Below are 280,199 nucleotides of genomic sequence, written 5' to 3' on the forward strand. Positions count from 1 at the left end.
ATTTCCTGATGCTCCCATTTGCCAAATGAAGCTACAGCACTTTCCTCAAAGGCAATCAAAATTAATCTTTGAAAAGATTATGACTTTCCAAAGCACACAGTATTTTTTTTTTAAGATTTTATTTACTTGTCTGACAGAGAGAGAGATCACAAGTAGGCAAGCAGAGAGAGAAGGGGGAAACAGGCTCCCTGCTGAGCAGAGAACTTGATGCAGGGCTCGATTCCAGGCCCCTGAGATCATGACCAAAGCCAAAGGCAGAGGCTTAACCCACTGAGCAACCCAGGCACTCCAAAGCACACATTATTTAAACCAAAGAATTCTTAGAGATCAGGCCCCGTCCTTAAAGTTATCCTTCAAGCAGAGAAGCAGGAATAAATTTCCTATGTCTTCCAAGCCAATTTTTTTCCCATTTTATTTTTAATCACATCTGGGACTTTACTGACGTAAGAACTGAGGACAAGGAATCAAACGGCTCAGGACCTCATTGTCAAGGACGGCACACTTTACCGGCTGTCTAGTGTGAGTGAGCATTTTTAGCCAGGAGGCCAAGGGAGGAGGCAGAGGGCTCTTTTCTCTCAGACGCAAGTCCTTGGTCTGGTATTGAATGATGCATGTGTTGAGTTTTGAGATGGTGGACTGGGCTGAGCCAGCTGACCCAGGGGGGATGCCCTGGCCCTCACCCTGGACAGGGGAAGGTGAGGTTGGGCCCCTCCAAAGGGAAGATGGGAGTTGGCAGAAGGGAGGATGAAAGCTGGGGCGGCCGTGCTCTCAGTAACCATGGGAGCAGCCCTCCCTGTACCTCACTCCTGGGCCACCCTTGAGCCTGAGACCCGAGTGAGTTGACATCATTGGGTATCCAGCTTCTCTGCATCTGGCTGACACAGCCGTCCCCACTGAGTAAGCCAAATTTCCTCATCATGGTTGAATTGAAGCCGTTTCCTTGGATGTAGCAGAACTGCAATCTGGCACTGGACTTTTTCCTTGTCCGGGTCACATGACCTCCAAGGACTTGCAGGATAACATTCACCCCAGAGCTCCTGGGCTATGAACTCCACAAACCCTGAGCAGATTATGGGAAGAAGGCTCCCTCGCCAAAACTCCGAAGTCTCTAGGAAATCTCGTGGTAGACACATTTGGATCCCCTGGAAAACCTCTGAGCTCACCCAGGACACATAGCTTTCACAGTACTCCAAAGGGACCCACAGTTGTTTTTTTTTTTGGGTGGAGACCACAGAGACACTTGCTTGCATGAGGTCACCTCACCCAAGGGGTGCAGCATGGGGTTCCTCTGACTGCAGAGCTGCCGCCGTTTCCTGAAAAGTGCCGGGGACCCTCCCTTTCGGGTTCTCCCAGGGACCGTGTTCTGGGGGTACCGCTCCTTGAAGCATCACCCGTGGCCCTGAATGTGACCCAAGGTCCTGCAGAGACACAGAGACTGCAGAGGTCCCGGGAGATGCAGGCGCATATGTCACCATGACCTCAGGGGTCTGGCCCTCAGGCAGGCTGGCTGGAGGTCACAAAAATTAATTAAACCGTTTAAATTGACTGTTGGGGTGTTAACCCACAGCAGGCACTGACAATTGATCAGACTTTGAGGGCAGTGAGAGCTCATCTGAGTCATTGTGAGATGGGTCCCTGCAGAATCCAAGGATAAGCAGGGAGGTGCAAGTCTGGCCCACTCCTTCCTGAGTCAGAGCAGGCCTCCCCCTGGTGGGGAGGGGTTCCCTCACGTGGGGACTCCTCCCTTGTAAGGAGGGTGCTCACATCCCACAGCAGCTCACCCTCCTGCAGGGGAGGGCAGAGTGAAGCCGCCTCAGGGATCACCCCACTGGAGGGACGGGACAGTGTCCTCTAGGTTGGTTTTATTCCCATGTCTGAGTAGGTGCACTTTTCTTCCTCCATCTCCTTCTCCTCCTTTCTTTTCCTTTTCTTTGCTTTCTCTTTTCCCACATCTTTCTCGGGAAGTAGAAGAAGTCAAAACCCAGTTCCCCAACAGGTAGATGAACATGGTGCTTTTATTCCAGAAAAGTCAGAACAACCCAAGAATCATTTGGAAAGACTCCACTATCATATCACATATATTATCCCAGATGTAGAGATACACATCAGGAAAATCATACCATTGTTTAACTTGTTGATATGTTCTTTGTGGCCTAGTCCAGTTTTTCCTTTGAGTTATAGGAGCGTTTGTGGGAACAAACACCATCCTCTTTTCTTTCTTTTTTTTTTTTTAATTTTATTTATTTATTTTTAGATTTTATTTGACAGAGATTGCAAGTAGGCAGAGAGGCAGGCAGATAGAGAGAGAGAACCATCCTCTTTTCTGAAGTGAGAGCCATGAAAGTCCTGTGGGTAAGGGTAGTGAGTTTTGAAGGTTGATGTCAGGGTTGGTACTGATGGGAGACTAGTTTTCAGACCTAAAGGCGTGTTCAAGATCTACAATCATATTAAGGGATTGCTGCTAGACGCGAGCAGTGGCAGCTTCTTTGGGAGGCCACAGTGTAGCATGGGGTCAAAAGCACAAACTTCGCAGTCACACAGAGTGAGTTCAAAACCCAGCTCTGACATTTACATCCAGAGTGACCTCAGTGAGTTATTCAACCTCACTGAGGATCAATTTTGTCATTCATAAAATAGGTGGTCCTGAGGACCGAATGAGCTCACATGAGTAAGCCACTTGATACTTAAGTATTAGTAAATGATTGTTAGTATTTTGCAATATAAATTTTGAAAATAATTCTGCTGTTTGTATTATTAAGACTGGCCACAGGATAAATTACGCCTCTTTAAAAAAAATTTTTTTTGTATCACTTTATTTTTTTAAATACTTTTGGTTTTTAGCAAAATAAAAAGACTTTCTATTTAGGGCTATTAAATAAGCCAAATAAGCTCTTAGATTAAGAACTTAAACCTCAATGCAGGTATAATTTATTAATTGTCTCAGTTGATGGAATTATGATCATCATCATGGAAGCCCATTAAGCTAATACATCAATTTCACCCATAATTTAAACAAGGAAAAATAAAGACCTAGAAAGGGTGGAAACACTTTCTTTACCTAGGCTCTGTTAATTATCAGTTTAAGTTAACTTAAACCTGAAGTTGGAAAGGATGGGAAGGGAAAGGTAGCTGACCCATGATGACAGAGAAGTAGGAAGCTGGGGGAAGGGTTTCCATCTTGGAAAAGACCAAAACAAGAGCTTCCACGGAAGTAAAGATTCACATAGGAAAGGCCTGGAAAACCAAGAGCTAAGTAGAGGGCTCCCACTGTGGTCCTGATCCCCTGATGGTGACTGATAGCCCCCATTGTGTCCAGGCATAGTGTTTCCGGGCAGGAAATCCCAGCCCCCACACTGGGATAAGGCCAGCCTGGGAGCAGGTCCTGTGGGGACATCTCACCACTACTTCTCACTCTCCTGAGCAGGGTCGGGTTCAGGCTCCCTTTCCCAGGACCTCAGGGGTCCAAGAGGTCAGGGCCGGAGCAGGATGGTGTAGAATCCAGCCTCATCTGTGTGGACTCGGTGGTTAAAGCCAGGCCTGGAGGTGAGAGTGTTGTGCTGGCTGAGGGGAGGGGGGTGAGGTGGGTGAGGGAGGAGGAGTAAGAGAGAAGATACAAATCTGAAGTTTCACGAGGACACAGTGAGGTCAAGGGTCAGAGCAGAAAGTGATTTGAGGGTTAAGATAGAAATAATTCTCTTTCCCCTATAGTTTAATTTTTCTTCCTGGTTTTAACTTCACACTTTAGCTAATTTGGTTAATAGCTAAGGACAAAATCAATCTTGAGACTTCTGTTTACTTCAGAGATAGTGATAGTGAGCTCTGAGAGGCCCAGATGAGGCTTTACTTGGGGAGCTGTTGGTATATCCTAGACACATGTTTGGACTGGAGTCCCAAATATGCAGGCATTAAAATGCTTGACCTAGGTTCACCTCTGTGTTTTTAAGGATTGGATAAGAGAATGTGAGAGAATTCTGCATGATAATTTTCATGATGATAATGATAGTAGGAAACACATACAACACTGTTTTAAGTGCTTTAAATAGAAAAACTCACTTAGGGGCGCCTGGGTGGCTCAGTGGGTTAGTCTCTGCCTTCAGTTCAGGTCATGATCCCAGGGTCCTGAGATGGAGCCCTATATCAGGCTCTCTGCTCCGGGGGAGCCTGCTTCCCACCCCCCCTCCCCGCCTACCTCTCTGCCTACTTGTGATCTCTGTCTGTCAAATAAATAAATAAAATATTTAAAAAAAAAAAAGAAGAAGAACTCACTTAATCCTCATAACAACTCCTTGAGGTAGGATATATATATATATATATATATATATATATATATATATATATATATATATATATATATATCATGTGACTCTTGTGATTCTATGTCTATAGAATCACAAGAGTCACATGAAACAGCCAGGAGCCCCTCATATCTTAATTTTAAAACAAAAATCAGGGCTCCTCGCTGGCCCGTCGATGGCCCACGTGACACTTGATCTCGGGTTTGTGAGTTTGAGCCCCATGTTGGGTGGAGAGATTACTTAAATATAAAATCTTCTACAAATAAATAAATAAAGCAAGAATTGAAATTTGATAACTGCTTTTTAAGAATCCCATTATTGTTTTTCCTAATTATAAAGTGTACAGTTGTAGAGAATTTGAAAAAAAATTTAAAACTTCACAAAGAATAAAATTAAAACCACCCATACACTTGGCACACAGAAATAACTACTATTAACACCTTAATGCATTCTCTTTCAGATTTTTCGAAGATTTGACTATCTGAAGCTCCAGTCCCATCTCTCAATAGATCTAAGCCTCTCTGTTTCCACACTGAAAACATTCTTCTACTCTCCTCCTAGCAGCAGCCTAATGGAGGCAACTGCCTGACCTATTATCGCTGGTGCACACTGTCAGGGAAAAAAGAAACACAAAGTTAACAGATAAGAATACAGAGTCGAGCAGTTTGCCTTCCAAACTGTAGTAGATACTTGATCAGTCTTGAAACTTAGAGTCAACAAAACACAATTGCTTCAGTTTACTCTGGACAAAGAGGTTTCCTCAGCGGCAGAAAACCCTGCCCTGGGCCTCCTGTTCCTTAGAGTTCAGTTTACATTTTGAAACTTGAAACCCGCAGTGACTCTTCTACAAATGGTATCTGCTGTGACCCACACAATGACCACATCGCTAAGGCCAAGTGAGAACAGCCGGAGGCGCGGTGTTGGGGGGGGGGGGGGGGGGGGGGGCTCATGGCCATCCGGGTATTTTCAGTTTCTTGTGTGGTCGGGAGCTACATGAGAACCTAGGACTGCAAAGCGGGGAGGCACTGGGGCCAACATGGCAGGGCAGCGTTCCCTCTCTCCCGCTCCAAGACATCAGTGGCTTCCTCTCTGCAGAATCTCATTCTCCTTCCTTGACAGGGCTTCGAGACTCGTCTTCTTTTTCACCGTAACTTGTATTATTTAAACGGCAGAATTCAGCCCACTATGGTGCTTGCTGCCCTGGAGATTTGCAAGGTGCTGCTGGGGGCATGCCAGGCTTCTAGCATGAAATCGCATGGGACCTCAAATTAGCTTAAAATCTTCTCAGCTATTTATCCTCAGTCTTTTATTTTTTTTTTTTAAAGATTTTTATTTATTTATTGAGAGAGAGGTAGTGAGAGAGAGTATGAGCGAGGAGAAATCAAAGGGAGAAGCAGACTCCCCATGGAGCTGGGAGCCCGATGCGGGACTCGATTCCAGGACTCCGGGATCTGACCTGAGCCGAAGGCAGTCGTCCAACCAACTGAGCCACCCAGGCGTCCCAATCCTCAGTCTTTTAAAAATGCTGCAAATTGTGGGAAAATAAAAGAGGCTTTCTGTAATCCCCGAATGTGACAACTGGGCAGGAAATGTGACTTTGGGGGAACCAAATCGGGGCGTAATTGAAGAGGAAGCACGATCCAACAGGCGGAGAATCAGACCGGATTTTCTGTTCCTCCATCCACCAGCGGCAGGGTTCTAGAACTGTCTGGGCACTTTACCTGCTGAGGCTTTAGTTGTTTTTTTGGTTTTGTTTTGTTTTGTTTTTGTCAAATGAGAATCACACTACTTGGTACTCTCTAAAGTCCTGTACAAGTTTCTATGAAAAAAAAATTTTAAATGTGTTTCTGCACATTTATCAGAATTGAGAAAGCTGAAGGGTGCCTGGGTGGCTCAGTCGGTTAAGCATCAGCCTTTGGCTCAGGTCATGACCCCAGGGTCCTGAGATGGAACCACTTATTGGGTTCCTGCTCCGCAGGGAGCCTGCTTTCTCCCTCTGCTTGCTGCTTCCCCTGCTTGTGCTCTCTCTCTCTCTGGCAAATAAATAAGTAAGTCTTTTTTAAAAATTGAGAAGGCTGATAAATGCATTAATAATAATATGAGATGGGCAAAGAGCATGAACAGACAATTCATAATAAAAAAGACACATAACTAATGAACATTTTCAAAGAAGGTCAACCTTACTAATACAGTTTTCGACTTAACCAAACAATAAGTCTTTTTTAGAAACAGTTTATGCTAAACAGGTTTCAAAAAGAGTCCCAGAAGAGTTGAGATAATTGTGCCTGCTTGGAGGGTCACAGAGGTACAGGTAAGTCTCTAAGTCAAGTGGGGTTTAGACAGTGGGGGTGGGGGATGGGGCCTGATGTCCCACAGCCTGGCCAGTCTCGCCAGAGACTCCATGGGTTCTGTTTGCCAGGAGCTCCGGTCCCTTCCACTGTCAGCACTGCTTGGTCAGCCACTCACACCTGACCCCCGGGCCATCTGTTTTGGGGATACTGGACAAGCCCTTGTCCATTCAGTGGAAATTGATCCTTGGATTTTGTCAGAATTATCAGGAAAGTGAGGTTTCTTTCTGCTGGCACTAACAGCTATAAGAGCAGAAAGTAGAAGGGTGGTTGCCAGGATCATGGGGTGGGGGTGGGGCAGGAAATAAAGAGTTGTTGTTTAGTGAATGTAGAGTTCCCATTTTGCAAGATGACAAAGTTCTGGGGATCTGTTGCACAACAAGGTGGATACACACTATTTGAATACACACGACTACATTGTACAGTCAAAATGATACAGGTGGCAAATTTCATGTGTTTTTAAACTACAGTTAAAAACTTTAAATTACAAAGGAGGAAAGAAAGGAGGGAGAGAGGGAGGGAAGAAATGAGGAAGGAAGGAAGGAATCAAAGGAAAAGAAAACAGAAGGGCCAAGAGGTCCTGTGCCCCATGAAGAGGGCCTAACTAAAAACAGCCAACACAGGCAAAGCAAAGCTGAGAAACTGAGTCCTGATAACTTTGTATAAGCTCCTGAATCGAGTCATGCTTGAAGCTGGTCCTATCCATGGACCTTCTGTGTCTTTATTTTGAAGTAACACATGTACAAGATTTTAAAAGTCAAACTGTATTACAGGGTTCATAAACAACAGCTGTAGAAGTCCCCTGCCTACTCCTTCCCATCTCCTTTATCTTCCTCTTAAGTGCTATCTGCTACTCCATATGGTATTTATTTCCATATTTCTAACCAGTAGGGTTATATTGCTACCTCCCAGGTTTATAATTTCACATGTGATTGACTTTTTTTTTTTTTTAAAGATTTTATTTGTTTATTTGACAGACAGAGATTACAAGTAGACAGAGAGGCAGGCAGAGAGAGAGAGAGAGGGAAGCAGGCTCCCTGCTGAGCAGAGAGCCCGAAGCGGGACTCGATCCCAGGACCCTGGGATCATGACCTGAGCCAAAGGCAGACACTTAACTGACTGAGCCTTTAGGTGCCCCAAAATAGATATATATTTTTTAAAGATTTTATTTATTTATTTGACAGAGATCGCAAGTAGGCAGAGAGAGAGGAGGAAGCAGGATCCCCGCTGAGCAGAGAGCCCAATGCGGGGCTCAATCCCAGGACCCTGGGATCATGACCTGAGCCGAAGGCAGAGGCTTTAACCCACTGAGCCACCCAGGTGCCCCCAAAATAGATATTTTTAAAGTTTCGGTTAAATCACTATTTTGTTCCCTCTCTGAAATGTCACGTGATTACATTTCCGTCTTTCACTGTTTGTTCTTTCTGTAGATAATACTCTCCTCCTTGTATTCATTGCTTATTTTTCACTGCCATAATTTCTTCTCATAGTCACAAAAGCATGGTACGACCCTCTGAATTCAGCCTCCTTTTTCAGTGAAACATCTGATAGTCTTTCAGTTCCTTTTGTTCCTTCAGACATTCCCTCTTGGAGACTTCTATCTGCCTGTTTCAGTCTGCGCTAGTTAACTTCCAGGCCTGCTGTGAGGCTTCCTTGACTTTCTTTTCAGCACTTCCCGTGGCGGACACTACAATATGTCCCTCCAAATGGATCCTTCTTCTTCCCAACCACAAAGCTGGATGATTTTTTATCAGTTTTAGCTGAGGGGATGTGAGCAGAAATGACGCCCACCCCTTACAGACCTGATGCATAAAACCCTCTGGAGAGTCCCTCTTCCTCTTCTCCAGGCTGACATTAGAAGCTACGTACCAAAGATGGCAGAGTCTTTGTCTGCTGCACCCAGAATAATGTCGTGGAGCAGAGACCCATCCCACTCTGCCTTCTTTTATCACTGATTGCATTTTATAAACAAGAGATCATTTTTTGTATTGTTTGATTATTCCTTTTTAAAGCATCTGTTTCTCATTTCAATAATGCAACATCATCTGTTACCTCTTCAAGGACACTGAAGCGTTTTTTTTTTTTTTAAGATTTTATTTATTTACTTATTTGTCAGAGAGAGAGAGGGATCACAAGTAGCATGTCCTGGGGAGTGGGGGTGGGGGAAGCAGGCTCCCTGCTGAGCAGAGAGCCCAATGTGGGGCTCTATCCTAGGACCCTGGGGTCATGACCTGAGCATCTGAGCTGAAGGCAGCAGCTTAACTAACTGACCCACCCAGGCACCCCTGTTGTTTTGATGTGAGTTTCCTTTTGCTTCCTGTACCGTCTCTGTTTCCTCCAGGTTCTTTTTGCCATCTATCTGCTTTCATAACTTTCAAACTTCAAATTTGAGTTTTTCCCCAAGTATATGAGTATCATCATTGACTCTCTGACCGTATTTGAGAGTGAGGCATTAAAAAACTGATTAAAAGCTGTGACCAGGGGCGCCTGGGTGGCTCAGTGGGTTAAGCTGCAGCCTTCGGCTTGGGTCATGATCTCAGGGTCCTGGGATCGAGCCTCACATTGGGCTCTCTGCTCAGCAGGGAGCCTGCTCCCCTCTTTCTCTGCCTGCCTCTCTGCCTACTTGTGATCTTTCTCTCTGTCAAATAAATAAATAAATAAATCTTAAAAAAAAAAAAGAAAAGAAAAGAAAAAAAAAAGCTGTGACCACAGGTGAGGTATATTGCCTGGTAATCTGCATGCAAGAGATAAGGCGACTGGCTGGACTTTTTAGTTGAGAACCCTCAAATCTCAGTATGGTAGGCTTTTTTCTCTGGGACTGGCCAATCTCCCTAGAGATGGATTTCCTGTCTAGACTCCTGCTGGGTCTCCATAAGCCCAAGTGTGGGAGTTCTGGGAGCTGAGCTGGGGGCTGGGGGGTGGGGATGGGGGCTGGAGGTCTCACCATTCCGAACATGGAATTTCCCCTATTTTCAGAAGATGTCCCTACCTTTTGCATTTTCAGGAGCCTCCTCTACTCCTTGCCATGTGTAGTGTCTCAAGGACTAGGAGATCTCTGGTTAATCCACCAGACTAAACCTTCATCCTGTCCCAGGGCTGGGAAGAGGTGGGAGCTCCTCATGCACTCTTTGAGACGATGTCTCTGTTTTCAGCCCCACGCCTTCCCTCAACCCTCAGAGGCTCCTGCTTTGCTAGTTGTGAGCCTCTCCAGGGTTCTGGGGGTGTGAATGGGCTTGATCCTCCTTTGAATCTCTTCGTAGTGAGTATTGAGACACACCGCCCAGATGTTCCATTTTTGATTGATGTTCTCATTTCCTTGCCACTGGGCTGATGGGCCGATGTAGGCTCACAGCTGAGTTCTTTCCCAGGGATCGGCTCTGGCTGAAGGGACGCACCTCACCCAGAGGTATAGCTCCCTTCCAGGGTCAGCCACATCCAAGGACTGGTCCGTGGAGGTGTACAAAGGCCCAAGGCCTTGGCCTCCATTTGGGATCCCTCTGAAGAGTTTCCTGTGAGGTCAGCTGAGACCACTGTGACTGCCTCTCTGCCCGGCCGTTCTTCTTCTGCTCTTCTGCAGGTGTGGCTCCCAGAAACTTCCTGAATCACTTCCACCCCCTGTCTCGGGGTCTGTTTCACAGACAACCCAGTCTAAGACGCCCTCAGCTCTCCTGGGCTTTCATCTGATTTTCATATTCTAAGAATTTCTTGGCATTTCTCATTTGCTCTTGTCTCCTCTTTTCTTTTTTTTTCTTTTTTTTTTTTTTTAAGATTTTATTTATTTATTTGACAGACAGAGATTGTAAGTAGGCAGAGAGGCAGGCAGAGAGAGGAGGAAGCAGGCTCCCTGCTGAGCAGAGAGCCCGATGCGGGGCTCGATCCCAGGAATCTGAGATCATGACCTGAGCCGAAGGCAGCGGCCCAACCACTGAGCCACCCAGGCGCCCCTTGTCTCCTCTTTTCTGTTTATATCTATTTTTTTCTCCTCTGCTCTCATTCCGGTGATATTTTTACAAGGCATCTGGGATGAACACGTGTATTCAATCTATCCTATTGAACCAGAAGTGTGAAAACATATTCATAACACCATAGAAATTATAAACCCAGCTTCCTATAGGTCATGTGAAAATTATTAAAATTAACTCCATTTTTTTTTGAGACCCATTTGAGAGGGAATGTTAAGACATGAGAAACCATAGGGTAAATAGGACAGATCCAGATCATCAGTGAAAAAGCCAGAGAGTAACCCCCATGCTTTCCTGACGTACCCTTACCCCACTCTGTTCTCTGCCCCTTCCTGGCAGAGGCCACTAAATCCACACCAAGCTCTGAGGAGCATTTTCTTTCCCTTCCAGGCCTTCACACAGGTTGTTTTCCTGGCCATGAGGGCCCTTCTCTCATGTCATCTGGCCAAATCCTCCTAATCTTGTGGAATTCAGCAGAGAATCAAGCCCCACACCCAACATCGGCTCAGGTACCCCCTCGGTACCCAAAGCACCCCACATCTACCTTCACAACCTGACTTCAACACCAGGATTCTCATTGCCTGTGACTTCGAGCTCCATGAGCATAGGAACTCAGTATATTGTTCATCTTTTTAGAACTAGCACTTGTCACAGTACCTGACACATAGGATATGCTCCATCAGGAGTGTGGAATAAATGAGTAAACAAATGGGTCAAGGGATGGATGATTCAAACGGTCTTCCCTAGGGGGTCAGTCATAGAGGAGCAAGCCCTGACACTTGGGGAGAAAAGATTTGGAGTCTATCCAAGCCCTCACCCACACCATGATCCTAGAGACGACAGGGCAAAGGGGAAGTATAACCCAGCGCTAACTGGTCTGTATTGGTAGAAATGGGGTGGGGTGATGTGAAACTAGCGATTTTGGGATACTGATCCAAAAAAGGCAGAAAAGGGGAGACCACACATAAAAATGATTATTACCAACCTGACATTGCAAAAAACTTACCGAAAGGAACCTCGCTGAGAGCCTGTGGTAACAACAGCCTTACTACTAACACTTTTATATCAGGAATTTCTTAAAAATCTGCACTTATTATCTTCACAATAGTCTTAGGAGTTGGGTGCTTATTTATATTCTATTATAAATGAGGAAACTGAGGTGCAGAAAACTTGTCCCAGGCCATTCAGCTGGGAAGTGCGAGTGCCAGGATCTGAATCCAGATAGTCTCTTAACCACAGAACAATAGCTCCCCCTCCTCCCATTTCCAGATCTCACCAACTAAATGCCTACCCCAGGCTGACAGAGAAGAAATCCACCTTTTCAGATAGAACAGTAATATTTCTGCCTTGGCAGTATTTCCAGCTGTGTTCAGTCCCCAAGCCCAGGTATCACGGAATTTAGGTGAAGAGAGCTGGGAAGGAGAAAGACCCAGGGGAGGGGGCTTTTACCCTCATCCCTCAACAAATGAACCAGGAGAAAGAATCAGTCCAGAGGAAAAAGGAGAGAAAAAGAATCTCTGGAGGGCAGGGCCAACCAGCTGTGCCTCACTGCAGAGCTGTCCCCTCCAGGCCTGCCCACGGGGACCTGGTGGTCTGCTCTCAGCTGATGGGCTTGGCTGGGTTTATGGACCCAGGAAGAAGGGGCCAACAGCGGCAGGGAGCGAGTCAGAGCCAGTGACTCACCCCACATGGGGCCAGAGGTTCAGGAACACATCACAAGATGCTGAGACACGTCTCAAACACTTGCCAGCTGAGTCCATCTGGAACATGAGTTCTGAGCATGAAGGAGTGGGGAGACGAGGGGAGGAGCCCTGACCCTGCCGGTCACTGACAGCTGACTCAGAGCTGACTTCCAAGGCCAACTGGGATGGCCTGGGCCTGTTGCAGACCATCCCCAAAGTGCTGTGAGAGGTCATGAGAGCCGCCGGGCTGCACTTCCAGAGAGTTTCCCAAGGACGGAGGAAAAGCAGCTCCTCTGAGGTCCAGCGGCTCCATACCCATCCCCCTTAGATCTCCCTTCCCCTGTCAGGGCTCCCTGTTTTCTCAGGACAGCCCATCCCACGTGGGCGGCATAAGAAAGGAATGGCCACCAAACATCCCCAGGGGCCAGCTTGTTGCTGTTCCTCTGAATCCCTTCAGCGGATTCAAAGCTGGGCCATTAAATAGTTCCACTTGCCTAGACAGAATTTTCACACTTTTTATTATTGAATCTGTGAGGTAGAATTATTTATTTCATGCCTGTCTTTCCCACTGGGCAGCACCTGGGAGAGTGTCCAGTACACAGTTGGTGCTCAATATGTGCTGGATAAGTGATGAATTGTGCATGGATTTATTCCAGTCTTTAGAGGTTAGTATGAACCAAACTCCCCGCCTCACCCCCCTACCCTCCACCACCCCCCTGTCTCTCATCTCTTGGCTGACGGGCCTTAGGAGTCATCAGACGCTCTGGTTGCCCCCTCCCTCTCTGACCCGGGCCTGGTTCTGCATCTGCTGAGGTGGTAATTAAAGCTCCCCTAAGAGCCTGAGAGCTGGAGCCCAGGTCACGTGGCTCGGGGCCCCCAGTCACAGCTCAGGTGTCAGGGGCCCAGGCTGTGCCCCCGGGGCTGGAACGGGAGGGCAGGATCTCTGGAAATCATCTGGGGACTGAACTACACGGATGAAGAATTTGAGAAGTTGGGGAATCAGCTTTTGAAAGGAAATGTCAGTAACTGGGGGGAAAAAACAAGGAGGAAGGAGGGCGAGCTCCTTGGCTATGAGAAAGTGTACTGGCCCCAAGTCAAACTGGCTCTCTTCCAGATTTTTATTTCTGGTGTTTGGTGGTTAAATAAAAAAAGCTTATAAACTTAACTCCAGTTAGGAAAAAATACAACTATTTCAAATATTGATCCTGAATAATCCCTTCAAACCAGGCAGGGTGGGGGTGGAGGAGACCACCCAGTGTGCAGGAAGGGAGGGGGCCCATTGGAGGAGGGCTGAGGCCAACCACAGTTCTGGCTGCTGAATTGGAATAGCACAACCCCTAGTTGGGCACATATTTTACTGGTCACCTATCCACCTCCCATTGGATTTTAAGGACCAATACAAGTCAGTTTGCAGGCAGGTAGCTTCCAGCAGTGATTCTCCACCTTTCCAGACCATTCCTGTGCTAACATTTGCATTAGAATATTAGGTGACTCTTCTTCTCCAGGCAGAAATTATTTTTAATGTGGAAATGAATTCCAAAGAATTTTATCAGGTTAATAAAAACGTTACAAATACCACATAGAAAAACTAGCAAGGGATGTGAACTGGCCGTTCACTAAAGGAAAACAAAGGTTCGACAAACACCTGAAAAGATGTTCATTCCCAATAGTTGTCAAATAAATGCATTTAAAATAATGAGAAACCCTGTTTAGCCTTTCCAGATTAAAAGAAATGTTATTTGCAAATTTTAACTTTTGAAAAACCAGAATCAGCTGGAAGACCACAGAACTGAGATCTCAGTCAAGCGAATAGCCACAATATTCTTATTAAAAAGCATGTAATAATATTATGTATGCATAAATATATGTGATATATCTATATATCTCCTATATAACACTCATAATAACCAGCTATAAAATGAACGGAAAAAATAGTTCATTCATAGTATCAATAAAACAAAATTTAGGGGTACCTGGGTGGCTCAAAGGGTTAAGCCTCTGCCTTTGGCTCAGGGTCCTGGGATAGAGCCCAGTTCAGCAGGGAGCCTGTTTCCCCCTCAATCTCTGCTTGCCTCTCTGCCTACTTGTGATCTCTCTGTCAAATTAAAAAAAAAAAAAAATTTAATGTCCAGTACTTAATATAATAAGAAATGAGGGCCCTGTATAAAGAAAAGCATTCTGCTTTATTGAGGAGCAATGAAAACAAAAGACCCATAGATCTGAAAATATCCAGAAGAATTAAAGACTTAAATGTAAAACATGAAGTCATAAAAGTCCTGGAAGAGAATATAGGAAATCATGTAATTCTGAGATAGGGAAGCCGTTCTATGGATGACCCCAAAGGAAACCATTAGTGAAAAGTTCAATAAATATGGTAATATCCAAGAAAAAAGATTAGTTCCAGAATGTTGATAAATACCATAAACCAAACCAAAATAATAAACTACTATAAATAGTAAATATTTTCTCATTGTTAAAAGAAAACATTGCCGGCATTACTTTTTGTTATGGAACATTCATTCTCCTCTCTAAAGGAGCATGTTGGGGTAAAGTGTCAGTAGAACCTGGTTAAGTTCTTATTTCTCATCAGTAAACAACGCTATGGGCTTTATTCTAGCTCCTCAAAAGCTATCAAGATCTTTTGGTCCTTAATGTCCTTCATACAATATGTGTCTTTGCTTAAAAAGTAAATATTCCTTAGGGGCGCCTGGGTGGCTCAGTGGGTTGGGCCACTGCCTTCGGCTCAGGTCATGATCCCAGGGTCCTGGGATCGAGTCCCGCATCGGGCTCTCTGCTCAGCGGGGAGCCTGCTTCCCTCTCTCTCTCTCTGCCTGCCTCTCTGTCTACTTGTAATCTCTGTCTGTCAAATAAACAAGTAAAATCTTTAAAAAAAAAAAAAAAAAAAACTTAAAAAAAAAAAAAATACAGAGTATGATCCCAAGGGCAGCACAGGAAGATGCCTTCCTGATAGACCAGCAGAAAGCAGTGTTTGGTAGTCTGGCAAAAGCCAGGCAGATAACACTTATTTGTGGGATGAATGAATCAGCACTCATCGTGGTGTTGGAGATGTAAGAGGAACTAAGGCAGTTCTTGAGTCTGGCAGCTGACATTTTAGGCACTGACAGATTGACTGAATGTATGGATAGATGAATGAATGAATGAATGAATGGGCTTGGATAAGCCTCTCATGGTGGTATTCTGTAAGGATTGCCTATCTGGTTTTTACCTCTTCCAGGGGATCAGAACCTTGACCTGAATCATGTGGTAGGGTCCAAACCCTAACGCTAGTCAATACCCACATGCCCAGTCATAAACCGCTACTGCATTCAAGGAATGCAGTTCAACAAAGAAATTATTGAGAAGGACTTTCATTTATTCCTCACGTCTTGATAGTCAAAGTAGTCCAGTTCATAATCCCTGCAGGACTTCTCTTTTTTCTCTATCCCAGTTCCCTCCAGTGGCATAAGAATAGAAGTCATCTAAATCAATTTAGACCTTTCCTTTACCAAATCCTCATTCCCCTTCTTTCCCAACAAACCCATTCCTCTCCCTACCCCCAACACATTCCCATGACCTCTTCCACTCCTAGCTGTTTAATAGGACTTAATCTCTTTTTAAATCCTTTCCATCCCCCTACCTCTTGGTCTGTGTCTCTCCTGTCTTCAGAATTTGTTTTTACCAAAGTCCAGGAATAAGTCTGACTAAGGCATTCTCTGGGAAGATAGGGGTAAGTGCCAGAGAGCAATGATCTGGAAATTACTGGAATCTCTTTGGTGGCCTGCAAAGGGGGATGGGGAGGGGCATGGTAGAGAAGGACTCTCACTATCCATCATCCATAAAACCCCTACATGCCCAACATTTTCTGGAATCCTTCCCTTCAGACCTTGTTATATCTGAAACTTGGCTGCACCCTGAGCATTCAGTTGCCCCTGCTCTTAGGCATACCATAAAGCCTCTACCAAAGAACATTCTCCCACCTTCTTTAAAACCCCTAGCTCTGAAGTTTATGATATCAGATGATGCTACCAAAGAGCTGTCCTTATGGCCTGGTCCCTCCTTGCTTGTTCCTTATAGATCAGTCTCTCTCTCTCTCTCTCTCGCTCACTCTCATTTCTGTGACAGAGCCTGCCTTTTTCATCTCTCTCATCTCCTATGTTGGAATGCACTGAGGGCTCTGACCCCTTCTCTCTACAGCTAACATCTAGTTGATGTCATCCAATCCCATGGATGGCCCATTTACCCATAAGCTAATAACACCTGTTTATATCTCTGTACTCCGACCTCTCCTGTACTTCAAACTCATATACTCACATCTCTATCCAAACGGACATCTCACTCTTACCAGAAGTCTTGATTTCCCCCACGTTAAAAATAAGACAGTAGGCCCCAAATGGAGCTGCTTACTTAGCACAAGCCCCACATCTCCAGACCAAGACTTAATTACAGTTTCAGCTCTCCCAGAAATGGAATCCTAAGCCAGTCAATCAGGAATCACCTGATCAGCACTAGTTAGATAATTTGTCTTATGGACTGCTGCCATCCCTGAAAGGAGGGTAACCTTGCAGCAACCAACCTGATTTTTGTTTTGTTTTGTTTTTGCCTAGCTAACATTGTTCCTGATCCCTTCTGCCTATAAGTCTCATTTTTGCAGCTCCTGGAGCTCCTTTCTATCTGCTAGATTGGATGCTACCAAACCCATGAATCATTGAACAAAGCTAATAAGACATTCGGTTGAATTTTGGTTTGGGGCACCTACAAAGATCCTGTCCTTACAGTTCTATCTATCCCAGTCAATGCACCTGCTGTCTTCTGCTGCTCAGCTCCCAAACCTTAGAGTCATCCTTAACTCCTCTCTCACACTCCACATTCAGCCTATCAAATCTTGGCATTCCAAAATCTGTGTGTTTCTCACCACCTCCGCCATGTCTTCCTGTGTCCAGGCCAGTTCCCTTATGCCTTGATTAGTGCCATAGTCTCTGAGACAGATACCCAGCAGCTTCTCTCTAGTGTGCCATTTATCACTTGGGTTGAACACAGTGTCCTCTGGGCCCTCCTGAAGAACAGAGTCATGGCATTTCCCAGGCTCAGATAGTGTAACCACTCCAACATGCCAGCTGTTCTGAGCCTTTTGGTCCCTCTTCCACCATCCACCACAGCAGTTTTTACATTTCTACTTTGCTTTATTTGGAACATGGCTTTCTCTGAATAGCATGTTAGCACTATTGCTCAGAGGCCTTACCAAGGTGTTAAATCCCACATCATAGGAGAACAGTCCCATACCAATGAACTCTCCGCAGCAAGAGGCTCAAAGCGACCCCCACGATCATCCCTCCTGGTATTCACACTCTTGTGTGATCTTTCCCCCTTGAGTGTGGTCCAGACACGTGCTGGAGCACATGTGATTATGCTACGTAAGATCGTAACATCCATCTTGCTAGAAGTCTGTCTCCCTTGCTGGTTTTGAAGAAGGAAGATGCCGTGTTTTAAATTGCCCGAAGGAGAGGGCTACATGGCAAAGAACTGAGGGTAGCCTCGGCAGAAGCCAGCAAGACACTGAGGCCTTCATTACAACAGTCTGCAAGGACCTAAATCCTACCAACAACTATGTGAACTTGGGAATGGATCCTTCCCCAGCTGAGCTTTCAGATAAGACCCCACCCCTGGCTGATTCCTTGATTGCAGCTTTGCAGATGACCCAGCGAAGCTGTGCTAGAACCCCTGACCTAGAGAAACAGTGAGAAAAATAAATGTGTATTGTTCTAAGGCACTCAGTCTGTGGTAGTACTACTGTGCACCAATAGATAGCTAATACATTTACTCTTATCCAATCTTAGGTTCTATCATTCTCCCCTTGATCTAGCACTCACAGGATCCAGTTCCATCCACACTCTCCCAGTCTCTATCCATATATACTGACCAGGTCTGGCAGATCCCTTCTCTCCTTAGTAGGCCCAGCACTTCCCCAGCTAGGGGTATGTTGTTGACTTGGCCCTAGTTATTGGTTTTAACAACTGTCTGTTACATTTTGCCAGAATCTAGGAATACTCACCCACTCTCACCACCCCCATTCCTACCAAGACAGTTTTCATTCCTAACAGGGAAGGGCATATCCATTCTTCAATCATTTAGGTCAGAAAACTGGTGTCATCCTTGATTTTGCATTTTCTCTCATATCCCACATCCAAGCACCGAGCATTTATTGTTAGATTTTCTTTTGAAATGCATGTAAAATCTGACCCTTTCCTACCAACTTTGCTGTTCCTGTCCTGGCCTGAATCACCACAGTTCTTATCAGTACTTTCTAAGAACCACTTCATTGGTCTTCTTACCTCAGTTTCTTCTCTACAGTGAGAGTGATCCTTGTAAAACACAAGATCATTTCCTGCAATTCACCTCTTTCCAGTGATTTCCTATCTCATCCCAAATAAAACCAGAATCCTTGTCAAGTCCATAAGGCTACCTGCTCTGGCACTTTCTAGCCTCTAACTTCCTCTCTTACCCACACATGGCAGCCACATGGCCACCTTGCCACGTCTTCAGCACCAATCCTGCCCCCACCTTAGCCTTTGAATTCCTTGTTTCCTCATACAGAGTAAATCCTCCCCCCACCCCATACATACCCCATAGAGCTCTTTGGAGCTCTATTCAACTGTGCTCTGTGTGCTACCCCCTCCTCATATCAAAGAGGCATTTCTTACCAACCTACCCTATTCCTACCACGCTAACTCTGCTCTAGTCTTCTGCATAACACATGTTTATTGGATTGCTTTCCCCTCTAAAACACAAGTTCTCTAAAGTCAGGTCTACTGTTCACTGATGTGTCCCCAGCATTTAGATTAGTACCTGATACATACTGAACATTCAATAAGTATCCCCTGGGGGTGCCTAGACGGCTCAGTCTGTTAGGCCATCTGCCTTCGGCTCAGGTTGTGATCCCAGGATCCTGGGATCAAGCTCCATTCAAAGGAGAGTCCGTTTGTTTCTCTCTCTTTCCTCATCCCCTCAAATAAATAAATAGAATCTTAAACAAACAAATCCAGGGGGCAACAGGTAGCAGCAGAAATGGGTACATCAGTTGCCTCTTTTTTGCAGTCTAGGGATTTCCCATCTTGTATTTGTTATTGTCTTATCATCTCATTCAAAATACAGTTCTAAAACCTCATGGCTTCTACTCAGACCAACAAGGTTTATGACACGGCACAACCAAACCCCTTTTTCCTTACCCATTTCCCAAACACACATCCACATCCACACCCACACTTAGACTTAGCAAACAAATCCCTCACAGAACACATTAAACCAAACAAATATATAAAAATCTATATTTACAAAAAGATTAGAAGGAGTTTATGCATTTCACAAAAGGAACCTTTGCTTTGGAAAAGGATTCACCACAGGAATCCTTTAAATAACTAGTTCACTAAATGATTTTAAAATAGGACTTGGCTTCTAGCATCTCTCCTAGAAAAAAAGAAGGCTATATTTATCAAATATCTACTTCTGTTCCAGTCACTGGGCATGTACCATCAGCCATTATTTTATTTAATACTGATATTCTGTGACTTATCAAGTTATACCAGGGATATATTGAGTTCTTACATTAGCTTATTTGTATCTTTTGAGTTTCTTTGAGTTTCTTTATTCTTTTCCAGGAAAAATATAAAAATATATAGCACCCTGGGGTCATTTAGTTTAGTGGGGGTGGGGTGGGGACAAATAAATACATTTTACACACCGCAAAACAAGAGAATTCCCGAAAGAAGAGAATGAGCTTTGAAATTAGCAGGCCTCATTTGGGTTGTCCCGTATAAACCACATATACTTGGACAACTTCCTTAGGGGCGCATTTCAGCCTCAGCTTCTTTACTGATCAAAGTGGACATAATGCCAACCAGCTCAGAGCAAAAGCAGAACTGAATGAGATGTAAAATGTTATTTTCTATCTTCTTTCTACAGGATATGACAGATAGCACTTGGTGTAAACCATGTGAAATGCCTAAGAAAAGGAGGAAAATATTCATTAATTACCTGATCTGCATGACAGGCTTACTATGTGCTAGGCACTGTTTCAAGCGACAGGGACCTGGTGATGAACAAGACAGTCCCTGTTTTTCCTGGAGCTTCCATTCTAGATAGGGAGATACTGACAATAAATACACTGAAACAATAAATACACTGAAAATGAAAAATATTAGTGGGGAATGAGTGCTACACAAAGAATTAAAGCTGAATGATGTGATGGAGAGAAACTGGGTGTCCTTTGTGGGCTGAGTGGTCTGGGGAAAGCCTTTTTCCATGTGACACCTGAGCTTAGAACTGAATAAGAAGGGGTAGCCAGCTGTGTGATGATCTGGGGACAGCATTCCAGGCAGAAGGACAGCAAAGTCCTTCAGGCAAGAAAAAGATCACGGAACATTGTGGCCAGAGCATAACAGTTGGGCAGGAGAGTGATATTGGCTGAGGACAGAGAAGAGGAAGGTTCGGCTCCTTGGGGCTTTGAATGCTGATATAATCACAGATAAAAGGCTAATCTTCCCACTATGTAAAGGATTTTTAGACATTGAGAAGTGAAGGACAACAACCCAATAGAAAATCAGGCAAAGGGATGAACAGATAATTCACAAAGGAATACAATTCACAAAGGAATATATCTGTATAAAGACTCACACTTGGCTGATAAAAAAATATATAAATTAAAATTACATTGAGATGCCATCTTTATCCATTAGACTGGCTAAAATACCAGACTTGGATGATGCCCTCAGCTGGTGCAGCTGTGGGAAAAGAGGCATTGTTGATAGGGGTGTCATATGGTGTACCTTTGTTCTGATGGGTGAGGTGATATATTGCTCATTGTGGTTTTGATTTGCATTTCTCGCCTCACACCTGTCAGAATGGCTAAAATAAAAAACACAAGAATCAAGTATTGGTGGGGATGTGGAGAAAAAGAACCCTCCTGCACTGTTGGTAAAATACAGATTGGTGCAGCCACTGTGGAAAACAGTATGGAGGTTCCTCAAAAAATTAAAAATAGAACTACCATATGATACAATAATTCCAACTACTGGATATTTACCCAAAGAATATGAGAACACTCATTCAAAAAGATGCATGTACCCCTATGTTTATTACAGCATCATTTACAATAGCCCAAATATGGAAGCTGCCAAACTAGGTATCAACTGATGTATGGATAAAAGAAGATGTGGAAGATGTGGTCCATATACACTATGGAGTGTTATGCCTCCATCAGAAAGGATGAATACCCAACTTTTGTAGCAACATGGATGGGACTGGAAGAGATTATGCTGAGTGAAATAAGTCAAGCAGAGAGAGTCAATTATCATATGGTTTCACTTATTTGTGGAGCATAACAAATATCATGGAAGACAAGGGATGTTAGAGAGGAGAAGGGAGTTGGGATAAATTGGAAGGGGAGGTGAATCACAAGAAACTATGGACTCTGAAAAACAATCTGAGGGGTTTGAAGTGGCGGGGGGGTGGGAGGTTGGGGTACCAGGTGGTGGGTATTATAGAGGGCACAGATTGCATGGAGCACTGGGTGTGGTGAAAAAATAATGAATACTGTTTTTCTGAAAATAAATAAATTGAAAAAATTTAAAAAAAAGAAGATGTGGTTTATGCACACACACAGGAATATTACTAAGCCATAAAAAATAATGAAACGTTGCCACTTACAGTGACATGGATGGAGCTAGAGACTATAATGTTAATGAAATGTCAGTCAGAGAAAGATAAATACCATGTGATTTTCACTCATCTGTGGAATTTAAGAGATGGAATAAATGAACAAAGGAAAAAAGGGACAAAATAGACTCTTAACTATAGAGAACAAACTAATGGTTAGCAGAGGAGAGAGGTTGGGGGTGGGTGGGTGAAAAGGTGAAGGGAATTAACAATAACGTGATGAGCGCTGAGTAAAATGCAGAATTGCTGAATCACTATATTGTACACCTGAAACCAGTAAAACACTGGAAGTTAATAATACTGAATTAAAAAGATTAAATTAAAAAATTAAAATTTAAAGAGAACTAAGTTGTAACATCCAAGAAAGAAAGAAAAGAAAAAAAAAAGATATAACTTCAAGGATACAATTTGGTAATATTTATTAGAAATAGAAATGGATTCACTCTGTGGCCCAGGAATCTCTTTTTCTGGGACTTTATCCTGGAGATATTCTTGCACACAAACCAAAGAACCTACACATGAGGCAACCCACTGCAGCTTGTTTATAAAGCAAGAGATAGAAACAAGCCAAGTACTCGCTAAAAGGGGCAGGTGAAATAGATGATGGTATTTCCCACAGAAGAATCCTATATGAAAAAAAAAAGAAAAGCAACGAGGAACTAATATTCTGATATGGAAACAAACTACATTAAGTGAGAAAAGCAAATGCAGAACAAGTACAGAAATTCTCATTCGCTTGCATTTTAAGAAACACCACAAACTTGTAAAAAATGATCACCTATGGGGAAAATGGGCTGGTAGATACAGGAGTAGGAGCCAGACTTACTAACACATACTTTTTTATATGACTTAAATTTCCAAGTCATCTGAACTGTCTTTTTACTCAAAACTTAAAAAAATAAAAAAGTTAAAGACAAAAGTGAATAAACAAGAAAACCTACCTATGTAGCTAAGAACTGACAAAGGCCTTAGAATAGATTCCAAATTTCTTTACCAAGTGTCTTGGGAAGTTGAAGAGCTTTCAGTGAGACTCTGACAAGATCTAGCATATTGTGAAGAGAATGGTGCGGCAGCCACATGGGAAGCAAACTGTAGTGGGACAAGAGGGACACAGAGGTCTGTGAGTAGAGTGGGGGGTGGGGTGGGGGGTGAGGAGTGGTCTATGTGAGAGGTCAGGATGAGTTAGACTTGACTGAGGTGCAGGCGAAGGCCAGCTGAGTATGTCTTGGAAGTGAAGTCAAGAGCACTTGGCAATACATCCCCAGTGAGGAGTGGGAAAATAATAAGTTTGTCCCATGAGCAACGAGGTGCATGATGGTGCTAGCAGAGTTCAGAAAGGGGTTGAAATAACTCAGATGGGGCTGTTCCAAAGGCTCTATGGAGCAGGGTGTGTCCTGGCAGAGCCATGAAGGACCTTACGATGTGAAATGTTAACACGGTGAGAAGCCACTGCGAATGGATAGGAAGGGGGCACCCAGCAGGGGGCAGAAGGAGGGCTCTGCCCTGCAGAGGAGGCAGAGCTCTCTCTTCAGAGTTGCTTCCATATTTCTCCACTGCAACTCAGCTCTAGACCCATGGGCATGAAATGACTTGAAACGAAATCCTGTTTCCATGACATACTTCTCCTAACCGTAACCTACACTTCCTGACTGTTTCCCTTGCAGTAACTATAGCGTTTCTCTCACACACATTGGCATTCTGAGAATATGCTGGAAGAGAAAATTCAAACAGGCACAATGGGGACTGTCTTGCTAGGTTAAGATTGTCGTTTTTGCCATGTGCTCACAGTAACTGATTTACCTTCTCTTGGAGCTGTAGTGGAACGGCAAAGAACGATGGGTTTCCCTGGGGTCCATGTTGAACGCACCGGCAGATGCTTCTACTTTGAAGGCTAATTGGTAGGCTACAAAGCTTTTTGTATTCACCTCTCCTCTCCACTTAAGATTTGATAACTACTCTGGCCCATGGAAAGACTCCTCTGCAGATGCTCGTACTTTTCTTGAATCAAGAGTAGTGACCCTAGAAGTTTGAGTTTCTGATGAAGAAACTACTTCAGGAGCACCTGGGTGGCTCAGTGGGTTAAGCCTCTGCCTTCAGCTCAGGTCATGATCCCAGGGTCTTGGGATCGAGCCCCACGTCCGGCTCTCTGCTCTGCGGGGAGCTTGCTTCCTCCTCTCTCTCTGCCTGCCTCTCTGCCTACTTGTTATTTCTATCTGTCAAATAAACAAATAAAATCTTAAAAAAAAAAAAGAAACTACTTCCAGGGTAGACTGTTATTATCTGGGTTGGGTCTTAATACTGATAATGCAGTGTTCTCTCTTTCTAAACAGAATCCCTTTCACCAAACAGAATCCATGTGTTTTTGTCCTTTTGAAATTCAGCATTATTTCAACACTCTTGTTGAGGGCACTGTGTTCTCTGCAGGAACTATGTCATAGGCAGTTTATGAACCGGGATGAGTAACAGACCAGTGTGAGGGCCTCCACCCAAATCACTTATGAAGACTTTCAGCTCCAGATCTTTGATCGGTCAAGTGGAAGCAACCAAGTTGGGTTTTAAAGCTGAGAAATTCTTGTTGTCTTTGCCCACCCTTCTTGTGCAGATGGTATGCTGAGTCTATAAAAGGATCATGTTCTGGGGTTAGAAAATACTGAGAGTATGTTTTTTTCTTTGCTTTTTTTCTTTCTTTCTTTCTTTCTTTTTTTTTTTTTTTTGAGAGAGATAGAGAGTATGGGCATACAAGGGGGGATTGGAGAGGAAGGCAGAGGTAAAGAGATCATCTTTTTTTTTTTAAGATTTTTAAAAAAATTTATTAATTTTACAGAGAGAGACACAGCAAGATAGGGAACACAAGCAAGGGGAGTGGAAGAGGGAGAAGCAGGCTTCCCGCTGAGCAGGGAGCCCAATACGGGGCTCAATCCTAGGACCCTGGGATCATGACCTGAGCCAAAGGCAGACACTTACGGACTGAGCCACCCAGGTGCCCCAAGAGCATGTTTAAAAAAAAAAAAAAAAAGGCAGAAAATGACTGAGATGTAAGGGTATGTGTAGTGTGTGTCTGTGTGTGTGCACACTCCTGACCCTCATTTCTTTTTAAGATTGAGCTCATTTCAATCATGTGGATCTACCATGAAAGTTTTTTTTTTTTTTTTAAATGAAATCTCAGAGGCAGTAATTGGAGGTCATTAAAGGTCAATTTAAGCTATGACATTTTATGGAAAGGGAGGCGATATCATATGACCTTGATTTTAAGTGTGAAATTAAATCTAAATAAAGGGCAGTGTTCAGTTCCTCTGAAAAAGCTGAGATAGAAATTTAGACACAAATGCAGCCAATATGCCAAAACTCAAACTGTAGATCATCAACAATGTTCATAAAACTTAAACCAGCCACTTGCTCATTTTTAAAAACATTGTGTTAGGGAAGAACAATGCTGTATAGGTTTGGCTTGCTTTGAAACAAACAAACAAAAAAGACGTCTGCATTTGTCTTGAAAATTCTATCTGGTAATATTTCTTCACTTCACAGAATTATTATAACATTCACAAAATCAAGTGTTGGAATAAATCAACACTTTATAAATGGTGTTTGAGTAGTTAATATTAATTTTTCCATAAGCCTTCTGGGGCGGGAAGGGAGAAGAGAAGTAACAGAAATTGATTTCTGTTTTAGTCAGCTTGGGCTGCAATATCACATACCACAGACTGGGGGGCTTACATTTCTGTCATAGTTCTGGTGGCTGGAGGCCCAAGATCAAGGTGCTGGCAGATCTGGTATCTGGTGAGAGCCCACTTCCTGGCTTGTAGATGTCTGTCTTCTCATTACATCCTCACATGAAGGGAAGAGGAAGCAAGCTCTCTCCTGTCTCTTCTTATAAGGGCACTAATGGCATTATAAGAGTTCCATTCTCATGACCTAGTTACCCCCCCCCAAAGGCCCATCTCCAAATAGCATCACGCTGGAGATTAGGTTTTCAACATATGAACATATGGAAGGAGACAAAGATCCAGTCCATAGTGTTCCACTCCTGGCCTCGCAAATCCATGTCCTTCTTATGTGCCAAATATGTCCATTCCCTCTCAACGGCCCCCAAAGTTCTCATTTCAGCATCAACTCTGAAGTCCAAAGTCTCATCTAATTATCATCTAAACCATTTATGAAGGAGAGTGGATGTAGGTATGATTCACCCTGAGGCAAAATTCCTCTGCAGCTGTGAACCTGTGATCCTGTGAAACCAGACAAGTTCTGTGCTTCCATAGTACAATGGTGGGACAGGCACAGGGTAGACATTCTAAAGGGTAGCAGAATATGCTACCCAGAATATGACTGTCAGAGTTCAGAACATGCCACCCTAAAATATACCAGTTTGGTACATTGATTATTTTGAGCTATAGGTACTTGAAAAATAGCACATGCAGGAAGGGACTTTTTCTTTCTTCTTTTTCTCCTCCTTTTCTGGCTAAAGGCAGACCTTCCAAAAGGAATTCAATTATCATAAATGCTCTCTCTGGGAATTTCAGTCAGCAGGGAAGATCGACTCATCATGGGAGAGAGAGCCCAGATATTGACACCACACCCAACTTTGTCACAAACTATCATACCTCCCATCTAGTCTTATAAGGGCCCATTCATCTTCTATAAAAACCAATTATTCTCCCCTAAGAGGCCTATTATCACCCCTCCCTTTTCCCTTTTAAGAAGATATTTAATCCTGAATTCTAAAGCCACCTCCTCTTTTCGCTAGGTATCTCCCATATATACATAAGGTACACATGTTTATAAATGTGTTAGTTTTCCTCTAGTATGTGTCTTTTATTACGGGGTCACAGCTAAGAACTCAGAAAGGTAGAGGGAAATTTATTTTTCCTTCCCAATAACTCCCATTCCAAAAGGGAGAAACATGAACAAAGGAGTGGGTAACAGGTCCCAAGCAAGTACAAACCCTAGCAAGATTCTGAGATCTTAAGAACAATCCTCTTTGGCTGGATGCTCTACCCTCCAAACCCACTAGAGGAGCAACATCACCCATGGCTCAGCTGTGTTGAACCATGAAAAATTTATTGTATTAATATTGGGTCTACCTCAAACTGGTCTGTTTCAACATGCCCAGTGCTGATGGGGAGACCTAGCAGTCTGATTTGCTACAACTGTTAGAGAATGTAATGTGGTAATAGGTATGGATATTTTAAAAAAAACCAAAAAACAAAAACAAAACTCACTCCCTTTGACCTGTTATCTCCCAAATAAAAGAATTACCATGATCTGTTATTACTGATTCTTTGACTATGTGGATGAACTTAACCTGGAAAACCATGTTAGTTTGGCAGTGGTTTTTAAATTTTTTAATTTTGTATGTTGTTGTTGTGGGTAGATTCTAAACCACAGATTTTCTTTTCCTTTTTTTTTTTTTTTTAAAGATTTATTTATTTACTGTAGAGAATGAGGAAGGAGCAAGGGAGAGGGAGGAGACTCCCTGCTGAGTGCAGATGGAGATGTAGGGCTTGATCCCAGGACACTGAGATCATGACTTGAGCCAAAATCAAGAGTCAACTGCTTAACCAACTGAGCCACCCAGGCGCCCCTAAACCACTGATTTTCTTTCTTTCTTTCTTTCTTTCTTTCTTTTTTTTTTTAAAGATTTTATTTATTTATTTGGCAGACAGAGATCACAAGTAGGCAGAGAGGCAGGCAGAGAGAGAGAAGGAAGCAGGCTCCCTGCTGAGCAGAGAGCCCGATTCGGGGCTCAATCCCAGGACCCTAGAATCATGACCTGAGCCGAAGGCAGAGGCTTTAACCCACTGAGCCACCCGGGCACCAAACACTGATTTTCTTAATGATTGTATGTATTTCCAATTTTCTGTTGCTTCTTGAATTGGTTTTGGCAATCATTTATGCTATCTACTAAGCTTTGGTCTCCCAGTGCCCAACCTATCCTTTCTTCCTGATGCTGGAACTCAACAAACCCCTGCCAACTGAGGTTCTGATAATCTTCAGCCCCAAGGAAGTAATTTTTCCTTGTGTGTTAATTCTGTTACCTCAGTTTCCCCTTTTTGCCTTTTCAGCCTCTGGGCACCTGCTTAACCAAGTCATTATATTAATTGCCCTATATTAAAATATCCAGTGTGGTTTCTGTTCTCCTAACAGGACCCCCAAAAGCACATCACCACACAGTAAGTTTTCAAATTTATTAGAATGAAGTTGTTTATGGTGATCCCTTATTTATTAAAATCTCTGGTATTTTGTTTTGTCCTCTTTTCATTCCTAATGCCTGCATTCTTAATTTTTGTCTATCTCTAGTAGTCTCGTAATTACTAGTTTTTGGCACTTTTCCTAACTTGCTACACTGGATATACTTTCATTTTCAATGTTTCTCCCCCCCCCCCCCCGCCAACATAAGCATTTCACAGGTACAAATTTCTCATAAATTACTGCTTTAGCTACATGTTTGAGTAGAACTTTCATTATTTTTCAAATCTACTTATTTCCTAATTTCTATTAAGAGTACATTTTTGAAAATGTTCATCATCACTAGCCATCAGGGAGATTCAAATTAAAACCACATTGAGATATCACCTTACACCAGTTAGAATGGCCAAAATTAGCAAGACAGGAAACAACATGTGTTGGAGGGGATGTGGAGAAAGGGGAACCCTCTTCCACTGTTGGTGGGAATCCAAGTTGGTGCAGCCACTTTGGAGAACAGTGTGGAGATTCCTCAAGAAATTAAAAATAGAGCTTCCCTATGACCCTGCAATTGCACTACTGGGTATTTACCCCAAAGATCCAGATGTCGTGAAAAGAAGGGCCATCTGTACTCCAATGTTTATAGCAGCAATGGCCACGGTCGCCAAACTGTGGAAAGAACTAAGATGCCGTTCAACGGACGAATGGATAAGGAAGATGTGGTCCATATACACTATGGAGTATTATGCCTCCATCAGAAAGGATAAATATCCAACTTTTGTAGCAACATGGATGGGACTGGAAGAGATTATGCTGAGTGAAATAAGTCAAGCAGAGAGAGTCAATTATCATATGGCTTCACTTATTTGTGGAGCATAACAAATATCATGGAGGACATGGGGAGATGGAGAGGAGAAGGGAGTTGAGGGAATTGGAAGGAGAGCTGAGCCATGAGAGACTATGGACTCTGAAAAACAATCTGAGGGGTTTGAAGGGGTGGAGGGTAGGAGGTTCGGGAAGCCAGGTGGTGGGTACTATGGAGGGCACATATTGCATGGAGCACTGGGTGTGGTGCAAAAACAGTGAATACCGTTACACTGAAAATAAATTAAAAATAAATAAATAAATAAATAAAGTTATAAAAACAAAGAGTACATCTTTGATTCATGAAATTAAAAAATTTTCAAAGGTATTGAGTATTTTTAAATTATCCTTTTTTAATTGATTTCTGAACTACTTGGATTATGGTTAAAGAACTTGACCAGTGTGTCACCTGGGTGGCTCAATTGGTTAAGTGCCTGCCTTTGGTTCAGATCCCAGGGTCCTAGGATTGAGTTCCCTGCTCAGCTGGGAGCCTGCTTCTCCCTCTTCCTCTGCCTGCCACTCCCCCTGCTTGTGGTCTCTGTCAAATAAACAAATAAAATCTTAAAACAAAACAAAAACAGAAAACTTGACAGTATAATTAAGTTCTGTGATACACACTGAGACTTTGACTATGGTCTAACAGTAGTCAAATTTTATGAACATTCTGGATGTACAAAATTCTCAAATTTTGTGTATAGGCATTAGATCAAGCTTAATTTAATTGCCTTGTTCAAATCTTCCATATCCAAATCTTTGTGATTTACCACCTTCTATGTTAAAATCTATGATGATAAATTTGTCAGTTTCTCTGTGACAATGTCACTTTGCTTTAGTGCACTAGAACACAAGGATATATATACAAGGATATTAACTGCAGCAGGGAATCATGGCAAAAACCCTAAAAAGAATACTTCTAAATGTCTATCACTATTGAATTGGCTAATTGTATGAAATATTATTTTGCCATTAAAAGCATGAATTTGTTCTATATCTATTAACCTAGAGGGAAGACCATGTCCAGTGAAAAAGGCTAGTTTCAGAATATGTATACTGGGATCCCACTATTAGTAAACAAAACAAAAATCTGTCTGTGAACACGTTTCATATGTTTGGGTGAGAAAAAGGCTGTAAACATCACTTCCTCCTGGGAGGTGCCAGGGAAAGAGCATTAACTTTATTTACTTGGCAATTTAAGGAAAATCTAGTTAAAACAAAAGGTGACCATCAATACACAAAATCTGATAGGAGGATATGCCATGTGAAAGAAGCAGGTCACAAATGCTATATGATCTTACGCATTATAGTGACATGTACATGGTAATATAAGGAAATGCTTGGGAATACATACAATAAATCAGTATTATTACCTTAAGTGTGAGGCTTATGGGGACTTTTCCGGTGCTAGATGTATTATTTGCATTCCTTTTATAAATGTATATTGTGTGTGCAAGAAAAATTTTTAGAAGATGTGACGATAAAAACACTATGGATCGGGGGGGTGCCTGGGTGGTTTGGTTAAGTGGTGTCACATGGGGGATCTGCCACAGGGAATAGGAGTTCCAGAGAGATGAAAGTAGGAGCTGGGAAGGTAGGCAGATTCTTCTCTTTAAGCTTTATCTAGGAGGTTGAACTTTATCCTGAAATCAAGTGGGGGGACTACTTAAAGGCTTCCAGTTAGAAAGTGACATATTTGAGTCTTTATTCAATTCTCTTGGTTGCGTAGTGAAGAAGAATTAGCAGGGGCCAAATCTGGAAGTCAGCATACTAGTTAGGTGGTTGTAGTCCTTTAGTTTAAGAGATAATGGGCCTTGGAGTCTGGATAATAGCAGCAGGAGTAGAAGAGGTTGAATAAACTTGGACTTACTAATTTGGTGGTGGGAGGCAAAAGAGGATTCCAGTTAGATTTCCAGATTTCTGGCTCGGGCAGTTAAAAGATGGTGGTCATTCAGGTCCATAGAGAATGCTGGAACCATCACTGGGGTATGTGGAGATCCAAAATACTCTTATTTCCCATTCCTTGATTCCAGGAGGTTGACAGAAAGGCCAGGAATGGATGCAGGGGCTGACACCCACTTCTGGGTCTCCCGCCACATTTTTCCAAGAATAGTGACAGCTCCTGCTGTACCTTTCTTCTGGTCAGTCCATTCTTTCTCTCTGCTCTACTGAGTTAGGCTTTTCTCTTAGCCTCTTCACTCCCGGCTCCTCATAAACCCATTTGCAACAGAGGATCAATTTAGGAGAAAGTCACAAGGAAAAAGTTACACCATCCTGATGGTAGAATTTAATGATAACCAAACAAGGCAGGCATTAATAAATTGGTATATATCTTTTTATTATGCACAGATAAAGAACTTAAAACTGTGGTTATCAAAACTATACATCTAAGCATATTCATAAAACTGCCAACACATTGAACAGAGAAAAGAATATAACGGGGGTGTTCAAACTGGCCACAGGGATTTTAAGGGTACTCTTTTTACCCCAATAGATGAAAAACAGCAACAAAATCAGGCTCACTCAGGAAAAACCAGAAGAGAGAAGTATTGTATTTGGAAACTGATAATAGTCCTTTTTAGAAAAACATCTGTCAGTTTCATGAACAACCCCCGATAAAACAAACAGGAAAAAGGTCACACACACATTCATCACCCAACAAAATGTGCTCTGTTAACACACCCGGCAGTAGAAGCGTCACTCACACCATGAGGTAGTTACAGTACGAAAAGGCTGGCACGCGTGTGCGCGCCCCCTGCCCCCACACCCACAATTATGCCCACTACAGAACACACACAGAAAATGGGTTTACAATCTTATTAAGAAAAGGAAAAGACCATCTTCGTTTGTGTAGAAAATGCTATAGAAACAGCTCAGAGTGAAGATGTCTCTAACTCTTAAACTACAGAGTAACTGCTGGTAAACACATGGTGAAAAGCGAGAGGGCATTACACAGACCCTCCGCCTTCCTTTAGAGCATTTCAATAACAGCTTTAGCTTGAACAACAAACAAAGCCAAATGGTCTCTGTGAATTAGGGTGTAGCCTGCAGAAGTAACAAAATACTTTGTAGACAGAAGCATTTAACTGGAATATAACAACAGTTTTAAAGAAACTTGCAGAACTTGTTATAAAGTATAGCTTGTATTTTGTATTGAGACTGTGAAGTATGAAGCGATTGAAAATGTTGTAATAAGAAGCTAGTTAGATAACACTTTCTTTAGAAACACTTTAGAGACATTTCTGAGATACTTAATGACATTCACTCTTCAATTAATATGGGATCAGGTTTATCAACACGGATTTCTTGATCTAAATAATACTTCTGACAGTAAGACCTAAACAAATAAAAGGTGATTTTTTTCTTCTCTTTCTTTTAAAATCTTTTGGTTTGCATCTATAAATTTGTAAATTAATTTTAAATTATTTATAAAATCATTGGCAATGTAGCATCTCTCTCAAAAATATACATTTAAATATAATCACAAAAGGTTTTAACCCTGTCCATCTGAAGATTTGGATCTTTCAATATCTCTTAATGGCTAATTTTCTTTTTTGTAGAGTGGAAAGGGTTTTTTAAACAGCAAAGGACTGATCAAAAGCATTCACAGTAACTGAAATTAAACATTTCATATGGAGTAATTTAAATTTATCAAAAACACTTAAATATATCTTTATACACAAATTTTTGTAGTAAAATATAGCTATAAGTGACTTAAAGACTCTAGTCTTCTTTGAAGACATCTTTAAACTTTTTTATACATAGAATATGCTAAAACAATACATTCTGCTGAAGGTTAGGCAAAGCGCATTATTTTCAAACACAGGTAGCATCATCTAAGTCCTCCATTCTGATACCCTTGTGTTAAAAAGTGAACTGAAGGAAATAAATTTTCTAATCTCATATCTTCATTTCTATGTGGAAATCTGCAAAATTTTCCAAGAAGTTAATGTAGACAGTCTTGAAATCGTTGCCCTCAAGTAATCTGTTTTGGTTCATATTATCCAGATTGAGTATCTACACTTCTCAGAGTTTTACTCTATGACTGAGTGACAAGTCTGTCCTATCAGTGACTAGTCAGATCTATCATATCAATGACTCTCAGTATCTCCACCTACTTATGTGCCTTACAGACACCGCCTTCAGATACTGGGTGATATTAACATTTCCTACTTCGTGTTCCATTCAGAGAAAGAGGCACAACTTCTTTATTTTAAGGGTGGTGAGATTTGTTTTTGAGTATTTTGGGGTAGCATCTAGCCTTTCCTGTTTGTAGTTTTCAGAGTGATTTTGGGGAGAATTCTGGAAAAATGTTAGTATTTACTTGCAATGAAGCTATCCTCAGTAGTAAATCAATTGGCATGAAGTTTCCCTCTGGCATTTTTTTTTAAACACAGAGGTATCAGTTGAGCTTATTTTAGCTGCAAAGTGGCATCATATTATTCCATTTTAATGAAATCCACCTCAAATCCTTTTTGAGTTTGGAAAATATTTAAGGCAAGAGAACTAAAGCAGTCCAAATGAGTGCCCTTTTCCAGATCTCAGCACTCTCTTGGCAGAACTGGTGACCGTGTTCAGATAATCAACCGGAATCCAACAGGATCTGCCGTGAACGAACAAGAGCTTCGCATTTTACAGAAGGGTCTATTAAAAAGGCCGACATGTTTTGAGAGGAAACACTAATTCTCCCAAATAATTTAAGAGTAAGTTCCAACTTGGAGGCATAGGACATTTTAAAAAAGGGAATGAATTTCTTCTTAACTGAGAAGATGAACGTGCCAAATGACACAGTCTATACCTGTACTTGCATATACATTACTGTGCAAATTCCTCTTCTACTTTAAAACTAAAGCTGCCCCCACCTATAGGTTAGTTTTTTAGAACACAAGGTCATCAATGGGCCCAAATCTGCAGTCCCAGAATTTTGGCCATTTCCAATTTCTAGATGCTTATAAAGAAATCCCAAATTTGCATTAAGACATTTTCGCAATGGTGTGTGAGTGCGGGAGAAGGGGGAAGCTGATGAGGTTATCAGCGCCTGTTTTGGCCCAGGGCACCAGAAAGGAATGTTGCTGTGCTGTGTGTCCGGATGCAGTCCCTGAGGGCAGTACCCGTCAAGCTGACGACATCAGCCCCCAGAGGGTGTGACAGCAAAGTGAGAAGTGTGCATCCAGAAGGTGCAAATTAGACGTGGAGGAACACACTTAGAAAATCCTGAAGAACTCCTTTTGTCCTACATCTTGGTTCAGTTACACAAGAATCTTTGGCCATATCTCCTCACGGGTCCTACCGTCTGCTTATTATCCTCTTACTGACTCCTTGCACCAGGGTCAATCTCAGGGCCCCGGTTTGTGGAGAGTCTTACCTGGACAAAGCAGCATTTTTGAAAACTGGCATGTGTTTCACATTGAAAACCCCCAGGCCTGCGCGGGGCTGGTGGAGAAGGCCACCACCTCGGCTTTCTCATGTGAGTTCTAGTGTCTTATGGAAGTCCCGGGGTCACATGTGTATTTGCCCTGGGGGAGGGGGGTGGGGATGAATACAACAGGTGGTCTTTGGATGGAAATTCACTCTCTCTTTACAAGTGCACAGCCGAGGTCTTCCAGGCCCGCATGCGCAGTGAGGGCCCCGGCTAGGCAGCGCTGCTGCTGGAGCAGGGGGTGCTCTGCGTGCTGCCGATGCTGTGGGCCGCGCTGCTGTTCTCCGAGGCCGGCGGGGAGGTGGGGACTTGCTGCCTTCCTGCGGTCTCTCCTGTGGTGAAGGAAGCAAAGGGACAAGGGACAAAGTCACTGATCACTGACTAGTACATTTCCCCGTCTGCCAGCACGGGCAGAAGCAAACCGACCAGGCCTTACACAGAAAGTTGCTGGGTGCGCTGGTGTTCGCTTGTTGTTCTTACGGCCTCTTGCGTGGCCAAGAGAGAACGGTTTTCAAGTGGACTGACAGGCAGTTTTAGTGACTCAGACCCTGACAGAGGACACCGAGTCCTCAGGATTTCAGTGCTTCGGACCTTTGAAGAAAGTACCACCATCTGCCCCCACAGCCCAGCCCCTGTACTCAGGAACCAGCCCGTCTCTTCTCACAGAGAAGTTTGCAGGGTGAGACCTTTACACTGTAGCAAGAAAGACCTGCCGCTTTGGGGGTCTTTTTCTGAATCTACTTGTTCAAACTTTGGGTGCGGAGGCTTGGTTTTGCCGGAGCTGTAGCAGAGAGAGCTGTGTGTCCCAAGCACACAGCCCACCCAAGAAATGGCGTTTAGGGCAAATTGCTCCCAGAAAAACCTTTTGGGGAAGGAGGTGAGCACATGGGGAGTGTGGATGTCAGGGAACCACATCCTCCATCCTCCAGTTCACTGGGGGGTGCAGCGAGAATATCTCCTAACACACGAAGCATCCCACTTTTCATGACATCCCACTGCATTTTAACGAAGCACGTTCCTTGTGCCAAATGTGCAGTGCTTTGGAGGAGGAACAGGAACCCCCGGGTCACACACATGGTTTGCATTTAGCCCTCCAAAAGGCCCTAGAGCGAAGTCTTTTCTTCAGCGAAAATGGTCTCAGGGCAGCCCTCAGAAAATGGCTCTGCGTGGGGAAAAGCGATCAACGCTCCAGTGAAAAACACTGCATGTTCTCCGAAGTCGCAGCATCAACTTGATAAACTTCTGGTCAGCGGTCTCCCTCCCCTCCTCCTCCAGTGTGGGAAGCCCCAGAGGGCCAGGTCTGTTTATGAATGAGCCTCCTCTTTCCTGTCATGCTGAAACACACAGCTATCAGCTGAAGAGATAAGCAACCCTTTGGCTGCTTCATTAAAAAACTCACAGAGCAAAGGCGCTACCCTTCAAGGACGGGATCTTAGCCCCTCACTTCCACTCCCTTGCTGGGCCCCTCAAAAGACTCTGCCAAAAAAGCAGCTCTGGGAAATGTAGACCAGGCTCATGCCCTTGCGTCTGGTTACAGGTTTCCCTGCCACCCATTTCAGAAACCACACAACGACAACAGACGTCTGCATCAACCTCCAGGCATTTTTATGCTCACTGCATTATGTGGCCCATGCTGTATTTCCTCTGATTATCTTTTCTTCTGGGATTGGTGGGATAGAGATGGGATAGGGGGTCAATATGCCTCAGAGGCAGAGAAACTATATTTTTACTCTTCTTGGTTTCTTTCTTTTTTTTTTTCTGTATTTTGGACCCTCCCCAGCATTGCCCTCTACCCTGCATGGATGTATGTAATTAAAGATGGGGAAGTTTGCCTTATTGACAGTGACTTTTCTGCCAGAAATTCACTTTCCCCAGAGTGGGGGCTTATTTCTAGAGGGAAATCAAATCTTTTAGCTATTCTGATGTCAAAAACCAAATGAAAACAAAAACCCCAAAACAAAAAACCAAAAGCCTCCAGAGACCTGAACAATTCATGATATATTTTAAAAATTCAGCTCCCTTAAGCCCACATGTTGATCCACACCCAGCTGGATCCTTATGTTATCAATTAGAAGGACAAATGTGGCTGTGCATGAAGCGTATTTTAAAAACATATTTTCCCCATTTAAACAGAGAATACACCAGAAAACCAGGAGCAATCAACACTTCACCTTCACTTTCTGGCTCACCTGAACTTCATTTGCACAGCCTGATAGCAGCTAAAGCAGGATGGCCTGGCCTCATCTATTCACCACAAACAAGTGTCTCATCCAGAACTGGATTATTCCGAGTCAGGAAAAGTGCCAGTCCTGCTCCCTGCCCAGGAAGTCTGAATATTTGCTTTCTGATGTCTATTTGCCAAATACAATTTGTTGCCATGCCAGTTTATTTTAATCAGTGCCCATTAAAAAGGTCTTTCAACTCCCAGTTTTGGAAACTCTTGTGCTTATGTAAAACACTGTCCAAAATGAAAGCTCAAAACAAAGAAGCCCCCTAGAGTCAAGATTGTAGGATGCATTTCACCAAGGCGGACAAGTCAACTTAACCTAATAATCTACTGACTTCAAAGTAGCATTATATGCTGACAGATGGTAGCTACACTTGGTGGTGATGCTGCAGAATGTATAGACTTGTAGAATCACCATGTTGGACACCTGGAACTAAAATAACAGTGTGTCAACTATACTTCAGGGGGGAAAAATTAGAACAACAACAACAAAAACCAGTCTACTGACTTTGAGCCAATTATGTGCCAAGGCAAGGAGAATCTTTATCTGAGAATCTGCCCAGAAATATAGAAAATACCTTCTTCTACCATGGTGACTGTTTTCACATGTAAGGCATGAGATTTCTCAATATAACCAAGTTATTAAAAAAACTTCTACCTTCTGAGAAATTAAGACAAAGTTTTTTGTTGTCAGATGGAGGTGGTGCTACAGAAAAAGTCACCATGAGAAACAAAGTTCAGTGTGTAGCCACTTCTGCTTAAAAAGCCAGTGGAGTTCCCCTGGGTTTTCTAAGCTGGGCCCTTTAGTTTTCTGCTATCATAAAGATCTCTCATTTCTTGGAGCACTGACTTTCTCTAACACATCCCTTGGGTGACAAACACAACTGCCCTTCTTCTGGAGAAGATGGGCCATGAGGACCACAAGACTAAGCAGGGAAGCCCCACATAGCAAACGTAAGGAGTCTAAGGAAGGATCCTTTCTGCTCATCAACATCAGAGTTGGCCATCCGAAGAAATGTGTTCAGTCTTCACATTTTGCTCCTAAAATTTCACACCCCACTGAGGAAGAGAGATGTGGGGAGGAAGGACAGTAGAGGAGGAGGCATTTGGAGGAGAGTGGTTAGAACAACTTTGACCTGGCTCATATATTTGCCTATGGCTGAGCTCAGCTACTGGCAGAGATGCTTTCAGAAATAGAAAAATATATTTCTTAAGGGATAATCTGTTTTATTTCTTTAGCTTGGCATGGAGTTGTCCAGATCTGATTTCTTGCCACCTCTTTGGCAGTCTACTTTACAACTGGATTCTTATCTCTGCATCTTTCAGCACTGCCAGGCAGGTCATGGGGAAGAAGCTTTATCACAGAAAGATGTGAATAACACCGAGAAGCTCTATGGGTAAAGAACAACAGAAGAATTTTAAAGGAAGGTGAGAGGAATCTCAAACATTTAGCCCAAAGGAGAATGTCTGCACAGATCACCCAAAGAGGATTATTATGAAGAAGAGCAGACAGCTGTTCTTTTCCTCTTGAGGGCAGATCGTGAGGAAATCAGTTTAAATGGTAGCAATGAGGATTTAGGTCACAGAGAAAAGAACTTGCTGATTATGGGGATTGGTTAGTTATAAGGGGAATTTATGGAATCTCCTTCTTGGAAGATACTTAAGCACTGGATTGAAAACCATATGCCGGGGGGTGATTTAGATTTAGTATTACTTGATGCTAGAAAGAAAAAGATACTGTCCACTAGGCCTATGTGTTGCCTGCAATTATGAACCAACCAATGTTTTAATCTCTTGATATCCTAACTGTAATTATTTTATAAGCTTACTCCTGTAAGGAAAGTGACCTAGACTACCAGTAGTTTATAGAAATTGTCAATCACTATCACTTTGAAAAATTGTCCCTCCCTACTCTCCAAGCTAAAAAAGACTTTCCCTCTGCAGGCAAATTCAGCAGGAGGGGTAAACTGGATGCTGTTATCATTTATGAAGAAAGGGGGAAATATTCCAAGCCAGGAATGAATGAACGAACGAATGAATTTTTAAGATTTTATTTATTCAGTTTTAACAGAGAGACAGAGAGCACAAGCAGAGGGAAAGGGTGAAGCAGGCTCCCTGCTGAGAAGGGAGCGCGATGCGGGACTTGATCCCAGGGTCCTGGGATCATGACCTGAGCTGAAGGCAGACACATAACCAAATGATCCACCCAGGTGCCCCCAAGGCGGGAGTTTAAAAGCTTTAAAAAAGCTTTAAAAGCTTTAAAAATATCCTATCTCTTTCTTTTTATATTCCTGCAGTATGGCCAATCTATGTGCACCTGCATTTTGGTTTTCCATGGCTATCTTTTTTATTTTTCTTAAAGATTTTCATTTTTAAGCAATCTTTATACCCAACGTAGGGTTCCAACGTAGGACCCCAAGATCAAGAGTCATCTGCTCCACCGACTAAGCCAGCCAGGGTCCCTGTAGCTATCTTGCTTTAACTTAGCGTGCGCATGTGGCTGCAAATGGATCCTGAAGTCTTTACAGTCACACCAGAGTTCCCACCCATATCCTTCTGATCGCTGGGACTTAGTCTCTTGCCCCCTACTTCAGTCACACCTATCTTGCTGCTTCTCTCTTCACCTGGACTAAACGTGGGAGCTTGAAGAAACTTCAGACTTCTAGAAACATAGGAAGCCCAGGCAGATGCTCCTAATTAAAAGCTCTTACCTGACTCGGATAAACCTAAGGATGTGTTGACTTCTGCTTTTTAAGAACACAGTATGTTCATCTGAGGATTGCTGAATAGAAGCCTGAGGGATTAGGAAAGGTGCACCTAATTTGAGACCTCAGCATTTCAATTTGCTCTGTGAAATGCAGCATTCTTTCCACTCTTAGTTTTTGTTTTTGTTTTTTTCCTCTGCCTACACATCTGAGAACCCTTCAGTATCTTACATTTTTGTAGCACTTGGGAGTTCAGAAGACTTTTCACATGTACTCTTGGTTACTTGCTCTTACTGCCAATAACCCTGCGGAATAGGAATCAGGTCTATGTTTACTAAAGGAAACATGGTTAAGGTACCTGGCTCAGGTAACAAGACTAGCAGTGAAACTAGAGCTTCAAGTCCAAGGGTTGTACAGACACACGTGGAAGGTGGCCTCCCCCAGAACCCCCTGCTTTTCCCTCTTCCTCTTGTTATCATCAAACTTTGAGTACGTTCTGTTCAGGGGCCACAAGGCAAGTTAAATAAAGTATAAAGATAAATAATGACAACATCTAACCCATCCTCCTGCATGGATTTGTTTGCAAAAGGAAAGTGTTTTAGTTTGGCGAACGGGGAGGCACAACTTTAGAAACTGATAAACAGTGACCAGAAACTTCTCTAAACTACAAGTGATCTAGTTCACTCTTCTTATGGATGAGCGATTGAAATCATTACAATTAGGATATCAAGAGACTGAGAAATTAACAGTACAGAACTGCGACCTACACATAGGCCTGGAGGAAAATCTCATCAAAATTAAAATGCATAAACCTGCCAGAAAGAAGAAGAAGGAAAACAAACTAAGAAATAAAACTGGAAATGGAGACCAAAGCAGTAAAATACTGGAAGCTGGTAAAGAAATGAGTGAGTGACCTAGCAGATTTATGAGAGCCAGAATCTAAGTCAACAGTGAGAGAAGCTGAGAAACAACCAAGTTATAACCCAGAGCCCTCAAAAACTCAAAGAAATGGTGGCATCAGATACCCCAAAAGAGAGAGTAAACAAGGTGCCGCAAGCACTGGGGTTGGCTGACTTCCGTCTAAGTAGCAGTGAGATTTCCGTAAATCCCCTTCTTTACTCTGTCTGGTGGGACCCTACCCTTCCTCAGCGGGGAGGAATACAGGAAGTTTACTCTCCAGAAGATAAAACTGAGAGTCTGATCAACACCAGGACAGCGGAGAGCAGAGAACCCAGCTGAAAGAGGATTAAATGAATGTCATGGACATTGAATGCTGTGACTCCCTGAACACGGACAGCCAGATCTATACCCTCCAAGAGGAAAACCTAAGGAGCTCAAGAAGAAAGATCTAAAGATGTGTTATCAGGAGTTCTTTGATAAAAGGCCTAGCCAGATCACCCTAAGGGAAGTTCACAATCAATATATCCCATCCACAAGCTCCGGAATTACTCATTCTTAAATAATCCTATGTTAGTATTCTCAAGATAAGATATTATACCTATGAGATAAAAATAGGGTATATGCTTTTATATGCTTTATATGCTTTTAATTCATAGGAAAAATGTTTTGGAATTTAAAAATTTGAATACAGTATTTAAAAATTCAGTAGGAAACTAAAAGATAAAGGTGAAGGGATCTTTTGGAAATTAAGGGAAAAAAGTAGAAAACAGAAAAAGAAAAATTAGGGGATCATTCAAAAGATTTTTTTTTTTTTTTTTTTTTGAGAAAAAGGGGGTGTGGTGGGCAGAGGGATAGGGAGATAATTTCAGGCAGACTCCTGCTGAGTGCAAAGCCTGATGAGGGGCTTGTCTGCATGACCTTGAGATCATGACTTGAGCCAAAATCAAGAGCAGGATGCTTAACTGACTGAGCTACCCAGGTGCCCTAAGAGGTTTAATTCCAAATAGATTTCTAGAATGTGGGAGAACACAGAAAATAGGAGAAAACAAATAATTCTAAAAATCTTAATGCTCAAGGACATGGGTTTCTGGACGAAAGGATTCAGTTAATGCCTGGCATAAGATATGAAAATACACCTAAATCAAGGACTGTTGCAAAACTTCTTCCAGAAAAAAAACAAACCAAACTAAACAATAACATAAAAAATCAGGCCAGGAATCTGAATGGCTTTGAGTTTCCCAAAAGCAATCTTCAGAGGTAAAGGTCAATGAGGAGTGCTTCTACAGTACTGAAGGAAAATTATTTATGACCTAAAATCCTATACTCTGTCAAACTACCTACCATGTGTTTGTATAAACTGAGGATATTTTCAGATAAGCAAGGTATGGCAAACATTTACTTCTTATGTGCCTCTTCCACAATGGAGGAGGAAGACATGGGAGAGATGACACAGGCCATTCAAAACTCCAAAGTGTAGGGAACACCCAGAACGGTGGTGAAAGAATTTAAGACGGCAGTGTCGAAACAGAGAGGATGACGGGTTCAGACAGGAACAGCTAAGAAGGCTCCAGGAAAGATTGAGTGAAGGAAAGGAAATCAGTAGAAGATCTATTACCTGAATGTGTTAAGAGATTGAGTCCACTGGCTGAGAGTCAACAGATGAATTAGTGAGAAGCATACAGAAAACTAAGCTAATGTGTGTGGGGGGGAAAATAATCATTAATTCTAGGGAAAATTAAAGGTCAGGCAGGAATGGGGTGCCTGGATGTCTCAGTTAAGCGTCCAAGTCTTCGTTTTGGCTCAGGTCGTGGTCTCAGGGTTGTAAGACTGAGCCCCACACTGGGATTCCCCCCTCCCTCTGCACACAGCCCTCCATGCCCCCACTCGCATGTTCCCTCAAAAAAAAAAAAAAAATCATGCAGAAGGAACAATAATATTACATAGCTAAACTGTGCTTAGCATTTAGGTAGTCATAGTAATGTAAGGAGTAAATACTGATCAACCCCAAATTTCAGCGTGATTCTGTCAGGAGAACGGTGGCGACAGGGGAGCAATCAGGGGCATGAATGTATAACTGGGGCAGAGTGATGAAAAAGAACTAAATTCTCCATTGTAGGAGGTAGACAGAAAAGGCCTATAATTGGTAAGTTAAGAACTAGTGATATTATACTATTATTTTGATATATGCATTAATGTCCAAAATAATCAGCTAAGAGTCAAAAATGGTGCTCTGAGGAGCAAGAAAAGGGAGTGAGGCAGGAGGGGGCTCATGTTCTTCACAGCATGAACAGCAGTTCTTATAGACTTTAGCCTTTAAAGTATATGCAGGTACTACTGTGATAAGATTAGAAAATTTTACGAAAAAATAAAAGTAAATTCTTTTGCCCCGGCCTCAAAAAAGTCTTCACGGACCACAGGTTTGGGACTCTTGAGCCAGGAGGGCTCTCAGGAGCATCAAGATTCTATGGCTCCTTTCTAGCAACCATTTCCATTCCAACGGCTCCTTGAGAACGTAGCTTCAGAAATGGAGTTTTCCAAACAGGGTTAATATAGCCTTAAGGGTGCATCCCTCACGATGCCCAAAGCTACGATATGAAGTAGGGACTCAGCTTTCTTATACTCACACACATTGCAGGTACATAAGTAGATATCCCCAATTCAAACACGTGACTTGGTTTTGTGCTCTGTGCTCAGATGGAACAGAAAGCGTAATCAAAGAGAATCTGTCTAAATTAAGGGTTGTGTTTGACACAGAGGCAGATGCTGCTTGAACCCCCAAATTATGCCATATAAGGTCTGCGTTCCACAGCTTAGATTACTGTAGAAATTGAATGTACTGAGTCTGTGTTTGTATACACGTTTCTCTCCACTGGCTACTGCATTATGATTTCTCTTCATCTAGACTTGCTGCTTCACTGATCCAGGTATGAAACCAGAGAAGTTCTGGACAGGATAGTGCCACTGGGTTCTGAAGTGAGCCTTTTTCACACTTACGTGATGTTGGTTTCCCGTAGGAGAAGTCTTTAAAATGAACCAGAGGCTATGGCTATTAGTAAAAATTCATTCTGAAGCTGTATCACGTGTGATGCTAGCAGGGTTAGAGCCCAAACGACAGTGTCTATAAACCTTTTAACTTCCAAATCAGTGTAATTTATATTGCTGGAAACCGTAACAGGAAGGGTTTTGGGTTTTGTTTTTCTTTCATCTATTTCCAAGCCTATTTCTCTATTAATGAAATGTAAAAACTCCTCCCCTTCAGTCTCTGGTTTGTGGGGGGAGGGAGCAGGAACAATAAACCTGGGAATGTAATGAGCAAAGCAATAAAGGGCGTAAAACCACACTTTGCTTTTTATCAGGTTTGTGAGCTTGGCTCAGCACAGGAGTTGGGGATTATCAGTGTGAGTTCAGTGGGGTGTGTGCCAAGAGTGAGGGCCATGCGGTAGCTGGACCTGGCCTCCTGGCCTGAGATGAACTCTCAGGGTTTGAGGGTGTAGTTCGATGGCCAAGGCGAGTCAGGGCTCAGTGGGCACATTAAGCCCATATAAAATCCTCAGGGCTATAGAGTCTTTTTGGTGTAATTCCAAGTTCATTCCCAACATACAGCAGAAGCGGCAAACAGTCCTAGAACCTCCCAGCAACGCAGGAGATTGGGAAAGATTGTGAGAAACAGCTAGTCTGAGATCTGAAAGTGTCCGTATTCCCGTGACAAATTATTTACTCTAAAATGCTACTCTGCAGAACGCTTTCTCTTCTGGTGCTTGTATGAGCCATTCCCAAGGAAGAATATTCCTAAACCGATTCACAGACATTTGTATATCCTCAGAATCATTACATTTACGATTAAGAGTCTTATTTTTCTCTCTCTCACATGAAACAGACCTCCTCAAATGTCACTGACTAGGAACAAGAGTCTGAGAATTCAAAGCCCCACTATTAGACTCTCCTCAACTTTCGCTGTGGATTGTGTGACTTCCCCAAGCTAGGCACAAAGGATTTTTCCTCCTGTCATAATCGAAAATGACTCATCTGGAGGATGCTGTATTTGAAGTGAAAATTCTGGTAAGGATTAAGATACATCTTCTCAAAATGCCACAAAATGCCCTTCTGTGCTTCTCCTTCCTTTAAAGCAGTCTTCTTTTCAGCTTGTCTTCTTGAATGGTCCAAGGTAAGGCCAAAGATGAGGGCGTTATTGGTTCAGTGGAAAATTAATGAAATTCTTTTTTTTTTTTTTTTAAGATTTTATTTATTTATTTGACAGAAAGAGACACAGCGAGAGAAAATAAGCGGGGTTGGGGGGGGGGGAGGGAGAAGCAAGCTTCCCACAGAGCAGAGAGCCTGATGCAGGGCTCGATCCCAGGATCCTGGGATCATTGCCTGAGCAGAAGGCAAGACACTTGACTACTGAGCCATCCAGGCGCCCCCAAATTAATGAAATTCTAAACAGAAAGGCCATGGCCTCTGATTGATCAATCAAGCACAATTTGCCTGGGTTCACAGTGTAAATAGCAAGGATCCAAGGACATAGAAGCCCAACTAGCTCACTAGACATACCCCCAAATGCATGTCTTTCTTTGCTCTATCCATCTGCAAGGAAACTAAGAAAGAAGCAACATAAGGGCAGTCTATTTGTTTTTTCCCCACTGCACTAGACTCCCCTTGCTACGCCTGCCTTCTGTACTGGGGTCAGAATAGGCTCTCTGTTCAGGCCAGGTTTCCAACCTTGGGATTGAGGAGAAGGGGCAAGGGAAGGGGTGAGGGGTGGGGGGACACATCAGAATTTTGGGGAAAGAGGAACACAGCTTGAAAACAAATGCTTTGTTTCACCATTTTTATTTTTTTTGCAATTCATGAAAATTTGTTTTTAAAATTTAAATAACTTCATAGAAGACAGACATGAGAATTTTATGCGTATCAAAGAGGACATGGCATGGGTTTTAAAAGGGTCAAGAAATTCTAGTTGAAGTCATGGAGACTGGGGACTCTGGTGGATAGGGCTCAACCTCTTGGCAAATATAGTAATAAAATCTTAGCTTCCTTTCTCATTTCCTGCCCATTCATATGTCTGTACTGAAGTCTTGAGCTTTGAGGGAAGGGTTTATATTTCCAGTATGTCTACATCAATTTTCTTTAATTAAACCCTAACCACAAAATAGCTTTATTAGTAGCTAACCTTCACCAACATCTCAAGGGCAATTAGCATAGTTTAAACATTCCTTTTCTAAAGGTGCTTAAGGCAAATTATATTTTTGCAAAACCCAACTGATGCCAAAATATGTCCAAGTGCAAACTGTGGGAATGACCTTTCTCTCCTTTGTTATTATTCCATCCACCCACCCATGCAATGAAACACTGAAACGTCTGCTGTGTGGCAGACACAGGGGATGCATGCGGACTAATACTCGACAGTCACACTCACCTGTGTGAGAATAAATGTACCACAAGGCCCCCGTCAGGAGCGCTCCGATCACAAACGCTGCAAACGCAATGCCCATCACGGTGAGGGTGTCCAAACCATGGAAAACTGCTACAAGGAAGGGAAGCCAATACATGCTTTCAGTGAGTCTGCACCAGATGTTGTAACTTTGTATTTGTTTTACAAGCACTGTCAGGGAGGCTGGGCACAGACTAAGAAAAGGAGGCCAAAATGAGAATCCCAACCAAATGCAATGTATCTGAAACTTGCACATTTTTTTTTTCTTTCAAAATGATCAGACTTCCAAGAGAGCTGCAGTTTGCAGGTTACATCCTCAATCTGAAGATGCTCTGGAAACTGAAGTGAGCTCCCATTATCAAACTGTGGCATAATGTTTCTTATTCATCAAACACTTGGAACAATGAGACAAGGAAAACACAGAATACATTTCAAATACATTTTCATGGACACTTACAGGTATGAGAGATAATAGGAAGATGGGGGTGGACAAAAAGGAAACGTAAGGTAAGGAAGGATCAACTATTCCTACAGATTCTAATATTTCACTGGTCCCTTCAGATCAAACCCTCCATCTTAACAATTCTGTATTGAATCATTTAAAACAACCCACTTTTTAACACTTTCCCAACCATGATCTTTCTATGAGGGGGACGGAAATACTTCTCGATGTGGAGTGATGTCAGTTTTATGGGCAGCAAAACATATAAATAGAACCAATTGTTCCTCCACTTGGCAAAGATGTTTATATTTGAAATTAATTCCAGGCCACAGAAATAGAACATTTCCTTTCCTTTAAGAGAACTACGTTCTGTGAATCACTTATAAGAAGTTAAAATCAGCTTCCAAGAGGTGGGGTTTTCAGCAGAATAAAATTTCTAAGGTGTCTATTTTTTAAATATAAATTTAAGGTATAGGATCTCCCCACTATCTCAAACCCATTTCTATGCTCCTCTTGAGTCCGAAGTGACTCTGGCTGATCTCTATGTAAATTAAATCTCTTTGCCGTTCATCTTACTTCAGTGTAAAAGACCTAGTTATATAGACAAATGTGACACACATACCCGCCCCTGCTCCGAACAGCCCCACAATATGTAAGTGCTCAGGAAAAGTATGCCATGCTATTGAAGATTCTGGAATTTTGGAATTTCCAAGTCCTGGTGGCTACTTTTCTAGCCATATGCCCTTTGGTGTGTTAACTTCTGGAATTGGACCTAGCACTACTTCACCTGCTGAAGGCAGGGAGTGAACAAAAGGAGTTTGTAAAAGGTTTGGGGACCTGAGGAAGGAATATGAACTGGAAAGAACTCTGGAGGTTAAGATGAACCAAACCATCCACTCGATTTAATTTAGTCTGTAGGTATGCCTTTTTATGCTTACAGATGCAAAACTGGGGCATGATTGAAAGTTTTTAGTAAAACTCCTCTGAAATTCTAAAAATGGAGATGTCATTTATGAAAATCAGGGTGGGTCGCTTCCCATCTGTCTCTTTGTAGGTTCACGATACTCTTCTGTGATACTGCTGAACTAAGGCACTTATTTAAAACACTGTAGTGCTTTGCATAAAGAAACTCACCAGACTGTTATGTGTATATGATGAGGTCAGCCATGGAGACTAATTCTAGAGAGCTGTAGGGAAGAATTCTCCTCACAAGGCAACAACATCATCTAGAAGAGCTCTGGGTGCAAAGCCAGAAAGCCCAGGTTCTAGTCCTGCCTGAATGCCAGTTATAACCACGGGCAAGTCACCTTAATATTTTTTGGTCAGAATTTCCTTCTGCATAGAGTGACAAAATTGGCCCAGATAAATCCCAACGCACCATTTTATAGTAGTTGTTCTCTTTTCTTTATTTCTTACAAGTCTCCCCTCCTCGCCTTTCCTTACACACGCCCCTTGGACTAGAGATTGTCTCAAAGACACAGCAACTATCTTCCTTTAGCAAGTAACGACTGTCGATGACATGGAAAACACTCCCAGAGATGTGAGTTAATGCTTTTAGATCATAACTGATAAGTATGCAAATAATGAACTCTCTCCAAAGCTAAGTAAGTTACTACCTTCCCATTAAGGCCACATATGCCAGTGGGTCAACAAATTCCTATTTAAAAGTGGCAGGCAGAAAAAAAAGAAAGAAGAAGAAAGGACAGAGGAAAGGAAAAAGTATGAGATTACGAAAAAGGAGGAGACAGGGATTGAGAGCAGAGGTCTTCTTATCAAAACTCAAAGTTTGCCAAATGCTCCATAACCAATTCATTTTTATAAAAAGCCCAGGAGGCTTCCTTTCGAAATAGATGGATAAAGACTTACGTGGAGAAACTGGACTCGGTTCCTTAATGCTTGGACCTGTTTCTGGAAAAAAAAAAAAAAACACACACACACACACACAATGAAAAACTTGATGTATTCCATAGAGAAACCAAGTTTTAAGCAAAAGTTCATCACAATCTCAGCAAGGACTGACATGTTCCTATTTGTTAATACTCAGTGAAAGTGTTGTCAGTTATCCTCTTTAGATGTCAAAACTTTAACATGGCTCCTCAGAAATGTTAAACATTGCATTTTGTTAACAATTAATTGTACAGCCTCTCCAATTTGAAGAAAACTCGAAGGCAAACTTAAGGAATTTGAGTCTGACAGTGTGTGTGTGTGTGTGTGTGTATACACCTTTTTATTTATTTACAAGAGGATTCAATACCTTTAAATACCATATTTCTCCAGTACATTCATGATATTTTTCCACTTCCAAAAATCTTTTAATGTGCACAAGTTTTGTGGGGGCGCCTGGGTGGCTCAGTCGGTTAAGCATCCCACTCTTGTTTGGCTCAGGTCATCTCGGGGTTGTGAGATTGAGCCCCAGATCAGGCTCCACGCTCAGCTCAGCAGAGTCTGCTTGGTTTCTCTCTCTGCCCCCCTACCCCTCGCTCACTCAAATAAATAAATAAATAAATTAAATCTTTGAAAAAGTGTACATAAGTTTTGTAAAAGTATCCTTATTCTTCTTTCCTTAATGCCATTACCCTATAGTTTAGCTCTTTTTTAAAAAAAAAAAAAAAAATAAGAACTTATTTATTTGAGTGAGGGAGAGAATGCACACATGCACTGGGGGAAGGGCTGAGAGGATGGGGAAGGAACAAGCAGCCTCCCTGCCTAGTGGAGCTTGACGGGCAATCTTGGGATCATGACCTGAGCCAAAACCAAGAGCTGGGTGCACCTGAGCTACCCAGGTGCCCCTCAGCCTCTTTCATCAAACATCTACATTATTATAGAGCTTCCCTAAATGGTCTCCTTGTTTCCACCCACTGCCCCTGCTCCTGCCCTAAATATTTCCTCCTCCATATTTTCCCTCAGAGTGAATTTTCCAGAGCTCAGAGTTGATTACGTTATTGTCCTGATTAAATTGCTCCATGACTTCCTGTACTCATAGGGGAAAAAAATCCAAACTCCAGTCTGGTACACAAAAGTTCTGCTTTCCTTCTCTACCAGCATATCGCTAGCCTCCTTTCCTAAGGGCCCTTCACCCACACTGGGCTCCTCATACTTATTTAAGCTTCCCAAATTCTCCATGCTGCTGTAGGTCGTCACACTTTGCAAGCCATCCCCTGAAATACCCTCCTCCCCCAGACCTGCTTATTGGTATTTTCACTGGGAGGCCTTCTCTGACTCTTTCAGTGCCACAACCTCCACCCCAGCAGGGCCGGTCTCTACCCCTGTGGCTTACTCCACCCCTCGGTTGTCCTACACAAAACTCCATCACATCCTAATTCTCTAGATTCTTCTCTGCCCTGAGGGCAGGGTATAGTTCTTACTCATCTGGACATCCCAGGGCTCAGCCTAGCAAGGAATAGGCCTGCCAGAAATGTTCCGTGAAGGATGACTAGAATGTTGACGTACTTCTTGACAATGGAGACAACCGAGGGAGCTGGGAATAAGGCTATACACAACAGTGCTTGTATACTCTGACATTTTCTATAATGCTTTCATGTTCAAATCTCATTAGAAGTTCACACTACCCTGTGAGAGAGGCAGAAAAAGAATTCTTATCACTATTTTACAAAGGAGCATCCTGAGACTCTGCTATCATGTGACTTGCCCAAGGTCACAGCTGGAAAGCATCAGCGCAGGGGCTGAGCCCAAATTCCCGATTCTGCTTCGTAGGCTACATGACTGGGGAGTGTCACTCTGTGCTTAGCAGGGGAGCACTGATTAAGAAGCTTCTTGTGACTCACGGTGAGAACAGCACAGACCAGGGGATGGTGTATCATGGCCCAATACTTATTTTTGCATGCCTTATGAATTAAGAGTACATTCTGTATTTCTAAGTGACTGGAAAAAAAAATTAAAGAATAATATTTTATGACATATGAAAGGTATGTGGAAGTCAGACCTATTCCATAAATCAAGTTTTCTTTGAACATAACTATGTGCATCATTTGTATACTGTCCATGCCCGCAATGCTACAGGAGCAGCAGGGGTCATCAGGGCACAGCCTGTGTGAGAGACAGACCCGAAACACTCCCCAGCTGGCCCTTCCCAGAAAAAGGGTGCTGTGTCCTGGGACAGACTCTGACCCTGCCCTTTAGAGCGGCAAGTGATGAGTGTTCTGCACGTACCTTTCCACCTTCATTTTCATTCAGTGAGAAGAACACATACCTTGCGTCAGAATCCACAGTGGAGCAAAAGACATTGTGAAAAATTGACCAAACCAGCAGCGTTTGAGGTCATGTTTACAAAAATAAAGAAGCTACGTAGGATTGTAAATTCTCGGGATTAACCCTAGGGGAAGCAAAGGCACCACAATGGAATGGTGCCCCCCAGAGTTGTGCAATGTGCTGGTGCCAGGGTGAGGATATGTTCAGGTTTTAAAGAGAATTACTAAAATTAAAATAAAAGTGAAAGCTTTTAAGGAAATCTTTTTTTTTTTTTTTTAAGAAAATATAATTCAGGATGCAGAGTAATTACCAACTACAAAGTAACACAAGAGACTGTCTCCTAGGAGTCTCATCCCATCAGCCTATTGGCAGAGATAAAATAATGAAGGTGATGCCTTCCATTTACACATGTGTGTAGTGTTTTACAACTGACACAAAGCCTTCTCTTAGATTTTCTCATTTCAACCTCCCAAGAATCCTATGAAGTAGGGGTATCTCACCACAAAACTCTACTTCCAAGAAGCAGTGGTTGGATTCACTGAACTAAGTCCACAGGCATTTAAAGGTCTCTATAGTCTTCATCATATGAGAAATATACACACTTCTGGGAAGAGTTCCATCCAGTCAATCGCCCATGGCTGAACTCTGTCGCTCAGAATCCCTAAGTGGTTTTAAATAATGACTCTCCCCTGAGGAGACCTCACATGTGAGAATGTGGGTTTTAGAGCAAGGGCTGTGTGATGGATGGCATTGTTTTAAAATTCTTAATGGATTTAGGCTATGATCTAATCCCTCTCCCCCACCCCAAATAGGGGCCTTCTCTCAGAGCTAAATAGAAACAGTTGTTGCTTATTTCCCCTGGGTGAAGTTTCTCCATAAACAATAACAAGTACAAGCTGCAGCACTGAGGTTATAGGATTTTATCTTTTTTTTTTGTTCCAAAAATCCCCAATAACCCGTGTATGACTACGGAGTCTGATCTCTACCAGAACCCTAAAACAGAGTTGACGCGCTGAAAGGAAAACAGGGGAACACAGCAATATTTACTTTTGGTTTAAGGGTACAATTTTAAGAAAGGAACCCTTGCTATTGCTGCAAAGATAATGCTAACAATAGAGATTTATTTGCAGAAAGAACAAACTATAATCAACATTCTGAATTAAGTATCTTCATTTACTCTGGAGCAAAATTCTGTCTGCCTCTAGAACCAAATTTCTCTCCTCAGATGGCTGGGCATGGTTTTCATAAATGGGATATTTTGGGGGTTATGCATGAGTAATGGACCACAGCCTTTAGCCTCCAGCTTTCAATTCAGTTCTCCTAAACATGGTAGATCGAGCAGGCCCACAGGGAAACAAGGTGTTTACTCAGTACCCACATTTATTGGTGTTTGGCAAAGAGAGAGGGAGATCAAGAGGCTAGAGACTCAGGAGGCCTCCGTGCAGATCTCTTTTAACATACAGTTTTTACTAACTTCATTGTAATCAAACCCCTTCTCTGGGTTCTTTCAATATTTATGGCATTCATTCTAATAATTGTCTGGTCACTCCTCTACACCCTTTCACTTGATTGGTAGTGCTTACCTAGGGTGATTTTTGACCCCTGGTACTCCACCAGGACATTTGGAAATGTCTGGAGACATTTTGCGTAGTGGAGGGGTTTGCTATAGGCACCTAGTGAGTAGAAGCCAAGGATGCTATTCCAAAATCCTACAAGGCACAGGACAGCCCTCTACAATAGTTACCCAGCTCAAAAGCATCAATAGAGTCAAGGTTGTGAACCTCTGCATGACACTGTGAAGGTCTTACAGACAGGGTAATGTGTTTACCATATGCCTAGCCTATGGTAGGTACCAATAAACATTTTTTGGAATAACCGTAATTGTCATGTGTATCCCAATACTGCGTACATCTCCCCAAAACCAATCTTCATGCTGCTTTTAGGGTAGTCTTCCTAAATGATCTGATCATTGGTTCCTTACCCAAGAGCTTTTTTTTCTTTTTTAAGATTTTTTTTCCTTCTTAGTAATCTCCATACCTAACACGGACTTTGAACCCACAACCCCAAGATCAAGAGTTACATGCTCCCCCAAATGACCAGGCGAGGAGCCCCAATCTCTTAGTGTTTCTTCACTTTCAGAGGTGCCATACTGGAATATTTATGGATGAGATGACATGTCTGGATTTCCTTCAAAACAATCCAGGGACAGAAAGAGAGAAAACAAGTCTAGCCATAAATGGGTAGTTGTTGAAACCAAGAGAAGGATTCATGGGATTCATTCTACAATTCTATTCTATTTTTGTATATATTATATATATATATATATATATATATATATATATATATATATATATATATATATTTTCCAAAGTAAAAAGTCCCTACGGTATCCCTCTCCCTTGGGTAAGGACTTAATGACTTAGTCTGTCCATTAAGCATTTCTACCATCTTTTTACTCAGCTTCTCCTCATCTCTACCTCAGCCTGAGGACAAAAAATCTGGCTGGGTGCATTAGAGTATTTTTGTTCTGGAAAAATCAAATGTGTTCCAAAAAGGAACGCCTCTCTTGGATTAACTTCCAATTGACGTTCACAACTTTCCCTTTCATTCCTCTTCCACCCCCACTCCCCCCAAAAAACCTAGCTTGGCTGAGAGGTTAAGAGGAAGGAAAGGAAATTAATATTTACTGAGTGCCCACGATATGCCAGGTGCTGTCCTGAGCACACTTCTTTTTAAAAAGTTATGTAGTGGAAATTCAGTATTTTGGACATTTAACTTGCTAAGAATTACATGTCATATGTAAATCACTCATTTTTTCACCATTCTCAAAAAACTACCACTGACGTGGTATAGCCGTTTTTATTGTGTAAGCCCTAGTGTTCTCAAAGGCCACAAAACTGCTCACGGCATCCAAAGCAAACAGCACTAACATGCCTATACTTCAAACTATTTCAGAAAATATGGTAGGATGGCACTACCTCAACTATTTTAATTGTTTTGCCATAAACCATAATACACATAAAGTATGCATGTTTTCTGGGCTTTTTTTGTGAGTTACAATTCAAAGTCACAGAACTTCTGAATTTTAATACTCCCTTAAACAGCTTACATTTTCACCAACATCTTACCCTTTGGAGAACAGACATGTTTCCTAAAAGTCTTCATCTTCTTTTCAGTTCATAATCAATTAGAGTATTTGGGTGTGAACTTGAATGCCAATGCGATATGTACGGCATGAACAGGAGGAGGCGGTGGGAAAAGGGTGTGGAGAGATGCCTATGTTGCTGGCAGTTTAATAAAAACTAGAATCAACCTCCACCTAGCACAAGGCAAAGGGTTTAGGAAGGCACAAACTAGATTCAGAGTGCCTGGATTTGAACCCCAGATCCACCATTTATTTATATGTGGTATGACCTTAGTCAAGTTACTTAATCTTGCTTTATACTTGGCTCACAGAAGGGCTATGAGGATTCAATACAAGTATCCCCACAAAGGATTTAGCACAGGGCTTTGTACTAAGTAAATGCTCAATAAATGTTAGATAATCACGGTTGTTATCTCTATGACTATCATCACCACCAGCACCACCATGTTGGAAGTTTTAGCAGCAAAAGAATTTAACCCAGTGCTGGTTCCCAAAGGACTGAGACGGCGGATATGTGCTGCAGAAGCACAGGCAAGTTCCATTAAAAATGGTGGCCCAGAGGAGGGACCCAGAATTAGTTAGTCTTGAGAGCCTATTCTCTCTGTCTACAGAAGGAAGAAATGTGTCCTGAAATGTGTCCATGCCATTGGCTTTGGGAGCTACAGAGCAGCTCTCTGCTTGGCTATGAAGCTGCTACCCAGAGACTTCAGCTGCTGTTGCCCCAGAAAACCCAAGTGTTAAAAAAATAAGCTGGACTAAATGACCATGAAGACCTGGCACAGCCTTTAAAGAGTATCAGTGTGGTTCAAAGGGACAGTGAAACATCCCACTGCTTGGGCAATTTTTACCCTCAAAATTCATTCTGGTAAGAGATACTTCTGGAGATACTATGGAGTCTGTGGCTTACAAAAGTAACACAAAGCTGTCAGGAAGAACGTTCATGACCCTGTTACTATTCGAATCAACTAACGTTATTAGGCAAATGGTCACATTCCCATTTCAACGGACTATTCTAGTTCACGGAGAGGCAGAGGAAAAGCACAGACTCCAACGGCCTGCATCCTGGAGAAATGATTTCAGAGTCAAAAGAAAATAAACAAGGTGGAAGAGTCACTCACAGAGCTGAAAACTGCCAGAAAACTGACCCCACTCACTGCAGTTAGAAAGCACATTTGCACACAGCCCATGGGAAGCTGGCCCATCCACTAACCTTCATTTGTTTAACAAACCTAAGCAATGAACTTTATTCACAACACGGGTCTCTGCTAAAATCTACTCTCCATTAGCAAATCTCATGAAACTTCTTTGATATTTGGTAAAATTTCCTCCTGAACTTCAATTAAAAAAAAAAAAAAAAAAAAAGCCACTGAACTTTCAGGATAATTACACTAAGCTTAAATAAAAGTAATTACCTAATTTACAAGAGGAATTACTTAGAAAAACACCACCAAACTTAAAAGAAGCATGCATGAATTACTAGAAGTTATACTACTGCAATATTAATGCCCAATTATTGTCGGGCATAGAAAAAACGCAAGCTGCTGCCATCAATTACCCACAGAACTACATCTCTGGAACCAGGTAAGAGTTGTTATTAGTGCAAAGTGCAGCCAGCTGTTGCTCAAATGTGATATACTTTGCAATCCAATTAACTCATTTATTTCCTTCCCCTGTACCCAATAAACAGGGAACTCTTTGGGCAATAAATTCAAAAAACAATTTCTTCCTTTCCTTCTTCCTTTCCTGTACTCCCTCCCTTCCTTCCTTCCTTCCTTTGAAGTAGGCTCCTTGGACCCCAAGGCAGGGCTTGAACCAGCTGAGCCACCCAGATGCCCCTAGGCAATCCATATCAAGAAAGACTGTGGCTGGTACACTGTTTCAAATGGCTGAAAACCAACCAGTCAAAGCAAAACAAACAGCAACAACAAAGGAACATCTACTATGTACATTTCACACCGCCTTCAGGATGGCTGGGAAATGTATCAAAAACTATTTTGCTTCTTCAAACAGTAGCTGTGTTACAGCTGAAAGGGTCTCAAGAAGCCATCTGGTCTAAACCCTTCTTTTTCCAGATAAAGAAAATCAAAGTCAAGGACATAAGGAGAGATCTCCCAAGTCCCATAGCCAGTTAGCAGGGAAAGTTAAGAGCTGTGCCCCAGTCTCCTAACTCTAAGCCACACCCGCCCCACGATCCTCTCTTGCCCTTCCAAAGTGAGCATGCCCCTAGGAAGAGGGCAGATGCCATTACCAGATATGTCAGGAAGAATGGCTCTACTATTTGCATAAAGGTCAGGCCACCAAAGAATAAAGTAGACAGCAGCCACGTGCCTCTGTTCTACTATTAGGTACTGTGTGCCTCTTCTCTTATCTCTTAGCCCCTGCTACCTTGCCAAATCCAACAGTGCTTAGATCAGAAAGGCCATCCCAGGGCTGCCTCCAAGCCCAGACCTGGTATCGGCTCCACCCAGCAGGTCTCTCAGCCAGTGCTCACCAACCACAGACAGGATGCTGGGTGGCTTTTATCAAGGCTCCAGGGCCATGCTCCTCCTCGCCCCTCAGGGTGGTGGAAGGAGGCCTGGAGACCAAGCCCTGAAATGTCTAACCCCAGAGGCTAGGAACCCACTTTTACTCTCCCAGACTTCTCTTCGTTTAGCACCCTTTGGCAATGTTTCTAAGATAGTTGTAGGTTGTTTTCGGACAGTGACAAATGTAGCTGCCCAGACAGCCCAAATGTGCATTTGCCCCCACCTCCATCAGATGTTGCCAACTGCCTGCTGTGTTCTTGCCCATCCGTGCCCTTCAGCCAGGATGTCCATCCCCATCAGGTGCTCTCCACAGTCCAGAGGGCCTCAGGTCCATTCCTAACACCCTCATGGAGCCCGACTCTGCTTCTCTATTGGTTTGGCTGATGTGGCCTACACTGGGTCTGGCTTTGCCTGGCCTAACCACCTGAAGCCAGACCTCTGAGGACACATCCTTCCTTTCCTTCTACAAGAAAGTGCAGACTGCCGAATGCTCCTGTGTGTGTTTGTGTGTAGGAGGAGACACCTTTTGCTTCAAGCAACAAATGTGACTGTGTACAATTCGGAAACCTGAATTACAAAAATGCATTTGGACAGTGACTCTCAACCTTCCTTCTGCTCTGACCTAAGATGGATGGTATTCACATACACAACACCCTCCCCAACCAAAGGCATCTGTGATTGGGATGCCCTGGGACTGCTTGTACTCAGCACAAACACTACCAGGAGATCATGAAAGATGGGCTGTGGGCTGTTCAATCCTGGTATGCGAGGAACTCAGAGCTTTTCTTGCATACTTGAGGAATATATCTGAATGGTAAGGGAGAATGACATTGGGATAGGGACAACTTTGACTCTGATCTAATATTTAAAGAAATCGCTGGCAAACCTATCATTAATAACTTAGCCATATGGCAGAACAGACCCAACTAAATAAAAGGCTCCTTTGGTAAAAACCCTTTTCTAAAGTTACTAATTGGCCCTTAAGGGTTTGTTATTTATTTATTTATTTATTTATTTATTTATTTATTTATTTATTTATTTTAGAGAGAGCACATGAGCAGGGGGAGGGGCAGAGGGCGAGGGAGAAGCAGGCTCCCCACTGAGCAGGCAGCCCAACTCAGGACTTGATCCCATGACACTGAGATCATGACCTGAGCTGAAGTCAGATGCTTAACCAACTGATCCACGTAGAAGCCCAGCCTTTAATGTCTCTTTTGAATACGACTGTATTTTGATTTACTGTGCTTTGATTTTTAATACTGGAACTTCTTAAAATGAGCAGCCCTCAGGCCCCTCATCTCCTACTGAGCCTCCCAAAACGCACCTTTAGCCTCTACTTGCTGGTGGATCACAGCGAGGGGCTTGGTGAATGTCTTCTTATTCTGCATCATGGCCCAGATCATTGAGGCGTCCAGTGAGGTGCAGGCTTCGTCCGGGGGCACACACTGCAGAGAAAGCAGAGCAAAGAGGGTCAGGGGTAACTCTGAGGAGCCCTGCACCAGCCCAGCCTGCACAGTTGTCCTGTGCCCCTTATCAGACAGTTCCCAGCTGTTTACCACAGAAAAACAGGAGATCTGGGGGTTTTCCAAAGAACCATAAATAATCCGGGAGACGAGTGGCAGACCCCGCAGATACAGTCTCAGCTGCACTTGGAAGATTCAAATATCACTGGATGGCTTATAAACACTGCCTTTCTTCCCCATCTTCCCACAAAACAACTAGGTTTTAGCGTTATTTAGTCTGAAAAGTAAAGAAACTATATGATGAGTGTTGACCCCTCACCAAGCCGGCTTCACAAAAATGGTTTCTGTATGTGATTTGTGCTTGTGGGAAACGTCACGTGCTGCATTACGAAAGTGACAGATTCTACATGTCTTGTCCAAAAAGATAATCATGGTGTCCAGTTTGTTTGATTTTTTAAATCCTAGTATCGGCTCATTGAAAATGAAGCTTTCCGGGGTCATCAGCTATAGGGTTCCAAACTGGAGCCCTGGGGACCCGTATCCAGGTGTGGGGACCATGAGATCAGCTACTTCCAGTTATTTTCAGGCCTCCAAATTAGAATTAGCATGCCCAGCCTTGTTTACCTGTTTTTAAAAAGTGATCACACTCCAGTCCCTTTTTCTTTCAAATAACTTTAGTTCCTTGTCTACGCTCATCAATAGGTGAAACTCAAGACATCTACCTGCTTTTGTTGTCAAGAAACAGATCTATCCTTTAAAGAGCCTAGAGCTAGCCATCCCCCAAAACCAGTAAATTTCTAATCACAAAAGAGCACAGTGTTTTGACTTTATTGTCACTTTTGCTCTGAGCAACATACTGTAGGAAGACAACCCCTCCCTCTCCCTCAAAACCCAGGGAAAGGTTTTAACACACAAGCCTCTTGCACCAGGAAACAACAGAAAGGCCTCATTATTGCAAAGATTTGCCTTTTAGGAAAAAGCCTTCTTACTGTGCCGTTAATTCTTCAGTTAAGTAAGGGCTCAACGAGTGTATGTCCAACTCACTGCTCAATTCTGGACAAGATACCCAACTCCGGTTTCCTCAGCTAAGAGCAGGACCAGACTCAACGATCATTGAGAACTCCTCTTGGAAAGACTCTTTTGCTCTATCATCTGAGAAGTCACTAGAACTGTGGAGATATTAACCACGAGCAGTAAACACGAAGACAGTGGTAATAGCTTATCGGAAGCCACTGCTTTATCAACGGCGGACTGTTGTCACACCTACTACCTCCCTGGCTACTCTGCTCTCTAGAGGAGTCAGGTACTCGTACTTCACTCTTACAGGTGAGGCCATGCAGACTCTCAGACAGAGGTCAGGGAACTTGCTTCAAGTTCTGTTAGTAAGCAGCAAGCCATTCTTCTCAGTCCCCATGTCCTTTCTAGTGTAAGTCGGGACTATAGCGTCCCATCCATGTCATCCACTGAGACTTGGGAGCTCTCTACAGAATGTTGTGGAAGGAAACACTAGGGTTAATTTTTACATGTTAACATGCTACGGGTGGTGCCAGGCCAGGCTCAGAGAGAGGTAACAACCAAGCCACCATGAAGACTCCTAGAGTAACTGCCAGGCCTCCCCTCCTAAATCCCTCACTCCTTAAAGTCATCCTTCAGCTGCAGGGAGCAGCTGGGTCTCCCAGCCAAGCATTCAGTGACCCTCTGCCACAGTCCACTGATGGCCACTGGAAGGCGAAGGCTACAGCATCCGTATTGCCAAAAGCAACCTAAAGAACATGGTCTGAATCATCTTACACATTCATGCTCCCAAATGATTATGACCAGCTTTGCAACATTTTCATACCCAGTATAAATTTTTCTTTGGTGTTGTCAGAGAAATGGATGGCCAGGGGGAATGTAACAGTGTAAAGCATTCAGATTAGTGGCTATCTAGCCCCAATAATGTAATTATTCCTCCTCCCTCTGTCCCCCTATCGTACAACCTACATATTAAGAGAGGATTCCATACATAAATTTATTGATACCGCTCAATCATCACTTTTAGACACTGATGGATATGTGACTACAAAAGTCTTATAAGTCAGCTGATACTGTGTAAGATAATTGCAAAAAAAATGCATGTATGGAATTATAAATAATCATGGCAGATCACAGACACAAAACTATGGCAGAAGACACCTTTCTCACACCAGGCCCAACTAATGAGGTATCATCATTAACCTTGCAGACTCTCCCCTACACAGTCACTCCAGGGAGGTCAAAGTGTTCTGATTAGTGTTGTGGCAACAGAATGTTTAATATGGGGAGGGATAGGAGGCAAACACGATGAGCCAATACGAAGCTGAGAAAAATTAAAATGTTTGTTAGTTTCCATTAGAAGTCCTCCTGAGACAAGTCAACCTTATAATTCACACAGAGAAGGTCAAAAAACAATTGCAATACAGGTCTCAGTGGGACCTGGGAAAATTAATCCTCACACTGAACTTGTCCTTTTGGATCTCTGCTTCTGGCGCTGCACACTATCCGAACTGCAAAGATAAAGCCAGACCTCTCCCTCATGGAAAACAGTCTTGATTTATCATTTGTAAGATACTACTAAGTAGCATGCACGGAAAAAAAAAGTCATACTGTCGGATTTATTCTCTAAGACTCCATAAAACTCCCGGTTCCCTGCTAACACACATTTTATTACTTCAGTTGGGCAGTTCCCAAACCAAAAACCTCAACCTGCAATAACTCGTGATTAAACTTCTCCGGCAGGTCACTGCCTCACCTAAAAATGTCAAAATAACATAGAGATGGATGAAGGCCCGCTCACCTTAGGTAACTTCTGGGGGTCCTTTTCCTTCTTGGTGCACAACGTGAGCTCACATTGTAGAAAGAGCAGGGAGGTGTTGAAAATGGACTTAAACACAAAGCTGAACCGCTTCTTGTCCACCTCAGCTTGCGGGACTGGAAAGTGCACCCTCTTGGGATTATAGAATTTCACAGATTCATCTTTTGGACAAATGTTTTCAATGATGGTGTAATCGGACATCCTATCAGGGTTTGAATATGGAGAGATAAAGCATGTCTGGATGGCAAATCCCAATTCTTGGTCAGCCTTAGTGACAGACACCTACAAAACAACAGAAAGACCAATCAGAACCAAGCGGGCCTGTTACTTCCACTTTAGGCTACATGGTGCTTCTGAGGAGGGACACAGCTTGATATTCATGACATTCTTATCTCATCTCCTTTCTAATTACAAAAGTAACATATACTCATTGAAAGAAGATGTCTCCCATCTAGACTTGGTATGGATAACAGTGAATTATTTAGTTCAAACGCCAGGTCTGGAAGAGTGTGATACAAGATGAATTAAGTCTCTTCAACCTTCCATAAGTCCTCTGGGAGATAAAAACAAAAGCATGGCGTGCACCTAAAGTGGATTTTCCAAAATAAACAAAACTCCAACAGGCGAAGCCCCAAATGTCATAATACCAGGTCATGTCTCAATGGTGTACCACCTGTAAAACAAAATATTTTTCAGAACTACTCACAAAATAAAGTACAGAGGCAGAATCTATTTAACCCAGGCAGAGAGGACTGAACTTCTAAACTGCCATGAGCCAGAACGAACCTACAACACTGCAGCAAACCTACAGATTCCTCTCAAGTCCGGCTTTATAGCAAGCAGGCAGAGTGGCCTCTGGGGTTTGGTGTCAGGGACCGTTGCAATCTGGTGGCGATCACAAGCCTGGCAGTGTCCTAGCAGCTCACAGGTCCAAACCAGGCCTTGCCAAGTACTCTCCCTTCACTCTTTAAGCCCAAGGGTATTTTAAGGGAAATCTAATCTGGAAATGTTTCCAACTCATTATACTTCCCTCTTACAAAACATTTGTATGGGCTATGTCCAAACCTTGTTAAGGTTCTTTTCTTTAGAAACAGGAAGTGGTGTTTGGCCAAGTATAAACAGAATTCAAACCTCAACTATCCTGAGCTCAGCTAAAATCCCCAGGCCAGAGTGGATTCTCCATTTGGCGACACACGGATCGCTGCATGAACTGCCTTTCCCCACATGCCTCATTCCTTGACTAAACTTAGGATCAAAATAAACTTAAACACTTTAGAAATAAAGTCAGTCCTTAACCATAAGCCAATAGCTCCAGAATCCTTTCAAAAGGCGTGGAGATATAAACACACTTTCCATTCTGAGAACACAGGGAAAACCCCTGACATCGCATGGGGCTCTGAGGACACAGCACTATTTTGAAAGATGCCTCCGTGGTTAACTACAAGACACTCAGCAACGAAGATGATTGTTACCATATCACTTTGTGGTGCCTTAAAGCTCAAACCATCTGAATAATCTGGTGAGATAAATGGTTTCATCTCCTTTAGATAAATGGAGGAAAAAATGAACATACAGGATTGACGACGTGTTCAAAATTCTACCTTGGAAGCACTGGATAAAACCAAGCCTTAAACCCAGGTCTTCTGACCTCTAGCCCATTTTCTCTTTACTATTTCACTGTAGCCACAGCGTCGAGTCAACTAAACCTATGATGTGGCCTTAGGAGAACACCTGGTGAGAAATCTTGCTAGGAAGTAGTGTTTGGGAGTCTGTAAATATTCACACATCATTATTTTGCCAATATTTCTGAAAAATAAGATATTTTATCTGGAAATGATGGCAAATTACATATATTGTATTACTAAAAAGTGCCCTTTAACAAGAACTCATAACCCACAAAGCAAACATGCAGACAGAGTAAGAAATGTAAATCTTTTCTTGAATTTCAAAGAAAGTATGTTCTGGTAGGAACTCTAGGGTATCCCAAAAAGTTGCTTTAGAGAAAAAAATAGTATCAGCAAGTCTTTCACTGTAAAATGGCCTGCTCGGGGTGGGGAGGAGTGGGCATAGTCAGTTAAGAGGCTACCTCTTGGTTTCAGCTCAGGTCGTGATCTCAGGGTCGTGAGATCGAACCGCGCACCGGACTCTGCGCTGAGTGTGGAGCTTGCTTGGATTCCCTTCTCTCATCCTCTACCCCTCCCCCACTCTGATAAACAGATAAATCTTGTAAAAAATAAAATGGTCTGAAAATGAGTACTAGAAGAACTACAGGTCTCAGAGGGAGAAAGGCCCCAGGAAATCGTGTGGCTCATGCCCTGTGAATTGTGAGCCTCAGTTTCCTCCCAAACAGAAGAAGGGCACCAATACCTATGAAAAAGGTAGATCTAGATCAGTTATTGTGAGGATGTGTAAAGTCACAATGACACAAACAACACAGTTCCCAGCTAGTCAATACATGACAGCCCTAACTAGCAGTACTATTCTAGGGCGCCTGGGTGGCTCAGTGGGTTAAGCAGTACTATTCTAGATTTGAATTTAAGGGGTTACCAACAGTTCTTTTTAATTCCCCAAGATAAATGTACTAACAGAAAAGCTGCCATTGTGTGACCAACCATCACCTAGAGATGACCAAAGACCAGGTGGCAAAATCGATGATGTCTTGGATTAAAGGAAAGGATATGGTTGAGAAGGAACATGATTCTGGGGGTGTGCTAGGATGGCTGGGACAAGAAACTTGGAAATAGTTCTTCAGATCAAGCCAATAATTCGGTGAGTTTTACCTACCTTAAATTAAAACATTTTCCTACCAGCATTAGACTCCGAACAGAAACAAAGATTAGGTGTGGGTTGCTACCTTAGAGTCTCTCTTTTAGTTGGATTTAAACAACTTTAAAATAAAGCTGTTTGAAACATATACCACCCTCCTCAAATTCTCAATACATTTGGTATTTAAAATGGTAGCAAAAAGATTCAGTCCATTTCTTTGTCATCAGTTGACAATGTCTTTGCCTAACTTTAACTATGAAAAATACAAATGATATGTGGAAAGTTATAAACGTGAAAATAAGTGAAAAAAGAATTTCAAGTAAGCAGCACTGGGTGGACTGGGGAGAAAAACCAAAATGTCCACCAGGGTGGGATACAGGAGGAAGACTGGTCAGTGATGAGCACATAGCAGCAAAGCCATGAATTAGCCGAGCCAGGTCCACGTTTGGAAAAGAACAAACCCCAGTTAAGCAGGGCCCCCTAAAATCCAGGGCACAACGCAGAGTCAGTCACTGCCCAAATACACACATGTGGATTGTGCAGCCAGAAATGCAAGAAGAAAATAATGATCTTGGATAAGAAGAGATCTCTAATTAGGAACAGCATGTAGAAAGCAGTATATTTTCCCCAGTAGTGAAAGAAGGTATGCCCAAAGAAAGAGAAGACCTCTCAAAACAGGGAATCAAAAAAGAAAAGAGATCCAGGAAAATGTCGAGAGCCAGTGGGCTCTATCCCAGAATCTGAACAAATGTGAGAGTTGTTTATCTTTCTAAAATAGAAATATGTTCTCTGAAGTCACTTGCAACGTATGGAAGTATCCCATTTCGACCCCGTGAGCTTCTCACTCCTCCTACAGTGAAGCAGAACAGCAGCTTGCAGTTTAACCCCAAAACTAGACAACCAACAGATGTGCTGGGGCCAAAAAGATATTTATCTTTTTCTAAAATCTAATCTGAACCTGGATATTTGCACTGCTAAGAAGTCACATTTTCTCCTCTTTAAATGGCACTTGGAGGTTAAATGATGGTAGCATCTAGCACGTAATACTATGGACTCTCGAGCTGGACAACCTGAGTATGGACCAGACTCTGGAATCTACTGGTTACTAATTGTGATCTTAAACGAGTTTGTGCCTCAGTTTCCTCACCCCTAAAATGGGGATACTAATAGTCTTATGTCGGGGAGCCTGGCTCAGTCAGTTAAGTATCTGCCTTTGGTGTGAAATATTCCTGGTTAGCCCTAACACTGCAACTATTGAATCCCTGTTCCAAAAATGCTAAGGACATGCAAGAACAGGACTTTATTAACAGAATTCACACCACCGATTTTTAAAAAGCATTCATCTGTAAAACACTCTCCTCATGTACCAAATCCTGCAATGTCTCTCTTTGGTCAGAAATCAACCTGGATGCATTTTCTGAGCCCAGCCCTCACCCAGAGCTGGTTGAGGGCTGCGGGGAAGAACACGGGGAGGGCTTCTCCAGCAGGTGTCTTGGCTCTGCTCCAGAAGCTGTAACAATTCTGCCCCAACCTTAAAAGCCCAAGGATAATGTCCAGGTCTCATACCTCAACATAAATGTGTCCATTCTCTGCCACAGAGAAGACCCCCTGAGAGGGCACGAGAAAGAGGTCAGTGTTGTACAGCTCCATGTTGAAAGTGATGTTTCTGTTGGGTGGGTCCTGGAAGCTACCGGGATTCCCCACCTGCCGCAGGCTGCAATTAAACTGGGGAAAGCAAGCAAACAAACAAAAGAGAGATAAATCACAGTGAAATGAAGGGTGAAGACCCCGGAACTTAGTAAGCTTTGGTCTTTAACACCCATTTCCCTCCCTGTCCCCCACTCAATAGTTCCTAACTAAAGCTAACCAAAAAGACAACATTCTCACAAACTACCTGCTGCAAACCAGCACATACCATGACAACTTCAGGTCGGCTGAAGGAGGTATCTCCTTCATCCATATCTCCCGGAAATCCATTATCCCCTGACTCCAAATCTTCGTAACCATCTGGCCAGCCGCTACTATCTCCAGGCGATGGAACCTGTATCACAATCTAAAAGGCAAAGAAAGCACAGACAATGTTGTTAAAACACCAAAACACATGATTTGGTTCTACTTCACACAAACACCCATGTATAATTCAGATGCCAACTGAAAATCGGAATTTAAAAAAACCTCAAAAACTCCATGTTTTCTGAGGATTTTTACCTTCAAAGAGATTAAAAATGGAAGATAAACCCAACATATGTTCAAATTAAGACTTGAACTAAAATATGTATTTTTTCTCATGAAAAAATAAGACTTGTTTCAAACAGTGGGAAAACGCCAGTTACCGAAATAGGGCCGAATGGGGCTGTCAGTAGGCCAGTCTACACTGGAGGGAAGGGGGCTTCTTCTTAGAGGGCTTTTCTTTACATCAAAAATACTAACAAATACTAAGGCAGACTAATTTAAAGAGCTTTTCTTATTTGTATCCATCAAGATTTGTATAAAGTTTGAGTTAGAAACAAAGTACCTAATGTTTACTGTTGAGCCAGTTTCCTCAATTTTTCTCTGTACTCATCTATCTTTCCCTCATTTCATTTCCTCCCCCGTATATTTGTGTGTGGTGTACGGATGCAGAAAAGAACCATGTTTTTATCTATGACAATCTATCTTAATGTTAGCTGAAATGACTATTCCTAGGTTAGTTCTAGACAACATGAAAAATTCACGTGAGGACCATGACTCCATAAATAAAACCCCAATTTCTTTGCATTTATAGAATAGTCACATTTTTTGTTTGGTTTTGTTTCATGGGCTGAGACTGCTGAATATGGTGCAAAACAAAAATATATACTAAGTCAGAAAATTGCTACAGTTATAATTGGAACAGCTACAATAATCACTGAAGGGAACAGAATGGGAAGAGAATGTAGGAAAACCACCTCTCCATTCTTTACCAGTTCCAAAGAAGGAAGTATTGATGGAACTGAAGCCAAGGACCTAGGACATTGTTTACTCTAGGTATCATCATCATACCCATGAGAAGAAAAGGATTTCAAGGGCTTAAGATATACCTTTCTCTTCTGAGCCAGATGTTACCTTTTTCTTTTTAAACTTAACAGATTACCATAGCCTCTTATTGGTGTTAATTTAGCCATAAATTTAAAATTCCAAAATGAAGAATATCAGTAATATATGCCATTCATTATATCTGGAAAAACTGGATAATGTAAGAAAATTAGTGTTGGAATTGGCAGGAGCGCATTCATCATAGAGCTCAACGGCTAATAAATTATTCCAGTAACAAAGGGAGATGAGCTGGGCCAGCCAGCCTGGTATAGGGGAAAGATCAGTGGAGGAGAGGTCAGGAAGCTGGATTCAGTCCTGGCTCTGCCCTTAACTAGTTCCTCAAATCTAAGCAAGTCTCTTAACTCCCAGCAGTTCAATTTCCTCACCTGTGAAATGAGGAAGTTGAATGAGATCATCTTAAGGTTCTTTCCAGCTCAAACACTCTGAGTCTGAAGAATAATAAACTTGGGTCCATAGGAGAGTGAGTGCCCATGTAAGCCACACTGACAAAACACCTGATCTCCAGTCTTTCTTCTGGATGGGTCAAGTGTATCTACTGCAGGGCAGTGGGATGAACACAAATGACAGTCGCACCCTCCCTGTCCTGTGCCACAACTGAACTCAGGGATTTATAAGCCTTATTTTTACTGTCAGAAGTATAACCTGAGCTGCAAAACGAACATTATAAAGTGCTTTTGAAATTTCATGTTTCAAATTCTTTTTTTTTTTTTTTAAGATTTTATTTATTTATTTGACAGAGAGAAATTACAAGTAAGCAGAGAGGCAGGCAGAGAGAGGAGGAAGCAGGCTCCCTGCTGAGCAGAGAGCCCGATGCGGGACTCGATCCCAGGACCCTGAGATCATGACCTGAGCCGAAGGCAGCGGCTTAACCCACTGAGCCACCCAGGCGCCCTCAAATTCTTTTAATAGTCACAGACTAGTGTGTATTTCTGCAAGAACAGACTTAATCGAAGAAAGACGATTCAGATGAATGAGCTGACAAGAATGATTTCTGGAAAGTATAGGTTAGCTATTGCAGTGGACTACCATTGGGGGCAATCTATGTAATCTCCCTCGGCATAATGTCAAAAGTAGGAGATCTGCCTCAGTTTAGGATCTTTTTCAGAGGTAGAGAGAGAGACTAAATAATCATTTCCTGAGGACCCTTTTCGGATTTCCCTTGGTTCTTCTGTTCATGAGGAAGGGAGAAGCCCTCCCACCTCTGGACAAGATTCAAACGAGGCCACAGAGACCACAGAGCTGGTTAGCTCAGTTGTGTAGACAACTGAGGGTCAGAGTACATCCCATTTTGTTGAGAACTGGCGCTTGGCTTTCTTTAGGCCTGGGGTCTACACCCCTGCTCATGGTCATAGAAGCTTGAAGGCTATTTTTAAGGTAACACTCAGCAAGGCTCTGGCAAAGGGCCAAGCTTTGTTTCGGCGAACACTCACGGAGTTATAGTAAACCACACCATCTGGGGCTGATCGCCGGTGCCGAGTCCCACAGCCGTTCAGCGGAGACTCCAGAATGAAGTGGGTGCCATTCATCGTGGCCTTGCAGGTAGGATCCAACAGGGTGAGCTCCATCCCTGAGTAGCTGTTGGCCTGAAACAACCACCACTAAAGATGTAAAAGGGGGGGCCCACAGGCAGATCTGCCGCACAAAGGGAGCACGTTTTGCCGGGTCTCCCCATACAGGGTTGGCGGCTGGAGGCCTGCATTTCCCTTCCCCCTTGTTTCCTCCCAACGTATCCAGGATTGTGTTTGTTGGCCTTGGAAATTCAATACCAAAATATTGACACACGAGAATCTGGAACCCCCCTCAACTGAGAACAACAGGACCCGAGTGAGAATCACAGCCAAGGGGAAGTGAGTCCATCCAACTGAGCAAACAGAATCAAGTCCCCAGAGCTCAAAAGTGAAAGAGGGAGAAGGAACTAACTCACACACACTGGGGCAAGATGGGAAAGGAGGGGCTTTCTCTTCTCTAAGAAATTGCACTGACCTGAAAAGAATCTTTTTCTACAGCTACGATCATCTTCTCTTTGTCACATTTGACTGACAGGGCAACCTCCACATTCCCCTGCACCTCCTCGGGCTCTTGGGGATCAGGAAACAGTTGTATGCTGGGGAGGAGAGGGTCCTTTGGCCGGGGGATTCCATCTTCTCCCCCTTCCCTCTGGCCTCTCCTGGAGAGATCAGGGAAAGGAAAGGGGAAACCTCCATTGCGGCCTGCTCCTCCTCGGATGGGTGGGTTCTCCAGGGCAGGCAGGGTGCCGGGGTCCAGCAGGATCCGTAGCTCAGGAGGGATGGTATGTACCTCTTCATCTCTCATTTCCTCTGAGGGTGACAGAAGAAGGCAAAACATCATCAGTATCTGATGCCAGGCCCCAGTCATCATCATTAGCAGGAAGAACAAGAGGAACTAGCACAGAATGGGAGTGTGTAAAATTACTCTTAACAAGCAATGTGTAAAGGAGATGGGGATCTGGAAGCCTGGATTCTAGTCCTCGTGTTCTTTCTGAGTGGCACTAGGCCATGGCTTATTTCTCTGTGTCTTGGTTTTCTAATTTTTAAAATTGAGGTTGTATTAGACCAGGAGTTCTCTACTTTGGCTACACATTAAAATCATTTGGGAACTGAGAAAAATTCCCTATACCCAGGCTGTACCCCAGGTCAAATAAAAATCAGACTCTCTGGAGCGGCACCTGATCATTAACATGTTTAAAGCTCTCTGTATAGGTCCAATGTACACCCAAGGTTGAGAACCACGGGACTAGATAGCTTCTAAGGCTCTATAAGCTATAAAAATCTGATTTGATAAAGTTATTGGGACAATAATATTCTTCAAGTGCCAATGAAATATCTCCCTTGAATCTAGGAATTCTTTAATTTCTTGAAATGGTATTGGCAATTTAAGATTATTTGCTACCTCCTTTCTGCCTGCTAAATTCTAACAGATATCTGGGCACCCTGGCCTGTTAGAACCTAGTCCTGACAAGAAAAAGCGGCTTAGGCACACATTCCTTCAAAGAGAGAGGCATATTTTGACATGATGAATGCTCAGTGTTCTGTCCTATTTTCAGCAATTTAGGGAAGAAAATTTTTCCCACTATTGTCTATATCCAGTCTCAGAGACAATGCCTGAGGTCAGCCCACCTCAGTGGGAGCAGGGAGTGAAGACAACCAGAGAGGACATTAACTCTCCTTCAATACTATCTTTTGGAAAGAGATGGCCCAGCCATATGGATCCAAAAGAAATCAGAGCTCTGGAGGGTTTTTAATTTGTATATTGACAGAAACCTTCACAACTCTTTGAGATGGGGCCTATTTTTTTCTCCCATATTACTGAGGAAGAACCTGAGGCTCAGAGGTAAGCAACTTCCTCCTCAAACAGTGAATAAACGGCCCGTACTGAGGCTTGCTTGGTAGTGATACCACTGGGGTAAGGAACAGGTCTGGGGAGCAGAAAACTTGGGATTTGAGTCTCACTAGCTGAAAAGCTCTGGAAAAACCTCACGAACCTGTTCATATTCCACTTTCTGCTCCACCCAGCGGGGGCAAGAACTCCTGTGTGCCCACTGGTGAAAGCGAGAAAAGTGCCTGGTGACTACTGTCCTCCAAGATACAGCCTGCCCTAGGACTTCACCCCTGTAGTAGGGACAGCTGTATGTCAGCTGTAGTGATTAGTAGGCACTTCTGAGAGAAGAAGCCAGGCTAATTTGTTCTTAATGTAATCACAGTGAATTATGTGATCTATAATGAAGGTCTCCAACTTGCAATCAACTCCGTTACCAAAAAATCTGTACCAAAGATCATTTCCTCAAAATAATCTATCACAATGCTAGATAACCTTAAGCTTTATAGTCAAATGAATCATCAAAATTTACAACAGAACAACAGCACCATATAAGCTGAAATGAGAGTTCCTCATTGGAAAGCCTCATTTGGTAAATATTTTTACTTCAGGGGAAAAAAAAAAAAATCACACTTACCATTGTTTTCAAGCCGAAGATGGAATCTATTAGCCACAGGAGCCACTGTATATGATGTTACTGGATTATAGTCGTTGTCCAAAGCCCACTTGACCAGATTCTCTTGGGTTGAAGGAATGTCATCTCTTATGGATTTGGTCATTATCATGGATCTTTCACTCTCTTTCCCAAAGCCAATACTGTTAGGAGCCTGAAGATAATAGCAAAATTTCACTCATGAGTCTATAACTAAACAGTGCTTTGAGTAAGAATTAAATATCTGAAACATACAAATTCTATATTGCAGATGAAGGAACTATGTATTCTTTTGATCCCTATTTTCCTCGGGCTAAGGACACTGATACGAAAATCTTTAATAGCAGATTAAGGGAAATCTATTCATGCTGTTTGATCATGCCATTTGGGTGGCTTATATTGATAAAAATAACCCAATGATCACCAAGTAGCTACATATGGTGTACACCTAGTATGTTCCTACAGTTAATGTTTAAATTATATGTACATACATACCAAACTTTCCCTTATTTTTATTTAAAATGATGTATAAAGTATACAGATGTACATGTTATACTGCCAAAAATATATCCATCCTTCTATCCTATCTCCTATACCCTAGATTTAAATGACAGAAGGCACAATCTAGTTACTTCACTATGGAGACCATCTCATCTTTGTAGACTATTAAATCCCTTATGGTGAACCAGTGTTGGTATTTCAGTTGTAATTTATACTCCATTTAGTGATCCTGTCATTGTATTCATTTGTCAATTTTATTAAGTGACTATGCTTAGATTTTATTTTAAATATAAATATATTAACATTAGTTAATATGAGAACCAATATTTTTATACCTCTGAGAACCAATATTTTTATCCAGCTATACAAGGTGACTTTCACTTCGTAGTTAGTTACAAAATTAAAAGTGAATGACAGAAATCCTTCCAAGAAAGGACTGAGTAACCAAGACATGGACGGTAAATTTCCACACCACCTGGCTCCCAGGGTAGTGATCTTGTCAGATAGTGAGCTGAATGCTGCAGGGGATGTCAGCTGAATGCTGCAGGGGAGACGCCAAGGAGAAGGCACCATATTTTCAACAAATGCTCCAACAAGGCTGGAAAGCTCTTCCAGCCTGCAGATTAGACCATTTTCATGCCATATAAAGATCACTTTAATTTCCATGCCCAATTATTTTCTCCTGCATACATGCAGCATTTTTTCCTAAATTCCCCATTTGTTTCCCATTCTGTTTGCCCCTAACATGACTAAATATTAATCCTTTCCCACTGTAAAACCATTGAAGACTCTCATAGGCTCTAAGTTCTCTTGGCCTCTTTGGTTGTGGGATATTGGCTGAGGACACATATTTTCAGTTCAAAGCTCAGATGATCTCCCCCGCTACATTTTCCTGCTACCCAAAGTGCCTATCCGAAACTGCCCGGCTGGCCAGTCACAATCATACATGCAAAGGAACCAGACAGAGCTTTAACCATGCTTCGCAGCCATCTGTGAAAAACTCAGTTTCACAGGTTTGGAATATTCTAGCTCTTGGTGTGATTCAGAGAAAATGCCTTAGGGGAAGGAAAGGTTGGAAAAAAAAAACAACTAAACTGAGGTAAAGAAGGATCCAATTAGTTCTTCAAACTTAGCTTCCTAGGCGCAGTCTCTAGACTTTGAAAGCAGCATGTCATTTTGATTGGCTGGAGTTGCAACACTGGCCTCCCCAGCACTGGTTGGCCTCATCTGCCCTAGTCTCTCATGTTGTTGGACAGCTGAGAAAATACTGTATTTCCAGAAGACTATCATCACAACTGCCACCTGTCTTTTTTTTGGTACCAATATGGAATGATTTGTTTACACCTTTCCACATTAAATCTAGGAGCTGTCAGTACAACTCATATTGATTACGCCTCGGGACTTACAAGGCTAGAAATCTATCTACACATTTGTAAAACAGCAAGGCTTGGCAAGCCGGTTCCTTCCCAGCAATGAGCGAAATCCTCACCCTGTATTTCTGGGAGTCTCCAGGCTTTTTTTCCAAGGCTTCAGTGTAGTTACTTCAAATGGGAGTGTTCGGGGGCGTGGGGGGGATCTCCAAATCCCACCACCATGTTTCAGCCACATCTTTGTGAGGGATGATGAGCTAGGTCAAGTCCAAGCACCTCCCTCCCCACTTCCCTTCCACTGCCAAACACACACTTGCATCAGAACTGATGGTGGACAGGGAGAGGTGCTCAGAGATGTAATGCATATTCCCACTGGGACTAAAACGTGTCTCTTCTAAGAATAAGCTGGCCAACGTCAACCTGGAAGTGCTAATGCCATTTGAAATAATACAACAGAAAATTTCTAGGAAGTTTCCTCAATCTATTCTTTTATGTTTTGGAGGTTCTTCCACAAAGTGACTGTGCAGAGTCCATAAGGGATGTGAAGAAAGAGCCAGAGCTGGGCATGGTAATGTGGGTGCTTCTTGTATTCCCGTTCTTGTCCACGGTCCTGCCTATGCCCATCTCTGGACTGTTCTGTCATTTGGAGGGTGCATTCTGCCCCATGCCCCACCCCCTATGAGCACACACATGGAACTCGTGCTTAAGGGGGGCTCTTTACATTTACCCTATCAAGTTCCTCACAACTCTTTTAATCTACGTTTTGTTTTTCAGTTTGTTTAGAGCTGTTAATTGCTCCTCTAGACAAACTTTTGAAAAGTTGCTTGTGGAAGGAAGATGGCCCCCTTGTCTGTGGCAGGCACTGTGTTAGAAGCTTCACATATGTTATTTAATTCTCCTCTAAATAAAGAGATAGGCATTACTATTCCCTGATTAAAGAAGGGGAACCTAAGAAGCACAGAAGTAGCTTGTATGGCTGAGAACCCACCACGTGCACACAGTGTGCCAAGTGCTTAAATGAAACACCCAGGAGGCACCTGACAAATGTTTGTTGAAGAACTAAATGAATGAACGAATGAACGAAAACACTGGGCCATATCTCACAAGAATTCCCATGTGAGTACTATCATCACACCAGTTTTCACAGGTAGGGCTACAGACCCTGAATTTAGTTGGGTTCCCCACTATTAACTAAGAGGAATGACAATCAGAAATGGGATTTGATTCCAGCCCCATCAGGAACCAAAACCATGGTTCTTTCCAATCTACCAGGTCGTCTCTGAAGAAAATACTACGGACAAGGCCATGATAAACCCTTCTCCCTTTCTAAGCATGAATGGATGCTTTTTTAGTAGCAGGTACCTTTTCCTCACAGCACAGGCAGAAGTCACATCTGACACTGAGAGTTAGGAAATCACAAAGCATGAAACTGACTGGGAGAATAAAAAAGAACATCATGCAACATTACCTAATTGTTTAGTAATGTTGTCATGCATTGTCCAAAATTGGCCTGGAACAGGAGTACAGCCAAAGAGGGGAATATAAACAGATCTTGCACTGGGATGAGCAATCTCAACTCCAGCCTTTCTTATTCATACGAAAAGTGAAGACACTCACAGTGAACTCCCGGAACACATATTCAGGTACAGAAAGAGCCACTGAAGGGTCAGGGCCAAAAGAACACTGACACAACTCCAGCAGGGAATTAAAATGTACCGTATGTTTTCGCCTTTCAAAGCATGATTCCCTTTCCTGTTTTTGTTATTCTGAAAATCAAAAACATTTGGTCTGTGTGCCAGGCAGCAAATGCTGTAGACACCCCAGGTCACCAACACCCCTCATGCCATGCCAGGGAAAGCAATCAGAACAACTCTGACTTCAGAAAATCACGGCTGGGCTTTGTTCTCGACACCAAATTAATGGATCACCCTTATACACGATGGTTTCTTTGGATCCTCTCAAAGTTGAGAAAAAAAAAAAAAAAAACAAACACGACAATAACAAAAAACCCACAGGAACCAGAAATGATTCCTTTAAAATTAAGATGTGGATGCTCGTGGCTTTGCCTGCTGCCTCTGGTGAGTGTTCACGCACGACGGTACCTAAGGGAGCACTGGCTTTGCTCACTGCTGGATCACACTCTAGGTGCCATGAATAAATAACACCAAGACCAAAGGCATCCCTCCCCACCAAATACTGAAAACAAAATCCTCTCCAACTGACCCAATGCAGGTACTGGAAAAGGAAGAGGACACAGTATTTTAAAAAGACAACGCACAAACATTTAAATCTACACAAAAGATAAGGTGATTATATTCTTAAAAATGAGGAGGGGGAGGTTTTTCTTTAACTTGCAATGTGATTTGTGCAGTATTCTGTCAAACAGTTATCTCCTTACACATATCTGAAAAAGATTTATTTTCAGGTGCCTGGGTGGTACAGTTGGTTAAGTATCCGACTCCTGGTTTCAGCTCAGGACATGATCTTGGGGTCACGAGATCAAGCCCCATGTAAGGCTCCAGACTCATCTCGGAGTCTGCTTGAGATTCTCTCTCCTTCTCCTTCTAACCTCTCCCCCCACTCCCCCCCCACCGCCTCTAAAGACAACTATCATATGACCTCCCTGATATGAGGAAGTGGTGATGCAACATGGGGGCTTAAGTGGGTAGGAGAAGAATCAATGAACCAAGATGGGATTGGGAGGGAGACGAACCATAAGTGACTCTTAATCTCACAAAACAAACTGAGGGTTGCTGGGGGGAGGGGGGGTGGGGGGAAGGGGGGTGGAGTTATGGACACTGGGGAGGGTATGTGCTTTGGTGAGTGCTGTGAAGTGTGTAAACCTGGCGATTCACAGACCTGTACCCCTGGGGATAAAAATATATGTTTATAAAAAATAAAAAATTAAAAAAAAAAGGAATTAACCTAAAAAAAAATTTTTTTTATTTTACTAAATTTCAACATTCAACTTTTCAGGAAACTAGCTAGTATTTGCCTATCACGTCAACCAAATAAACTTAAGTGTATTTCCTTCATTAAAATAATGCCTAGGAAATAGGCTGGGGTTACTTTTCCTGTGTCATTTTGCTAACCTCTCCATTAGCATGATTCTTTTATCAGTGTTTCTCGTAAGTTAGAAGCAAGCAAAAAGACACGCAAACAGCTCTGTTTATCTCAAAAAGACCAGTCAACAGTATGAACTGGGGTCAGCCCAATTTTCCACACCTTCCTTAAATACCTAACCCCAAAGTAAGAGCTGATATTCAGTACCATGACACTGAGGCCCTTACAGGATGACTGTCAATCATGAAAGGCCCCATTGTGCTCGTTATTTTACACTTGCTCTGACTAGAAGCTATGCTCATACACTTCAGGAATTTCACAAATGAGGCAACAGGGTCCAGAGAGGTTAAGGGACTTGCCCAAGGTCACCGTTTGTAAATGGCAGTCTGGACTCCAATCTTGATCTTGACCCCAGAGGCCACACTTTTAATCCCCAATGTCTGCCCTTGTTAGGAGAAACCAAGGAGCATCTTATTTTACAAAGTGAAAAATAACAGACAAAGCTCAGAGAAGCAGAAACTTCACAAAAATAACACACATAAGCACAGTTTAAATCGCTGCCATACATCAAAACAAAGAAATGCTCAACCAACTTACAATAACTTTCAGGTTTCCCTTAATATCGAAAGACTTGATCACCCAGTTGACAGACTTTTTGCACTTCAAGATCAGGATGAGATTTCTGACCACCTCCAGGTCCTTTCGAGAAGGTCTTATGTCAATTATTATATCCACCTGGAAAGCACTGTGAATGGAAAACAAAGGCAAAGTTAGGACCCAGATGCCAGAAAGTTGCAACTATCTCCTCTCTTCCAAGTCTTCATGTTTCCAGTGTCTGGCCAGTTGATTAAAAAGCTGGAGTTGAGCCCAGGCAAATGACATGTGCAAAACAGATTGTTAGTGCACACAAAACAAAATGGTTTTACATAACAATAGACAAATATGCCTGCTGATAATTAGACACTAAAATTTTTCTCCTTCTTGAGTGTGTGTGTGGGGGGTAGATGTTTACTTAATGCATCTATGGTTTGAAATGGACTTGGGCAACCAGAGGAGTTTACTTTTAAAGCAAGTTGCTGTTTTCCAACCTTCAACACCTTCAATGTGTAACTTTCCCAATTTCCTACAAGCACAAAATCCTTCAAAACCAGAAATTTAAGTGCCAGTTTGGTAAGGAAGGTGTCAGGGAGGAGGGAGGCCTGGTAGTAAAAAAACAAACTAGGACACTTCAGATAAAATAAGAAGCAAAGGGCTAGAGAATCTGAATCTGAATAGAAGGTTTGCTTAAGCCATTAACATTTGCTACAGAATCATATCTGCATTTACTTTCCCAAACTTCTGGATATACAGTTATTAATATAAAGAAAACAGATGGTCAACCAAGTGATTACTGGAAAATTGATGAACACAACCCAAACTTCTAAGAATCCCATATAAAAAAGAAATTTTTTTAACCAAACAATAACATTTCTGTCATTCTGAATTTAGAGGACAGTCTTTCTTTCCTGGTTTTACACACTTGTAAAGCATATGATGAATGATATACTCAAATGAAGCCTGAGGCTTAATATCTAAGCACATTTGCCAGATTGCTTCTATTTCCATTCTCTTTTAAATTTTCCACAGAATTCTTCATGTGGGATAGAATGGAATCTTCCCAAAACTGATGTGTAGTTTATTCACTTTGGGAAGCAAAAATTTGATTAGGATTTGAAATCCCACTACAATATAAATTTACATTTTAAGTCACTAGTCCACAGGAATGCAGGCTAAAGTGGGAGAAAGAGCCACTTTCCCTCTTTTATTCTCTTTTTTAATTTCCTAATCATTCCTGACAAGGAGAGTTAAATTTTTAGTTCTGGGGCAGGAAGCTGAGAATGGAAGAAGGAGAAAAAGAACACAATGTAGAGGCAGGTCATATCTAGCGGCTCTCTGGTGTGTCACCATGAAGGGCACAGACACACACACATACACACAGACACACACACATACACCCCCCTCTAAAGTAGGAGTGCAAATGCGCAAGGAACAGAATTTCATTAAAAACAGAATGTTATTAAAATTATAATGTATTAATAAGGCATATTTTCTAATTTTTCTTATCAGGGATAACCTCCATCAAGGAGATAATGATGGAGCATGAGTGAGTTCTGTCCTATAATTAATGTCCGGGAAGTTCACAGGAGGCATCAGAAATTCATCTAGAATACAGGGGATCTAGAGGCAGATGCAGAAAATAAAATATACCATTGGTGCCTTCACTCCCTTTTTTCAAAACTTCTGTTAATTCACCCAAAGCATCAAACCTCATACACAGGTAGGGCTCTATGTCTCTCTGCCTCAAGTCAGCAAAGATCTTTAGTTTCATCTCTTTCTTTTTTAAGATTTTATTTACTTAGTTATTTATCTGAGAGAGCGCGCGCGCGCGAGAGAGAGCAAGTGGGGGGGAGGGGCAAAGGGAGAGGGACAGACTCTCAAGCACACTCTGGGCTGAGCGTGCAGCCCTACATGGGGCTGTTTTATGACCGGGAGACCACAACCTGAGCCGAAACCAAGAACTGGATACTTAACTGACTGTACCACCCAGGTGCCCCTTTCATCTTTTCTCAGTTCAACACACACACACACACACACACACACACACACACTCTCTCTCTCTCTCTCTCTCTTTACTTACCTGTAGGGGTTAGAGTTGGGGGTAATTAACTCAATGATGTGTACTTCCTTATCCTGGGGCTGGCTGGCTATGACACAACCCTCTGCTGCTTTGGGCTGAAGGTACTCAGCAAGGTAATTGAGTGAGAGAAAGTTCTTTCCTATGTTGCATGTGGGAGGGAACACTTGATCTGAAAGTAAAAAAGCACAGGACAACCTGTCACGCCACAGAGCTATGTGGTAACCAGACTCAGAGGGAAGATGACAGTGACATTGAGCAGCTGCAGGACAAGGAACCAGAAGCCCTAGGAGCGCCTTAGAACTCCTAAGCCACGGCCCTGAAATGCCTCCCATACAGTCGCCAGTGACCTCCTCCTACTGACCAACTCCAGTGGTCTCTCTGGGTCCAAATCTTCTCCTTCCCTGTTCTCTGCAAGACTGCTTTGTCCTCATCCACTTCCTCTGACCTAGCTCCTGTCCCTTTCCCTGCCCCCTCCTCTTCTGCCCATTCTTTAAACACCAGCAATCCTCAATTTTGGTGCACACCTATTTGGTACCCCATCCCAGAGATCCTGATTCAGAAGATCTGGGGGGGGTGGGGGGTGGGAGCCACTTAGGAAGCTTTCTTTCTGGAAAAGCTCCATAGCTGATTCTGATACAAAACCAAGGCTGAGAACTCCGTTCCTTCCTCAATCCCCGTTTTGTCTCGTAATTCTTCCCAGATGATCTCCATCACTCCCAGGGTTTCAACTTGCACCTAGATCATGGCTCCTTTATTGGGCTGCAGACCTGTGCTGCCTCTCATCTACCAAGCACCTAAAAATCCAATAGATATTTCACAGCCTACAATACTCAAAACTGAAATCAATCCATCTATCCTCTTCCCGAGATATGCTCCGCCCCTTGGATATTCGCTATTAGAAGAACCAACCACCTAATTAATTCTCTGGCGGACTATGGAGATATTTACTCATCACAACACTACAGATCTGAAGACTGAAGGAAAAAGTTTGGGAGAAACAGACTTTCACTCTTTCTCACAATCTTAGCACAGGTGACGAATGTTTTGATAACACTTTACAGTTTATAAGGTGCTTTTACAAACATCATCCCATTGTGCTGGGGGCTGCTCATCACCTCCACAGGGGAAAGCGACACAAGTACCCAGAGTCTGAAGATAGTCTCGCAACGGCACATGCCGTTCACACAGCACTGTGCTTGATGGGATTTCCAGCCAGCGGTTTAAATGTTTAAACAGAACTTGAAACTGCTGGCAGGATGACAGCTGGGACCAGTGTCAGGGAAGTTCTAGGTGTAGCAGACTTTTTTTTCAGAAGGGGTAATTAATCAGAGCCCTGGCACTTTAATGAAACAAACTTCTGCCTCTTTCATTTAAGGGACAGGATGCTGGGGTTCAAATTCACAGGCAAGTTTCACTCCAGAGAAAGGGGTCAGCCCAGGAGGTCCCCAGATTGGGCTGATGCTGCCCTGCTCTCAACCCCCACCAAGCCTGCGTCACCTCCCTTGGGCCGAGGTCCACAGCACACATGGCGGCATCCCGGCTCCAGGAACCGTGGCGCCCTCAGCACCAGGCCTGGACCAGATGGGACCAGAGGAGCAGGCAGGCTCTTCACCCTGCATGCCTCCCTACAGACCCCCTGGCTCCACTGACTCCAGCGGCTGGAGCAGTCTCCCCTTGCCAGTCCCGGCGGCATCTGCTGAGGGTTTTGCCAGATGAACAGATGAGGAACGCACACTGTGCTGCTGCAGGCCTGCGAATGCCTCCCCCAGATCACAGGACGGAAAATGATACTGGGTGGCAAGACTGAAATGGAATCAAGACTCCGAGGGGATGTGTATGGGTCAGGGACAAGCTAGTCAACTCAGGAGACTAGGACCCTCCTGGGACTCTGGCCTATCACTCCGTCCAGTCCACAGGTGTGCCCAGATTGCACCTGGCGTACAGCAAGCACAAGGCATAGGTTTCCTGAATGGACAAACAATGATGTGAGATTGGAGACAAATGACAAAAAAAACTCACGTACAATGTGACCCTCCAAAGCTACTAAGAAAAGTTTGTTTAAAAGTTGTGTTATTAAGGGCTCAAGACCCAGAGGCCATTGTCGCTAAGCTGTATAAGCTAATCACTTTCTGTTGTGTGTACATGTCTATATATGAGCTCTTTTTCCCCTGAACAACCTTCTGCACGCCTGGCATCAAAACTTAGACCAACTGCCAAGCAGAAAGGAAACCACAAAGGGGAATCCCCCGGTAGAAACCTGGCAGGTTTTGGGAGGGGGGGAGTCACATGCGTATTTGTATTTTAGGAAAGGACTGACAAATAACTTTGCAACCTAGAATGATATCCTCTGAGAATGGGGGGGTAGGGTGGGGAGGTGGGTGGTGGTAATGTAAACTCCTCATTTTCCTCCTGTGGAAAGTAAGGCTTAAGTGGGAAATCAGAGGGTTGCTTGAAGTTTCACAGCTGGGATAAGAACTGAAACTCCTCAATTCTTCCACTCTAGGTATGCAGGTTATAGTCACAGTTCTCCAATATTAGCATGTATCTGAATCATCAGACATGCTTGTTAAAACTCAGATGGCTAGACCCCACCCCCAGAGTTTTCAATCTGGTTGGTCTTCGGTGGGCCCAAGAATTGGCATTTCTAACAAGTTCCCAGGTGATGAAAATGCCACTGGGGATACAGCAAGAGGAGGCTCATGGGCTGCGATCCCTGGATTCAAGCTTGGTAGAGGCAGGTCAGGTTCTGGGGAGCAGACTCATGAGTCCCGCTCAGTGGAGCCTGATCCATGGTAATAGACAACATCACCTTGTGGTCCACCAACCCAACCAAGGACCCCCATTTCCCCCAAATGCTCTTCTCCATGCTGTCTACCAGGGAATCCTACCCAGCTGGTGGCTGGAATCAAGTTTCAGGGGCTCCAAAGGGGTTATTAAGGAGTCACTGGTTTTTACTGGACTAGACACCATGTCCTTTAAGTTCTTCCCTGACTCAGCATGTGGCCCTGGGGACATCACTTAATCCCTCACTTTCAAGGCAGGCAACAGCTACGCATAAAAGTTCATGCACTATCAAGAGAACAGGTCAACATTCTAAATGTTACTGTAATACCTTTTCTTATTCTAACAAATTCTGGGTAATCAGCATTCTTTGATGCTACTCGAGTTCTGCTTCAGAAATGCAGACCACTGTGGGGGGGTGTGTGGCTTAGAACCTTTGCTAAAAGAGGTTCTTCATTTTGTTCCAATGGAACTTCACTTCTATAAGCTACCTGACCACCCCCCCCTCATAGTCCAGAACAAACTTCAACTTTTGAACCCAACATACATCTAAAATTCTTCTCTCTGTGAAACAAATCTTCCCATCTGGGTGCCTACTTGCGTTTTTAGGATGCGCTTACTTGGCTAAGGCTTAATATACGGCATCAGGAAACAAGCATTTGACTCAGGAGTCAGGAAACCTGGGTTTGAATTCTGGCTTCGCCCCTGGCTAATAATGTGGATTTGAGCAAGCTAGCTTCACCCACCACTAACCCCTCTGTAAAATGGTGGAAATAATGGTTTCCTCCTAAGATTACTGGCGAGGTTAAGTGGGGTCCATGGGAAAGGCACCTGTTGCAGCCGTGTTGTGGCTTCTGCACACAGCACACACTCTTAAAATCAGTGTCCTCCTTTCCTGCACCTGTCACACAGCCCAAGTATAAGAACGGGCCATGAACAAGCACTCCATAACCCGTGCTATGCTGTCATGTAGCCTGTGAAAGGGGTGACACGTGCTGTTGAACTCAACAGAAAGCAGATGGACGCGGAAGACAAGACATGCGGTTTTCACATCATCACCTGACTACAAGAACTCATTCACGAGAGTTGTTATTTCTAGTAACTCAGGGGGGCTCCAAATACGCTCAACTAAAAATAATGATGAAAGAAGTTATTTTTAAAAATGGGCCTTCAAGCTGACTGACCAGATATTTATATCCCTCGGCAAGGCAAGGAAATTAAAAATGGACCATCTCCTTATCAGGGCCACACAGGTCCTTTCTCCAGTAATTTTGTCCTTGTCCTTGGTGTTAAGTTTTAAAAATATATTCAAACACTTTTCCTCTGCTATTGTCCAAAATCTAACCAATGTTTTGAGACCATAAACTAACATTGGCTTCCAATGTTTGCAGGTTAACAGGTAAGGGGGTGCCCTAACTCCTTCCGGCAACTCCTCCTTTCCATTGGCAATCGCCTCCTTTCCCTCACCTCAGATTCTCACCCTTCAGTTACTCTGACTTCTGTGCATGGATGTCTTCTAAACCCTACACCGCAACCTCCTCTCTCACCCATGTTATTCCCCATTTCCTACTTGGCTGTTACCAGGCCTGTTTCCTCAGAAGGAAAAAAAGAGAAGGAGGGAGCATGAGGGGAGTAGGCCCAATGATCTCCCGGGTCCCTGCCAGCTCCAACATTCTGTAATTCTAGGATTCCTTGCCCTAACCACCTGGTCTCTGAAAAGAAGACAACTGAGTGTCATAAATCAGTCATTAATTGAAACCACATAAAATTTACCTTCTCCCACTTTAATATAAATGTTTCTTGCTATCTTGAGTTCAGTGAATGAAGTAACTGCTCCGTACTCCTTTCGAGCCCAATTTAACAGATGTTCGTTTCCATGGGGGAAGCTCCTTTCTTCTGTTTTTGCTGACAAGGAGAAGTTTCCTGATGAAAACTGGACTGTGGAACCCTGAGACACCTAGAGGAAACAGAACAGAACAGAATAGAATAGAATAGAATTGAGAAACATATTTATTGTGGAGCAGTCACGGGGAGCTGAATCATAATTAAAGAGAGCACTTATCAACCAATGGCTATTTGTCGATCCATCTTCTTCTCTTTGCTACACAGGCCGATCTATCTTTATTTTTTTCAGCAGCTGATTCAAGAAAACAATCCCAAGGCTACTTCTCCCAGGAAACAACAAAGCTACCAATGATGCATGATGTCCCTAAGAATTTTCAAAGAACTCTGTGATGAGAGACCACAGATTGCATTGTGAATGATCATTGCTGTTTTTTTCTGATATCTACATTGAAGTGATTTCAAGTAATGGGTTTCAAGTCAAGTGGAAAGCCTTGATGAGTGCTGTCATGGATTTGTAGTGGCCTTCAAGATCAGGACAAGAAATCCGAAGTCCTGCTAGCAGGTAAACTTGACTTTCAGGTCGTCCATGACCACAGCATCTACCAAAAGTCAACCACCACGGAGACACAGCAAGAATCCCCCTTTGGTTTACGTTCTCTTGAACACGGAGATAAAAAAAAGAATGACTGGAGACTGCCAGTCTTCTACCACATTACACTGCTTCCTAGAAGTGAGTGAGATCCATGTATGCTACCGTTTATTTTGAAGACCCCCAAATCCCCACAGATAATGAAGTCAAGAGGCTGCTGGACTGATCCCAGTACAACTTTCAGGATGATTTATGCAAATACCACATTCTTGCTTGATGTATTTAGACAATTGCTGACCTAGCACATCATGGTATATATAATTAACACATACAAAGGAGGAAAATTATCATCTCGTTGCTGCACTGTAATCAAATTTAGTTGGTGAAAATATGCATGTCATCTTTACTGGCTAGCATTTGCAAAAATAAATGATTTTATGAATGTCAGGGTGAAACCTCAAATTGTCAGCAAAAATGTTCATAAATTCCCAAGTCACACAACTATAAATGCGTTAAATTTCACATTAACAATTTACCACTAACAAAAAGTACAACAGTTTCTGATTATAAATAACCGACCAAAGGCAGGGTGAGAGCAGAAATTTTGCTTATGGTTCTATCGCTTACAGCAGTGTTTTCAAGCTGAATGTACATACAAAATGGTACTTATCCTAACTATTGTGCTGGCCTTAACAGTTTCTATTCAATTATATGTATGTACAGTAGTCTCCCCTTATCTGTGGCGCACACCTTCCAAGATCCCCAGTGGATTCCTGAAACCAGAGACAGTACTGAACCCTATGTACACCATGTTTTTTCCTATGCATACATACCTATAATGAAGTTTAATTTATAATTGACACACAGTAAGATATTAATAATAATTAGTAATAAAACAGAGGAATTAAAACAATATGTTGTAAATAAAAGTTAAGTGAATGTGGTCTTCTTCAAAACATCTTATTGTACTATATTCACCCTTCTTCTTGTGATGATGTCAGATTATAAAATGCTTACGTGAGGAGGGACTCCTCAGTGGCTCAGCTGGTAAAGTGTCTGACTCTTGATTTCAGCTCAGGTCATGACTTCAGGGTCATGAGATCAAACCCCATGCTGGGCTCCATGCTCATTGGGAGGTTGCTTGAGATAGTTCTCTCTCTCCCTCTGCCCCTGCCTCTGCATGTGAGCTCATTCTCTCTCTCCCACTAAAATAAATAAATAAATCTTTTTAAAAAATTCCTCATGAGGAGATGAAGTGAGGCCAAAGACACAGGCATTGTGATGCAGTGTTAGGCTACCAGTCACCTCCCGACAATATGTCAGGAGGACTGTCTGCTTCTAGACCGCAGCTGACCACCAATCAAAGAAACCACGGAAAGTAAAACAGCAGGTAAGCGGGCACTACTGTATTTTTTTAAATGCCAGCAAAGAAGTTCTTCACCAGATTGATTCCATGATCTACTGATGCTATGGTCTCACTCTTGGTTGAGAAGTAGAAGCATTTAAGAGCTTCGGAATATCCTGAGGTCCAGGCCACACCCCAGACCAATTAGAATCTTAGGGATGGGACTCAGACATCGGAATATCTTGAGGGTCCCTGCGGGATTCCCAAGCTCAGCCATGGTGGAGAAGCCCTGCCTTACTTGGTACCGAGTGATCCATAGTTTGAAAAGCATTATTATAGGTCAGGGGCAGTGTGGGTACCTTGCAGCTTCCTCTATACCAGTGGTTCTTAAATGGAGTGATTTCTGTCCCCCTGGGGACTTTTGGAAATGTCTGGAAACATTTTTTTATGGTCACAACTGGGAGGAGAGGCTGTCTAGTGAACAGAGGTCGGGGTGCTCCTCAGCATCCCTGCCCCCCATTCTACAACTGCAGCCCCCACAATCAAGAATTGGCCAAAATGGGGGCGCCTGGGTGGCTCAGATGATTAAGCATCTGCCTTCAGCTCAGGTCATGATCTCCAGGTCTTGGGATCAAGCCCTACCTTGGGCTCCCAGCCCAGTAAGGAGTCTGCTTCTCCCTCTGCCTGCCTCTCCCCCTGCTAGTGTGCTCGCTCTCTCTCTCTCTCTCGCTCGCTAATGAATAAATAAGATCTTTAAAAGAGGGGAAAAAAAGAATTAGTCAAAATGCAGATAGTACTGTGACTGAGAAATGCTGGTCTACACTATGAACTGACTGCACATTAGAAACATTCAAACATCTACTGGATCCCCAGACTGAATCCCCAAATTGATAGCCCTCTCTATGCTAGAAGCTGGGCTGTCTAGTACTTAATAAAGAATAAGAGAAGCTTCCCCGTTTGTACTGGCCCGGGAAGCTGAGAACTAATCATTACTAAGCTGGACATAGATGATGACCTCTAACTACGTAGTTACCCCTCCTACACACCTACTATCAGGCTCCATGAAGTGCTCCGAGGTGTGATAATGACATTTGCTAAATGTCCTGATGCCAGTTATATACAAGCAAAACCAGTGGGGACAGTTTAGCTTTGCCCTTGTTTGGACAATGCCTAAGAAAAATTTCCCGAACCGTTTACCTGCCAACCTTCGTCTAAATACTCCAAGGCTTAGCTACTCACCAACACTGAACTCCAGAGTTTATCTGGTTTTTATGACTTAAGCACTGTAGCAAAACCTTCTTTCCACCAAGAAGCACTTGTGCTAATGGAGGCTAAAGGACTTGTGATGAAAAGTCATTTTTTTCAAGCCTGTTACTGAGAAAAACCCACAATAGTGCAAAGGCTTTTGTCCCTCTGCCAGCACAGTTCTGAATATTTAGGCAGGCACCTTGAATGCGCCTCTCTTTTGTGCTCATCACGGGACAGCTATAAAATAAAGCACTTAAGTATTAAGCATTTTACAGAGAATGCATTCCTTCAGAGAGGAAGGTGGGCTCTACCGTGTCAGTAAGAGAAGAAATAGGGAGCAACTTCGAAATGTATGCTCAAGTCACAGAAAAGCAATCTGATGGCATGGCCAATGCTTCAAGAAGGGTCAACTCCTGGCTGATCCCCTCAAGCACCGTCAACCCAGCTCAGGTCTGTGTTCTCCTGGGGCCAGCAGCAACTTGGCTTATACACTCACGGCTGAGGAATTTGGAGAAGGAGTGAACTGCCACTCCTCAGGCACATTCCAAGGAGAAGAAAGCAAAGCTGCCAGAGGCAGTGAAGTGTCCCTGACTACAGGTCAGTGGAAATTTTCTGCTATGGCAAGGGGTTAGTCAGCACTCCTGACCACCCGCTCTCCTGGCTCAGCCAAAGCTGGACGCCGACAAAGGCCTCCCCCAACCCCCACTGAGCTTTAGAAGGTAATGTTATTTCCATCTGATCCTTGGACGACCTGTGAGCGAGGCCACTATGATTTCCACAGCAGAGAAGAAGAAAGCTCTGAGAAGCTGTGGGCCTACCCAAGGTCAGAGAGTCAGCACTGGAGCAAGACCAGAACAGGAGACTTCTGACTCCTGGTCACAGCTGGCCTCTGCACCAATCCTGCCAGAAAGAAGACCTCATCAGCTCCCAAGGCAGATTTCTGTTCTATCTGTAAGCTTTGCCTTAGGCCCACGTGTCAGAGCTCTGCCTTCCAGACCAAGAACTCCTTCCTCTTCTCTCCCTGAGACCAGCCTTCAAATGTTGGAAGATGTCCTTTGACCCCGATCACGACTTTGGTTCTTCAGGGTGCGATTTCCAGCCCCCTCAACAACTCCCCAGATACTGTGGTTCTCAAAGCTTTACCAGCATAGTCTCGGAAACACAGTGTCTGGGACAAGACTTGGGGTTTGGGGTGTGGTCCGACAAAGGCATTGTGATGGTTAATTCTGTGTCAGCCTGACAAGGTGACCAGAGTATTGGTCAAACGTGATTCTGAGTATTTCCGTGAGGGTGTCTGTGCATGGTATTATATTTACATCAGTAGACTGAGTAAAACAACCTGCCCCTCCTATTAAGTGTGGGCCTCCAATCAGTTGAAGGCCTGGCCCCTCCCTGAGTAAGAGAAAATCTCCTGCCTGACAAGCTCATCTCCTTCAGACTCGGACACAGCTCTTCCTGCTTCTACAGTAGCCTGCTGGCCTTTAGATTCAAATTGAGGCAGACCCTGAGGATTTGGGGACTTGCCAGCCTCCATAATCATCCGAGCTAATTCAACATACCTCTCTTTCTACATATATGTGGACTCTTAACAAACAAGGCCCCAAATCACATTAAGCTTTTTCATCAGCTGAACCCTGCTGATATCTCATATTCATTAACTTATACTTTAAACATACTTGTGACAAATATTTATTGCGCACCTGCCTCCCCTATGCCAGGTGCCACCGGAGAATCTGGGATAATAGTACAGAAGATGACAGACAAAACTCCCCATCCTTGTAGAGCTTACCATCTAGTAAGGAAGTCAGAGGAGCACAGTAAGTCAGTCAAATATGCAATATCCTAAGAAGTGCTGTGCAAAGAGGAAAGGAGAAGGTTTAAATGTTGTCGTGGGGAACGTCCAACTGAGGAAGTCATTGAGCAGTTAAATCCCTGAAAAAGAGAGACAGCAAGCCCTGCAGATGGATATAAGAAGGAAAACATCTGTGACGGGGACAGCAGCAAGTGTAAAGGTGGGGCGAGGGCGAGTGGGGAGGCTTGTGTGGCCAGAGCACTGGGATGGGCGTTGCGGGAGGGCACAGGTAGGTGAAAAGGTCAGAGGGGTCAGAGAGAGAGACTAGGAGGTCCCATCTGACCTTACCCTTACCCAACCTTACCCTTCTGGTAAGGACTTACAGTGTTTAGTCTGGGTGAGATGGGCCACCACTGGAGGTTCATGAAAACAACTAACAAATGTTTTAACAGAATTACTCTGGCAGCTATGGCCAGTCTAGACCGAAGGGAGACAAGAGCACAAGGCCAGGAGTAGACTTCTGTAATAATCCTGGGGAGAAAGGGTAGCAGCTCATGCCAGGGAGGTGACGGAGGACAGGGCGGGACCTAAGTCTCCAGGTCTTTATTGGGTCGAGGCTTTCTGCATCCCTCCCTTATACCAGTAACTCTTTCCTATAAATACAGAGTCTTGTATTTATTCCTTAGACCCATATTCGAAGTCTGTGGAGAACATATAAAAATCCTCACTCTTTTGGCTGTCAACATTGCTGTATTTCATATTTGTACCTCCTATACTTTCATCTGAATCCCTGAGTGGTGGACTAAGACCAGGCTAAGGTCTGTGGCCTTTCAAGTACACCCCCATGCTGACCCCAGCATGCTGAAAAGCACCCACTGGGGTCACAGGTCATCCAGCATCGACAAAGGAACTCCCCAGAACTGTCCTCATCTCATTTCTAAGGGCATCAGAACCTGCCCGGGGACATGGTCTGTCACCGTCGTCCCACCACCGGTCAGTGTCCCCGCCCCTGCCTCATCTTCATGGCATGGTACCCTCATTAGAGTCTGGCCTGGGTTAAAGTCTGTGGAAGGACATAGATGTAAAGAGAATAACGATAACCAAAAATATTTTTTCTAAGACAATCACAACTGCAAAGAAAATACCGACATGAGTGAACATGGAATTCTTTTTTGTTTGTTTAAGATTTTATTTACTTATCTGACCGAGAGAGATCACAAACAGAGGCAGACAGCAGGCAGGGAGAGAGAGGGGGAAGCAGGCTCCCCGCTGAGCAGAGAGCCCGATGGAATTGTTTTTTAAAAAAAAAAATGTTAAGAGCAAGAATTTTATATTTGGATAAAACAGCAGAAACTTTCCAATGCTATTTATTGCATCCCCCATTCTCCACCTTAGCTGTAGGTACTCGCCGTGCTACCATCTCACTTTTGGCTCTAATATCTCAAGCACTCTATACCTCAGGGATCACAGTCACCTCCTATCTTCCAAGCTGCCAATCCTATCTCCTTCTTCCAACCTGGCACCTGAGAGATCTTTCTAAAAAGTCCACACAGGATGATGCGAGACAGTATTAAGCATCTTAGCTGGCATATGACCAGAGAGGGTCTCTGCCCACCCCACTCCCCATTGCTCCCCCATCTCCTCACCATACAGGATCACTCAGTGACAGACACATCCTGCTGCTTCAGGCTCCTGAGTCTTTCTACACCCTGCTCCCCACCTGCACTATTCCTCCCAAGCCTCCCAGACTCCCCTCCTTTCCTCAGAGTGTAGTGGGGCACAGGTGCCTTGTCACACCTCTCGTGAAAACTGACAAAAGAACACCACCAGGAGGGCCATAAGAGCGCCCTGTTCATTCTAAATCTCCCGGGCCTGGCACAGAGCTTGGCACAAAACAGGGACTCAGGAACTGCTCGTTGAATGGAACGCAGTCCTGTTATTTCCAGGAAAGGATATGCCATAATTTCTTCATTCCTGTAACCCGAACTCCTTACTTCCCTCACTGCCCAAATGATCTCTTAGCCAACCTCTAAACCCCATGATTTGCTTTTTCACCCATTAACTCCAACTAAAAACCAATTATGAAATCATTCAGTAGTTCCATGTCTTTCCCTCCCCCACCCCCCAATTTAGTGAACTTTCCCCCTGCTTGCTAATTAAAACCCAATCCTCTGACATTCCCTGACATGACAAACGTCTTCCTGTGGGAATGAACGGAGCGCTGAGCTACAAGAATCCTGATCCTTAGCAAGTGAGTGTCTACTAAAGGGGCAAACAGGAAGCACTTTATGGCCCAACAACCCCTGGGCTGCTGAGAGGCACACGGAGCTACCTCCCTTCCAGAATGCTCGCCCCTACTTAAACCACGCATGACATTTGTATTTTCGATTCTGGTTATGCTACCAGATTTTTTTTTAAAGAGCAGAACATTACTCTATCTGCCAGTGCTGGGAGTTTTATGACAAGAACTTACAGCTAGGCAACGAGAGCCAAGTTTATTATTTTTTCTGGATCAGATTCAACAACCTTGTCCAAAAAGAGCAAGAAAAAAGCAAAAGCAGAAGAGGCAACCAGCCCTTTTGTTTCCACACCTGTGTTTAAGCTTTAACTCTTAAAGTCCTAAGCAGATCCACGGAAGCCTCAAGATTTATCTCCCAATCCCAAGCAAAGTGAACAAATCCGGGCTGATGGGTGCAGTCACCATTTTCCTGGAACAGGGGCTCTCTGTTTTAGCACTTAACTCAGCCTAGTGGCTGACTCAGAGGCCTGGGGGTTGCCTCACGGTATTCCTCTGGGCCTCCCCCAAGTTGGTCTGGTCTTCAGTGAGGGGGGAGACAGAAACTTTGCTGATGGTGCCATCCCATAAGGACTCACCTCGTCCTGTCCCCTTCTTCCCGGCTCCCTGCCCTCACCTAACGAAGAATGCTCCCAGGCCAACAGTCCTGATAAAGAAATCTCACCTCAAGTTTCACCTCACCCTCTTCAAGGCCACTCCCTGTTACCTTCTCATGGGACCTATTTAAAATTACACTCCGACCGGCCAGCAGCCCCACTCTAGCAATCCCGATGTCCCCTGCCCAAACCTGCTTCCCATGTTCTTACTGCTATTAGATTGAACAGTCACCTTCCAAACTATCAAATACTTCACTAATTTATTATACTTATTGACCATCCCCAACCACCAGCACGGAAGCTCCTTCAGAGCCTGGTATCTTCATCTGCTTTGCTTGTGGGGCTATCCCAAGCACCTACGACAGGGCTGTGCATAGAAAAGATACTCAAGAAGTACTTGTTTGGGGCACATGGGTGGCTTAGTCGTTAACTGTCTGCCTTCAGCTAGGGTCATGATCCCAGGGTCCCGGGATCAAGCCCCACACTGGGGGCTCCCTGCTCCTCGGGAAGCCTACTTGTCCCTCAGGCCACTCCCCCTGCTTGTGTTCCCTCTCTCGCTGTGTCTTTCTCTGTCAAATAAATAAATAGAATCTTAAAAAAAAAAAAGTATTTGTTTAATGAATCAATGAATCTTGCGGTCTGATTAACTGGTAGTTCTGAAATTCTGTCACTGAGAAGGATTCAGCAGTCATTCATATAGAGAAGCAATGGGAGGCAGCAATGGCAGGAGGGCCATGACCGGTCACGTGTCTGCCAGTGGCTTGGGGCAGGCTGTACTTGTTCCACAGCTGCCCAAGACAGTGGCTGCTAGCCACTTGCCACCACTGCTCACTCGAAATATGGCTAGGGAAACTGACCTGTGTTGTAAGGGCGCCAGCAACTGTACTGTGTCGTATGGCACAAGAAAAAAGTAAATAAATCTCAATAGTTTTTTTATTGATTACATGTTAAATGATATTATTTGATTATGCTGGGCTAAATTACATATGCCATTACAATTAATTTCACTTATTTCTTTTACCTTTTTGAAAGAATTATTTATTTGAGAGAGAGAGGGAAAGAGAGAGAGACAGCATGAGCCTGTGCAAGCACCAGAGAGGGGAGGGGCAGAGATAGAAGAGGACTCACCACTGAGCAGGGAGCCTGAAGAGAAACTTGATCCCAAGACCCTGAGATCATGACCTGAGCCAAAGGCAGATGCTAAACCAACTGAGCCACCCAGTTACCCCATTTGTTTTACCCTTTTAAATGCACTAAAAGAAGATTTTAAATTGCCTCCGTGGTTCATTTTATTTCTACTGAACAGCACTGCTCTAGAACTCCCAATATGACCATAAGGAAGCACTGATAATATCCATCTATCCATCTGCTTCTTGATCTGCTCTCAGAATGTAAACTAATGTCAAGAAGCCTCCTCAAGCCCAATACTTCACAAAGTGTGCTCCTTAGATCACTTTAATCATCCTGCAGTTTCTGGGATGGGGAGGAATGCAGGGTCCAGGAAATTGCATTATAACCTTCCTCTCACCACTCCATGATTCCAAGGCATACTCGAGAATCACCGCTCTAGGCGCTAGATACACATATTATTTAAATTCCAAATAATCTTTGTCAAGCATGAACAGGATTGCATACAGATTGAGCAAGAATTCTCTCCTCTGCACGGGTAGAAAAAAGAAAGGGGGGGGGGAGCCCAGCAGAAGAGCGTAAAGCCAAGTCATGGATGGAGTCACCCTCCTGCACATCTAAAAAGAAAGAAATAGGCCTTGTGAAATCAGAGGAGCCACAGTTCCCCAAAGATAAAGAAATGCCGGCTGACATCTCAGAGGAAAATGTGTTCCAGGAACTGCACAAACACACACCCCATGTCTCAGCTGTGGTCCATTTGGAGCTTGAGTTATCAGTCGGGTGAATGCCTGCTATTGAGGCTGTCTAGCTAGCTCTTTGCGGCTGCTCTGCTCTGCTTGCACACCCAGCTTCACATATTTATAGACTTTAGAATTGGTCAAGGGGTAGCGCGTAGACAATCAAAATCATCTCCTCTCCCACTTCTGTCTGGCCCTACCCCCCAACTTTTACCATTCCTATTCCCTTCCCCTGACCCCTGTGCAGACAAATCTCTTCTTGGAGTTGTCTGATTAGGAAAAATAGAGCAAAACAAGAACAACAAATAAGGCAAAGAAAAACACATCCGTATTTCCAAAACACCTGCCGTGTCAAGTATTTACTAGTTCCATTCTAGAGGAAAAAAAGATATAAAGTAGAACAGGCATTTCTCTAGAATTTAGGTTTATATGTAAATAGGATCTCTACAGATGGGCCCTAGGACTCATAACAGTGTCCACACAGAAAGGCATTGAGATTATGCTTTGGTGTATTTTGTGCACAAAGTCCAGTAAAAACAAACTCACATAAAGTACTGGAGCAGTACTGAAATATTTACCTCCCAAATGAGGACTAAACCCTGTACTCTGAAAGAGGAAAAAAATCACACGCTCTCCCTACCCAATTCCTGGGGGGGAGGGGCGGGGGGGGGCTGCGCTTGCCCATTTCCTCCAAAGCCACGTGATGTGAAATGTGATCTGAAACCTGTTTTCTATTAACCATATATCATGAGTCAATTTTTTTTAAAGTTTGTTTTAAAGAAATAATAACTTCCATGCCCAGAACCTACAGTCATAATTTGTAATGCTACATATTCATGAACCATGTGATTATGGTATCTGCCGACCATGCATTCAAGAAATACAAGTCCATGCAACCATTTAAAAATTCTTGGGTGTTTTTTATTTTGCATCTACAACCAGATTACTTTCTTCTACTAAAACAACGTAAAACATACTCAACGCTTTTTCTCAAAATATTCATGACGGTCACCCTCTGCTTTTAATTTTTATTTTTGCTGAACTAGAAAGAACTAAAGGACTGAAAGTGCCCTCTGTTCTTAACACCCAACATGTTTGCACATGTCCAGGAAGAAAGCTCTGAGATGCTGCCACATGAGTATAAACACGCACAAACTTGAATGTGGGCCACTACAAAAGCAATACTCGAATCTCCCATGGCAATGTTACAGAAATGATAGTATATGTGAATATACAAAGAGAAGCAAAATATGTCACTCCACCTGAAACACAGATTCAGTCCGCACAAGTAACCAAATTAATGAAGCGTGAGCTGCTTTATAATGTACAGTTTTCCAAAGCAGAGTCCCAGGCCACACAGGGACCCTCAACGGTCTTAGAAAATGAGCTCTCCAGACTCCTAAATTTACTCTTTCTCATCTGCCAATGTTAGCAAGATTTTAGGATGAGCATGACCCAAAATTTAAAGTACATGTGCCATCTAAAGGGTACTTTTCAGGGGAGCCTGGGTGGCTTAGTCAGCTGAGTGTCCAAATCTTGGTTTTAGCTCAGGTCATGATCTCAGGGTCATGAGATCAAGCCCCACATTGGGCTCAACACTGACCCAGCCTAAAATTCCCTTCTCCTGGGGCGCCGGGGTGGCACAGTGGGTTAAAGCCTCTGCCTTCAGCTCAGGTCATGATCTCACCGTCCTGGGATCGAGCCCCACAAAGGGCTCTCCGCTCAGTGGGGAGCCTGCTTCCCCCTCTCTCTCTGCCTGCCTCTCTGCCTACTTGTGATCTCTGTCTGTCAAATAAGTAAATAAAATCTTTAAAAAAAAAAAAAAAAAAAGATTCCCTTCTCTCTCTGCACCCCCCCCCCCAGCCTGGTACTCACGTGTGCATGCTCTCTCCCCTCCCTTAAAGAAAAAAGAGAAGAAAAGAGAGAGAGAGAGAAAGGAAGGAAGGAAAAGGAGGGAAAACAAAAAGTAAAGGGTATTTTTCAGGAAAAAATAAAACGTTGGCATCATTACTATTACTTGCCTTGATCCTCAGTCTGTTTTTGCCCTCCAGAAGTACTTATGGGAAATCCCTCACCAGGAAAGATTTTTCTTTTTTTCTTTTAAGTTACATCCAATCTGCTAACCCGGGTTCCAACGGACACAAACGGCAATTTACAAGTGCATGGCTCCAAATAGGTTCTTAGAATTCCCTTTACAGAATTCCTCTTTATCAAGATCGATAATCCAAGTTCCATTTTATAGACAAGGAAATTAAGACTCAGAGAAGCTACAGGATCTGCCTGAGCCACACAGCTGGTAGAAAGCAGAGCTGACACCAGAACCATAGACTTTCTTTCCCACTAGAGAGCTGTTTTACTCCACTATCAAGGAGCAGGGAGCAGTCAGCTACTGAACTCAAGAACTCAGCAGAGCTGGGTGGACAGAGCCCCACTTTAGCCCCCTAGCAATAGAACACCAGGAGATAATAACCAAGAAGATCCTTACTGATCACTTACCAAGTGAACAAACCTCTTTTTGTGGAAATGGATTCCCTCATGTTAAAATGTGGAAAATAACAGGACCCATTTCACTGGCTTGTTACAAAGGTTAAATAAGGTAATATATGTAAACTGCTTGGAAGAGGGCCTAGCTCTAAGTGTTTGTCAAATGTACACATACATGTATACACAGCTTCAAGACAGGCCACAAGGGTCGTCTGGCTGACAGGCCACAATTCATTCCTCACTGTGACTGGACCATTGCCTTCTTGTCCAAACTGCCAGGAGAGGATATATGAACCCTGTTTTCAAGGGTTAGAGCAGTAGTGGCTCCAAACAGTAGGTCTGAACATGGCCCAGCAGCTTGTATCAGCCAGAAACTATAGCATCTCCAGAACAGACTCTCTGTGATGAACATGGAAGGGCTAGAGATCAAATGGGCTTTTGTGGGCTTTCAACCAAGGTGGCAGATGGAGAAGCCCCTGACCTCTAGGTCCCCTCTGAGTTTCAGCTCACAGCTGTGTCATTCACCACCCAAACGGGGAAAGGCAGGGGCAGAGTGAAGAGGACTCCTTGGCCCAGGGGCATTCAGAGGCCATCTGAGGACCGACGGCAAAAACCGAGAGCAAAAACTGTTCTCGGGATACACATTCTACCTCGGACAAAGAAATAAGAAAGGCCAAAGGGACTCTTTCTTTCCATGCAGAAATCAGTTTCCAAGCCAGGGGTTGGATGATGGAGGTCTAGAGGGCCAGAACTGGGCTGCCTCAAATGAACCCGATGATTCCATGCCGAGGAAGGAGTCGGGCCATCACACAGTCCCCACCAGAGATGGGGAATGCAAGCCACCTGTGGGGAATGCTTACCAAGGGCCGGCCCACTGTCAACAACTTATGAGAGAACCAAGGCATTACCATGAGCTTTCAAGCCAGCCTCACCACAATCTCCCAGGAGACAGGTTTCTCTCCCTCCTATGACATGAAAAAATATTCTGCAACCTCCCTTAACAAAACACTCACTTCTTCTACTGAACAGTCCCTGGAGGCTCCCCACGACATTAACCAAGGGCACCAGCAATGTCACATTTGATACAACTGCCCAGAACCTGGGAGGGGCAGCCCCATCAGATTGCCAGATTAGCCTTGGACAGTAAAGCCTTAAAGCAAGGAACAGAACTCTCCGCGAAGAAACCAGCCTTCCCTCCTCGGTAAAATTGAGTTTATTTAACCTCAATTTGTTGAGTGAAAGCAAATCCTTCACAGAGATGTGGCTCAGGCCTACACACAGACATGACACGGCAAGTCCAGCCGAGCCAGGAAAAGTCGACGCTTACGTGAACCCTCCAGGACAGGATGTCTTGATCAGGAAGAATACACCCAGGCAAACTCCATAAGGCCAAGGGGCCACTCACTGGCAAACTTCATAAGCCTCAACCCGGCAAGTGAAGATAAATCCTAGGAAGTCTTCCAAGAAACTCTTTCTGGACCAGGATTGCCAGCTGAAACTGGACTCCTGCCAACACTCTAATTGCCACAGTGACATTTAGGAAGAGCTCTTTTACCACAAATGGGCCAGAAACTCGTTCCTAGGAAATATGGTAGTTGACTGACCCCAGTTCATGAGAGGATCAAGCTCTGTACAATTAGGGCTCTTACAGACAAGCCACAAAACCAACAGATAAGCAGCTTCTGGAACAGAAATGTATGGTACACAACCACTTGATATATCCCACAGGGCACAGTGAGTCATTCCACAAGAGACATTTTTTAAAAAGAAGAACAAATCCTGAAATGTTTAGTTATTTCATCTGTCTCTGAGAGAGAATCTATCTGGGGAAAGCCTCACTGGAAAATCCGAAAGGGTATACATGGAGCCCTGGTCTGTACACTCCTAGCATACAGGAGGGACACTGGGGGTGGAGCAAGGAGCTGTGCTCGCGTCTGCAACCCTGACCCATACTGATCCTTGGCCTGCCTCACAGAGGGGTGTCTCAGCTTCTCCCACCTTCAGAAGCCAACAATGGTACCTCCTACACTGAACAGCAACTGCCCATCTCTTCATCTCCGACGGGCAGCTCCTCGAGGGCAGGCAGTCCACTCCACTTCTCTCTGGAATTCTCCATACCCAGCCTTACTTCCCAACAGCCTCCAGGCACTAAAAACCCAGTGTGGGATGAATGAACAAGTAGATGCATAAGCCGTCATCCCAGGTATGCTAATCCATGTTTTCCTAAATGTGGGGAGAGCTGCCAAATAAGGGAAAGGAGGAATTTTGAGAGGAAAAAAAAAAAAATCATTTCCAGATTTTTAAATGTAACGTAGTGAAGGATATGGGAATTTTTTTTTTTTTTTAAAGTTCCCTCCTCCACAACCCAACGTGAATGCCTGAGTTATTCAAAGGGCATTTTTGGATACTACAACCCTCCGTTACACATCACTTGGAGTCATGAAAAGGAACGTGTGGACATGTGCCGTGGCATAGGCTGTGCGTGTCCCTTCCTCGAGCGGAGCTGAGCGCACATCTGGGGCTATTTAACAACTGATTGGAAATTTTGCCTTCTGATTTCCAGTTAAATACTGGGCACAGGAAAACAAATAGCACTTGTTTTTCACTGAGGCTTGTCAGTCATCCAAACTGCAGTGCAGACCCAGAACTGCCTGTGGTTTGGTGGCAGAGGCCCAAAATAGTTAGACCTTTTTTCCCCCAAGTTGAAGTAAAAGGAATAAACCAGATTTTGGCAACCTCAGGCTCTTCACCCACCCCTCCCCCCATCTCTGGAACACAAAACTAGATTTTAAATATTAAGCATGTCCCTGGTATTCATTTACATTTTTTCATTAGGATTAAATCTTGATTTATTTTTATTCCAAAGCCAATAGCATAGTGTTTGGTTTCTTTCATTTTTTTCCCCCCCTCAACTGCTCTGCCCTGATATTTACTTGGATTTGCTGAAGAGGCAATGTTCAGATTACCATTTTCTGTTTCCAATTAAACTGGGATGTAACATCTAGCAGCCATATTATCAAAGAATCAGAAAATCTCTTTAGAGACTGGCTAGTACCACCTCCTCACTATAGGGATGAGGAAACTGAGGCCCAGGGACTGAAGTGATTTTGTCCAATGATACAGAACGAGTTAGTGGCACAGCCTCCTAGTACTCAGGCCTCCTGTTACCAGGCCAGCATGTTCAGCAGAAACAAAAATCTGAGTTACCTCTGAGTAGAGTTACCTGATAAAATACAGAACAGCTAGTTAAATTTGAGTTTCAGATAAATAGTGAATAATTTTTGAGTATAAGTATGTCCCACATATCGTATGGGCATATGAAAAAGAAATAATTGTCGTTAACTGAATTACAAATTTAATGGGGTGTGGGGCTCCATCCCAGGACCCTGGGATCATGACCTGAGCCCAAGGCAGACGCTTAACGACCGAGCCACCCAGGCACCCCCATTTCTTATTTTTAATGTAAATGGCTGCAAAATAGAAGTTGCAGCACAGTAACCTGAAGGACTAGTGAGAGTGGAAGAAGTTGCTGCTTATTTTTTGGCTCTCCTCCTCTTAGATGCCTTTCCTCCTTAGAAGCATGTAAAACAGCTAAGCCTGACATTGAAAGGCTGGCTGAGCCTCTCGATTAGACAATTAGACACTTTAGGTCTTGTCTTGAGCATTTTTGCTTGTCCCAGGGCTCTGAGTCTGTGGACCAGGAGGGCGCACTCAGGTTTGGAATACAATAAAACAAGATTAAAACAAAACAAAACAAAAATCAGGTACAAGGAATAAAGTAAAAAGATACATTTTTAAATCCAGTTCATTGGTTTTACACCTTGATTTTTTTTTTTTTTTTTTACGATTTTCTTTATTCAAACCATAAGAGACTCTTAATCTTGCAGAACAAACCAAGGGTTGCTGGTGGGGGGGGAGGGAGGGAAGGAGAGGGTTGTGGGGTTATGGACATGGGGGGTTGGTGTGTGCTGTGGTGAGTGCTGTGAAGTGTGTAAACCTGGCGATTCACAGACCTGTACCCCTGGGGCTAAAAATACATTATATGTTTATTAAATTGTTTTTTAAATCATTAAAAAAAAGATTTTCTTTAATTATTAGACAGAGAGAGAGAGTGAGCACAAGCAGGGGGAGAGCGGGAGAGGGAGAAGCAGGCCCCTGTGGAGCGGGAAGCCTGACACCAGGCTTGATCCCAGGACTCTGGGATCATGACCTGAGCTGAAGGCAGAGGCTTAATGACTGAGCCACCCAGGTGCCCTTACACCTTAATTTTTAAAGACTGCTGGAGAGACTTTTTTTCCTAACAACTTAATTGAGATATAATTCACATATTAAATATCCATCCTTTTAATCTCTACAATTCACTGTTTTTTGTTTTTTGTTTTTTTTTTTGTCAGAGAGAGAGAAAGCACACATGCAGGCAGAGAAGCAGGCAGAAGTGGAGAGAGAGGCAGGCTCCCCGCCGAGCCAGGAGCCCGATGCAGGACTTGATCCCAGGACCCTGGGATCATGACCTGAGCCGAAAGCAGTGGCTTAACCCACTGAGCCACCCAGGCGTCCCTACAATTCACTGTTTTTAGTACATTCACAGTTGTACTCTAATAATCACTATCTAATTCCAGAACATTTTTATCATTCCCCAAAGAAACTCCGTATCATTAGTAGTCACACCTCATTCTCCTGTCCCACCAACCCTGGTAATCACTGATGTATTTTCCGTCTCTATGGATTTACCCATTCTGGAAACAAATGGAATCACACAACATGCGGCCTTTTTTTTTTTTTTTTGATTTATTTATTTATTTATTTGACAGAGAGAGAGATCACAAGTAGGCAGAGAGGCAGGCAGAGAGAGAGGAGGAAGCAGGCTCCCCACTGAGCAGAGAGCCCAATGCGGAACTCGATCCCAGGACCCTGAGATCATGACCTGAGCCAAAGGCAGAGGCTCAACCCACTGAGCCACCCAGGCGCCCAACATGCGGCCTTTTATGTCTGGCTTCTTTCCCTTATGTTTTCAAGATTCATTCATATTTTGGTATGTATCAATAAGTCATTCCTTTTAATGGCCAAATAATATTCCATTGCATGGATATACATCTTTTTTAACCCACCCATCAGTTGATGGGTATTTGGGATGTTTCCACTTTTGGGTTGTTAAGAATAATGTTGCTATGAACATTAGTGGGCAAGTTTTTCTATAGACATATGGTTTGCCCAACTGCCTTCTAAGGCCAGCCATTTATGAGGGCTCCAATTTCCCTACATCCTCAATGACACTTGTTATTATCTGTTTTTTTTTTTTTTTTTAATTAGTGCCATCCTGGTGAGTGTGAAGTGGCATTTTTTTTTGTTTTTTTTTTTAAGATTTTATTTATTTATTTGACAGACAGAAATCCCAGGAAGGCAGAGAGGCAGGCAGAGAGAGAGGAAGGGAAGCAGGCTCCCTCCTGAGCAGAGAGCCCGATGCGGGGCTCGATCCCAGGACCCTGGGACTATGACCTGAGCCAAAGGCAGAGGCTTTAACCCACTGAGCCAGCCAGGCGCCCCTGTGAAGTGGCATCTTGTGGTTTTAAGTCTGCATTTTCCTAATGACTAATGATACTGAGTATCTTTTCATGCGCTTATTGGCTGTTCGTGTTTTTTCTTTGGTGAATGTCTATTCACATGGTAGCATATTTTTAAAGACAATCTAGTACTGTCCCAATCTTCTTTTTTTTTTTTTTAAAACAAACTCAGGTTGACAGCTCAGACTTTTATTGCCCAGTTGCACTATGCTTTTTCTTCAGTGTGGAAATAATTGCATAAATAAAGTTTTTGCAGACTGAGAGAGTAGGACTATTCTTACTTCTAATTGCATGGAGGGACAACCTGAACCTATGTAATACTGTCTGGGCCACCCAAACACCCTACAGAAGAAAATCTACACAGCTCTGACAGCTGCATCACACACGTGCACATGCACATATGTGTATGCACATGCACGTGTCAGAGAGAGAAACTCACACTTACAGACTCACTACTTGACAATAAAACAATCACTCTTCATCCCACTCCTGTTTCCCATGGAACCAGAACAACCAGATAAAGCAACTTCACTCTCAGAGGAAACTCAATCCCACTGTCTCCCAGCCTGACATGCTCCTTCTTGCCCGCACTGTGAAATCATAAGAAGGCCTAGAATGATCTGACAGAAAAAGCCAGAGATCTTTATTAGACACTATTAAAGTATAATGTTTTTATTTTATTTTTTTTAAAAATATTTTATTTATTTATTTGACAGAGAGGGAGAGAGAGAGAGATCACAAGTAGGCAGAGAGGCAGGCAGAGAGAGAGGGGGAAGTAGGCTCCCCACTGAGCAGAGAGCCCAATGTGGGACTCAATCCCAGGACCCTGAGATCCTGACCTAAGCCGAAGGCAGAGGCTTAACCCACTGAGCCACCCAGGCACCCCTAAAGTATAATGTTTTTAGTCACTCTCATGGGTGGCTGAGACATGAGAACAACACAAGCTCCTGCTAACGAACTATGAAAGGTCCCCCTTCAAAGTCGGGGCAACTGTCATGAAGACATGTCAAGTTCAATTTAAAGGTCATCCGAGGGGCACCTGGGTGGCTCAGTGGGTTAAAGCCTCTGCCTCTGGCTCAGGTCAGGATCTCAGGGTCCTGGGATTGAGCCCTTTATTGGGCTCTCTGCTCAGCAGGGAGTTCCCCACCTGCCTCTCTGCCTACTTGTGATCTCTGTCTGTCAAATAAATAAATAAAATCTTTAAAAAAAAAAAAAAATAAAGGTCATCCTGAACAGAGGAGTAGATACCACTGCTTCAACTTTTCTCACAACCTTACTTAAGAGAAAAAAAAACCCCAAACTGTTTAGTATTGTAACTCTACCTGTAAAGTAAAGATAGCTTTAAGACAGTAATGCAGACATACACATCAGACTGAGCATCAAGGGACTGACTGCCTCTTAGGACCCCTGGGTGGCTTGGCAGCCAACTCTTCAGGTCAGGTCATGATCTCCAGGTTGTGAGATTGAGCCCTGCCTTGGGCTCTGGGCTCAGTGGGAGGTCTGCTGGAGATTCTCTCTCCCCCCTCTTCCTCTGCACCCCCCAACCCCATCCTCTAAAAAGATTGCCTCTTTCCTCTGCAACTCTGAGCTCGCTGGGTAACCTGGGAGAAGACAATGATGGAAACGGCTTAGCCCCAGTTTCTAAAAATTCCATGGGCCTTCTGAAGTGTTTGTAAAATAATGTGATTATCTTATCTCCAAACTTTAACTTTTAACTACTGTAAGTGGATAAACAGAATTCACCACTGGTTTTCTGTCCAGCAGCAGAGCCGTCTGCTACAACAGCTGTCCAGCCGAGGAGCAGACCCTGAAATTCCTTTCCAGCTACACAGAGCAAGGGAAGAGCTTGCCTTCCCTTCTTCACTTCACATATTCTCTCTTAGGGACAGCTACCCAGCTTGTTAGAGAGCTTGCATCACTCGTCCACTGACCTGAGAACCCAAAGGAAGAAAAGATGTTCTACCCTGAAGGATGTACAGATGGGAGAAAACCATTCTCCCCAAAGAAAGCCTGCTAGACAAAAAAGCAGAGCTCAAGTGTCCCCGAATTTAAATCTTTGCCTTCTCCCAATGCTGCCTCCCCTTTACTGGTAATTTTAGGCGCATCACTTGATGTGTAATCTCCTTCCACGGGATTAACTCCAAGTGGGGATGATGTTCCACTGTTAATTAAAGCCATCTCCTGTTTTCATTGTTAGTGCATTTTAAACTGATGGCCCAGAAACAGTTCTTACAGATCTTAAACAAAATTAAAGCAAATAAATAATAACGAGGACTGAGATACTTTCCATTAAAACCCATGGAGTGATAGGTTCATGAAGAATCCTAAAACGGACCAGAACAACTATGATATATCTGGACCCCACTTTACATCTGGACCTGTAGCCCTGAGAGATAGGAACTCCTTTCAATCTTGGACAAGCCAAGCCAGATATTTATAATTAGAAATATATATTCAACATCCTTCCCAAGTGTTCTTTACTACGATTAATAATAAACAGTTACAACAGCAGGTAATGGGGTCAGGTACTGTACATGTTACATGTAATCTCACCTAATCAAGACAACAACACCGTGATGCAGAGACTGTTAATTTTCCCATATTACAAGTGAGGAAGATCAGGCTCACATAAAAAAATAATTTGCCTTGAGTTATTATTTGCATTCAGAGGAGGGTGAGCAAAGCCTTTGCCCATAACCTCTCCCATAAACTGCCCAGTGTGGTAGACTCCTAGAGCTGCTGAGTACCAGCAGTGGGGCTGGTATGCCTGAGGAACTATATTTTAATTTAATTTAATTTTTAAAAAATATTTATTTATTTGAGAGAAAGAGTAAGCGCAAGCATGGGGGGAAGAGAGGCAGAGAGAGAGAGAAAAGAATCTTAAGCAGACCCCATGCTGAGTGCAGAACTTGATGACCCCCCTGACACTGAGCCGAAACTAAGAGTCGGATGCTTAACTGACTGACCCAGCCAGAGGCCCCAATATATTTGTAATTTTAGTTAATTTCAATTTAAAGAGCCACCCATAGCTAGTGCCTACAATATTGGACAATAGAGCTCATTACTCTAAGGGCTAAATGTATATAAAACTTCATCATCAGAGCCATTATACTCACTATCACAAATGCCTTTAATTACGGGAGACTGACAATGACTATGGGTATGCAAGAGGCAGGCTGGGTTAAGAGCTTACAGACTAAGTCCTGTCTGGGTTTGAAAGTATGTCATTTCATTTGGTTTTGTCCAAAGCCCCATGACTAGATTCAGGATATGTGCATGTGGCTAGAATACAACATAAATGATGCTGTGTCCTTTCTCAGGGGGCCATATTTAAAGGTACACAGTGTCCACCTGCACCATACTGGTGATGTTGACTTGGATCACTTGGTCAAGGTATTGTTGGGTATAGAGTCACTTATTTTTCTTTTGTTATTAATAAGTAATTTGAGACTACATAAATATACTATTCCTCAAACTCCCTCCACCTTTGCTATATTTAGCTTCTTTTTTTACCCCCCCAAAAGATTTACTTATCTATTTTAGAGAGAGAGAAAGAGAGCACACCAGCATGGGGAGGGAGAAGAATGAATCCCAAGCGATTCCATGCTGAGCACAGAGTCTGATGTGGGCCTTGATCTCATGACCTGAGATCATGACCCAAGCTGAAATCAAGAGCTGCTTAACCACCCGAGCCACCCAGGCACCCCTACATCTAACTTCTCCTGAGGATTCTTGCCCAATAAGCTTTTACTATAATGACTGCAAAAACAGGAATTTCTAACTCCACCATTCCTTCGATATTATTGATTGGCACATGACTGTGAAGAAGAGCTGTCCCTCATCCCTTTTTACTAATTTATCTACTTCTTAGCTGTATTGATTACAGACTCCTACTTTATTCAATAAGTACCTTTGAGTTTTTAAAAAGTATTCTTCAAATACAAGTGACAAGAAAATACAGATATGGATTAAGAGCCATTCATTGGGCCAAGTCAGCTCACACGGCAAGAGAAAGACTATTAACCGAGGCCTATTGTTGTTCTGGATGCTTTGGGGCAAAGAGTAAGTTTAAAAGCCCAAGGCTCTGTAGTTAAGGACATGAGCACGGAGCTCCAGCAACAGACAACATGAGTTATCACTGCGAAGGGCAGTGTTGCTCATCATCAGACATGATATCATACCCCAACAATTCCATCCAAACAACCCATCAATTTCTCCACAACTAGCAAACTTGAATGTTTTGGCAAACTCAAAAGGACATGATTTACAAATAGTAGGTAATATTTGGATCTCTCCACAAGAGCTGGGTTCCAGCTTTTTTATAAAATACAAATGTTTTCATCTTGGAACTCGCTGTGTCACTTTCTCAACAAACAGATCCTCGTATCAGAAAGTGGGCCTGTGTTATATACAAATAGAATGGGCCTGTGTGTATTTATTTCATGGTCAGAGACCACACACCTAGTGGCTATTTACAATGTTTACATTACTCTTGATGCCACCAGAGGAGTCTCAGAGCTGAGACCAAAGCCCAGGCCACACAGAGTACAACTGCAGGTCCTGCTCTAACGTGCAGACTGGACTTGACTTTCCGTCCCCAGTCGGACACACATGTGCAGTGTTTGTCGCTGTGGCTGCTTCTCTCCACCATCCAAACCCTGCTAGGAGCACCCTTCAGATTTAACACACTGTGGACTTGGGTGTTATCTCAATGAAATAAGCCTTAATTTTAAAAAGACCTGCCATGTTTTAGGGTCGTTATATCCTTGTGCTAAGGACACTTTGGGAGGGCTTCGAACACTTACCAAGAAAAGTCTGGAGACCCCAACTGCAAGCCTCTCTGTCTTCAGATGCCAGACCAGGGGCTGTGGGGAGTTGAGCAGGAACACGACAGGCTTGTGGTGAATGTGGACTGAGGAGATGGGATTTAGGTGCAGAGTGACCTAAGAAGCAACAGAAAGACGAATCTTAACATTGGCTTTCCATTAAAATCACTTGGGGTGGCATTTGGAATCCCTTTTCACAGATCACTGTTAAGAGAAGCTATAAGTTAGTTCAGAGTCTATGGATAGGTTGAACTCGATGATACTGCCAATATCTAGCCCTTTTTTTTTTTTTACACTACAAAAATGGCTACCTCATGTAATTCAACCCATACAACCCTCAACCAAAACATGATTCAGCTGCCAATAATAGCAGAACACAAACAAACAGAACACCTCTCTGCTGCCCCCAAAGTTAGCAAAGGCAGAACAAAAGTGACCTTCCCTCAGAACGGTCTTCTCCTTCAAGGCAAATGATAAAGCTGAAAAGTAAGAGTACAGAATCCCCAGGGGCGGGTCATCCCTCTGGATAGCCAGAGAAAGGACTTTCTTCTCTTTCAGGTGAGCCTGAACCTCTAAAAATTTAAGGGACCTCTGCCAAAGAAAAGTGCTAAAAGCTAAGGAAGAGGGGCTGCCAAGGGGAGCTGCCAGTGCTTTCAACATCCCAGCTATTAGCTTGAAGGGGTTTTCCAAAAAATGAAGCACAGAGAACACACAGAATAAAAACTGACTGTATATAAACCTGGTCCAGGAAAAAAAAAAAAAACAAAACAGGGAAGAAAACCACGAGCCTGGATAAGAAAACTGTGACCAGTTTTGATAGCAGATCAAGGACTATTGTAGGTTACCACTGTCATCATTAACATCATCAGAAAGCACCTTTGAGGACAGCTGCAAACAGTGGGTCCAACAACATCTTCCTGGAGCACACCAGCCAAGGTAGGTCAACGTGAACACAGAAAAGCAAAAGGGTGCATAAAGAAATACTGAACAGATGCTTTCATAGAAGCATGTCTCATACTGGCTTTCTGGACAGAGAGGTGAGGGAAGACCCAAGAAGCACATATTTTAAAAAGTTGAACTCTAAGAGCACCAGAAAGTGATGAGAGGGAAAGCATAAAAAATGACTTTAGCTGGCAAGATAGAGACCGAGGAATATACTGGGAATAGCTGAACATCACAGGCTTAATCCTTATGAGGATTAAATGGCCTAGATCTATGACCTGAGTATATACAGCCATCGGGATAGAGTGCTCAAGGCTGGACCATTTTAGCATCTTCCACTGGCTGCAGGCCCACTTTAATCTTGATCTCAATGTATCTCTGCCTTTTATTATAGAGACTGCCTAGGACACTGATGTCACCTATCATAGTAGCCTCTCAGGTCACTGATAATAAGGCAACATACTTTACTTTCAATACCCATGCCTCAGCACATGGTAGGCACTCAGCGAGTGCTAATGAGATATTTAATTTTCTAATTTCCAATGCCACAGAAGTACTTTATTCTACTAATAATCTGCAGTATGCTACGTAATACCAAGACTAACCATTAACTGTCAAGTGTGCATTTCTTAATCTCCGAAACAGATTGCAAATACTCAGTAGGCAAAGATACGTCTTACTTTAATACTGTGCTCAAACAGAGTAGTAGACAGTTGTTTCAAGGACTGATTTATCACAGCAGATTCATAAATTTCTGTTATCTAAAAGGCTAAAAAGGCTGAATATATTAATGGGTTCGAAGGGACGTAGTTAATTCACAGAAAAATTTTAAAAACACGAGCAATACTACCACGAGCTCTATCTCCAACACAGCGAGGATCATTTTTACCATCTGGCATATGCAAAGCACTAAAAGTAGGGTACTAGTGAACAGTGATGTCAAGTACAGCTACAGCATAGTAACATATTTCTTGGTCGTACACTACCTCGCAGCACTCTGCACAGCTGTCTGCATCTAGAAATAAACAGGCTGATGGCCACTGTAAACAGAAGAGGCTGCAGAACCGGAGTCAAAGTGAATGCGGCACTACAGAGAGAGGCACACAGGGCGAAGAAAAGAGAGATGAAGTAATTACTTGTTCAAGAGTACCTGAAAATTGCTAACACTGTCACGAACAGCATGTGTCAGTAAAAAGTTTCCAGAGTTATTCATTCCGAAACTGTTTATCGAGTGCCATCATGGCACAGAGAATAGCCATGCGTGTCCACCAATGGTACGTCAACTCTTTTTCCGATGATTTTCTTTGCAGCCCTCAGGCATACCACTTTTGAAGTGTGTAGATAAAATAGCAATAAATATATATCTAAAATGAACACGAATTTAAAAAAAACTTAGGAAATGAAAAGAAAAATGTGTATGAGACAGATATCAGTGCTGGGGTCCAAAATTTTCCAGATGGTCAAAAGTGTCGAGGCCTGGCTCACACAAATCAAGGAAAGATTTCTAGGAGCCACGGCTCTGAGCTTTCCTGGAAACGGTTCTCTCTTCAATATGTGGCAGCGTCTGGCCAAGATGAATCCCCGACTCTGGCACACAGGGCCCAGGCAAAGCCCCAAAAACCATCTGGCAAAGAAGAATTCACACTATGATTGGGAAATTAAAAGAAAAATACTCAATACTTCTTTTAAAAGATCATTTGGCAGGAACAGAGAGTCCCCCAAACATCCACTCACTCAATCCCTTCAGCAACCTTCCTCCACTGGAAGGGAACCCTTGCTGAAGGGAAGACAGAGAAGCATCAAAAACAATGAACAAAGAATGAAGGTATAAAAGCTTCCCCAATGGTGGGGAGAACATACCTGGAATATCTCTGCTAGAATTCCTGGCTAAGGTGCCTAGTTTCTGCCAGGCTGAAAGGAAAGGAGAGGAGAGGAGAAGAAAGACTCTAGTCAGACTCTAGTCAGGACAGACTTTAGTTACAAAGATAAGAACATACTGCTGACAGTTTTCACAGGTAGATTATGACCCCACGATCATGGTCTGAAAACCAGAGCTGGGGCAGGCTGCAGAAAACAAACAGTCCATGGGGAAAATGATATACGTGGTATATATACGTGGTATCCGATGACTTCCAGTTTGGCAATCCAGACAGTTCAAGCCTATACTAAATTTACATTAAAGTTAAGAGTCTCTAACTAGTTCATAAGCAATAACAAACTAAACGAGGGACCATGCTCCTGGGAAGGCTGATGAAACTAAAGGGAATGCACCCCAAATGAGGAAACAATGACTACTCTCTAAATTAGCAGAGTTCATTTTTGGCAGTAAAAAGCATTTGAGGACGTAATAGAACAGATGAACCTTCTCACCACACACACACAAAAACCCATATGCACACTACATTTTGCAGGCAATGTCAGAAAAAAATACATTCACTGCAGGACCCATGAATTCTAGGTTAAGTACCCATTAATCCAGGTTGAGGAGTCCACTGTGGAGGAACGAGAACATTCTTAATGGCAGAAACAAAATGACTCTGCGTAATTAAACTAGAGATCGTATCTCTGGTTTTAACAGGTCACCCTCTCAGAGAAAAGAACTTATTAGATGGCAACTCAGAAATAAAACACTTGTCCATGCAGTTTCTGAGGTTTCAGTGACCTCTTAAAACCATACTTCGACTACAAAGTAGTCCATAAAGCCCAGTCCAAGAGTTCTGCTCTAACCTTTTTTGTCTCAAACAGTGCCACCTTTCAGTCTTCCTAATGGTGTGAGAAAATGCAAGTATATCTAATCTGTCACATCCCCTATGTAGACACTGTCCCTCATATACTGCTGATCTCTCCCCTAAATGAGGAAAAGCTCATTCATTTAGGTTCTGAGCTAATGGAAAGCTCATCTGTTCTATGACATCTATTTATACTAAATCTTCTGAGATTATCTGTGTACTTCAACAAACTACCAGATATAATTAATGTATTTCTTCTATTTTATAAAGAAATTCAAAGTAAATCCAAAGTCAAGGCCAACTCCAAGAAGCATACAGCCTCAGAGTGGCAAGACAAACAGCATGTCCTTGCCCATGTTATCAGCAGAAAACAACAAGGACAATTTTCTCTGGACCCTGTTAAGGTGAAGACCTCTCTGTTTTCCAAAAATTATCTTTGATAAGCAAAAACTACATATTGTCTCAAACTCTGTAAATCACTTTATGAAAATGAATTATGTACTTACAAGAAAGAAAGAAAAAAAATGGAAAGATGCCATTTGAAAATTGTTTGGAATTTCTAAGGGTTCATAGTAGTGATGCAAGATATTTCTACCAGAGTGATTTCAAAAATTTCCTCTTAGACCCCCCTACTCCCGGAGTTTGTTAAAACAAACATAAGCAAAGCGAGCAAAACAACTGATATAAGAGTTGAACAGCTGTCTGACTTTGCTAACGTGTCAGTGAGGTTCCATTTCAACATTTCTGACTCTCATAACAGTCCCTAGGGACCCATGAAACAATGAAATCATCCAAAACACTACCAGAGAGACTCCTGTTCTCTGAACGCAGACCAAATGCTCTAAAATGGATGATCCAATAATCAGTTTATAAGAAAATAGATAAGAAAATAACTCTAGCAGTGTGTCTATTACCAGGACCCATAAAAGCACACCCTGGTCTACAGATAACCATCATCTATCCCTGATTCAGAGGTAAGGGGACGTCCACTTAGCAACAGGGTTGGTAGTAACTGAAAACATCCTGAATCTGGGTCTCATAAAACCATAATTTACACACACAGACAATGAGACATACATCTATTTCAGGATACTGGGGGACCCCAGCTGAACTCAAATTTCACCTCTCCTTGGGCAATATGACTTTTAGGAGCTCAAATCTGAACTCAGATGCATCTGAAATGTGCAACCAATTGCTGTGAACGGGAACCAGTAGTTAGTTGCTGCCATGGCGTTTGAAAGGATGATCCAGTCTAAGGAGCCCCTCCAGCTGACATTTTATTTGCCATCACTTGTCTTTTGCCATTTGGGAATTGGTATAAAAAGACTCCCTTAAAATATTCTTAGGGGAGTGGATTTGGAGCTTTCAAAAATTTTCCTTATTACATTATTTTTATATTTCTCTGAAGTTCTAGAAAAACATCAGTCAGTTGGTACTGAACTCAAGGAATCTCCACCCCCGAAGTGACTCCGCCCTCACCCAGGGAGTCAACGCACCATCCTCCCTGGTCTCAGCAGCACTGGGGTCAGAGATTTCACACTCTTCTTCACCAAGTGATATCGAGCTCTTCTCCCCAGTGGTTTTGTCTTGAAACCATTTAACATGATGAGTGGGATACAGCCACCATTCCTCCTCCCCCAAACGACGGGATTCAGGATTCCCTGGGAGCTTCTGAAAATAATCTATTATGACCACAAAACGGGGAGCGGGAGGTGGAGGGGGGACCTAAAATGAAAGTCTGAAATTTGATGCAGAAGTAAGCCTGCCCTCTCTGCTCTCTATTTTGAATGCCCTGGAAAAATACTCGGAACTAAATTTGGGTTGGGGGTTGAGGGGCAGGAGCTCATATAAACAGAAGAATATTTCTGAAACTTCAGGTCATGGCCCTCTAAAGGGGTCCTGGGAGAGTTGCAAGGGGATTCCAGAGACCCTGGCCATTCCTTCCCAGAGTAGCCCACAGCTCAGTCTCTACTGGGAAGAGAGACAGGGAAAGGGAAGACCCTGGGCATGCTGTGGGATAGATGCACTGGGGGAGCCCTCAGCAGGCCACCAGTGATGGCAAGTCTAACACTGAGAGCCACAGTTCCATCAATCGTTAGTATTAAGTATCTACCATCTGAATATAGTACTGGCGGTCGCCAACATACCAGGGCCTTTCCGGATTCTGGCCTGCAGCACCCTCCTGCCAGCACCTAGACAGACATGTATGTCCAGCTCAAAATCAGTGAAATCTTTCCCTATCTGCAGGTGGGCCTGGAATTCAACAGCACTCCCACAGACCATGCTCATGTTTCCACCTCTGCACCGCACTACAATACTCTGTTTAGATATTTGTCATCTACACACACACACAGACACACACACCATCCCTTGTACTGTGAAATTCTCAAGGCATTCTTCAAGGGCAGAAACTGAGTTACAGTCATTTCGGCATCCTTGAGCTTAGTGCAGAGCTGAACAATTAGCAAGCAGTCAATAACTTTTCTGAAAGAATACATGAAAGGAAGAATCAATAAAAGTTATTCATGAAATGATTCAAAAAATGGGTACAGAGTCGTACTGTCATGTTTTTCTAGCCAAAAAGGGTAGCGCTGCATTTAGATAAGAGAACATTAACTTTCACTATGAAGTTTCACTTGAACTTTAAAAAAGTTAAGAAAAGCTAATTCCAACTCATGCTACTAAAATGACTGGCAATGTACGTGGGAGAGGACTCCGATGCCACACCCAGGCTTTGGGGCCCTGATTATCATGTGTGTGTTTAGGGACTATAGTAAGCAAATACACACACACAAACACAAACACACAGAAATTGTTTTATTGGGGCTCCTCGCTGGCTCAGTGGGTTGAGCTTCTGCCTTCGGTTCAGGTCATGATCTCAGGTCTTGGGATCGAGTCCCACATTGGGCTCCTCGCTGAGCAGGAAGCCTGCGTCCCCCTCTCCCTCTGTTGCTCACCCAACTTGTGCTCTCTCTCCTTCTCTCACTGTCTGTCAAATAAATAAATTCTTAAAAAAAAAAAAAAAAAAAAAGAAATTGTTTTATTATTTTTAACAGTTACGAATATACAAATAGATGAAATGTGAAAAAGCCTTTGGAGCAGGTTTTCCTTCTCAGGGAAGAAAAACAAAGATAAAAAATTTTGACCAAACATCCTATTGGATCTTAAAGCACAGAATTTTAAATACTTCTCAACGGGGTGCCTGGGTGGCCCATATGGTTAAGAGTCTGCCTTTGGCTCAGGTCATGATCTCCAGGTACTAGGATCAAGACCCATGTCGGGCTCCCAGCTCAGCAGGGGAGTCTGCTTCTCCCTCTTCCTCTGCCCTTAACCCTGCTTCTGCTCTCTCCGTCTCTCTCTCTCTCACATGAATAAATAAAATGTTAAAAAAAATTTTTTTAAATAGAAAAAAAAAGTAGGGGCACCTGGGTGGCTCAGTTGTTAAGCGTCTGCCTTCAGCTCAGGTCATGATCCCAGAGTCCTGGAATTGAGCCCCACATTGGGCTCCCTGTTTAGCGGGAAGCCTGCTTCTCCCTCTTTCACCCCACCCCCGCTTGTGTTACCTCTCTCACTGCGTGTCTCTCTGTCAAATAAACAAATAAAATTTAAAGAAAAATAAAATAAAATAAATTTTAAAAATTAATACTTCTTATTTAGGTAACAAAGTGTGCTAGAACAGTTAGAAATTAAAATCCTAGACAAACAGAAGGAATTCAATATTCGCACAATCATTAATGTGAAAAGTTTGCTTTTATTTTTTTATATTCCCTGTTACACTTAATAAACAGACCCACTCCAAATGCTTAATTATTGTTTTTAACACTACTATATAACCGAAGTACCATATAACTAAGGACTATGTAAAAAAGTTTTTTTTAACTGGAGACAGGGGATTTTACTTATACATATTTTTTGAGAGACGGTGCATGTGAGCACGTGGGTGGAGACAGAGGGAGACAGAGAATCTTCAGCAGGCTCCACACCCAGCTCGGAGCCTGCCTCGGGGCTCCATCTCACCACCCTGTGACCATGACCCGAGCAGAAATCAAGAGTCAGACACTTAACGGACTGAGCCACCCAGGTGTGGACTGTGTAAATTTATTTCAACTTCTACTTTTATGATGGGCTTCAAACTGGTTTTGCTACCTACCAGTTTAATAAACCTGTATTTTGGAATACTAGGATGTCAGAATAGCTGGGCTGTCGACACTGGGGTGAACAGAAAGGCATGATAAAGAGGATCATTGAGGTGACCGATGGGAGCCGATGTTAAAAACAGGCACAGCAAGAAACCAATTCTCACAAGCCCTGGAAACTGAATGAATCATTCCCACCAGTCAAGTGTAGTCACAGATCTCAAAAAAGATTGCTGCTTATGCACCATCTTAAAGCTAGCAAATTCGTAATAGCAAAAAAAAACAAAGTGCACTGGTATTCAGGTAGTGATTTAAGATGCTTTAAGCTTTACAAAAGGATGGCACCTAGATTCCCCCGGCCCAGTATATTAAGCTGAAGCTGGGGAGGAATTGTGACTGGGCCTACAGTGTTACCTGTCTAGCAAGAAAAGAGAAATCGGAGGAGGAGCAACAAGCAAGGCACGGGTTTCACAAACACCCCATTTGTGTTTCTGTTGTTAATAGGAATAGTGGTGGGAATAGGAGTGACAGCCAGCATCACTGTATTTCAGGGGAAGATAACAGACAGGTCCATGCATCCTTCCACTGGGTTAAGATTTGCTGCTCTCATCAGAAGTTGTTCTGCTTTGTTATCTAATTATTCCCATTTTAAAGATGAAGAAATTGATGCTTAGAGGTAAATAATTTTTCCAAATCAAATGGCCAGAGAGTAACAATGTTGGGAGCAGAATCAATGTCTCCCATTGTCCCCCAGCTCCCACCGCCCTGCCTTCCCACTCTACCTTAACCTTAGGTGTTGGCCTTGAGTCAAAGAAGAGGACAGTGACCTACTCTACAGGAGTAAGAGGCAGGAACTATTTTGCTTCTGGAAAAGAAAAGATAAGAAAGAAAGGCAGGGGACTGAGCTGTAAGCAAGAAGATGGGAGGCTCCACAAGCTGGGAGGTAGGGAGAAAACCACAGGGATGGGGCCACAAGCATTTTTATGAACTGTGATGTCGCCATTGCCAGCTACAGTTGTTTGAGTTGCTTTGATGTAAATTCTCTATCTCCTCTATAAAAGCTTTAGTAAGGCTCACTGTTCTCATGAACAAATGCACTGCAGGACTCAAAATGGCGATGGTTGCATTTCACGTCTAAGTGGATCATCTGTATCTCAAACACAGCTCATGTAGAATTACAAAACCGGGAAGTGGAGAGGGCCTGAGAACTTTACAGCTTTGGCAATCTGCAAAAATATACCCTCTGTATTTCTACAAGTCGCTGAATTAGCAAAGGTGCAACTCAATCATCCCTTGAACTCCAGGGGCTCCCAGCTGGTATGTGGACTAGACCAAATGACTCTCGAAGGAAACTAAATTCTGGTCCGGATAGAACCACCTTGGGAATTCTGTGAAGTCTGGTTTCCTTTGAAAGCTCTAAGAAAAACAACTCCTGAAGTTCACAGTACTGGCCCCCTAAGGGTATTCTGGTCTCATCCAGCCAGGTTATGATTTTAAGTGGAAATGTTTTTAAAGGAACTTTAGTTTCAATGTTACATGGCTTATCTTGAGAAAGGGAGAAATAGCCCAGAAGCCAAAGCAGGAGAACATGTTATCATTCTGTGTTTTTGGAGTATTTTTCCTGAAAAAACATTATTTTCTTTGATGGAATGTTCCACTATCTTTTGGAGGCATGGAATTTTAAATGCTTTTAATTCAGGCAATGAACTGTGTCGGAACAGCCTAACTGACAATAGAGCAAATGCAGTTTGCAGTATTTACATAATAGTCTAGTATTTTTGCCTATTTTCCTCCACAGAATCAATTTGCCTTGAGCCTTGCAGTAAGTTTTCAGGATAAGACCAGTGATCACTGAAAGTAAACAGGAAATTGCCAAAATATGCACACAGAATTTGGCACTTGTACTTTGTAAGTGTCTAAGATGGAATATCTTCCTAAAGCCGGTACTGAAAGGTTTAAATTTCCTATTTTCTTGAGATAGCATTAAAAAGTAGTCAGTATATATGTTCCAACTTGAAAGGGACTAACATAAAATAAAGAGCAGGATACCTGGTAACAAATTTATTAAAGTTACTCTATATCTTTAAAAGTGCTTTAAGCACTTATTAACAACCTAAAAGAAAAAGGAAAATAAAAACTAAAAGAGGAAAGGAGCAAAGATACAGAAGTCTGAACAACATTCCTTGTTTGGTCTTGCTGACATTAACTTACAGGTAAATCAACACTGAGTGTCACAGCAGAAACTAGGAAAGATTTTATCTTAGAATGAAACAAGCAAATTCTAACACAAACCATTTGGTTTTCAAGTTATATAGTTAATACTATCCAGTCATTCACCTCCCAATAATGAAGATACTGTAATGCTGTCAAAACCGTATGTGTAGTCAACAAATTTAAGGCCCGATAAATCAATTTGTATTACTGGGAATTAGTGACTATATAGAAGAACAGAGAAAAAGGGAAAACATCAATTCATTTCCAAGTGAATAATTGAAATTTTTCCCTCTGTTTGACACTGGCAAATACAAGGTTCTGCCTTACCATTTGGTGACACTAATGGAGTCTTAACTTTTTTTTTTTTAATAATCTCATTTCTTATGCTTAAAATATAGGGAAAAAAGGTTCTACTCTCTGAACTTTACTCAGGGTACTAAACATGTAAGGCAGAGCTAGAGCACCTGTATTTAAAGAGAGTCTGAAAAGTATTATAATGGCTTAGTTTCTCATGTAAATGGAGAAGGTACAAGCTACTCTTCATAATACATCTCTAAAGAAATTTTCCAATCTGACCAAAGTCAAGAAGATCCTAATAGATACCAAGATCAAACAGCTTAAGCTCTGTTTCATAATTCAGTCGAGTCCCAAACGCCTCTAAAGTCAACAGCTTAAGTTCTACTTCTCATTTTCAGCAAAACCATCAGTCTACCATTCGGTCTCTGACTCATCCTCTAATAAACAGTAAGAAGAGCCAAAATGGGAAAAGTAGAAGTGTGTGTGTATGCGGGGTGCATGACAAAATATTCAGGACTGGATTAAAAATTTAAATACTCCAAATTATGAGAAATCTTGTGGAAATAATTAAGATTCTTTGCCACTCATGATGTTCGGGTAGAAATGAGAAAAATATGAGTCATGATGACAAATAGCTCTATAAAAATGTGATTAAAATTTTATTATACCTGACTTTTTTTTATAATACATTAGGCTCAAGTGTACAACACAGTGGTTTAATAACACTATAATTATGCTATGCTCACTACAAGTATAGTTCCATCTGTCACCAGACAGTGCTATTATAATACCACTGGCCATATTCCCTGTACTGTACTTTTTATCTCCATGATTTATTTATCCCATAAATGAAAACCTGTATCTCCCACTCCCCCTCACCTATTCTGCCTATCCTCCCACACCCCACCTCATGGCAACCACCAGTTTGTTCTCTGTATGTATAGGTCTGATTCTGCTTTTTATTTGTTTATTCATTTGTTTTGCTTTTAGGTGCCATACATGAGTGGAAATCCTGTGCTACTTCTTTCACTTAGCATAATACCCTCTAGATCCCTCCATGTTGTTGAAGTGACAAAAACTCATCCTCTTTTATGGTTAAGGAAGATGTGATACACACACACAGACACACACACCACACAGACACATGGACACACACAATGGACTATTACATAGCCACAAAAATGTGATTTGAAATAAGCAAATATGACAGAGCCATACAATGAAATATTATTTAGCATAAAAAGAATAAAGTACTGGGGCACCTGCTTGGCTCAGTCGGCTAAGCATCTGTCTTCTGCTCAGGTCATGGCCCCAGAGTCCCAGGATTGAGCCCTGCTCAGCGGAGAGTCTGCTTCTCCCTCTACCTTTCACCCTGCTTGTGCTCTCCACCCTCCCCAATTCTCCCCAAGAATAAATAAAGAAATATAAAATAATAAAAATAATAATAATAAAATACTAATACATGCTATAACATGGGTGAACCCTGAAAGTATAACGTCAAGTAAAAAAGCCAGACACAGGGGCACCTGGATGGCTCAGTGGGTTAAGCCGCTGCCTTAGGCTCAGGTCATGATCTCAGGGTCCTGGGGTCGAGTCCCGCATCGGGCTCTCTGCTCAGCAGGGAGCCTGCTTCCCCTCTCTCTCTCTGTCTGCCTCTCCATCTACTTGTGATTTCTCTCTATCAAATAAATGAATGGAATCTTTAAAAAAAAAAAAAAAAAGCCAGACACAAAAGAGCACATGTTGTATGATTACATTTCTATATGAGACCCGGAGCAGGCAAATCCAGAGACAGAAAGCAGATTAGTCATCGCCATGACCTAGAGGTAGAGGTGGATAAAAGTGACTGCTAACTGATAGGGCATTTGTTTTGTGGGTGAAGAAAATGTTCTGGAATGAAATAGTGGTGATGCTTGTAGTACACTGTGAATGTGCAAATGCTACTGAACTGTACACTTTAAAACGGCCAAAATGGTAATTTTTTTATGTTTTTGACCACACACCCAAAAAATGTGATTTGAACTCCCACGTGGGTTGGACCAAACCAACTCTTGAGTTTCAAATCCCACCTGCAAAGACCTTCATGTGATAGAAAATACTAGGAAGTCAATTTATCTTAGAAGGGCTGAAAGGTCCCATAGATCCTTAGGACTTCATTCATCGAGGAGGGTCAAAAGCTGGGCCACACAATTAGTTAGCTTCAGACGGTAATGTGATTTCTATACATTTTTTTCATTTAGTCAAACAGCATTAGCTAGGTACTCATGATGTGTCATGCACCATGACAGTTATTTTCATTAATACTGAGAAAAGAAAGATGAGGAAGGCACAACCTGTCTTTCACTAATTTGCTCCCAGTCCAGAGGAAAGACAGACACATGAAGAAATGATTGTAGTACAGAACACTAACACTGAGATATGTCCAGGCCGTGTGGGGAGAGAAGAGGATGTCAAAGGTCAGGAGACGCAACAAGCAGGCAGGACAAATTGAACCCAATCCTCGGTGCAAGAAACAGGCAAAACCTGTCAACATGATAAATTTTCTGGTTTCTCCCACTCCTTTCCAATTTTCTGAACTACTTGGACTGGCTGCGTGACCCTTTGTCAGAGATATTTTAGAAACAGAATCCACAAACCAAGTGTAAGCTGGACTGGATAAGCACTAAGACCCCTTCTGACCCAAGGATCTAGGGATTCTGTGATTTCATTAGTGAATACTTTCCCTAAGACCTTTGGAATCACTTTATCCACATCCTATTTCACCGCTTCCCTAAATAAGTTTGCTAAATTTGTTTTTAAAAAATCCTTTTATTTAATAAACAATAAAGTCAAGTCCTCGAGAGTGTTTCTCAACAGTAATTATTTCAAAAGAAAATGACAGGCAGGATAGAGCAGATCTGTCAGGAAAGTGAGGACAGTTCTTCAGTATCTCATGGAGTTCAGAATACTGCTGCGGGTAGGTTCGGGTCACATCTGTCTGTGTCTTGGTCTATGTGAGTCTGTGGCAGCCTGCTGTCTCTTGCTTATGAGCCCAGACTCTAAAATTAGACCTAGCTTTGAAAAAGCCATTATTCTTTTTAAAAAAATAATAATAATAAATTAAATCTCCCTTAACGTTCAAAGAGATCAGAGCAATCACAAAGAATTGCTGAAGTTAGGTAATTTGTATTTATTATAAATATAATTAATCGTTAACTCTGAATGTGAGGTAAGTTTTACTGTTCTCTCAAAGAAAGATGATGAGGGGCGCCTGGGTGGCTCAGTGGGTTAAGCCGCTGCCTTCGGCTCAGGTCATGATCTCGGGGTCCTGGGATCAAGTCCCGCATCGGGCTCTCTGCTCAGCGGGGAGCCTGCTTCCTTCTCTCTCTCTCTCTGCCTGCCTCTCAGTGTACTTGTGATTTCTCTCTGTCAAATAAATAAATAAAATCTTTAAAAAAAAAAAAAAAAAAAAAAAAAAAAAAAAAGAAAGATGATGAAAACTCAAATTTTTCAGACCACTCCACATAGACAATATTCTAAAATATCCTTGTTTTTAGAATAGAGAAACCCGATAAAGTCATCAATAGACACCATACCCTTAAGCAAACTTTTAACCAGGGTTAACAAGTAGCAAAACTATATAATATGCATTTCTTCTATTAATTTTCCACTCACCATGGAAGGCTTCCAGCCATCACTGAGAAATAAAATATGGATGATGTGTAAAATAGATATTGTCCCTTCAGGACACTGCATGACCAGATAGTTCACGGAGAGGGGGCAATCTATCTGCCTCAAGCTACCTAAGAGTTGTCACAAGATCTAAGAGACTGCCTCTTGATTAATTATTTTATGGCTTAAAATGGGACCCATAAAATGAACTATCACTAATCAGCATAGCATCATAACTGAGAGCATGGACACTTGTAGCCAATTGCCTGTGTTGAACCCCAGCTCCATTCCTTACCTGTGTGACTTGGTTTATCTAAAAACCAGAATCATAGTACCTACCTTTTAGAACTATTATGAGAAAGAAATAAGTTAAAACATATAAAGCATTCCTAATATGCCCATCCATATTAAAAATTTAGGTATTAACTACACAAAGGCCCTCAACAGACTTCAGGAACTGAATGTGCAGTCATCACCTGAGGCATCACAGGAAGTTTCTCCTATAAAGATGGATTCCCTCAGTTTTCTCAAACCCTTTTCCTTCTTGTGAAGTGTTCTCCATTTGCTACTCTGCAACCTTCTCCCACCAGAGCTGTTTATAAAGTGGGCATACTACTGGACTGTGGTCTGGAAATTCTCAAGGATAAGATACAGGCAAACTCAGCAAATAAGACCTCTCCGCTCTGTTTAGAAAGATGCTGAGGTATGTAGTAACATATGGAATTTAATTACAGTTTTGTATTTTCACACAGGATGAATTTAGTCCACCTCACAGAAAAAACCATGTCCTTTAAGAAGTCTTCTTGTCATCAGTGTCCCCAGAATGAAGAAGGAAACTCTTCCCAGTGAATGATTCTGACCAATGTCCAATTGACCTTTCTCTTATAGTACCTAGCACCTGCTGCCTTGTACTAAATCAAGCTTGTACATAAAAACGATCTAAGAGGAGGGGTTGGGACTTGTCTTTTCGTTACCTCAGAGTCTAGACTAATAAATGGCTCATAGTAGGTCCTACCTAGGTATTTAATGATGAATGAATGAATAAATGAATGAATGAGTGAACAAATCAATAAACACATTTTAAAGCATAATTTAATAACTTTCAAGATCTACGTTTTCTTCCAAATTGGCCAGCGTCCCCTGAAACCCAATCCTTTGGGTCACTCTGTTTTCCTTCCTAAATTACAGGCAGATTGACCTAGTGGTTAATAGCAGTGACTCAAAGTCATTTAGAATCTCCGTTCTCCACTTACCAGCCTTGGGGCCTTGAACATGTTAAAACTCCCTGGGCATCAGTTTCGTTAACTATAACATGGGGATAATACTTATGCCTATCCATCAGATGTCAAAGGATTAAACATGTCATGTGGGAAGCACTTCAAACAGTAACTGGCACACAGCAAGAGCTCTTTTAAATGTTAGCTATTGGGGCTCCTGGGTGGCTCAGATGGTAGAGCCTCTGCCTTTGGCTCAGGTCATGATCTCAGAGTCCTGGGATCGAGCCCCATGTCGGGCTCCCAGCTTAGCAGGCTGTCTGCTTCTCCCTCTTCCTCTGCCTCTCCCCCTGCCAGTGCTCTGTCTCTCTCTCTCTTAAATGAATAAATACAATCTTATATAAATAAATAAATAAATAAATATTAGCTATTATTACTTCTACCCTCTAAAACCATGGCTATTTTTTCCATTCCCTTGTTTTCTATGGAAGGAAGGTCTTGTCTATACTGTCCTCCACGGAGACTTAAGATCAAAATAGCCTTCCTCACAGTCCCACAAACAGCGAACTGCTGGCAGCCCTGGACTGAGCCCGAACCCTCTTCCTAAACCAATTTCTCCTTTCTGGGCACACACAAGTCCCATCAAGCTTCCCCTTCTCCACCATTCTTTTCTTTCCCACCTGGCAACACTATAAATGTCACCAGCCATTATCCCCAAGTTCTTACTCATATCATTATCATGACCAACACATCTCCGTGGCTCACTAAACTCTGGCTTCGGCCAGACTTGGAGGTACTTCAAAGTCCCCTATGATTTGTGAGAAGGATAAGGGAGATGTTTGTTTGGAAATAATACAACACGTCCTGAGTGAGATGCCCAGTTTCCACGTATCTGTTTATCACCCACTCTCCGGCTTGCCACCCGCTCGGTGAAGACCTCTACCACATACGATACCGAAAAGGTTGAAACAGCTGCAAAGGTTTCTGTTTCCCTGGAGGTGGAGTTTCATGGAAGGCTAAGAATCACCACAGCAACCAGACTACAAAAACAGTCCATGGGCTTCAGCCCCGTAACTCTGGTAAAGCAATTTGTACTCCGTGAAAAGGCTGGGGCACAGAAGTTGAAAAATGATCAAAGTAAACACTGCTCCTCGAGCACCATTTTGTTGTGCTGATTTCAAGGCATCAAGTCACAGCGTCAAAGTTCTGTTATGAAGGATGCACACTGAGGGCCAGGGATTTGCTGGGCTGGATTTGCTCTGGTGCGAAGGTCTAGAGATAAAATTCATAGCCCATTTTCCAAAACAACCATCTCAAATGTGCTCTAAGAGCAGACCAGGGTAAAAATGTGTCCCCTTATATCAAGTTACCCTGTCCATGCTCGAACAGCTGTGGATCCCAACCCTGGATTTAACAAGAGAGGGAGAGAGATGATTTTTCTGATAAAAACCTTCAAAAGACTTTATGCCATACTGACCTTACATGGACTAATTCTGATAAATTTAAGAAAAAACCTCATTTAACGCTAAATGACAAAACAACCTGTTCTAGGGTCTCTCTCTATGCCATAGTTTAAATAGAAAATAAGGAATTATATTATTTCTATACTATATAGAAGCACCAACTATAAAGTACAACAATCTAGAAACAAATTTCTTCACGGATCTGTAAAAATCTTTAAGTTTTAGTAACAAAATGACAGTTTATTATTAACTAGCTTCATTATAACTTGAATACATGGAACATTTTTATTTTACTTAAAGGAGCTCTAAGTGGTACATGTGAGTAGCCTTACAACAACCTCAAAAGATAAGAAAAATATACAATTCCCATGAACAGAGCTTATAGAAAAAATCCTCAGAACCTCAATTGTATTAAGAGTACACAATGCATTAAAAGTTTAAAAATGGTAGCAAGAACTCTAACTCAAATTACCCCGAACAGAACATTTAGAATTTGATTAGAACAATATGATGTGTCACACACACTTCCCACATTCCTCTTCTCTAGATGAACCCAATACCTGGTGCTACTTCCCAAACCTACTGTGGAGAGGGTCCACTTGTACCATTTCTGGGGCTTTGGCATGATGCTCAGTCAGTAGGGAGTCAGCTACCCACAGAACAGATTGTTCCACAGGCCCCACTGGCCCAGCAGTTTGCAATACATAAGGAAGTAATTAGTATTATCTAATATTAACTGCTTCACAGGCAGGAATGAACAACTCCAGTTAAAGGCTTGCTCAGTCTTTTCTAGCTTCTCCTTGTTTTATCTCCAGATTAATAGCCATAAAGCTACTAGGCTAACAGGGAGAAAATGTTCTTATTTCCTATGTTTTGTGCAGTCGTTGATTCACTTGGCAGATACTAAGTGGCCAGTATGTGTATGGTACTCGGGTAGATCCATCTTTCCCAAAGTATGGGAATACCTAAGAAACGTTAAGAAAAGAGAAAATTTTTACCTATAGCTTACATGCTCATTTTCATGGGTATTAAAAACATAATTTCACGTTGAAGATGTTAGGGTGAAGCAGGTTTTGTTGTTGTTGTTTAGATTTAAAGAAAAATAATTAAACAGTAATCCAGATAGTGTATCAACACTGCAAGAACTGTGAAAACAGAACACATAAATATTTATTCAGGAACTGTCACTAGGTAATGAAAAGACTTCAAATGCAAACTAGATACAGAATTTGTCCTCAAGAACTTCACAGTTTAACAGGTGCACAAAGGTAAAAGACAGATGTAAATGTCTATGGGAGGAGCAGGGGAGCACTTCTGGCTGGGTCCTAAGGGTAACAGGTGGAACAGGCAGAACTAAGGTGACAAGGGCAGGGAGAGCCCTAAGAGAAATCTCAAAGCAGGGGAGGGAATATGGAGAGGTGTGGGGAACATTTAATTCAGATGGAGCTTAGGAAATGTATAAAAGAATACAGAGAAATAAAATTAGAAAGGTAGACTTGGGCCAGATCTCAATGGGCCATGAAAGCCAAGCTTAACCAATCAGTGGCAACTGAAAGAACAGCATGTAATACGCGTCACAGAGATGTGACCATGGCTTGTCTCCTGATAAATAACAGGTACATCAATTTCTGGCATATCAAGTATCAGTTAAATCACATTAATGCATTGATTTATTAAATCCACTCCAATTACCTCACTTATTTGCCCAAAAGAATATATGTCATAATAGAGCTTAATACAAAATACCATTTTTGGATCGCATTCCAACTTTTATATATATGGTATTGCTACTGAATTCCCAAGGAGTATCTCACAAAGTAAGGAAATTAAACTTTAGTCCTCAAACCAAGCATCCCAGATCTAAAGAATTTGTTCCATGGTTTGTTCCCAGCTCACAGGCCCTCAATAAACACTTGTTGAGTTTGGGGTCTCTTTTAACCATAATCAATGAATCAGGAAACTACTGTGAGTTATTTGCCTTGAGCACTTTTAGAAGGACCAGCTCACTGGGCCTGGTAATTCTGGTCCTGGCTATATGCAAAAATCTTTATCTCCAACCCTTAGTTCTCTCCAGTATATGAAATAAGTCTGACAGTCTTCTCTCTCTCTCTCTTTTACTATCCCTAAAGAAAAACAACTCTGACATTCTCCACCCTAGGAATGTCTTCTTGAGATGCCCACCTAAGTCTTGGCAAGAACTAACAATAAGTTTCTAGTACACATCTGAAACAATTTTGGGTCATGATCTCTATGATCTTCTTTTTAAAAAAGCAAGCAAGTAAGCTCCAAGTAAGCTCTTGGTAAGTAGCTTTGGAATGAAAATATGATGGTCTGATTCACCAAAAAATAATAATAATAAAATAAAATAAAATAAAAATCTTGTTGCTTGCCATCAGGGGGAAGTAATTAATTATCCCTGCCTAAGAAATAGAGAAAAGTAACTTTCACTATAAACTACAAACACCAATGCTTCCCGATCTTGTATTACTTTCAGTGCGATATTCATTCATTTGTGGGGAAAAGAAAGTTCTGCTATCTGACTTTGGGATTCAGCTTCCCCCTAAATGGAGAAGCTAGACCAAAGCCTGTAGATATTTGAGCAACTTTAAGACAAATCCCTAGGGACGGATGCAGTTGACAAGAAAAAACGGTCTGATGTGACTGAGTCATCTATTCAGAAATGTCAGGTCCCACTAAATGATTTTTGTATTCAATTATAAGACTGACAAAGTTCAGTTTAATCTGACAAAGTGAATACAAAAGAACAGAATAGAAGATTTTTCTTCTTTCAAGAACTGAAAATATTCCAAAATGAATTTATTGAACTTTTCAGACCAGTGTGAACATGCTTTAGAGAATTTCTTTCCTTCAGTTTTTTCTTCTTCTTAAATTTTTTCTCTAACTTTGGGTCAGTGTATGCCCTGCAGTCCTTTATTCTTGGCAGAAGCAAAATAAATCATGAAGTACTCAAAGTTAAACCTAAGGGTAAGTCAAGAGTTATAGTGGTCTTCTAAAATAGGTAGTGCTGACAAGACAATAGTCATAAAACAAGTTAATTTATCTGGTTTTGTTAATTTCTTCTAGACATACTTTTCAGTGAGAGAGTTTCATGATTTATACTGCATTTCAGGGAGACTGGCAGATTTTTCTATTTTCTATTGAAATACAGAACTTCCAATAAATTAAAAAAAAAAAACAAATTTAAAACAAAAGAGCCATGCAAACAACATTATTATATTGTCAAGTTCTAAAAACACTATTTTTCTGGCTAATTCTCCTTAATAAAGACAATGGCTGCTCTTGATTAAACCATAAATCACTAGGCTGAGAACAAGTCTCAGTCACTATAACTGACTCATTTGGTGACTAGGAATTCTTTCAGGCCAATGGGTAATGTCTCAAATGGTCACTGTTAGGCACACTGGCCAGCTCTGGATCCCAGGTGCAAAATTATGAAGTTCTCTCATTTTTCCCCCACTTCTTTTTCCCCCAAATATTTTACTGGTTATCCCAGAAGCAAAAGAAAAGGGAGAGCAGTGAACTTAGAATCAGTAGACTTGGTTACTGCAAGCAGGGGTGATAAAATTCTGCAAGAAGCAAAAGGGTAAGACACAAAATGAAATTTGTGTAATACAAGCACTGATTTTTAGTGATGGAAGAGATTTTAGAGATATTCTACTCCAAATACTTGTTGTAAATGAGGAAATCGAAGCCCAGAGAGAGACTGGCATGCCCAAGTTGCACAGCTGATTGGGGCATCACTGGGACTAGTACCCAAATAACCATTCCAGTTATCTAGCTTCTACCTATCCTGCTAATGGAACTGTATCTCTCCTTACAGAACGGATTCTCTGCTTTTGGGAAAGAAGGCCTTCCCTAGTCTTCAGAATTCAGGGCCAGCATTTTTTACCATTGGATAAAAGAACACAGAAACATATGAAACAACTTCGCCCTCTGCAAAGCATCACATGATCTGATCCTTAACCAACTCCATCCCCTATTGCTTTTCCTCCTTGCTCACTCCAGTGCAGCTACCCCAGCCTCCTTACTTACCTCTAACAGGCTCCTTCCAAGCTTAGGGCCTTGACCTCGTCAAGCCCTTTATCTGGTCCATTCTTCCCTTGGATCTGTGCATGGCTCATTTCCATCATTAAAGTCTCTGTTCAAGTATACCTCCTCAAAGAAACCTTTCCTAACCACCCTAACAACAACTCCTTCTTATCACTTGAATGAGTACTCTGTGTTCAAAACCACATAAGCATTGAGAAAGCTGAAAATCTGCCCTATTTACCACTGTATCTCTAGTCCTAGGACAATGCCTGCACATGGTAAACACTCAGACATTTTTAGAATGAATCAATGTATCGATGTATCAAAGGACAGATGAATCAACATATGGGGTAGACTCCACAACATGATGCTGAAAAATCCCTCCATTTATGCTTTTATATAAAATTGAAGGGAAAAGAAGGCAGCTGTAGATACAGAAAGTTAAAGCCTGTTGGCTTCTACCTAAAGCGTATCTGCAAGGTATTTCTGATAAAAGGTCATTGCCAATAAAACAAAAAGTACTTTCAGCCTCCTTGAAATATGCAAGAATTCAAGATCAAGTCATAATATATTTCAAAGTTCACCTGATTCTGCCAGCAGGAGCCCTGCAGTGCTGAATTTTGGGGCATGTGAATATTATACTGTTTTACTGAAAGATTTTCCAAGATTGCTTTCCAAATTCAACTCCATGGTCTTTTTATCCCTAAAGGGCAAAACACTAACCTGTTTCCAAGCTATTTGGTAATATTTTGGCAGAGATAATCCAGTAGAGAGAGTTGTTTGTATAGAACAGAACTATTGTTAGTAACAGGACACCCTAACCTGCCCCTCTCTCTAAGCTCTTAACCTATAGATGACAACCCAACTAATTATATGTAATACTCACCAGATGGCTCTTTCACTGTAGTTCAAAGACTCATCCCCAATAGCACTGAGTCAACAAACAACACCGGAAGCAGTATTGAAGCTCATGGTTAAAGAGAGCAAAGAGGCTGAGATCATCTAAGTGGGAGCCAGAGCGGGGGGAGAACTCACTATCCACTGTATCTTTGCTACCTTTAATAATTCTCAAGATGGGGGTGCCGGGACTGCCGATGCCTGGCACTGTGCCTGACAATAACAGGTGTATAATAAATATTGATTTAATGATTGAATAAAAGGCTAAAGCTTGGGAAAACCCACTTTGCCCACAGCTACTCACTGCATACTGACCCCATCTCCAGGAAGTATGTGATGCAGATTCAAGCTTGAGCTAGCCAACTACTTCCTAGCTCCCAACCGAGGGAAGAGAAATCTCTTCAGCCTCAATTTCTATGCCTGTAAACTAGAACTAAGAAGTCCTTTGCAGGGGTGTTGAGAAAACTGAGCAAAATGCCAGTTTTCATAATCCTCTATGAAGCAGCTTGCCAGTGTCCGGCTTTGGCCCTGATTTGAGTGGTACCATTACTTCCTGCTTATAGGTTTTGGGACCAGGAAGCAGGATGACAAACCTAGGACATCTGCATACCTGATCCTCGGCCACCTGGCTTCCTGAAGAAGAACTCAAAAGTTCTTCTGCCATTTCCCAGCCTTTCCCTCAACATTGGGGATTTGGGTCTCTAATTTAAAGACTAGACCCAAAAGACAGAACTCGGGCAGCACAAATTCAACCATCACCACAGGTTTCTTTGCACAAGACTAACCTGGGCAGGCTTAGCTCTTAACACCCAAATTTTACTGCAATTCTGGGGACATCAGAATCTAACCAAGAATGGTCCTGAGAATATCACATTCATTCCACACCTAACTAACCCCAACACCTCATCTACTCACAGGTGACTCCCCAAATTGCGTAACAGAAACTCGGTCACCTGACTTTCCATCCGGAATATGCCTCCAGAGAAAAGGGAACCCAGAAAGTGGTAAAGCCATTAAGTCTTCCCAGGCAGCTGAAGTCACCAGATTGTGAGGTAAAGCTAGAGGTTTTCTCCAATCTGTGGCTGGGAGGTTGGGACGAACATTTTATCTTTAGAGGTCAATCTAAATCGCCTCTTCCAGTGATAAAGATTACATCCGTTCATCTAGCTTTGAAGACCGGAGTACACAGCTGAGCCCATTCTCCCACCCTAAACACCAACAGGCAAGGCTATCAGCCACAAGCTTTCACAGCTGCCAAGGTACTTGCTGTCCTCAACGTATTTCAGCTCAGCTCTATTTTATTTACCAGCCTCCTCCCCTAGTCGTGGAAAATTCTCCCTCTAGACCTTAGCCAAACCACATCCCTATTTCAAACCTCTCCAAATTCTCACCTCCAAAAAACGTTTCCAGGCTAACACACCTGACTCCAATTACTCCAGCAACACGCCTCCCCCGGCCCCACATCCTTCCAACATGCCTGATTCGTTAGCACTTATGTGTTTATCTCGGCCCAGCTGTACTTGATTAAGTCTATTTGGTTACGTTTTCATCATGCGTGTTTAGGGCAATAATATGTTTCTATGTCTATGTCCTTTCTGTTTACAGGTGTTGTTCTCTGCCCTGTGCTGCACATCCAAGCACGAGCTCCATGAGCTCCTGCCTTCCTCGCTCCCACAATGCTTTGTACGGCGTCTACGAAGGCTGCTGCCGATAACTGTCCAGCTGCCTGGGTCTAATTATGTGAGGAGGGGCCTTCGCTCAGGCAGACTGAAATGACTGGTTTCTCTCGTCTTCTGTACTTCATTAAATAAAAGAGAGGGGGAGATTCTTTGTGTGTACTCTGTCTGGATAAAACAGTAGAACTGTTTAGAAAATCATGAAATTTCTATTATACGAGGCAAAAAGATCTAAGAGGTGAAACTCAAAAGCATCTTCCCACATATTTTGAGGCCAGATTTGTCCCAGATCTGTAAATCCTACTTAATCCAGGTTCTCTTTTTAAAAAAGAAAAAAAAAAAACCCACACATATAAGAAGGTATAAGATACTCTTAGTTTACATTTGAGTTATTAGGAGGTTTCTACTGGATGGTGAGGGTTTCTTTAAAGATATTTTCTAGTTTAACAATTCCAGAAACACTTTTATTCTACATTTCAATTGGTATTTTGTACTAAAGTCTGTACTTTCAGTCTGGAGGAGTGGACTAACTGTATTTAAAAATGTAACCTTAACTCTCAATGCAGACTTAAAAAAAAAAAAAAAAAAAGAAGAGGAGAAAAGAAACCCAAAACACTGAGGTGAAAGGAATATGAGATCTTATTCTGCCCAACCTCTTTTCATTGACAAATGAAGAAACTGAGACTCTTATGGTTCTACAGATTTGGTCAAGTTTGAATAAAAAAGATCCTGATCTAGTATAATTCAGTATTCTGTTTCCACACCTTGAAATCTGAATTACTTTATGACTGAGCCAAACATACTAATATGAATAACCAGATTTTCCAGAAAATATAACTATTTCCAAAATAGAATTCCCAAATAAAAAATGGCTAACAGTTTATTGAATACAACTAAACTGTTAAAATCACCACATGCACTTGTTCATTCAAGCATTTATTTCACATATATTTATTGAGTGCTTACTATATGCTGGGCATGTTCTAATTCCTGGCGATCTCAGTGCACAAAGTAAGACATCTCATGGATATTCTAGTGGAAGGGACAGATAATAAGCACGTCTAAACATAAATATCAGGTGCTATTTTATCAGATGATAGGAGTTATTTTAAAAGAGTAAAACCAGATTTGGAGACAGCAGGGGTGAGAATGGCTATTTTAAATGAGGTAGTCAGTGAAGGCCTCTCTGCAGAGGTAACAGCTGGACAGGGACTGGATGGAGGGAGGGAGAAGTGCTGCAAGCAGAGGACGGGAGGCAGGAGTGTGCTGGGAGCCTCTGGAGAACATCAGGGCCAACAAGTGCGCCCACTGAGATAGGTATGAAGGTGGGAGAGGGTGTGACCACTGTAGTGCGGGCTGGGGACTGTATTCTAAGTGTCATGGGAAGCCACTGCAGGGAGTTATTAGCGAGTTTTGCTAGCAGACTTTAGTTTTAAAAGGCTGACTGAGGCTGCTATGTGGAGAATAGATCTTATTAGTTAATAATGACAGCAGCTAACACTCACTGAGTGCTTCTTAAAGCCCAAGCACTGTTCAAAGCACTTGTCACAGTTTAGCCATTTTATTGTCATGGTATCTATGAAGCAGATACTGTTATTTAAAAACCTGCCCAGAGCCACACAGCTCATAAATAGCATAGTGAAGCGTCCAACACAGGCACTCTAGCTCCAGTGGACCCTGTCCTCTAAAGGATCTGGGGAGTTCACTGCGTCTCAAACAAAGTTGTGATGGTGGCTCTACAGTCTCCTGGAGGTGGTGGTGGGGACTGGTGTTGGGGGGGGGGGGCTGTCAAGCAGAGGCAGATTCAGAATTTGTTTTTACAGTAAAACAAACAAGACTGGATGTGACATCTGAGAAAACTTAGGAGGTCATGGATAACGCCAAAGTTTTTGGCCTTGGCAAATGAGTGACTGTCTTTTACAATGTCTGTTCAGTGTAGCAGCGAACAACAAGGGGTCAGGGAAACTACATCCAACTCAAGACAGTCTTCCAAGCTAATGAGACACAGGAAGAGTATCGGCAATTTGTGGTTGCTGTAACAAACTACTAAAAACTTGATGGCTTAAAACAACAGAAATGTATTCTCTCACAGTCCTGGAGGCCAGACATCCAAGACCACTCTGGGCCAAATCAGATCACTGAGCCCAAATGAAGGTGTCGGCAGAGCTGTGCTTCCTCCAGCATCTCAAGAACACCATTCTGTCCTGGCCTCTTCCAGCCTCTCACAGCTGTTGTTATTTCTTGGCTTATGGTCCCATCGCTCCTGTCTTGGCCTCCACAGTCATGTGGCCGTCTCCCCTTCTGTAAGTCAAATCTGTCCTATAGGGACACATGTGATTGCATTGAGAGGCTACCGGGATAATCCAGGAGAATCTTCTCACCTCCAAATCCTTCAATCAGCCACATTTGCAAATACTTGCTCTATAAACCATTCAGAGAGGAAGATCTTGGGGAACAGGATGTGGGCACATCTTTGAGAGGCATTCTTTAGCCTATCACAGGTGCGGACTGAGAATAAGCAAAATGTATCCCTCCTTTCCGTGAGAATTTGGGTCTTCTGTTAACTTTCTTAACTCTGTAACCCCCATATTGTCAACTACAATAAAAGGCAAGTTCCTTATGGTGAGAAATTATCCTTAACTGGAAAATTATACTAGGATTGGAAAGATTAAAAATACGGCCTAGGAGGAGAGATCTGGGGGCTTCTCTGAGAGCAAGTGACTCTTACAAATCGAGCATTTCCTTCATGGGCACCATGGAAATTATTCCTATGAGCATAGCTGCCTACTAGCTCCTGGGAGGTATAAAGTTTCTAAACCAGGGCAAGACACACACACATACACACACACCCCCATGTAGGTCTCTTGTCATTTGAGCCATCAACTGGAGAGCTCTGGGTGGCTACACAAGCTGATGTGTAGGCAGCCACAAGGCATCTAAAAAAGAGGAATGCCATGCTGCCTGCTACAAGCTACGGTTCCTATCCTGTATCCTTTTAAGCAGGCTAAAGCCACCTGTGCCCTGTGACAGTCTCTTGAGTCTGAATGTTTATTTGAACCCAAGAAGACCCCCCCTGGGTGTCTGTTACCACATGTAATACAGATCTCATTTCAGCTTCATTTCATTTCCATCTCTTCTCCACCAAACCCTTTAACACGGTTACCAACAAGGAAAAGGAGCCTTTGTTCCATTAGTCGTGTTCTGGAGGTCTCACTATAAGCAGCAGAAAGGCTAAAGGGGGCAAAGAGAAAGGAAAACTGGGAAAATACAAATTAATAAATCCACAAAAACTGAGCTGACTGCTCCCTCGAGGAGAAGTGAGCAGTACCTTCAGCTGAATAGGTCATGCTTCCTGCACCAGGCCTTCAAGAGGCCTCCCCTGCAAGATTAAATACAAGAGTCCCAACCCACATCTCTGCTGGAAATGTGCAAGTGGACTCATTACTCAGAGCCAAGATAAAGGATAAATCTTTATGAGTACCGTAAGTATGAGTCATAAAAAATAGGAAACACATGTAGGACATATACACAGTCATAGGACCGTGCCAGGGAAAGTGTTGGAAATGTATATAAAAACACACAGCAAAAACAGGACTGAGTATTACCCCTGTACACAGCTCCAAAACACAACAAAAAAACTCAGAGCAAGTCAGGGGTCCAGATCACTCTGGTCTCTAACAAACAGAGATCATTTCCGTATTTGAAAATAAGCTGTTTTTTTTCCCCCTTTTTTCTTTCTTTTTAATGAAAAAAGGAGGAGAATGGAATCAAGAAAAAGTAACTTGGAGGAGGCTCTGAAAGATTTTATGATTTGGGAAATTTGAACAGCTTCCAATTAAAACACTGGGAATTAGATATTTACAGCATTAAAATCGAACAAAAAATCTTTTCAGAGAAAGACTTGTTCACAATGGCAGTATTACCATTTCATTTACATTCTTACTATCTTAACAGCAATGATAAAGGGAGAAAAGGAGTGGAATCTTCAACCACAATGAAAGCAGGAAACAAAGCAGCAACACATGCACTAACATACAAAAAGCAATAAAGGGCCAGCATTAAAGTTTCTAAGGGGTTCTGGGATCCACAGAAAGAACTAATGGTAGGGAACAGGCAGAGCCCTATGGCTAATGGCAGAAGATAAAAATCATGGTGGGGGGTGTTTCAGAATATAAGGGAGAGCAAATGGCCCCCATAAGTCCTCCAGGGCCAGATGACAAAAGCAACTGTGCCCAAGCCTGACTAATCATTATAAATTAAATTCTTGGGGTGCCTGAGTGGCTCAGTGGGTTAAACCTCTGCCTCTAGTCGTGGTCTCAAGGTCCTGGTGATGAGGGAGCAGGAGGCTGGCTGAGAACAGAGCAGGGGCTGGCACCTTGCACCCCCTCTCTCCTACTCCCCTTGGTAATATGTGTGACATTTCACAGGCACCCCTGACTGCCCTAAAAGAAGAGCAAATGGTTATCTTGCAGAGATCACAGTCCTGCAAGGCAGGAGTCTCTCTTGGTTTACAAATGTCCTTGAGATTTACAACAAAGAAGTTGCCTTATCAATAGCCCAATTTCCAAAGATACATAACTCAGTTCCTCAAGCCCTAACGTCACCCTCCCCTCCATAAAAAAAAACCGAAGGAGATGGCGGTAGAAGGAACCTGACTTAGGTTCTGGAACTTCATCACTGGGATCGAGCCCCTAATCAGGATCTCTGCTCAGCAGGGGGCCTGCTTCTCCCTCTCTCTCTGCCTGTCTCTCTGGCTACTTGTGATCTCTCTGTCAAATAAATAAATAAAATCTTAAGAAAAAAAAAAGGAATTAAATTCTTCAATCACCTTTGATTTTGAAAGGCCCTCAAATTTGAGATTCAAAGTGGCAAGCCAAGGAGACACCCTAAATGCCCATAAATCTCATACCAAAGCATGCATGTGCATGTCCAAACAGACCTTTAGCTCCCTTGGACTTGAGCTTTTTCCCGTATCTTCAGAAACTACTGATTCCCAAGGAAAGCACTACCTGCATGTCTTTCTACTGGAGGTTGAGAGGAGAAGGAGAGAAATGAGTCAAGTATTGTTTTTAACTTCTTAAATGTTAAATTTACCAACGACCTCAAGCAAACCAATGCTCTCTAAGTAGCTTTTTGGAGGTAGAAATCTCAATACAACAACCGCCTCACAGAATGATCCAACTTTAGAGCACTAAAAGATCACCCACCTACCCCACAGCACGGCTACAGCTAAGAAATATGATCTCCCATTTTCTGTCCGCCTTCCATTTCTCAGTCTTCTTGGCAGTGGCCATAGCTCTTTTTTCCTCTCTCCCAAGGCACCTGGCACATGTGCTCACATCAGTAGGAGTGAGGCCATATTTGCCAAGTACTCACCTCTTACGATAATGAATGTGGCTTCCACTTAAATCAGCGCACAGATATTGAGTACCTACCCATGTGCCCAGTGCGAGGCACATAAAACCTACAGTTACATCACCAACTTGCTGTAGCAGATTCAGAATCAGGTGAGTGTACACACGTATCAAAAGAGAAATTAAACTTTCATGTGCACAATGTGGAATTTGGGCTTCAGGCAAAAATAAGGCTATTGCAGCGATACCAGATCCTATGCCTGACTCTCTTTGGCTCATTATTAGACCCAGTAACATCTAATCTAGTCTTTCCATCTTCAGAAGATGTGCCTGCAATGTGCCTCTCTTCCCCCAAAGGATGTAAAAATTCTAGATTCAGCCAAAGGACTCTGTAGTTTAGGTGAGAAATGCCATTAATATAAAACAGTATTGCAGGATGTCTTGGACTAGACTCAGACAATACAAAATGACTATGGGCAAGGAACCATTCCCAGGAGTCAAAAGCGTAGCCATTTCAACTGAGTTTTAGCACTCTAAATCAAGAGGGCATTCAGAGCAAAATCCCATCAGAATATTTAAGAATGGTGATCAATAAACTTATAAAAGCCAATTTATTAAAAATAATCTTTTTCAATCCCATTCTTCAGAGGTTAAAAGAGCTATCTAGTTTCTGGGCATTGATGCTTTAGCCTTTCAGATAAGACCAAGTTGCTCAGAGGAAGGACTATGTCAATTACTACCAGTTTGGCTGAGGTGCGCTGGCAATCTGGAAAGGAAAGGACAGAGCATACGCACATTTGCAATGGAAATCGAAGAAGCAGGTCTTCCAAACACGGATTCGGGTTCCTGCGTCTTTAAGAACAGACCCTCATAAATGGATTGCTTCTGCTGGACACCATGCTCTAAATAAACAGACTCTTCTGGCCGACACACAACTTCCTGTAGGGTTCTGGTGGGTAAAGCTTGAAAAGGCTGCCAAATCCAATGACCAGCAGCTTTTGAGCTGACTTAGAAAACAAGCTACAAAGACTTGAGTCCAGAGTAAACAAAGGAAAAAGCCACATTAAACAGGGAACAAATTACTATACAGGCAGGGATATTTTAAGTGCTCACTGAGCAAAAAAACAGGATAAAAAAAAAATCACGTTATTAGGTATTTAACCGTACAGGGTAGAGTAAAATGCTCTCTCTCCACAGGTGGAATCAAGGTTAATTAATTCTAGCAATGTTAAGAACTGGCTGGGAATCATCGTCCTACATCATGAGGACAGATCATTCGTAAGGGTCTAACTGCAAACCTGGCTCAGATTGTATGAGCTACCCAAGGGAGCAGCATGGAGTCAAAAACCATTTGTAGCTTTTTACACAGCTGAAGACAAGGACCAACTAGTTTACTAGCAGATGACTAAAATCTCGGAGTAAAGAAAAATGTAACAAAAACTCAGAAATGAACTGGGCAAAGACTGACACAGAGCCCTGGATACTTGAGAGTAAATTGCAGAATGAAGCTCACTCAGGAAAAAGAAATCAATGCTGTAATACAAAAAGAAGGATACCCGCTTAGCTATAGTTGGTTAAGAGGGACCTGAGGACAAAACAACAAGTCCATGGACATAATGCAAATCAAATAAAGGCACACTGTGCAAAAGAGGAGTAGCATGGGGCACGTGGGCAGCTCAGTAGGTTAAGTGTCCGACTCTTGATCTCAGCTCAGGTCATGATCTTGGGGTCATGGGATCCAGCCCCGTATCCAGCTACTAACCCAGCAGGGAGTCTGCTGGAGATTGTCTGCCCCTTTCTCTCTGCCCTCTCTTTCATTCAATCTCTCTCTAAAATAAATCAAATAATTTTTAAAAATAAAAGGGGAGTAGCTTAAAAAGACTTACAGTGATACTTTAAATAACATCCTTAGTCTCACTCAAGAACCCAATAAGTACAATGCAAAATAGGTCCAAGACTTGGTTCCTGCCCCTAAGGAGTCCACATACCAGCTGGGTGTGCAACATTAACACACGTGATTCAGCCCCAAATAATACAAGAAAATACATAATCCCATACTCTGAGGAGGTACAGACTCGTGGCAGGGGTGGGGTAGTGGAGGGATTCAGAGCAATCTTTAGAAGAGAGAGAGAGGGAGGAGGGTAAAGGATCACGGAAGGGTTCAGCACAGACTGAGCTCAGAGAGAAGTTCAGGTGGAACTAGGAAAAAAAGATGTGTGGCAATGGATTCACCTCACTGGCAAAGGTCATAGGTGAGGTTCGGGAATCTGCACTTAAGCATCTCTAAGGGATTCTAAAGCAGAGGATTCACATACCACACAAAGTTGAAGAGATACAGGGTTAGTCCAAACCCTCACTCATGCAGCCTTTCCACTCATCTTTCACTTTTTTAAAAGATTTTTATTTGAGAGAGAGCGAGAGAGCGCACGCGCACAAGCAGAGGAGAGGGGTAGAAAAAGAAGCAGACTCTACCCTGAGCAGGGAGCATGATGTGGGACTTGATCCCAGAACCCTGGGATCATGACCTGAGTTGAAGGCAGATGCTTAACCGACTGAACCACCCAGCTGCCCCTCATCTTCCACTTTCAAACCACAGCCCACACCAGCTCCCACTGTCCCCATCACTGTCCCCATCCTCTAATCCAGTGATTGACAAGCTTTCTCTGCAAATGGCCAGATCATAAATCTTTCAGGCTTTGTCACACCGCTCAACTGTAAGACAGTAAGACAGCAGTCACAGACAATATATAAATGAATGGATATGGCTATATTCCAATAAACTTTATTTACAAAAAAAAAAAAAAAAAAAACACTACTTACAAAAACAGGCATCAGAGTGGTGAATGAATAAGCAAAATATGGTATGGCCACCCAATGAAATACTCTTCAGGAATAAAAAGGAATGAAAAAACTAAGACGTGCTACAACATGCGTGAATCTCAAATGCATTATGTTAAGTGAAAGAAGCCAGTCATAAAAGTCACATACACTATATGATTCCATCTACAGAAAATGCCCCAACAGGCAATTTATCAAGAAATAAAGTTGACTGGTGGTTGTCTAGGGCCGGGGGTAGGACCACAGGCAATGGGGAGTGACTGCTGGTGGGTACAAAGTTTCTTTCTGGAGTGCTAAAAAGTAAACTTTATGGTATATAAATTTTGTACAGACAAAACAGGCAGCAGGCAGAATTTGGCCCAAAGGACACAGTTTTGTACCCCTTGAATTGTATCCCAGTGACACCATGTACTTGGAGGAACTTTGTTCTACATGTGGTTTCTGCTTTTCCCTCTGTGTATACGGAGGCTTCTCTTCTCCTCTACTCAAAAACTTGTACTTGACTTTCTAGCCCCTTATTAAATGCTCTCTTCTGGGAATCTTCCCTTCACCTGAAGATAGAATTATTACCATTCCCTCTGTTGGGCTCCTGCAAACTTTTTTTAATTTTAGAACACATAATGGTCATAGTATTTGTCACACTGCATTAAATTTATTTGCCTCAATCCTCAATAAGTGCTGAAGACATAAACATGAGTTAGAATGTAGCAGGACATCTACCTAGCAGAGTAGGCTCTCAATGCATCACTCACCAAATGTGTCTCTCAATGAATGAATTATGAGGTAATATGCAGAGAAAATTGTTTTAAGAAGGGGTCCAAAAGTTAGACTGAAAACAATCAGTCCCAGGAAACTGGTTTCAAAAGCTGCAGGGTTAAGTGGAATAGAACACAGAAATTCAAGAGACATTTCAGAGGAAATGTCAATAAAACTTGGCAGCTGACCACTACAGGATTTGAAAGGGATGGGTAAGTCCAAAATGGTGCAAAAGTCCCAAGACAGGCGGTAGCAATGACACTGATGGGCAGGGAAGCTGGGCAGATAACCGGCTTTCCTGCTGGAAGGAGAAGACCAGTTTAACTTCAGTTTCAGAGATATAAAAAGGGCTAGTATTTGATTGTTTACCATGTGCCAGGCACATAGGGCAGCCCTCTGTGCCATATGGACATCTCTCACTCCTCAGTAAACTCTCCAAAGAACTGCTACTATCATCTCCATTCCAGATGAGGAAGGAGGCTTAGAGAATGAAGTAACTCACCCCGAGGCACATGCTGGGCAAGTGACCGAGATTACGGCCCCGCAGAACCCTACAGGTATAGCTACTCCTCCACAGTGTATCTCAGGCTGAAAACTTGAAAGAAGACCTGAGAGGCAGCATTCCCTGGAACCCTGACAGGAGCTCCACTTCTGAAGCTTAGAGAGAGCACTGGGTGTCTTTCGCATGGAGGAGACAACCCAAACCCTGAAAACAGACAAGCTGCCTCAGAGACAAGAGACAGGAAAATGAAGGCCAAAGACCACACTCCAGGCAAAAAACCCTGAGAAGGAATAAAGAGCTGGCAAAGAAACAGAAAAACTGAGGCAAAGGTAGAAGGAGCACCAGGATAAGGTATCATCTGAAACTCAGAAGGAGATGCTAGAAAAGGGAGGACAGAAAAATGAGCTGAGGAGGAAAAAAGTGGGGGGAGGCACTATGGCAGAAAGAGCTCTGCCGAAGGAGAGGACCCCTGGGCTTCAGTCTGGCACTGGCACCACCTTCTTGTTTGACAGTGAACAGTCACCACGGAACTCCCCGGCCCTGGTCTCCTCTGTCAGGCAGTTAGAACTAGATTGCCCCCAGTCCTAGCAACCCAGTAGCTGGTCAGAAGGGCATCATCAGAGAGAAGCTCAGGAGAACGGAAGTCAGGCTGCAGGGAGGAAGGAGGGGAGAGGCAGGACACACCGATGTTCACTCATTCAAGAAATTGGAGAGACAAGGGTGAGAGAAATATAATGGTGTGTGGAGCTATGATCGGCAGGGCCAAGTTCATGCATGGCCCGTGGAAGAAAGAAAAGTAAAATAATGAAACACGCTAATTTTCACAGAAATACTCAGAGAATGCACTGCGGAAACAACTGAAAGTGATATAAGAAACATTTCTGCGGAATGTGAGTATTAAGTCAGAGATATTAGCAGTAAATTTCTTTTTATTCTCAAACAAAATGTCAACAGAGCAGATAAGCCATGAAAACAAGAGAGTGCAAGTTGGAGATTTGGATGCTCTGCACACACAAGCTGGGCGTTTGCCCAATCAGCACATCTGGGTCTCAGATTTGTAGACCTGCTCCTTACTTTGGTCTACTGCTTTTTTACAATGCTCTCCAAAATGCCCCTCAAGCAAAAAGTCACATTTTCAAATGTGGAGGGTGGCCCTGAAAAAGCATTTTCTAACAACATTTTTAGGAAATTACAATTTTTTAGACGTCGAGGAGTTTCCATGGCAACAACAGGATGGGTCAGGGCTGTAGTCCTAACCTCCATAAACACAAACACCACACTGGCTGGAAAAGGCTGCTGCTGAACCAATTTCAGAGGGGGTCAAGGCAATCTCTTCTCCAGACTGGGGAGGAGGCAACAGTGAGAGGTTTTTTCAGTCTGTCCCCTCCCAGCCAGTCGAGAATACAACCTGGCATGACCTCATGCCGAAATGGCAGAGTCCAACCAGGCTCTATCCCCCTGGAGGGGCCAGGAACCCTGCTTTCTAAGGGCAATTTTATAGCATGTGGACATTACTGTGATAAATGACAGGGTTTAAGTGATGTGGCCAGCCAGCATCTTGATAGCAATGTTGTAACTTCTTTGCTTAGTTTGTGTCCTCATTTGTCTGCTAAGCCCTGATGTTTACTATTATCGCTCTCATTTCTGCTTTCACTTTTTCTAGAAGTCCCTAACTGGGTTTTTGGAGAGTTCTTACTTGAGAGTTAGCTGTAGTTTTCTGATTCAACATCTTGCCCCAATATGTCAGAAACCACCCTTGACTAGTGTGGCCAGTTTTAAACTGGCCAGCATGGTCCTCTGCTGAGCCAGCAACCGTATCTGGTGGCCTGGCAGGGTGTCAGCATTTAATCGGCACTGAGTAAATTCGTTTGAATGAAGGGGCAGCTTCTTGAAAATAATGTGACTGGCCTACTTATTTAGGACCTCCAATCCTATGTGACAGATTCAGTTGTCTTTCAAGTTAATGAAATAACTTCCATAGCAACACTCAGATGAACTGAGAAATGTGTCCCTTGCTATCAGTTTAACTTTTGGATATGTCTACTGCAGGTCTGCAACAAAATGGTCCATTCACAGGCAATCTCACCGAAAAGGCTGGAATGCTTTCCAAAGCAACCTCCATTTAAACAAACACCAGGCAGCGTTTATGCATGGAAGGTATCTGTTTAGGAACTAAACTTAACCAATATACAGTGTGTGTGTGTGTGAGCAGTTTACTCTGACACTTGCTAAGCATACACTACATGTAAGATCTCTGAAACACTAATAGTCTTGAGTTTATTTGGATTTTGTTCTGCACATACACAGGTCTAGGATTAGAAAGTCATTCATGAATATCTGCAGTGGGAAAAATGCCCCAGACAGAGAAGGAATGCGGCTGCTGTGCTACTGTTCAGTGTTCACTGGGTACTTCCGCTCTCTCACAGGTAATCTCCAGTCTGTTTGTGGGGGGAGAAGGGCCTTTGGTTCTAAGATTTTCAAGGTTGCAATGACCACCCCAGAGTTGTTGATTTTTGTTTTTTGTTTTTTTGTAGTGTAACATTTTGTCTTTGCCACCTTTCTAGGGTAGTGGGTTAATTTCCAGGTCCGGGGCCGAAACCCATCCTGGCACCCCTGCCAGTGATAGGTGGGGCCACCTAAGCCACTTCAGGCTTGTCTGCCATCCTGGAGAGTCCTTTCGGTGCTCCTTGAGCACCTGAGCTGCCTCAGATTCCATTTATTCTTCTCCTTCCTGGAAGGTTTCCTTTCAAATTTTATTTTAATCCCAAACGTCTGAATGTTTTGCAGTGTCTAGGGGTTCGAGCCCCTTGTTTTTCGTTCTGCTTTTTTCTTCCCTTCCCTCTTCGTGGAGTGATTATGTTGACAAGAATGTATAACGCGCGTTCTCCTCACTGGTTTATCTGCAGAAATTTCTCTGGGCTTTTTTTTTTTCGGTGTATGATTCAACACTGCGTTAAAGGGGGATGTTCCATTGAATAAAAGAGCAGTGTGATTTAAAAAAAAAAATTTTATATCAGTTGAAATTCTATATCAGTTCTTTTAGAGGTGATGAGTAAAGTTAAGACAACAGCCCATTCCCCCTACCCCTGCACTGTTCTGTCTATATTTTAATAACTAAGGGGGAAGAGAGAAGCTGTCCACCTACTAATAGTGTAGAAACGGAGGGAAGATTGTGAACAAGCAGTTAATTAGACTGGTAGTAGCAATCTCCAAAATGTTTAATCCCTGAACTTCTAGATACCTCCAAGTGAGCAAAAAAGACATCAATTCAGATGTCAAAGCCCACATACTAATGTGTCTGTTTCATTCAAAGGAAGAAGAGTCCCTTAATGTGTTTATTCTCCCTTCTCATACGGTCCAAGCAAATTTGGTTACAACGAGTCACGGACTGCAAGCAGAGAACAGGTGGTTACTTGTGTGAAGGCAGCTCAAAGCCTTATGGGGGGAAGAGGGGAGGAAATAATCAACTAGGAAGGACAGATGGGAGGTGGCATTTAGTGTGGTTGTTAACAACCACGGAGAGAACAGGGGATCCTCGGCTCCCGGCTTTTTATAATTACTAACACTTGATGTGCTCATCTTTCTAAATGAGAAAGGGAAAAAGACAGCAAGAGGCCAACCTTAAAGCAGTGCCCCCAAAGCTACAAGGGAGGGAATGAAAACGGACTGGGAGCCCTGGAATGAGCTGTCACAAGCCAATGCAGGAAACCAAACCCTCAGTGGGGGACCAGCGGGCTCACCAAACAGGTAGAGTCGAACAAGACTGGTTAGCAGGTTTCACAGCCCAGAACAAGGTGAGAGCTAATGGTCGAAAGGAAGTGGACTGGAAGGGCAGGGACAGCTTGGACTGTCGAGTCCAAAAGACCCAGTGTCCACTGCCTCCCTGAGCCTCGCTGCTCTGCTCAGGGACAGGGAGGGCTTGGCAGGGAGGACACAAGTCCCAACGAGGTGGACGAGGTGGCCGAGCCCACAGGAGGCGTGTCACACCACCGCCACTGCGGCTGTTCCTGTAACGTGGTAGGCAAGGGAACGGCTAAGAGGCAAGCAGAACAGTTAGTGTTTCAGATAACTGTGTTTACTTCCTTCTCTTTCTCCCAACTGTGGTCTTTCCTGCCCTCAAAAGAAGCAGGAAAGGAACTTTAGGCCACAGTCCTCAAGAAGGTACAAAGCAAAAGTGACTTGGAGCCACATGTGTGATTAACCACACATCCCACTTGGCCCTGCCTGCCAAGAAGCCCAGATCCAAATTTCATAGTTGGTCGTACCGACCACATTAACCCGTACGGCTCACAACTACGCTTTGCTTTCTTCTTTGTCCTCATTCTGCTTTTCTGCTTATACTGCTGACAAGTCTATTGTGAGCCCATCCCGAGCCTTTGCTGCAGAATGAGGCAGAGAATATGCAAATACACATTAGTAGGAAGGGTTCTGAATTTTCTGGGGGATAAAGTTATTAAACCCGGACCCGTTCTCAGGACAATGGAGCCTTCCAGATCTTTTCTCCATATAACCAGTTACCAGCACACTCATTAATAGTTGCTGCTGTAATGTCAGGACATATACATAAATTTAAACACCGTGTCCTTTACACACGTCGGTAATGCTAACTAGGGGTTTACCCTCAGCAGCTTTTCATGGTAAACAGGCTATTAGATAAGTCAGAAATAGAAAAGACACATCACCACATAAAAGCAGGTCACAATAAAAATTAGATAGGAAACAAAATTGTTGCCATTCCAGCAACTAATGAAGGTATGTTATTGTAAATAAGCCTCTGATCGCCTTATAACCCCCTCAGGAATCAGGAAACACCCTGAGGGCCCAAACTGGGGGGGAGGGGGGGCAGATTTTACTTTGAAGTCAAAAAGCAAGAGGAGCTGGTTTTTATAGGATGAAAATGATGACACCAATGCCCGCTTATTCTTAAAGACAGAACTGATCTCTCGGGCTGTTTACGGTCTTCTGCCCTTCTGCCGCCAGAGTCTTTTTCAAGTTTCCTGTTCACTTCCAGGCCTGTTGTTTCCAAAACCAATGATTACAAATGAGAGGTGTGGTCTCAGATGAAAAATACAATTATAGGTCTCTGGGCTGTCCTGAGGGGAACCTAGCAGGGAGGCCAATGGTAAAACAGTGCTTTGCTACAGAAGGCTTTGTATATATACATAACTGTAACAAGCGAGTTTCTGATACAAATTCTCTGCTGGCCTATAAAACTGTTTATCTAACTTAAGCGCAACTGTTTCCCCAAATCTTGTCAACCTGCTGCGGTTACTACTTCCAGGTGTAGGATCTGTCACCTCCCCCCACACAGGAAAAGCAGCAGCCTCTCCTCAGCAGGAAAACCTGAAGACTCTTGGGAGGTAGGAATTTAGTAAAATGTTAGAGAAGAGTTGATTCACAATAGATCTTACTGCTCATCCTGCACCAGTAACAAGCAGGGGGAAAGAGGGTGGATTTAGTAATTCCCTCCCATTTGAGGAGGACATAATGAAAAACAACTATCTTGATCATCAGAGTCAAAGTCAATTATACCTGGGAGCCAATACGGCATTCCTTTTGCTAATGTATGAGCAATGAGTTCATTTGAAAAATATTTGCCTTTTATGTTCAGTAGAGACCTATAGAAAGGCTACCACTGGTCCTCCCACTATCACCCCCAAAATAGACCAGCTGCGATTTTTAGCACAAACCATGGAATAGCATAGCTATAAATACCAAGTTATCCACTGAAAACAACAGATAAAGTTAGGTGACTTTAGGTTGCAAGAGGAAGCAATCCTGGTTTTAAAAAAGGTGAATACAGTCAAGTTAAACTTTATTGGCTAATTAGAATACTAGCAGGTTGAATTACTGTTTTTTAACAAGCTTTACTGAGATAAAATTCACATACCATAAAACCACCCACCCATTTACGATGCAATCCAGTGGTTTTTCGTATATTCCCATTTATCAATGGTGCTTAGTATATTTATATGCAATGGGGGAACCATCACCACAATTTCATTTTAGAACACTTCTGTCCTTCCCGAAGAAACCCTATACTCATTAGCAGTCAACTCCCACTTCTTCCTTTCGCCCTTCAGCCCTCAGCAACCACTAACTCACTTTCTATCTCTATAAATCTGTCTATTCTGGACACTTCGTATAAATGGATGCACATAATATGTGGTCTTTCGTGTCTGTCTTCGTTGTCTTCTTTCACTTAGCGTCATGGTTCCTTCACCAGCAGCACGTGTCAGTATTTCATTGAGTAACGTTCCATTGTGTGGACAGACCACATTTTATTTACGCGCTCATCAACAGACATGTTGTTTCCACTTTTTAACCACTATGAGTACCACTGCCACGAGCATCCGCAGACAAGTTTTTATGCAGACATATGTTATCCTTTCTCTTGGGTATATACTCAGAGAAGTGGAAGGGCTGGGTCATATAGTTCAAGGGATTTTAGAAACTGCACGACTGCACAGTCATACAAGAGGAAGGTGAGAAAGATTTACTATTTCTCCACCCCCATTTTACCATCCAGAAACAATCTCTCTTTGCTTCTCTTTTCATTCTCTCATGGCCCAACTGCTTGTGTTGTCCTCTACGCTCACTCTCTATACATAAAACAGTCCAAGGTTTACTATGGGAGAGCGGCTCAGAGCCACGTGGAATTTCCAAAGACCACATACCCCAACATCTCGTTTCCAAACAGGGCTGAAGTACAGCCATCTAATTCTTAGAAAGTCCCCAAAGAAAGAAACAACGCAACTGCCCTTAGGTGCCCAGGACCCGAAATATCTTCAAATCACTAACCGTAAATCACTAACGCCAAATCATACCTATACTATATAAATACTGAAGAAAAAAGAAGAATGTTTAGGTTTTTAAGCAAATCTTGGAGACTGCCCCTCTAGGCCCTAACTCTTTATTCCCTCGCTGAACATACTATGTCCCTGGATGCCAGCTAGTTTGATCTGTCCTCCATACTGCTGTGAACGCTTTAATCTGAGACCGAAATGCAAGTGTGGGAGAACTCTGCGGTCATTCCTAGGAGTACTGGCTTCAACAGTCGTATTTGAATCTATTTTCACAGGCAACAACAGTAATGCACAATTTAACATCTAGAATCTCTGCTGTTGCTGCTTCTGCAATAGCTCGAACTTTCCTCTTCCTTCTTGGTTCCTCCGAGAGAGCACATATAAAATGAGTAATTATTGCTGCTAAAGAATTGCTGGAGTCAGCAAGGCTTCACAGGAACTGCATTTCCTCCTCCACCTCCTCTCCCGCCCACCACAGTCTCCCCCATACGTTAAGAATTAAAGACACATGACCAGGACAGAGAAAATCTGCCCTGGAAGAGGCGTTGCAGTCACCGTGGCAAGCGACCAAAAGTATTAACAGTAATTTCCAGCAGAGCTGAAAAGGTTAGATGATTTGTCTTTGAAATGAGCCAACTCGGCACACTTTCATGAGATTAAAATCAGCTTGCTTTTCCTTCTAGACACCTCACCTCTCCTATTCCTACTCTCCCCAAAAGGCAGAGTGGTTCAGGCACATAAACAAACAGTTCTGGAAATTAACTTCCCTGACCACAAGAAAACTCGAAGATAAGTTCCACTCTGCATTAGTCTTCCTACACTTCGCTATGATCAGGATCTACTGTGGTTTCTCTCTCCCTGGAGAGAAAACACCTGAATGATAACATTTCTGACACACAGAAGCTTAAAAACAGAAAGAATGACAACTGTGTGTTATCTTAAAAGAAGTATGATGACTATTATCCACAATCTAGGTCATTTCTGAGCCACAGGAAAGAGGAGGCCATTTTTCTCTTACGGTGATGACCCTGTGCAAGTGAGTTATTTCTGCTGTCACCTGTAAAATGAGGATAACAACAGGACTTCATGGGGTAAGTGTACGAGTGCTTCAAATAGGGCTGAGGACAGGTGAAATACCAAGGCACTAGGAGCTTGGTTCATCACCATCACTACCACCTATCGCTACCACGGCTATCCTCAAGAAGCTGCCTAGATGGCTTAAGGAGCTAACCCCCAGGGCTTTTCATGCAAGGACAAAATACTGACATCTTTACTCGAATGCTCCCATTTCCAATGACTCATCCTGCAGAAGCAACCAGTTCGTAAGACAAAGCAAAGAAAGAAGACAGGTCACAGGAGAGGATGAGAAAGATATTTGACAATAACAGAAAAAAGCACCTTATTTTGTTTTTTCACAGCCATGTTTCTAAGATGAAATCCTTAAGAACATTCTTTCCAATACAGGAAGCCAGGAAAGTTACGAAGTTGAAAAATCTCTTTATTTAGAAAGAATTCCTAGAGCTGCCCAGTCCGGAGAGCAGCCTGTTATTTGAAATCCCTCTCTTGACTGTACATTGTGTCCTCCCCCCCTTATATTCATATGTAAGCATCCTTGTTAAACCTGGGGCAGGGGGGTGGGAGGGGGGCTCTTCGTCCTGATTAGTGTCTTTACAAGCTCAGAGGGGCAGTAAGTAGAAAGCTGGCATCTGCACCTACCTCTCTCTGGGGCTGGCCGAGCCCCGGGTCAGCAGCACGGAGGTTCAGGACGTGCACTTCCTGGGGTAGCCCTGTTGTACCTCTGCTCGCACACCCCGACAAGACGGTGAAGCTCTCCATGAAGGCCTGGACCGGATGCGAGGCATTGACAGGAGACAACTCACACTGGGCACTGGGCTCTGGACCTGCAGAGGAAATCACAAACACAAATCCCTCAGAAACAGCAATGAATTGTGCCACAGTTAAATTAATTATCCTAGACGATCCAGCCATGGCCAGTCCACCAGAAGAACCTCTCCAGGTAAGTGGTTTCCGAACTCCATGGCAAGAAAGCTTAGCCTAGTCTAAAACCACCAATTTCTAAATTCCTTGTAGATGATTTTGATGTGTATTTGCCTATGGAAATTCCCTTTTAGACACACAAGTCACGAATGTATTCCTCTGGATGGAGGAAACCTCCTGTGTGACATCTGTGTTCAATTCTTCTTCCTCTTTTAGGAAAAACAACAAAAAAAAACACACAGAAATAAATGGAATAAATTGCCTAAAGTCCAATGATAGTATGAATAAATAATATTTAACAACTAAAGTTTCACCTCAAAAGTATAAGATACAGTCCCTAACCTCTAAGCATGCCCTGCCTTCTCAGAGAGAGCAAACCCACCTTAAGAACACCACAAAACAAGATGTAATGAACAGGGACAACTGGGACCTGAGTTGCATAGCAAAGTTTGGGCCAGAGAGCAGGGAAAAATCCTCCCAAGAAAGGGAGAAGCATATGAGTGGAGCCTCAAACAAAAAAAGTAGAACCCTGGTCACACTTGGCTCCTGCTTCCTCATTCTCCCTTTCTCCAATAATCAGAACTTAAATCCTAACATCCCTTCCTGCCCATCCCTCCCTCCTAGGGTCCTCACTGGCTCTGTCTCTAGGCGACTACACATCTTCCTAAAAAGACACTCAAGCATCCAAGCTCTCCAAGCCACCTTCCATGCAAGCACGGACCAGCCCACCCAGGGTGCTCATTGGGATGGTCACTCCCCGTACGAAGGCATGTCCCTGTCATCTCGGCCGGCATGTCTGTCCCTTAAGGACTGCTGGCCTGAAAATAAAGCCCAAGCTCCCTAATCAAGCACATAAGGCCCTTCCTAACAACTCCCTTCCTCTCCTCCAGCCTCCCCCCACCCCACTCCAGCAACCCCAATGCATCTTAACTGTACATCTTTATTCAAGCTTGTTTCCTTCACCCAAATTCCTGCTCCACTTTAACTTTGCCCCACAACAAACAGCCCAAGATGAGAGAAGTCCTCTTCCTCCATCCTCACATAATTCCTCTGCCCATCTCAGCAACTTCTACACTGTAATGACCAGTACATTTCCATCTGTCTTTGCTAGTCTGGTATGACCCCCTGGACAGTGGACTACTCATCTTTGTATCCTCAGCACCCATCATAGCACCTGGCATGTACAAGATGCTCAAAAAATAATTGTAACATGAATCACTGAGCTTTAAAATACATTGCTCCCTCCCTGATTGGTGATTAAGGGCACCATTCTGGGGACTTGGATTTAGCAGTAGGCGACTAAGAGGGGAATGACTGAGGTACAATCCCACTTGGGCCTCACTGCACACTGGCTGGATGACTGACAGAGAGGAACATCCAAGAAGGAGGAGGAACCGCGATAGTCCTCTGCAAGTTTGGTGTTGTCCCCATTTGATACCTGGGGAGACTGGGACTTGAACAATCAGCATCCACTAAACCACAGCATCCTCTAAACCACAGCCTCCCAAGTGGAACCCAATGAAAGACCTGGACACACTCCAATCAGTTCTTCCTGACTCCTACATATTAAAAGTACTCTCCAGGATCACAGCCCCAGTGTAAAATGCAAATGCCGTTCAGAACCAGGCAATCCTGCACGCCCACTGCTAGACCATAAGCAGACACCCTGCCTGGTGTGCCAAGTCTATTTCAGAACTCACGGAAATTATCGAGGCTGATAGAAGTTATCTGGTCTGAAATGAAGTATGTACCTTCTCAAATAATCACTGTGGCTCTCTGTGCTGCTGTACTGTGCCCAGCTGCTTTCTGAGAAACAGAGGTGGTGAAGGAAGATGTCACAGTAGCAAAAGGCAGGAGGTACTGGACCTCTGATTCTCAGAAGTCTCCGTGTAGGGCGAACAGTATGAGCAGGTGCCCTCCCTACTGTTTCCCCTTTGGGCCTCTCCAACCACAGTGGGCTACTGGTGTACTTGGCACCCCAGAGCTCCAGAGTCTCCTACTCCTACTCAACTTCAGAAACACACTCAACTCTGGGGAACTGGTTTCACAGCTTCGTGCCATGAATGTGCCTTTATCACAAATTAAGCCCAAATAAAAATGCTTTTCAGGGTGGGCGGATGGGTGAATTAGGTGATGGGGATTAAGGAAGGCACTTGTGATGCTTGGAAGTGCTGAGTCACTATACTGTACACCCTGAATGAATACTACGTTGCATGTTAATTAACTGAAATTGAAACAAAAACTTAAAAAGGAGCACCTGGCTGGTTCAGTCAGTAAAGCATCTGACTCTTGATCCTGGGGCATGAGTTTGGTTTTTTCTTTTTTTTAAGATTTTTATTTATTTATTTGAGAGAGAGAGACCAAGCACAAGGGAGAGCACGAGTGAGGGGAGTGGGGAAAAGAGAGAAGGAGAAGCAGGACTCTCTGATGAGCAGGGAGCCTGACTCCAGCTAGCTCCCAGGATCCTGGGATCACAACCTGAATCAAAGGTAGACAATTAACTGACTAAACCACCAGGCACCTCTGGGGCCGTGAGTTTGAGCCCCACGCTGGGTACAGAGATTACACACACACCCACACAAAATAAAAATTAAAATTAAAAAACAAACAAAAAACCTTTTCAGCTCCATTTTTGTATGCATGTGCAAAGTTCCAACTGGTTCTACCCAGAACACATCTGCAATCTGCTTGACTCTCCCTCCTCCTTGCAGTGCCACCATCACCCATCAGGATCTTCCTTAAAATCACCACAGTGCTCATCTCCACACTGGGGTTAAAGGAAAAATTCACTGACAACAAATCAGGGGATAAGGTCTTTCCCAAAGTGGGGAGGAAATCAGAGAGGGGAACCCCCAGTACTAAGGACTAGCAATCCTCACTTAGAATCCATGGTTTCTGTCCTGCCAGAGTCCAGGGCAGGGAAAATCCCACTTAATGGGCTACAGCTCCAGCCCTGTGTTATAGAAGTCAGCCCAAGGTCAAAGAAAAAAGAAAGCAATGCACAGGGCATGCTCTGATCAAGTGACTGGATAACTGCACTCTACAGATACCCACTGGGGTAAATGTTTAAACACACTCCATATAGAGTATCTCTAACCACCAGACACACCAAAGTAGTTAGTTTTTGAGGCTCCTTTACTGAATTTATAGCCACAAAAAAAAAAAAAAAAAAAAAAAAGCTATACAATATGATTAAGCTATCCTTAAAGCCAAAAAGGCAAGAAAGCAAGAAAAACAAGAAAGTAGGAATTATCCACCATTAATCCTCCAAGGGTAGAGAAATGGTGCCTTCAATAATTAACACACAATGTCAGTCTGGTGTAGTAAAAACAGTAAGTCGCTCCTATTTACTAAGTGCTCACTACAGGCTAGGCAATACTAGTCTATATGACCTTGAACATCATTACAAGGAAGGTATTACCCATATTTTAAAGAAAAGGAAAATAAATTCAAGGAACTTAAGTAAGTGCTTTAAGGTTGCCCAGAATTATATGAATTCTCTACAATCTCTCTCAGAAGACAGAAGCAGAAGGAATACTTCCTAACTCATTGTATTTGGTCAGCATTACCCTAATACCAAAACCAGACAAAAACATTGCAAGAAAACTAGAGACCAGTATCTCTCATAAACATAGATGCAAAAATCATCAAAATAAAAAAAACAACAACTAGTAAATTGAATCCAACAATGTAAAAAAGAACTAAACAGCACAACCAAGTAGGATTTATCCAGATACACACATCTGAAATTCAACTGATGTAATTCATCTCACCAATTGGCTGAAGAAGAAAAATCAGAAGAAAAAAGTCACATAATCATATCAACAGATGCAGAAAAAGCATTGGACAAAATCTAAGTCAATAATGATAAAAACTCTGAGCAAACTTCAACAAGAGCTTCCTCTACTGGATAAAGAGCATTAAAAGAAAGAAAGAAAGAGAAAGAAAAAGAAAGAAGGAAAGAAAGAAAAGGAAAGGAAAAAAAAAACCAACCCTAGAGCTAACATCATACTTATTTTTTTTTTTTTTTAAAGATTTTATTTATTTATTTGACAGAGAGAGATCACAAGCAGGCAGAGAGGCAGGCAGAGAGAGAGGAGGAAGCAGGCTCCCCGCCGAGCAGAGAGCCCGACGTGGGACTCGATCCCAGCACCCCGAGATCATGACCCGAGCCGAAGGCAGCGGCTTAACCCACTGAGCCACCCAGGCGCCCTAACATCATACTTATTAATGTAGAGAAACTAGAAGCTTTCTCATTAACATCACAACTAAGGCAAGGATGTCCCCTCTCACCACTCCTTTTCGACACTGTACTGGAAGTCCTAGCTAACGTCTGCAGCTAGGTATGACCATGTGACCAAATTCTGGTTAGTAAGCTATAACCAGAGGGGGTACATGCAATTTCTAGGAGGTTTCTTATGAAGGGAAGGAACTGTGTTCTTCTGCCCTTACCTCCTTCCCGTTGGCTGGAATACAGACGTCCTGGGTAGGGCATAATGTCGAGCACCCAAATACACTCAAATATTAACGAGGAACGGGGGAGCGAGAGGAAAGGGAAAAAACCATGAAATGCTGCAATGGGCAAAGGATTTCATACAAATAGGAGATTCTATCTCAGAGTTGTCCCTTTCACTCTTCACCAGTAGCCAAAACTTCCATCTTGTATCAAAGGCGGGTGGGGGGAATCCACCATGAGATGAGGGAGGTGGCATTACCGGTTGCTAAAAATCAAGTTCCAGCTGGGGCTTTCCTACCCCCAAATGTCACAGCAGGCAGGAACCACAAACTTGTTTTCATCCTCACCTCCCAAACACTCTGCTGATTAAGGCCCTTCTCTCCAGGTGGCACAACACTTCCCTGGCCAGCAGCAAGCCCCCAGCCTCCTCTCACCTGTGGGTCAGCCCCAGGACTTGCTGATCCCCTCCTGAAGCCACAGCCTGCCTCTCTGCACCGGCCTCCAGGCATTCGCCACATGCCTCCAGTCCTTCTACTGCAGGCTGCTCACCTCACACAAGCCCAGAGCCACATCCAGGGAGCAGAGCTTCCACCAGGAAGCCTGGGAGCCACCTCCAGGCCCTACCATACGAGTCTAAGCCAGCTAGGCGGCCACCACGGAGCCCAGATGCTGCGCTTCCTCGCCGCAAAGGCTTGGAAACCAGGAAAACATGTTCCAAAACCCGGTCTGACTCATCTGCTCACTTCTGTGGCAAACTGTGAGCGCTGGGGCTGCTGGTGCAGGCTCTCCCTGACAGCCTCAGAAAGCTGGGAGTTCTCTCTTGTGGCCACTACTGCAAACCCGCAGCCCTTCCTTCCCTGAGTAATCCCTTCCCCACAGTCAGGAGGCAAGGGAGCGTCATGCTTTGTGATGATCAGCACAGCAAAAGCTACAAGACCACAGGAAAGATCAACTGGGCACAAACACCGGACCGGAAGGCAACAATGCCATAAATATGCACTCCTGGTCACCTTGCACCATTCTTTACAATTAAGAGGCATTTAAAAAGGGGGGGGGGGGCATTTTACAGACACTTTATCTGAAGCCTCACAGAAACTTTAACATGGAGAAACCAGATATTATTTCCACTCTTAAGTAAAATGGTGCAGCCCCAGAGTGGGGTAGCTATCCTGACACAGTGTTTCTTGATAGTAACACACTCACAGTTCACCTCCAGAGACATTCTGCAAGGCTGCCTCCCTATCTGGGTATTTCTGTTTATTCTAAGCATCTAGTATATGCCCCATCCAGCATTGTTTGGGAGTAATTCCCAAAGAAGTCTAACGTTCCCTTGGTCTGAAAGCATGAGCTGAGTTTATCCTTCTCTGCTGGCCGCACAAGCAATTCCCCCAAATCCTGCCGGGTGTTGTGTTTCGTTCACGTGTCCTCTTTCCTACCCTGAAGCCAGACTCTGATTTTCCGTAGACCTTCCTCAGTAGAGGAAGTAGAGGTCTACTTCTTCAGTAGACCTTCCTCAGCCACCAGGACCAACCCATGACCCCTATTTGCCCACAAGACACTACTTCTGTTGACTAAAAACATGGACCTGAAGACAGCACAGATTCAAGTCAACCCTGTGGTGAGAAACTCTCTCAGTGGCCCAGACCAAGTGGCCTCCTTCACAAAGCAGGGCCCTCTGTTCAGCAGCTGGGCCCCCTGGGGCAACACTGTGGGGCATCCGATGACAGCCTAGGCCTTCGCCTCCTGGGAGAAGCCAGGGTTTAATTCTTCATGAGTATGGTTATCATAACCCTTCTCTGGGCCATACACTGTGCACATGTTGTTTCTAATCCTCGTAATACCGCTGTAAATACAGTGTTAAAAACCCCATTTTTGAGTGGTGGAAACTGTTAACTGATACAGGCTAAGTAACTTGCCACAGTAGGAGCAGGACGGGATTCGAACCTGGTCTCACAGGTATAAGTCACCGCCTGCGTCCACCCTGCATTTTCCTGGCCTTCACCTCAGGGCTTCATGAACAAACGGACTTATGGGTCAAACAAACACATTTACTCATATTTGATCAAATAACTGCTTGGTCCACACTTGCAACTTTTGGGTCGACTTCAAAGGCATCATAAACTCAACGAGAAAGCACAAGATCATTTTGCATTTTACCAAATGTTGTCTTCCTCTTTTTCACTCATGTTTGCTTATCTGCACACAAGGGAAATGTTCCTAAGATCTGGCTATCACATCAATGTCTAAATTCCCAGTTCCACTTAAAGAAAAAAATGCAAATGGACTCACCCTTTCATTATGTCCTTTAGCTCCAACACAGCATTCCGATCTCAGTTACAGAACCCCCACATCCACACTGGCTGCGGGCCAGCCCTAAGGCCTGACAGAATGCAGACGAAGCATCTGGGAACAGATGCCTTTGCTGCACACACTTTAAACTTAATCTGTCCCCAAAGAAATTAATATCACACCTCACGCAAGGAGTAAAATATTGGGGGTGGGGGAGTGATTGTTTGGGGGAAGGAACAATAACTAATTTTCACATTTAATAAATGTGATCCTTAAGTATTTTAAATATGAAGGCACACCATGTTGACACAAACATCTGGTACCTATTGCACATAATTTCCAGCACACAGACTCCCCATATCACCCAGGGTACTCATGAGGAGTATGTGTTCAGGAGCAATAAAAGTGGTAAAGATGCAGAGGGAATCAAGGGGTAACATTATAGCCTGGGACCAAGACACTGCAGTGGGGAGATTTTATTCCAACAACACCATTGGCTAATAAGGGTTTCTGTTATTGTCCCACAGGGAATTCTGCAATGCTGTCAGCTGTGAAGAGGGACAAACTCCCACAGACTGTACGCCTGGGCACTGCAGGATCTATTCTGCCCCTAAGCTGGAAATTCTTTCTACCCCCACTGGATGCAAGAATCTGTAGGAAAGCGCACCCACGGATGACTTGTCAGCCAATAGTACAGCATGGCTCTAAGTGAGCTACATGCAAGGGAATGAGACAAGTGCCAGGATATGATGCAAAAGCAAAGCTCCAGGAAAAAAACACCTGGAAGGCCAGAGCTCAATAGTGCCTGCAGCAACACAACATATGCTGGTGTTTATACCATCTCAAATTACACCACTTTGGAGCTACAACCCCTTGTGGATGGAACTATGGAATGTACCACCATTAAAATCCAAAGAGGGCCCTTCTACCAAAGTCCCACCTAGATTTTTCAACAATAAAACTTGGCTTAAGGCTAAAGCTTATCCTAAGTAGGAAAGAGACAAGCAGAAGAGTTTCTAGTATTCTATAACCTGAAATGCATATTTACCAGGGGGGAAAAAAAAGCCACATTTTTTTATAGCACAAATCCTTACACATCTCTTAACCACAGTTTCATCCTCCAAGTGAATACCTAAATCCAGACCCTCCTCCTGACAAACAAACCATCTTCCAAGATGTCAAGTGCCATTGTTGGGCCAAAAGCCAATGCGTATTTGTATACTGTTGTGTTCAAATCATGGTACAACCATACTGAAGAATTTCCTGTGTTCAAGTTGTGTTTTTAAAAGTTCAAAAAGAAACAATGGGCAGGGTATCCTTAAGAATTTAAATTCTCAGTGTTGGGAAGTGCCAGGTTATAAAGGGCACTCACTCTTCCATCTAAGCAAGATACCACTACGCAACCAAGAGTCTCAGAGAGGACTCATACGGCTCTCGGAGGAAGTGTGTTTTCTCCTGTTTTTTATCATCTGAAGAGAACAGGTAGTAGAGGAAGTATGTTCCAGAAGTTATCACTAGGCACAGCAAGAGAAGAGTTCCTGTATTAGACACACAGTGGTAACAGGAGGAGTACTAGACCAGGAAATAGGAGAGCCGCCATTTTACATCCAGATCTGCTACTTACTAGCTGCTTAACTTTGTCCTTTAGCTTCCCATAATCTTCTTCTCTCTTATTTCATGAGAGGCTCATAGATCAAGGAGACACCATATATACCAAAGCTTTACAAATTTCAAGTACTATTAGATACATAAAGTCCTTTGAGGGAAAGAGAAATAAATGAATGAAAAAATTTTCTCCATTGAAAAAATGTTTTCTTTATGAGTTTTTCAATGATTAATAAAATATCTAAGATAAGATGTTCTTCTACTACTCCCTAGCCACTACTCCCCAAAAAATACTTCTAGGAATTGCAGTGGAAAGATTTAGAATAAAAGTATGTGCAGTATTAGAGTAAAAATTCCTGTTGTCTGAGCAAATTCTTTAAGTACAATTCCCAAACGATAGAAGAGTCCGTGTTTCTGCCTCCAGGGAATTTCCAAAATCCAGAGAGTAATCTGGTATCATTTTGGCTGACTTTCTTCTTGTTTATTTTTAATCTAGAAGATGAAAAGATGTTCCTATTCTGACAAGATCTAAAGGAAGCTAGGAATACAGGGGACACTGGCTCCCCTTCAGTATTCAATTACAGGGAGATCCAAATGAATGGATACAAATCATGGATGTTATTGCTGTATCAAATGGCTCAGCACTGAGACCAAGAACGAATTAGAAGACTGGAACGATGGAAGAAAACGGAATGTTTTCTCTTTTGTGAGTCTGAGGTAAACAAAATCATTAAAACAAAGTCTACTTCTTTATTAAAAGAAATATACTTCATTGATCTGAATTCAAAATATTAAACACAATTTAGGCATGTAACCAATAAAAATTGTAATTTGATTCCTACCAATGCAATATTTTCCGGCAAAGTGAGACCTGCAGCACTGGAAAGTTGACCCTCATTAACCCTGAGGGAGGATGTCACCAAACCAAACCTATTTTGTCCATCAGACCTCAACTTAAACCTGGATGTCGCTAACCTGATTTTCTTTTGTTTCCCTCTAGCAAACTGATTATCTGATGAGAAAGAAAAATATGGGAGGAAAGAGGTAAAGATGGGCAAAAAACCAGAGAGGTACAACATGCTACTGTGAGCATTCTCTGGGACCGGTGAGCCCCCAGTTAAGACTGGGGTTCGGGATCTGGGTAAGTGCGAGACAAGCAGCTGTAAGTGGGGGAGGGGTGTGGTCAGGAAGGATGGAAGGAGAAAACCACAAATGCTGGGAGTTGAATCAAGGCCTGTAACCACTGGTCCTGATTACATACAGGAGATAAGAAATTAAAAATAAAAATCTACCAACTTTTGTTTTGGCCATGTAAAATATTACTAATTATAGCCATGTGTACAAACTGGGCCACAAACTAAATAAAATATATTTACTTAAAGGATTTTATATATAATCTGGGCACTCAGCAATTGGTTGTTAAAAGGCATGAAGGACATATTTTGCATGAATGCCAAATTATCAAGCATCAACTCAATTACAGTAATAAACCATATTCCCTCCTCTTCAAGCTAGGTAGCTCACTGCTCAACTATTTCTGTTAAGAGGAAAACAAAGCTGACAGTTTTTAGAGAAATCTATGAACGACTGGTGTGCTATCACTCCTTTCACAGTGAAGCTAAAAGGTTCAGAAGAAACCGTGGAGCTGGTATTTCCAGAGTCTGCAGCAGTTACGGGTCAATCAAGTGGCACCACCGATAAGACTACTAGGTGTAGACCAGGGAATAGGAGCATGGTGCCTGGGTAAAGAGCCCTGGCCCGGAGCCACATCTTCCTACCTGATTAAATCAAGGGACTCCATGAATGTGTTATACCTATTATCCTTTTCATTTATAGCCAATAACAGCTCCTAGTTATAAATCTATTTGGGCATTTGTTTGCGTGCCATTTATTAACTTCGGCATATGTGTTTATGTGTCTTATGCTTAGTTTGAAACCCTATGAGGGCAAGGATCATACAAGTCTCTTGTGCTTATCCTCTTTCTCTGCCAGAGCCTAGCACAGTGCCTGGCACATGGCAGGTGCTCCCAATACTGGCTGGGTGATGAATTCCTCAATCAACCAAAACCCTGGTTCTCTACAGACCATGAAGCCAATGCCTCGGGTCTGTGTCTCAGTCCTGCCACACTTTAGCCTTGTAACCAGGGGAGTTACTTAACCACTCATGTCTTTGGTTCTTCCCCTATGCACTGGGGATAATCATAGTAACTGCCCCATAGACAGTTCTTAGGATTAACTCTTTTTTTTTTTTAAGATTTTATTTATTCATTTGACAGAGAGAAAGACAGGGAGAGATGGAACACAAGCAGGGGGAGTGGGAGAGGGAGAAACAGGCTTCCTGTTGAGCAGGGAGCCTGATGTGGGGCTCCATCTCAGGACCCTGTGATCATGACCTGAGCTGAAGGCAAATGCTTGACGACTCCGCCACCCAGGCACCCGGATTAACTCATTTTTATTATCATCTGACTCTATTATTACCATCTCTCCAGCTATGGCCTGTGTCCTGAAAAGAAAAATACTTTTCAACCTATCTCAACCTCCTTTTGCATTAGGAATCGCAGAAGAGTAGAGCTTATAGGAAACTGGGCTCCATGGAGATCAGTGTCCTCACCATCGCCCTCAGGGTGCGGGGGACCACTATGGGCATATTTCATTATACTGCACTTTGTGTTACGGTGCTTTACAGATACTGTTGTTTTTGTTTTAATCAATTCCAGGTTTGTGGCAACCCTGTGTTGAGCAAGTCTATCAGCAGCATTTTCAGGATAGGATTTGCTCCCTTCATGTCTCTGCATCACATTCTGGTAATTCTTGCAACGTTTCAAACTTTTTCATTATTATATTTGTGATCAGTGATTGCAACTCATAGGAAACTCAGGTGATGGCTAGCATTTTTAAGCAATATTTTAAAATTAAGGTATGTACATTAGGGTTATTTTTTACACATAATCCTACTACACACTTAAGAGACTACAATAAAGTGTAAACATAACTTTTATATGTACTGGGAAACCAAAAAATTCATTTGACTCACTTTATTGTGATACTGGCTTTATTGCAGCGGTCTGGAACCCAACCCACAATATCTCCGAGATGTGCCTGTATGAACTAGTTGGTGAGAAGGCCTTCTAGTTCAATCCTTCCTAGTTTTTTTCAGACAAGTCCTGCCATAACTTCCAGTCCTAGAAATGCAAAATTAGTGTACCAAGATAGGTCTGACCATAGTCCCCAGTTTTAGTGGCTGTACTCCTACAAAATTCCTGCTTCACTGGATGTTGACCATACTCCAAAAAAAAAGAAAAGAAAAGAAAAAGACAATTCCTATCCAACCCAAATGTCATGCTATGTATTCCTTTATCACTGATATACTTAACTCCTTCTAGAAAAGAAATTGAGGGACTCGTAATAAAAAATTTTAAATGGGCTTAGAAACCCACTTAAGCTGCCAATCAATTAAAAACTGGCAATGACAAAAAGAAATCTCAAAGAACTTAGTTAAAGGAAACTACTTCATCTGAGTGCCGTACCTAGTTCTGAGCTTTCTAGTAGCCAAGGTAAAAGAGAAACTTTTAAGTGATGCTTAAAAGATCTCATTTAAAAAAACAAACAAACAAAAAACTCATAAAAAAGAAAATGAGTCAGCTCTTTGGATAAGAAAACATTATTCCTAAGTCTGAATTTCAGAGGCCTGTGATAATGCAAGGATCAGTGATTTCAAGTGTCATTTTATAAAAAGTACAGACGTATAAATTTTCTTACATGGCCTCATTAAAAACAGAGGGAATACACTCTATAGTGAATTTAAAAAAAAAAAGATTTTATTTATTTATTTGACAGATCACAAGTAGGCAGAGAGAGAGAGAGAGAGTCAGAGAGAGAGAGAGAGGAGGAAGCAGGCTCCCCACTGAGCAGAGAGCCAGATGCGGGGCTCAATCCCAGGACCCTGAGATCATGACCTGAGCTGAAGGCAGAAGCTTTAACCCACTGAGCCACCCAGGCACCCCTCTATAGTGAATTTCATTCAGGGGTCCAGGTAATTCTCTCTGACATACATGCACAAAAACTTCTTTTCTAGAACTAGAAGGGGATTTTTTGGTTTTTACTTTTTAAACCAATAATTTACACCAATGTATGTACAAAGGCAAAAAACAAAGTGGCATTAGTTTGCTAAAGGCATTTGGAGGATTTTCTCATCTTGCTTTTTAAAAACGCGCCATTCAATTAGCCCAAAGTTTCAGATTTTGTGGGCACCTGGCTGGCTCAGTCAGCTGAGGATATGACTCTTGATCTCATCAGGGTTATGGGTTTGAGTCCCACATTGGGTGTGGAGATTACTTAAAAAAGAAAAAAAAAATCTTAAAAAAAAAAGTTTTAGATTTTCCTATGCTATTCGAAGTCCACGAGCAACTTCTGAAAATTGAAACAGAGTTTCCAGTTCAACACAAGACTAGAAGAGAGGGGTCTTTCAGTCAAACCGTATTTAACCTAAAGACAAATATAAGAAATTATTATACTGGGGTGCCTGGGTGGCTCCTCTGCCTTAGGCTCAGGTCATAATCCCAGGGTCCTAGGACGGAGCCCCTCATTCACATTAGGCTGTCTGCTCGGTGGGGGGAACCTGCTTCCCCTTCTCCCTCTGCCTTCCTCTTTGTCTGCTTGTGATCTCTGTCAAATAAATAAATAAAATCTTTTAAAAAAAATTATTATACTGCTGTTTAATAAACTCCCCGCAAATTTAAAGCCGAGATCAATGAGATACCCATGCAGAAACCACATGCACTAAGCATGGTCATGACAATTGCCACACACAGTAAAGTCCTGTCAAACATACATCTGTACGTGACAAAGAAGCCTTTCAAAACTGATGTGTCACCGGATGTTTCAAAGCTCAACTTTTTTTTTTTTTTTTTTTAAAGTCTGTCATATTCAATCAAAGCAATTTCTGTTTTTCAGAAATCTATGTGTTATTGGGGGGGGGGGGATCTTTTCTTCGGTGTTTTTCCACTCTGAATCAACTAGCTCCTCTCTTTTCCTCACAAGTGAACCTTCGGAAACCACTCTGCCACAGGGAGTTCACATTCTCTCACATGGAGACAAACTCTAATACTTTCAAATGGTCAATCTAAAAAAGAAATCCTGTGCATGCCAATTCCTAAAACAAAAAGAACTTTGTTTCAACATTTGCACAGAAAAATGTACCAAAGGTTAATCCATTATTTAAAGTAATAATTAATTCCTTCTCCCAGTATTTAATATCGTATTCCCTACTCCCCCCTCCCTTACTTCATCTGGGCCAAAGAGCCACCGTACCACCATACAACAAATGCTTCATTTGTTCAGCACTGACTGGTAATGAGATATCCCACATAAGCAAATCTTCCAAATAAGCAAGGATTTACTCCTTTCAAGAAAGAGACTTAAGTCATTTTTATGGGAAATCTACCTAAAATGTACTACATACATAGTCCTTTCCTGGCCACCTTAAATATTCTGAGCATCCTGACTATCACTAAATTTTTTTTTGAGGACTTGGGGGTCATCATTATGAATACTAATTACAATTTATTAAATTTCAGTAGCTATTTCAGTTTCTGTCTCTACACCAAATGGTCCCACATTTGTGTTTTATACTTCTGCCTATCCTTTTTATACTCAGTTTTTCTACCCTGGCTGCAGGTCTGTCTCTCTGCTCCAAGCCCATCACATGTCATCTTTCATACTCAATTCTAAGCCAACAGCTTGGATAAGGGCCATCCCACCTACAGAGCAACCTCTATGGACTTCTGACAGCTCTCTTCCTTGGAACTCCCCACATGTTTTGGTTTTCTTCATGTGCAACAGACACACAAACTTGCTATAAAAGTGACACTGTATAACCACATTAGTGACTATATTAGCAACAATATTAGGGACGCTGTTCACGCTGACCTAATCTGAATGGCAAGCCATCAAAGAAAGTGAAGTGTATGCACTACTCAGGGTGAACTGCTGGGAATTTAGTTCACACCCAAACTGTGCTAAAGGCCTTACTCTTCTATGACTCTGGGACTTCAAGCATTTTAGAAATAATATCTTTTCAATCAAGAGGGAGAGAAAGCAAATACATGACTAGGTCTCCTGAGTATATATATGTGTGTGTATATATATTCTTCTTTAATTGTTCAGAATGAACAGATAATAACCTGCACATCCAGGTTAATTATAATTTTAGCATCATCTACACATTCTTCTACACTACAATTCTTCAGTGGAACTTGTAATCACCATTCCTTCCCATCTTCTCTCTCCCACCACCAGTGCTGGAGGACATGGTTGCTGCCGTCAGACTCTGCGACCATGAGTCCCTGTTTCGGGTCGGTACAAGTGATCCATGATGTACCAGACAGTGGAGGGCAGGCTGCATGCTGCCACGGCACAAGGAAGACACACAAAGCCACTCAAAAGCCACTCTACTGACATTATCGGTAGCTTTCTAAAACCAAGTCATGACACAGAATCTTCCCTGCCTTCTGATGTTAGAAACATGGGTCAGACTGCCCTCTTTGCAAACCACAATTATGGTTTAAAAAAAAAAAAAAGGCAGATACTGAGAACTATCGCAGTTTCAGATTCAGGGAGGTTCACATTTTAAAGCTCTTTTCTAAAATGAAATAGTGTTTCTTTGCCCAAGAGATAATTCATAATTTATCCTAAATTTTGACCTTTTTTACTGTAAAAAGCATAGGAAGTTTCATGGAAACAATGAATGGAAGTGCACTTTTTTATTAAACAAGAACAGGAAACTTTCAGTAGTTTATGGTAAAACTACATATTTGAGCCAAAGAGAAAAATTAAACTGTGCTCTTTTAACTCCTAACTTTTCACCCTCTCCCATCCAAAACATACAAGAACATGCAGCGCTGATACCCATGAAACAAATCTCAAGACCAAGAGGAAAAATGAATATTTACAGTCTTCAAAAATATATTTTCCCCAAATTACTTAATAAGCCTCTTCACACGGACCTACACCAACTTGTTCTATTATTGCGTGGCTCAAATGAGTCATAATAAAACTCTGGAATATTAAAGACAATAAGTGAGGAAATTCCAGAAAATATAAAAACTTTCAGGGAGCCAAAACAGAACTGTATTTATTTTTCTATCCTAATGCACAGGAATGAATAAACCAACAAATAAATCAGGGATCACAAAAGTAAATACACATCTGGCTGTAGTTCTGTAACAGAGTCTTCCAAATTGACCAACTTGTCCATACTATAAAAATTATTCCCTTAAACAAAGTTAACCCCAAGCACCACCCCCTACCCAACTCTAAGAACCTTCTACTATACCAATTTAAAAACAGGTTATTTTTGAATCCATGACACCCAACACAGCAAATGACACTTAACAGGGCTCCATGAATGTTACAGAAAGGAAAAGCCCACGTGGAATTCTCATTCACTTTAGTCTTAGTCCAGCCCTGTCCAGGTCAAGGCTCCAACAGCACTAAAACATACAACCTTCCTGAGCCTCAGTTTTCTCACCTTTAAAACAGGGATAATACTTATCTTGACTAATCCCCAGGGTTGTTATGAAAGAAATGAGATCATGTACTTGAAAGTTTTTTTTTTAATTCAATCAGGAAGCCCTATAAAACATAAAAATATTACCAATAAACACATGAAAAATCAGTAGAAAAGAACATCCTTTCTCCTCACTGTCCTATACCCTCTCTTTAAAAAAGCAGCTCACAGTATGCAATAATAGACCTTAAGAACACAGAGGAAAGAAAGAAGGCTTATCTTGGGGATAGAAGCCCCAGGTTCTAGTGTCGGCTCTGCCAGTAACAAGCGGCTTGCCCTGGGCCACCTGTATACTAGGGCTACTCCTGCCTTTGTTTCCAAAGCAAACTAAGGTAATGGATAACAAAGAATTCTACAAGCTTAAAAGCAAGATACCAATAGAAAAGATTGATTAATTAGAGCTGCCTAACAAAAAGTTTGGACTTCAATGGCTTTATTATCAAATCAGATGGCAGGGAAAGAAACAAACTGCCTATGGCAAGACTCATCCTAAAACACCCTCCCCGAAAGAAGGTTAAGAAAAACAACAGAGTGGAGAAGCTTCCTCCACAGTGGAAATACCAGTATTAATTATGTAAAGGAATGGGGGTTTTGGAAATAGGAACATGGAGGAAATAACTGTCCATCAGAACCCCTTCGAGTCCAATTAAACTTGTAAATTAACAAACTGGGTCAGATTTCCCCCATTTCTGGTTAAGGCAGAGGCAGGCAACTCTAACCCTACATGTGCATGCCCAGCATTCCAGAACAAACAGCAGCTACAGCAGAAAGCAGCAGCAGGAGAGTAAGAGGAGAAAATAGATCAACAAACTACAACAGATTGGTCACTTAGTAATTAAAAAGAAAAAAAGAAAAGAAAATAACCAATTTCAAAGTTCAACTTGAGGCTGAATTCCTATCAGAAAACAACTGGAGGCCAAAGCCTACATCTGCATAATACTTTAAATCTGAGGCTGGTCTTTGGAAAAACATTTGACAAAGATTATCAAAACATCTATTTTTCTTTTTTTCTACTTACTTTTTCTCCATTACTTTTCATATTAACCCCTGAGCTTCACTCACCACTCCTGCTTTCTCAACTACAGTAAGCAAATACATATAAATATGGACTGAATAGAAACTCTGTAACATATTTTTCTGTATCTATTTTTTTTTTATAAGATATTCCTCTTTTGTAATTGCGTGAACGGCAAATATTCACACAACTAACAGCCAACCAAATGAGCTGGTGTACAGTGCTGATGTTGGAATCATCCTGACAGCGATTAGACAGTGTCAGATTCTTCCTGGATTCCCAAAACGCTCACTTTTTAAAGCCCGCAAACCACCAGTTCCAGCTGTGGGGTCTTTATGGGATTTTATTTTGAAAATCACTAGAGACTGTGGTTCCCACCTACTGGCCTCAAGTGAAACTTTAGACTCCTGCTCTAAGCATTAACATTCAAATACAGCTTTACCTGGTGGGAGCACATCAAAAGCAAAATGAAGCGTTAAGAAATGTAATTACATGCATTTTTTATATCCCTCTGCGTAAGCAGAATAAAACATCCGTATTTCACTCTTTTCCCCTAAATTAATACAGAACATCAACGACAACAGGATATGATTATTTTCAATTACTCCCATATAACCGATATTCTTATTAAAGAAAACATCTTCACGTCACCACATATGAACCCATGTAATCGCTGAGTACCTTATCGTTTATCATCTCGTCAACTATGCATCTGACAAAATCAAACTGTGGCCCTAAGTAGTGAAAATTACTGGACTCACTAAGAACTCAAGAACCAGTATACAACAAGAATTCTAGTTATGTATTTGCTTTAAAGTAAGAACAGTAACTTTTTTTTTTTTTTTAAAGATTTTATTTATTTATTTGACAGAGAGAAATCACAAGTAGATGGAGAGGCAGGCAGAGAGAGAGGGAAGCAGGCTCCCTGCGGAGCAGAGAGCCCGATGCGGGACTCGATCCCAGGACCCTGAGATCATGACCTGAGCCGAAGGCAGCGGCTTAACCCACTGAGCCACCCAGGCGCCCCAAGAACAGTAACTTTTAACTCGACCTCGGGCTTTGGACTCTGCCTCTAACTTGATGGGGAAAAAAGACCTACCATGAGGTCTAACTCCAGTTGACATTAAGGTGTTAATGCAAATCCCTAACCACGTGATAGTATTTTTACAAACAAAGCATCATAAAAAACATACTGTTCAAAAGGCACGGAAATCGTGCTTTCCAAGGTCCATATTTGACAATCGTTAGGAGAGGGCTGTAGTTATCAGCACAGTGTAATACGTGAGATGTAATCCCTCTTCCTGACAAGGTCACTCGCAAAAGAACACTCTGACCTTGGCAAAGTTCTCAAAAATTTAGACAACTAGGAACTGCAAGAAGGGTTTTGTTCTTTCATTGTTGGTATTTGTTTTCAAATGTTGCCTGTTTTAAATCACCTCCTTGGTTTTTAAGCCGGAAAGGATGCAAATGTTTGAGTTACTATAATCACCTTTCTCCTGCTGCTTTGAATGGCCTATAAGGTAATCTCTGCAGACACCAATATTAAACTGCGCTGGCCTTGCCAGGACAAATGTTGGCCCACGTATTTCAGCAAGGCCACGAGTATTCTGAAGGTCAAACAAAATACAGACTATTTCCAGTCAGAAAGGAAGTCTTTGCTTTCTGGAAGGTGGCCCCCAGCTCAGCCTTGACTTGGTACGCTGCAAGGTAAGTAAACCAAAAACTGGAATCAGCCTTCATATTTAATCAGTACTTTCCGAAAAGTGCTACTGATAACAGGGAGAAAATGTGAACCTACTTGATGTTCACATTTCCCTCTGTCTTGGCTTTTCTCCTTTTTACAGATGCATCTACAGATGTCCGAAATAATACTTCACTAACAAAGTTTTCAAAGTAAACTACAGAATGTCAACTTGGATTCCTGTACCATTCATGAAAAAGGCTGGACACATCACTTAGTGTTTTCTTCCTATTTACCAAGTCCTGCCTATAGTAAATAGCATCCTAGTGGTAACGGTGCTAAAACAAACAAAAAAAAAAAACAAGAAGGAAAGTGGGGGCTGCTTTTGGGTGTCTATTTTTCATAAAGGGCTAAAAACCTAATAGTTTTCAAGCACGAAGTGTAAGACCCACTGGACCAGGTGTGATTTGCATGCTGACGGGGCAAACATAATACTCTCTTTTTTTGGCACATGGAAACAGAAGGAAACCTCATCTGCTTTTTTTACAGATGAGGAAACTGAAGAAGATTAAGAGACGGTTTGGCTTGGCAGTCCACATCTACCACACACAGCACCACTCCCTTCTGGGGTCTGGTCATGCAGAAAGGCCTCCTGCACCCACATCCACTCTTGCACTCATCTCCACTCCAAGTCCTCACCATGCCTGAAGCCCAGCTAGACTTCCACGCTCACCTTAATGCTCTTCGCTGCCTCCATGAAGCCTCTCAGTTAGACACAGCCTCACCCCTTCCTCTGGATCCCTGCAGCATGCTGGCTCTTCTCTGATGGGCACACCACAGCACCAAACTATAGGACCCCCCGTCCCCCGCATCTAAGCGTATTAGAGTCAAGTGTTATCTTATTCATCCTCCCCAGCCCTGAGACAAGACCTCGTACATAGTAAGCACTCAGTAAATACATGTTCGATGGAATTCTTTGGGAGATGAATGAAAAAAATGGCATTTCCAAGATTCCACAGTAAGTGGGCAGCAAAAGCAAAAATAAAACCCAGGCTTCATGAAGACCAAATGCAGCTGGTACCATGCCGCCACGGAAATCCACGGCTGTGTCTGTTCTCACATAGGTGGTGAGCTGTGGACTGCATTGGGCGCACACACATCCAAGTCCTCACAACGGAGCAATGAACAGTGAGACTTCTCACCATGAACTAAGCTTTGGCTTTTTAGTAAGTGTCCCCACAACCCTAACCTGCTATTTTATACCAAAGTTCTAAAACACTGGATCATTTCCTCTTTTTCCCCAGCTTTTTTTAAAGTAAAGTTTAGGACAGCGGGAAAACTGCTGAGCCAAGACACAGAGAAAAGCTGACTCTGCACATGCCTCATTGTTTTCTATTTTCATTCCAGCACAGTTGTGGCTGGAAACCAGTGTTTAGGATTCCCAGTGGATCTGCGTCCCCGGTGTTTCACCACGTCATGGTTTATACACTACTCAGAAAGGTGTGAGGCAACTGAGTAGTATGTTCTCTCATATGTATCGTGTATCTTTAGGGAAGTAAAACAAAATATGTGTTTGAGGAGAGGAGGAGGAAAAAGGGACCAAGGGAGTTTTCAGAGGTGTAATTATACCTACACAAGTGAGACCGTCCCTGTGTGTATTTTGGAGGTGAAAGTTGAATGTAAACATGGACTACGTTTGTGCTTGTGCCTTCTGTATACATTCCGAGTCACAATACACTTGAGCACACATCTGTTAAAAATGCTGACATGCTCACTATAAGAACATTATTTACTCTATAAGAGATTTGTATTTCGTCGTATTTTTTTCACGTTTTCTTAACTTTCCTCCTCCAATATATCTGATGACTTTTTAAATTTTTGATTACTTTACAGCATGCACAGGATCCCCCTACGATCCGTGGGCACGGGTCATTCTGCCAGAAGAGCAGAACGGATTCCCCTTTCCAAACTGCTCAAATTTCACCTCTGGGAGGAAAGGCTGCTCACACCTACTTCAGGAGACCTACAAGCACAGGGTCCTTGCTGGAAGAGTTCAAAACAATGATTCCATTCCCACCATCACCCCACTGCACTGTCCCGTTCCCGAAGAGCTAAGGCATTCCCCAGGTTGAAAATAACCTCTGACCCATACGGAAATGAAGACTCAAAGGGAGCAGAGAAAATCTGTCCACTGAGGGCCATTCTCCTGTTGGGGGAGGGCCCTCAGAGGCAGCTGCATCTAAACGCACAGCCTTTCCTGGTGGTGATTTTTTTTTTTTTAACTATGATACTAAATCCACAGCCCACAATAGCAGGACATTGCTGTGAGGGCACTGAGGTCTCTCAGTGTAGCTGCTCTCGCAGCCTCCTGAAGTCATGAATCATACCTCCAAGCTTGATGCCAGAGACAGAGGCTGTACCCCCACACCACCCCCGACCTAGAGGATGCCAGCTCTTCCTCTCTCCGCTCACACTATGATGCATTATTTCAAGGACATTTTACTTCCTATAATTTTTCTCTTTAAAGACTTCAAGAGAAAGGACCAGCTTCAGAACAATGGAGAAGAGACACTGCACTGGTAACAGAGGACAAGGGTTCAAATTCTAAATGGGCTCCTTAGAAGTCGTGTCTCTTAACACAAGTCACAGTCACTCCAAGTCTTAGTTTCAGGTAAATGGTAAGTAGCAGCACATTTTTCACAAGATTGTTAAAAGATTTCAATAAGGTACAGATAAGAAAGTACCTAGCACATATTAAGTCGTTACTGAAATTTTGCTTATAAAGAAATCATAATGCTCAATTAATACATTTCAGAGGGTGTGACCATTCAATAATAAAGGCCACTACGAATATGCTGAGCCCTCTGCAAAATATTCTCAGCCAAGTTTGGGTAGCACATGAAGCAGCCAACACCTCTGTTAAGATATTACACCATAACTATAATTACATCAAAACTTTACAACATAACTGTAAAGGTATTACTGTGTTACAGACATAGGTGTTAACTGCCATAGTATTTACAATAAAGAAATACTAGAAATAGCCTAAATGTTCATGAGGGTACACCCGTACCATGAAATATATATACTGCAGTTAAAATAGTGCTATTTGTACTGACAGAAACATCTCAATGATATATTGTTAAGTTTTTTTTTTTAATTTTAGAAAAGTACATAAAGAATGATACAACTTATTAACTCCCTAAAACTATGTGTAGATGTACACAAGTGCACAGAGAAAGAGGACTGAACACATAATTCTAATGGTAAATAGTTCCTACCTACGGTGGGGGCAGCGCTAGAGTGGGGTCAGGGAGCTAAACGGGCACTGGGACTCTGCTCTTGGTCTCCCTGAATCAACTTCGCCTATGTACATGTATTTTAAGTTTTTTATTACTTGTATAATGAACACAGTTTTATTTGTATAATGAAAAACTAAAAATACATACTGTCATACAAATAATTTTGAATCAAGCCAACTGAATCAACTGAAACTGGCTGAGTAGTTTTCTGCTCTGGATGTCTTATTTGGGGAGGCGTCAAATGTGGTTCAAAAAGACCAGCACTCCAGGGTCTCAGTAGGCAGCAGAGAACCCTGTTCTCCTCCACCTGTGTGATGACAGCCTCTCCTCTACTTGAGGGCTTTCTGTGGCCCTACTTCCTTCTCTGTGGCCAGTGTCCCAGCAGAGCCAGGGTCTTGCCTGGGCTCAGTAGCAGGCAGTAGTGAAAACTTCTGGCTTTGACTCCTCATTCTGCATTGTGCCATCTAAGATTTTGCCTCAGTTTTCTCATTTGTAAAACAGAGACATACCTACACCTTGCCAGGCTGTCACATGGATTATCATATGATACACACCACCATGCTCAATGAACGGCAGCTTTAAACATTACTATCATTAACCAGGCAATGGTATGGGTCTCAAGGTCAATTCTCATCTGTAAAACAAGATCCCGATATCTGATTATTTTGAAAGTTTCCAGCTATAATATTCTATGAACATATGATAAAGAAGAAAAGTACACAAGCAGGCTGAAAAGTGCACCTAGATGTCTGGGACCAGGGAGATGAGACAACCTCCAAGGCAGGGCCGTGGCAATGATGTGACTTGTGTGACTGTTACCACATCATGCGGTGAGAAGAAAAGAGGTAAGAGAAGCTTTTTTTCCTCTAGTCTAGAAGACTTAGAATTTAGAGATATAAAAGAAAGACACACAGAGAAACACATTCATATTCTTCTACTGCGAAAAAGAAAACATTTCAGTATCCCCTAATACCTGCTGGTACTAGTATCTAGTACCTAGTACCTCTTGGGAATAGCAAAGCTTACAAAACAGGGCATCTTAGTGTAATTGGCCCAAACACAGCCTTCAACCTCCAACCTGCTCAACCTTCTGAGACAGAAGTTCAAGTTAAATCCTCTTAAAACCAATAGTATCTCTATACATCTAAATCTATCTTTTGGGGCTCAGCTGAAATGTCCACCTCCCTTGTTAACCTCTCAAACCATCCCCATCAAAAGCCATCTCTCTCTCTGAATTCCCATAAACTTTGTTCTTCATCTTTATTAATTTCTACTTTACATTATAGTTATTTACTTGCCTGTTTTACCTACCTTACAGGGCCATAAACTCCCCTGTCAGCTGAATAATGCTCCAGTCAGTCACCCATTCACAAACATTTACTGAGCATCCAGCTATATTTTATTAGGTTTATCATCCAAACCATGAGGGATACAGAAATAATAACACTTTCTCCATCTTCAAGGAGCTCAGTCTGATGAAAAGATGGGCAAGGTAACAATTTCAATAACCAAGGTGCTATGGGAACATGGAGGAGGAACCTCCTTAATTCACCTCAAAAGAGGGAAAGATCAAAGTGTCAAAAAAGCCTTCCAAGCAGGGGATGTCTGAGGTAATTCTTCAGAATTAGTGAAGGGGTGCCTGGCTGGCTCAGTCAGAAAAGCATGTAACTCTTGATCTCAGGACTGTGAGTTCAAGCACCACACTGGGTACAGAGGTTATTTAAAAATAAAATATTAAAAAAAAAAAAAAAAAAAGAAGCTACCCAAGCAAAAAGGAGAGTAAAGGATAAATATGTACTAAAATCAGTACAGGGGGCACCTGGCTGGCTCAGTTGGTAGAACATGCAACTCCTGATCTTGAGGTCATGAGTTCAAGCCCCATGGTGGGCACAGAGCTTACTTAAAAAAAAAAAAAAAATATATATATATATATATATTTTAAATATATATATTAAATCAGTATAGCTGCATCTACTTTGGAGAACTGGGTGGCAGTTTCTGTAAGTTAAGCATATACTTACCATACAACGGAGCAACTGCCCTCCTAGGTATTTACCCAAGAAAAATTGGAAGATATGTTCATAAAAAGACATGTTTGCAAATGTTCATACCATTTTTTTCATAATAAAGAGAACAAGCAAATGCCCATCAACACGTGAATAAACACACAAAGTGGGGTGTAGCCATACAATGGATATATACTCAGCACTGAAAAGGAAGAAACTACTGATAAGCAGAATAACTTGTTTAACTCTAAAAAAATTTTTGCTGAGCAAAAGGAGCCAGGCTCAGGAGAATACATGAAACTCTGGAACAGGCCAAAGTAACTTATAGTGACAGAAAGCAGGTCAGTAAGTGCCTGGGACAGGGATATTGACTACAAAGGGACAGGAGAACTGGGGGGGAAGGAGGGAGTGATATACAAAAATCTGCATCTTCTGTAACTTGATTGCAGCCGTGGTTAAAGAAGTATGTACATCACAGGGGCACCAGGGGGGCTCAGTGGGTTAAAGCCTCTGCCTTCAGCTCGGGTCATGATCCAAAAGTCCTGGGATCGAGCCCTGCATCAGGCTCTCTGCTCAACAGGGAGCCTGCTTCCTCCTCTCTCTCTGTCTGCCTCTCTGCCTATTTGTGATCTCTGTCAAATAAATGAATAAAATCTTTAAAAGAAGTGTATACATTATATATAAAATCCATTAAAATATATGTACCATTAAAATATATGCATTTTAGTCCTGTAAATTTTACTTCAATAAAGGAAATTGGTTTTATTTTAAAATTGTTATTTATTTATGGGAGAGAGAGAGAAAGAGAGCAGGCACGTGCATGCACCTGTGAGCAGGGGTGAGGGGCAGAGGGGGAGGCAGAGGGAGAGGAAAGAATCCCAAGCAAACTGCACAGAGTGCAGAGCCCAATGAGGGGCTTGACCTCACATCCCCCAAGATCATGACCTGAGCAGAAACCAAGAGTCAGATGCTCAACTGACAGAGCCACCCAGGCACCCTTCAATAAAGCTGATTTAAAAATATATATATATATAGGGGCGCCTGGGTGGCTCAGTGGGATTGTCTCTGCCTTTGGCTCCGGTCATGATCCCAGGGTCCTGGGATGGAGCCCCACATCGGGCTCTCTGCTCAGCAGGGAGTCTGCTTCCTCCCTCTCTCTCTCTCTGCCTGCCTTTCTGCCTACTTGTGACCTCTGTCAAACAAATAAATAAAATCTTTTTAAAAAAATAAAGAAAAAATAAAAGAAAAAAATATATAGCACAGTGTTTAGGAACATAGACTCTGGAACCAAATGCCTGCTCTATGACTAGCTGGCTATGTTAAGAGTTAACCAGTGCTATCATTATTATTATTAGCATTAGCATTTCTATTCATATTCCAGGCAGAGGGAAGAACACAAGCTAAGGTCTAGAAGTAACAAACAGCATGGCGGTGTAGAGACTACAAAACAATTTAGTGGTGTGGAACATAAATTAAGAGGAAAAACATGAAGGGGATGAAATCAGAGAGGTAGAAAGGCTCAAGGTTACTAACAGAGAGCTTCTGACACAACCAATCGAATGTTTTGGTTTGTTTTGTTTTTTTAAACTGATGAACATATAAGGAGATACCCCTTGAGACCCACCAGAATAGCTATTATCAAAAAGACAAATAATAACAAGGGCTGGCAAGAATGTGGAAAAACTAGGCTGGGAATGTAACATGTAACCACTGAGGAAAATAGTTCGGCAGTTCCTCAAAAGGATAGACACAGAGCTCCCATTTGAGCCAGCTACTGCACACCAAGGTACACATATACCCAAGACAAATAAAAACATATGCCCACATAAACACTTGTACATGAATGGTCTTAGCAGCATTATTTGTAATAGCCTCAAACTAGAAACAACACACATGTTCATCAACTGATGATGGATCAATAAGATGTGGTCTACACATACACTGTAATACCATTTAGCCATAAGAAAGAGTGAAATACTACTGTAGGCTACAATATGGATGGCCCCTAAAAACACTATGCTAAGTAAAAGAAGTCAGACACAAAAAGTCACATACTGTAGAACTACATTGACATAGGATGTCCAGAATAAGCAAATCCACAGAAACAGAAAGTAGATTAGTGGTTGTCAGGGGCTAGAAGAAGGGGATAGTAGGGAGTGACAGCTAATGGGTATGGAATCTCTTTGGGGAGTGATGAAAATGTTCTAAAACTGACTGTGGTAGTGGCTGAACAACTCTGTTAATGAACATACTAAAAAACTAGTGAGTTGTAACCAGTCACTTTCAATAGGTGAATTATATCTCACAGTTGTTATAAAATATTTAATGAATAAGATATCAAAGTTCCACTTACTTCAAGGAATGTTTGATAAAAGTTAAAACACAAAAAATTTGAAACATCTCCTTTCATTCAATTTGTTCAAATCCTGTTATGTGCCAGCTATAGTGGCCACAAATATCGAGTGAGACAGTACCTTAGCCTTAAGAAGCTATATCCTAGAAATGGGAAGAGAGGCAGGTATATAGGGTAGCACGCTAGAGGGTACCACAGAAAGCTGTCTAGGAACTGAGGGAACACAAACAAGGGCCAGGACCACCTCTCCATTACTTTGCCTTTGACCTCTTACTCTTACACGGTACCACTAGATGTGCATTTCTTCTACTGGAAGTCTGCTCACAAAAATTTTGGCTGGAGACCCCTATAGTAAGCAATGTGATTGATTCTCTAGCTGATCAGTCTAAGCCAGTCATGGCAACTCCATTACTCATTGCCAGTGACTGGTTCAAGGACAGATGGCGCTATATCAATTCAGCCAGTGAACGCAGAGAGAGATATGCTGGGGGTCTGGGAAAAGAGGCGCTCTCTCTCTTAAAAAAACCAAAGGCAGCATCACATCACTCTTCCTTGGATCATGAACAAAACCTTGATACCTACTGAGCTCTTCTTAAAACCACCAGGAAACCTGTCTTCAGTTAAGATAACCCTATGAAAAGACAGAACCACCTAAGAATTGAATGCAATTAGTCCAATTTCCATTTTCTCCTGTCCTGCATTAACTAAAAAAGCTTCTAATGATGTCACCTAATGTTTTCTCTTCCCTCATGGGTCAGGAAGCACTTACAGAGCATAGGTTAGAGGCTACATCTCTGAGTCTAGCACATGGTCAACCATCACAAGTTATGTATTTCAAAAGAGCAGAAGACAATGAACAGAGTTACACTTCACCCTAAATATTTTAAAAAGCAGAGTTTAACAGAAAAAAATTTACCTGATTAAAGGTTTCCCTATTAAAACTTACACAGTTCCCTTCACTGCCTCAAGCAAGGACTTCGTTTTATAGAGGGAAGGCTCATGTTCCTTCCCCTCCACCACTTCCTGTGGTGCGATGTGGAAAAGGTCCTGAGCTTCCAGGGAAGGTGAGCAGATAGGGGTAGGGACTCTGTAGGTGTGATGTAAAATGCCAGGCAAAGGGCTAGCACTGGAGGCTAAGCATCATAGCAACAATCACAACAACAGAACCAGTGGGGTGTGTATAGACTGGCGTTTACAACATGGAATGGTACTGGCTTCTATTCTCAGCATGTGTCACTGACTTACTGACAAGACAGTTAAACATAAAAAGGGTCCATTATCAGTGGTAACTGGGACAAAGTCCCTGGGCTAGAAAGAACAAGAAAACTCCAGCAGTAGTCCCCAAACCTCCTAAGTCTCAACAGTTTCAATCTCCTCCTCCAAACCTTTTCTAAAACTGCTCTTACCAAAATAAACTAATTTAAGTTGACTCCACTTCCTTTCCCTGATGTGAAAGCATGGAAGAATGAGCAGGAAGAGACACAAAAGGTCCCGATTATCCACCCCTTCTTAAGGCTCCTTTGTATGCCTGCTGCATAAGGTCATTCATTAACTAAGAATAAGTCACTGGTTTGTGATAACACAGTTCCTGGCACATAGTAGGCACTTGATAAATGTCTACTAATCGACTGCAGCAAACTAGAAGCAAGCATGTGAGTGCTGGACAGAGAGGAAGAAAGCCTTGACTCAAACAGGTTCACTTTTTAGCCAACCTGCTAAAAACAATAATAGAGCACATCATCAAAAAGCTGAAAAGAGGGCGCCTGGGTGGCTCAGTGGGTTAAGCCGCTGCCTTCGGCTCAGGTCATGATCTCAGGGTTCTGGGATCGAGTCCCGCATTGGGCTCTCTGCTCAGCGGGGGGCCTGCTTCCCTTCCTCTCTCTCTGCCTGCCTCTCTGACTACTTGTGATCTCTCTCTGTCAAATAAATAAATAAAATTTAAAAAAAAAAAAAGCTGAAAAGAGCTGGTTTTGCAGCTAAGGCTGCTGTTACTCACTGCTCCCTGAATGAATAAATCTATTTAGTTTCTCTGACCCGGGTCCAGAATACAAGTGAGTTACAGCCAGTGCAGACACTGGCTCCCAGCGAAGTTGCTATTAACCTCCCTGGCTAGCTGTAAATAGATAATAGAGAAACCTGCTCAGCTCCAGACTGTCCAGACATCACTCTGGTTAATGGCTTCACCTAGTTCAGGGCACTGGCTTTTCAGATCACCCTGAGGTCTGCCCTCCAAAGCCTGTGACAAAGCCAGCACAGAACATACTCCAACTTCTTCCCTTCCCTTGTCCAGAGAACTTGAATGTCATGATAGCTACAAAATAAACCCGGAAAAGTGGGCTTCTTCCCTTGATTACAATTACACAGAGGAGAGCATGGGATTTGCTTATACCTATACTCATGCCCATGATGAACCCTCAGATATGACCAATCAACCCCAACAATATTTTAGCTTCATTAACTGGCCAGAGGAAAAAGAGCCTGCCACGTGGCAAACTCACATTTCCCACAGGGATCTCCGGCAAGATAGGGCAGAAACATCATAGTCAGAGCCCAGAGTACACATGTTCAGTACCCAAACAAATGGAAACCGACAGGATACTTGTGGTTATAATTTAACTTAAATCCTCAGATAAAGGAAGACCACTACTGATTTGGTTTGGTTTATCAATAGGAGAGTTCCTAAGAAATTATCATGAGCCAACAGTGGCAGCCACCCCAGTTACCGCAAAGACCTGAGTGTTGAAGGAGGACCAAGTCCACTTAGCTTTACTTCCTTCCCTGCAGTGAAGGGTCCCTTGGCATGGGTCACCTTCACGAGGGGCACCAGCTGTTCAAACCCCAGGATTTAGAGAGGGAAGTTAAGGAGTAAAGTGTTGCTGGGATAGAGCCACAGGCCTGAATCCCTCTAGGAAGGGACTCTGGTTTAAGCCCACATTCTTCTCACTGTGCTCATAAGCAGCAGCACCCTCCCCCCAAACCCACTCCCCTTTTATCCCAATTCCTTGACATCTATCAGATCAAGACCAGGTGGCAGACCTCAAGTCCTTCTCAATGCACCAAATGGCTATTTTAAGTCTTTTTTTTTTTTTAATTAAGCTCTATACCCAACGTGGGGCTTGAACTCATGACCCTGAGATCAGTCACATGCTCTTACAGACTGAGCCAGCTAAGCGCTCCGTGAATGGATATTTTACAGTGACAAGGTACAGTTCAGGGAAGGGAGCTCTGGGATGGCTTCGGAAGACCTGTGGAGTTGCCCCAGCTCTGCCAAACTAGCCAAGCGAATTTATCCTTGGCTTACACACCTATAAAAGAGGGCAGTGTGGTCTGATAATTTTTAAGAGTCCTTCCAGCTCTCAACTCTTGGAACTTTCAATGTAGGCTATAGTTTCATCTATCTACACCCCAGTGGAGTATCCCAGTGAGCATCTAAATGAGGCTGAAAGACACAGATGCTGGAAGGGTCTAGCCATGGAATCATAAAACCTAAGAATGCTAGAAGCACCCAGAACATAGCAGTCCCCTCAAATGAAGCTCTGGGTTTCACAGTGTGCTCAAAGATCTCTATGGCTCACCATTTCCCATGGGGAGTACTCGGACCATCACTGTGAAAGCAAGGACTCAAAAAGGACAAACTCCAAACTCAATTTATTCCAGACAAGGGTCTATTCTAAAGGTGCAGACCCAAAAATAGCTTTACAGTTTACAAAAAAGTAGGACCTAAAATAAGATTTTCAAAAAGTCAGATCCTTGGTACTTAACTTCCTTCCAAACCCACAGCTAGAGGCCAGCCCTGTGCAACGCAAGGGTAGATTCAAAAAAAATTACCTGTTCAAGTACCAGGGTATTTGCCTCCTTCTTTCTCTGGCATAACCAGGATAAGCTCATCCTAGCACGGTTCTGTTTGGTAAAAGAGGGTATCAGGCAATTAGGCCATGGTGCATGTCTCCCAAGGGCAGAACACTTCCCCAGCTACTTTTGTTTGGTATGTCTTTGTTTTGGCTTAGCCCTGGCAATCTGGCAGGCAATGTATTTCCAGGGGGAGCTCTGTCCATGGTGTGAATGCCCCGGCCTTGAGGTCCTTGTTCATTTTCATAAACAGAGCCCAGTTGCCACAGTGACTGGTGCTAGGAGCAGCTGCTAAATAGCAGAGGTCACCCAGAGCTTTCTTTGGGTTCTACAGTCTGGGCTATGTGTTCCTATGCCTCTGTGAACAGTGGGTCAACAGGAGCTGCAATCACACCGGCCAGGACTTCACACAGGAGCCTGGGCACTGAAGAGGAATGTGGTTTGAGATGGGGCCTGGACCCGCATGACACAACTCTGCCAGAGGGCAGAGAGAGAGTAAAGGGCATAGGAGTGGCAACTTCCTGCCTGGGGGTTCCACAGTCCCAAGAGGGTGGGAGGGGGCAGGGCCAGAGTTCAGTGCAACAGGAAGGACCTTGGAAAAGTGAACACGGAGCTGGGCCTGTGATGCTTCTGAAATCGTGTACGCCATCGGGTGCTTTTTCCCTTCTCTGTGAAGGTGTGACATGGTTCTCCCCACTTCCACAGCAGGAAACACCAAACCCCACTTGACATGCACAGGTTAAAAAACAAAAACAAAACAAAACAAAAAAAAAACACAACACTTCTGGACTGGAGTCCCAGAGGTCTTTCTAAATTAGAAACTATCCCTCTTGTGTTTCCATCTTCCCAAGGCAATCCCGCCCAAAGGCCACAAGATCCGCTTGACCAGTAATACAACTAGGGCAGGTGTGAAACACAACCGTGTCTGAAAACATGCATACCCCTGGTCCCTCTCTTTGTTGTCCACGTGCTAAGATTAGAAACAGTTGTTTTTCCACTCTACGAAGTAGAGCTTCTGTCCTCAAGGTAGATGCTTTCAGATAAAAACATAAGAACAGCTACAAAATAGAGATTATAAGGCAGGTTCTCTTGGCTCTTACAAAACCAGGTTATCTTGGCTGGGGCCAAGGAAGCCATAGAACAGAACTGAACATAAACCTCACTTAACATCTTTCAGACCCATCCCCATGTTAACATGGAAGTCATAAACATTCTTTGGTCCCAGTGCCAGTTCCAGAGATGGTGATCTTTAAAATGTAAACAGAATGAAGGCTTATCTCTCTCAAAAACATATGCTTCTGTCTTTACCAACCATGAGCCAATCAGACCACAAAAAGGAGAGGAAAACAGGAACAAAGTTTTCTAACTTATCAGTGTAAGTCAACGGTAAACCTGAAAACTTAGATCCCTCGTGCTTTCCAAACAAGACCCAAATGTTTCACACGTAAGATGTTTCTGTGTTATTCCCACCACTTAGTTCATTACAGGCCAGAAGAAACCTAAATAGTTAGGAACTTTGTCCTTAGGCAAATACTTCAATATTTAGACTTCAAAGACTCCATATTAACCTCTGTTTACACAAAGTAATGTGTTTCCTTTGCCTGCTCAACATCAAAATGCTTCGTAATTAATTACCTCTATGTTTAAAAACCCCAAATACTGTTAAATATAATGGCCAATATACTAGGGGGGGGAAGAAAGCATGTTCAAAATCTCCTCCAATCTCTGAAACACAAAATGATAATTAAGACATCCATGGAATTTGATTGATGTAGATAATTATTAAAAAAAAAAAAAAAACAACTTTCCCTCTGGGGCGCCTGGGTAGCACAGTCGATTAAGAGTTACAGGCTTGGTTTCAGCTCAGGTTGTGGTCTCAGGGTTGCGATCTCATGGTCATGAGTTCAAGCCCCACATCCGTTAAAACGCTCTCTGATCCTCTTTGCTGCATATGCTCTCTCCCTCTCTCAAATAAATAAATCTAGAACCAAATAAAAACATTCCCCTCAAAATTACAATTTTTATCTATTTTTTTCCATTTTGCCTATGAACATTGTGAATCTAAGAATGGAACAGTGTGAATCTAAGAATGGAACAGTTTTTTATTCCATTACATAGAAATTCAACAAAATTAAAATTCTGAGTAAAGGCACAGCTTTAGAAAATTCAAAGTTATTTCATTCTCTAGCTAGTTAGTACTTATACCTTCTTTTCTTTAGAGCATTCCTAGTTCGTGATCAATGGAGCACCTCAGAAATCAACTCCACACCTCCCACAGGGAAGTGCAAATGGAAGCACAGCAAGTGGCTTAAATGGCACAGTATTTTATAAATACTGACGTCATCTTGGAGACAATGATCAATATTCCTTGGAATTTGTATGGGGAAATTTCCAGTTTCTTTAAAAGCTTTTTTCCACTCTATTACCCTCAAAATATCCACATTTGGCAGTAATATTAATATCATCTATGGAGTATTTACTATGTGCCAGGCTTTCTTCTAAGCATTTTACTTGTATGTAAATTTTATAGTATACAGTAGATAAAGTATATCTCAAAACCTTGAGATATACTATTGCCTTCACTCTGCAGCTGAAAACACTGAGATGGAATGATGTTAAGTAACTCACTCAAAGTCATGAAGGTATTGACTTACTGAGTCAAGTGATTAAGCCAAGGCCAGCCCTGGATGGAGTTGGGGGGAGGGTGGAGAGAGGGAGAGTGTGCAGGGAGGGTGGTACCTGGACTAGAAGGCAGGAACCAGCATTCTGGTTCCAAAATCAAAAGGTGTTCCTTCCCGGAGAAAATACTGACCCAAGATAACACAAGGAGTATGTCAATGATTTCTGACCTAAATACATGTCCTCTCTCTATAGAAAATGGAGCTACTGGCACCTTAAAGAGAGATACAAACACCAAAGAAAAAATGAAGCTCAGATTTTCTTAATTAACTGTGCAACGTTCTCAGCTAATGTCATTTTAATTTTACATATTTCTTCTACAACCTAAAATAGTCTTTGCACATTACCTAAGAACAAAATTTAAAAGCCTTCAGAAAAGGGAACTATTTGGACTTTCTATGTTAAATTTTCGCTACATTTTTCTCCTACACTGTAATGTTTTGATGGCTTTTTACAATTCATATTTCTGGCCAACTTGTTTCATTAGCACTCAAAGTAGAATTAAGCTCATATAACATCACTGGGGTTATAGTGTGAAGCTGCTATCCAGCAGAGCTGATTTAAACACCCAATTCTGACAGCATGGTATACCTCTGCCTTTGATAAAATTAGAAACCTTTCCTTCCTTTCTAGAAAATCTTCACATATCTGAATGTATCTGAAAGTTGCAAATAATCATAAATTATTATAAATATTTTTTTCCTGAGATTTCATTTCCCATCCTGACGGGTTCTCCTTCAGCTCAGGCACCAAGAATGGGCCATGACATACAAATGAAAGCGAGAGTGGCCCAGCGTGGCCTGGGTATGCCCAGGGTGGATGCAGTAGCTTGGGCCCTGGGAATGCCCCATCAGGAGTTGGCAGCTGAGCATGGAACAGCCAAGAAGAGCAGAGCCAGCTGGTGGGCGAGGGGCAAGGCAGGCCAGAGACAGGTGGATGGGGCGGCCAGAAGGATCAGAACAGTCCGCTCCTTCATGATGAAAGATTTCAAGATGCTTCTCTGTCTTCCATGTAGTTGGTAGTATGGGTGGTGAAGAAATGGCTGAGAGTGTCAAAACTTCTCTCTAGGACCTTACCAGGGGGAATCAAAGACTCCATTTGGGGAATCTGTACCATCTCAAAGCTCGATGCTCAGATTCAGCACAAGATAGAGGAGAAGCGTGGAAGAAGTGCAGGCAATGTCCCACACCAAGGAGAGCCCAGAGTACAGAAAGGAAGCAAGAGAGTGAGCTATGGGGGCACCTGGGTGTCTCAGTTGTTAAGCATCTGCCTTCGGCTCAGGTCATGATCCCAAAGTCCTGGGATCAAGCCCCGCACTGGGCTCCCTGCTCAGCAGGAAGCCTGCTTCTTCCTCTTCCACTTCAGCCCTTGTGTTCCCACTCTGTCTGTCTGTCAATTAAATAAATAAAATCTTAAAAAAAAAAAAAAAAAAGAGAGAGAGAGAGAGAGAAAGTGAGCTACATCTCATCAGCAGAAGTCTCCTCTTGTTTTATCAAGTGTTTTTTCCTGTACTACAGTCGGTAACAGACCAAATTACTGGTGATCCATCACAACATGGAGATGTTTGGTCGTGGCTGGAATTCTTCCTTACCTCAGTTTTCAGTGCTCACTGGGTGTTCCCTCTGTGCCTAGCAAAGCTGTAAATACCATTTCAAGACAGCTGATGTGGAATTTGAGGCACCGGGGAGGAAGCCTCACCCATTCCCCAGTGTCAGCAAGTAACTGCTGACATGCTCTTCAACCTTTCGCTGCAAGCTCTTTCCCTCATCCAGGGCATGTGTGTGAGTCTCCTTCCCATCTGCCTCGTGCGTCAGCTGGTTAGTTCTCTGGGTATGTCCCTCCCTCCTCGCTGGACTGCTGTGAGTATTGTTGGTCCGGTAAAGGAACTGAAATGCACCAGTGACTGTTAAACACAGAAAGCGATTGGCCTTACTACTTTGGATTTGGTTTGCCCATGGCTTTCCTCACAGCAATGCAGTCCTGATACATTACCGGTGGTGGCCTCTTCTCTCTCCTTTCCTGCCTTCATTACCAGTGCCAATGAAGCAAAGACCCCTGGCGAAGTATACCCTTTCCAGGGGCGTCTCTTCTCCACGGTGGTTTTCTTAAGCAACTGACTCTTCTGCACGACAGTCTATCTGCAGTCTGTCCTGAGTAGCTCAGCCTCTGCAGAGAAATTCCCTTGGCCGTATCCGCCTCCCACCAGGCCCCTGAGTCACCTGCCATCCAGAAGGGATGGGTAGGACTGGAAGGAACCTGTAGGAGTTCTTTTCCTTGTCCCCTTCTCCACCAGGGAAAGCAGAGGGACCCCCTGCCTGTTCCCTTCTCTCTGAGGAACTGGGATTTCTGTCTCTGGTGCACATAAAGCAGAATCTTCCTGACACCAGTATGAATGGACCACAGGTTTCTCTGCAGGTCTTTCCTCGCATTTGCCAGCCCCCATGCCTGGACTGATGTGAATACTTTTTTTCTCCCTGTGCCATTTACCCTCCTAGCTCCCGGTCCTGCTTTTTGCCACCCTTGGATGAATGGATTTTAAAATTCTGGCTGCTATATTTTATGGACCTGTTATTTTTGGTATTTTTCTGTGAAGGACATATATTGGATATGGGGGGTAAAGGCGTACCTATCTCATTTGCTCCTGATCACTCCCTTTATAGCCATCACGGTTTATTGTTTCTTGTAACTCAGGTTAGATTTTCATCTCTTTGGCTCTACTATAAAAAAACAAGCCTAAAGAATGGGACAGAAGGAACGACCTCACAGCTGGACCTGCTGGGTTTGGGGGAGTGATTTTCTTTCTTCCCCTTATAGGGGAAAAAACTTTTTTCACTGGTACATTTAAAGATTCCCAGCTATAGGGAGGTAAAAGTTTTGGACAAGTGCCCCTACAGCACTGAACGCTCAGAGAACCTGAACTTGGAATTCTGAAGGTCTGAAGTGTACTGCTGGCCACTGCCGGGTTGTCTGGTATTTCAAAGGAATACTGGGTGCTGCAAATAGTAATGGAAGGAATAAACTTATTAAACTCATGAAGCCTGTGATTGGTTGGTGTTCTCCTGTCATTTCACAGAGATGAAATATGGGGAGGGGGCAGATGTCAAAACACTTGTCCAATTTTAAAATGTCACAATTAGGGGCACCTGGGTGGCTAAGATGGTTAAGCATCTGCCTCAGCTTGGGTCATGATCCCCGTCCTGGGACTGAGCCCCATGTTGGGCTCCCAGCTCAGTGGGGAGCTTCTCCCTCTCCCTCTGCTTCTCCCCCTGCTTATGCTCTCTCTCTCTCAAATGAATGGATAAAATCTTTAAAAAAAAAAAAAAAAAAGTCACAAACGTGAGCTGGTTAAAGTGAAAGTGACATTAACATTTCCCTGCACTAAACTGAAAACACATTCACATTTGAATGTTTAATTGTTAATTCTATCACTTGAATACTGAGCACTTACATTTCCCAAGTTCTTACAGCTGTAAGATATAGCAGTGAACAAGGTGAGCAGCCTTTACTTTCATGGAGCTTCCATTTAGGCAATTAAAAGAATATGGCAGATAAAACTTTGAGACACAAAGCTCCTCTTCAGGAAAGGACATATGCAATAATGCACGTGATGGGGGGGTTGGCGGTATTCTGCAGAGTGAGGTCCAGAGACCCAGGCACTGCCTTTCCCCTCCCGCTCACTGCCCCACCAAGGCTCCATGGAACAAATTCCTCTGCCAAATGTGCACCCAACTAGCTCAAAGCAGCTCCATCTACAAATAAAAGCCCTACTTCTTTTATGAAGAGGGAGCAAAGTCCTTTAAGTCCCATTGATACACCATTCATTCTGGTCACTTTTAGACAACCCTTAATTATCAAGAATTCTTTTACCTCCCTGTCTCCATTCAGGTGGGTTATTTGTTAACCAAATTCCACACAGCTCTACAGGGCAGAACTAGGGGCTGGGAGTGGAGGTTTGCAGCCTGGTGGATTGCACAACACAAAGAAGAATTTCCCAAGGGTTAGGGATATTTTAAATTCAAATAAAGGCTAGAGGTTCAGTCAACAGGATATTAGACAGGTGATTTATGTACCAGGCTGAACTGAACCAGGTAATCTCTAAGGATCCTTAAAATACCAACATACCACAAATCTAGAGCTCCAGTAGTAAGCCTTATGAATGTAAAATCGACCCAGATGTAACCTATCCTAAAACATTACTTGAGGATAATGTTACTAATGAGATACAAACTCAGATGTCATGAAGAAATAACCAACCTAAAATATACCACATGTTAACCGAGCAATAATTTTAATAGCACACCAATACTCATAGCTATGGCTCAGCAGAGCTTAGCAAGTGCCTGGCGGGGTTTGAGCATATGAAGCATCATATCTCATTAAATCTGGAAAACAGTATAGTGAGATGGAGGCTCTTACTCTATTAGCTCCACTTTACAGATGTGGATGCTGAAGCAAAGAGAGGTAACAAGGCTATTTATTGGCAGACCTGGGATTAGCACCAGGCAGCTGGCTCTCACGCCTGTGCTCTGAAGCACTATGCTCTCTCTTAAGCTGTCTTATTGGGAGCTGGAGAGCATTTTCCTCTTCGACTGGGTTACATAAAGATTCTGAAATAGTTAACTATTTAAAGGAAACTTTGAAATGTGATGCATGAAGCTTTTCTGATGTCAGATAATCATAAATTTCTTTTCTAGATATACTACATACTGAATTTGCTGTATTTTACCAAACTGTAGAAGTACTCAGAAAGTTAGGTCAGCTTCCAAATCTTATTTCCAAGTAGTAGCTTAAACACTGGAGGAATCTGGCTCAGAATCAATTACAAAATTTTCCTATGACAGTATAACAAACACACACTACATTAGATATTTATATTTCTGCTAAATATCAGAGATGCCCAAATTGGTGATTATGACAGAGCTGGCCCTCAACTGTGGCAGTTTCCATTACAAAACCCACATTACAGGAATTCAGGATCCTGTTTAAAAATTGATTGAGACTGATACTTAATAGGACAATATATTCCTGGCTTCCCCGTCCCTTTTGCTTCTTCATCTTTAAAAACTTGGGGAGGGGGGATGGGGAGGCTGGGTGATGGACACTGGGGAGGGTATGTGCTATGGTGAGTGCTGTGAACTGTGTTAAGACTGATGATTCACAGACCTGTACCCCTGAAACAGATAATATGTTACATGTTATTAAGAAACAACAACAACAACAACAAAACAACAACAAAACAACAACAAAAAAACTAAAGCCATCAAGTCTCCTCCATTTAAACTGAAAAAGGAAAATGTTAGTTCCAAAGTTTGGAATTCTTAATACATTCCAGCTGCCCCTCCCTTTTTTAAGTCTACATTTGTAAATATTAAAGATGTCTAAGGAGTCTTAATCAAGTCTTTTTAAAAAGTACTAAAATAACTTCATTAAGATTTTAAGTATATAAAGGATATTACAACCTAAGCCTGCTTCAGGATAGATCTCAGGCATATATGAAGAACCCATAACAAAGGAAAATGACTTACCTAAGTACGTATAAATCTCCACACAAAAGTTTACATGTACATATACAGAACATTATAGCACAAAAATTCTAGGAAATCACACACTTTTTAACTTGTGATACACATAAACTGACTCCCCAAAATATTCAGCAATAATTAAAAATCTTACCCTTACTCAGTATAGTAAAAACCAATTAAGATCTAAAACGACAATTTTCTGAAGGGGACACTGATGAAGTCATTTTACAGGCCTAAAAAGTCAGAATGGGACTCTCAAATCCCTGCCTCACATATATTACTATATCCCATCCTCTTGATAGGATCCTTTTCATCATTAACTTTGTAAATACTGCTCTCTAGAAATAACGTGAAATGCTCCACCACAATGCCCATGCTGCCAAGATGACATCTTTGAGAGCAACAGTGATGGGGAATCATAAAATTTGGGAGCTGAAAGAAATCTGAAGATCCTCGGGCTTATCTCTCTTAACTGCCAGGTGAAAAAAAAAACAGATAAAGAGGTATTGAGTGACCTCCCCAGGGCCAAGACTTCTAGGTGAAATCCTTCACTGAAACTTCATTTCGGCCACAAGACAAGATTCGCCCCCTCCATGTGCTAAAATAGCTCTTCATTTACTTAGCAAGCAGCAATTCTGAAAGGTTTTGGTCTTATGTTCCTTTTATGCTTTAAAATTACTGAGGACTCCAAAGAGATTTTGTTGGTATGAGTTTTATCTATCAACATTTAGCACAACAGAAATGAAAGCTGAGAAAATTTTTAAAATATTTAATTCGTTTAAAACCAAAAATAAACCCACAGCATGCTAATGCAAATATTACCTCTTATGAAAAATAACTATTTTTGAAATATAACAATTTGGTGAGAACAGCAGCATTGTTTTACATTTTTGCAAACTCTTTAACATCTAGCTTAACAGAAGACAGCTGCATTTTCAGATCTATTTCTGCATTCAATTTATTGTGATATATTGTTCTGGTTGAAGGATATGAAGAACTCTGGCCTCACACAGACATGTAATTGCAAAGGAGAAGCAAATCTTAACAGTCTTTTCATATACTTGTGGCTAGCTATTTCTTCTTTGATATTTTACCTAAACTCATTAAGTAGTCATCACTTAAAGGTTATTTGTGATGTGCAATCTGAATTGCATAATAAACTTTCCATACGTTGTTACATTAAAATCCATTGCTCTCAAAATACTGAGTACTTACAAAGGTAAAACTAATAACCTTACAGCAGAGAATTCTGGCAGGTACCACTTTAGCCAAGTGATAAAGGCCAACATCACCAGTAGTAAGACATATCAACTTAATGTAACCTCGATCTGACACCCTGAGAAGGGCAAATTACCTGTATGTGCCCTTCCCAACAATGCATAATCTCAATCATGAGAGACTATCAGATCAACTCAAACCAAGGAACATTTTCCGAAACAACTGGCCACTCTTCAATAGTGTCAAAGTCACTGGAAGACCGAGAGCTGTCACAGACTAGAGGAAACCAAGGAGACAGGACAAGTAAATGCAATGTGAGATTTTGAGTTGGGTCCTGGAATAGAAAAAGAGCATTAGGGGAAAAATTGGTGAAGTCCTAATAAATTCTATTAATAATTAAAATTCTATTAATAATAATACAATTAATAATACTGTACCAATAATACTGTACCAAGATTAATACTGTACCAATAACAGTTCTATGGGTATGTGTTACTATAAGGTGAAGCTGAGTAAAGGATATGGGAACTCTTTGTATCATTTATGTAAGTCTTCCGTAAGTCCAAAATTATCTGAAAATAAAAATTTTTTAAGATCAACCGCTTTAGGGGCACCTGGGTGGCTCAGCGGGTTAAGGCCTCTGCCTTCGGCTCGGGTCATGGTCCCAGGATCCTGGGATCGAGCCCCGCATCGGGCTCTCTGCTCAGCGGGAAGCCTGCTTCCTCCTCTCTCTCTGCCTGCCTCTCTGCCTACTTGTGATCTCTCGCTCTCTCTGTGTCAAATAAATAAATAAATAATCTTTAAAAAAAAAAAAAAAAAAAGATCAACCGCTTTATCCTGCACTATCAAGATGTGAGATCTTTTATTACCCTCAAATGATTCTGTAACATCATGTATTGGCCATCTGGAAAAATCACGGTTCACTGAGTTATGCAAATATGCCAGATATTGACATATTTCTTATATGATATCAAAAAAATCACATTTCTTCATATTTCCATTGATCTCATCAAAAAAGTATTTAACTATTTAGAAACTGCTATGGCCATGGGGATGAATATAAGTTTTCCAAAACTTTTATTTTTGCTTGAAAAATAAAATCCTTCATTGGCAACTAATATTGTAAACTGTTTTCTTTGAAATCACAGGATCACTTTGTTCATTTTCGAAAAATGCCTGCCAAGTATCAAAGGCTAGATAACCATCGCTGGTCAGTTGTCCTTTCAAGTAAGATGGTATTCCATGAAAAAAGACCAGTTCAGCTCACAATTCAAACAACTGCGCAAGTGTTTCCTCAGAATGGCCATGGCGCTCTGGAATGTAGAAGAGCTACTCGCCTACTTCCCATTTCATCATAGAGGATGTGAAAAAGACATGTATTTGAGGGTTTTTAACTTCTTGGAAAGAACATTTTTTTTTAAAGATTTTATTTATTTATTTATTTGACAGAGAGATCACAAGTAGGCAGAGAGAGAGAGGAGGAAGCAGGCTCCCTACTGAGCAGAGAACCTGATATGGGTCTGGATCTCAGGACCCTGAGATCATGACCTGAGCTGAAGGCAGAAGCTTTAACCCACTGAGCCACCCAGGTGCCCCTTGGCAGGAACATTCTTAACTGCAACTGGTGTGTGGCAGTGAGGCACTACCTTGATCCCTATAAGGCACCAGCTGTTTTCTCCAATATTCCTTTTATGCCATCACTGCAATGTCAACCTAGTGCAAAAGACAACTCTGAATTACTACAACAATTCCGACCTCACCAACTCTTGAGAATGTCTCAGATCCATGACTACACTTTGAGAGCCACTGGTTTAAAGAGCTCCTGCATGAAATGTACCACCACGACTTAAGCCAAGGTAAAGAGTACTAAAGAGTCTTAAGCCTAAGCTTCATTGAATGTTTACCAAGAGGCAATAGCTTCTTGCTGTCAAAGACATTATCTAGTGACAGATCCAGTAGCTATCTTCAAAACCACCACCACAGGTCACTCAGACATTGTCTTACCTAAGAATCTGAAGGCTGACCTCCTTACCTGGTCTCCACAGGTTAGTCCTTATCCCAATACCACTCCCTTCTCCCAAAATAAAATACATTAAGGTTCAGACTGATTACTTTAGCAAAGTTGCTTCTCTTTATTTTACTTTATGAGTGAGACAGGGTTATTATTAGTGATTTGTTCAAAAAACATTAAGTACCTACTATGTGCTAGGGATTGATCAGTGGATGGTCCCTGCCCTCTCCCTGAGGGCATTTAAGCAGAGACAAAGTCCTCCACTTTAGAATTTTCACATATACTCAACAGCTACACCAGAGCTTCTGCAAACTAACTTAACTTTTGTGGAGCTTATATTTTATTGGGGGGGGGGGTAAATAATAAACATAAGTAAATTATAAGCGTGTTTTAAAGTGAAAAGTGCTATGAGGGGAAAAAAACAAACAAACAGCAAAATAAGAAGGAATGGACATACCAGAAGTTCAGAGGGATTACAATTTTAAGTAGGATCGTTAGGCATGGTTAGGGTGAGACTAAGCCCACAGGTACCACACAGATGAGGAAAATTACCATTAGGTAGTCTCACCCCATTGTTTCTGGGCTCTCCTCTCTCTCCTCAGCCCCAATCCTCAGAGCCACTACTACCTTTCTTAAGGATTCATGCCTATACTCCAACCTTCACCTAAAGGCCAAGTCACTTCCTCTAGATAAGCAAGGTCTTCTTCATCCTGGCTCCAGACTCAATCCTTAGGCTGTTATGTTGCTCACTTCAAAGCCACCTAAGTCGTCAGCTTAGCCAACAGCAAATCTGCCAACTCCCAGAGAAATACCCTGACCTGCTTTATCTCTGTTGGGATTATACAGTTGAATAATGAACTCACTCTGCCCATCCTAGGTGTGTTCCAGCTCTTTCTTTTCCCCAAATATACAGGTTCTCTTAAACAAGGTTTAACTCTGTAAAGACCTACTAGTGCCACAAACTGCTGGCTGCTTTACATGCATTTCATTCTTCTGATAATCAACAGACTAAGAGTAATTAGCATTATTCCATAGATTAGGGAACAGAAGTTCTGAAAATCATCACTTGGGACTCAAACCTCCAAAACAAGAAAAAAAGAAAGTTTTTTATTCACAACCTCCTCCCAACTTCATCACACACTGTGTAACACTTCAGTGCTCCCACTGTACTGCTTTAAGCAGAACATAAAGTAAATAAACTAGTCACTGGCAGAGTCTATCTTATCTGCAAAATTGTATTTCATGATCAGATCTGATTTTTGAACCAACTATATGCCTGAATAATAAGACTTACAACTTAAAGGACTGGGTAAGTATGTTCACCATGCTAACATTTTCAAAGAACACTATTTTTAATAGTTTCCTTTAAAATAAACACAAACCGGGGTGCCTGGGTGGCTCAGTCAATTAAGCATCTGCCTTCGGCTCAGGTCATGATCCCAGGGTCCTGAAATCAAGCCCCATGTTGGGCTGTCTGCTCAGCAAGGAGCCAGCTTCTCCCTCTCCCTGCTCCTACTCTCTCTCCCGTTATCTCTTTCTCTCATCTAAATTTAAAAAAATATATATTAAAAAATAAATTAATTAATCAAATAAATAAACACAGCCCTCTGATTTATACGCATTATCTCATTTATAATCACCACAACAGTGTGGTAGATACTGCTGATATCTCTATTTTTGTATGTGAGGACACTGAGGCTTATACAGCCTGCAAAAAGCAAAACCTGGGCCTGAATCTGTGTCTGAATCCACAGCCTAAGGTCACAACTACTGTAAAATTTCTGTCAAGAATGAACACTGTGATGGAGAATCTTTTACTAAATTAAAGTATAACAGTCCAACAGATTCACTTTGGTAAAGGCCGCAGGCATTCCTCACATTTGGAGCATAAAATCTCTACAAAATCCTAGTTACAAGTCTCAAATAAAGCTTCATCAGAGTGACTGCGCTCTAGCAAAAATATGCTGGGAAAACCCAAGGGCAGAGCAAAAGGCCACAAGATTTTCAGCCTCTGGATTCTGATATTGCCCCTAACTCTGACCTTTAGTCCAAAGGAATAAGGATGTTCATTTCACCTCAGTGAAGAGATGTTATGGCTATCCCCTGGTCAGGAACACCAGTTTGAGCCTTGAGTAAAGAACATATTTCTCAGGGCACCTGGGTAGCTCAGTCAGTTAAGCATCTACCTTCGGCTCAGGTCGTGATCTCAGCATCCTGGGATGGAGCTCGGCGTCCTTGGGCTCCCTGATCGGCAGGGAGTCTCCTTCTCCCTCTCCTCTCTCTCTGCACCCCACCCCTGCTCATTCTCACTCTCTCAAATAAATAAATAAATAACATCTTTTTTTTTAAAAGCCACATTTCTTAAGTACACACCAAACTCCTGAGTTCTACAATTTAGAACAAAGCCATCCAGGTCAATAACTCACTTCAGCAGCAGCCCTAGTTATCTGTGCTTGAGCTCACTCACCAAATGGCCAGAGGAAGAATTAGTTTTCATCATTATTAATAAAGAGTAGTTTGAAGAAGGCAGAATTATATCTCTAACAGAGGTTCTCAAACCGACTTCTAATGAAATAGTCAAGTATAATGAATACTGTTCACATCTGGACATACTATAGTCTTCAAAATAAACTACTGAAAACTACAAAAAGCAGTGCTGAAAGAAATTAAAGAAAACCTACAAAAATAGAAGGGTATACCATGTTCATGGATGCCAAAACATACATGACACTACAGATTCTGTGTATTTTTCATTCTATCAATGGCAATCATAACACCTGCCTCTCCCACTCAAATATAAATAATCATGGTTACTTTAGGGTAACTTTGAATTTTGTTTTATCTCTTTACAGAAAATCACTCTTTAAGACAGCAATGTAACCATTAGTTGTAACATTATTCATGATATATTACAATTTATCTGGGAAATACGGGTTAGTCTTGACACTGTAGCACAATATTACTTTCTAAAATAAAAATGCAACAAGACTAAAAAAAAAGGGGGGCAGGAAAAAAAAAACCCATAGTCATTTATTCATTCAAAGGCTTTACTGCCAACTCTAAAAACGTCTTTCATGTTCTCTCACAGCTCTGAGATCTGCATTCCTATCAATACCATCAAGATGCCTGGGAGCCATTTGCAAAAAGGGTTAAAAGTCCGAAGTTGTTCCTCTAGGTTTGCTGGATGAGGACGAGGCAGGTTGCCCGAAGTCTCAGGACAGCCAGCCTCACACAAGAGTAAACAGAGGCCACTGTGCTCTCAGGAATAAATTCCTCAACCAGAAACACACTCTGCTGAGGGTTGCATGTAAGATTTTTCTGATAGATTCCAAGCTGAGTAGTAAAAAGAAATAACGGATTTTGGGGGGCCTTCTTTGAATTCAGGAAGATCTGACAATATCATGAAACAGCCTAGCGCAGGCCTCTGAAATTTTTCATTAGAATTCTTTTCTCCTGAATCATGTTTATAAAGTACGATTTGGCCTGGGATTTGTACATAACTACTGACTCATAGGCTGCTCAGGCCCAGAAGGACGAGGAAAAAACACTGAGTCTGTCAGGAGGCAGGGCCAGGCCCACGGACTGAAAGAGTTCTGGAGGGGTGTTTTCAAACAATGCTATATACTGCTTAGAAAACAGCTCCCTTATAGAATACTCAATTGGCTCTGAGCTGTCTGACATATTCTTCTCTACTTTCATCTTCAACTGACTGCACTGCTTGTAGTCACCAGCACTGGCACCTGGCCCAGAAAGCCTCAGATCTCTCTCATCTTGAAGGGGCAGGGACTTCCATTACCTTTCTACAATTCAGTTGACTGAGCTAACTCTAGATACTATTATTTTATAAGCTATGTCAAATGTAGCAAAATGCAAGCCTATTTTGTCCCTTCAAACATACAGCAGCATATCCTGAACTTAAACTGGCATGCACCTGATTTCAAATTGAGATTTTTGAACACCATTTTCCAAATGCAGTAGCAGTTTGCTGCCCTGGGCCAGTCAAACAGAGAAAATGAGGAATCTGATTTGTTTGGGGGGGGGGGGGGTGCGTGGATGGGGTACTACTTAAGGCCTGATCCTGGTGCCTTTGAAATTTAACACTAAAACCTAAACTATTTCATAACAAACTAGAAGAGGCTCTTGGGAAGTATTTATTTGGTTAATAAATTTTAAGTAATTGTGTTTCTCTCACAAAACAGAAAACAAAACTCCTAGAAGATGTTGAGTTCCCTAGTTTAGCAAGGTCTGTAAAAGCTCCATCAGCCAAGAGCCTGGAGCAGTAAACTGGGAATTCAGGGAACAATGTGGCCACAAGCACTTCTCCAAAAAGAAAAACAACTCCCCTCTTGGCCCAACTCCAAAAAGCAATTGAGCTGGGTAAGGTCCAGGTTAATCTCTGAACAGCCTCTCTGCCAACTTTGTCCTACACGCATTAGGTTTTTCAGCATGGGCTTTGCAAATAATCTAAAACAATTAATTAGTGCTTTTGAATTCACCCCGTACCATTAATGAACCACTGCCAGACAGCCTTTGATAGTGTATTTCCAGAGCTAATTAAATGTGGCAAAACAGAGGACACACACTTGCTGGACATTCGACAGGGCCAGATTGTGAGACCTGAGCAGTGACAAGTGAAGCCATCCTTGCAGACAATCCTGGGGAGACAAAGGTGGGGGGAGAGGGGGGATGCTGGGGTCAGGCCCTCAGGGTCCCTTACAATATGCCAGACACTCCTCTCAAATTATATAATTATCAGGATATTGAAGTTCAGACAATTCATTCACTGTAAAGACTTTTTTGTTGTTGTTCTAATGAGAGAAAATTCTTAATTTGATATTTGAAAATTTGGTATTGCTTGCTTCTAGTCCCTACCTCCACACCTCCACCCACACCCCAAAGACTTGTGTTCAAGTTAAGAAAAAAAAATGTGCAATAGTTTTAAACACTAAATATTAAAATAAATCTCATCCCAAAATTCCCGTCTCTCAATCACAGAATGCACTCCCATCACCTCTATCATTTGGGCAATCTTTCCATTTTTTTCACTATCTAATGCCACACAGAATTCCAGACTGCTCCACATGCATACAAGATAAACACATTTTTGGGAGGCCGAGAAAAAAGCTAGCAGGGGGCACGAAATAAAAATGTTGTTGCATTTCTCTGGATTTTTCTGGTCCAATTTCAAAAACAGAACCACCACCACCTGGAGCTTATGGCAAGCTCCAGGGCTGTACAACCTTGCCCTCCTCTACCATGACATTGATGAAGTCTGAGAAAGCAAATCAGAAAGCTTTACAAACCAGTAGTATAATAAAGCTATTTTTAAAAGACAGCTTTTCAGGCAGAGAGGTTAAATCCTCTGTGTGTCTCATCCCAGTTTTTAATACACACGGTATCAGCTCCTTAACTCTTAAAGATATTGCAGAATCCACAGCTAAAGCAATAGCTGCTCAACAAAAATCCCTAGACTCTTTGGCCAAAGTTCTTGCCAATAAGAAAGTAACTTATCGATTATCATTTCACTGAGCAAGGAGGTGTCTGTGCTGTGGCCAACCCTGCTTTCTGCACCCGGATTAACACTGCTGGGGAAGGTGAAACTCAGCTACAAGAAACACTGGACAGGGGCACCTCACTGGCTCAGCTGGTAGAGCATGTGTCTCCTGGCCTCGGGATTTTGAGTATGAACCCCACCTTGAGGGTACTGTTTACTTAAAAAAAAAAAAATCACTGGACAAGCCACTTGGCTGACATGGAACTCCTTCAACGGAGCCTTCCTTTGACTGATTTTGATTGGTTTGGGTCCTGGGGACCATGACTCCAAGGTACACTCCAGACACTGGGATTACCTGGTTTCTAAGGTTCTTGACAATTGCCCTACGGTGTTACAGTGTCTCAAGAGCTTTAAACGCATGTTCATAGCCACTAACCACCAAGCAAATTGTTTCCCTATGACCAGAAAGCTAGAAAAGAAATGGAGAAAATGACCAACTTAAGGAACGTGAACCTGAAGGTGTGACCTGTGAAGGACTACCACACAGACGGTCAACAGAGTCTGTGAGAGATTCAGACTGGTAGCTGACAGTGGCTCTAGTGCCTTCAATTTTTATCCTATTTCTCAGGCTGAGAATGTGATCATGGGGGAGGAGGGGATTGTTAAAAACAAGGTGACAGGCTCAGAATTGAGTTATTTAGGCTAAACCCCACATCGCCATACTGACTGAATCATAATTTCAGCTCTCCCAGAAATAGAGCCTTACATGTCTTACATATGCCTTACAGACCCCTGCCATCCCCTAAAGTAGTGACCTTGCTACAACCTATTCACATCTTACTGCTACAAACTTCCTTGTCCCACTTGGGCACCTAGGTGGCTCAGTTGGTTAAGCATCTGCCTATAGCTCAGGTCATGATCCCAGGGTCCTGGGATCAAGTCTCATAAGGGGTTCCCTGCTCAGTGGGGAGCCTGGTTCTCCCTCTCCCTCTGCCTGCTGCTCCCCTGTTTGTGCTGTCAAATAAATAAATAAAATCTTAAAAACAAACCAACTTCCTTGTCCCACTCTCTCCTGCCTGTCATTCTGGATAGCTCCTTGGAGCTCTTTTCTGTCTGCTGAATGGGATGTGATCTGATTCATGAAAGATTAAATAAAGGCAGTAAGATCCTTAAAATTAAGTAGTAAATACATATGGTATCAAAATGCTTCATAAGTACCAATCACAATAGGTGAAATTTTTTTACTCCTGAAAAATGTTAATTTTTTAAAGTTCTGGCTTGGAGTCTGATAATAGGAATTAAACAGGAATCAGTGAGGAAGCCAGAGTTTAAAACTAAAATAGCAACAGCAGCAATGAGGTGTGCCCTACTTAAAGCTAACTTTTTGAAACACCCTTTTTAATCTCCCTCAACACCCCCCTTTATCCAGTCATCGGGTACCATCCTTCATTATCTAGAGTCTCCTGGGCCTACCGCCTGTACCAATGTCCCCAGGCTCACTCAATCAACACAAGTCCCCTGCCTTCATCTACTAAGTCACAAGGCAAGAAATGGGAAAAGACAAAAGAGGTACATGACAGGAAAAACGGGAAAAACTGCTTCTTTAGTAACTGTGATGACTGTGTTGAAGTGTAGCCCCAGCTAATAAAAGATGCACCTGGTTTCTACGGGTGCACCACGCTTGTATCTGCAGAGCACAAGGTCTCAGACTTCATTCCCTCTAACCACTCTCCTCTCCAGCATATGACTCTTCAGACCCAAATGAGTTTATTGAAAGTTTTTCAAGATAGCTATTTCGAAATCAAGCTAAAACCAAACTCCCATTTACAGCAGTAAGAATTTTCCAAAAGGTATTTGCAGGTTCTAGGTTACAATTAGAGCACTGACAAAACAGACAACCTATGCGTTCAGATGTGGTCTGCAGACCAGCAGCATTGACATTACATAGACCTGTTAAAAAAATGTATAGTCTGTGACATATCAAGAACTACTAAAATGGGAGCCTGAATAGTTTAGTCTGCCTTGGGCTCAGGTCATGATCCCAGGGCCTGGGACCGAGCTGCAGATCGGGCTCCCTGCTTGGCGAGCCTGCTTCTCCCTCTGCCTGCTGCTCCCTCTGCTTGTGTCCATCCTCTCTCTCTCTCTCTCTTTCTCTGTGTCAAATAAATACATAAAATATTTAAAAAAAAAAAAAAAAGTAGTAGGGTGGCTACCAGTGTGGTGGAGACTTAAAGTCTCCACTGGGGGCCTGTGTGAGGCTGCATATAGCCTTGCAATTTTTACTCAAGAGTGAGACAGAGGCACTGGAGTGTTAGAGCAGCAAACTGATATGATCTGAAGAATGTTTTAACAGGATCCCTGTGGCTGCTGTTTTGAGAATAGACTGTTGGGCAAAGATGCATTTGGAGATACTGGTTGATGGCTATTGTGATAACTGAGCAAGTTGAGGGAGGCCAGGATGAGATTTTAGAAGGGAGGACCCATGGGAATGAGATGCTTATGAAATCAAGAATGATTTTGTGATTTTCACATGTTTTAGGGGAAGAAAGAATAAAGACTTCTATCTCCTATCAGTGGAACATTAGGCCATAATCTGTTAGCAAAGATAATCACTTCTACATACCAGTAAAAGCTGTACCTTAAAATAAACCATCTAAAAATCTCTCCCCTCTACAAACGACTGTTTTTGGAAAACCATGCTCTTAAAAGCCTAAACTCTCTTCCCAATTTACTTACTGTCTTGATCGCCAAGTCTCATTCTTTTCATCCCCTAGATGGTCTTTTTTCAGAATTATGGATTTTGAGGATGTTACCTCTTTTTGCAATAATGCTTCTCATAATAAAACCAATGTTTCAGAGAAATACAGTTGAGCCCATCCGTATACAGTAAATAAATGTGTTATGTGTAAACTCATTTTTATAAATTAACATATTAAGCTTGGGGTTGACAGGGCAAGTTCTTTCCTCTGAAGAAAATAATCATTTTGAAGTATGTTTTATGGGGCAACTGGGTGGCTCAGTTGGTTAAGCAGCTGCCTTTGGGCTCAGGTCATGATCCCAGGGTCCTGGGATGGAGCCCCACATAGGGCTCCCTGGTCAGTGGAGAGCCTGCTTTCCCCCTCCCTTTGCCTGCTGCTCTGCCTGCTTGTGCTCAATATCTCTCTGTCAAATAAATAAATAAAATCTTTAAATAATAAAAAATTAAATGTTTTATAATATGGATATTCAGAGTGGTTTTGCCTAAGAGTGGGGCATACATACCTTGCTTTTAGAGTTGTAAGTTATAAACAGACAAACATCAGATGAGTGCTTTCTAAATCTTAATGTCCATACAAATCATGTGAGGACCTCATTAACATACAGATTCTGTTTTAGTAGTTTGTGTTTTTTTTGAAAGATTTCATGTATTTATTTGAAAAAGAAAGCGAGAAAGAGAGCATAGGTAGAGGGAGGGCTCAAGCACTCTCTCTGTCAAATAAATCTTAAAAAAGAGGGTGCCTACGGGGCTCAGTCGGTTAAGTGTCTGCCTTCGGCTCAGATCATGATCCCAGGGTCCTTGCATCGAGCTTCACACCAGGCTCCGTGCCCAACAGGGAGCCTGCTTTTCCCTCTCTCTCTACCTGCCGCACCTCCTGCGTGTGTGCTCTGACAAATTTAAAAAAAAACTTAAAAAAAAATAAATTTTAGGGGCACCTGGGTGCCTCAGTGGGTTAAAGCCTCTGCCTTCTACTCGGGTTATAGTCCCAGGGTCCTGGGATCAAGCCCCGCATTGGGCTCTCTGTTCAGCAGGGGGCCTGCTTCCTCCTCTCTCTCTGCCTGCCTCTCTGCCTACTTGTGACCTCTGTCTGTCAAATAAATAAATAAAATCTTAAAAGATAATAATAAATTTTAAAAATTAAAAAAAAAAAAGACAAGGGGAAACAATCAATGATGCTTTCCTCTAACTCACAACAAAGGGGCAAGTAGGAGTGAAGTGGCTGTGTGCCGTCAGCAAGCAGAAGCCCCACAACAGTCGGCACGCGCACACGCATCCCACGGGAAACACTAGCAGAGCAAAGTGCTACAGCATCTCAGTACTGTCATGGATAGAAACAAGGGCGCAGCTCTGGAAGCCACTATTGTGCTCTCCCTGGAGGCTGGTGCTACCCAAGCCCCCTCCCCGATGAGGAAGAAGAGTTGGAAGGAAGGGAGGTGCTCACACTTGGATAGCTTTGGTCTACCATCGAGACTAGGACTAAATTATCCAGGCATAAGAGGACGAAGGGAAGCAACGCAGAGAACTTGAAGCAGTTACATTGGAACGTCTTCCTTTTGCCGTAACTACAACTTATCACTACGTAGTTGCCTTCACTGCCAAAAGAGAGAATAACTTTAAAAAAAATCAATTTTCTTTTGAAGGCGTTAAGATTTTCCGCATTCCACTCTAGGTTTTGGGTTTTGGGTTTTTGGCTTTTTTAAAGACTGCTATGAGTTGGCAGATAGGGCAGGAGAACAGCTAGACCTCAGTCCCTAGAGCACCTGCTGCCTAATCTTTGGAAGGAACATTCTGAGAGCAAGTGCATTTTTAAGCCCTCTAGAATTGTGCATGATTTACAATGTCCTCTCAGAGAACAAAAATATGACTATATTGCACTTTAATATAAATCTTTTTTAGGCCACTCTGGCAGAGAATGGTTGTAAAAAAAAAAAAAAAAAAAAAAAAAGTAAGTCAGCCAGGGGCTCACATGGATGCAGTGCAGTCCAGGCCAATCTTCCAAGAGGGTAAGTACTTCGAAGCCTCAATGCCTATGTCCAGGGCTGTCCCGATAGGAGGCCTCACTCTGGAACCCTTCCCAGAACACTCCCTGCTTCTACAACTTCCAAAGCCAGCACTCAAGAGCACAGAGCTCTGTCGGTGACTCAAGGTCACCCCAGAATATAAGGGATTAGTTCTCCCAACAAAAGAGCTGAGATAGCCTCATTCTCTATACCCACGATGTGTGAAAAGTATATGCTTGGAGCCATCGGACAGCTGCATGGGCACACACAGATAGCTCTGTGTTGGTGCCAATGTCGATCAGCATTCATAAAACAGACCATCACTGGTACCCTAAAATCACCAAGATAAATCAGGGATGCAAAAAGCAGCATGGCAAAGATACAGTCTAGGATAAGGCTGCAGAGGAGAGAGACAGCTGACATCCATTCACTTGTCTGACATCACATCTATGTACAATCTTACTCATGTTCTTGGTGAACATCTTGCTTATGCTGTGCACAGCTGGTTACCCAGCTATCTGCTAGGAAACTGCCTTTGCAAATGAAAGAAAAAAAAAGCCTTATTAGACATCATATCCCACTCCACCCTCCCCTTCTAACCCCCCAACCCTCACACACACACTCAAGTCCATGCAGGGCAAGGGACTCTGAGAAGCAAACTTTTTCTTGACGACTGCTACATGTCCCAACTGTGTGTAGGCGAGGACATGCATGTTGGCTCGCTTCCTGTTTCTAGGCAAAAACACAGAGCAGGGAGGGACCTCATCATGCCTGGGTGTGCATGCTCTCCCCAAAAAGAACACAGCATAAAATTCAGGCCACTCTATCTGCTCTGGATCTTTGAATACAGTTCTTTACTCTGTAAGATAAATAGAAAGTTGGCACAGTTGGGAAAGCACACACAGATAGCTCTGTGCTGGTGGAAATGTTGATCAGTGTTTATAAAACAGACCATCGCTGGTGCCCTAAAATAACCCAAATAAATCAGGGATCCAAAAAGCAGTGTGGCAATGACACAGTCTAGGACGAGGACGCAAAGGAGAGAACCTGGAGTCTGTTCACTTGTCTGAAATCGAATCTGTGTACGATCTTACTCATGCTCTTAGTGAGTATTTTGCTTATGCTTGCTCCACACAGCTGGTTACCCAGCTGACATCACTGATATCTTGTCCCTCTGTATCCAAGAGAGCAGTTACATACAAAAGTGGTTACAGTAACAACCTAAAAATTTAGTAAGCACAGACCCAATCAACTAGCTGGACCCTGAGACCCAGTATTGGCAAGAGAAGGCCTTGGTGGGATTTGCTCTGAATCTTTGAGTCTATCCCTCCTCCAGCCTTTATGTTCCCTGGTGGCCGTCACCACTGGCACTGTCCCTGTCTTCCTGCCGTTATGAAACATGGCCTTCAATCACTCGGTTGGCAGAGAGGAGAAAACCAAGGAAGAACCGCCTCTGCAAACCTCAGGCCATTAGTCACAAGTCCAAGAGAAAGATTCCTCTTTCCTTTAGGGCAGCCTTACAGGAGGGGCAAGCAGCACTCTGCAAGTACTGTATGTATGACTGAATATAAATGACCACTTCAACTTTGATCAAAATTGGTTTGTCTCTCATTATAGATTACATTTTTCTTCTCTAAGGCTCAGGTCCCTCTAGCACATTACCGTTAGCAGGAGTGGTGGAAGCAGTAATAATTATGAACCATGATAATGACAATCACCTACCTCCTCAGCCTTCTGTAAGGGTTAGATGATTGGACAGGTGTCAAGTGTCCAGCAAAGTACCTGGCTAGCACAGTTTCAGGAGGCACTAAGGGAACCCCACAGCAGAAAGACCCTGAGCCTTGTTGGTGCAGTCTGTCTGCATAAGGGTGTTGGATTCTGATTTGACAGACACTTGACCTATCTTTCTAAATTACTTCCTCTGAGTCCCATTACCCCCATTCTGGAAATGACGAAAACAATACCTGCCTCCTGCCACGGCTGCCAGCTTGTCCCATGCCAAACCAAGTATTAACTGGCTGGTAGCTCTGCTTTTGTCTCCTGGACACAAAGAATTCCGAGCTTTCTTAGCCGGAAAATAGCTCCAACTAAAAGCATCTCTATTTTCCTGGGGACTATACTTGGAAATCCAGGTACACTTGGGAGAGATAAAAAGAAATGTGTTTGCTCAATAGAAATGTGTGTGCAGGTTGTGGGCAAGCCTCCAAAAAGATGAAGCTAGGCACGGAATGGCAACAATGGAATGAGGCCAACGGTCACCCCGCCCACACCCCACCAGCACTGAGGCTGCAGAGCTCACCTCAGAAGCACCTCTTGGACCTGGCCCGAGGGGACAGCGGACTGCAGGCAAGTCCATCTCTTCTGACTACATCATTTCCTTGAATTCTCTGCATGTGCCTCTTTTTCTCGTTATTAGGGATCCTGGAAACACAGCCTTACCTAACTCTGGCAAGCCTCAGAGGCAGAAGTTATTATTTTTTAAAGATGTGTTGCCAAACAACTTTTAAAGTGAAAACTTAGTGAGGTTTAAGCCCACAGGAGCATTTATAATTTTAAACTTCCCACTTTTCTTAGATAGATTATAGGACTTTTTTTTTTTTTAAAGTCTTAATTATTTCGAAAGACAGAAAGAGAGAGAGCAAACAAGCAGAGGAAGGGCAGAGCGAGAGAGAGGATCTCAAGCAGACCCCACCCCCAGCGGGGAGCCCTACACAGGGCTCCATCTCACAATCCCAAGATCATGATCTGAGCGAAAATCAAGAGTCAGACACTCAACTGACTGAGCCACCCAGGAGCCCTGTGAGATTACAGGATTTAAGACCAGGTGCCAAAAAGCTAAGATAATTTCTAACCAGGAGGCATCATGGTCCTTACCAAGAGCAGGACCCTCCCCACCCACACATTATCTAGTAACCCAGGGGGAAAAAAAAGAGGGCAGAACAAGTAGGGGTTTTGTCGAAGCAACCTCTAACCCTGGGATGTGGCTTGCTGACCCCTGCCTCCTTCACCCTCAACCACAAGTGCAGAAGGGAAGGCTTTCACTAAAGACCCAGCCAAATCCATGGGACTAGAACACGTCTACTGTCCTAACTCAAGTTAACTGTATATGCTGTGCTGTCCTTTGCCCTCCCAGCTACATATCTAAAGGAGGCCTTTTATGTAGCCTTCACCCCTTCTGCCACCAAGAACCCTACAATAGAGCTTCGCAGTCATGTCAGTGAAGGAAGAATGCCAATAAAGAAGACCCATTACTTAAGGTCCTTCCAGTCTGACAACTTACACGTGTCTCTTCTAAGGTGGAAGAAGTTGAATCCGGTTCCAGAAAGACTTACTGGTGAAGGACTTCAGTTATTCCACACTGAGGGTCTCCTACGTAGAGGCTCCAGCAGAGTGGCAGATAGGCTGGCCTCTAGAGCCAGACTGCCTGAGTTCAAGTCCAGCTCTGTCTCTTATTTTATGGGACTTCATACAATTTTTTAGACTGAGTCTGTTTCCTTGTGTGTAAAAAGCAAATTACAATAATACTAACACCCACCTCAGAGGGCTGTCTTATAAAAACAAAAGAAGCTAGCTGGGAGAGAACAAGCCCTTGATAAATTGTTGGCTGATATGCCAAGCAGTGTTGTCTCTGAAACTAAAGAAGCTATATTCTCAGCCTCACTTTTTGAGGCCACAGTTTCGATTCTAAGATTAAACAGTATATGCCTTTGGCTACATGGGAATGGAAGAAAAATTGAGACCTCAAAACAAAATCCACAAGTCTCACTCTGATCTTGACGGCCCTCTGCAACCTACTTCCATCCTTCCTTCCAAACAGACCTCGTGATAGGTTCCTGTACCAATTCTCCAGGTCATTCATCCTTTAAAAAACACATCAAGCACCTACATGCCACATACTGTGCACTAGGCATGTTCTGCCATCTGGTCAACCAGCCTTTGCCTTTCTAGATGGTCTTTGCCTGGCTGGCCTTCAGAACAGAGCTCAAGATCAAGCCCATCTACAAAGTCCTCCTTAGCTACTCCAACCCACCAAGGCTTCCCCTTTTGACCTCTCTGAGGTCTTTTGGCTTTTATTTGTTATTCACCATACATTGATTATTTTGTTACACAGTTATATTTTACATGCCTAACTAATGCACAAGTGATTCAAAGAAAGGGAGGAGTCTTACATTTCTCTGTATAACCCTGACTGATTAGTACTGTGCTTTGCACTTAGAGGGACTCAGCAAATTAGTGATTTACTTGTGGTTTCAAGATGACACAGAGAGCCCACAGCAAATACATTATCATTCATTTTAAACACCCTTCTGATCAATACTCCCTTCATAGTGTAGAGACTTAAAGGCTCAATCATCAGGCCTAGACTCAGTAGCTACATGGTTAAATCTGCCATTTAGTCATGTGACTGTGAAGAAGTTACTTAACCTGTCTGTATTCAGTTTCCTCATCTATGAACTGAGGGTAAACAGAGTACCTACACTTCTTAGGAGAGTTATAAGGATAAAGTGAGGTAATACATATAACGTACTTTCAACAGGACCTGGTACACAGTAATTAATTACTCTATAAAAATTCATTATTATTATTATTATTATTATTACTATTTTCCTGAAGTTCAACTCAACCAGAATGCTCCAAAAAGTATTTTGTAAAATATGCTGAGCCCTATATGGAAAGCTACTGGATTCAGTATACACAAAACATTTCTTCCTTCTTAGTTAGCCAATAGGTTGTTCAGAAAAGCATCTCTTGGGCACCTGGGTGGATCAACTGGTTAAATATCCAATTATGGATCTCATCTTAGGTCGCGATCTCGGGGCCATGAGTTCACACTGGGCTCTACAATGACCATGGAACCTACTTTTAAAAAAAAAAAAAATGGCATCTCTCATTCTATTCACATAGATGTGTTAGTTTGTGAAAATTACTGAGCTATACACTTTCATGTGTATGTTTCTCTACATAAACTGTATTTCAATAAAAATTTAGCATTAAAAAAGGCATCTCTACCTCTACCATTAATCAGTTCCCTCAGATTGCTGCTACAAAATTGGTAATTCTACTGTATCCTCAATTTTACCGTAATTCTCAGCAAAATTTTGATGATATATAACCAAAAAAATATTTTATCCATGGCTGAAAGAGGAAGGAAGGTCTTAACCAATTCACTATCTAATACATCAAGGCTATACATCAAGGCTATACAGAGTCATCAAATTCACCACTTTCCCGTGAAGTATCTTCTTCAGTTATGTTTTTTTAGTCCTAGGCATCAATGAAAGCAGAAAATTCTGCCTTAAACTCACCAAGTATGGTAATACTTCTTGACATCAAAATAGCACATTTTTCCATCAAGCCATTTCTCTTTCTCTCTTTTTTTTTTTCTACAACTTTTCATTGAGTTTTGGTTTTTTTTAAAGACTTTATTTGTCAGAGAGAGAGAGAGAGAGAGAGCGTGGACAAGCAGGGGTAGCAACAGGCAGAGGGAGAAGCAGGATCCCTGCTGAGCAAGAAGCCCAATGTAGGACTTGATCCCAGGACCCTGGGATCATGGCCTAAGCCAAAAGCAGACACTTAACTGACTGAGCCACCCAGACGTCCCTTTTCATTGAGATTTTAATTAAGATCAGTTTTAATGCAGAGGCTAAGAGAAAATAATAACTCTTCAATCCTGAGACAAAACAAAACTGCTGACAGAGAGTGGGCAATTCAAATTCACACTGTTTTAAAAAAACAAAACAAGAAAACTACCAACTTTCTCTCAAGATATTTCTTTTTTTTTTTTTTAAAGATTTTATTTATTTATTTGACAGGCAGAGATCACAAGCAGGCAGAGAGGCAGGCAGAGAGAGAGGAGGAAGCAAGCTCCCTGCTGAGCAGAGAGCCTGATGTGGGGCTCGATCCCAGGACCCTGAGACGATGACCTGAGCTGAAGGCAGAGGTTTAACCCCCTGAGCCACCCAGACGCCCTCTCAAGATATTTCTAATGAAAAGGGGACATTCTGCTGTCCAACCTCATAAACCAAGTTCTGCAAACTGACTTGCACTCAGCCTCTGCCTGCAAATGACTCCTGGTCTGAGTTTACTGGAGGCTTCACCACTTCTTTTTTTATATTTCATTTATTTATTTGAGAGAGAGAGAGAGCATGAGCTGGGGAAGAGGCAAAGACAGAGGCAGAGAAAGAAGAAGACTCCCCACTGAGCAGGGATCCCACCAAGGAGCTCAATCCCAAGACCCTGAGAGCATGACCTGAGCCGAATGCAGACGCTTAACCAACTGAGCCACCCAGGTGCCTCAGCCTGTACCACTTCTTACTGGCTTCTTTTTTTTTTTTTTTTTAAGATTTTATTTATTTATTTTTCAGAGGGAGAGCGAGAGCAAGCACAGGCAGACAGAGTGGAAGGCAGAGTCAGAGGGAGAAGCAGACTCCCCGTGGAGCAAGGAGCCCGATGTGGGACTCTATCCCAGGACGCTGGGATCATGACCTGAGCCGAAGGCAGCTGCTTAACCAACTGAGCCACCCAGGTGTCCCCTTACTGGCTTCTTCATACAGCGCACAGGTGAAGAGCACAGACATAAAATCTGACTCCTCCACTTGCCACATGACACTGTGCACATCACCTCCCCTCATCATCTGTCAAATGGAAAAAATAAGCCTACCTCAGAGCTGTGATTAAGGGAGCTCATGAAATAAGAATATCCTTATTCGTTGTTAGATTCTGTAATTGTTTAGCCCAGTGCCTGGTTGTGGTCCACATGCAACAAATGGCAATTATTATCATCATTATCATCTCATCTGTATGTGAATTCAATAGCCAAAATCAAAACCAAGAGGCTAATCATTTTTCAAGTATGTTTCTTGTTGAGACCAGCCAGTTTACAGAACTGGTCCAACAAATTCTTTCATGTAGCTCATTACACAACAGACACAAAGCAAATTACCACAAAATTGACCAAATTAAGCTTCCAAATTCATTAAGTAACCCTGACTGGGAACTCTAAGATGATGATGTGGGGATCTGATACTCTTACTTAAGCAACAATGTTCCAACCAGGTCTTTCACTTCTAATCTCTGATCTCATACTCTGAAGGCCTCCAGGAAGCACAGTTCTGCACTTTTTAAAAAAATTACAGGGGCGCCTGGGTGGCTCAGTCTGCTAAGCATCTGCCTTTGACTAGGGACATGATCCCGGAGTCCTGGGTTTGAACCCCACATCAGCTCCGTGTTCAGCAGGGAGCATGTTTCTCCTTCTCCCTCTGCCTGCTGCTCCCCCTGCTTGTGCTCAATCTCTGTACATAATAAACAAATAAAACCTTTTTAAAAATAAAAAAATAAAATGACATATTAAAATACCTAAATAGGCAAAATTAATACTTCCTGGGCGCCTAGGTGGCTCAGTGGGTTAAAACCTCTGCCTTCGGCTCAGGTCATGATCCCAGGGTCCTGGGATCGAGCCCCACATCAGGCTCTCAGGGAGCCTACTTTCCCCCTCCCCGCTCTCTGCCTGCCTCTCTGCCTACTTGTGATCTCTGTCAAATAAATATATAAATAAAATATTTAAAAAAAAAAAAAAAAGCTTTCGTGAAATTCTTACTTAGGACAATAAAATAAATGTAATCTATGCATGGAACAAAATTAAGTGGAATGACGCATCAGCATGTTTCTCTCTACCCATCTCAGCACTGAGATTTAGTTGGGCATCCATGTCACTGACATTAGAATGTGTAGCACTGGTCTAGTAAAATGTAACGTAGGCACTCATACTATGTAATTGGTAGTCAAATATTTTATTTCTCAGAAGGACACAAATACTCATGATTCATATAAACATCCCAATTCCTAAATTTTTCCAAACTGAAGATTCTGAAGAAAAATGTATCGGAAAGAATATAACAAATGTACAAGCTATATTCTCCAACTCACCTGTAGCGGCCACGCAACCACTCATCAGGGCAAACACGACCATCACATAATGAGAAGGCATTTTTATCTCTCCACAAGCGTGCCCCATTCAGTCACCTCGGCTTCAGACTGTAGACAGTCTTGGCAAATCGAAGTGGCCTTAAAAATCCTCCTCTCCAATTTTCAAATTGCCTGTAAAAATAAACATATTTCAAGAAGAAAACTTAATGCAGAAACTGCTTTTCAAAAACACACATCAAAGTGAAACAAAGAATTTCTGCAAAGTGTAAGAGACATTTATTTTACAAACACCCCAGTAAGCTGATGTGGGGGTGCTAATCACCTAATGAAGAGTTTTAAAGAAAAGACTTTTGTAAAGAAGTGCTTAGTTTTGACACTTTAAATCTTTGCTTTTACATAAAATTTTCAGGAAGACAGAAGAAAATCAAAGTTCACCTATAATACAACATCACCAGTTATGTTATGGCACCAAAGTAATTAATGACGCTTGACATGTGAACTTCCTCAGGTCAACAAGGAAACACAACTCTGACCAGAGACTCAATCTCTGACAGATGTGATGAGTCATCACAACATTCAAACCAAAATACGTTTAGAATCAATGTGAAAAATAAAGAACCATGGAAAGTAAAGCTCTCGTTTCAACTGTTTGCCAACATTGTAACAGGAGACAGGTCTTCCCTGTCTCTCAGTTCCATTCGAGACTCTGGTTACTGGACCATAGAATGCAGAGGTACCTTCTAACCTCATGCTATCCAGAGCCTTGAATGACAAGTTTTATTGTCATTTGCTTAACTTGAATATCCCTCCTGTGGTCCTAGACACACCAAATTTATTTTCCAGCCCTATATCCCTGAGCCTGGCATAACCCACAGAAATTATTCAATTCAACAAAACATTTCTTGAGCATCCAGAATGTTCCAAGCACTGTGTAAAGGCATGATTCCTTCTTACCAGGAATAGAAGTTATCTAGCAACTGGCTAAAAGCACAAAGATCTGACTTCAAGGCAAGATCATGGAGTTTCCAGGAACCATCTCAAATAGCTGGAGACTACAGCTTTGGGACTCTCACCCAGAAACACTAGCTTGCTACCTTCAGAGACAAAGCCAACTGGGGTACTTGCAGATGCAGTGCAAAAATATAAAAAACAATGGCAAAATTAGTTTCTAATTAAATGGTCTTAGTTCACTGCATCAAGTGTTAAGGAAAAGATACTTAAAATGGCTCTTTTCACAGGGTGCCTTGCATGGCTCAATGGTTCAATGTCCAACTCTAGATTTCAACTCAGGTCATGATCTCAGGGCTACGGATGGAGCCCTGCACTGGGCTCCTCACTGAGCATGGAGCCTGCTTAAGAGTCTCTCTCCCTTTCTCTCTGCCCTGACCCCCTTCCCTCTCTAAAAAAAAATTTTTTTTTTAAAGGGCTCTTTTCAACAGTACACTAATTGCCTCTAAGAAGGGAAAGAGGACAACTGGGGGAGACTGGTGGGAAGGCACAGGAACCTTGTCACTGATTCCCATTTGAGTTTTCTACTATGTTGGGGTTTTGTAAGACCCAGAAATAATAATAAAGTTCTAACATCCAAAATAATTTTTTATATATGCTTTGAAACTGAATTATCATATACAAAGGAGGTACTGCTAGTCAGTCTTGATGTACGACAGTGATTAAAAGCTTAGCATGAACAGAAAATGGATTACCATGGCAGTTAAGATTCTGCCTAGGTATGAATCCACTCTGCCACCTACCAAGTGGTTATGCTGGGCAGACGATTCTACATGCGAAATCTACTGTATGGGCCACTGTGTGCAAGGACTATATTATCTCACATGCACGTGTTTGTTTATGGGTGTATAAAGCTTCAGTGCAGAAAATATAATAAGCAATCAATAAACATTACTTGTCCATTCCTTCTGAGGTATATTTATACCAACAAAATGGAGAAATTAGGGTGTGGTTATTTATGTAATCCTAAACTACTATAAAGTCAGGTTCAATCTTTTGTTTACTAAAAAATGAATACTTCAACAGACACAAAAGGGAGGTGAGCTCAAGAGTGGAATCACAAAAAGAACAAAATTGCCAGGTAAGTAGAGGCACATGTCATCAATGGCACAGTGGTGTCTTGTCTCAAAAACTGTCTAATTAGGTAATTTCGGAAATGATGAAATTGACTTCAATCATCCCTCTAAGTCCAACACTGCTGTCACCGTAATTTCAGATCAACTCAAATGAAATAGAAGTCTCCTCTGTGAACTTAAAAAGTCAATGACAGCAGGGCTGTCAGTTGGGCATCTGACTCTTGTTTCAGCTCAGGTCATGATCTTAGGGTTGAGACTAAGCCCTGCATTAGGCTGCTTGAAAGATTCTCTCTCTCTTCCTTTCCCTCCCGCTCTGCCCTTTCTCCCACTCATGCTTTCTCGCTCTCCCTCTCTTTCTCTCAAATAAATGAAGTCTTAAAAAAAAAAAAAAAGTCAATGAGAGAAAAGAGAATTTGACCTTATTTTTCCCCTTCAAAAAATTAAATTTCCTGAATGGGTAGATAAAGAAAACGCTCTCCAAAAGAATATGCTATTTCAGCAAATGCTAAGAGCAATTTTCATAAAGCAAAACCCTGAAAGGAGATCTCAGAAGAAGATGGCTTCCCAAAGGATTTTTATGGAGCACATAAACTATAACCAGCACGAGGCTTGTGGGAATATTTAATGAGTTTATGTCCCCCGCTGCCCACAGCTGCAGAGGGTCTGTGGGACTGTGAGCATTAATCCAGGGGCTTAAACCAGGTCTGAATGAACCTGTGGAAAGAAAGGCAAAAAGTTCTATTAAAAATATAGACTGCAAATTGCTGACAAGAATATTGGGCAATTATTAAAATGCAGCAATTACAGATACAAGAGAGCCAAGCTAAACAGTTTGATGCCCAAAGGCAAACCACAGCAAGTTTATGCCGGATCTTAAAACATCTCTGAGGAAGTCCAAGACAAGTTGAAACTACGCACTGCTGCTTCTAACAAAGAGGGAGTTTTTCTTCTTTTAGCTTAAAAGTCCCTCTGTAATGTCACTTGTTCAAAAAGAAAATAAACTGCACAGAGTTTTTGTCTAATCTTCTCAATGTGGTGACAGGATCTTAAGGCAGAGGAGAATAAAAAAGGGAGCATGTCATTCCCATTCTGCGGAACTCCGATTCTGGCCAAGACTTGCACACATCAGCACCTCAACGTACAACCTAGGGATCAGCTCCCCAACGCGAAGGATGCTGGATGATCAAGGCTCCCAGAAAGCAGTAGATATGAAATATAACCCAAGGAAATACAAACTCCTCTTTTCTTTCTATCAGGTTATATCACATTCAATTTGCAAAGGGCAGGGACTCCCCAACCGAAGTTTCTAAACCCAATGAATATCTCTGGACCTTATAAACTAAATGCTTCCTTTAGAAATATAAATAAGGTACTCCGTGATCTTGAAAGAACAATTTCAGGTCCACTGTGCAAGTCAGTTTGTCCACACTGCAAAGCAATGCGTTCTGTATAAAGGGTACCAGTACTTTCAGTATCTACAAATGAGCAGAAAAAAATTCCGAGAGCTTAACAGACATAAAATGTATATGCACACACACACAAATGTGATCTGAATTCTTCTAATTTCAGAGCTCCTCTATGTCTATTTCTGAGGCCATGACACGGAGCGTGCTGCCCCACATTCCCTAGTGATCCAATAATATGCACAGGTAAGAGCAGGATTAGCTGGAAAATCCCTCCCCAAATGAAATATCCATCATGGGTTACACCAGTATTCAAAAGAAGCTGGTTGGGAACAGCATTCCCTGGGTTGATCGGAATGTTTTTTTTAGAAAAGCATAACTTTCTCTTAGAGGAAAAACGTGGTAAAATGATGTCTGGCAATAGGCTAAAAGCCAGCAAGAGAAATTACTAACTTCCTCTTACATGTCTAACACAGCTGGCTATATACATGAGATTATTTAAGATCAGAACTTACAATGAACTTGGAGGGGATCAATTTCTCAATTAAAGGAGCTGGCGTGCTAGAGGTAAGTAACAGCTTTTAAAGCTGGAAGAGATCAACATGAGTTCATTGACAACAAGCACCCAAACTCCCAGCCCCGCGCTTGCCCAGGGTAACACGGCAATGCGGAGATTAGAAACTAAGTCTTCCCCTGACAGGTTCTCCCTCCCAGAACCAGGTCCGTCACCACAAACAAGGAACCATCTTCTCCCTCGCAATTCTCAATCTCTGAAAACAGAATAGTTTTTCCAAGAGAGGGAAGCCTGCCGGGGCTGCCACTGGGCGAGGGGACTTCCAGGTTGACATATACCCTCTGTACAAATCGCTACTGATCACGCAGTGTGACTTGACTTCAGGACTCTAGGTGGCAACTTTAACAAATCAAGAATCCTTGGTAATGCTGTGTGACTCCAAGTTCTCTGAAAACTGCAAAAGTCAAGATGAAGCACAAGCCTGTGCATTGTCATATCTTCACACCAAGACTATTCAGGAAAATATTCAATAAATTTGAAGATCTTCAAGACAGAGATATATTGAGTGGAATAAAAAAAAATTATCATTCCCTAAACTCAGATGGTAAATAAACACCTGAGTTTCTGGTACCTTAAACATGACATTATCTTTTAACAGATCATTAAGTTTCCTGTCTGACGTGTAAATGAATTTGGGAGAGAGAAATATACTGTGAAGTCTGCAAATGGTTAAATAAAAGCTGGGAGAGGAACAGTTCTGATGGTTATTCAACATGTTATTCAGGGGATTCAGAAATGAGGCAGGATGGATGACATCAGTATCTAGCTTGGCAGCCTGTAAAAAGGGGTTTACAGGATGTAGAAGAGATACTGTTGTTTGTCTATTGACATTTGGATGCCCTTCGAGACCTGTACACAGAAAAAGCAAAGCCACCTTACTGAATCACAACAGCAATTCTCAGATTTCTCTACTATAAAGAGAAACTGGTAACTCCAAATCCTCATTTTCAGACAGATCTGGCACACGGGGGAAAGTCCTGGGCTTGGAAAAGAAATCTTTGGCATCTAGTCACGAGGGTGGCGCAGTCAGTTAAGCATCCAACTGTTGGTTTCAGTTCAGGTTGTGATCTCAGAGTCATGAGATTGAGCCTCGTGTCAGGGTCCACGCTCAGCTCCATGCTCAGCTGGGCACGTGCTTAAGTTTTTCTCTCCCTCCCCTGCCTCACTCTCTCCAAAATGAGTTAACTCTCTAAAAAAATAAAAGTAAAATAAAAACATTTTTAAAAAATCTTTAGAATCGCATTCACACTCAATAGTCAACAAATATTGACTACTATAAACCAGGCACTGTTGAAGATGCCAAGGATACAGCAGTGAAAAAAAGGAGCCAAAAACTCTGCCTTCATGGAGCTTGTATTCTAACAGAAGTAACACCATTTGTTACATTAGGCAAGATATTTAATTTCCTGAGCTTAATTTCCCCCTTCATTAAGTCTTTAGTCATTGTTTACTCTATGCCAGGCAACGGGAAGATAATGGCCAAGCAAAGAGGTATGTTCTTTGTCCTCATGGCGTTAAAGTCTGGTGAAATAAATCGACCAATACTCACAAATTTGTAATCAGATGCTGTAAGAAGAGCTCTAGAGGAAAAGTACCCACAACCTGAAGGATAAGTAGAGGTTTAAAAGGGTGAGGGATGACATTACAGGTAGAAGAACCATTACAGTTCCCTGATGCTGGAGGGAGCAAGGCGGTAGACCTGAAATGAAAAGGAGAGGAATAAAGTTTAAGAAAGGGTTTAAGCAGGGAGGTGGTGGGATCTACTGGGTTAAGATTTCCCCAGGACAGGGGCACCGGGCTGGCTCATGTGGCAGAGCTGCGACTCTTGATCTTAGGATCATGAGTTCAAGCCCCATGTTGGACATAGACCGTACTTTAAAAAAAAAAATTTTTTTTCTTGGTACAAGCCCTATGGAAAACAGTACAGAGATTCCTCAAAAAATTAAAAACACAACTACCATATGCTCTAGCAACTCCACTTCTGGGTATATAGCCAAAGGAAATAAAATCACTATGCTGAAGAGATACCTGCACCCCTATGTTCCAGCCAAGACCTGAAAATAAACTAAATGTCCATCAAAAGATAAATGGATAAAGGAAATACAGTATATATACACAATAGAATACTACTCAGCCACACACACACAGAGGAAATCCTGCGTTTGTAACAACATGGATGGACCTCATGGACAGTATGTTAAGTGAAATAAGTCAAACAGAGAAAGACAGATAGTATATGAGCTCACTTGTATGTAGAACCTAAAAAGCCAAACTCATAGAAACGGGACAAGGGTGCCTGGGTGGCTCAGTCAGTCAAACATCTGACTCTTGATCTCAGCTCTGGTCTTAATCTCAGGGTCGTGAGTTCAAAACCCACACTGGGCTCCAAGCTGGCTGTGGAGTCAACTTACGAAAAGAAAAGAAACAGAGAACAGACTGGTGGTTACCAGAGGTAAGGGGTAGGGGAAGTGGGAGAAGATGATCAAAAGGTACAAACATCAGTTATATGATAAACGAAGTCCTGGGGATATAATATACAATATGATGACCACATGTTAACAATACTGTATGGTATATGTGAAAGTTGCTAAGAGAGTAAATCTTAAAAGTTCTCATCACAGGAAAAGAAATTTGTAACTAAGTGTGGTGATGGACATTAAGTAAACTTATTGTGGTGATCATTTATTTATATATATATATATACACATATATACATATATGTGTATGTATATATATGTATATACACACATACATCTTCACATTTTACACCTTAAGTTTATACAATGCTTTGTGTCAATTAATCTCAATTTAATTGGAAAAAATAAAAATTAAAAATAAACTAAGATTTCCTTGAACACCCTATGGAGAACAGACTGAAGGGAGCCCACAGTGCATGGAAGATCCATCAAGACACTTACAACAGAGGGGCGCCTGGCTAGCTCAGCTGATAGAGCTTGTCTCTTGATCCTGGGGTTGTAAGCTGGAGACCCACGTTGGGTGTGAAGATTATTTACAAATAAAATCTTTAATGTAAAAAAAAGTCTCGAAGTACCTGGATGACTCAGTGGGTTAAAGCCTCTGCCTTCGACTCAGGTCATGATCCAGGGGTTCAGGGTTCGAGCCCCGCATCGGGCTCTCTGCTCAGCAGGGAGACTGCCTCCCCCTCTCTGTGCCTGCCTCTCTGCCTACCTGTGACTTCTGTCTGTCAAATAAATAAAATCTTTTAAAAAATTTAAAAATTTTTAAAAAGGCTCATACCGGATCAGACAAGAAAAGAGGCTTAGATCGGAATGCAGGCCCAGTTGTGTTTTTTTCTTTTTAAGATTTTATTTATCTGAGAGAGCATGTGCACAAGCACACACATGAGTAGGGGGTAGAGACAGGGAGAGAAGCAAGCTCCCGGCTAAGCAAGGAGCCCCACCATAGGACTAGATCCCAGGACCCTGAGATCATGAGTCAAGACACATAACTGACTAAGCCACCCAGGCCCCTCAACCCCATTTCTTTATTTTTAAGATGAAACTAACCCTACTTACATCACAGGGTCACTCCAAGAATCAAATGAAATTATATACGTAACAGTAGATAAGCTATCACTATTTGTCAGTTGACTATCTCTACCATAGAGAATGATCCTGAAGCCTAAGATTCATTTAAAATCCCAACATTCTGTGGCTGTCGGTGGCAGGAAAAAAAAGAATTACTTTTGAACTACCTTACATATGGGAAGGAATTCCACATGAAGACTCAATGGCAAGAAAGGCAGCAGGCACAGAAGTTACAAGATGTGCCAAAAAGCTGGACTTTACGCTCCCCAGCACCTCCAGGGCCTGGCCCACCCTCACTCTTGATTGAGAGTGTGACCAGCACATCTGTGGCTGGCCCAAGCATCTTTAGTTCCCTTGGGGCTGACCTTCAGTCATCCTAAAAGCCCCTCTTGTCTATCCCAAGCACAACAGATCTCACTGCCCAAGCAAAATATGGCAGAAAGGAGAGGGTAGGCACGGAAATATTCCACATTGTTGCGAAAGACCACGTTTTATTCAAGTTCACTAACTAGGATTTTTCACCCATCCTTGCAATATTCCCAAAACCACCTTTTCACATTTAATATTTCTGCATTCAAAGATTTCTGTTGCTTATAATTTTAAGCTAAAATTATTAGAGAACGGTACCTGGGGATTTTAAACTGGGCCTAACTAGACATGTTAGGTCGGACAGCCTCTGCCATCCCCTTATCTGTAAGATATTAATGACATTCTGATTGTAATATGTGAGCCAGAATATGGGCATGGTACCTAAAACAATACCAGGCCCACACAGTGCATTTAAAAAACAAAAATAGTCACTGAGGTTTTTTTCCTGGTTAAAATACCCCTAGACTTTCGGGGCACCTGGGTGGCTCAGTGGGTTAAGGCCTCTGCCTTCAGCTCAGGTCATGATCCCAGGGTCCTGGGATCGAGCCCCAAGTCGGGCTCTCTGCTCAGCGGGCGGCCTGCTTCCTCCTCTCTCTCTGCCTGTCTCTCTGCCTGTGATCTCTGTATGTCAAATAAATAAATAAAATCTTTAACAAATAATAAAATAAAATACCCCTAGGCTTTCAAAATACCAAGCAAACTACTAGTAGCAAAATAATACAGTTTATATCAAATATGTATTCATTTGGGGATTAGACTTCATGGTCTAGAATCTAAAAAAAAAATACCTACATTACCAAAAAACAATGACTCCAAACCCAATACAAGATTGAAGCCCTAAAGATAGTCATAATATTGCAAAGCTGTTCTGAAAGTGTGGTAAAGCTACTGTCTGAACAACTCTGGTGTAAGTTACAAGGATCTGGCTGCATGGCCTTCCTAGACTCTACCTTAAGATGCCCAAATTAGCTTCAGGGGTTTAGCCGAAGGCTGAGGAACTTAGCCTGGCACCACCGCCAACCAAGTTGCCTGGAGTGAGGAATCAGCTATCACCACAAGGGCTGATTAAATCATGAAGCTGCAATTATTCCAGCAAAAGTCAGCACATCTGAATATCCTCAGGACACGAGCCATCATCCTTTAGGCACTAGCAAGCAAGCACTAAGTCATTAAAAAAACTCTGGGGAGCTACATCTATCAGACCCCCCATGAGACTCTTTTGTACAATATACAGTAATTTACTAAAATATTTTAGTCACATGATTATTTATATTCACAGGGATTCTGCAAATAATATGAATTCAGAAAAAACACTTCAGCCATAGACTATTCTATTCTGCTAACTGCAATTAAGCTCTTATTTTTTTCTTCTTCTCCCTGATTTCCAAGATAATATTATATCTCTTAAATGGGAGTAATCCCTCAATAGATAACATTTTAATTATTTCACTGATATTATTTGGTAAAGAGAGGGCTCAGCAGCTTCGGCATGTGAAACATTAAGAATTAAAACCCTTCAATGGTCACCCATTGCTGTCAAGGATAAAAACCAGAGCCCTTCCCATGACTGCTGGATGTTGCCTCCTTAGTCTGACCTTATCCTCCACGTGCCCCAGCCGCACCTGCCTCAATTCTGCCCCACAAAAGGATCACGCCCTTGCTTCCAGAAGAGTGTTCTCAGTAACCTTCCATTGTCTCCCTGACACGGCTGCTTACCACAATCTTCAGTCTTAACTCCTGGTATGAGCACTACTTCTTTAAGGAAGCCTCCTAGGATTGCCTCAGAGGAAGTAAAACTCAGACACTTGGAATGTAGTGCAAGTCAGGTCTGCAGGTAAAAGTTTATGTGATTATTTCCTTCCAGGTATGTCTTCCCTGCATCTGTTCAATCTACAGAGAAGGATCTCAGTCTAGCTGGTGGTAGTATTAGCCTACCTACTGGGCATATAGCAGCCATTCAATGACGGTACCATAGTGGGTAGCAAGTAGAAAATGTGACTGCGTACATTACAGTTAAAAGTATGGAAGGATGGCGACTTATCAAAACGTTCCTCAATAATAAGTGATAAACCAACAAATAAGAGCTGTGTCTAAGAAAGAACTTATGCCTCAGGCAGCTTCAAAGGAACAGGCAAGACCGGAGTTCTGGCACCAACATGTTTGACAAGTCCAGACCAGTCACTCCATTGTGGGCTTTAATTTCTTCATCTCCAATACGAAGAGATTAAACAAGAACATATTTTATTCTACACCTTAGGTATAATCGTCATTGTATGGACTAACAACTAATCCTGAATCCCTCCTATAAAATGAGACTTCAAATAGGCTTGTGGAAATGTGAAATACATGATCATGTGATGGCTAGTACAAATGACTTCACAAAATGGGAAAGAATTCTCCAAGGAAAACATTCAATTTGACAACGTAAGTGTAAATAAAATACTAATACTATAGTACCTATTTTTAATACATAGCTTGTATAAACAAAAAATATTTAAATCATTATCTTCTGAGCAGTGAAGGCACACACAAAACCTGAATTTTGTCAGATGTGCCCATCTTATAAAAACTGGCATTTTGGGGTCACCTGGGTGGCACAGTCGGTTAAGCATCTCCCTTCGGCTCAAGTCTTGATCTCAGGGTCCTGGGATCCAGCTCCACGTTGGGCTCCCTGCTCAGCGGGGAGACTGTTGTTCCCCCTCCCTCTGCCTCTCCTCTGCTCTTTCTCTCTACCTCTCTTAACTCTCAAATAAATAAATAAATAATCTTAAAAAAAAAAAAAACTGCCATTTTTATTCTATTCCTTAAACTCCATGAACTCTACTCATTCCCCTCACCTCATTCTAAAAACCATTCCAATTAATCCCACCCACCTGTGAACAGTCTCCTTAACATTTTGTGTATAATTTGTTCCATGTTATCTTCTACCCAGAGCTGACCCAGAACATTAGAAATAGATAACATCCACTCCAGCCCTCTAATTTTACAGATTAGCAAACCAGGAATTAGAAAGACTTAGTGATTGGCCCACCGTTACACAGCTAGTTAGTAGCACAGCCAAGACTTGTCCACATGCTGCTTTGTAATTACTCTGCGGTTGTTCATGTTTTTATTCCACATTCCCCTTCCTATTGAGCTAACACGGTCATCTTCCAACCCCACAAAATATCTCAGCTACCACCTACTGAGCACCTACTGTGTTTTTCACAATTTCTCATTTCATCCTGTCAACAGCCCAAGAAGATCCTTCACTCTGTAGTGAGAAAAGTGAGACTTCAAGAGGCTCAACCACCCAAGGGTCACCAGCTATTAAGTCCTGGTACAGCGTCTGAGCCCAGGTCTGCCCGATTCTCTTGACGCTACAAACAGGAGCTCCTCCCTCCCCGAACACACAGTGGAAATGGTTATCAGAACCCTATCAGAGGGCCTTACAGATGAGGTGGCATTTGAGCAGAGGGGTGAGACAGCTATGAAAGAAATGCATCCCAGACAGAGGGGAGAGCGAGTGTAAAGGCCCTACTGGGAGTACACACTTTGTGTGTTCACAGAGCAGACTATATCCAGCACAGTACGGCAGAGAGTATGGGGACCACCCCCCGGCCGATCTGGGTTCAAATCCCTGCCCTGTCTCTTCCTACCAGTGTAGCTGTGGGGAGCTTACTAAATACCTCCAAGTCTCAGCTATAAGGTAGAAATAATGATTCTATTTCCCTAATGGAGTTGTTACTAGAATTAAGTAAATCAGTAACACATGAAGTACTTAATACCTAGTATGTTCTTAGGTTTCAGGAAATGGTGGCTATGATTTTTAACTAGATCATTGATAACATCTATGTTCAAGACAATTTATTTTCAGTTTGATAGTTTTGAATCTGAGAGTTAAGTTATGCTGTTAGTTTTGTACATGGCCAATAACTTCCTCGTAAGCCTTCGACTTCCTTAGCTGGACTTCCTGTCCTGATGAGGAGGACTCTGTGGGAACTACACTGATGTTATCACAAAAAGAGCAGGAGGCAAATCATCCTAAAATCCCTGTTACACTATTACAAATTATGCTCTTCATTCAACATAACCCCTATCTCCAAAAATCAGATGCTTCTTCAGAACTGTAACTCACCGTCCCTTGGATTTAAGTCATTGGTTTCATAAAACAGATCTCACCAGTCTCAACTCCTCACTAGCATCACTGACAGAAGCTGGTGGTAATTTCAACTGCAATCCATCTTGAGAAGGGTTAAAACTTCTCTTCAAAATTAGGCATAATTTAATTTAAAAACAAAAAACAAAACAAAAAACTTTTTCTCCGTTGTCCTTTTGGATTAATCTTAGTGTTTCTTTTCAAAGAAATTAGAACATCAAAGCAAAATTCAGGAGTCATCTGGCCTGGCAGTCTCCAGATTGTTCCTTAGAGCACAGCCCTGAAGCAATCAGGAAGGTACGGTGAGTGGCCCTGTGGATGGGCCCAGAGCCAAAGGAAGATGTCAGGGCCACAGGAAAACTCCACTCCTCTGCCCTAAACCCTCTCCCCCTGCTCTTTTCTTTAATGCTATGTTTACTTTTCATCTGTGCAACCCAATGGGTTAAAGGGCAAATCACAGGCAGAGACAAACCACAGCAAGCCCAAGCCTGTGAGAGGTAAACTGGGAATCTTCCCAAACCACTTGTAAGGCTGGGGAGAGCCCACGGTTGCTGTTTTCAGTCAATTAAAAAGAGGTCAATGTTCTAGTATGACAGGTCTTGAATGAGGCTTTTTAAACATCAGATTCTCCTCCTTCTAAACAGACCTGATAGTTTTCCCTTTGTAATGCCTTGAGTATACATTTAACTGGGGCTGTGAGAAATCCATGAGATCGTCTCATTCATTTATTCATCTAACAAGTATTTATCAAGTACCTGCTCCATACCAGCATTGTTCCAAGTACAGGGATTCAACAGGGAAAAAAAAACATAAAAAGCCCTGCCCCTTCATGGAGCTTACCTTCTAGTCAGAGGACAAATTATAAATATATGTAATTGTATATGAAATAGAGATAAACGCTAAGAAAACAAAACAGAGAAGGAAAGGAAATTTTGGGGGTCCTCGGTTTGGTTTATTTGTTTAGGGTAAAGACCTACAGGAAGTGAACTGTAGATATCTAAGAGAAAAACATTCCAAGAAAAGGAAACAGCATATGCAAAGGTCCTGAGATAGCATGTCTGGCACACTCAGGGAACAGCAAACGGGCCAGGATGCTGGAGCACAGACAGAAGGCCAGACAGCACAACAGTGAGGTCAAAGAGGTAATTGCCAAGGGAGTCATGGCTGGTTGTCTGCAGCTTTACAGATTATTGTAAAGATTCTGGCTTTTACACTGAGAAAGAAAGAACATTAGAGTATTTTAAGCAGAGGAATGACAGGATCTGGCTTTGGCTTTGTCAGAGCCATTCTGGCTATTGGCTGTTATATATTGCAGAGAAATAAGAAAGGAAGAACTACTCCCCAGCTGTGTGACCCAGGTACCTGGCTGTTCTCATCTTCAGAGGGACTTGGGATTATTTCTAACAGCCACTCTAACCCTAAACTCTCTGATTCTGAATTTATTTCCTTTGCATTTTCTATAGAGTTACAGTTTATATCCACTGTAAGCCTCATCTCTCCCCAAACCTTTAGCTGAAGTGGAACTGAGATAAAGAATTCAATCTGACAATATATGTTATATGCCAAGTCCATGTCACACTTTCAAGGCACAGAGATGATGGGACTCGATCCTGCTCTAGGAAGTCCACAATCTGGCAGAGAAAGAAAAGAAGTTCTCGGGAGGTAGCAGAAATCCTGTGAGAGAAATTAAGGGAACAACTAACCCACCTGCCAGGAGGAGCCACATGTGGCTTCACCACACTGACAGCAGAGAGAGAAAGCCTGGATGAGGAAACAAGAGACCACCAGAGAAGGGAAGGAGGGGACGCTAAAAGAGAGACAAGTTCAAAGGCTTCGGAGCATGAGAGCATGTGGCACGCTCTGGAAACCATAAGGACTCTGGTATGAGCATAGTGAGGTTCAGGAAGAAGTGGAAAGAGAAATGGCCTGAAAAAGTAGGCTCAGGCTACGTTGTTAGTAAGTGGACATCTTGTGCCAAGGATGACGGAACAGCAGTGATTTTTAAAATGTAAGAAATGAAAACGCAGATTTGTGTTTTAAAAGGTACCGACCAAAATGGATGAACTGTTTGAAATAGAGATGTCAAAGCCAGGAAAATTAACCGAAGGACCTGCACAACAGTGCAGATGAGATGACGATTTGGGATTGGAGAAGAAAAGGTCAGCTGAGATCTGCTAAAAAGGTAAGCCGCGTGTGACTGCTCTTATTCAGCTCAGAGAAGTAAGCAGAAGGCAGTTTAGTGTGCCTGAGGCTCCTCGCTTAGTAACTGGTGCCATTTACTGACAGAGGAAATGAAGGATTGAGACTGTGGACCACAGAGAAATAGTGTGTTGGGTCTGGGACTTGGTTTAAACAGAAAGACCTACAGAACCACCAGGTAGCTGCTGGAAACAAGCGTATGAAATATAAAACTGGAAGTTACTGGCAGAGACGTGGCCATTGAGGCATGGAAATATGAACGACAAAATGTAAACTGAGAAGAGAAGGGAAAGGGAAAAAAAGAGAACCTTGGAGAATGCCAACACGTAGGGATCAAGCCCTGGAAAAGAAACCTGAAGAGAGATGGGGAAGGAAAGGGGAAAAGCAGAAGAAGTAGCTCTAGGGAAACTAAGATGGTAAAACTCGGGGAAAGAGTTAAGCAGCAAAGGTCCCTGAGAGAGGACAGTGGAGATGCTGACTGAAAGCAAGCACGAATTTTGCACCTTGGACCTTTTCTAGCACCTTGGTACGCCTTGGTATGGTGGGTGTGGGAGCCTGCCTGCAGCCGGCTGAGGTCTTCAGCAGGAGGTGAGAAGAAATGAGCCAACAGCCAAACACCACGAGCCCCAGCAGACTGCCTTGTTACCAAAGATTCTGTACCATTAGGAAAGTTTTATTCAATACTCTGTGGAGGTGTAAGGTGTGAGAAACAGGAACTAAGATCTGCTGGGGGTGATCTTCTGGTGGCGCAAACGAGATTTCTTAGGTAACACCTGGTTATCGTAGGGCCACTAATCCTGAAACTAGCCACAGGCATTCAGAAAGCCTAGGTGCTTCTGACAAGGACTGAGGACACTATCTGCACCCACACATCACCCAAATTCCAATTAGGCTTCTTACCCCAACATCCTTAGCCTTTCTTCACCAGCAGAGTAATGTTCAGCAGCATTCGAGCCTGGTAAAAAGTGTTAGCAAAAACCCCACCGCACTGACTACCTGGTCCGATGCTGGCCTCCATGACCGGACGCCATTTGGACTGGAAAAGCCTCTCCCAAACACACCAGCCATTGTCTGTCTGAGTACTCTGAGAAACAAAAAGGAGCTGAAGGAGAAGTTTTTAATCCCAAATTTATTCTTAATTTCCGATACAGAACACTTGAGAAAAATCTGAGAGCCAACCAGAAAGACTAACAGATTTCTTTTTTAATGTGCATCTACAGTCCGTTCTCCTTTACCCTCCACAAAAAAGCAACCCAACCCCCAAATGATCATTTTCCTTGGCTTAATTTCCCTATTTTTGTGATATATAATTGGAAACAGACTGATTTTTCCTGGCTTCAGAGAACAGGATCTTTGGGGTTACAGGAGTTGCCAACTACAGAACCTCAGTCTTAGCAAAGTTTCTTTTGCAAACCTTGTACCTATATACCTACTTAAAATAGATCTTAATTCCAAAGAAAACACTTAAATCCCTCATTATTATACAAAAGTTCATTTTGTCCTAATGAATTAGATGCTACCCCTCCCTTTTCCACCCAGTTAAGCTAAAGAGAATCCTGCTCTCAGTTCAGTTATCTCCCATCTGAACATTACCAAAAGCCCTACACCCAACAAGGTACCTAAATGGGATGCTTTTTGGAACTATTTTGAAGAATTTAGTAGGACTGACTCTACATGAAACTTTATTAGTCCACACACTGAATGTAATTAAAATCTTGAATATCTTAGAAAGCAAAACTCTAATAATGAAATAAAGACGCCACAAACTGAGAAAGGCACAACTCCAAGAGGAAAAAAAAAGTGAAAAGTATCAAGTAGGTCATCCTTCCCCCAGCTCCACCAATGGTTGGGGAACAATTATAATGGGTGAATATGACAGATACAAAAGAAATGACTGGTGGATATTCACAAAGTTGGTTGTTATCCTAAGGAATTTTTTCATGATTCCCGTGGTATTTGATGAATACACAACAGGTAACAATCTCTATAAAGACAAAAGAATAAGAAAACTAAGGAATGTCTGCTAAGAAAGGCTTTTTGACAGAAAGAGACCAGCAAAAGTCAAGATGCCCATTTAGATGATCAGAAACTTCTCCCACATACATAGGGAACACCTTACAATGTAATAATGCAAAATGTATGTAATGAGTCAACGGTGCTTTCCCTCAAAGCTGAAGTTAATTCGCCAGCCAACTGCACATTCTAATAACAAAATGAGACATTCTTTATGGACACTCAGAAGAGAGTTTTGTGTTTGAGTATGTTTTGCTCTAAAGAAAAAATAGAAAGAGATCACTCATAACAACACAGGCAATGCCACACAGAAGATAGGGCTTTGAGATTGGAATCTAAGAATTTCACTTAAGGGACGCCTGGGTGGCTCAGTTGGTTGGGCAGCTGCCTTCGGCTCAGGTCATGATCCCAGCGTCCTGGGATCGAGTCCCACATCGGGCTCCTTGCTCCACAGGGAGCCTGCTTCTCCCTCTGCCTCTGCCTTCCACTCTGTCTGCCTGTGCTTGCTCTCACTCTCTCTCTGACAAATAAATAAATAAAATCTTAAAAAAAAAAAAAAAAAAAAAAAAATTTCACTTAAAATAACCTTCCAATTATTTTAAAAAAAAAAAAAAAAAGCCACTTTCTGCTCCAGCAATCATCATATAGTTAATTATGAAATGAAATTTGCAAATAGGCAGCAGTGTATTTTTGTATCCAATGACCAATTTCACACTGTCAAAACACATAAATCACTAAAAATGCTAATAGAATTATACTCCCAAAAGGAAATCTTTTCACATAACAAACTGAATTAAGCATTCATCAACTTCCCGTTAATAAAAGAATAAACAAGAATTAAAAAAAGAAATCCAAAGTTCTGCTAGACCATCCACCTAGTCCTTGGTGTTCTTACCCATCAGTGGTGGTTAGTCATCAGACATAAAAAGCTGCAGACCTTCTCCCAGGGCAATCCAATCAACAGGAAAGCCCAAGGACTAGTATCTATAAAACTGTTTTCTAAAGATCATTTTCTGAAGGACTAATTAACTTAAATGTGTTTTTACAAATGTTCCATCTGCAATTTCACACAAAATCCTGACCTTCAGCATGTACCAAGGAAATGAATTATGTACTTGGAAGGACAAACAAGCAGACGCTTCCTTCTCTACAAACAGCGCCCCATTCTGACCCCCTTTCCCTTGGAGCCCAGCGTCCAAGAGATAGGGAGTATCTGCTTCTGTATTACCATCCTTTTTCATAAAGTAAAGATAGAGATAACATTTTAGATTTAATTCTAAATTATTACTATGGCAACAATTTAACATTAAATCCTAAAAATGAACTTTGCTATACTCCACTCTAATTCAGAGTCCTCTTGCCAGACTCGAAGGTTTCAGCACCAACATCAGTATTAATCTTTTTTCTCCTATGATTACGTTTAAGCAGGAGGTACCAGGATGACCTAAGGGCATGACTCTAGGGCTCTTATTTCAGACCTTCAGTAATAATCTCAATTTTAAAAGATATCATGCCTTATAAGTATGACCTTAGTTATCCTCTTACAAAGTCTTAAAGGTTGGCCTAGAAAACCAAAGAAAAAATGCACAAGGTCCAAATCAGAGTGGCCTCTAGAGAATGTTTACAAATGTTGTTTCAAAAACTAAATATTGGCACACATCTTGGTTGAGAGATAAAAATCATTACTCTCCCTCTGAAAGAAGGAAAAATATTCAGAAATCTGTGCTGAATCTTAAGCACGGGCTTTGCAAACAGAGAAAATAAGGCTCAATGTTGGTTAACAAACAAATGTTTTATTTCAAAAGATATAAAACAAGAAATCTAGAAATGGACAGAGCTCAGGAAATGGACCTAGATCATTTTTTTATAAAGTCCTTCTAAGCTGTGTTGATTTATTTCAGCTTGACTGGAAACCAACCAAATTAGCAATAGCTTATATTTTATGAAATGCTACAAAGAGACAATGCTGACATTCCAAGTGTTAACTCTGAAGATGTGGAACCAGAGAAATTACTGCCACGCATCTTGGTGCAGTAATTTTCTTTAAAAGCCACAAAAAGCTCTTACTGAAACAGTTAAAGGCTAACTGTTATTTGTGGAAGGCTACCTTTTCATAACACCTGGATTTGCTTATTTACATTCCAAACTGTCCATATTTCTAGAGGTGATACAAGATTACTTACAAGGTAAAGACCCCTAAAAGCATTTACTTGAGTTAAGCAAATTTCAAAAGGTACTTAATATTAAGTTTTAAAATTTCAGAAGTTAAAAATCACCAGGAAAATGGGGCGCCTGGGTGGCTCAGTGGATTAAAGCCTTGCCTTCGGCTCAGGTCATGATCCCAGGATCCTGGGATCCAGTCCCGCATGGGGATCTCTGCTCAGCAGAGACCCTGCTTCCTCCTTCTCTCTCTCTGCCTGCCTCTCTGCCTACTTGTGATCTTTGTCTGTCAAATAAATAAATAAAATCTTTAAAAAAAAAAAATCACCAGGAAAATGCTCCAATGTACAAAAGTGATAAAATCATTTTCAAGCAGCTGTTAAGAGCAATTAAAGAAGAAAAGGGGGATAACTGTCCTCATTAATTAATGAACCTGAAAATTATAATAAGACTTTGTCCAATAGCAATCAAGGGAAAAAAATATTTTCAAGATGAGTTATCCAGAACAGAGGTAATTCAAAAAGATGACAGCAAATTCACCCAGAAAAAAATATTACAGCAATAGCAATACTTACCAGTCATCCTCTAAATTCTAACTGTTCTGTTAGTCCGAAATGTCAAGTCAGGACTTTCCAGATTTATCATCCCAGGAAATCAGTGGTCACTTAAGTCCTAAATAAGTCAGTGGTAACCACCTTCGCAGTGCCATACTCAAGAGGACATTCGAATTCCTAGGCCGCTTAGGTCCAGATTCTGCCCTTCAGCAAAGTCACCTGACTTTTACAAGAAGCAACTCAGTTTGCATGCAAAAGGGAAAGATTAATTCCTTTGAGACTTAAAAAGAATAGGACAATACCTTCTTTTAAGCAAATCCATTCTGTCAATCTATAAAGGCTTTCCAAGACAAAGCCTTAGGAAGCCTTAAGGCATCTTGGCCCCCAGCTTTAAGAGACTTGAAAGAGGACAGCTAATTTGCCAAACTCCAAGACCAGGAACCAGAAGCCTATTAAGGGTAGGGGGCTGAAATATGTTGCTGAAGAGCGCAGTACATCAGAGCATGGAAAACTAAGTTAAATCATAAATAAGATGCTACCCTGAAGGAACTATTGCAATGCTGAGATTTATAAAGAAGGGACGAAATTTGAAAGTTATTTTTTATTTTTTTTTCAAAATTGTTTTTTAAAAGGATCCACATGACCTTAGCCTGCAAAATGAAATAAAGTCAAAACTACCTGATACACAAGAAACAAGAAAGGAAACCGGCCTACAAAACTGCAGGCAAAGACTGAAAACTTTTTCCAAAACTCAGCCACCTGAGTGGCTCAATCAGTTAAACGTCTGCCTTTGGCTCAGGTCATGATCCCAGGGTCTTGGGACCCAGCCCCACATCAGGCTCCCTGATCAGCCAGGAACATGCTTCTCCCTCTCCCTGCCTCTCCCCTGGCTTGTGCGTATGCACCCGTTTTCTCTGTCAAATAAATAAAATCTTTAAAAATAAATAAATAAATAAAACTTAGTTTTACTGTATTTCCAAGGATGTTAATTCTTAAAAATATTTATATTATATTTATAAGAATGAGTGTCTACGGACACATCACACCTTTACTAGACAAACAGGATACTTCTGAACTATTACTGTTTACTAAAATATAAGCCTCTGAAGAATGCCTAGAATTGCTGTTATTCAGGACTGTTATTGCACGTGGAAGATGTTGATCAAGAATGATAATGACAGGATTCTAAGTGCACCAACCTCCTTGAGAACAAATTTACTACGTCCAATTTTCTACAAAAGACAAATGAGGATCATTAAAAGATTCACAATAAAACTCTTCGGACTCCCAGTTCTCCTAGATAACTTGAAATATTATACAAAGTGCAGAAGATCATCTTAAAGACACTTCTTAGGGAAAACAAATGGCAAAAACCACGTGCAAGTGTATTTAATGTCTGTCCAGCCACCAGAGTTCTTGACATATATATGTCCAACATATAGGCTTGGTCCTCAAAGTCATTCTTATTGTAATCAATTGAAATTAAACGCAGCTTTCCACTGTAAACTCAGAAAGCAACTTGGTGATTTTGCTAGATAAAGCCACAACGTTTTCCATTTCTGAAACGTATGTTTAACACCCTAAAAACTAGTTTAAGTGCCTAATAGACATCAATGGTGTGTTATACTCCCCCTATTGGCTAATACTCAAAATAACAATGAATTCCCCAAAGGTTGCCTTTGAAGTGCTGGGGTTCAAAAGTAAGTTGGAGATTTTTATATTTAAAATCATGAACTGGATCAACAGTTGTTAAGCAAAGCTGCCATGTAATGGTCTGATTCCATCAAAACAGGAAAAATTAAAGCTGACAAATGACAAAATGAAGGGCTGAAAATATGCTGAAGCTTGAAACACTAAACAATGCAGAATTAAAGCCAAAAGCAGAGAACACCAAGAAACAGAGCAACATCCTTTAACTGACACAATGGCATGAAATCCATTTCATTTTAATAGCCCTTAAGGGGGTAAGAATTATTTCCCTGCCTCCTGTGCCAACCCCAAGCTGTTTCCTAAGGAAGCCAAGTAACTCTGACAATGTGTAGAGAATAAAAGAAATTAAGAATAAAGATTCATATTAATAGTAATCAGGGTTCTGTTTTTAATTACTTGGATCCAGTTTCGGAGCTGCAATGTGGCATCCCAGTAAGCACATCACCTAAATTAATCACAGATACCTTATTCCTGTTTCAAGGGATATGGCCAACTAAAATGGAAAGCTGAACAACGTGGGAAGACGCCTGGGCTCACCGCACCCAAACCTGACTGCACTTGCGGCACTCGGTGACTGAACTAGCTCTGGAGTCAGAACAGAAAATAATGGGTGAGCTGGAGCAAGTAACTAACCTCTACAGTCTCATCTGAGAAATGGGGCTGACAGTGTTTTAACCACAGAGCGGGTGTGAAGTTTAAGTGGTCCGCAAGGCATACAGGAGAGTGATACACAGTTTGGGCTCAATGAACGTCAGTTACCATTGTTCAAGAGAAATAGCTGACTTCACAGTGAAGTTACTGCGCCTTACAGTACCATTTCAGGATAATTAAAAAGTCTTGACCAGTGCTTCGTTCCTTATAGAGACTTCTTTCCACCCAGACCGCTCACTTTTCTTCTAAGGGAGATGATCAGAAAACCCACGGTTCCCCCCTCGCAGGCTGTCACTGCTACCATCCTTTACCCCCTTTGCTCGTTTCCCATCACCTCTGGGCTCAGGACAAGCAGTTCGAACACTTGCTCGGCGCTAGTACTTTACATATATTAAATCATTCAATCTTCACAGTGACTTTATGAGACCTATTATTATCCCCATTTCCCAGCTAAGGAAATAAGCGATTTTCTTTTCTCAGCTCTTTTAGAACACACTAAATCCATTAGGTTCCACTGTGCCAAGGTAATCCACGCTTGACAATGCCGGGTAACTACACTACCTGATTCTGCAAAGTGGGCAAATGCCCTAATAACAAGTCTGCAAGCAGATTCTTCTAGCAACAGCCCAAAGACTTCCAGTTTGTTCTAATCAAATGAACATGCTAAGAGAACCCTTCAAAATGAACTGGGTACTGGGCTAATCTGTTAGCAGGGGGGAAGCGTTGTATGCGGGGCTCCGGGCTGCAGCGCTGCTCTCCGCGCCGCCCGCACCACACCGGGAGGGCGCCTGCTGCGGGGAGCGCCGCTCACGTCGGTGCGCTAGTCCCAGGGCGCAGCCTACGCAACGGCAAATGAGTGCAAACCCACAACAAACCTCTCCCACCACGCTGTCACGCGCCCAAGTGGAAGTGGTCCGCGGCCGGCGGGGGTCGGAAGAAACCGCGGAGAGGAAGAGCGAGGACAGGAGTCTTCCCCCAGGACAGCGCATCGCCGCGAGCGCTGCCCACCCGACCCAGGTCGGCCGCTCCCCACGCACCGCGGGCCACGGGTCCCGGCTCTTCCGAGCGTAAACACTGCCGGACCAATGCCGCCCTCCCGAGCCCGGGGGTCCGGGCGGCCGGTGCGACCCCGGCCGCGAACAGGCACGGAGCCTCGCTCAGCGCCGACAAGCACCGCGCAGCCTGCAGAGCCCGCGGCCGGAACGGGCGCAAGGCTAGTGGCGCCGGCTGCAGCGCCGCGCGGGGCCGGGCCCGCACGTACCTCGGAGGCGGCGTGTCAGGCGGAGATCCACCCGCCGCAAGTTGGAAGAGAGCAGAGGAAAGTTTCCCCGCCCAGCGCTCGGCGGCCGCGAGCTTCGGCAGCTGCTGCGCCGCGGCACAACTACGCCATCCGGACCCGCCGGGACTTTCACCTCCTGCAGGGCGCTCCGGGAATCGCCCAGGGAAAGCGACCGGGCACGAGAGCCGCTGACGTCCCTCCCTCACTCACTGAGGAGAGGAAAGCGCCGCTCTGCGTCCCCGAAACCCTCGATTACCCCCATCGGGCCGACCCAGCGCACTGGCTCTGCCTCACACACACGCGCGGGCGGGGACGGGCAAGACGCCACAGCAATCAGCGCGCGGGGGGAAGGGCGCTCCTCCGCCGCCGCCCCACCGAGGGCTCCGCGCGGCCCGGAGACTCCTCCTCCCGCCTCCCGCCTCCTCTCTCCTCCCCCTTTTCCTCCCCGGCTGATGGATGAGTCCCGAGCGCTGCTGGAGCCAGCGTTTCCCCTCGGGCTGAGGAGGGAGGGAGGGAAGGAGCACCAGGAACGCGCGGGCTGCTACGCGCCAGAGGTGGGGCGGCGAGTGGGTGTCTCAGTCCTGGGGGCGGTGGGTGGAGATAGGGGGACGCGGACGCCAGAGGCAGGGATCCGCTCCCTCAAAAGTAGTTTGGAGAACGACGTCCTTCAAACTTTCCAGGTCTCTGGAGGCGTTGGGTTTTTATTTGGTTTACTTCAGTCTTGATAATAAAAATTCTAAATCTTCCAGTAAACTGATCACACCCTCTTGCCCAGTGCTTAGCAAAGCCCGCCACCACACACACACACACACACACACACACACACACACACTCATTCTGTCCTTGTTTGTCTTTCCCACCCCTAATCCTGCTAGGTATCTCAAGATGCGCTCTGATGCTGGGCGCCGGTGGGGTCTTGCCTCCTCCTCTAACAGCGGAGAGCGCCTTACCCAGCCCTTCTCCCTGCTCGTTAAATAAATGAATACAAAGGAGCTAGGTCAGCTTTGCCAGCTATCCTAACATGGGCACGACGGAAACGAAGGGGCAACTTCTGCGTCCGTACCTGCGCCTGTGAATTGTGTACTGCAAGAGGGACGATTGCAGTAAGCAGAACCCCACTTTGATTCTCTTGCTTACACCTCGTTTTCCTATTAAAAGACAAGACATGTTCGAGAGGTTTCTGAGACTGGACTTCCACTTGGACAAATTACTTAAAACTCTCCAAGGCTGTTTTTTCCTCTGCAGAACGAGGATCTTGGCCCAGGAGACCTCTCCCAGCTTTAAAGTCCTCTGGTCCTGGGCCTTTTATATACTGGAATGCAACAGAGAAGTTTCTTGTACTATTGCTTATATTATTATTTGGAAAGTTACTCGATTTCTCCACTTTGAAAGAAGAGAAAGTATTTCCAACCCTCTTTCTCTTGTACCTATACATAGGGAAACCAGGAGATACTTTTATAAAGGTCAAATCATCTTTGATTACCTGACTTACTTTAAACCTCCTCCATAAACCATTCCTTCCTTGCCAATATTTATTGAGCACCTACTAATTGAGAGGGTTGAACTAGGCCTTGGAGATATATATATAGTCATAAAACCCCTAAGGTAAAAACAGCCTGGTAAAGTTAGCTCAGCTTTGATATAGTCTCTCTAGATTTAAGGCCTTAGATTTCCCACAGACTCAAATTACATAGTATTCATGCTTCACGTTGTCAGGTTTTCGTTTCAAGTGCAGACATGAACACTTGAATTGGGTGTGAATATCTAATCCTACATTTAAATGTATCAATGATGTTACAGTTTTCTAATTTTGTTTTCTTTCTTTCCTTCTTTTTTTTTTTTTTTTTTTTAAGATTTCATTCACTTATTTGTAAGAGAGAGAGAGGGAGAGTGAGCACAAGCAGAGGGAGAAGCAGGCTCCCAGGTGAGCAGGGAGCCTGATGCAGGTCTCATCCCAGGACCCTGGGATCATGAGCTGAGCCAAAGGCAGAAGCTTAACAGACTGAGCCACCTTCTAATTTAATTTCTAGGCATCCCTTTAATGTTTTTTTTTTTTTAAGTTTTCTGTTTGCTTGTTTGTTTTTTAAGTAAATTCTACTCTAACTCTACACAACTTTGAGATCAAGAGTCACATACTCTACTGACAGAATCAACCAGGCACTCCAAGGCTTTCTAATTTCTCAATAAAATGGCATGGTAGAAGAAGAGAGAGAAAAACCAAGTCCTAAGTAATTTAATTCTTAGAAGTGTCTTGTCTTTAGAGAGTGAAGTCACTGTTCACAATGGAGCCAGATTCTCAATAATGTAACTATCAACATCTATTGTATTGCTCTGTGTCAAGCAGAGTCCAAAATATTCTATACACATGAATATATTTACTCCTTACAGATCTATAAGACTATATACAAATCGAGGCCCAGATACAAACCTACATATACACTGAGGCCTTATAACTTGTCACGATAGCATAGCTAATAAGTGGGAGGTCTAGGATTCAAACCTACTTCTATCTAGTTCTGAGCCCAAGTCTTCAACTCCCAGAGCATACTGCCCCAAAAAGCTTTACATATTGACAAAATGAAAGGTTTGAGGGATTTGGGGCTGGTTGGTGTGTGTGTGTGTGCGCACACGCGCACTGTTTCTTGGTTTGTTTGTTTTGTTTTGGTGGGGTTTTTTGGCAAAACATCTTTAAAATTCAGGGTTATTTAATTAGTTCAGCAGTTTAAATCGATGATATGGAAAAACACAAGAAATCACATAGGTAGTTACAAAACTGACAATGTCTAGAGGTATTTTCTCTTTAAGCCTTTACACTAATAATGTGATATTATTTTCATAAATCCAGAAACCTAAAGCATTGAGCAAAACTTTAAAATAAACTTACATTTTTGGTTCCCCGACAAATTTCTAAAAAAAAGATTCCCCTTTTATTAATGACAATATTAACTGATTTGGGGGGAATGAATCTACTCCTTTCATTGGTTACAAATCAGGACTGCAACCAAGTTATAGTATTTGTCACCATAATATACAAAATTGCTTTGATCCAATATGGTATCTTGGTCATTTGTTCTGAACATTTTCAGAAAGAATTATAAGCAGAGGCCTGAAATAAAGAGGTACACTTTATCACACTTGGATAAAAATGTGTGACAGCCAGAATCACACTAATTTACTGAGGCTATGTTTCTCACAAGGAACCATCCCACCTACAGGTGCGGAATGACTCATTTTAAGAGGACTCATATAGGGGCGCCTGGGTGGCTCAGTGGGTTAGGCCGCTGCCTTCGGCTCAGGTCATGATCTCAGGGTCCTGGGATCGAGTCCCGCATCGGGCTCTCTGCTCAGCAGGGAGCCTGCTTCTCTCTCTCTCTCTGCCTGCCTCTCAGTGTACTTGTAATTTCTCTCTGTCAAATAAATAAATAAAATCTTTAAAAAAAAAAAAAGAGGACTCATATATTTAGTGACTTAGCTCCATATACTGTTGATTAGCAGACAACTGAACACATTCATACAAACCTGTTTATGTTCCTTATAGAAGCAAACACCTCAAATTTCTGAAAATCGTTAGAAAATCATTTGGTTTTTCTTTTTTATAAGATCCTCATGCTTTGCATATGCTTTGCACATGGCAAATCCTAACTTACTAAATCCTTATAATAGCCCTAGTACCCTTATTTCACAGATGAGAAGACATGCACAGAGAGTTTAAGTAACTTGTCCAAAGTCACATGACCAGCAAGTGGCTGAGCTAGGTCCCCTGGTCCCAGAGTCTGCTCTGAACTTGCACTTTGGGATGCAGCAGGTGAAAGAGAGCACCCTTCCAGGCATAGAAAGTCTTATTTGTTTAGGTTCAATTCTTTAAAAGTTTCAAAAGATAAAAACAAAAGTTAGCATAGGAGAAATATTACTCACTACCACCACATAAAAACAGATTACTTTCACCCAGTGAAGAGGGGAGAAGGGACCCTAACTCTAAAGGTTGTCTGAAACAGCCAACATCTTGGAGGCAATTGAGTAAGTATTAAGAATGTGTGACAGAACACGAACCATATGTTCTGGAACTACAATGTGTGCTCCTACTTTCCGCTTGGTTGACCTATTACTACAGACAGCTTTACTACCTTGTTTCTAAAAATCGCCTATAAAGATTCCAATTCATACCCGAAGGTGTTTTCCGTATCGACATAATCTAAGGCCATAATCTAAAGCCACATTTTCTATATATACCCAAGGTTAGAATTTGGTTCTCGCTAATGAAATTTGCGGTTGGCGCATTTCAAACTAATGAGAAAAAAGTACTGTCAGATGAATCTGTATGCAGAGCAGAGCCCAAAACAGATACCTGATTCAGGCCATAGAGAATTTAGAAATAAAAATCCAAAGCAAATTCCCTTACAATAACCACACAGTTCCTGCAAACTTGTCATTTCCTGTGCCGGTGCAGGAACCTCCAATGGAGGCTTCCACAATGCACCTTCAATTTCCCCCTCGGTAGGGCTCCTGACAAAGCAGGAAGCCTCACACCATTTCAAAGTAACAGCAAAAACCCCGATTGCTGTGGTCTTAGCTCTGTAGGGGATGTGGCAGAGTGCCTGCTGCCCCCTCTCAGACGTCACCCTGGCCCCCACCCCCATAGCCGCCCTGCAGAGAACTTTTGTTTTGATCTGAAGAAGAAAAAAAAAGACAAACTAGGACATGTTATTTTATGTGGACACCAAAAAAGACAAGGAGTACTCAGAACATATATTATTATCTGTGAGTATTACAAATCTCATTGCCTTCAGTTTAACAAATACAAGAAACTCTACTAAAAATACCCCCAATTTTTCAAATACTCCGATTTTAAAACCATTATTGCTACTGTTATTGACCTTCTGTTATTACTGTTGTTATTACTGAGCTCTTACTCTGCCCAAGGCCTTGTTTTAAGTTTGGCCTTATAAAATTCATTTCCAAACATATTTTGAAATTGGAGATTTCCATGTATTCATTACAAAATTACCTGTTATAATATTTCTTTAGGTCACTTACTGTTCTTTTAATACGTAATCTAAGCAGGAGAGTTTCCCAACTAGGTCCCGCAGACACATTCTTTAGATTTCGGTAATGAGTTCAATAAGAAGTTTGTTTTTATTTTGCATTTTTGTTTTACTGATAATGACTTTAGCTTTCTTAAGTCAGTGTTTTTCAAAGTGGGGAACTTATTCCCAGAGGTCTCTGCAAATTTTTTCTTTAAAATGAGTCCTTACATTGTTAACATTTGAGAAATGTGCTATAAAATTTTTAATTAAAATTTCCTTTAAAGTTTCCTCAGCTTACTCTTACAATTTATGCTGCTTTCTGGAAGACGTTAGTTTCTTTTATGTTCCAAAAACCAACCAATATTCATTGAAATTTGCTAAGCCAAATTAAGTGGTAAAAGATACATATAGAGGTGACAGGAACTATAATAAAAAGATAACTAAGAAAAAATATATCACATGTTAACTATCAAATGTGGCTATGAGTGTTAGGAAAATTGAGATGATCAGAGCAAGGCAAGAAGTAAGCTGATTCAGTGGATGCAGACAATGGAAAGAACATTCTGAACAATGACAAAGGAATGCTAAGACTATAAAGCAGGAATGCCCCAGAGACTGGTCCTAAGAAAGAAGCTAGAATAGGAATGGACTCTTCCGGACCTGGGTGGCTCAGTCAGTTAAGAGTCTGCCTTCAGCTCTGGTCATGATCTCAGGGTTCTGAGATTAAGCCCCATATGGGGCTCCCTGCTCAGCAGAGAGTCTGCTTCTCCCTCTCTCTATGACCCTCCTCCCTGCTTTTTCTATCTCTCTCAAAAAAAAAAAAAAAAAAAAAAAAAAGGATTCTTCACTTTCTTGTAAAAGATGATAGGGGCCTTACTGTCCTGTTTCCATCAGTTTCCGTAAGAAATCCAAGGTTTCTGGGGCCTCTGGGTGGCTCAGTTGATTGAGCAAACTCCTGTTGATTTTAGCTCAGGTCATGATCTTGGGGTCACGGATCAGGCCCCACATTGGGGCTCACGTTCAGCCCCATAGTAGCTCTGCCCTCAGCGGGGAGTCTGCTGGAGATTCTCTCTCCCTCTACACCTATCCCCCCCCACCAGTCGCCTCACCCCGCTCATGCTCTCTCTCTAAAATAAATAATTAAATCTTTAAAAAAAAAAAAAAAAAAGGAAGAAATCCAAGGCTTCTGGGTCATTGCTTTTTACCCAGATTCTTAGCATCATATGGCACTCAACATCCCCTAACTTCATTCAATCTTTCTCCCTTTCTCAACCTCCAGTTTGCTGTCTGAAATTTATAACAAATTAACAGTAAAATCCCTTGTATTTTTACTTCTGGAAAACTCTGGGCCCTCAGTTCTTTGACTTTCTCCTTTCCAGTGACCTGCTCTTCCACCCTACTGCAGTACCATGATAATGTGTGGGTCTTTTCATCAGAAGTAACTGCTCTACCTCCCGAATCTCAGTTTCTTCTCTTTTATTTCTTTCTTTCTTTTTAAAGTTTTATGTATTTATTTGAGAGAGAGAGAGCACAAGTAGAGGGAGCAGAAGAGGGGGAGGGAGAAACAGATTCCCCACTGAGCAGGGAGCCCCATGTGGGGCTGGATTCCAGGACCCCGAGATCATGACCCTAGTGGAAGGCAGACGTTTAACCAACAGAGCCACCAAGGTGTGCCCCCACCCTGAATCTCAGTTTCAAGTATTGCTCTCTGACCCCTGGTCTTTATTGTTCCAACTCATGACCTCTAGTATGTTGGCTCTGACAATTCTAATGATCCCCACCAGGATCTGCAACCCATTATCCCTACCACTCTTTCACCATCCACAACCATGAGTGGTCTCACTTTAAATTTAAGACCACAGTCCTCGGGGCGCCTGGGTGGCTCAGTGGGTTAAGCCGCTGCCTTCGGCTCAGGTCATGATCTCAGGGTCCTGGGATCGAGTCCCGCATCAGGCTCTCTGCTCAGCAGGGAGCCTGCTTCCCTCTATCTCTCTCTCTGCCTGCCTCTCCATCTACTTGTGATCTCTCTCTGTCAAATAAGTAAATAAAATCTTTAAAAAAAAAAAAAAAAAAACCACAGTCCTCAACGGGTTCTTAATGGTGCTCAGCAATCCTACTATATTTTCCTTATTCGCTCACTCTCTTATTCTCCGACCTTCATACCTTCCACCCCTACATGAACTCAATTGATGACCTTTCTTCATAATTTACTAAGAATACTGAAGAATATTGAAGCCCTCAGAAGAAAATATCCTCACCTTCCAATCACCACATCTGCCAATTTATCTGTGTCTATTCTCTGCTCTGCTTTCTTTCTGTAACTACATAAATTCATCCTGCTCCCTCGATTCCATTCCTTTAACTCCTTAAGGAATCCTATAGTAATTCCTCTTTCACCTGTATCCTCAGATTTCTCTCTCTCATATCATTCTCATCAACTTAAACTTTCAAACTTACTATAATGTTTCTGATTTTAGAAAATCTTACTCAACCGCTCATACACATCTCATCCCTATTTCTCTACTCCTCTTATAGTAAAACTCCTCAAGAGGGGTGTCTACATTTGTTGCCTATTTTTCTTTACCCATCATTTCCTCCTCAACTAGGTCCAATCAGATCACCCTTGTCAAGGTCACCCTGTAGCCAGACCAATGGCAAATTCTCACTTTTCATCTTATTTAACCACTCGATAACTTATCACCCAGGAGCTCCCTTTCTCTTCCTAGAGACATTTTATTTGGTGGCTGGGATATGGAGCATTAGTGGTTTCTCTCTTAATCCACTGGCTGGTCCTTCTATGCTGCTTCCTTGTCTTGCTCTCAGAACCTAAATGTTGGCTTGTCCAAGGGTAAGGTCATTGATCTCCTTTTCTTCTGTTGAGACTCTCTCTCAAAGAGAGATTATTCTAGATTATCATCTACAATCATCTCTTTAAGTATATCTACACAGTGTTGATTTTCCAAATTTTATCTCTGGTCTAGACCTCTTTCCTGAACTCCAGACTCACGTATACAGTTAACATTTCAACATCTCTCCTCAATTTGCTCAGTAGAAAAAATCAAACATTTGCTCTTCCTTCACGATTACTTCCCACTATTTCTCTTACAATTAAAATACCATAATCTGTAAACTATACCATTTTTTTTACCTATACAATTGTGATCACCCTAGTCTCCCTGCTTCTAATTTTGCTTCCCACCCAGTAACATTCACACACGCACATACACATACTTACTCAGTGTTCTTTTTTTTTTTTTTAAATGATTTTTATTTATTTATGTGACAGAGAGAGAGTACAAGTAAACAGAGCAGCAGACAGAGGGAGCGGGAGAAGAAGGCTCCCCCCTGAGCAGGGAGCCTGATGTGGGACTCGATCCCAAGATCCCAAGATCATGGCCTGAGCCGAAGGCAGATGCTTAACTGACTGAGCCACCCAGGTGCCCCTACTCAGTACTTTCTGTGTACAGTTCACATTAGTGAATAATCTGGCCCATCCTTAGAGCAGGCTTCCTGTGTAAGATCACATAAGACTATCGGCATCGTAAGACAGGAACCACGGCTATCCTAATCAACCCTGTATTCCCTGCTCCTGGCATGTCTTGCATCTAATAGGTATCCAATAAACATAACCAAAATAATGAATGACTTCATTCCACAGACAGAAACCCACAGCTGAAGGAACAGTGAGATTTTATAATGACCATTGAGAGAGTGCATCTCTGAAGGTTCAATAAGAGAAACTGCATCACCCCCCAGGGCTTTGGGGGGTGATGCAGGCCAGGACTTGAGAGATAGCAGAAAACATTGAATCTAGAAGAACTGGCATCATTTTGTTCAGACTGGAAGCAAACACATAATATAAACATGAATGAAGCTTGACCTGGAAGCCAGAGGTTCTAGCATGAGGAAGGGGCTTTCTGATCTCAGTCAGACACATTAACACCGAGCAGATAAACCAAAGTCCCAGACCAGAGTAGGTAAGCATACTGACTAAAGTTAGCTGAAAGGAGAGAGTGAGTCAACTGCCACGAAAAGTAGAAACAATAGGTCATGCTTTAGCATATCATTCTTAGAGAGCTAGAGATAAAAATCTTAGTGTCAGAGATAAAAATTATCAGACTACTATCATCCTTGCTGGAAAATGCTGGCCATCTTGAAATGCTAAACTAACAGAGAAAAAGCAGAATATAAAGGGTCTTTGGCTCCTCCCCAAGTGTGAGAGAAAGGAAGGAAGCATTCATTAACTTGAAGTCTCCTCCCTTCCCACTCACCTTTTCCCTCAGAGAAAGGCCAACATACTTCTTCTTTGCCTCTGGTCCCCTACACTACACAGTCCTACTAGTACCGCCTTCAGCTCTCTCTACGGAATGCTGAAACAGCTTTAACTTTGTTTAAAAAATCAAGTGAACTAAAAAAAAAGAGAGAGAGAGAGAGAACTAATTGTTCAGGCCCTGTTTAAAACTCAAAAGCTTCAGAGGGTTTTGTGCATTCTGTAAGGTTTTTTGTTCCTCTTCTTTTCTCTTTTTCGTCACCAAATTTTCTCTTGCTTTTCCTTGAATGTAATTTCACTAAATTTAAACACATAAGCAAAGTATATACATTTGTGGCCTTCATGCACATTTGTAAAAACTAACATGCAAGTCGCTAAATTTTATAGATTTTTTTTTCTCATATGAATTATTTTTACAGTCTTTGCTTGTGCCAAGTGTCTTCAAAACTTCACCAGGTACTCTTTCAACTTTTCTCAGGGTCTGAAATTTTTCAAAATATGAAGATTGGAGGGAAGAAAACTTCCCTGGGAATGCTAAACTATAACTTTGCATTTGACCTGGGATAGTCTCAGATTTCAGTCCATTGGATAGAAATCTCTTTCAACATTTTTTCCAGAGAGCAAAGTGGTATGTATCTTAAAAAAAAAAAAAAAAAAAAAAAAGATAGACTGAGGCTCCCAAACTGGTTCTTCAGATATTTGACTTTTCTTAAATAACTCCAACTTTAACTCAGTTGGAATTTCAAGCGACACTTGAGTGTACTTGTATCCTTGCCTGGTTGCTTTTTCTTTCCCGTATTTTTGAACTAACTGGTATTTCAGCTTATAAGATTGTCTTTCAGAGTAGGATATAATGTTTTGGTTTTTGGTTTTTTATTGTGTGTTTTTTTTTTTCCATAGAGTTCTGCAGCTCTATAGCTTTTATAGGTGTTGTTCTGACAAACTACTGTAGCCCACTAAGGTATGGTACGGCATGTGGGTATTTATGTGGTGGCCTCGTAGCATCAACATATTCGGGGGGAGTATACAATTTGATGTGGGGAAGAGGTATATTAGCTGGGAAGGGTCATATGCCTGAAAAGCATATTTGGAAAAGCTTTGTTATCTTTAGGAAAACCTCATGTAGAAACACTAGAAAAGCATCATGTCCCAAGGGCTTAGATGTGGCACGGTTCTGGTTACAGCGTATTTTCCTTGTATATACTGGTCCATTAAGCTCAAACCAACCTCATAATTATGTGATTGTGACAAGATTAACTGGATGGACAATCCGAAAATCCTGAAGGTCAACTGAGGGGCCTTCTATCCAATAATACTTTTTACTCTTCAGTTATTTTTAGGTTGGCTTGGTGAGAATGTGCTGTGCAGCTATGCAGGGATTATGAATGTTTTGTTCCAAGACCCATTTATGACTGTTGTGTGGGCTGAAATGTGCACAAGTTACCAAAACTAGGCACAAAGTAGGTGACTGATTTAAAAAAAAAAAAAGTTCTTATTTATAAGAGATTTTCAAAATACAGAAAAATGCAAAGATCCTAATGAACACCCATGTATCAATACCCAGAATTGATCATTGTTAACATTTTAACAAATTCTTTGTCTTTCCATTTAAGAAACAAAACACTGCAAATGAAGTTAAAGTCTCCTAGATCTCCCCCTCAAATCCAGTCCAGACTGATTCAGAGGAAACCACTTTAATGCATTTAGTGTGTATCCTTCCAGAGTGTTTTGTTATACTTTTACATATACATATGTGTGTGTTTGTATATAATATATATGCATGTTTATATATAGAGAGAGAGCTATGCTTTATAATATGAATGTGTCTATTTTACATTACCTAAGTAGCATATAATCTAAACTTACTTTTCATTCAAAGCTCTGACTTTTAAATCCTTCTGTGTTGTGTAAGAGGACAGTTCATTTTTCTTAGCTGCTAGATAATATTTTACAGTATTTTTTTAAAGATTTATTTATTTAGTTTAGAGAGAGAGTGTGGGGTTGCGGGGAAAGGAGGGAGAGTCTCAAGTAGACTCCATGCTGAGCACAGAGCCCAACATTGGGTTCAATCTCACAACCCTGAGGTCACGACCTGAACCAAAACCTAGAGTTAAGACACTTAACCTACTACAACACCCAGGTGCCCTGAGAGATTCTTATACCTATCTCTCTGTTCACATGTGCAACAATTTCTCTAGCCTGTGATGTATAACTAGAAGCGGAATAGTTGAGTTGAAAGGTATAACAATTAAAATTTAATAGGTATTATCAACATGAACTCCATAGGGATTACATTAATTTAGATTCCCTCTGTTGGAATGAACTATTCTACTCATCCACATTCTCACCAAGAATTGATACTGTCTGATTTCCAATTTTTTTAATTTAAAAAGTGATTTGCTTTGCCTTGACTCCTAGTAAAGTCAAACATGATTTTATTTATTAGTCATTCAATTTTCCTCTCTGTGATATATGTTCAATTCCTAGACTGAGCGCATCTTAAAAGAAATTTAAAAACTAGTTTACCAAAAAAGCAATCATACTAAAATTTTGACATAACTAGTTAATGTTTAAACTGGTATCTTAAAATATATTTTTAAGATTTTATTTATTTATTTGTTGGACAGAGAGAGCACAAGCAGGGGCAATGGCAGACAGAGGGAGAAGCAGGCTCCTCACTGAGCAAGGAACCGAATGTGGGACTCGATCTCAGGACATTGGGATCATGACCTGAGCCCAAGGCAGACGCTTAACTTGCTGAGCCACCCAGGTGTCCCTTAAAATACCGATATATTTAAAAAATGTGATTTTTCAGGGCGCCCGGGTGGCTCATTAGGTTAAAGCCTCTGCCTTCGGCTCAGGTCATGATCCCAGGGTCCTGGGCTCCTCCTCCTCTCTCTCTCTCTGCCTGCCTCTCTGCCTACTTGTGATCTCTTTTTAAAAAATGTACTTTTTCATTTTGTGCCTCAGGGGGAATAACCTGTTTTAATTTTTCTTAATGTAAATAAAGTAAGCTTCTTGATCATCAGTATTCAACACAATGTCTGGCAAGTAAAAGGTGTTCAATAAATACCTGCAGGATGAATTTTATTTGTTCCAGAGTAAGGTAACAGGTAATTACAGAAGAAGAATTTCAGAAGCAGTGCTCCAGTGAAGATAAAACTATATGCTAAAAAACAAAACAAAACAAAACCACAACAACATTAAAAATACACAGCCCACACTTCTCTCTCCTAATCACGTTTCTTATAAAGACTTGGTGGCTCCACTTTTTAGATTCGAAATCAAATGCTTCTAATACTAATGTTTTAGGCAAAGTGTCTTTTTTCAGAATTCAAATGTTGTTGACATGCAAGGTTACATTAGTGTCAGGTGTACAACACAGTGATTTGAAAAGTCTGTGTTATGCTGTGCTCACCACAAGCATAGCTCGCATCTTTCACCAGACAACACATTACACTAACTATATTTCCTAACCAAGGTGATTTTTACCAGGGACTCACCACGAAAAGTAGACACAGAGGCTTTCGTGTCTCCCCTCTGATGTGTCCTGGCTTTGACTACAAATGAAACAAAGAACGTTAATTGAGTGTCATAGCAACCCTGAGTTTTCACTGAAAAAGTAACACATAAGTATTCGTAAAATATCAAGAAACTGGGGCACCTGGGTGGCTCAGTGGGTTAAGCCGCTGCCTTCAGCTCAGGTCATGGTCTCAGGGTCCCGGGATTGGTCCTGCATCGGGCTCTCTGCTCAGCAGGGAGCCTACTTCCCTCTGTCTGTCTGTCTGTCTGTCTCTCTCTCTCTCTGCCTGTTTCTCTGCCTACTTGTGATCTCTCTGTCTGTCGAATAAATTAAAAAAACAAAAAATCAAGAAACTACCCTGACTCTCTTTCCCAGTTGATTTGAATTTTGTGTGAAGATACTTGTTGTAATAGGATTTTTTTTTAAGTTTATAGTTTAATCACCTGGTGCCCATCACAACAAGTGTACCCTCATCACCCATTTCATCCATCCCCCTCCTCCTGTCCTCACCTCCCTCCATCCACCTCCTGTCTGGTAACCATCACCCTGTTCTCTACAGTTGAGTCTCTTTCTTGGTTTGTCCCTCTCTCCTTTTCCACTTTGCTTGTGTTTCGTTTCTTATATTCCACATATGAGTGCAATCCTATGATATTTGTCTTCCTCTAACTTATTTAACTTAGCATTACACTCTTTAGCTCCATCAGTGTTATTCCAAATGGCAAGATTTCATTTTGTTTTATGGATGAATAATATCCCATTGCATATAGCATGTCTTTTTTTTTTTTTTAAAGATTTTATTTATTCATTTGAGAGAGACAGAGAGAGCACAAGCAGGAGGAGATGGAGAAGCAGACTCCCCACTGAGCTAGGAGCCTGATGTGGGGCTTGATCCCAGGACCTGGAGATCATGACCTGAGTCGAAGTCAGACACCCAACCATCTGAGCCATTCAGGTGCCCAACAGCACGTCTTCTTTATCCATTAATCTTTTGATGGACACTTGGGCTGTTTCCAGAGCTTGGTTATTTTTTTAAAAAGATTTTATTTATTTATTTGACAGGGAGAGATCACAAGTAGGCAGAGAGACAGGCAAAGAGAGAGGGGGAAGCTGGCTCCCTGCTGAGCAGAGAGCCTGATATGGGGCTCGATCCCAGGACTTGAGATCATGACCTGAGCTGAAGGCAGAGGCTTAACCCACTGGGCCACCCAGGCACCCCCAGAGCTTGGTGTTTATAAATAATGCTGATATAAACATAGGGGTGCATGTACCCCTTTGAATTAGGATTGTTGTGTTATTTGGGAAAATACCCAGTAATGGAATTGGTGGATTGTAGGCTAGTTCTATTTTTAACTTTTTTCTTATAAGAACAAAACAGTGAAGTATCCCAGATAAGAAACTCCACACCTTGACCATTTTTGTCTTGCAATATGTGTTCTTGACTTGCTCTTTTATGTTGCAAAATCAATAAGGTGGTCCAATATTAAACCTCTCTGTTTAGAAAATAGTTGAGGTTACAGGAAAGCTGAATCATCATATAGTTTTACAGTATCACAAAATAATAAATACTAAAACAGCTTCTGTATAGTTTCTCAGTGGTTCTCATGGTGAAAGAGATGGGCTTCACAGCAAACTCAGGAGAAATGAAAGAAAGTTATTCTCTTAAGGAAAGCAGCTGACAAAAATATCATGCCTTTTATGATACAGGGCCGCATTCTCACACTGGTATGCCAAGGACTGCTTCCTTGGTCAAATGGGATTAGGAGAAATGCATTAATATATTAACATGGATATTAATTAATGCATTAACATTAATGTCAGCATAATAACCATTAAATACTACATCTAATATTTACTGATGGCACAGTTACCTTAATAAGATCTTAATAAAGCCTCTCAGGAGTTCTAGAGTAAAAAAAAAAAATCCCATTTTTACTTTTTTTTTTAAAGTAGACTCCACAGGACTTAAACTCACAATCCTGAGATCAAGACCTAAGCTGAGATCAAGTCAGAGGCTTACCCGACTAAGCCATGGAGGCACCCTCCCATTTTTAACTATTTTTAGCTCCACATTTTCCAAACTTTTTGACCCCAGAGTTCTTTTTAAAATGTAATATCCATACAGCTAATGTTCTGCAGAACACTGGGAAACTCTGATATAAAAAACATAATTTATTATTTGATCTAAACAGTTATACATTTCATCAGTGTATTTCATCAATAAATATTTCCTCTACTGGTGACTGATACCTACCAGAATGAGGTCCCAGAATGTCAGAGAAAGAGTTCTAGACCAAAATTCAGGACCTTTACTCCCCTGTCTGCCTTTCTGCCCAACAAATGGCCTTCTATTTAGTCCTTACAAAATGGTAAGAAACTCTCTGACCTGAGACACTGCCCCCCTCTCACCCCAGTCAAACATTAGGTTTGAAGACTACTGTACCTCAGTCGCTGGTAATCTGAATCAAATATCTGAGCTGCTTCTCCAGAGCTCGAGTGTTTACTGGAATTACCATCAGGCCTTACGAAAGTAAATGAGTATTCTGAATCACCCCCCAAATTAAATTGAGTTCTTATACAGTCTTCTCAATTGTGGTGAAAAACACACAGCATAAAATTTACCATTTTAACCATTTCTTGGTTTGCAGCCCAGTAGTGTTAATGACACTCACTCTGTTGCACACTAGATCTCCAGAACCTTTTGACCTTATAAAACTGATATTCTATACCCATTGAATAGCAACTCCCTATTTCTTCCTCCCCCTCCTCAGCCCCTGACAACCACTGTTTTACTTTCTGTGTTTATGAATTTGACTACTTTAGATTCCTCATGGAAATGGAATCATACAGTATTTTGTCTTCTTGTGACTGGCTTATTTCACTTAGCATAATATCCTCAAGTCCATCCATGCTGTATACACAACAGGTTTTTCTTCCTCTTCTTCTTTTTTATTTATTTTTTAATAATAACAAAAAAATTAATTTTTTTTACTCATAAAAATGGGTGGGCAGCTTTTTCCTGTCTACAATACTTTTTAAAAATAGTTTTAAAAATTTTTTAAAAATATTTTATTTATTTATTTGACAGACAGAGATCACAAGTAGTCAGAGAGGCAGGCAGAGAGAGAAGGGGAAGCAGGCTCCCCGCTGAGCAGAGAGCCTGATGTGGGGCAGGATCCCAGGACCCCGGGATCATGACCCGAGCCGAAGGCAGAGGCTTTAACCCACTGAGCCACCCAGGTGCCCCTTAAATGTTTTTTTATAAACATACAATGTATTATTAGCCCCAGGAATACAGGTCTGTGAATCTCCAGGTTTACATATTTCACAGCACTCACCATAGCACACACCCTCCCCAATGTCCATAACCCCACCACCTTGTCCCTACCCCCCCTTTTTTCTTTCTTTTTTTTTTTTAAAGATTTTTATTTATTTATTTGATAGAGAGAGATCACAAGTAGGCAGAAGGCAGGCAGAGAGAGAGGGGGAAGCAGGCTTCCCACTGAGCAGAGAGCCTGATGTGGGGCTCGATCCCAGGACCCTGAGATCATGACCTGAGCTGAAGGCAGAGGCTTAAACCACTGAGCCACCCAGGCGCCCCCCCTTTTTCTTTTTTAAGACCAAATAATAGTCCATTGTATGTGCACCAAATTTGGTTCAGTCATTTATCCATTGATAAACATTTGAGTTGCCTTCAGCACCTGGCTATTGTGAATAATACTATAATGAAAACAGTGTGCAACTCTTTGCAATCCTGCTTTCAGTTCTCTTGGATATATATGCAGACCTAGAATGGCTGGATCACATGATAATTCTATTTATGATTTTTTGCAGATCTCTATACTGTTCTTCACAGTGGCTGCATCATTTACATTCCCACCATCAGTGCACAAGGGTTCCCTTTTCTCCACATCCTTACAACATTTATTTTCTGTTTTTTTTAATTGTTTTATACAGATAGTTATTAGGTGTATTTTCATTGGCTTTTATTCTATGAAAAATATATAACAACCCTTCATTAATCCAAATATTTGATTACCTGGAACACATTCAAGTGGTCTCCAAAGAAAAATAAGTAGGTTCCCAGTATGAAACGAAATCACTGTAAGAACCAAAAATACAAATACTCAATTAAGGTAAACTACATTTAAAAATCCGAATGAAACAAGTGAGTCATTTTTGCAGTTGTTTGATCTCTCTTTTTTTTTTTTTTAAGATTTTATTTATTTATTTGACAGAGAGAGACACAGTGAGGAAGGGAACACAAGCATGGGGAGTGGGAGAGGGAGAGCAGGCTTCCCCCCAAGCAGGGAGCCTGATGCAGGGCTCGATCCCAGGACCCTGGGATCATGACCTGAGCCGAAGGCAGACGCTTAACGACTTAAGCCACCCAGGTGCCCCTGTTTGACCTTTTATATGATTAAGATGACAAGGATTTGAATCTGCTTTTACTCAGCTATTTGTTTAAATAATAGCATGGTAGACATTTGAACATCACAAACTCTATTGTACACTGTATTCTGTTTAAATATTAAGCAGAGATTTTCAACTGTTTTTGAAATTTTATAGAAATAACCAAATTAGAATGAATGGTATGTGTTTTCCTGATATGTAAGAGATTTCTGGGAAGTTTTCCTATCAATATTAGGAGGGTCTATAATAATAATACTAGTGCTTTAAAACTTACAAAGCACCAGCAAGCATGTTATTTTATTTAATCTTCCCAACATCCTCTTGGGCTAAATATAATTACTGAAAAACTGTGGTACAAATTATCTGTCCAAAAACATATATACTAAGTGGTTAGCTGAAACTCTCAGCTCTCTCTAAATCCCTACCTCTTTTCACTCTTCCATTAGAAAACATGGTTCTATTTGGATTAGTTTAGTTTTGAAAATATTTTTTCACATCTTTTTGGGGCCACTAAACACACAGAATGCCTTTTTAATTTTTTTCAAGCAAGGGCCCAATTAATTACCTTTTGGACTTAGTCTCTGTGTGGGAAGTTAAAACAAACATGCAATGCCGATACTTACGAAGAGTCGACACAAAAACAAGTTATTGCCAAACCTGCAGATGATGGGGTCAGCAGCGCACATCCACACGAGAGGCTTGGCTCATGGAAGAAGAAGGTTATAGATGAGGACCAGGGCCAGGCTCTCTCCACTCCCTTCCTGCCTGCTATGCCTAGGATCTCATTAGATGAGCAGAGGTGCCTTCCAAGTCTTCCAGAATTACTCAGGGTTTGTGCATATTTAGAAAAAGCGGCGACCACAGGTTCTGCTAGCAGTCCGCTGGATTGATTATCTTAGTTGTTGTTGGTGGTGGTGGTGTTTTTCTATGTCAGCCTAGGCCTCTTTCTCTCATAAGAGAAAGAATCTAAAATTTAGATATTACAGAAATAAATAAATAAATAAAATTCAGATGTTGAGTTGCTGATGGCAAATCATGATTTAGCTGTACAATTTTGATGTAAGACTCCCATGGGAGTTATAAATTCTTATACCTGGTCCATAGTAGATATAAAAAATATACATGTATGTATATATATCTATATTTATTTATAAGTTCATGACAACATATAAATATCTGCTATAAAGTACACATATCATATATTATATAATTACATATAGATATAGATATATCCCCTAGGAGCTAGGAATGTCTCCAAAATATGTTGAAAAACTTGAGAATTCTTATGAACTTTGGAAACATAAAATGAGAACAGTGGTTAAAAGCCCAGGCTTTGAAACCAGAATGATGTGGGCTTATATTTTTGTTCTACTATTTGCTAGCTGTATGAACTTGAACATGCTGGTGAACCTAAGATGCCTTATCTGTAAGAAAGAAATAATAACATCTACCTTTTAGAATTCCTGTGAGAATTAAATATAGAATAATGGCAGGCTTTACATACTTCCTGGCCGATAGAATGTGCAATACATTGTAACTATTATTAGCACAGAGCCTTGGGATCATTGCTCTTGGCATCAATTCCTATAGGATAATCCTATTAATGTTAAAAATGGAGGTGATTAAGTTGAATCTATAATGACACTCTGACATAACTTGGAATTGCATATTTGAATAATCCTTAGGATCAGTTAGTTTATTTAACACTTGTCTCTAGGGTACAGGAAAATGTTAGTTATTTGAGCTTTCTAAATTTAGTATTCCAAACCAACAGAAACTTACTACTTATCCAAAGGAAATTTTGGTAAGATTTCCTATTAGTCAGAATTGTTGATGAGTTACTTTCGCTTGTTTGGAGTTGATCATTCTCACCTCTAGATAGACAGCAATATCCAAAGCTCTTTTGGTTGAAAGTTATAGAAATGCAACTCAAATTAGCTTAAGAAACAGGGAATGCATTGGCTCCAGCACGTGGAAAGTTTAAGGGTTGATTTAGCTTCAGATGGTGCTAAATGTTGCCAGAGCTCTGGTTCCCTCCATGTGCTGGCCTCACTCTGCAGAGAGCCTCCTCTATGAAGCCTGGGGTGAGACCATAAGCTTAAGGCTTATGTGATTTTTTCAGCTTGACAGCACAGAGAAAAGGCACTCCTCTCTCTCCTAGCAGCTGTAAATTTCAGAGAAATAAATCTTAGAAAAGATGCTTATTAGTTCAGAGGAGGTGGGGCACTGTGGTCATCTTACTAGGACCACATGGCCTGGGGATAGATTTCCAAATGAAAATCAAGATCTGATTCCTTTTTTTTTTTTTTTTTTAATAAGATTGTTATTTATTAATTTGCTATATAGAGAGACACAGAGAGAGAACGAACACAAGCAGAGGAGAGGCAGAGGGAGAAGCAGGCTTCTTGCTGAGTAGGGGGCCTGATGTGGGGCCCCATCCCAGGACCCTAGGATCATGACCTGAGCCCAAGGCAGATGCTTAGTGGCTAAGCCCCCCAGGTGCCCCAAGATCTCTTTTCTGACAAAGAAGGATGGTCGAGTGAGTAGGTAAAGAACAGAGAGGCCCACAGCAGATAGTTTCAGTTGGATTGTCTGAAAACAAGGATCTCAACAAGGCCATCATGGCATTTATTAAAACATACACTATTTCATGGAACCACACGAAAATGTTTCAAAGGGCTTTGGGGTGGGATATTCTTGACTTGCTTCTTCTTCATGCTAAGCTCCACATGTGGTAAACATCTGCACACACACAAAAAAGAATTTGTTATCCTCATATGTTCTGCATCCTAAGCAATATAGTATGTATGTAATTACATGAAAAAAAGAGGAAATTATTTTTCCATATTGCAAAAGCAAGTAAGACTTTTAATAAATAATAATCATGTACAATTACATGAAAAAGAAACAAAAGAAAAAATTTCCCCATGTTAAAAAATCACTATTATTTATTATTAATGAATAATAGTCTAAAATTTAGCCAACAAAATAGGAACAAAAGAGTTAACATTCTATAACCAATTTACATAATACCAACAATAAAACAAAAGGAAGACATTAGCATTATTTGCCTTAGAAAATGACTACTGAGTTCATTTTTCCAAGTGAAATGATTTTATTTGCAAGGGAAAATAAGTCATTCTGAACACACACACACAAAAAAGCAAGAAGGAAAACTCTATTTTCTTTGTTTAGCCTCTATGGTGAAAATAACTTTTAAACTCTTGATTTCATTCTCCAAAATTTTGGTACACAAGTTCATAAAATACTGATGCCTCTCAAGTTAGAAGATTCTTGCTGAGACCTCACTTCGCTCTGCAAACATGATCTCATCTTTCAGCTTGGTTATGTTCCAAATCCAGGAGTGAGGGCAAGTTTACGATCAGGGAGGAAGAAAAGGAAAATATTTACATAAGCCCCATAATACAACTTTTTTAAAAATCAGAAAGAGAGATCCACACTATATATATAAAGTCTCTGATACAATCCAAATAGGGAATAGTCACAGAATATGGGGAAGAAGTTAGAAAAAAGCAGTCACCCTTTGCAATGGAAACATGAAAAAGAATGAGATGAGCCATCTAAAGATATCCTCCTGAGAATGACATGTCCCAAATTTGACACCTTATTATTAATCTAATGTAGAGTGCCTTCTTAAACCATCAGGATAGCACATGAAAAAAATCTCATCTGGAAGGCATCACATTAAACATCAGCATATATAAAAACTGGTATGTTAGAAATGAAATATTGCAATGAGGAAAGCTTTTGCAACTCGTGATTTGAACATTAAGACTTTTTTTTGGTTATATCTCCAGAGCTCTTTTGAAGGAGAATGGACGTTGTATGCCTCATCAAACATGGTAAGTAACTCGTTTCACTTTAATAAAATCTAATTTCTCCTCTAATATTCTCAAAACATTTCCTCAGTTCTATCATGAGAGTTTCAGTACATTACCTGTACCATCCCAATATATGGTACCATCCCAATATATGTACCATCCCAAAATATGGTATGATGTAACCTTACCAACCTTTAGTGATGATGTCTATATAACCAGATACAAAAATAAAGAATACAGTATCCAAAAAAAAAGAATACAGTAATAATACAATTAAGATAGATATTTATTTTACTGTGTATAATTCTATGTTAGATTTATGTTTAAATTATGGAGTTTCTTCTCTTAACATTCTAATTTCATTGTAAATTCCCTTTCATTTTTTATTTAGATTTTTTTAAAAGATTTATTTATTTGAGAGAGAGAGAGCGTGGGGGGAGTACACAGAGAGGAGTGAGAGAATTCCAAGCAGACTCCCTGCTGCGCAAGAAGCCCAGTTGCTGGGCTCCATCTCACAACCCTGAGATCATGACCTGAGCAGAAATCAGGAGTCTGAAGGTTAACCCACTGAGCCATCCAGGAGCCCCTATTTAGATTTTTAAATCCATTTAGGTTTGGATTAAGATTCACTCTGTTGTAGCCTTCTCTTTTCACTTCTGCTTTCCTGCAAAGTATGCCTTCGTGTCCCCTGCTTTGCCTAGCATAGAGCCATTTATACACCAGATGTTTAGAAAGTATTCCTTAAATGAATGACTAAAAAGCCCTGAAAAGTGAAGATACAGTTCCCAGCCAGTATTTTTAGCCAGCATTTATGTGGCCAACTTCCATCTTGCTGAACAAGTGTGAGGAAACCATGCTTTTTTGTTCTTTCACTGGTGCATTTAAGAAATGCTCATGGCTCAAACAGAGAACCACTGCTTTCTGTTTCCTTCTGGGAAAATCCACAGCAGACCCTCACCCCAACGCCCCAACTTACAACAGCGAGACTGCAGTTGACGTTTCCTTCTTTAGGTCCCCTTGAGTTAGATCAGTGAATCCAAGGGGCAAGAGAGGGGCGGCCCACTTCAGTGTGCATCCTACTGGGGACCTTGCTGGTAGGGAAGATGTTGTCTTAGCACCTGTGATGTTGTCCTGGGTTAAACCCAACAAATGCTCCCTCATTTGCCCTTCTCCCCCCATACCCCTTACCTCTTCCTTTTGATGACATTTATTGAAGAAATGGGCTAGAAGTCTGGGCTCTGGCATGCAACACTCTCAAGTTTGAATCCTGTGACCATAAACCTTCATGTCCTCAGCTGTGAGACAGGGTTAGTAATTGTTGCTGTGAACATTAAATGATACATTCCATGGAAAGTACCGAGCACGGTAAGTGCTTCATTAGTTATGTTACTTATTATTAGAAACTTTCAGACCCTAATTTAAATGTTGATTATTATCTATATTTTGGATTCAAAAGGCAATCTAAATGTAAAGTCAGATTCAGAACACATCACTGACAAGGTTCTAAGTTTAAGATAAAGGGACTGATAAGATCAAAAGGTAACAAATAAAATGTCAAAATCTATTAACAGCTCGGCCACTAACTCAATGATCTTAAACTTTTGCCCCTCCTTTGTAAGACACAGATAAAAGCATAATTTTCTAAGGAGATATATACAAATTTAATCACAGAGAAAGCAACCACTTATACATGGTAAATTCTGAGGTACCATGATGAACTTTCATACTTTTTTAAATCAAGAAAAATAATATATCATGATATATTTATTCCATAGGTGTTTGTATTTTTTTTTAAAGATCTATTTATTTATTTTGAGGACAGAGAGTGTATGAGTGGGAGAGGGATGGGTTAGAAGGAGAGGGACAGAGAATCTCAAGCAGACTCCCCCTGAGCCGGAAGTCTGGCACAGAGCTTGATCCCACAACCCCGAGATCATGATTTGAGCCAAAACCAAGATTTGGACATTTAATCAACTGGGCCCTCCAGTCGCCCTTCCACAGGTGTTCTTGAACTCAATCTACCATGAAGATCGAGAGAATATTTTGCCAGCATATGATTTATTCTTAGATTGAGATATGGTTAAATGTAAAGCATTTCACTCCCATCAACCAGAATAAAAAGCTCCCCGAGGCCATCTCTTTAGTTCACTCCTCAATACCGCAGCGAGCAGTGCCTGGCATGTGAGAAGCCCTACAATACTTGCTCAATCAGTGAATGAAAGGATGGTGGAACCTGGTTCTTCATTAATGCATCAGATTGCCTAATGTAAGAAGTTGTTGGTTGTTGGGTAACTTTTCATTTCTAAGCATTCTCTTCAATCCTTAGAGGGTTCATGTCTCTGTAACACCTAGTCATATGGACAAGATCTTGTCAAGTCTTGGGGTTTTTTGCTTGTTCATTTTATACATGTATGTTACGTACAGATCATAGTGCAATTTTAACAATAACAAGAAAAAAATGAGGATTTCAGGTTTTTAACTCTATAAAGGTCAAAATCACTAATTAAAAAACCTTTTTGTTTTGTTTTTTTTTTTTTTAAAGATTTTATTTATTTATCAGAGAGAGAGAGGGGGAGAGAGCGAACACAGGCAGACAGAATGGCAGGCAGAGGCAGAGGGAGAAGCAGGCTCCCTGCTGAGCAAGGAGCCCGATGTGGGACTCGATCCCAGGACGCTGGGATCATGACCTGAGCCGAAGGCAGCTGCTTAACCAACTGAGCCACCCAGGCGTCCCTAAAAAAACCTTTTTGTTAAAAAAAAATGAGATTCCCTTATTTCAATAAACTGTGTTGACTTTTCTTTTTACCAAGGTACCTTCTTGCTTGGGCAATGCAGTATAATACCCATATGTCACCAGGCAGCTAATGTCAGAATTCTCTTTTGTTTGAGATAAACTCTTCTCACAGATTCATCTCCAAGACAAGACATCTTGATTTTCTGTTCAGGCAACAACTGATAAGCGGTCTGTTCTTTTATGCTCCAAACACTTTAAATAGACCCCAAACAATGACATCTGTGAAACTGGAACGAAGCTTTGAAAAATATGAATAACAAAGACCATTGTGATAAAATATTAGCTGTAGTAAGCATTCAATTTTTTTTCTGCACACTTTTATGTTTTTATGAGCCTAGGTGACTCAGTTGGTTGAGTGTCCGACTCTTGGTTTTGGCTTAGGTCGTGATCTCAGGATTGTGAGATCGAGCTCCCCGTGGGGCTCCCCGTGGGGCTCCCCCTCAGTGAGGAGTCTGCTTAGGGTTCTCTCTCTTTCCCTCTGCCCCTCCCCCGACTTGCACATACACGCTCTCTCTTTCTCTCAGTAAATGCATACTTAATAAAATAAAACAAGATACAAGAGAATGAAACAAAAACCCTCTACTCAAGAAGCACCTGGATGGCTCAGATGCATAAGTGACCCACTGGATCTCAGCTCAGGTCTTGATCTCAGGGTCTGAAGTTCAATACCCATGTTAAAAAAAATTAAATAAATAAAAAGTAAAAGTAAAAGTAGTTTATTTAAAACACTTCTTGTTTTAAGTTTGCCCACCCCAAATGTCAATTAAAACAAAAAAGTAAGTACTTTCATTTATTTATATTTCTACATCTATAGGATACCTAGAAATACCTAGAAAATACAGCATCCACATACAGCATTAATTTTTAGAGGAAAGAAATATGTTCACAGTGGAATGTCTCTGATGTTTACATTAAATGAGTTAAAAGATACTAATCTTTCAAAGTCTGAAGACTTCCTTTCTGTCCTAGATAAAGAAGAGTCCTCTGATTTAGTATTTAGTTTGTTCATTAATCATCATAGCTCTGCATAAAAAAAAAAGCCCAATATATTTTATAAGGTTAAATTGCTGAGTCCTGTTTACTTAAAATATGGTAGAAGCAAGCATGAATGAATCATAGAAAATACATTTTAGTGATCAAAATACAAAATATTAAAAACATATTCTGTCTACGTTAATAAAACGTTCAAAGGGATCGCAACCAATTCTGTCAGTCTCAGAAGTTCCTGTTTTGGCAGTTAAAAGAGAAGAACATGAAACATTTTGTGAATTTTTTTCTTTGTGGATAATTAAATACAAGCCATGAGAAAACAAATGTACAGATGCACACCATATTTTCATCACTCTGAAGACTACAGTCATGTATTGGTAATGCAATATTCAAAAGAAACAACATTTGAACTATGAGATGTTACTGGCTCTTCTCCTAAATTAATGTTTTTTGGTAATTTTATCAAGTTTAGCCCCTGTGTTCTCCTTTTTATTTGAAGTAACTGAGCTTGGTTATCATCTTTCTTCTTCTCGGGAAGCCACCTCCCATCAAATAACCAAGCATATTATTAAGGTAGGAGTGTAGGTGTGAGGGTTGGCTCTGTATGGGGGCACAGACATCGCCCTTACCTGGGCTTTCTCTTCATTCATAAATGACAGTCACAGAGAAATCAGTCCTGCTGGTTGCTATGTCACAAAAGCAACATCATTTCTCCTGGAGTCTACAAGAATCTGTCTCCTTCTAGTGGATGTGAGAATTGATGTTCCTAAGTGGAAACTGATAGGTAACATTATATATATATATATATACACACACTGAAAATATATATGTAACAAATAAATATATAACAAATATATGTATATATCTCTTAAGCTACCATAAGGACTAGGCAGAAAAAGTATACAGTGCCATAAGGCTGAGAAAATAGGGAGACTTTGATATGGGGGGAAGGGAGGATGTGAGGATAGCTTCCCTAATGAAGTGGGGGGGGCAGTGGGGCTGGGAAGATGGGGGCAGGGAAAGTATTCCAGACTCAGGGAGAAGAGAGGAGGGGGTGGGGGAGCTGGAGAAATCGAATGAACGTCAGTGCAGCTGGATCTCAGCTGCGAAGCTGGTAGGGATGAAAGAGGAGATGAAGCCAGAAACACGGGCAATAGTTAGGTCAGGAAAAGTGTTATCGTTTTTATCCAGGGAGCAGTGGGAAGACACTGAAGGGTAGAGAAGCATGTTTGCACGTGCTGAAATGCTCCCTCTGGCAACAGGGCTAGCAGGAGGGTCTGGGACAGGTGGAGGGATGCGAGGAGTCTGGCTAGGTGTCGGGGAGCCTTGCAGTGTTTCTGCCACAGGAGAGTCACAGTGGCGCTGGTGCCGAAATGAGGACAGGAGCGGTGGCAACAAGAGAAGGTAATATCCACAGGCCAGGGAAAGTCACCATCATCTGGCAGAAAGCAGAAACTTCAGAACAGCCCTTAAAATGCTGCAAATTCCATGCAATAGGTTTTCTCTCACGATAACGGAAAGCCAGCTGCCGTGTGACCTAGTGTTTCCTCCCAGTTTTCTTTTCATTCTGGAGGAGTCTGTCAGCTCAGAGTCCGTCAGCTGTACCCAGAGGGTGAGGGAAGGAAATCTGATGGGGAGAGAAGGCTACGGCAGAGAAGGGAGGAATCTGAGGGGCAATGGAGAGCCATAGACATATCTTTTGGGGGACTATCATTCAACCCCCACATCCTCCATTACTCTCCACAGCCAATTCATCCATAAATCCTGGAGAATATATCTTCAGTTCGCATCTCTCAGCCATTGATCTTCATGGCTATAAAGATGTTACGCTACGCTGCTCTATTGCTATGACCCCAGTCACGGCACTTTGTACACTTTGTGCCTCTTAAGAATTTCTGCAATGACTCCCTAGCAACACTGGTCTCCTGCTTTTACTCTTGACCCCGTCCTCCACAGTTCATTCCCTATGATGTAGCTTTTTAAATAAATATATATATATATATAATCAGACCGTAGGACTCACCTGCTTAAAAACTTCCAAAGCACTTAGAACTCCCTTTGCACTTAGTACAAAATCCAGCATTATCCATTCCCTGCTCCCTTCCTCAGTCATTCCTCCAGATCCTTCTACTAACAGTGTTTCTAGCCATGCAGGCCTTCCTCTACTTGGTCAGAGAGGCTGTTGCTCCTGGCTGCCCTTTAACATAGCACCCTGTCAATGACTTCCATAGCATTTCTTCACTGGCAATTCATTTACCGGTTTAGTAGCCATCTCTTCACACTAGACTGAACCTCAAAAGGGAAGAACCAAGTCCCTCTTATTCAGCACTATCTATCTAGAGATTGGCTAAGCACACGGTAGATGCCCAATAAATAATTTGTTAAACAAATGATTGAGTTAGTTAATGGTTCCCACTGCTTATAAGAATTAAGAATAAAACTTGGCTGATATTTCAGGTCCTTGGTCTCTAGTTCCTCCCACCTCCAGTGCCTATCTTGCCTCATCTACCACTTCTTAGAAGTATGGGAAGACAGAATTCCATCTTCTTACCGTCCCACTTTGATTCATGCTGTTTTCTCCTTCAGGAATATCTATTCCCTTCATCTACTTACTATATCTTGCTTGTTTGTCTAGCCTAGTTGAAATCTCTCCTCTTCCAGGAAGCCCTCCTGACATCACCTCTACCTACATTATTCTCTCCCATCTTTGTTCTCTTCTAACTGCTTTGTACCACAATTTCAGGGTTTCACGTGATTCTCATTTATGCCTCCAACTGGACTAAAAGAGCAACCCTCTGTTTTACACTTCTTCAAACTGACATAGGAATTGAGACAATGGCATGCCAGAAGCCAGCCAGCTACTGGCTATTTCCTAGTCTCAGTTCTCTCCACAACTAGTCATGTGACCTGGGGTACTTCACTTCACCTCTCGGTTTATTTTCTTCCTGTGTAAAATAAGGGGTTGGACCGTGTTAGTTAAAGCCTACTTGGGTGCCTGGTGGCTCAGTTAGTTAAGCGTCTGCCTGTGGATTGGGTCGGATCTCAGGGTCCTGGGACAGAATCCCATGTGGGCTCTGTGCTCAGCGGGGTGTCTGCTTCCCCCTCTGCCAGCTGCTCCCCCTGCTTGTGCTTGATCTCTATCTCTCTGACAAATAAATAAAATATTTTTTAAAAATAAAAAAATAAAGCCTCCTTTAGTTTTAAGATACCAAGATTTTATTATTCCATTTTTAACAAATCCGCTTCAGAAGTAGATATAGAAATTAAGTTAGTTATTACATAAGGAACGCAGAAAAGTGCTGGGTCCTGAGAAAGCCCTCAATACATGAGTTGCTGGTTCATTTTCTTTTCCTCTAGCAGAAAAATGAAGGTCTGGCAATCTGAATAAAGTAACCCAAGTCAACAGCTAGTAATGACAAAGCCCACAACCTCCAATTTAAAAAAACAAACCCGGCTTCCCCCTGCCTCTGGGATAATCACAATTACCCTACATATACCTTACATACAGGGATTTTAGTTTATAAACCTTTTCATAATCATCTCATTTCACCTGTGTACCAACCCCATGAGGCACTTATTATCACACTTAGTTTTCACACAGGACAGTGAAGTTCAGAGGGGACAAATCACTTGCCGAAGGTCACACAACCAGCAAGTAGGTAAATGAGGACCACATCCCAGAATGGAGCCACCAAGCCCAAGTTGTGGCCACATCACACTGCAGCAAGGTAAAATTAACGAAGTGAACTTTGTTATACAACATTCTTTTGTTTTCTTTTTTAGATTTTATTTTATTTTGAAATAGGCTCCATACCTGGTCTATAGCCCAATGCAGGGCTTGAACTCACAACCCTGAAATCAAGACGAGTTGAGATCAAGAGTCCTATGCTTAACTGACAGAGCCACCTGGCACCCCAAAGATTTTATTTGATTTTTTTAAGCCATCTCTGCAACCAGCATGGGGCTAGAACTCATAATCCCAAGACCAAGAGTCGCAGGCTCCACCAACTGAGCCAGCCAGGCGTCTGTGTTCAATCATGTTCCTGCCAATAAAAATCTAAGCAAAAAATACACCAATAGGTTGTTTACAATAAACCTAGAAAACCTCAGAGCAATTACTTGAGGGACTTAAGTGACGGCTTCTGCTCTTTCACCCCAGCGCTCTTCCGGATCCACCCAGGGCTCAGTGCACGTGCGGTTCTCATTAATACTAACGCGGATCGCACACGCCAGCGCTTCACATAAAACACACCTGAAAGCACTCAACCATTTAAGGGGCAGACACTTGCAAGAGTCAGGCACAAGTAGTCATGTGACCAGGCACCCTGATAGCCCCCGAGACTGTCTGCTGACATAGTATGGAAGCTTCATAACTTAAGCTGTTCCCTCACCCAAACATTTTTTAAGTTTGGGAAGATCCATAAAAGATGCATTTCAGGATCCACCCCAAGTAAAAAGGGAAGGTTGGCAAGATTTTATGGCTTGTTAAATACAAAAAGGATTTGCATTTTCAGACTGTTTCACCAGGGCAAGTTTAGAGCAAAGAGCAAATTTCCACGAAGGTCACCTTCCCCAGTTTGAGTGAAACTGCGAGGAGAGGCCTGGATTCCAAGACCCCAGGACACAGGTTCTAGTTCAAGCTCTGCTGTTGACGCCGACAGATCCCTTAAACTCAAGCCCCAGTTCCCCTGCTCAAAAAAGAAAACAAATTAAAAATAAACAGAAAATATATCTGTTGTCCCTACTTCACAGTGCACTGTGAGATATTGTTTGTGAAAGTATTTACCTCTGTGAGGAATCAATATTACTGCTCCCAAAAGGTGAACCTGAGAAAAATGCGTCCATTTGCAAAGTATGTGTGTATATTCTGCCACCTAGTGGCCCAATAAAGACATTTTTTAATTTTGCTCCTAATACTATGATTACATTAGTGGAATGAAACTTGTTTATATTTTTAGAAACTTTGAGCAAATGTATCAAATTTTTCATCAACGTTTACTGATTCTATAAATGTTATATCACTGAGGCAGCAGGAAAAAAAACAGTAATCAGATACAGAATGACGTAATTAATTTACTTGAACTAAAATTTATGACCCGTCCAACATTATATTTTTTCATGTCATATCTTCCCCCCACCCCGCATATAGTCATTTACCATGAGAATAGTTATCAGGTGCTACTTTGCCAGGGATACAGAAGGCAACCAACCAAAGTTCCTGCTTGTAATGGTGCTTTTATCATAGTGGCAGAGACAATCAGTGGATATGTATAAAATATTGTTAATTGATAATGAGTTCTGTGAAAAGAAATAAAGCAAAATAGGGAGAATGGAGAGTGACGGGCAAGGCAGTACCTGTTCTACTTCAGATAGGGTTATCAGGAAAAGTCTCTCAATAAGAAACCTAAAGGTGCTGAAATTGGAGGGTGGGAGCAAGAGTCCTTCAGTCTGAAGGAAGAGAAGGTGCAAAATCCTGAAGGTGGAATAAGTTTGATGTGATTGAAAAACAACAAGGAGGCCAGTGGGGCAGAAAGGAAGGGGGTGGTAGGTGAAAGGCCAGAGAGGTGGTCCCCAAGTTGGTACAGGCCCTGGTTAGGAATTCACACTTGGCACCAGGATCCCTTGAGTTCGATGGGAAGGCACTAGAGGGTTTTGAGTAGTGGAATGACCTAAACATCCCGAGTAACCCTCTGACAAACAAAATAAAATACCAAATAACCTGACAGGCAAGTTTAATGGAATGCCTGGGGAGAAATGGTTCCCATAAGAATATAAATTTCTCCAAACGTTTATAAAAACAGCTTAAAAAAAACCAGCTCTTTTAAGGGAACTCACAGGAGATGGGTTTTAGAGGAAGAATGCATAGCATCTTTACACTGAAATAAGTCAGGAAAGCCAAAGCCATTTTTACTCAGGATTGTCTTAAAAAAAAAAAAAAAAAAGTTTTGGTAACAATGGTGCATAAATTCTAAAGACTCTCTTTAATGCAGAAAATAAATATTTACTGACTGTCCACTACTGGCAGGTCATCTGACAAGTTCAGTTTGGATGACAAGACAGGATTCTAACCTTAAAAGCACTTACAAAATATCTGAGGAGGTAAAACACATGCACATAAAAGACAACGCCAAGCAGCATATAAATGCCAAAGGGGAGTTTGTGCCAAGGCTACAGTTTATGGGAGAAAGGGACACGTGTCACGCAGGAACTGAGGGAGGGAGAATAGGGCAGGGGCGGGATCTAGGAGAGGTGGCCTGGGGGTAGGACGAAATTCTAAGAAAGTCAAGAAGCTACACCTGGGATTAAAGTCTCACAGAATTTTAGAACTGGAAGAAATTCATCACAAGAAAAGAAAATTCTGTATCTATGTATGGTGATGGATGTTAACTAGACTTATTATGGGGATCATTTCGCAATACACAGACTTGGTCACTGACCTATGAATGATGGCTCGATTATGATTTTTCAATGGTATAAAAGAGATATGTAGGAAACACACTTCGAAATTTGAATTGTGATCCTTTCCCAGGCTAGTGTTACGTAGTACAATGGTCTCTCGTGATGTTGGGCAGGGTCACAGCTCTCAGTCAGCCACATGATCATGAGGGTTCACAACCAATACACCTACAACTATACTATACCCATACAACCATCCTGGTCTTCACTTTCAGTACAGTAGTGAATCAGTTACATAAGATATTTAACACTTACATTATAAAACCTGTTTTGTGTTAGATGATATTGCCCAACTATAGGCTGATGTAAGTGTTCCAAGCACATGTAAGGTGGGCTAAGCTAAGCTATGATGTTTACCAGGTTAGGTGTATTTAACACATTTTGACTTTCAATATTTTCAACTTAGGATGGGTTTATTTGGATATCATTCCATCCTAAGGTGAAGAAGATCTATATGCAAATATTGAATCACTATATTATACACCTGAAACTAAAATAATGTTATGTTTTATTATGCTATATTGAGGTGTCAATCACACCTCAATAAGAAAGACAAGAAAACTGGAAATAATTGAATCTACCACTGTTATTTCACAAAAGAGGAAAATCAGATCAAGACCCTACTGGTTAGGGGCGCCTGGGTGACTCAGATGGTTGGGCATCTGCCTTTGGCTCAGGTTGTTATCTCCAGCTCCTGGGATCGAGCCCCACATCAAGCCCTGCATTGAACCCTACTGGTTAGTGACAGATCTGGACCTAGAATTAAGGCTGTTGAATGTCAGTCCATTGCTTTTGCAATCACCACCAAGAAAATGACAGCGAGCTTATGGAATTCTTAAAATTACAAGCCAAGGTTGGAATGGAGCCTCATGGGACCATGAAGAACATGGCCCGGGTGGTGGTTAGAAGGATACCGACCTAGGAGCTAAGTGGTCAGCAAGGTGGAAAGAAGTAATTAGATGTAGCATAATGGAAAATATATATTGGTCCCTGCCACTGGTTCCTGGCACAGAGTCCCTGATACCCTTTTAATTTCCCAAGTGATGAGAGAACTAGGAGCATCTTTTGTTCTAATATCTGGTCTTTGACCCTGGTTCCTGACACAGGGCTCTTGAAATCCTTATAATTTCCTGGGTGATAGGAGTGTCTTTTGTTCCAAGGAGGTGACTCTGGGTGTGCTCCTGGCTGACAGCTGGATACTGAAAAGACAAGACATGATTAGAAGCTTGGAACGTTCAGCCCACCCTCCGTTCTCTTAGACAAGGGCCAAAAATGGAGTTAATGATCATTCATGCCTACGGATGAAGCCTCCATAAAAATCTCCAAAGTAGGGGCACATGGGTGGCTCAATTGGTTCAGCATCCAACTCTTAATCTCAACTCAGGTCTCAATCTCAGGGTTGTGAGTTCAATCCTTATGTTAGGTTCCATGCTGGGCATGGAGCCTACATTAAAAATAAATAAAGAAAAAAAAATCCCAAAGTATGAGGTTCAGGGAACTTCCAGACTGGTGAACACGTGAGGTGCTAGGGGAGTGGCATGCCTGGACAGGGTACGGAAGCTCACCACCCCTTACCACATACCTTGCCCTGTGCATCTTTTCCATCTTGGATCCTTTATCTTGTGCATCTTTTCCATCTGTATCCTTTATCCCAATTCTTTTATAATAAACCAGGAAATATAAGTAAACTGTTTGCCTGAGTTCTGTGAGCCACTCTAGCAAATTAGTCACACCCAAAGACGGGTTTGTGGGATCCTCTGATTTACTGCCGGTCTGTCGGAAGCACAGAAAACAACCTGAGCTTGTGACTAGCATCTGAAGGGGGGGTGGTGCTGAGGGTGGGGGAGAGTCTTGTAGGACTGATCCTGTAACCTGTGGAATCTGATGCTGTCACCAAGATAGATATCAGAATCAGAATCGAGTTCAAGTCTCAGACAGCTTGCTGGCCAGCTCCGCTAGGCCTCGGGGAATTACCAATCAGTGTTTCGAGGCATTAGTAAGGTGGGCCTGACACTGGGCAGGGATGAGAAATCCTTACTCTGCAAATCTGAATAGGAGACTCACGGAGACTGATGTCGAGAATTCACACTCTTACAAGAGGTGGAGGGGAGCACAGGGCCATGTCCATGAGAAATCACAGGGGAGGGGAAGGGAAGGATATAAACTGATGTGTTTTGGGCTGTTTCTTTCTCTTTAAAAGACACCTCAGTCTTGTTTTGGTCAGATACAACTCCTACCTGGATAGTGCTGGCAAATGAAAGATGGAACTACACTATTTGGGAATATGGAGATGGGTCATCTTCTTCATACTTAATAAAGTATACCTTTTGTTCTAGAAAGTATACTTTTGTTCTAGAAAGATTTTTTTTTAGTTTTATTGAGACATAATTGACATACGACACTGTTTAAGTTTCAAGTGTACAACATAACTATCTGATATATATATCTTTTGTAATATATTTTTAGATCTATATAGTTAAATATACGGCAAAATGATTATCACAGTAAATTTAATTAGCATCCATCACCTCACATAGGGCTGTGGATGAACTATATCCAGTGCCAGAACACTTGGTAGAGGCTCTTTCCAGCCTGCAGCTTCCATGAGGAGCCAATGTGCTTTGTAAGGGCTTCTCTTGTTCACACAGGTTCAAGTGGTTTTTGCTCTTGCCACTAAAACTACATCTGGATGAACAAAAGTCTGTAACTCACTGACCTGCTCTGTCCTTGGAGGTTCTTCCCTGAGAGGATGTGGTCCAGCCAGGATAGATAGGGAGCAACCTGATAGGAATGGCCTGGTCTGTACTCCTCTGATGGCCTGGAGCGGGGCATGGTTGCTCAAGTTAGAACCTGAGTTATGGAGCATAAGGGGCTGGAGTGGCTGGAGCGTATCACTGGATGTGTGTTCCAGGACACAGGGCAGGGATACTTGTGGGGGAGGGCCCATGAGGGGGGTGTGGAAAGCACTTCCCTGTTCTATGGTCACTCCCACTACTGATGCACTCACTGCTGGCTTGTCCTCCGCATGGTTTCAGGTCTCATCTATAGACTCCAGGTCCCTCCTTTACCAAGGAAGGCTGCCGCTGAACAAAGAGTGCATAGAGAAGCCTGCAGCCTGTCCTCCAAAAATGTGGTTAAAATGTGTTCCAGAAATGGTGCTTATAGGAATCAGACATAAAGAACAGAGATTTATGGCACAGACATACTTATTTCTTTAATGATGAGAGTCAAACAATTGGAAATGGCTCAGTTGTTCAACAGATGGGGCTTTAAATGCTATCACTGAGAACGTCCAAGGGCACAGCAGTGACAGTGCCTATCCACTGTGGGACATCAGGTAGAACAAGAGCCCAACCCTAAAATTCTCTCTGCCCCCCCACACCCGACCTTACACACACACACGTGTGTGTGCGTGTGAGCACACACTAAATCCAGAGGGAAAAGCATGGAAACGGGACACATACATTATGGGCGATTATTTCATGGAAGAAGGAATGTGTCTTCTTTTCTTCATATTTAAATCATTATTTTACTACATAAATATAGTCTGCCTAAAGAACTATTTACTTTATTACCGGACTTATTAGTAAAAAATGGGAAGATTTGAGACGTAATTTTAATATTTTTATATTACGCCCACTAGAATAGTTTAAACGTGGCCTAGGCAGGGAAATGAAAGAATTTAAAGGTGTCTTATGGACCTAGACGTTTCCCCGGCTTCTGCCTTTCAAGGTATCCTTACGAAAGGGAACACAATTCCAGGTAAAGAAAGTAATTGATTTGCGGGCTTCCCATGATCATTGTTGTTTCAGAAACATTTGTGTGTAATATAATGTTCTTTTTAATTAAAAAAAAAAGAGGGGTGCCTGGGTGGCTCAGTGGGTTAAAGCCTCTGCCTTCAGCTCAGGTCATGATCCCAGGGTCCTGGGATCGAGCCCCGCATGGGGCTGTCTGCTCCGCGGAGAGCCCGCTTCCTCCTCTCTCTCTCTCTCTGCCTGCCTCTCTGCCTACTTGTCTTTGATCTCTGTCTGCCAAATAAATAAATAAAATCTTTAAAAAAAAAAAAAAAAGAATGTCAGGTGCATAGAATTGGATTGAGAGTTCTCTTTGTTTCACGACACACCCTCATCATCGATCATCTTTTATTATTTAGTTAGTTTTAATAAGGCAAACATCCATGAACCCAGCCCCACCACAAAACCTCCCACCTAACGTTCTATCTGCATGCCTCCCTTCCTTCTCCCCCACCTCACCCCTCCAGGGGGACTCAGGCTCTTCAATCTTGTCTCCGTAATTTTCTTACTTTTCTTTTTTATGTTTTTTTGCTTGTTTGTTGTTTTTACAGGTAGATGATAGATATTCCCTCGAAGTGCTTTTGAGTTATGATTTTTCTCAAAGAGTATCGTGTTGTAAACTTTTGGGGTGTGTTTCTTTTTTTCACTTAATTTTATCTATTGTATTTTATTATGTATATTCCAGTTTATTTATTCTTACTCCTGTCAGCAATTGAGTTATTCCCGGGTGTTTGCTATTGTTAACTGTGCGGTTATGAACATTCTCTTCACATTTCTTGGTGCAGATGTGCTGCAATTTCTTTTGGGGATCTACCTAGGAGTGTGATGGCTGGGTTGTGAAGTATGTGAATTTTAAATTTCAGAAAATAATGCAAACTCTTTTCTAAACTGGGTTGTACCAATTTAGATTCCCTCTGGAATCATTTTAATTTAATCACCTCTTTAAAGGCCCCGTATCTAAGTATAGTAACATTCTGAGGTACTGAGGGTTAGGACATCAACATATGAATTTTGCAGGATGGGGGTGTTACCCTATTCAGCTTATAACACCTTCTATTCCTTACTTACTAAGATTTGATATATGAATGGATGTTGGATTACATCAAATGGGGTGGGGTTTGGGGGGGCACCTATTGGTAAGACTGGGTTGTTTTCCTCTTTTAATCTGTTAATGTGATTATTATTTTCATAAGTGCTAATTTTAATATATATTTAGTATATAAGTGAGTAGACTGTATTTAAACTTATTTAACACTCTTCTTTCGGGTTTATCCCTTTATCGTATGAATGGTAACAGAATATGCCACCCTAAAATATGTTCCTTTGGTATGGATTGTTTTGACTTGTAAGCACTTGAAAAACAGCAAATTGGGGGAGATGTTTTCTCTGAACTTCCTATATCTACCCAAAGACAGATCCTCTAAAAGGAACACAATGTCATAAATCGCCTCTCCAGGAGTTTCATCAACCAGGGAGAACTGGCTTTTATCCCAGGAAAGGAGAGCAGAAGCCTACACCAAACCCTGGCAAATTTTGTCACAAGCTATCATACTCACATCTATTCTTCCAAGGGCTCATTCATCTTTCCTAAAAATCAGTTATTCTTCCCTAAAGGGCCTACATTCCCCCCTCCCCTTTCCTTATTAAGATGATATTTACATCTAAATTTGAAGCCACTTCAGAGAGTTACTCATTTTCCCGTGGGTGTCTTCCATTAATACATGAGGCATGTATGCTAATTAACTTCTGTTTATTTTTATTTGTCAATCTTTTAATACAGGGATCTCAGCTAAGAACCCAGAAAGGTAGAGAGAAAACTATCCCCCCCCCCATTCATATAATCAGCACAAAGCAAGAAAAAGATATTCTAATTTGTGTAAAATAAAAGCCTACTCCTGAATTTGGTAATCTTTTAAATACTTTTTCACATAGTTTAAGTTTGCTATCTTGTAAAAAACTTTTTTAAAAAAGCAAAAATTGGGGCACCTGGGTGGCTCAGTGGGTTAAGCCTCTGCCTTTGGCCAAGTCATGATCTCAGGGTCCTGGGATCAGGCCCCTCTTCAGACTCTCTGCTCAGCGGGGAGCCTGCTTCCCCCACGGCCTTCCATCCACCCACCCCCACCTGCTTCTCTGCCTACTTGTGATCTCTCCCTGTCAAATAAATACATTAGAAAAAAACTTTAAAAAGCAAAAATTTAAACCCATGGACATTTTCCCCTTTTCTAGTTGTTTTGTTTTGTTTTGGTTTGGTTTTTTTTGCGTTTATTTTTAAGTAATCTTTATACCCATGTGAGGCTGGAACTTAAAACCCTAAGATCAAGAGTTGAATGCTCTACTGACTGAGCCAGTCAGGAACCCCTCCTTTCTACTTTCTGTTGGGTTTTAAAAATGGGTGCAGGGGTGCCTGGGTGGCTTAGTTAAATCTATGACTTAATTTCAGTTCAGGTTATGGTCTCAGGGTTTTAGGGTCAACCCTGGTGTTGGGCTCTGAGTGCAATGTAGAGTCTGCTTTTCTCTCTCTAATAAATAAATAAATCTTTTAAAACAATGTGATGCAATGAGCAGAGGAAGCCCAAGAGTAGATCCATGAAAATAATATAATAATTTACTTATTGTAGTTTTCTGTTGTATCCCCAAAATATATGCTATATATGTGTGCGTGTGTGTGTCTATTTTTTCCAATCCTCTATTATGAAATTTTTCAAATACAAAGATGAAATAAATCTGAGTACCAGTCTATAACTATCTACCATTCACATTAACATTTCTGTACACCTATTTTATCACATACTTATCCACTCCTCTATTGATCCATAAATCATTTAGTTTTCTGACGTATTTCCAAGTAAATTTGAGAAATCAGTACACTTTCTCCTAAACACTTCAACTTGTGTTGTTGACTAATGTCAAATATTTTTTAGAGTTTTAATTTCTTTTGATGTAACATTTATATACAATAAAATGTTCATATCTTAAACATTCATAGAGTTTTGACAAGTGATATGCCTGTGTCACACTGCACTCCATCAAAATATAAATATTAACATTACCCAAGGTTTCTTCATGCCCCTTCTGCTCATTTCCCACCCCTACCAAAAAGCAGCAAGTACTTTTCTGATTGTTTTTCATCTTTCTTCCTGTTCTAGAATTTCACTCATCATTCTGCTTTTATTTTAAGCATGTATGTACTTATTTATTTTACCAGGAGACAAATGCAGAGATAATTTAATTTGATTGAACTTATGATGCTTTATTTGGATTCTCCAAGAGAAGTGGCAGTGGGTGTGTTAATCATCATCATTCTGCTCTTATTTATTTATTTATTTACTTAAGATTTTATTTATTTATTTGAGAGACAGAGAAGGTGTGGTGGGGGAGGGGCAGCAGGTCAGGAAGAAGCAGATTTCCTGATAAGCAGGGGAGCAGGGAGCTCCAGATAGGGCTTGCTCCCAGGACTCTGGGATCATGACCCAAGCCTAAGGCAGATGCTTAACTGACTGAGCCACCCAGGCATGCCATCATTCTGTGTGAATCAATAGGAAGGTAGACAGTCAAATCACATCTAGACTTCTTTTTATTACATAAGCCATATGTTAACTTTCACATCTAATAGGAAGGATAAAATTTAGAGGAAAAACTTTCATTTACAAAACCATGGCAAATTTTATATTTTATTTTTTAAAGATTTATTTATTTTAGAGAGACGAAAGAGAGAGAATGAGGGTCGAGGTAAGGGTGAGGTAGAGAGAATCTAGAGGCAACTTATTGCTGAGCATGGAGCCCAACATGGGGCTCAATCTCACAACTCTGAGATCATGGACCGAGCTGAAACCAAGAGTTCAACTGACTGAGCCACCCAAGCGCCCCCAAATTTTGTATGTTTAAAATGAGATTGTGGTGTAATAAAAATTAAATATTTGGCCTTTGTTCCACTTCCTGGTGTAGAGTTCCTAAAACCCTTGGAATCTCCAGAATGATAAGTAACTTCTCTGTGGCCATGAGATGATTCAAAGTGGGGGCTCCTAGATAGCTCCAGGATGGGCGGTAGCCATCAGAAAACTCAACCAGGTAACCAAAGGGTTAGAAATTTTAGCCCCCCTCCCTGATCTCCAGGGAGGGGAGAGAAGCCAGGAGATTGAATTTAATAACCAATGGTCAATGATTTAATCAGTTAGGCCTAAGTAATGAAACCTAGATAAAAGTCCATAAATGTTGGATTCCAGGAGCTTCCAGGTTGGTAAACACAGTGATGGGTTGGGAGGGGGGTATGCTCTGAGAGAGCATGCAAAGTCTGTGCACATGTACTCCCCTCTCCCACCAATATCTTACCCTATGCCTTTTGGGTGTTTCTGAGGTGTATCCTTTAAATAAACTGGTAAGCATCAATACAGTGGTTTTTTCTGTGCTTCGTAAGTCATTCTAGGGAATTATACTGATGGGGTTGGGTTCCATGGAAACCCCCAAATTCTAGTTTGTTGGGCAGAAGTGTGGGTACCTAGGCTTCTACACTTGATCTTAGCCAAAATGCCGAGCAGAGATGGTACCTAGGCTTCTTATAACTTTTTATATGTTCACTATTAACAATGGCTTAAATTTCTGCTTCTCAGTTATGTTTAAATAGGAATATGGTCCATGACCATTAACTATGCATTTGGTGCTACCTTTGCCTTATAAAATGTTAGTGTCAGAGCACTATATAAAATAAGTGAGGTCTAGGGGTGCCTAGGTGGCTCAGTACATTAAGTGTCTGCCTTGGACTCAGGTCATGATACCAGGGTTCTGGGATGGAGTCCTAAGTCGGGGTCCCTGGTCAGTGGGGAGCTTGCTTCTCCCTCTCCTCCCTGCTCATGCTCTGTCTCTCACTATTTCTCTCTGTCTCTCTCTCAAATAAATAAATAAAATCCAAAAATAAACAAATAAAATAAGTGAGGTCTAATGCTTAAACTCCTGTTGAGAGATTAAGAGATCATCAACATAGTATGAAAACAAAAGTTGAAGCGTTGATTGGGATCGTGCTTTTCTGTTACTCAGTCCATTACGTAGGCCAACCCTGGTGACATTCTGGAACCAGGTAGAAGCAGCTCAGAAATGTAGAAGCTCTTCAGCTCAGACTGCTGTGGATCATTAGTGACATGTATCATCTTTCCTGAGGCTCAAAACTGATTCTGGAATTATCTGAGGGATGTCTCTCAAGCCTTTGTTTTTTTGCTCCAATTGAAAATCTCCTGGGGCGCCATGGTGGCTCAGTGGTTAAGTGGCTGCCTTCAGCTCAAGTCTGGATCAGGCTCCTTGCTCGGTGGGGAGCCTGCTTCTCCCTCTCCCTCTGCTTGCTGCTCCCTCTGCTTGTGTTCTTTCTCTCTGTCAAATAAAAAAATTAAATCTTAAAAAGAAAAGATTGTAACCTGCTGCTCATCAGGTTTTCGAATTACTGTTGCCATTTCCACTTTTTGATCACAGGTTTGTATTTTATTCTGCTTTGCTTCCAAAGCCCTTTCTGTTGAGGTGTTTCAAGGATCCATCAAGGAAGCATTTGGCTTAGTTATAGCATACCATGCCAGTCCAGAAATGCTGCTTTTAACAGCACTATTATACAAGGATCATTTCTTTTGCTAGCTATTTGCAACCTCAACTTTTATTCTTGGTACTCGCTTATTTCAAGTGTCAAAATAAATGTTAGTTTCTCCAGCAACATACACTCTCCTTAGTTTTCTTAGTGCAATTTCCAGATTTGCCCTTTTCCTTACACATTACTTGTATGCATTATAGTTAATGTCTTCAACTTTATTAAGTTCTTAGATTTCTTCTTAATACTTCCTCACGTGTTTAGATCCATGGATTACCCAGTAAAATGCGACATCATCATGACCTCTCAATATTTCTACAAGAGCTTTTAGCATCAGCAGGGACCTTCTTACTTGTATAGCTCGTTCTGGCCTCAATCCCCGGTTCACCATGCTGTGGCAGCTGGGGCTCCAAGGTGCCAGGGGGCCCGTAGCCCCAACAGAGACACTCCACATGCCTGAAGAGCTCTTCAGTGCTGGAGCTAGCTGGGCTTCCAGCCCCTGCTTCACATCTGCTTTTTAATCAAGCAAAATAAGAAGGTAAACTATAATAATATTTAATATACAGGTACCTAGACTAAGGAATGTAGTAACATTTATTATATTCATGGATGCCTAGCATATTTGCATTAGCCTTTCCATATGGGTAGAAATTCCCACATTATGAGGCCATTTGACTTGCCCATAGCAGGTGCAGTGGCTCTGCCAATTAGTGATACCATCAGACTTTGATTCGTTGATTCAGGAGTAAGGAAGGAAAGAAATGGGGCCCTGAAAGGAGTGTCTGTCCTTAAGGCACGATTGATGGTGGAAGCATCCAACTTGGGGTGGGGGGCAGCAGGGACTTCAAGGTCAAGTTCCTGATGCAGACAAGTCATAGGGAAAGACAGCGGGAGCAGCTCCAGTAGTTTAGGGGGCAGCTGACAGCAGTAGTTTTCATTTCAGGCTAGTTCTGTAGCAGGTCTGGAGTATTCCTCAAGTTTAGCTTTGAGTCTGATTCTTCAGACTTTTCAACAATGCTGTGATCTTGCTAGTATCCTGCCTTTCTCCTGCTTAAATGAGCTAGGATAGATTCCGCTCTTTGCAATTAGAAACTGGTACAGTGAGATATCTTGAATGTAAGTGGGAGCTAATAGGAGCCCCCTTACTCAATTATTCATGTTAAGCACCGTGGTTGCAATTTTCATGGTCCTGGTTAAGAGCCATTTAGAGTATTATGTGGTACAAAATATATAAAATTTAGTTTTTTTCTCCAATCCTGGCACAGAGTTCCTAAAACCCTTGGGATTTCCTGACAGAAGCAAGTAATATCTTTTGTTATTCACAACAGACCCCTTTGACCACACCTGAGTTTATGCTAACAAGGTGGTTCAGGGGGAGGCCCCTAGGTAGCCTCAAAATGTAAGCTGATCACCAGAAAGACCAAAAACATTGATTAGAAGGGTGGAACTTCCAGCCACATACCCAACCTCCAGGAAGGGTAGGGGACTAGAGATTAACTCCCTTGCAGGTAAACACACCGAGGTGTTAGGAGGGTAGCTGCCAGCTTCCCCTACCCCCACCCTATATCTTACTCTGCATCTCTTCCATTTGGCCATTCAGAAATGTTTTTGTGAGTTCTGTGAGGCATTCTAGCAAATTATACATCTGAGGGGATCATGGGAACTTCATGGGCAGAACTATGGGTGGCCCAGGCATCCCATTTGTGAATGGCATGTCAAGTATAGGCATGGAACTGAGCCCTTCACCTGTTGAGTCTGTGCTAATTCCTGATAGTGTCAGAACTGGATTAAATTACCTGAAACGCAATTGTTGGAAATTTGGTTGCTGATGTCAGAAATATCAGACGTTATTTAGTTTGATTTTTAAAGTTCCCTGCAAATAGGATACATGTTGAAAATAATGTCAATACAAACAGAAAAAAAATGACAAAACTTACATATTATGAGTTTTCCAGGTAAAAACAGTATGGCAGTTGGATTAGGTATTACAAGTAGTTAAAAAATGAAGAGGAAAACATCTGCCTTTTAAGAATACATGCTGTGAGAAAAACATTTTGAAAGCGGATGTGCAAAATTATTTCTACCGTTTGGTAATTTTGTCCCCCAAAATGATGGAACCGTTACCTCTAAAGTCTCATCTGCATTGTAAAAAGACTTGGAGATGTAATTTATGATTTGTTTAAAAATTTCAGTGGGTTTTGAACCTATTTGTTAAAGATATTAAAAATGCAAAATCACCCAGTTCACAAAAACATTGGCTGACATTAGGAAAGAAAGAATTTTCCTAGCCAGGTCTTAACAATAACTGAAAAATTGGTGTATTGAATAAAAAATGAGTATCAAGACCTACAAAGTGCAAACAACAGTGTATTTCCATTTGGATCTTTGTATCTCGGTGAGATATCTTATCAGTTAGAATTGTCATTAAAATCAAATAACAAAATAAACTGAATTAGATCTTTAAACCTGAGTCCTGGAACTATAGAACTATAGAAAGAAACAAAGGCTTTAATCTCTTTTGGACATCACCTTCCCAAAGCTTTTCTAGATATGTCTCTTAAGGGAAATAAAAGCAAAAATAAGCTCCTGGGACTACACCCATATAAAAAGCTTTCACCCAGGGCGCCTGGGTGGCTCAGTGGGTTAGGCCGCTGCCTTCGGCTCGGGTCATGATCTCAGGGTCCTGGGATCGAGTCCCACATCGGGCTCTCTGCTCAGCAGGGAGCCTGCTTCCTCCTCCTCTCTCTCTCTCTCTCTCTGCCTGCTTGTGATCTCTCTCTGTCAAATAAATAAATAAAATCTTTAAAAAAAAAAATAAATAAAAAATAAAAAATAAAAAAAAATAAAAATAAAAAGCTTTCACCCAGCCAAAGAAATCATCAATAAAACAAAAAGGCAACCTACCTAAAGGTAGAAGATACTTGTAAATGATATATATGATAAGGAGTTAATATTCAAAATATATGAAGACCTTAGGCAATTCAACACCAAAAAGCCAAATAATTCCATTAAAGAATCAGCAGGGGATCCAAACAGACATTTTTCCAAAGAAGATGTACAGATGGCCAGCAAACACATGAAAAGATGCTCAACTTCATTAGTCATCAGGGAAATGCTAATTAAAACCACAATGGGATTTCAACTTCACTCCTGCCAGAATTGCTAGTATCTAAAAGACAAGAAATATCAAGTGTTTGCAAGGATAGGACAAGAAGTAACTACGTGCACTGTTGGTGGGAATGCAAACTCGTGCAGACACTATGGAAAACAGTATGGAGGTTCCTCAAAAAATTTAAAAAAAGAACTACCCTATGATTCAGTAATCATACTACTTAGTATTTACCCAAAGAAAATGAAAATTTTAATCTGAAAAGATACATGCATCCCTCTGTGTACTGCAGCATTACTTATAATAGCCAAGATATGGAAGTAAACCAGTGTCCACTGATAAATGAATAAAGAAGATGGGATACACACAAACATACACACACAGAGTGGATTATCACTCTGCCACACAAAAAATGAGATCCAACCATTTCCAACAACATGGATAGACATAGAGGGTATTACGCTAAGTAAAGTAAGTCAGACTGAAAAAGACCAGTAACATATGATTTTGTTTATATGTGGAATCTAAGAAATGAAACAAACAAAAAAGGAGGAATAGATCCATAAATACAGAGAACTGATGGCTACCAGAGAAAAGACTAGACTTTATGCCATCAGTTACTTTCTTTAAGGGTTTTTGTCTATTTAGTGAACTAAAGGAAGAAACTAGAGACAGAGAAGCCATGGATAGAAAGAAATAAATGAATACAGCTAGAATGAGAGCAGAGATGGCCCTTCCTTCCTGAGAACACTTTTCCTCTTCATTTCTCCTAAACTCCAAAGACTTCCGTTTCTACTGCTTTTCATCCATTCACCTCCGACCTGGTCCTCATTCAAAACTGCATGACCTCCAGGGCCTCAAAGGGAGTTTTCTTTCCTGTTCACATTGCTCTTTTTACCCTATTGCCTGAACTTGTCGACCTGCTTTCCCCTCTTGTAACTCTGGTCCTTTGCCTTTCTCTTTTTTACCTTCCCATTTGGGCTACCCCATTTCCAGTTTCCCTTTCCCTGATTTTTGTTGTTGTTGTTGTTGGCCTAAAAAGGACCTAATATTGGATTACAAAGGTTATAAAACCCTGCTCCAGCTGCTTTAGAACCCAGAGCCCTTCAGGCTACTGGCCTCATTTTTTTGTGCAGAGTGCCCTGTAGGGTCTGGTTAGAGGCTCCCTACATTCTTAGGACAGCCACTTTGGCGTGGGCATAGCCCAGGGACACAATCCAAAACCATAAAGCTGAAACTTCTCATCCGGGATTCTAAGATTTTTTTAAAAAACTGAACTAGTAAGTTCCTTGAATGCCATTCAAAAGTATAAGAAAGTACATACACCAACTAGATTCTATAATCACATATTTGCTAAACAGATTATAGTGAAAAAATAACAAAACTGTTTCTTTTCAATAATGATTGTATTGGAGACACTTTTATAAAAGAGACGGCAACAACATTGATTACAATAGACTGAAAGGCATAAATGTTTTTCAAGAAGTAGTATTAATAACTTCTCTGTACCTTATTGTATTTTCAAGAAATGATTTGTTTATTCTATTAGCCTAAGAGATGAGTTATAACACATTCTCTCATCACTTATAATTTTTAATTGCTTCACTTTCTGGCAAAACTTAGGATCAAGAAATACAAGCATTGATACTGCAGTAGTGTTGTGTGATGACAGATGATAGCTACACTTGTGGTGAACACAGCATAAGGTGTAGAGAGGAGATGAATCATTATGTTGGACTCCTGAAACTAATGTAACATTGTGTGTCAACTATACTCAAAAAAATTTTTTTAAGAAATATAAGTATTCTGGAGGTGCCTGGATGGCTCAAAGGGTTAAGCCTCAGGCTTCCACTCAGGTCATGATCTCAGGGTCCTGGGATGCCCACTTCCCCTAAGCTGGCTCTCTTCTCAGCAGGGAGCTGTCCAGGGTGGGGTGGGGGGGGTGTCTGCCTCTCTGCCTACTTGTGGTCTCTGTCAAATAAATAAAATCTTAAAAAAAAAAAAAAAGAAATATAAGTATTCCTGGGGTGCTTGGCTGGCTTAGTCAGCAGAGCATGCAATAATTGATCTCTGGGTTGTGAGTCCAAGTCTCATGTTGAGCATAGAGATTATTTACAAATAAAAACCCTACTTGGAAAAAATAAATAAATTAAAATAAATAAATAAATAAAAAATTTTTAAAAATCCTACTTAAAAAAAGAGCATAAGCATTATTGATTCTGACTTTACTGCAAACCTCAGCATTTCTAGGGAAATATACATTTTTAAAATATATACAATTTTAAAAATAAAATGATTTTACCATTTTTAAAAGATTTTATTGATTTATTTATCAGAGAGAGAGAGAGGGAGGGAGAGCACAAACAAGCAGGGGGAGTGGCAGGCAGAGGGAGAAAGAGAAGCAGGGCCTCCCGCTGAGTGGGGAGCCGGATATGAGGCTGGATCCCAGGACCCTGGGATCTTGACCTGAGCCGAAGGTAGACATTTAACCTACTGAGCCACCCAGGCACCCCTAATTTTACCATTTTAAACATAGTCAAAATCCTTTTTTTTTTTAAACCACTAAAAACATGTAAAAATTTACTTACACATCAATAATCATTTCTCAAAGTACAGTAAAACAAATTCAAAAGAAAACAAACCAAAATGAGTGAGAATCTCTTCCTCTTTCATGATTTGTGTTCTAGTTTGTTTAAAAAATAAAATACTTCTGGGACACCTGAGTGGCTCAGTGGGTTAAGGCCTCTGCCTTCAGCTCAGGTTGTGATCCTAGGGTCCTGGGATCGTGCCCCGCATCGGGCTCTCTGCTCAGCGGGGAGCCTGCTTCCTCCACTCTCTCTCTCTGCCTGCCTCTCTGCCTACTTGTGATCTTGGTCTGTCAAATAAATAAATAAAATCTTTAAAAAAAAATAAAAATAAAATAAAATACTTCTGGGATGCCTGGGTGGCTCAGTGGGTTAAGGCCTCTGCCTTCAGCTCTGGTCATGGTCTCAGGGTCTTTCCCGCTTCAGGCTCTGTGCTCGGCGGGGAGCCTGCTTCCTCCTCTCTCTCTGCCTGCCTCTCTGCCTACTTGTGATCTTTGTCAAATAAATAAATACAGTCTAATAAAATAAAATAATATACTTCTGTTGCTTATTTGTTTCTGAGGAGCCTCTGCGCACACTGTAAAAATTACCTATGTGTCAATAAAAATTTAGGAAGTGGCTGAGTTACAATGTGGAATACTCCAATAGGAATGCATCCTTAGAATATATTAGGCCAGGACAAGGGGTCAGAATTCACTAAAATTAACATAAAGCCTCCTTAGAAACAATGAATAAGCAAGGAATAGGCAACAAAAGAATTTTAGCAAACAGGTTTGTTCCTTTGAATTTGTTTTAAATTGCTCTAATTTTATTATTATTGCACTTTCTGTGATTCTGTCAGAGGGAATTTCCCCCTTTTAACCACTTATTTTAGTTCTGATCAAAGAATTCAGATGTGGGAACAATCTGCAGGATAACTGAAGGCATATTCAGTTTCCTGACATGGTTTATAACTGTTAAAAGCAGCCAAAAGATGAGGTCATTTCACATATAGATTTTTCCTTTGGTCTCTTTGCTTCTCCAGTACAATAGAAAATACATGTGCCAATATCCACCAATTAATAAGGATTTAGATCCATAGAGTTTTTATAATTTCAATGATATTTGAGGGCTGGTAACCTACTTCAAATGCTAGACAACCCCAGTAAATACTTAGGAACTCCTTGGGGCGCCTGGGTGGCTCAGTGGTTAATCCTCTGTCTTCAGCTCAGGTCCTGATCTCAGGATCCTGGGATAGAGACCCAGGCTTTCTGCTTAGCAGGGAGCCTGCTTCCCCTTCTCTCTCTGCCTGCCTCTCTGCCTATTTGAGATCTCCCTCTCTCTCTCTGTGTCAAATAAATAAATAAAATCTTTTAAAAAATTTAGGAACTCTTTAATCCCTTCCAGGACAAGAGAGCCTCCTGCCCTCAATAGAGAGCCACGTCTCTTCAGAACTCCTTCAAGCACAAGCCAGGGTGCCATCTTTTACTTTTTACTTTGGACAGTGGATTTTTCAACAGAGAAATATATATCCCTTTACATATTTGTCCCCTTTGGTGAAGTGGGTCTTTAGGCATAAGTCATTTATTCATTGTTAGACCAATTAAATGAATACCTGCACTGTGCCAGATATTCAACGATGTAGTGAGGATAAGGCAGTGAAGAAAATAGACAAAAATCCCTTCTCTGAGCTTCCACTCTAGGGAGAGAGAGATAGATTAAATAAGCAAAAAATTCTATAATGTATTAGATGGTTATATGTGCTGTGGAGAGAACTGTAGCAGGGGAAATGGTTAGGGAGTATTGGGGGGATAGCAGTGCTAGTTGCTCTTTTATTTAAAGGACAACTTGACAACACAGTTGTGCCTCTTCCTTTAGTAAGAATGAGCTACAGGGCAAAGGGTAGATGTAGACCTAATGGATTAAATTTAAAGTTTAATAAGGATTTAATAAAAGTTGTAATTTTGCCAAGCATGAAATAAGAAGGAAGAGGAGATAGAGGTGTTGAAGGTGATTGCACGAAGAGATTGTCATGAATGACTGTAGTATGAAAGCTGGATAAGAAGGGAAGAGGGGACAGTAGGTAAGGGATAGTGAAAGGTGATAAAGGGTTAATGGGTTACTGATTCTGGTGGAGGTGAAGGATTGTGGGAATCATTAAGTTCCTGATTCTCTTCTGGAAGGGAAATTGGAAGCCCCATTGGGATTTGATCCTCCATTTTTATTTTGGAGTGTGTGACTCATGAATAGCCCTCTTCAGCCCTTTAGTAATCTGGACTTGGGCAAATGGACTCTCCTTCATAATGGGTCTTCTTCTCATAAAGAGCCTGAAAATGCAGCTAAGGCCAGACAGGCATCCACGTTACTCAAGATGGGTAGGAACTTCTGAGGACTTTCAGATTAGGTTACAGCCCTTTCTCCGAAACTTCCAGAACTTCCTACTATACCTGATTTATATTTCTTATGCCAAAAGGAACTCTTTATGCCATATAGTTTCAGCATTCTAGATGCAAAATTAACTTTCAGTGTTTTCCAGTGTTATTTCTTACAAAATCTTGATTGACAGGGTTAATGGGACAGAACCTTAAGTTGATAAATCTTGAGTTGATTAACTAAACTCACGTTCTATGGTAGCACTATATAAAATTCACGCCTTCTTTCCTCACAGATGGGGCCTGTGTTTAGGCCACTTCCCCCAAATTATTTGTAACCTTTATTTGAACTTATTATGGTAAGGTAATTCTTTATTTGCTATATGTATTCATTCACATCCAAATTTAAATCTTCTACACATTTAAGTTACATATGAAGAAACTATATTTAATTATATTTAATGTTATTTGTTAAATAAATAAATTTAATAAAGGAAATTATGAGCTTATACCTAGTGATAAACATTATACATTTTATTGTTAAAACAATTTAAGGACGCCTGGGTGTCTCAGTTGTTAAGAGTCTGCCTTGGGTTCAGGTTATGATCCCAGGGTCTTGGGATCAAGCCTGGCATCAGGCTCCCTGCTTAGCTAGAAGCCTGCTTCTCCCTCTCCCACTCCCCTTTCCTATGTTCCCTCTCTTGCTGTCTGTCAATAAATAAAATCTTAAAAAAAAAAATTTTAAAACTCATTTTACTTTTTTAAAAAATGGTGAGTCTGCTAATAAAAATATTGATATCTAAGGCAAGTAAGTAAAAGGTCAAATTTTTAAACCATGAAATTGAATAGGGAAGAAGCAAGACTGGGACCATGAGTCATACTTCCCCTTGAAGTATGTTATTTCATCCAAAGCCTTCTTTCATGTTTTGTCAATGAATAGGTAGATGATCTAGAGCCTTTAGGATCACTGAAGGACTTTGGTTTTCACTATGAGGGAAATAGGAAGCCACTGAAAAGTTCTGAGGACTGGAAGACATGAATTGATTACCAAGATCATTCAACTGCTGTGTTGAGGTTAGATTGAAGGAGGCCAAAGGGAGATGCAGAAGCAATGGAGATCAGCCTATTGCAACAAAGTCAATGAAACATATATATTGACTTAGACTAGTTCAGATTCTGGATAGGTTTTGAGACTGTACCCACAGAGATGCCTGGTGGCTCAGTCCGTTAAGTGTCTGCTTTTGCCTTAGGTCATGATCTACGGGTCCTGGGAAAGAGCCCCAAGTTAGGCCCTCTGCTCAGCAGGGAGTTTGCTTCTCTCTCTCTCTCACCTGCTGCCCCTCCTACCTGCTTTTTCCCCTCTCTTTAATAAATAAAAATCTTAAAAAAAAAAAGGAAGAAATGAAAAGATTTGCTAATGAATCAAATTCTTTTACACTTGATTGGCTATAAACTGTGAAACAGGCGATGACTGAAATTTTTTAGCCAGAGTAATTGTGAGAATGGAGTTGTTATTTACTGAGATGGGGAAGACTGTGAGCAGAGCAATTTGAAGGGCATTATCAGGAACTCAGGTTTGGACACTGACACCAAGTTTAAGATGCTCATTAGACTTTCAGATGGAGAGGTATCCAGTAGGCAGCTGGGTGTATGAATCTGAAGTTCAAGAAAAAGGCTTAGGATAGACATGTAAATTTGGGAGCCAAGAGCAGATAAGCCTAGAGACTGTTTGTGCTGCTCCTAAGGGTGTTTCAGTAGGGAGAAGGTCCAAGGACTGAGCATTGGAGAATTCCAACATTTAAGAACTAGCAAGAGCTGACATTTGGATTTAGCAACATGGAGGTAACAAATACATATTTTTAAAAGATTTATTTATTTATTTATTTTGCAAGAGTGTGTGCACCTGCATGAATGGGAGCGGGGTGGGGGGGGACAGAAGGAGAGAAGCAGTCTCCCCACTGAGCACTGAGGCCAACGCAGGGCTGGATCTCATGACCCTAAGACCACAATTTATGCTGAAATCGAGTCTGACGCTCAACAGACTGAGTCACCCAGGTGCCCCGTAAATATTTTTTAGTAATAAATTATCCTCTATGTCTATATGTATTAAATTGCCTCCAAATTCCTATACAAAACCATTGATAAACTTAAATCTTTAACTGAGTTCTGGGGACACTTGCAAATTCATAGGAGACCAGAAAGTTAATTTTCCTCTTGTTGAATCTGATGCTAGAATGAAGGATGGAAACTTTAAAATGTCTTTCATCTACATTCAGGTGATATATTGATTTAAACTGAAATAGAATTCTTTGATGCTTTTCTAAAAAAAAAACCCAAACAAACCATAATTACAACTATTTTTATGTGTCACAGAATAGCGTTTGTGATATCCTAGTCTTACTGTACTGGTCTTCAGCCACTCTTCCCCCAATATTTTAGAAGTTACTTTTCTCTGTTGTGTCTCTGTCATAAACCCCTGGCAAATCTCAGTGCCGGGGAAAAGCAACTAACTATCTTACTTTTTCACGAACACTCACCAATCTTAACTT

The 280,199-nt window shown here is 42.0% G+C and overlaps 1 protein-coding gene, 1 long non-coding RNA gene and 1 pseudogene across 5 annotated transcripts; 2 read left to right on the plus strand and 1 right to left on the minus strand.

The window, feature by feature from the left end:
- Window positions 1-31,353: 31,353 nt before the first annotated feature.
- TGFBR3 (transforming growth factor beta receptor 3) lies at window positions 31,354-229,204 on the minus strand. 4 transcript variants are annotated; one of them, XM_059138274.1, is made up of 18 exons: window positions 228,922-229,202; window positions 206,258-206,428; window positions 176,629-176,700; window positions 146,245-146,429; window positions 104,983-105,120; window positions 82,330-82,513; window positions 77,776-77,944; window positions 75,696-75,843; window positions 70,150-70,339; window positions 68,160-68,494; window positions 67,607-67,759; window positions 65,017-65,154; window positions 64,668-64,826; window positions 60,318-60,617; window positions 57,364-57,484; window positions 48,027-48,068; window positions 45,704-45,811; window positions 31,354-34,787 (listed from the first exon to the last, which is right to left on the minus strand). In XM_059138274.1, the coding sequence occupies exons 4-18, from the start codon at window positions 146,362-146,364 to the stop codon at window positions 34,669-34,671; spliced, it is 2,424 nt and encodes an 807-aa protein (XP_058994257.1). In that variant the 5' UTR covers window positions 146,365-146,429; window positions 176,629-176,700; window positions 206,258-206,428; window positions 228,922-229,202; the 3' UTR covers window positions 31,354-34,668. The 4 variants fall into 4 exon arrangements, with proteins under 4 accessions (XP_058994257.1, XP_058994256.1, XP_058994254.1 ...); XM_059138273.1 differs by lacking the exon at window positions 176,629-176,700 and having other exon boundaries at window positions 45,704-45,808; window positions 228,922-229,204; XM_059138271.1 differs by lacking the exon at window positions 176,629-176,700.
- LOC131810382 (uncharacterized) lies at window positions 84,281-128,394 on the plus strand. The gene is made up of 3 exons (XR_009345562.1): window positions 84,281-84,380; window positions 127,514-127,648; window positions 128,202-128,394. It is a non-coding gene; the product is annotated as an uncharacterized LOC131810382 (long non-coding RNA).
- LOC131809838 (etoposide-induced protein 2.4-like) lies at window positions 180,331-181,571 on the plus strand (annotated as a pseudogene).
- Window positions 229,205-280,199: the final 50,995 nt, after the last annotated feature.

The sequence above is a fragment of the Mustela lutreola genome, chromosome 10 (genome assembly GCF_030435805.1).
Source record: "Mustela lutreola isolate mMusLut2 chromosome 10, mMusLut2.pri, whole genome shotgun sequence".
In the NCBI taxonomy this organism is placed as follows: Eukaryota; Metazoa; Chordata; class Mammalia; order Carnivora; family Mustelidae; genus Mustela; species Mustela lutreola.

What these genes read in the sequence shown, in the direction of transcription:
- TGFBR3 (XM_059138271.1), bottom strand. Translation starts at nt 206,345, where the DNA reads ATGGGGCACGCTTGTGGAGAGATAAAAATGCCTTCTCATTATGTGATG. An exon ending in CCCAACTCTAACCCCTACAG is followed by an intron (nt 75,844 to 77,775) that starts GTAAGTAAAGAG and finishes TTCCATTCACAG; the next exon opens with TGCTTTCCAGGTGGATATAA. An exon ending in ACCCCCAGAAGTTACCTAAG is followed by an intron (nt 57,485 to 60,317) that starts GTGAGCGGGCCT and finishes CTTTCTCTGCAG; the next exon opens with TGTGTGCCCCCGGACGAAGC.